Raw genomic sequence first — 212,415 nt, forward strand, 5'->3', positions numbered from 1 at the left:
CTAACCGTATTCATGTGTAACCTGTGTCCAGAACCAATTTCATTCACCAAAGGTTTGGGCTTCTCTTCCTCAGATGTCTCCCTCTGCTACCACATAAGCCTTTTTTGAAATGAGCAAGTTCCAAAGGCTGTTTATGAAGTGTCATTTGTCCTGGTGTTGAAAGAAGTAAAATCAGTAACTGCCCTGAAATAGTGTCCAAATCCTTGTGTAGTCACAGATAGTTCATTTCAGATTCTGGACTTGACTGTTATATAGATTGCTGGTGCTTCAGCAGTGCTCCCAATATGAATGACTCTTAGTGCAGCTGGATAAACTGTTGAATATAGATTTCTGCAAGACACCGTTCCTCCACTTAGGAATATAGATATTGTAGCCTGCTGTTAAAAGTTGCTAGAAATTTTAAGAGTTCAGTACTTAAGAAGAGTCATACACAAGGAGAAAAAAATTCTATTGGGACTAGTAGTTCTGATGTATTGTGTGATGATATTTGTAAAAACTCTGACAAATAGCAAGGAATAAAATGAAAAGGTGTAAAGAACGTTAAATACTGTTTCCTTCTCATACTTAATGGTTCCTGGGAAAAGCTTTGCCCAAAACTTTCTGCAATTTTAGTAAAGATTATTATCTCCTTCTTACCCTTAATGTCACTGAGAGTAGGACACCTGGACATAAAAATAGTAAATAGAAGAAAAGAAGAGGAAATGGTTATTCATCAGACTGATAACAGTGAGAAAAAGCAAGCCCTGTCTACTAACTGCTGTGCAACCTCTGTTCTGAAGCAGTCATTTCCAATTTACTACTTGTTTCTGGTCTAAGAATCACATGGATCTCATTTAGTTGTCCAGAGGTTTTAGCCAACAACCTAAGCCCATTTCCTTACAGATGTTACTTTTGTGTGTCATTTTCTTTTCCCCAGGTCATGTTCTCACTGTGTTGGAGTCCATTTGGACTTCTCAGGAAACAGAAGGCAGGATATTGCAATAGTGGCACAGCTCTTCCTCTGCCTGACCTGTTTCTTTCATGCAAGTTCCTTTGTTAGATAGAAAACTTATGCAGTACAATCTTGGGCCCTACTCAGTGGGGAGAGGATGGATGAGCATGAGCTCATTTTTAGGACATCGTGCTACTGGGCATTGTTGTGGGATAAAGTGTCTCTTACTAAATATAACATTTCACAAGCTGTGACTCAGTTTTTCTTTTCCATTTAGCATCTCTAAATACATTATAGAGTGCATGTGCCCATTGCCGGTTCTGTCACGTGGTAAGCTGAAAGCGTATGATGTAAGCACACTGTATTTTTAAAAAATATACACTGGACCCTTGTTATACACTGGAGTTTGGTTCCAAGATCCCCCATGTATAACAAAATCTGTGTATGCTCAAGTCCCATTAAACATAAAGACATAGCAAAATGGTGTCCCTTATAAAAAATGGAAAATCAAGGTAAATTTATACTTTTTTTGAACATTTTCAAACATGGATGCTTGAATCCGTGTATAAAAAATCCATGTATAAGAAGGGCTGATTGTAAATTACAATAAGCAATGATTATGCCATTTCATATAAGGGACACCATATAATGGGACTTGCACATCCATGCATTTTGGTATCTGTTGGGGGGGTGTCCTGGAACCCAACCTGAACCCCAGCAGATGCCAAGGGCCCACTGTTATTGGAAAAGCACCTGTGCTTCCAAATAACGAAAGACATAAACATTGCCTTTTCCCCCTTAATCATTGCCAGAGAACAGGTTTGATTTCAACCTCTTACTCTCATTTGGTTGGGATTGAAGATTCGTTTTCCTTTAGCTGTTTTCCACTTGTTCCCCTGCACCCTTTGTCATCCCCATCTCAATTGTAGCTCTGCAAAGTGGGTAAGATTCTCAGGTGTGATTGTACAAACTACGTCATCTCCATGTTCCATAGAGTGACCGGAGTTTTGACAGAAACATTTGGGACAATCTTCCACAGCCTTCTATTGGCATACATTGCTCTCCAAAGGTGTACCATGTGGTTAAGAGGTGATATGATAGCCCTGTATTTGGAGGGGTGTCATACTGAGGATGAATCAAGCTTGTTTTCTGCAGCTCCAGAGAATAGGACCCGGAACAAGAGATGCAAGCTACAGGAAAAGAGATTCCACCTCAACATTAGGAAGAACTTCATGACCGTAAGAGCTGTTCGACAGTGGAACATACTCCCTCAGAGTGTGGTGGAGTCTCCTTTGGAGGTCTTTGAACAGAGGCTGGATTGCCATCTGTCAGGGTGCTTTGATTATGAATTCCTGCATGTCAGGGGGTTGTTCTGGATGATCCTTGTGGTCTCTTCCAACTCTACAATTCTGATTCTAATAAGTCATCCACTCCTGTAGAGGGGAAAAATTATTGCAGATCTACATCTCAGCAGGAAGTAGTCTGTCAATGAGCAAACAGACATGAAATGTTAAGCCCTCAGACCACCACCATCCTATACAGTAGAGGAACTTAATGTGTTGCCGTGCTCTTAAGAGTCCACAGCAGCCAGCAAATGCATCAGCACAAGTGGTAAGTTTACTATTTACATAGTGTGGGTGATCAGGTCAATTGCCTTACCTGGCAACTTCTATGCTTTTCGCCTCACTAATAAACGGTAAGCACTGAAGCTCTTGATCCCTGAATTTAATGGTTACTATTTTTGAAAAAGAACATTCATTACTGGACAAAAATACAGCATGGGAATGATCTACGACATCCCAAATTCCTTGAAGAGTAGTGTAAATTAAAAATAAAATAGTTACTATGTTTTTATTTTAAAATTTGTGTCCTGCTTTTTAACAATGGGAAAAGTGGGGTTTTTTTAAAGAGTGTCTACTTAATTCACAATGGACCTATTTGTACAGGAAAGTAACTGATTTCTTATAAACAGCTTGGGTGGGAGGGTTGGGGTAGGGAATACATACTAAACATTAAAAAAATCTCAAAACAAAATAACACCAGAATAGGGGTAGCCGGGGAACAAGCAATAGGCATAATCCACAGATCAAAAAATCTTTGTTGTGTCATGTAGCCCTGTGACAATTTATTGAAAGCTATGGAGCCAGTGTAGTGTAGTGGTTTGAGTGTTGGGACTATGACTCTGGAGACTAGGTTTTCCACCACTTGGCCACAAGAACCCTTGGATGACCTTGAGCAAATCACACTCTCTCAGCCTCAGGGGAAAGCAAGGGCAAGCCTCCTCTGTGCACATTTTGTCCAGAAAGCCTTGTGTGTGTATGTTGTGCGCCTTCAAGCCATTGCTAACTTATGGCAACCCTATCATGAGGTTTTCTTGGCAAGATTTGTTCCGAGGAGGGTTGCCATTGCCTTTCCCTGAGGCTGGGAGAGTGTGAATAGGGTCACTCTAAGTCAAAAATGACTTGAAGCCACTCCTTTTTCCATGACATGTCTTACATTTCAACCTCCTGTCCAGGAGGAATTTCAAAATGTCCTCTGTTTTGAGCACGACTAAGAAGCATGAATATTTATATAAGTGTTCTTAGCTTTTATAATGTCCCACATTTTTCTTGAATATCTTATGTTTTGCAGTGCCCTGTCTTCTTCTTATTTATTTATATCCTGCTTTTGGCCCAGACTTGGGACTCAAAGCAGCTTACAGTTTAAAAGCACAGTACAATTTAAAAAACAAAAACCAAATCCTTTGAGCTCAGGACATCTGGTCACCTTGAAAATGGAGGGGGACATTCTGAAATGTAGGGGAAAAGCAGGTTGGCCATTGCTTCCCCCCTGAGGCTGAGAGAGTGTGACTTGTCCAAGACCAGTTACACTCAGCCTCAGGGAGGAAGGCAATGGCAAACTCCCTAAACAAATCTTGCCACGAAAACCATATGATAAAAATTTTTAATGTGCCATATATACAAGACCGTCTTGTGCTAGTAGATGATAAAACTGAGAAACCGTTATATGGAAAGAGGATGAGGATACATCTGTGTACTTTGGTAGTGGATATAATGTGTTATGATAAGAATCTATATAGTAGTGTATAAGGTTAAAGATAGGAGAGTATGTTAAAAAGAAATGGCAAGTAGGTAACTTAAAAGAAACAAACATGGAATTATTTCTAAGTTTATAATGTGAAGCCTGTATAGAGAGGATCAGGAAGGTTTCTGTTGTGTAGTGTTGTCATGAATGTAATGTATTGTGTAGAGGTTTTGCTTTACGTGATGTTTCTGTTTTGTGAGAATGTGATGTTTAATGTTTCTTTATTATTTTTAATGTAATAAAATTTATTTTAAAAAGAGGTCCATGAACCAAGTGCATATATATTCATTCTTTCTCTGTGTTTGTGGTTTGTTTTGTTTTTAAATGCCAGGTCATGTCATTGTCTAGGATGGATCCTACTGTAATATGGTCATGCAATTCTTGGCATGACCACCATTTTATGGTGAGGGAGTCTGTGTTGTTGTTGAGTGGCTTCATGTCATTTCTGAGTTAGAAGTCACCCTATTTTACACCCAGGAGGAGCAACTTGTGGCTGTGTGAAGGGAGCTTTTCCTAGTCTGGGTTCTCTTCCTTTCAGTGCTGACAGTAGACAGGGATGCCTTCAAGGAAACCCTGAGAGGAGGGGAGGAGGAGGTTGTGAAGGGGGGCCTTGTTACTTTGGGAGCCATGAATCATCCCACAAACACACACTCAAAGGAGGGAGGGAAGGAGGGAGGGAGGGAGGTGGCAGCAGCAGCAGCAGCAGGGGCTCCCTCCTTCCTTTTTTCCAGCCTCTCTCCAAAACATGGCTGAAGCCGGGGCAGGCTTGCTGGAGCAGCTCAAGTCCTGCCTGTCCTGGTCCTGGGGTTATCTGTGGGCCCTGTGGCTCTTCGCCATGCTCTTCCTGGTCTACACTCTGAAGGTGCCCCTGAAGATCCAGGACAACCTCAGCACAGGTAAGGACGCCCCAGAAAGGGAGCCTCAGCAGCAGCAGCAGCAGCAGCAGCAAGGAAGGCTCTCCCCAGTCCTCTCGACTTGGAGCAGAGGGGAACTTTTGTCAGGGAGAAGGGAGGCTCTGAGGAGGAAAGGGAGACATACTGTAGACAGTATATATATATATATATGTGTGTGTGTGTGTGTATACACACACACACACACACATGTTCTTACTGCTGTGTTTGTTTGCCACTGAGGCAGAAGTTCCACCAATACTGTTACTTTGGATGATTCATATACACACACACACACATATACACAGACACACTCTGCTGTGTTTGTTTACTACAAAGGCAGAGGCTTAGCTAGATGACTGCAAGGAAAGCCTGAGGTGTATCTTTGTGTGTGTGTGTATGAGGTATGTATGGATGTGTATACACACACACACGTACACTAAGGTTTCCATATGGAAACCCTGAGGTGCATGTATCTCTGTGTGTATGGAAACCCCAAGGTGTGTGTGTGGATACACACACACACACACACATCAGGGTTTCCATATATATGAAAACCATAAGGTATATGTGTGTGTGTGTATGGATACATACACACCACACATACATGGAGTGGATACACACACCACACACACACACACACCAGGGTTTCCATATATATATATATATATATATATATAAATAAAAGGAAACCCTGAGGTAGGTATGTATGTGTGTGTATATATATATATACGCACACACCACACATACACTGAGGTGTGTGTGTGTGTGTATATGTGTGTGTGTGTGTGTGTGTATGTATGTATATATATATATATATATATATATATGGAAACCCTGAGGTATGTATATATGAAGTGTATGTATCTTGGTGTGTGTATAGATCTATGGAAACCCTGAGGAGTGTGTGTCTCCTTCCCCACACACAGATTTTGGAGTATTTGCATATACATAATGAGATCTCTTGGAAATGGGACCCAAATCTAAAAATGAAATTAATTTATATTTTGTATATGTTTTGTATACATCTTGTACACATTGCCTGAAAGTAATTTTATAATATGTTATATATACTACCACATTATTGGTTTACCTTTGGATCGCCATGAGTCAGAAAGGACTTGGAAGCACAAAGCAGCAACATTTTAAAAAAGCAAAGTTTGTGTACACCGAACCATCAGAAAGCAAAGATGTCACTATCTCAGCCACCCATGTGGACAGTTTTGGAGTTTGGAGTAATTCAGATTTTGGAATTCCAGATAAGGGATATTTTTTGTTGCTGTATGCCTTCAAGTCATTTCCAGCTGATGGTGACCCAAAGGCGACCCGACCCTATCATGGGGTTTTCTTGGCAAAATTTGTTCAGAAGAGGTTTGCCATTGCCTTCACCTGAGGCTGAGAGCATGTGACTTGCCCAAGATCACCCAGTGGGTTTTACGGCCGAATGGGAAATTGAACTCAGATCTCCCGAGTCATACCCCAACTCTCCACCCACAACACCACACTGGCTCACTCTGTACTAAAAGGTCCAAAAATGACATCCAACAACCTACCTTGCAATAATTTTACAGCATACGCACAAACTATGCAAACAGTGATGATGATGATGATGATAATGATAATTTCATCCCAGCCATTCTAATTTTCCCCACCTTAAAACAGAAGGCTTTTGTTAAATATTGTCTAGATAGATTAGATGAAATGTTACCTAGCGTTCCTCTCCACCCCACCTCACCCCAGTCTCTGGAAGCCCACAATATGTTAAAGAGGTTATTATTGCTATATATAAAGAATATATAATATTCCAATATAAAGAAATCTCCTGCCTGTGAATATGGAGGGGAAGTTTCATTTAGCCAATTGCTTGGGAACTGACGTGAGAGCCTCCACCACTTTATGGCAGCAGGCTATGTCAGGGCACCTTAGCAGACCACATGCAACTTTGTCCAACTGCAGTGCTTTACTGCCACTTGCTTACTTCTTCCTTGGTGCTTCTTTCTCCCCACTAGAAACTCTTTAGTGCCCTAACAGCGGTGTCACTGTATGTTATGTGACCACACATTGGCACAGCCTGGAATCGCTGCCTCTCTGTCTGCTCTCTTGAGCTTTTCTAAAGGCTTTTCTAAACAGCACTGTTTGTTGTTGGGAGAAGGACATAAAGACAACCCTGGCCAGCAGTGTGCTGCTAGGGCCAGTTTAAGAAGATGGGAACAGCCTGAGGATTCAGGGGAACAGCTGGCATCACTCCCTCAATATTTCCTACCTAAAGGCATGTGTAATCCTTACTGAAATTCCTCTACTCTGGTGGCCACTGTTGTAACTTCTAGTGAATTTCATAAGTAAATGTGTTATATGAAGAAATGCTTCCTTTTGTCCTGAAGTTGGTGCAACATGACATGACAGCCAAAAGGACATCTTTTTGCTTTTATACCCTCTGCATGATTCATACTGTTTAAAATTTCTTATGCCCTCATTAATTTTTCTAGCTGAAATAGCCCAAGCACTTTCTTTCTAGGAAGATTGCCCCAACCCCTATACTGTACTTTTAGACTGCAATCTTATATGTACTTTCCTGGACATATACTGTTGTGTGTCTTCAAGTTGTTTCCAACTTTTTGGTGACTCTAAGGAAAAAACCTATCATGAGCTTATGTTGGAAAATTGATTTTTGCATTATCTTCCTATGAAGCTGAGAGAGCGGGACTTGCCCAAGTTCACTGAGTGGGTTTCCATGGTACAGCCTGATATGGATGCACAGGGAGAAAAATTGGACCCACTCCCATTTTAGTTGCCCATTCTTATTTTATGCGATTGGACCCTTAGTAATTCTTTCATACAGTTTAAGTAGGCATTTGTAAATTAGTGTTGTTTTGCCTGCCTTCTCTTGGTAAGGAGGACATTGCTTTTTGGCCCAGAGAAAATATAAAGAATCTTTTTTGTTGCTTAAATAAATGACATTTAAATCAGTGTATTTGTGTTTCCTAAGGGGATAGAGTTCAGAGACGTAGCCGTGTTAGTCTGGAATAACAGTATGCAATGGAATCTTGCAACACTTTTAAGATTAACTGTGCAAAGGAAGTTGTAGCATGAGCTTTCATAGACAAGGGCCCTTTACAGACCGACCTGAAAGGTTGGCCTGGGGGCAGAGTCGGAGTGTAACACCTTGACGATGCATGCCTGACCTCACCCCCAGGGTGTGCTGACGGAGCACACAGCATCATGGTGCGCCTCTGCCGCTGCATCCAAATGATGCAGCATTGAAGGGGTGTCATATAGCCACGCTGCTGCAGCTATAGCACCCTTTAAAGGCTGGGTCGGGGCTACAGCATGAGGTTGCTGCAGCCCCAGTCTGGCTAGTAAAGGGACGGTTTGTCGAGCCCCACAGTCTCTGAATTATACCCCCATGGAAAGCACCAAATTCAGCCAAATGGAGTGGAAATCCACCAGCCTCTTCAAGACATTTGTGCAGGTACAGATGGACATTATTTTGCATCTGCAGAAGTAGAACAAGTTGTGCCTTAGGACTGGAGTATGGCTTTGGTGCGGCTTCCGGAATATTAGGACGCATGTATCATTTAAACAGCATACCTCCAAAGTGACCCGAAGCAGCTTTATTTTGGCCTGTCTGTACGGGGGCTAAGTGAGTTGCTCTTCAAGACTGAATTATAACATTTTGTCGCCTCTTGACAGGATTAGAATTTATGAAGCATATTCAGTCTATTATTACTCAGTTATATTAGCTTTCCTTTTGTTTCTAAGCTCATTTCAAAGTTGCTGACAAAACCATATTTCCCTGTATTAACCTGTCCAATGATAAGCTCTTCAGGAAAGACCCTTTTCTGTGTCCCATTACCTTCCCAGGCATGTTTGGTGGGAATGAGAGAGAAAACCTTCTCTCTGACTGCTGCCAGACTTTGGAAATCCCTACTTAAGGAGTCAGTTCCCTCCCTGTTCTCGTTCTAGCAGCAAGTGAAAACTGTTCTACTGCATTAGTCTTTTAGGAACTGTCTGCAATAGACTTTTAATGGTGTGCTGTTTTATTGATTTTTCAAAATCTTCTGTCTTTTGATGTATTTTAAATCATTTTAACACTAGAGATTGCTTTTTAAATAATTATATATGGATATTTTTATTGAAAGTTTTGTATGTTTATTGAATTTAATTCGAAACCATTTTGAGTCCCAGAATTGCAAAAAAGGTGATATGTAAATGAATGTAGGAATAATAATAATAATAATAATATAGATTTTTCATTTTATTACATTTTTATATTCAGCTATGGGCATTATGAAATGTTAAGTTAGTTAACTGTATGTGGTTTGCCACTTGGTTACTAGGTTTAAGGTCTGCAATGCCAGATTGTTACCAACAATTTTAAAAATTCTTGTTAAACCCCTCCTAAACTTGCACCTTAAAGATAAATGCAATTAATGCCACATTTTATCTGTTTCACTGTCAAGATTAGCATTTGACCCATGGAATATTAACACATTTCGTTAATGCTTCTTCATTTTCAGTATGAATAGATTGACGCATATTGCTCATATCTGTATGTCTAGCAGTTGCTCTTTCAGCTGGCTTTGGAACTTCTGTCTCATTGCACATTGCCTTGTTATTTCAGATCTGTTATGTTATTACAGCAGTCTTCACTGAGTCATTCTCTTTTTTTCCCTTGAATGACCCAAACACAATTAAGGTGCAGCAGAAGTCTAAAAATGGGGAAAACTTGGTCTGTTACTATGGTTTTCAAAGTGCCCAGGAAATATTTTTTGCAATCATAATCCCTTCTGCAAGCTTTCACTGAAGAGTAGTTACAATGCAGTATCTGGCATGGAAATGATAAATTAAAGCATTTCTGTGTGATGTCACTTTCTGTAGGCTCTACATATTGTGCTCACTTGCAGCTTAGTCATAGCCATTTTATCCACACTTAACTTTGTCCCCCCCCCCTCTCCTCAGTTATATAAGAAATATAAGGGGGAAACATGCCACTAAGTGCTTGTACACACACACACACACACACTACAGAACATTTATGTCCTGCCTTTCCTCCAACCAGTTCAAAGCTGGCTGTTCTCCAGTCTATCCTCACAACAACCCTGTGAAGTAGATCAGGCTGAGAAAGGGTGACTGGCCCAAGGTCATCCATTGAGTTTCAGGAACTCCCCCTCCAGCACTCTAATCACTACAACATACTGGCTAATAACCTGAGCTTCAGTTTTGCTCTAATTTGCTAAAAGACTAAGGAGAAAGTGAAATATATGAGCATGGAGACTGTTAGTAAACTTAGTATGTGAGACTGTAGAATGGGATGGGATTGAGATCAGTTGGGACCTACAAGTAGATCTCTGGGTTGATCTAACTTGGGAGTGGTACAGACCACCCAAAAAGGGTGGCCTGCTGGCACCTGCTTTTCCACTGGAGCAAAGCCACATCCTCCAAACCATGCGGCTTCCTGCTGGCAGAAAAAACCCACAAAAAGTGTGTTCTTTTTATGCCGCAGTGGCGGCATAACAAGTGTGCCACTGGTGCACTCATTACATAAATGCTGCGCAGCACTGTAAAGACGCAATATGGTGGTTATGTAACAATGGCGACGCCTTGTATACAGGGCGCCACCATTGTTACGCCCTTGTCATGTGCTAGGGTTGAGGGGCGTGTGGGCGCACTGTCTGTTTGGGCCTTGGAGTACAATATTAGTAAGGCATTTTCACTACCACTGGCTTAACAATTACAGTTTAGATTGTAACAATCCCTAACCTGTAGTAACTCATATGTAGATTCATATTTGTGAATGCAGGCCATCTTATGTAGGTTATCTCTCAAGCTCTGTTACAGAGGTCTATGATGTTCTTAATATATATCCAATAGTAATAGGAAACAGAAGAGAATCAAATACTGTATATTATTTCTGAACTTCCCCAGTAATAACAGACTATAGATATAAACTACATAATAGATTATGTAAAGTGGTGTCTTAAATGTTATCATTATTGCTAGCAAGAAAAGAAAACAGTACAGTCACTGTGTTACTCAAGAAACTAAAAGAAGCATTCAGAGATAAATTTATTCTCGTTCTACTCCAAAATAATAGGAGTCTGTTCTTAACCTTGATGATTTAATGAAAGATTCTTTAAAAGCTGTAGGTTTTCAAAAAACTTTCTGACTGAATATCTTCTTTAAATCTTGCATTTCTTAAACATTAGTCCTTCACCCTCCCCCCAAGTAGTTAGAATTAACAATGTAAGATTAGTCCAAAACACTGCAGAAATAATCCAGTTTGACACTGCTTTAACTGCCCTGGCTCAATGCTATGGAATACTGGGAACTGTAGTTTTGTGAGACATTTAGCCTTCCCTATCAGAAAGCTCTGGTGCTACAGTAAACTACAATTCCCAGGATTCCCTAACACTGAGCCTGGGCAGTTAAAGCAGTCTCAAACTGGATTATTTTTGCAGGTTTGGACCACTGTTTGCCACAGTCGAAGACTGGATTAAATGCCCATTACGCCCAGTGAAATCAATAAGTTTAAGTCACTTGGCCCTGTGTTGGATTATGACCTTCCTTTCTTGAGTCTATTAAAATTTAGATATTTAATTGTTGGTAGACAATACAAGTAATATATATTTCAGCAAGCTTGTGGTAACCCACTCAAAGAGGTTCCTAAACAACTTTTGGTTACAAAGGAAAGCATGAAAAATGTAAAATGTGACTATCTAAAAATAAGCATGACAGTTTCATTTGGGGTTTGCTCATTTATTTATATTTTTATACTGAAGATAGGATCTCATCCCTGTCTTTTTGGTTGAAACTGAGGGGCTAAACAGACAGGCAAAAAGATGTGCTTTCAGGCTGACTTGAAGGTGTGGCATTTAGATGACACATGCCTTGAAGCCAGCAGGAAAGTGCCCTCTAGGCCTTATGCAGAGAAAAGCTGTTTCAAAAAGAAGAAGCTTTTTACCGCTTCTTCCTGGCTTGAAGCCATATCATGTGGTCATGACATGAGCACTCCAGCTGCCTTGGGAGCCGGAGGTGCAGTTGGTGGGCTTTCAGTGTGGCTTCAGAAAAGGCAGCTTCAGGACACTTTTTCCTGCCCATCAGTTTCGCTCATGAGATTGCATTATATTGTACTACTGTTATCCAGCAGTTTTTCCATATTAATACACTCGTCCCTCCACATTTGCAGCTTTGACTTTTTGCGGATTTGATTATTCACGGATTTGATTAATATGTTCTCTCTAGGAATATCTAGGTCCTCCAGCGCAACTCTATGGTCAACTTTAACCAAAAGTTGCACTGAAGGACCTAGAGATTCCTAGAGAGAGCACTCCACTAGGCATTGGTAGCTCCTCCATTGCAATTCTTTGGTCAATGTCTGGCAGATGTTGACCACAAAGTTGCACTAGAGGACCTAGAGATTCCTAGCAGGTGTTCTCTCAGGTAAAAACATAAGTGTTTTTGTTATTTGCAGTTTTTCCACATTCACGGGGCTCCTGTGCCCCTAACTCCAGCAAATGTGGAAGGATGAGTGTAAAAGGCACTTTTCAGAAAAAGAAAAATGAACAGGAAAACAAGCAGTACATGGGGGACTTTTACTGTATTCTACATTAAGTAACCATGACAAAGGGGCAACTAGATACAGATGTTATGAGCAAATAGTAAATGCTTAACCAATGAGTAAAGATAAGAACTCAGAAGCAAGTACTCAGAAATAATTAATGAATGAATTATAAGTAATGACTTATAATTTGTTAATTTGTCCATACTTAAAGTAAAAAAGTTTAAACTCATTTGCTGTAAGATTGTAAAGTAGGCTGGAATAACTAACTGTTACTGTTAATTGTAGGGTGACCCCACATGGTGTAGTGGTTTGAACGCTGGGCTATGATTCTAGAGAGCAGGGTTTGAATCCCTGCTCGGCCATGAAAACCCACTGAGGCAATTCACAGTCTCTCAGCCTCCGAGGATGGCAATGACAAACCCTGTCTGAAGAAACTTGCCAAGAAAACCCCGTGATAGGTTAACCTTAGGGTTGCATAAGTCAGAAACAACTTGAAGGCAAACAACAACAATAACAAACTGTGAACTGTTAGTTAATAGTTATGGAGGTTTGGCCTCACTAGATGATGCAGAGGAATATCACATGGTTGAAATATTTGCTGTTGTTGTGTTTCACATTGCTGCTTATGCTCTGCCATGAATATTGAGGGGATGGTAAGCTGAAACGGAAAATAGTATGTTTCTAGCATCCAGATTTTAAATAAAAAGATAGTTAAAAACAAAGAAATGGGATAATCAAGGAGGTTTTTTTAAAAAATCTAACTCTCAAAGTAACTTGCTACTTACAAAGGCCTGTGAAACTATAGCTGTAACAAATTACTTTTTAAAAAGTAATTACACAAGCTCTGAGAAAGATGCAGAAAATGTGAGATTAAAAAAAAATACTATGAAAAGGGATCTCAGTTGCATAAAATGATGTTCCAATATAACAAAAGCAGAGAAAGAAAAACACAAAGGGAGGAAAATTATATTAATAATAATATTAATAATAAATAAATAACATTTTATTTCTATCCTGCCTCTCTTGTAGGATCGAGGCGGCTAGGCACATTCATCATAAGTTCTGTCAAAGTTGACCAAATGTCCAAACAAATATAAGTCCGTTCGTAAATTTCCACTGATGGAGCAAGTGCCTGGCTGGTGAAGGTGTCACTGCGGCTGCACCATACCGCCGTCACTAAGCTCCAAGCCTGGAAGACTTTTCTCTGCCCAGGTCTTGGGGCTTGGTAGCAATGGTTGTGACATGGCTGTGGCAGCACTTTCGCTGACCCCCCCCCCCCCAAGTTCACCCCGTGTTGCAGCTGCTCCACCAGCCTGTATCTGACATGGCCACACCTTTTAGCAGGGTCAGTGGGCACCAGAGAAAGGAAAGGGATGGGCAAATGCACACATGTGAGCAAGCCAGCATCTCCTTTTATTGGTGCTCACTGAGTACGCTCAAAGGGGTAGCCTTCTAGCCTTCTCATCCCATGATGAGTGAGGATGGAGAATCCTGTGTGGGAAGAAGTAAGGAAGGTGGAGTTGGTGCAGTGACGAGAGTGCATCCCCACCATCCCCCTCATCCTGCAAGAGGCACAGATGGAGAGAGGAAAGTGGGGAGCTCACCAAGCCCTGCTAGAAAGGAGGGAAGGCAGGCAGGTAGGAAGGAAGAAGGAACTGAACAGTAGTCCTGCTTCACTCCCATCCCACCTGGCCTGGGATTCATTACTATCTAATACTATGTGGGAATGTAGTCCGGGAATGTATCATCTGTGGATACAGAAGGGTGTGGGTTCTATTGTAATGTTGGCTTTTTGCCTTCCATGAGAAAAGATAATACGGTAATAATACATTAAGGAGAATAGAAACAGACCACTTGTCTGTTTAGTCTGTTTTACTAACAGCGATGGATCTGCTGCTTCCAGCTGCTTCAAAGAAGGCATGGAAGCAGCATCTTTCATATTATTTGCCTCTTCCCCACTCCAGTAACTGGTGTTAAAAGAGGGCTTGCTTCTGAAAACAAGAGTTTTATTTAGCTATCATATCTAATGGGTGATGACAGGCCTGTGTTCCATGCATTTGTATCTACTTCCCGCCTCCAGGAATCTAAGCCAGATTCGGTCTTCTTGTTGCAGTGAATTGTGTGAACTAATTATGTGCTGTGAATAGTTCACAGAGAGGGTGAACAGTTCTGTTGCACGTACTGAAACTAGCATCAACCTCAGACCAGGACAGGGAAGGCCGGGGGGGGGGGGGGGAGGAAGCTCCTAGAAATTATCATTGGATTCTGAGTCAGAGAAAAGGATTTGCCTAGCTTGGACCTAATAAATCTGAATACCTGTTTGGGAATGGAAAATTGGTAAAGGTGGGGCCAATTTCTTCCTCTTTCTTCATTTTTCCATCTCTTTTCTTTTGCCATGAGGGGAGTTCCATAGTACAGTACTCTCCATCTCAAGCACACTTTTGGATCTAGATTTTAGTAATCAATAAATGCCTTTATCTGTATGTAAGCAGTCCTTGTTCCTTTCATTAATGTGTTCCTAGTATTACAAACCTATCTCATTTTGGTGATTTCAAAGTAGGAAGGTGCAGAGCTTCAGAGACTGAATATTTTTGGACTGCAGGACACAGAATCCCCCAGCTGGAACGGCTGCTAGTCATACTGGCTGGAGATCTTCTTGTAGCTGCAGTCCAATAAGTCACTTTCCTAAGCTCTTGAAAAGTGGATGCCTACTGGTGGTATCATATGTTGATTCAGAGGATCTCTTTTCAAATCTATTTTTACCAGTTAATAACAGAACATGGATAAGTATCTTCACATCATTTTCTTCAAATGGTGCCATGGTTATTTTTAGGGGCTATTTAGGAGAGAGAGTGTGTGGATATTATTATACACATCTCAATGGGATTATACATTGAAATTTGGGAAGGTTTGTCAATTTGTAGCCAAAACAAGGAAGAAGTACTGTGCCGATAGCTATTTGTTCTAAAGTAATATTTAAATACTTGTTTATTGTGTCTCAGCCTATATGCAGCAAATAAAATAATGTACAAGAAGTAAAATATACCCCAAACTCTTTAAAAACAGGCTAAGACAGCATTAATTGGTCAATATAAGTGATCTGATTATTTTGAGTCCAAGGAAAGCAGTTTTGCTTGGTTAGCTAGTCTGCTGCATGATCTTTTCTATGAATTCTGGATGCAAAGAATAAAAGTTGTTATTTACAAGGAGCTGTAGCTGCTTCCATCTAAAAGTAATAGAAAATGAAGTACAGTAATTAATGTTATAGCTCATATATATATATATATATATATATACACTTTATATTATATCCAAATATTATATTTACCCTTGGTACTGTTTAATAAGTGTTGTGACTTAGCTTATTATTTCAGAACATGTACTGGAAACTTGGATCTACCGATTTCACATTCAGTTTTATAATGTACATTAAAAGTCACTTCAATAGAAGGTTTTGTTAACTTTACCAAGGATTGGATGATCTGGTTGTTGAGCTCCTATAGTTCTCTAAGGCCCAGTATGGAAAGCGGCAGTCTGGGGTCGATTTTAGGGCTTGGGAGTGCGGAGCGATCGCTTGCTCCCAAGCCTTACCACGCGCTAGTGGCGCCATCATGGCTCGGCCTCTTCCACATGGGGGCCACCATGATGATTCAAGCGAGGCACAGCATCTAAACATTGCAGTGCATGTGTCATTGCTGTGTGCGAGTGTGCCATTGGCTTTCACTGGGGTCTTTTTAGTCCTGACGGAGGCTGTGCCATTTGCTTGTTGCAGCCTCCATCAGGAGTAAACACGGGCAACTCCAGCCCATACATTTGGGGCAGTCTGTCAAGCCTCTATGTTGATAATAGAGATATTTGAACTTTAAAACTGTGCTCTCATGGACTAGTGCAGAATCCTCTTGGCCTGTTTTTAATATAATGAATATGTAGCTCACACAAGGCCAAGCCAAGGCATTTACTGGGAATAGCAATGCTGTGCTTTCACCAAAAAGGACAAACATGTTGTTACTGTTGAACCAGAGGAAAAGTTATACTGTATAATTCCGTTTGAATCAGACAGGACAAGCTGTTAACACAGACAAAGATTTACTATTGCTTAGGCTAAGCTCTGGAGTGAAGATTAATTTCTTACTTGATTAAAGTGTATTTAAATATAGCAAAACTAGTGAAAAAGGGAGAAATGCAATTGTTTATAGTAATATTCTCATGCTAGCAAACCTCCTAGAAATAGACTTAGCATTTGAATAGACTCTGGCATTTCCTTGCTTCTGGCATTTCAAGAGCAATTTATTTATGTGATGAACTTTTCAGCCATCCTTCAGTGAAAAAGATCTGAAACAAATGAGCAGAGGAACTAATGAAAAGATACCTTCTTGAATTATGTGGTTTTTTTGGTTTTCTTAAGATAAAACTCAAAGTATGTTCTGCTTCTTATAAATAAAGCATCATATCAGTTATGCTTCATGTAAAAATTTACAGTTCATATGGGTAAGCTGTCTGATTGTCTTGTATGTGCAAATTCTTCAAGTGAAATGGAGCAGTAATGTGTTTTCCACTGTAATGCTAATGTAATATTGCTGAATCTGAGGGAGTTTTTATGTGGTTCCTTAGACCTTCAACATCTGGACTAAGGCTCAAAGTTTTGTTTTTGTTTTTGTTAGCAAATGGTCATGAAAAAAGGCAGGAGTTAAATAGCATTCAAGGACATATCTCTGCAGATGGTCTGAATGAGAAAGTAGCTGAAGAATTCAAAGAAAATTTACAGGAGTGAGAGGAGGATTGTATTAACCTAATTCAAATGAATCTTTTCATTCCACTGAATAGCTGTTAATGCTTTGGGCATGAAGCTAACAAGGACTTCAAAAGCCACCTGCCTGGCAGCAGAGACCCAGCTCACTACAGTTCCACCTACAGTTTATCCTCATCCCTATTGTACCACTCCTTTGTCCAACTTAGTCCTTTCCTTTTATGCTTTCCTTTCCCATGGCCATTAACAGTTAGCATTGTGGAGACATTTCCTCAAGGACATAGATCCCAGATAGTGAGTACTTGCATGCTTTCATATGGTGAAACTATGGTGGGCTTCCAAACATATCTGTGCCATGGGCTGCCAGTTTATCTTCTCAGGTCAGCCTGAGGATAGGCATGTCTAAAACCAGCACCGTCTGTAAATCCTTCCATTCATAGAATCATAGAATCAAGAGACTGCAAGGGCCATCCAGTCCAACCCTCTGCCATGCATGCAAAGCATCCCTGACAGATGGTCATCCAGCCTCTGTTTAAAGACCTCCAAGGAAGGAGACTCCACTACACTCCGAGGGAGTTTGTTCCCCTGTCGAACAGCCCTTACTGTCAGGAAGTTCCTCCTAATGTTGAGGTGAAATCTCTTCTCCTGGTGCTTGCATCCATTGTTCTGGGTCCTAGTCTCTGGAGTAGCAGAAAACAGGTTAGCTCCCTCCTCAATATGACATCCCTTCAAGTATTTAAACAGGGCTATCATATCACCTCTTAACCTTCCCTGTGAGTGCTTAAGATAACTGTAACTATGAAATTATTATTATTTTTTAAAATATCAGTTTTCCTTCAGATAACACAAAAATCCATTCACTTCCAACAATTGAAAAGTTTAATATCCCCTGCTGTCTAACCAGGCTTCTTCCTTTACCTATTTTGTACTTTTCTGGGCCACAGTGACCACTGTGACTTCTGTATCATCAGTCTTGGTAGAATGTTCCTGATCCTTCTCAGGAGAAAAACAAACAAACCTCTAGGAAAAGTTTATGTACAGAAATCCTTTCCCTAAGTCTCTGTTATCTCAACCTTGTAAGTCCCAATGTGGGTTGGATCAGCTTGCCCACATTCCAGTAGAAGATAATTAGGTATATGTTGGGTTAATAGTTCCATTCTTGGGACAGTCTAGAATGCTTCATAGACAACTTGAATTCCCATTGAAGGAACATTAAAACAGGACTTTTATCAGACCAGCCTGCTGTCTCACTGCAGTCGTGTTAATGTAAGGAAATGGAAAAGTATTGGTTTAGGAACATTCATTGTCACACTTCTCTTCTATAGCATGAAGGTGCTGCTTTGGCGATTTATGGTCCTGTGATCTGTCTCCAACACAGCCTCCATGACTCCACTTTCCTCCCCTGTGCCCTAGCCAGTTTGCCTTTCAGTTTTTATTATTTTTATTTTTATCACAATTAGCAATGCAATGAAATAAAAAAAATGAATAGGGAAAGAAATAGAAAAGGAAAGGAAAACAGGCTGCTTGCGAATAACAAGAGGGGGAAAGGAGGAGAATTATGGCCATTGACGCTGTGTGACTAATGATATTGGAACAGAATTGGAAGGGACCTATCACACCAGGAGAGGTGCAAAAGCACCAATATTAGGAGTCATTGGGTAGGTTTTCCCCAGCAATGAAAAGGCACATTCCACCAACAATTGAAATGCAAAGCAGCAACAGGAGAGATGTAACATCCTGTGATAAGTACTTGCTAAACACACTATTATCCTTTTCAAATCTCACTTTGGCCCGATTTAAACGGGCCTTTGCGCCACCCCCGTCATGTGCTGGGATTGGCTGAGGACACAGCGTCCATACTGGCCTCACCCCTAGCATGTGACGGGGCGTCAAAATGGTGGCACCCTGTACACACGGGCGCCGCCATTTTGACGTAATGGCCACGTCGCGTCCAAACGGCGCGGCACGGCTGTTATGTCTTGGCGCCACTGAAGGGTGCTTGTGGCACTCTTTTGGCAGCACCGAAAGAGCTCTGTTTCGGAGCTCCTTCCACCACGCGTATCACTGGCGTGGCCTTTAAATGGCCGCACCAGCGATACAGAAAGAAAGGGGCAAAGCAGCCCCTTTCTCCCTTTCCCTGCCTCTGTCGGGGAACCCCTTTCCCGGCCGCGGGGAAGCGGCGTTTTGCCGCTTCCCTGAGGCCTGGAAAAGCGGTGGCTTGGGGCCTCTGGGGCTGCCGCTGTGGCTGCTGAGACCCCGATCCGTCGGGGAAAGGGGCGGGTGCAGACCGCCCCAAAGGAGAGGTCTGTATCCCACCTTTGTTAGCCCTGTGTCATAAAGTCCATAGTCATAGACTTTTCTGCTTCCTAAAAGCTATGTTTGGGAAGCTTTAATAATGTTGTTATTGTTGTATGGCTTCAAGTCATCTCTGACTTATGGCAACCCTAAGGTGAATCTATCATGGGGTTTTCTTGACAAAATTTGTTCAGAAGGGTTTTGCCTTTGCCTCCCTAGTGCTTTTAAAAGTGACTGTATCATTTTGGAATAGCTTCCTTGCTTCAGCTAACAAGCATTACTGTCTTTCAGTAAAAGGTTATGCCTTGTTTGTTTTTTGTTTCATTGCACTCTCCTTAAATGTTTCACATGCCTATCTCTAATACTGGCACACAGTGACCTGCTACTAGGCTGGATATGATACATGTGACATACTTTATTTTGTATTTTATTCACAGCCTGCCTGCCTGCAGCTAACAGCAGAGAACAGTTGTTTTGTATATATTCGTGTTCATTTCATTCGTACTGTGCCTTGTCAGAATGTTTTTTGTAACAAACTATTACTCGGTGCTTCAGTCCTTGTGTACACACTTGACCTTTTCAACCAATAAACTAAATCGTAAGAGTGGTTGAAAATAAAGAAGGGTAATGGAGGTAGTAGGAAGAAGAACCCCAAGACAGCTGGTTCCCTCCAGCTACACAGTGGCTGTGGAAGTAAACAAGGCACATTTGCCTCTGTTATGTGTACACATTGTATGGGGAATCTCATGTGTGTATGACGATTTGTTTTTTTAGAAAGCTGGTCAGCACTAGTAGAGGATGGCAGTTTCTGCGGCTGCTGAAAGCCCTTTTCCTTTTCTCAACATGTAATGTTGCCATTTTTTAAAACTTATCTCTGTTGAAAAATGTGTGCAATCTTTTGTCGGAAGCCCTCATGAGGATAAACACCAAGCAACCTTGGAGCTGTATGGTCGATCAGGAATCCTCCCCTCCAGCTGTAGATGAAACAGACTGAAGCCAACTTCATCTCCAAAGAGGCACTTTATTCTTTAGTTGCTGTTTATACAGAAAGCAAATCACTAGAGCTATACACATCCACCACCAACCAACGAAAACCCACACTGTACAATGGGATCTGGGCTTTTTATAGACATTTGCCATGCAGCCATTAAGCCCAGCCTCTTCTTGTCACCTCTTCCTTGTGCCACCTTAATTGTTAACCTTCAAGGAAGATGACACTGCATATTTACAACAGTTCTACATGCTTTCTAGCACATGATGACCCTGCACATTCATCACATGTCCTGATCCAGCTGCAACCAATTCCCTGGTTAACAGGCTGCAAGTGACCTATGGTTGCCTTTGTCACTTCTTCACATCTGGACATTTTTACTTCAGGCTTTTATTCCTTAACAATCTCTCCTTCTTGTTCCACATCAAAATCAGAGCAGTTGCAGTGGAATCCAGTTTTAGGAAGATAAAAAACTTAATTTGTATGTACAATAACTTAATTTGTATGTACAAGCCTGGACAATATGTGTACATATACACAAATATGTAGCACAAGTATTCACACATATCAAGTTGCCAAATTTGAAAGGGAAACATATGTAGCACAATCATTTGCATATTCTGTCACACACACACACAAAATAATTTTTTTAAAATGCCGCTTGCAAAGCGACTGGTGCGAAAGGGGAGGCATGTTCTGCCCACTGCCCACCCTCTGACCTTTATCCCTCCCCCTGAACTTGACCCAATCATGACTGGGGCCAAGTTCACATTTGCAGGCACTCAGGAGGAAGCAGGGTTTCCCAAAAGGAACGGGGGAAAAAACATTTTCAGAAAACTCGCTCTAAGGGGGATTTGCCCCAGATCTGGTGTGCAAAACCCCAATCCTGGTGTGTAAAAACCGGCACCAGTGGGGACTTCCCACTTTTAATCCGGTTTGGGATTCGCGCTAAAAAGTAGTCTGAATGGCCCCTTTGTATTACAGGTAATCCAGTTCATAGTACATAGTACAGTCTGTCTTCACTGCTACCAACAGCCAGGAAAGGATACCAGTTTGATAAAGAGTTTGCCAGGGAGATTAGACAACCATGGGGTTTCACTTAAATCCTTGTTGGGTTCACTTCTTGAGCCACAGCTTTTTCATGCCTCCTGTACTGTGCACCTTTATTCTAATCCAACATGTCCCAAAGGGTGCAACCTTTGGTGTTGATGGGCTTTATTTCCCTCCCCTCTCCATTGATTGTTTACATGTATAGCTCAGTTGGTTTTGTCTTTGTCAACCTGCTTGGGAGCTTTGCGGTGAAAAGGAGAAATACAGGTCCAGTAAATAAATAAATACTATAGTCTTTCTCATGCCATCCATACTCTGTGAGAGCTTGCTGGCTCCATGGGGCAGCAAGCAAACTATTCCTGAAATAGAATTGCTGCTGTTTGAGTCCTCTTGGTCCATAAATCTTGTATGTAATACCTAAAATAATGCATAATGACATTTTAGTTTCAGACTGGATGAGTAATGTTTTTGAAGCAGTTTAATTTAAATGCAGAGGTTTTTGACGTAGCTTTAATAAGCTACTGTGTGGTGTTCTGTAAAACCAGTTAGTTGGAAGAATAACTGAAAGGCAGGCTGGAAACCTTTAAGAAAGTAGTAAACTACTGGGAGAAGCACAAATATTCAGAGTGCTTCTCCTTGTATCCACGATAAAGTTGAGGCTGACAACCTGTGTTGACTTCCGAATTGAAATTAGTTCGCATGCTCATGTGTTTAATAAGAGTTAGTTCTATTTTTAATCATTCTCTGAATTCCTCGGTGAATAAAGAATTAATTTAAGCATAAGTGTGTTAGAAACCTAATATTGAAACAACGAATACTTAACAGTAATGAATGTCATAATGAATTAATTACATTGGTTATGTTTCAGAATATAGTTTCAAAAAGCAATGGTGCAAGCAAAAGACTATCTAAAGAAAGCTGCTGGGTTGTGTAGTGGTGGTTTTCACTTCTTTTCTGAAAGGAATATATCACATTGCAATTTTTTCTTTCCATAACTTAGAAACTTTAAACACTTACAAATACTTTAGGCATCTGTTAAGTTTATTAAATCCATGATAAGAATAAATGTCATATATTAGTTACTGTGAGAATACAATTGGTGGTTTTTGAGCTAAATCCAGCTAGACAAATATATTTGAATGTAAAGAAGCAGTATGAGTATTTTATGATTTTTTTTAAAAAAATCACCATTGTGTGAAATATTCATCTATACTGTATATGTGTGCAGATTCAAACACATACACTCTTAATTTAATTTCTTCTTCCTGTTTGGCTTTGACATATGGCGAGCCTATCAAAGGGTTTTCTTGGCAAGATTTATTCAGAGGCGTTTTGCTGCTGACTTCCTCTTAGGCTGAGAGAGTGTGACTTATTTAAAGTCACTCAATAGATTTTCATGGCTGAGTGGGAATTCAAACCCTGCTTTCTCAGACTCGTAGTCCATCACTAAAACCACTAAACTATATATTCTGTGCTGGCTTTCAGATTACATTTTCTTTGTTTGTTTGCTGTATTAATAACATTAACTCCTCAGTGACTTTACTAAACCAGATCCCTGAGTAGCTTTCTATAGAAATGTTAAAATACAATTTTAGGAAACTCAATTTTTTATTATTTCCATTATTATAAGAAACATGTATAAAACACACCAGAAATGCTAAATACTGTTTATTTTATAGAGAAAGGGCAAGTTCTTATTATACCAAACACTAGAGGTCAGCCTTTAAACACTGTAAAATTTTGTATCACTGACCCCTGGAGCTGAGAAAAGGTAGCTGATGACAAAGGAGTATGGGAAGTGTAGTGTGTGTGTGTGTTTGAGACATTTTTATTTGGAGAAAGTAGGTATCAATACATGAAGAAACAGAAATTCTTTTTCGAAAACAGTCAGTGCAATCCCTAGGAACTGACCAGGTTTGTGATAATCTGTTATTGCTGCTGTGAATGGTCAACATGCTTCCATCACATACTTTTAAGTTTTATTATAATGCCATTAGTCATTGTTTTTGCACAGCATACCAAGCAATCTCACTGTTTACCTCTTCTTTTCTACAGCCATGTGTACATACCCCAGCCAAAGGTGGATAACGCTTCAGGCATCTGACGAAGAAGCCTCAAGTTACATAGGCTTATAGTACAATAACACTGTTAGTCTTTAAAATAACACAGTATTCCTTACTGCTTGAAGTATGAGAAAAGTTTGCTATACGTTACAAAGTTTGCCTATTTTCCTCTTATAAAGAAATAGTACTCTGTGTTTCTTTTTCCATAGTAAAATGAGGTATACTGTTTGTCAGTATGCAAAGGGATCTTGTAGTTTACTTGGGGTGTGAAATGTGCAAAAAGAAATATATGGCAGGGACTTATTATTATTATTATTATTAGCTTTATTTATAAAATTTATAAAATTTATCTTTATCTACATAGATAAACAACAAAGTTTTGGGACACACTTGAAAAAATAGACTGGAGCCCACAAAAGCTTATGCCAAATAAAATTTCTGAGGGGTGAAACAGACTGCCCCAAAGGGGCAGCTTCAAACTCTTAGGGGTTGTTCCCACTTAAGATTTGAAACGATTTAAAATACTACGTTTTTAATAAAATCGATTCAAAATAACACTGTTCTTATCCCGCTATCCGAATCGCTTTGTTCATCGTTCCCATCTGGTTATTTAAATCGAAGTTTTTACCTGCAAGCGTTCCTACTTGGCATGAAATCGGTGTTTAAATAAAGTGATTCTTCTCCTCCATACCTTATTTGGAGCTGTCAATCAATAGTACGTCAGAATGACGTAACATTAATCCGGAATATTTGGAAGCGATTTATCTTTTGGCATCGTTTCCATTTCATTGACAGCCAGGGAGAATCCCTTCAGAGAGCACAGAGATCAATGGGAGAGGCTTCTGGCAAAAAGCGAAGCTCTTTCCAGAGGAACTATGGGATAGGTTTTGGAGGGCAGCATCCTGTCTCCCAAGACAGCCAGGGAGAATCCCTTCAGAGAGCACAGAGATCAATGAAGGAGGCTGCTGGAAAAGCAGGGAGGGAGCACTCTTCCCAAAGATTCTCTTTCCAGGGTTGGAGGAGAAGGCAGATTCCATTTGAGAAATGGAGGGAGAAAGGCTCTATCCCCCCCCCCCCCAATTGATCAGAGCCCTTCCCTGCCTGGGCGAGATCAGATGCCTCCTCGCGAGGAGCCTTCCCTTCCCTGCCTGGGCGAGATCAGTGCCCAAGCGGGCAGGGAATGCCTCTTTGAGAGGAGCCTTCCCTTCCTGCCTCTCCTCCATTAGAAATGGGCTCTCCCCACACAGAGGGGAGGTTGCAATCCACCGGGGGAAGCCTTGTACTCCTTTGGCAGATGCAGGCGCTTGAGAAGCCGGGACTTCAATCGCTTAAAGCGCTGAAGAGATTAAGCGCCTGTAAACCATTAAAATAAAAAATAAAAATAATCCTTATATCTTATTGAAAGACCACAGCGGACAAAGGGGTGAGGGAAGCAAAAATGGCGACAGCCAGACGGATGGGGACAGAAAGGGCAACTCCCCCAAGGACAGCCCCATCGCACTCCGCTCCTCCCATTCATCTAACGCAATTTCAAAGGCTGTCGTTCCTATTTAAATGCTCCGGTTCCTAAATCGAATCAATGGAAAAACGTAAGTCAGACCCTAGTGTTTTTTTAACACGCGTTAAATGAGGAAAACTCGAATCAAAATTTTATTCCGCTCTACAATTCGATTTGTAGTGGAGACGATTGCAGGTTGCTCTAGAACCGTTCTAGGTTTAAATCGGATCCTAATAGGAACGCCACTCCTTGGATTCGATTCAGAACGCGGGGTTTCACCTAGTGAGAACAACCCCTTAGTTTGATGTGCTTTATCTGCAACTAAGTTTGGAGAAACAGATATGGCTGGAGAACAAAGGATTGGTTTGGAGTTCTGTCTCAACTGGCTGTTCTGCCCTTTTTGTGTATTTCAGTCTACTCATCCTACCATGACACTACCTTTCTGTAGTGGTAGTACTAGACAACCAGCAGGGGAAGATATTACATGAACAAATACAAATAAAAAGCTAACAAAAACAATACCCTGAAGAATCTTCACCTTCCATAATACTACTGAGCATAGATGTTGATCATGTAACTGAGCATTGTGCTGGGTGGAGTGGACTGTATGAAGTATAGTGATTAAACAGTCCTAGAACCCACAAGCCATACAGATGCAAGGTCTGTGTTGATTCCTGGTATTCCAAATGACATTTTAAAACATCATACAGTTGGTACAGTCCGGGTTAGGCGTTCTCAAAATCCTATATGCTTTTCTCATATTTCCTATATTTCTAATGTACTGTTAAATCATTCATAGAGTGGTATGGAGATCTGCCTTTTTGGACTGACCTTGAATTCAGTGATGATTAATATCTGATTATATTATATATCTAATATGCTTATACTGAGTGTCAGGATTTTAATTTGTGATGTATCTAGATAATAGGTTTAGGTTAGATTGCTGGAGAAAGATCAAGTGTATTTCTGAATTTTAGAACTTCTGCCTGACAATGGTTTTGATGTCTGATACGAGTCTTAATGTGCAGAAATGTTTTATATCAGGAACTACAATTCTCACCTCTTGTACTTCACTTTTAAGAGATAAGGATTATAAGGATAAGGAGAGAAGACTACTTTCATATAGATAAAGATGCTACCACTGCATTAAATAGCCTTGTGTTTGCCCCTCATTTGTCCTGACTGATCAGTAAGTGAGCAGTAAAAATGATCTTACACAATATTTTTAAATACTGCTGTATACCTGTAATATGAAGCTCTGAAACCTACATCTTACATTGTATCACACTTCTAATACCCTGGTTTGTGATTCTGGAACATTTATACCTGCACAGTAATTTTCTAATTTTGTAAAGTAAAAACCACAAAACCAATGAAATGGTGTGATCTCATAGATGTGACAACACTGAGGTCCTACTTTAAATTCAACAACAAAATAGAAAAAAATAATATACATGTACATGGAAGGAGTGAATTTAGATTGGACAAATGGACTGTCAATTAAATGTCCAATTTAATGAACTGTCATTGTCCATTAAAACTGCCAATTAAAATACTGACTTGGAGACTGAAAAGCAACTGACAATGACATTACTATCTTAAATACAAACAAGCTTCACTTATATACCACTTTATCCCGCCTAAGCAGTGTCTAAGCAGTTTACAACTGTAAACTAATTTGCCCCCAACAATCTGGATACTCATTTTAGGGACCTTGGAAGGATGCAAGCCTGAGTCAAGCTTGAGCCCTTTTGCTGGTCTTGAACTCACAGCCTTGTGGCTTTGAGTGAGCGGCTGCAGTACAGTGCAGTGTTATGCAAATGGACCAAGACTGTGTTGTTTTGATGAACCATTAACAGTCTGATAGGGGTAACTATAACCCTTTAACTGGTAGAGATATCTATAGCCTACCAACAAGAATTTATAACATACTCAGCATTAGGAGTACTACTACAAGAACACAGTGTAGTTAAACTTCACCATTCCTCACAGATGCCATTCTTTTATTAGAAATGATTAAAATTTAAAATTACTTTTGAATGTGTACTGAGAAGAAAGCTGAATGCAAAGGCAGAAATATGATCCATTGGGCTGAATGCTGGTTTCTGAATCATTCCTCCTGAAAAAGGCTTGATGAATGATGGTAAGGATGACTAAGCCACTTTTGAAAATGTGTCATGCCATATTTCCAGTCTTAAAATTGTGTGTGCCATGAAAAATGCAAGATGTGTTAGATTTCCAGGGGAAAGTTTCCCGCTGCTCAAATATTTTTTTAAAGAATGTTCAGTAATGATTCCTAGACAAAGTGAAATACTGTTATGTAAAAATCAATTGTCTGTTATGCCTAACAATAAAATATATCTGCACAAGGTCTGTCCAATGACAGTATTTAACTCCCATCAATATGTTGCAAAAATAATGTTTTGTTGATGGCATAAATCAAGAATTATGCAAAGTAGTCTTTTGGTCCTTGGAATTCTAGTATTACTTTAAAGGAGTTATACATCTTATGTGCCACACAATGCTGGGACCCCACAAAACCCCTCATCCCCCCCCCCCAGTTCTACCCCCTTTCAATCAAACCTTAACTCACCCCCGATGCTGGCCAGTTTAGAACATTAAAAACTTCTCTTTTTGGTGGTCTAAATACATGGATAAACATGTATTGTGGTACCTTCAAGACTAACTGGTATTGGAGTTGAAACAGCTTGAAAATACTTGCAAATGCCATCCACATGTAACAAAACATAATTTCCATTTCCAAAAAAAGACGACTATGATGAGAAAGCTACATACAGCCTTGTGGAGCTCTGGAGGATTTCAGAATGGCAGTGTGCATCTCTCTGGGCTATGGATCATTCCCACCTCTGCTTTATAGGACAACAGGAACAATGCTATGATAGTTTGTGCTGCAAGGAATATACACAATGAAAAAGGTGTCTGTTATTCTTCCAAATAGCATAAAACCAGAGATCTGTATGGGATGGCCGGAGCAACTTTTTGACAACTGGTTATTCATCATCTGTAAATTGCTAGGGAAAGCAGCAGACAGGTTGGGCCAGTGGATTCTCTTTTCCATTTTTCTTCTCATGTGGCTTAAAGGTTTTTGAACTTGGGAACTTAGGTATGTGGCCAGAGAAAGAAAGAAAAAGTTACCACCCAGGCCTGACCTCTGCATGTGTGAACTATTTTTGTTATTAACTGCCATGAAGACAACTTTGACTTATAGTGATTCCATGAATGAAAGACCTCCAAGTCACCCTATCATCAACAGCTCTTCTCAAGGCTTGCAGACTCAAGGTGGTGGCTTCCTTGATTGAGTCTATCCTTGTAATGTGCTCTTCCTCTTTTCCTGCCGCCTTCCACCTTGCGAAGCATTATTGTCTTTTCTAGTGTATTGTGTCTTCTCATGATATGTGTAAGGCACGGCAGTCTCAGTTTAGTCATCTGAGGGAAAGTTCAGGTTTCATTTGCTTTAGAACCCATTTGCTGGTCTTTTTAGCAGTCCATAGAATTCATAGAATTCTTCTCCAGCACCACATTTTAAATTAGTTCATTTTCTTCCTATCAGCTTTCTTCACTGTCCTGCTTTCACAAAACCATACACAGAATTGGGAAATAGGATGGCATGGACAAGCCTAAGTTTAGTAATCAATGATATATCTTGAGACTCTGGGATCTTGTTTAGTTCCGTCCTAGCTGCCCTTCCAAGTTCTAGTTTTCTTCTGATTTCTTGGCAGCAGTCTCTAGTCTAATTAATGACTGAGCCAAGGTATGGAAAATCTTGAGCTGTTTCAATGTCTGTATCATCTACTTTAAAGTTAATGTAAATTGTCTTTGGTCATTATTTTTTTCTTACTGTTCAACTGTAAGCCTGCCTTTACACTTTCTTCCTTGACTTTTTCAGTAATCTTTTCAAGTCTTTGCTATTTTCTGCTAATAGTATGGTGTCATCTTATTGTTTTAAATTGCTGCTGTTCCTTCCTCTAATTTTCATGCTTCTTTCCTCGGAGTTTAATAATATGTGTCAAGTATGATATATTCAACGTACAGTATGATAAAATTGATGATAAAATGCAGCTTTGCATGACCCTGTTACCAATTAGAAACCATTCTGTTTTTCCGTGTTCTGTCCTAACAGTAGCCTTTTGGCCTGAGTACAGGTTACGAATCAAGACAATCAAATATTGTGGTGCACCCATTTCTTTAAGAGCAATCCAATGTTTTTCATGATCTACACAATCTGCCTTTGCTACAGTCTATAAACCACAGGCTGATTTTCTCTTGGAATACTTTCTCCATTATCTAACGCATGCTTGCAGTATGATGCCTAGAGCTTCTTGCTTTCCTGAACCCAGCTTGGACATCTGGCATTTCTCAGTCCAGGATTTTGAGCATGACTTTGCTTGCAAGGGAAATTAATGCAATAGTCCTGTGGTTACTGCAATTCCCCGTGTCCCATTTCTTGGTGACTGTGGAGCATTATTTTTTTCTGGGCCATTGTTTTGTTTTCCATATTTGTTGACACGTTTTAGTTAGAACTAGAGTAAATTCTTATAAATTCTCTTGAAGCAGCTCATGGTATGTAATCTGTTACTGGTGATTTATTTCTCCCAAATGCTCAAAATGTAGCTTTTACTTCACTTTCTAAAATTATTGGTTCATTTTCAAATGTTCTTCCTTGAAAGGCTCTGTCATCTTTACATCGCTTTTGTATCGTTCTTCAGTGTACTGTTTTCATTAGCTTTTTATTTTTATTTGGTCATGCAATGTCTTCCCCTGCTGGTTGTCTAACACCACCACTACAGAAAGGTAGTGTCATGATGGAATGAGTAGACAGAACACATACAAAAAGGACAGAAGAGACAGTTAAGACAGACTTCCAGCCAATCCTTTGTTCTCCAGCTATATCTGTTTCTCCAAACTTAGCTGCAGGTAAAGAACCCCAGCATTCTGACTCCCAACAGTACAGAGCAAGATCCCTCTTGAGGAAACTGGCTTCATTTATCTATTAAGCCTAATGTGCTTCTGGTAAGCCTATTCCCTATGACTTTGCTGCTTCTTTTTCTACCACTATTGGTTCCTCTTATTAGGTAAGACTGCCTGTGATTTTAAAGTTTTTCAGTAGTTGGGAGAAAATGATTAACTTCGCAATAGCATTTATATTTCTATACCACTTCACAGTTAACTCAGCACTCTAAGTGATTTACAACCTGTAAGCCAATTTCCCCCAACAAGCTGGGTCCTTACTTTAACAACCTACAAAAGGATGGAAGGCTAAGTCAACCTTGGAGCCCTGGGATCGAACTCACAATGTTGTGGCCGCTGTACTGGCATTTAACTACTGTGTCACCTTGTTCCTTTTTCACCACAAGTCCTCTTCATGTCACACCAGAACCACATTTTTTAAAACTTGGTGTCTAGAAAAGCAATTCCAATAGTGAAGCTGATCTATGGGCAAACTCTAAATTTCTGATGAGATGAGTAGTAGAATGTAATTGGGAGGATGGAGTGAGTGAAACGAACATATACTGTAGTAAGGAGCCATCAGAGTCTAAATACATGGATAAACATATATTGTGGTACCTTCAAGACTAAGAAATTTTATTTGGCATAAGCTTTTGTGGGCTCCAGTCAGTTTTTTCAGGTGTGTACCAAAACCTTGTTGTTTATTCATGTAGATAAAGTTAAATTTTATAGGTCTCTACCATATTGTTTTTGCACATTTCACATCCCAAGTAAACAACAAGATCCCTTTGCATAATGACAAACAGTATTCCTCATTTTACTTTGACAAAAAGAAACACAGAGTACTATTTCTTTTTAAGAGGAAAATAGGCAGACTTTGCAAGGTATAGCAAACTTTTCTCATGCTTCAAGCAGTAAGGAATCTTGTGTTATTTTGAAGACTAACAATGTTATTGTAGTATAAGCTTTTGTAACTAGAGGTTTCTTCATCAGATGCCTGAAGCATTATCCATCTTTGACTGGTTTATGTGCACATGGCTGTAGAGAAGAATAGGTAAACAGTGAGGTTGCTTGGTATGCTTTGTAAAAACAATGACTAGTGACATTATGTTAAAACTTAAAGGTATGTGATGGAGTCAAAAGTTGAATGGAAACCTGTTAGCTTGTTCCAGTCTAAAGAGGATTCCATTCAGATTTTAGATAAGATGCAGTTCAGTAGTTTCCTGCTGGAGTCTCTCTTTTTTCAAGAATGGCAATTTTCTGGTCAGCTACAGCATATCCTGAAGTTAATATCAAGTAATTTAGCAAATATGATTTTAAAAATAATTGTTGTATTAAAATAAATAATTATAAAATAATAGTAGTACCCACAATGTCTGGAATTAATTTATCTGCTTCTTTTCCAGTGTAGAATATATGCTTTCATTCATCAGTAAAGCACTTCTGCCTTCTGCATAGGCCATATTCTATGGAAATTACTGTGATCTAGATAAGGATTTCTGCAAGTATTAATTCGGTGATCCATTGACAGGATGCTTGTGTTATCAGTAGCAACTGTTTCTGAATAACAGCCTACTGTTAATAATTTGTCACTATCTGTAGTTTCCTCATTTAATTTATCTCTGACTGTACTGTTCAGTCTGTATCAACCATCTGCATATGTGCTGCTCAGGGTATGTGTCCAGAGTTGTGCAGGAATAAGTTGAGTCCAGAACAGAGTTACAATTTTTTTCAAAATAGTAATAAGAAAGAGTCAAAGTTCATGGCATGAGGGATTGACAATTAATTTTCTGTCTTTATGAAAATCCATACTTGGTTTCTTTTTTAGCATGCATCAACAATATTGAATCTATTTTAATCATATCGTAATTATTTGTGTTGGCAGAGAGCTTTAGACATCCTCAAGTGCTCCTGAAACCTGGCCTCATCTTTTTCTCAAAGTGCTCGTACTTGTGTATACTGGATTACTGGCATCCCATTCAGTCTGTATGTGAGGAAGAGCTTTCCAGCCCTCAACTAATAGACATCCCTTATAAGAGACATCTGCTAGCCCTGTCTCACAACGCTGCTACAGACCATAATCAACATGTCCCTTAGGGAGGGAAAATTTCCAACCAATTTAAAACAGGCAGTGGTTAAAACCACTCTTGATCCTCCCTAGATCCCCGATTAGAAATAACTATAGGCCGGTCTCGTTGTTACCATTTCTGGGCAAGGTGATCGAGAAGGCGGTTGCCCTCCAACAAGCTGTCTTGGATGAAGCTGATTATCTGGACCCATTTCAAACCAGCTTCAGGGTGGAATATGGAGTAGAAACAGCCATGGTTGCCTTGTTCGATGACCTCCATCTGGGCATCAACAGGGGAAGTGTGACCCTGCTGGTGCTCTGAGACATCTCAGTGGCATTCGATACCACTGACCATGGTATCCTTCTGGAACGCCTGAGGGAGTTAGGTATCAGAGGCAATGTACTCTAGTGGTTCCATTCCTACCTCTTGGGTAGGTTCCAGATGGTGATGCTGGTGGATAGTTGCTCTTGCAAGAGAGATCTGACATCTGGCATCCCTCAAGGCGCCATTCTGTCCCCCATGCTTTTTAACATTTACACGAAGTCGCTGGGCGAGGTCATCTGGAGACTTGGGGCCCGGTGTTATCAGTACTCTGATGACACCCAAATCTACTTCTACATGTCTCCGACTAAAGCAGTGACCAAGGATGGCATCTTGCCTCTGAATGCCTGCCTTGGGTCGGTAATGGGCTGGATGAGGGAAAACAAACTCAAGTTGAATCCAGAGAAAACGGAGGCACTAGTGATAGGTACCCCTGGTCCAGGGAAGGAGATTTGCCACCCGGTCCTGGACGGAGTCACACTTCCCCTGAAGGATGAGGTTCGCAGCTTAGGCGTGCTCCTGGATTTGTCTTTACAATTGTCATCTCAGGTGGAGGCGATATCCAGAAGTTCTTGGTACCAATTTCGATTAATACGCCAGCTGCGTCCCTACCTGGCCCAGAGGTACCTTGAAACAGAGGTACATGCGCTAGTAACCTCTTGTTTAGATTTCTGTAATGTGCTCTACATGGGGCTACCTTTGTACCAAACCCGGAAGCTTCAACTGATTCAAAAAGCTTCAGCCAGACTGATCACTAAAACATCTAGATCAGAACATATTACACCGATATTAAAATCTCTGCACTGGCTACCGATTAGCTTCCAGGCCCAATATCAAGTGTTGGTCAATACCTTTAAAGCCCTATATGGCTCAGGCCCGAGTTACTTGAAGGAATGTCTGTCCCTACACAATCCGCCCTGCACACTCAGAACATCTGAAAAGATATTATTAGAGTAACCAAAAATCAGACTGAAATTGACCTATGATCCAACATTTACTGCTGCTGCCACCAGACTTTGGAACAACCTACCGGAAGAGATCCTTTGTATTAACGCTCTAGATGCTTTTAAGAAGGCACTGAAGACGGATCTCTTCCGGCGGGCCTATCCATTTGATCCACCATAACTGAACCTAGGAACCTCCATTACTCATATATAGGTATGGATTTGTATCAGTTTTATTAAATTTTGTCTTATTAATTGATTGTTGTAATTTTAGATAAATTTGTGCTTATTGTAATAGTGATTTTATCTGATGTACTCCTGCCTCGATCCATGGGGAGAGGCGGGAAATATAAATAAAGATATTATTATTATTATTATTATTATTATTATTATTATTATTATTGACAAGATTTCATGCTTTCAAATAAGGTTTATCCTTCATGATAAGTGATACACGGCAATTGTAGTTCAGAAGAACTATCTCCATAGCATCCAAATGTTCCCATTTTTAATGTGATGTAGTGGAGAAAGATTTTTGTTGTTGTGTGCCTTCAAGTTGTTCCTGATGTATGATGACCCTAAGGTAACCCTGTTACAGGGTGATCTGAGGCTGAGACAGTGTGACTTGGCCAGGGTTACCCAGTGGGTTTCTATGGCTGAGTAGGGATTTGAACCCTGGGCTCCAGAGTCATAGTCCAATGCTCAAAGCACTGTGCCATGCTGGCACCAAAGATAGGTACCTTTCTGGAATAAATAAGATAGTTTCCTAGGTCCCGGAGGTTACTCCTTATTAAAACCTCTTTGTAGGCGAAAGAAAAGGGAGTTCAGATGAAATTGCTGCTAAGTTTAACTGCAAGGCTTCTCTAAGTCTGGTATTTTTAGTACTATGATAGTTTGCTCTTAGATTTGTGAAATGGACTGTGACTTGTCAATTTCCGTGTTAGGAGATGGATATTCACCTTCAGATTTCTCAAAGGCAAACTATGCCGAGATTGGTGATTGAAGCCAGTGATAAGGATCACTACAGCATGTTTTTTTCATAAAATGTTGCAAAACCTGTTTTAAAATAAACACAACGGTGGTACTATTTCTGCTCAGATTTGTTGGCGCTGAGAAGGCTCTCTAAGCAAACAATACTGAATCTTCATTGAATAACAGCTGTCATGGTTTGTCCAGGTAAAGAAAATATTTATAATATACAGATTAATTTTCTGGAGATGTTATTAAAGTGCATGTCCATGGCATCATTCATGTTTTTGAATAAGGGCTGCATTTGTAACAAGCCAATCTGTCATTCTGCCTCCCTTCTTCTGCCCCCACTGCTTTTTGGTGATCAGGGCTGCTTTGATTTTTTTAAATTTGGTTTCATATACTTTGGTTTAAAAATGGTAAGAAATCCCAGCCAATCATCTGATTTTGTTTGTTTGCTTGGAAAACCTGTATAAGGAATCTGAGCTTCATTGTCTATTACCAATAAAGAATATGTGACTTGCACATGCCACCAAGCTCCTTATAGTATTTTCAACACAGAGAATCAGTCTTAGATATGATAATGAATATTTTCATTTGGAAAAATAAATAAAATTACATGCATACCTTTGTTAGTTACTGCCTTTAAAACCCTACATGCTTTAGATCCAAATTATCTACAGGATTGGTTCCTCCTGTACAATGTGGCCAATACACTCAGGCCCTCTGGGGTTGTTGTTCTTGTTGTTTTGTTGTTGTTTGTTTTGGGGAGGTGTGTATAAAATTTTGAATATTGTCTTGGTTATTAGGAAAGACACTTAGAAAACCATTTTTGTTAGGAGGATTTATTATTCATCTGGAGTTTAGTGGAAATTTCCATGGCAAAGAGGAGAAAGTGATAAAGGATGCTAGGCACTAGAAAGGCACTTTGTGGAAGGTTCTGTGAACTTTCCTTGGCTCTCCAACATCTGATTTTCCAGAAGCTTCAAATTGTTGGGATGATGAAGAAAATGCTGAAAGGGCCTCCCTTCCTCTTCCATCTTAATTCCCAAGTAATAATTTTAAAAAGTTTCAGCAGAACCATGATATTTGGTCATTTGTCATGGACCATATATTTATCATATGTACATACTTGGCTATAAGTCGACTTCATCATAAGTCAAGGGCAGGTTTTGGGGCCAAAATTATGGATTTTGATGTGACCTGTGGCTAAGTCGAGGGTAAAACTTAGGTGCAGTTAGCAAATGATCTAAAGGATGAAGCAAAAGAAAACTATGCCAAAGAACTTACAAAATTCCAGCAGGCGTAAATCTTTGTGCTCACCCTAAAGGCTGTATGAATGAGAGAGGAGAGGGCTCAGTGCTTCCAGGACAGATTATACTCTTGCCTTTCACCAGTGAATGGTTACTTTTTAAAATAAGAGTTAAATTACAGTACTTACATTGCCCCATGGACAAGTTGACTCAGGTTTTTTGGGTCAATTTCCGATTAAAATTCCTAGAGTTATACATGAGTATATACAGTATGTAAATTCTGTAAAGGTTAAAAAGTTGACTACAGTCAACCAGACAGCCACATGAAGAATGAGGGAAGAACGCTTAGTTATACTCTTTATAATCAAAACATGTGATTAAGTTGAAACTATCCATTACTGATGTTTCAAGTCAGTCTGTTATTGAAGTTCCCCAAACTTTTTTGCTCTTTCTACAGAAGTGGTTGGAAACTATTGCCAAACAGTATGCTTACCTTGCCCCAATCAAACACCACAATCGCCTCTTTTTCTGATTGCTGCCTTTGCACTGTCATAGCCTACCTTAACCATGACCATATAGACAAATATGTGGCATTTCCAGAAAACCAGGAAGTCCCTGTCTTTCCTCAGGGTGTGTGCTCATACACTCCAGGTATGTTCCAAGACCCTAGAGGCTGATTCTCAAAAGTCTGAGGAAATACACATGTGTGCGTGCGCACACATAAGCACACATGGGATGCTTTGATAAAATACAGTGGGAACTTCGTATCTTCTGGGGTTTGATTCTAGGATCCCCCATGGATAATAAAATCTGTGGATGCTCAACTCTCATTATATACTGTGGCATAGTAAAGTGGTGTCCCTTATCTGAAATGGCAAAATTACAGTTTGCTTTTTGTAAATAAATAAAAATTTCAGTGGATCTCCAGAATCCCTGGATACAGAGGGTCGACTATGCTCTGAAATCCCATGGAGAAAGCCTATACAAGTGCAGTTATTCGTGCTGGTCTCATTTTATTAACCAAGACTTGAAATCATAGTGAAATTTTTGTAGATTTCTAAAAATTTTGCAGTGCTGCAGGATTATTATGTAGTGTTTTATCTTGCACTATAGATTCTACAAGTGGCTGATTTATAATCACACTTCCTTTTACACCTTAGCAGTGTTGAAATTTCCAAGGGTATCTTTAATTCCCTATTCAATCTTGGTAAAAGTCATTAAAATTGTCTTCTTGTTTACTTCTACTGGACTGACCTTTTACAGGGGCTTTACTTTCTGAACTAGAGAGCATCTCTCTTTCAGGATCTTTCGGAAAACAACAATAATGAAGTGTTTTTAGTAAGTAGATGTTGAACTTTCTGAGCTGCAAATCCTTGATTATGGAGATTCAGTGCATCTTCATCATATTAGCATCTCACCTTTTCATTTAACAAAACTTGTAACTATAAAAAAAGAAAAAAAATTAAAGAATTGAAACCACAGTTAAAATAAAAAAACACAAAGTCAGAATTCTGTAATTATATTCTATCATTTTATATTACATATTACACAATTGTTGTTGTGTGCCTTCAAGTTGTTTCCAAGTTATGACGACCCCAAGTTGAACCTATCACAAAGTTTTCTGCAGCTGAGAGTATGTGACTTGCCAAGAGTCACCTAGTGGATTTCTATGGCTGAATGAGGAATCAAACCATGATCTTGAGATTTGTAGTCCAGTGCTCAAGCCACTACACCATGCTGGCTCTCATATATAATATTTTATAACATTTTACAGACTATAATAACAACTTCAGAGTTAGCATAAAGTACCAGAGTTAAGCCTTAAAATCTGCCTGAACAGAATTTATGACTGAAGTTTTAAAAAAAGCTACATTTCCACAACTGTCTCAAAAGTCTCAAGTGGGTGTATGTGCGCACACAACCATAGTTCCATGAGTACCTCATTTGCCTCATTTTGGACTAAATGGAGCTTGCAAAGATTTTTCAAGGGCAGCCCATATGAAATGGTTCAGGCTTAATATAACTAAGGCAGGATACAAACCGCCATATAGTACGTATTCTATACGTACTAGGGTTAGGAAGGGGCGGTGCTTCCGCACCCCCCTAACCCTAGTACGTATAGAATACGTACAAGATGGCGGCGCCCTTTCCACATGGGCGCCACCATCTTTACGTACTGGACGCATAGTGTCCAGACGTGTCGCGGCGATAATGACGTCACGAATGTGCCCTTGGCGCTTCGTGACGTCATCAGTGCGCCGCGGAAAGAAGCTCCGAAATGGAGCTTCTTTTTTGCTCCGCGCGGGAGCCGCGCGGTTTGGCTGCTGCAGCTCCTGCACGGAGCAAATGGCGCCAGCGGGAGACCGTCGCAAAGCGGCGGTCTGTATCCCGCCACAGGCATATTGTACTGTGGTAAGGTACAGTCACCACAGATACTGTATTCGAACGGGTGACATACCATACCAAGCTGGGCAGAAACCCCCAGACCACCATAGCTGGTATCTAGGTATTCAACTGCAAGGTTAAATCCAAGAAACCTCCTCAAATGTGCACCTTATTTTATTTTTTAAAAAATAATCTTGCCCTGTTAAGAACAGGCTGAAACCCTCCATCAAGTGAAAATAACATTGCCTGGGTTCGCTTCAGTTAGGCCTCATTATATCTCATTCTTTAGACAGGACATCAGCTAATTGCTGGGAATCAGATGAAAATGGCAGGCAGTTGCATCTGTGTACTGATGATGATGTACCCCAGTTCTCTAAAACTCTTCCAGCTGCTTTAGGCAGAAGATGCTAAATAGCATATGGAACTGGATGGACCCATGGGAGAAACCAAAAGCTAAAGGCCAAGGCGTCAGGCAAACATTACCTTCTAAAATGGATCTTGGAAGGAGCAGAACAAACTAACATAAATATTTGCCAGGAAAATAAGAAATATTGAAAGATATGGCAAGATCTCTTAGAACAGGGGTGCACTTCTCTTCCTCATGCTTTCTAGTTCCCAGCATATGTTGTCAACCTGAGCAACTAAAGTAGGTCTGAAGTGAAACTGAAATGCCTTAGGATCAGCAGTGGGCAGCTTGGTGCCTTCCAGATATTTTGGAGTCTGGTGTTTATGCTGGTTAGGGCTTCTATGGCTTGTAGTTCAAAACTGTCTGGAAGTCAATAGATTGCTCTAAATAGTCTATACCATCCAAGAAATTGAAGCTGATACCATGATGGTCTCAAGCAGTTTCCCCCAAAACTGTAGTATCTTCTCTAAGCCTATAGTGGTCAGATATTTTTCTGAGTCAAAAGATGGGTGAGCAGGAGATTATTAAAGGATCTTCGTTTAATACCCCTTTTCTCAGTTTCAGTATGCTTGATGAAAAAGCACAAAAAAAGCTAAATACTGTACAACTGTTTATTGCTGGTAATCATTTTTTAAAACACACAGACTATATATTTCTGCATCTACTTACATCTAAGTGCCTTTAATGTCATTGCATTAAGTAATGCAGCCATGTAACTTGCCTTACTAAGGGCAGTCCTTTGTTTAAAGGATTGTCCAGTTCATGTCAGGGCCCTTTAAAAGGGCATCTCTAGTTAGCAGCTGGATAGCAGGCTCAGCAGCAAGTGGAAATGTATTTTTCTTTAAATTCTAGCAATGACCTGTAAATGTGCAACTTCCTCCCCCCCCCCCCCCTTCAGTTCTCTGTCTTTCTATAATGTGTATGTAGACCTGTCGTCTTTCATACTCCCTTTCACCAGTGTGAATGTAGCCACCATTTCAAATGCAAATGTGATAATACTACTTCAGTTTCTATTAAAATTTCACTAAAGTTAGCTCTGCCAAAAAGAGAGGGAGCACAAGAGACAATCTGCTCTTAATCTTTTTACATATTACGGCTGGCTTCTAGTACCAAGCACTAATATATTATTGCCTCTTTGCTAGCATTTCCTTACATACTGTATATACTTGTGTATAGGTCGATCTCGTGTATAAGTCAAACATAAAGTTCTGGGGGTCAAAAGTCTGGATTTTATATGAGCCCCATGTGGATAAGTCGAGGGCAAAACTTAAGGGCGTGTAACCATGGATGTAAAAGATGTCCTGCTCCCTCATCCTGCATTTTCCTAGCCCAGCTGCCCCGTCTGGAGGCACTGGGCTGGGAAGAGGCTTGGGGAGTGAATGATTGTTCTCCCTGCTATTTTATTACTGTATTGACTCATGTTTTGGGGTCAATTTTGTAGTATAAATTTATCGACTTATACACAAGTTATACAGTAGTGCTAGTTGGAGAAACAGCCTATGACTGTTAAAATGTGAAATTGTTTCTGTACAACTGGGACTAAAATGGTTATCACCTCCAGTCTTCATGTTGATAGAAATAATACAATAGTTTACTTCCTAAATATAATCTGAAGGGCTGTACAGACAGCCCTACAGGGGCAGCTCTATGCTGCCCCTGGAAGCCCTTGCTTGAGGATGCCCAACCACGCCCCCAACCCAGTGTAAAAAAGAACTGCAAAACATGGCTCCTATTTGTGCCATATAAGGGGCACCATAAGTGCCCCGGTGTGGCGTTATGATGTCCTTAGTGCACAGCACTGTTTGGGCTCTGTGCATGAGGGACATCATCATGGCGTGCACTGGCTGGACAGGCATGAGCCAAGATGGTGACCGAGCTGTGCAAGTAGGACTTTGAGCATGTGAACCCTCAGCCCTGCCTGAGCCCTAGTTCGCCTACTGGCTGGCATAAAGTGCTGGTATGTATAGGCTAAGTCTTCATAATAGAGAATACTGATAAAGTTCAAAATTGCAGTGTTTTGAAAATGAAAGTGCTAATATTTTGGGAAATTTAAGAGACTAAGTAGTGTGTGAGAGATCCTTGTTGATTTTGATTTCTAGGCTGCTTGATGAAAAGTTTTCCATGGCCCTATGTATATAACCTGCCATCATTTTAATGTATTCCAGACCCAGTTCAATTTATTAGTATTTATATAAGTCAGGTTCTTGTTTCTGAGCAACAGCATCATTGTATACGAGTGGTGAACAGGCTATGGCTGTTCATCATAGAATCTGAAGATTAAGTGTACAATAACAAAATCATAATACCGTATATACTCATGAGTCAACCTCATGTATAAGTCAAGGGCAGGTTTTGGGGGCAAAATTATACATTTTGATATGACCTATGGATAAGTTGAAGTTAAAACATGGGGGCATGTAACAAAGGATGTAAAGGAGGAAGCAAAGGAAAATGATGTCAAGAATATACAAAATTCCAGGCATAACTTTTTGAGCTCACCTTAAGGCTAGATGGATGAGGAGAGAAATATGCTGAATGTTGGTGGTCGGAGGTGACCTACCAAAACACACAGGCCTAACAAAACATGCACATGTCAGAAAGGATGTAAAGGCAAGAATTAAGATACACTATTCAATCTTATATCAAAAAAGGAACATCCCTTTCTCTAAGTAGAGTGATGAAAGGCTATCCTAGGAAAACTTAAAAAGAAGCACTGACCCCCTCTATTCTCTCTGAGCTCCTTTGAAAGGAAGTGCCAAAGAGCTGCTATCACCTCTATTTTCCTTCACAGGTGCATAAATAGGCTAGAAGCAGTGTTGTGGTGGAAAGAATAGAGAGGGTTTGTGCTTCTTTTAGGTTCTCTGATGACAGACTCAACAACTCTCATCTTTCACCACTCTACACAGAGAAGGGGATGGTTCCTTTTTTTACTTAGGGTACAATACTTACATTGACCCATGGTTAAGTTGACCCATGCTTTTTGGGTTGATTTTTTTAACAAAAATTTCTAGCCTTCTACATGAGCATATATAGTAATTCTCTTTTGCAGTTGGTGGGGAGTGGGAGACAATAGAAAGTTGCTGTCCCATCTACAGATCCCCAGTTGCGCACTAAGAGATGGAAGCCCCAAAAGGATGAGGTGCCGATAATCGAAGTGGCACCAGGAGCAGCAGCAAAAGACAACACTTGCAGCAGTATAGTTTTTAAGCAAGAAGGACAGCAGAGCAAGCCTTGGGAAAGTAGAAGTTGTGGTTTGTTAATGGGAGGGAGAAGGAGAAGCTGTGGCAGGGAAGAGGAAATGGAAGCAATGAGGGTGCAGGTAAGAAAAGTTGTAGGGCATGGAAGAAGATAGAGCTATAGAAACTTTAGTTACAATGGATCAGAATATGACAGAGAACATTGACCTGGAAATGTTGACCCCAGCAGTATGGCTATTTGGCTTACATGGGCTTTGGCCATCTCTAGTATATGGCAGATATGATTACCTTTGTTGTTGTTGTGTGCCTTCAAGCCATTTCCGACTTACGGCAACCCTAAGGTGAACCTATCATGACAAGAGTTGTCCAGGGGAAGTTTGCCATTGCGTTCCCCTGAGGCTGCAAACATAGTAGAAAAAGGAGGAGCTCCAACAATTATGGAACACACATATTTTAGCATAGCCCAAAGTATCACTTACAAAGCCTGTAAAAGAGATGTTGTATTCAAGTGTGGAATACCTTTCAATTATTTTACAACCTCCAAGATTATTTTCCTTATGAATGAAGGTGCCAGAAAACCTTGATCAACCGTTTATAGGACTGTCACATAGAATTGACTTGGAGTCACATTCAGCCAGCTATCCCTGATATTAACACATGCACCTAGAGATACTTTATGGATAGATTTTGTTGTTAATTTATGAGAAAGGGCTCCAGAGTAAATGATTTTCCTATCCTTGTTAAAAAGCCATCTGCTGCTATGCAAAACTAAAATTTTGTTACATCGTATGTAAAATATGCTCCCAATTGGTTGGTGAAAACTGATATGTGTATAACATGATCTTGAATTTGTATCTGAATTTGTTTTTAACAATTATTAATAATTGTATTTTGCAATTATTATTTTATCAAGTTATTTTGTGTACTGGTCAACAACCGAATAAATCTTACTACTACTACATATATTGAATATCGGATTGCATATTTGCATTAGATGGTATTATTATTATTATTATTATTATTATTATTATTATTATTGCTAAGGCACTTGCAAGGAGGCATTTGCAGACGCTGAGCAGATGGTTTGTAATTCATTGGTGGACAACGTTGTCCCTCATCGTCTAGCATGGGGAAGGTTTCTTCTCCTTTTTAATCAGCAGGGAGGGGAAATATGTGTGGTTCTTTGTCTTCTGTATTTTGTGACAAAAGAATTCCCACTTGAGTTGCGGTGCTCTATTCAGGCTCCCTCCGAGCCTGTGGTTAACAGCAGTCAGTCTTTGCAGTGTTCTGACGTCATCCAGTGTATGCATAAGCTATGCTATTGTCTTACTGAGAGCAGGGGCTGTGGATTGCAGTATCTGGTGTCTGCTACCTATTTCTGCCTCACTGCATCAGCAGAAGAGACCCTGACCTTCCCTCATCTACTGGATTTTGAAAGAAACCCTCCTGATAGATATATACATATTATTATCTATTCCCTTGCTTCTACAAAAGAAGACCTGTTTTGCTTTGAGGGCTGCAGAAAAAGGCAATTTGCAGACTGAAGCTCTGGAAGAGAAGAGCAGAATCTGACGGCTGGATAGCTGTGGAAGCGGCGTTGTCTGGCTTCATGATCCCTGCTGTGTAGCAGCCTCATCCCTCCTTTATCATACACATTCCCTCTATTTCTCTTCCTTTCCCTTTCTAACTCCCCTTTTAAGATACAAGCATCTGGAGCCAGCCATGTTTGGCACTGAGTCGTCATGTAAGTAAATGTGTTATCTCCCTTTTATTTCTGTTTGGAGAGAAAGAGGGGGGGGGGGAGCAGGACTTATTCTGCAGCATCATTTTGTGCCCAGTAATTACATCTAACGTGATGCAGAAGTCTTCGGAGCAACAGGGACAAAAATCTGTGTTTCTGCCTTGTTTTTTAAGAAACGAAGGATGCTGAGGCAGTTATGACCCTCTCTCCTTTTGTTGCGTCTTTGATACTGGAAGCAAGACAGCATAGTAGGACTGTCAATGATGCTGAATCCAGGCCTCTCAAGATGCAAAACAAAATGTGCTTTTGCCTGAATGTGTTCATTGAGCGCATGTGTGACTGGCACACACACACATGATCTCTCTTAGAGAGATACAGTAATTGAAGAGTTACCTATCTTACAGTGAGGGGGTTTCAAAGGTTTGACAGAAAGCTACAGGATTATGTGCTAGAGAGATAGAGCATATTTGATTTAACCAGTGAGCATCATCTTGCAGCTGGAAAATAATAGATATCTCTCAGATGTTGTTTGAAGTAGCTGAATCTTAGTTTGTTGTGGAGTTGGGGGGGGGGGGATAACATTTGGTATACAGTATGAGGAAGACATTTCCAAATGCAAGGTCAGTGGTTTGTGGTGAATGAAAACTTACAAGCCCATCTGGTGCAAAGAAGGCAGTGCAGAGGCATAGCTGCAAAAACCGGATGGGTTTGTTTCCATTTTACAGACTCAAGGTGGGGGGGGTGTTCCTAGCAAAAGACATGATTGTTATTGGGATCTCATTCCTAATAAGATGACTGATGACTGTATATCTCAAACATCATTGGGGATCAATAGTTACTTTTCATGCTATTAACTGAAAAGGGAGACAAAAATAAAAGAATATACTAACTTGCTGGACATGGTATATAACCTGCACTAAAACAATTATTTTTTGTGATCTGAGTATCCATGACAAGAGAAGTTTACCTTCTATTACTATTTTTTTCATAGTGGTTAAGTACTTTATTTTCCATAGCCTTGATTATAGAGGTTAAAATCTATCTGGATTGGAAACATTGTAGGATAACAACCCTAACCCTAACCCAAAGGGTTAATTGGTTCTTTTGATTCAGTTCTCACTCTTTTCTAATACAATACCTGGTCAAGGTCAAGGGAGAAGAAAATTCATCATCAGTCTCGACATTGTTATGGCTTTCTTTCTTTTCACTGGTAAATGTTGTGTGTGTGGCCTCAACTCTTGACTTGGGTTTATTTTTATTTTTTATGTATTTGGTAGAGGATAGTGAAAGAAAAATAGTGGATGGTCACTTAGTTTGGTGAGATGACACTTATCATTTATCCTGGCAATATAACTGGTGAGAGTCTGTCTAAAAAAGAAAAGGAAAGGAAACCATTGGTATTATTAGTTCAATGCTTTCTTTAAGAATGTGTGGTGTAATTATATAGTTAATGGTAAATAGCTTCTGTATAAATAGTCCTCAACATAAAGGGCTTCCTTATTGTCTGCTGAACAGGACTCTTTGGTAGTGTCACCAGTACGCTGTCTAACCGCCTGCCTGTCTGAGAACAGCTGGGCAAGCTTTTGTTTCCATGACATCCAGATTAATGCATTTTCTGTTTTTTAAAAGTGAGTATGGTGGGATCAGAGCTAACCTAACAACCACTAATTTTGTAAAATTCATTATACCAACATTTGATCATGAAAAACAACAGTCAAAATGTTACAAAGTTGAGAATTTCATGGTGAGGGGAGGCAGACAGTCTTAGCTAGGTGCTTTGTGTGCTACCCCACCCCATTTAAGACAGGTGAAGTGCTCTTTGAATCTGAGAATTAGTAAGCCACTAGTAGTGTTGGAATCAATAGGGGGAAGCCTTGCAATGGCTTTTCGTTTTCTTCTTTATCGAGTGCCATTATCTGTCCTTTGTTTGAAGGAGGCTTCCACTGTGCATTTACTGTCATGAAAGAGGGGGTGTTTGGAATATGCAGTGCACTCTTCACCATACACCTGGAATGCCATTTGTGGTAGCAAATGTAGAGGTAGCAAACCACAGGTAACTGACCAAGTGGTTTTTTGGTGGGATTTTTGTGTGTGGCAGTGCTAAGTTACTTAGAAAGATGTCCAGAACTGGGCAGTCAGAGGTGTGCCTGTCTGTATCATGCATGTATGAAACTGTAGACTTCTAGCCTTCTAAATGGATTCCTACAGCCACCATAGATCTTTTCCTTTGTCCTGTATGCTTCTGTCTTTAGCATGTCAGACAGACCTCCCCCCGCCGAAATACTGGACTACAACTGCCCTTGTCCCCAGCCTTGCTGTCTGAGGATGGTGTGGATAGTGGGAGTTGTACTTGTACCTGCACTGGTGTAGGTTAGGGAAACCAGTAGGGTTCTGAGATACTGTTACTGACTTGGAAGAGCCACATTACTTGGTAAATGCTCTGTAAACACATTTATTTATTTATTTATTTATTTATACATACATACATACATACATACATACTTTATGACAGTTCAAGGGTAAAACATGTATTTTGCAGATTTTTTATTGCTTCCCCTCCCCTCCACACTTCTGAACCTTCTCTGTCTTTTGCGTCCTGTAACCTAGTACCATTTCACAGGTGAGCATATAGTAATTGTTGTGGGTCACTGCCTGGAGCCTCCTTCTACATGGATTGATCTACAGACAGATGTCCTAGTCCAGTACTGATGTTAGAAGAGGGAAATCACAAGTTCTAAAGTCATAGTGCATGGAGAAGCTCTTCTTGTACTTTACAAATAAGATGGGCAGTAAAGAAATGATGAAGAGCATTCGATCAGAGGTATTCAGCCTAGCTAAGTCTTGGCTAATAAACAGTAGAGAGAGTTTTTTCCCTGCCTGTGGATCATTTCTTTTCTGAAATGACAGACTTCACTCAAGGCCACTCTGTGCTAAAGTATTTCCATTAGGCCAAACTGTGTGCTTCTTTTAAAATGTAGCTAGCATATCTACTCTTTTTATTATTAACGGACAGCAGAGAGCCCAGACTTGATTGGGATCATATTGTGTGTTGGGTGTGTGTGTGTGTTAAGGTGAACTTTACAGCTTTGCTTCTAATGAACTTCTAATTTGGATAAGGCTCCCTGGACCTACAGTTCATATTGCCATACATGAACATTAAAACAAAGAGGTTAAAAGAATGAGAGTTCGTTTACATCCACAGTGTACACACACTCAGTGAGTCAGTCTTTTAAAATCTTTCCAGAATCTTGTTTAGGGTAGACACTTTAATTGACTTTCATTCCCACTTCTATCACTATTTTGTAAAACCAGCAGCTGATATAAGCATGCCTCTGTGGCTATACTTTTGTTCAAACCTCCAAATAGCCTTAGCATCATGATTAAAGTATGGTTAGGCAACTTGGTGTCCTCCAGATACTTGGGACTACAATTTCCATTCATCTTATCTAGAACATCTAATGAACAGTTATGGGATTTGTAGTCCCAAACATCTGGCGATTACTATGTTGTCTATTTCTGCATTAAGGTAAAGGTAAAGGTAGTCCCTTGACATGAATGCCTAGTCGTAACCGACCATAGGGGGCAAAGCTCATCTTGGTTACTAAGCTGAAGAGCCAGTGTTGTCTGAGGAATACTCTGGTGTTCACGTGGCCAGCTTGACTGTACCAAACGCTGTTACCTTCCCACCGAAGTGATACCTATTTTTCTACTTGCATTTGCATGCTTTTGAACTGCTAGGTTGGCAGAAGCTGGGACTAGTGACAGGAGCTCACCCCATCATGCAGCACTCGGGCCTCGAACTGCCAATCATCAGAACTGGCATCTTAACCACTAAGCCACTGCATCTCCCCTGCATTACAGATTCATAAAAAGCAATCAGTTGTGAACAAAGTGGGAAATATATATATGGTTTAGTTTTTACACATGTATGCCTTATTGTAGCACTCAGGAGTGTATCAGCTAATTACACATACATATCTGAGTAGTAAAATTCAAACCCAGGGGTCCACACACTATTGATTTGATTGGCTTGAACCCCACCTTTGTCCCTAAAACATGGACCTGAAGATGATTAACTATAAAATAAATAAACCCATTAAAATATTTTTAAAAATTAATTAAAACTTACATTAGAAAGCAATTAAAACACACCAGCTTCCAAGTGCCTCCCAAGCCACATCAGTTGCTTTTTTCTTTGCTGTTGGATCCTCAGGGATACCTGCAGCAACAATAATCAGATTTACTGCCTCCCAGTGCTTCCAAAGCACTGCAAGAAATGAAAGAAGAACCCTTCCCCATCAGTCCCAAAGCAGGGCCAGTCATTTAGTGAGTAAGTAAATCTGTCCTTCCAGATGGGGAAGGGGTAATGGTAAGCGCGCTTGCACTCCCAGAAGACTGGATTTTCCTCTGTGCAGAAGCCAGAGAAGGTTGAATGAAGATGGGGTCTCCCTGTCTGTCAAGAACTGCATCGTGCATTTTGGCTGCCAATGATTTAGTGCAAATACACACTTGTGAGATGTAGCCAGGGTTAATGTGTGTTGGCATACTGAAGAAATGTTATGGGACATGCAATGGGGGTGTTTGTTGCAAGGGGCTATTGATCATATTCCTTTGTGCTGAACAAACAGAGAGGAAGGGAGTTATGCCTGGCTCCAGACTACCCAAGGTCAATTCCCTGGGAAAACAGGCAGATGAAATAAGGACAGTGGTGATAAAGGAGCTAAGAAGAACAGGGTTGTTTTGCTTTCCTAACGAATGAGAAATAGCGTGCCAATGGTTTGAAATTGTATGTGGTTTAATTAGGCTTTGCTAACACTTGCTGTTTAGTTCTGACAACAAGCATCTCTGGTATAGACCTATAGTTATTGAATAAAGGTTTTCTGAGTTTTACTACTGAAGCCTGAATTCTGAACTAAGGGAGTCACTGGACTTGATGCTATTACTCCTAGGTTTGTATTACAACAAGAGACAACACTTCTGTCTTCAGTGATGTGGAGATTTTGAAAGGCATTTATCAATTTTATGGAAGTCCTGGCATTAAGATTTGGTGCCAAGTGGGCTTCCTAGGATGAGCATGCCAAAATCCTCAAATTCTTGCTGTAGTTACTAACTCACTAACAATTTGAGAGGAAGTGTTATCTAGACAGTCAACTCCTGAGCTAAATAGTGCCTTAAAGGTTAAAACAGTGCTTTGAACTGTGCTTGGAAACTGCAGGTAAACTGAAGGGATATATTCTAATCAGGTAGTCCTGGCCTGCTACTAGTAGAGGTATTTTGGCAAATAGTTTCTAAAGGGCATTTGCACATACACATGTATATAAGCAGATTGTAGGTTCTGTTTAGAACAGAAGTAGGAGTCATGTGGCTTTCCAGATGTTGGATTGCAAGTCCAGGTCAACATGGACAATGATGAGGAGTGCTGGGATCTGCTGATGAAGAACATCTGGAGAGCTGTATGAGTCTCAGTTCACAGCCAGGGAACAAGAAACATAGGCAGGTTACATACCGCCGAGAAGCAGCGCTGTCCCGCTGCCGCTCCTTGCGGCGTCTGGGAGCCGCAGCTGCCACACCACGGGGCTCCCGGACGCTCAGAGGAAGGAGCGCAGAAATCACGCTCCTTCTCGGGCCCCGGAAGAGATGCCGCAAGTGCCAAAGGGCGCACTCGCGGTGTCACTTCCGGTGCGCCACGTGCGGACACAGAGCGTCCATTACGTCAATATGGCGGCGGCCGTGTGGAACGGCCACCGCCATATTGTACATATTGAATATGTATTAGGGTTAGGGGGTGCAGAAGCACCGCCCCTTCCTAACCCTAATACGTATTCAGTACGTATTTTTGGCGGTCTATAACCCGCCATAAAGTGATTTAACAAAGTAAATAGAAAGAATCTAAAGGGCAGGCTGTGATGGCACTGGCCATCAGAATATTCTTTCAACTGTGAGTGTTATTTAATAAAGTTGTGGATCATATTTAACACCAGTGGTCTTCTTCTGTATGTGGGTCTAAGAGATTTATTGGATAAGAATTAAAAGCTTCACTAAGTACTTTGTGACTACTGTTTTATGTGTAGTGAGCCAAAAACAATCAATGACCAAAACTTTCCATGTAATTAATTGTTTTATTAAATAGTCCCATTATTATGTAGACCAGCAGTTCCCTGAGATTTCTGTCCCTCCCTCCCATAAACAACTTGAAAATGGCTGGGGTCTGAATAGTTGTCCACTCCTCTATACCCCAAAGACCCCCTGCATGCTGGTAAATCTCACTGAATTAAATGGATATGAATAAATTGTCAGTAAAATGTTTTTTTTGTTCTACAAATCCAAACACATACATAATTCATATTTTAATACTACTTATCATTGGTGCTTGCATTATAGCTTAGAGCAGTATTGTGTTATGAAAATTGCAGATTCTCCATTAGGCCTTTGGCAAGGACCCTTTAATAAGTATATTTTCACTGTAAATTATTACACTGCGCCACTGACAAGAGAATTACAATAATGGTCCCTAGTATTAGCCAGTCTGATAAACTTGTTTAATTGTTTTTTAAACTGGTATTTTGCATGTTTTTATAGTGCTTTAACTTGGATTGTTTTAGATTAGTAAGCCACCTTGAGTCCCTGTATTGGGAGGAAAGAGGGATATAAATAAATATAATAATAATAATAACAACGACAACTGCTGCTGCTGCTACTACTACTACTACTGCTGCCCTGGTCAAACTGTGTTGTTCAAAATAACCTTCAGACTCCATGGACAAGAGTATTCTTGACCAGTATCTTTGACTCTTCTGCAGTCTTTCCTCAGTCATCTGAATGGAGTTGGTGGACAACCAGTGATTCACAGACTTCAGTCTCATAATTTTTAGTCTATACTAGGTTGAGGCTAAAATTTCATCCCACTGTAGTTTACATGAAAAGTACCTAGATGTACAAAAAGAAGCCTGCCAGAATGGGGAAAAAACACCCCCAAATATTTAATTTTTAAACATGGAATTATTGGGCCCTCTGTTTCATTATTTTCACTGCCTTGGTGGGTGGCCACAGTTTGAAAGTGCTGTGCTTTTTTGAAATGTTGAATGAAACAAAGATGTATTACTCAAAGAGTCAGGAAAGAGAAAAGGTGCCCTTCATTGTGAACAAATTTGCTTCTGTCTCTGGAATATCTTTGGATATAATCCAGTTTTAAATTTGCACAATTCCCATTGAAATAAATAAGTGTATGAATGATTGAATGAATGATCGTTAGAGAAAATATGGCCTTTCTGTAGAAAGGCTAGGTAAGGTGAAATTGCTATTTAGACAGTGTGCTCTGGCTATCTAATATAGTGCTTCATCTTTGAAACACATAATGCATTCTTTTCAGGGCATGCCTATTAAGATAGGAGAGGAGACAAAACAATAATGCAGCCATCTATAGCCAATGTTAGTTTGTTGGTTTGTTTCATTTTGATGCAACCACAGAGTGAATTTGATCTCTACCTTGTTGTTTTGCTTTCCTCTGCTTGTTCCACAGCATTCTCGCTTCATTTTCCACAGCCTTCAGATGTCCTATTTACTTAACTGAAAGCCCCAATTACATATCGTAGCATTTTCCTTTTCTTCCCAGATGGTCGCCTCATTGCAAATTGGGAACAATCCTCTATTGGCAATCTGTGCAGGAAATGCCTGGCACAAACCCAGCACCATAGATTTGGGCACAATATATTCTGCATTGTATATTGCTTCAGACTAAATTAGTATCTGAATTTGAAAGAGTGGAACTGTCAAATGAGCGGGAAATAGAAGAACAATTGCTAGTGATGTTTTGTTTTAGGCTGGTTGGCACTTAAGATTGATAGCCATTCAGCTGGGATGGTAGAAATAAGATTGAATACCAGCTGTGCTACATCATGTGCTATTGTGGTGTTCTTAGCTACTGTGAAAATGAGGCATTTCCATTTAATTTGCATCTTTCTTTTCCTCTTTAAAAATCCTCCAGCAAATAAATGAGTGCAGCTAACACATATATGTGTATAGCATTTGTTGAACTGCCATAACAAACTAAAAAAAAAGTTGTATGGCTTCTAGTGGAATGCCACCTGAGAACAGTATTTATTAGTTGTTGGTCCAGTCTTTTCTTGTTTTAAAAATTAAAACACCCACATGGTAAATGCAGCTATTTCACTTTAAGAAATGTGTATAGCCTACTTGAGTCTCACTCGTGACCTGAAATTTGATTTGCTGAAGTGTTCCTCCTACATAATCTGCACAGCCAGGGGAAAACCATGCACACACTGTAAGTTAAAATGGCAACTTACACATTTCCAGAAAAGAAAAAACAAATGGACCATCCCAAAGAGGATGCATATTTGCTTAAAATTTGCATATTCTAATGCGTATGTGTGTTTATGCTAATATATGCATCTGCTGGTGTGTATTTGAGTGTGTGTGTGTGTATACATATATGTGCACATATGTTGGGTGTATATGAAACACATGTGGAAATGATAGTAATAAATGGTTATTTATATAGTGCTATCAATGTTCATGGCACTTTACAAATAAAACAACCAAAAACAGTGGGTCTTGCCAAAGATGTATAATTTAATACACACACACACACACACACACACACACACACACCATAAAGAATAATAAAAATGTAAAACTATACAATGCAATTGTAAAATGAATTTTCCAAATAAATATGTATAATCAAAATATACAAGATTATAAAACAATATTAAATGGAAATTCCAAAAGCTTTAGAAAACAAACAAGGTTTTGTTTGAGATTTAAAAATCACAAGGGAAGGAGCAGTCTGCAGATGATCAGGGAGACAATTCCAAGAGTATAGACAGCAAGTGAAAAAGGATGAAGTCAAGCCAAGGAGGAGGAAACCTTCTATTTGCTTCTAATTTAAATAGAAGAGACCATGCACATCATTACTATATGTGATCTGTGCTCACTGAGTGTGCTTTCCATGTACTAAATGTGGACAGGCAACTTCAAGGCCCCTCCTCACCTTCCTTATGGTCGTTTTATGATGAAATTAAATTTAAGGTTAGACACCCCTTCAGAAAGAGGTTGCATTGAAAAAGAGAATTGTCCTCTGATGTTGTTGTTGTTGTACGCCTTCCAGTCATTTCTGATTTATGGCAACCCTGAGGTTTTCTTGGCAAGACTTCTTCAGAGAGGGTCTGCCTTTGCCTTTCTCTGAGACTGAGAGTGTAACTTGCCCAAGGTTAGCCAGTGGCTTTCCATGGCTGAGTGGGGACTGGAACGCTGGCCTTCAGACTCACCAACACTCAAACCACTTCACCGCACTCATGCTGACACCCCTTTAAACCATATGATATGCAAGTTTAGGGCTTTATTTTGGGCTCTTTTTTAATTCCATAATTCTGAAATTGCAGAGTTCAAGGTAAGAAATTAGCATTGGCTTACAAAAGTCACCTTCCTTAGAATATTGCTTTGTTATAGGCGCCCAAATAACTAATCATTAAAACTATGAAAATGCATGACCATGGTTGTAGTAATGACTGGTGATGTCCCACTCAACTTGCAGTGGACTGGAGATGACTGACGAGGTTTTCCAGGATGCAGAACACAACCTTAGTGGCTTTGAATTCATTTTGTTTAAGACTTTGGATAGCTGCTGCCAATTAGACAGTGCTGGACTTAACCAACAGACAATATGACTTGGTGTAAGGCAGCTACTCACAACATGTGCTATGTTAGTGTAAAGATTGTTTCAAAATTCAGTACTTTGCATTTAAGTCTTCTTGGCAATCCACTGCACCAAATGAAAGCCAATAGCCAGTGAATAAAATTAGCACAGCGTAATTCTATGGTTTCCTTGAAAGCTATTGATGCAAGAAATATCATGCTTTTAGTTGCTGGTCATCTTTTTTTTAAAAAAATAACACTGGGAGTAAGAGGCCAAATTTAACATATACACACTCACTTTTGATGATTTCAGTGTATTTGTGCCGAACTGAAAAGTATGGCATTGCTATAACCCCAACCCTTGTTTCCTTAATTTCCCCACCCCCTTTCCATTCTGTTATCATCCTAGATGCAGTTTAGGCTGTAGTACTACTATGAGAGAGTTAATGTGTGTTTCAGTGGTGCTAGCGAGATTTTAGACGATTTAGAATATTCCAGTTGCTGTTTTCATGACTGCAAGATATAGTTCTAGTAATCTGGAGCAGTGGTTCTCAGCTTTAGGTCCCCATACATTACTAGACTTCCATTTATGGAATCCCTGACTATTAGCTGTGACAGCTGGGGCTTCTGGGAGATGAATGTATGTATGTATGTATTTATGGTATTTATACCCCACCCTTCAGCCCTAAAGGCTCTCAGCGGCTTACAATTATCATTTTTAATAATACAGTTCCCTGCCCTCAGGCTTACAATCTAAAAAAGCATGACACAAAAGGAGAAGGAAATGGCATTAGGGAAGAGGATCAAGTCCATTAGATACTGCCAGTTCTTTTCTCCCTCCAAAGGCAGGGCAGTGGCAGTTGGAATGGAGGAAGGACCTTTTTCTGCCTCTGGGTCTAGGCATGGTGGAGCTTCTCCTCTTGTTCTGAGGCCAGACTGGTAGCTGCTGATGGCTCAATATGATTGGATAGTATCTGGAAAACTTTATTAGGTAATAGCTTTAGCATCTGTTTCTGAATCTTTTTTAAAAGCACACAATCCCAGCAGAACATCCCATATATTTTGGTGTAACTATATTGTACTAACTCTTTTCCACATTGTATCCCTGTTCCTCCATCTCATAAATCCTGATAGTAGTCCCAGACAGGCAGAATGTGCAGCCTGTTTTCAGTGCTGGTAGTATTGCAATCAGATGTAAGTCTTGTTTGTATGTTGTGGATATAATTTGCCATTTGCCACAAATACCAGGTGCTGTATGCTGTATTTCAGAGGAAGTTGCTGGCAAAACTGCCTTGGAGTATTTCCTAGACTAAGAAAATCCTGTGAAATTCATGGGATCACCATAGGTAGACAGGCAATTTGAAGGCACAGACACACATATAAATACAGTATCATATATAGATCCATTAATTTGATTATTGAATAATGCCAATTTTGTTTGACTAACTGCATTTATATACCATATTTCTGCTAAAGCAGCAGAGCAGTTTATTAAAAATTGTAGAGATAATGAGGTTATTTATTTTAATTCTTGTGGCAGTTAACATTGTTTTCACGAGATTTGAAATCTATACCTAGACAATCTAAGAACTTACCAGAGGAGCAGCCATGCTAGTGTTTTACATCACAAAGAAGGACATTTGTGCACCTTACAGTCTAACCAATTAATAAGCTTCCATGGACTGATGAACCACACACCTGCCCTTTAAATTTTATACCATGTGGGCAATCATCAAAATGCCACAAGACTCCTGTGGTGGACCACAAGAAGGAAACAGCCTAGATCTCAAGAGAAGTTACTTTTTCTGTTATTAATGGAGTTGAAATTTTATTGCCTGGATTTTATTACTCTGCCTCCCAGTGCCCACGTGGCCGAAGAGGGGAAGGGCTTCTGCCTGCATTGATATCCCTCCAGAGACCATCTTAACTGACAAAAATTCAGGTAACATCTAGACAAAATGTAAGCCTGTCTCTCTAACACCATCATTTCCCCCCTTTCCTATATGGTTTTAGCACCTTTGCCTGATGAAGAAGCCAGTGAAGTTTTGATGGCTATCATGATGTATTTTTTGCATTTTTGGTTGGCCCAATAAAGATATCACTGTTTTGTTGATTTTGAGTGTTGTTGTATAAGACTCTTGGTTGTTTTTAGAGAAGTGATTAATAAAGAATTTTAGAAATAGTTGCAGTGGATTAAGTTAAATTCAGAGAAGACAGGACACATTTTCTTATTTTGCAATTATAACACATGATTTATTTGTTTTTCAGTGAATTGGACTATGTAAAGCATTTTTATTTCCTTGAAGAGATTATCTGTCTCAATATTTGTTTATTAAAGTAGGTACAAGCTTTGTGTAAATACCAAAATAAATGCAGAACTCCTCTTCATTAGATTTCTCCACAATGGTGTGCAGTACACAAAAAGAATGAGGAGGTGACAGAGACTGGGCAAGTTACTTGTTTTGTCTGCAATTACTAGAAATCTCTCTAGCTGTCAAGGCCAGTGGCCTTGTTGCATGAGAGATTTCTGGGGCTTCCGGTACAAAACTCTGGCAACTGGGGAATGGAATACAGATGTTTTTTCAATATATGTCTACTGTGGCTTAATGGCTGTACTAGCTCATGGAATTCTATCAAAATTACTTCATGGTTTGGGACCATGGTACCTGAAGGACTGTCGGTCTCCTTAGGACATTATCACATGGGAGAAAAGAAGGTAGGGCCAATTCAGAAATGAACACAAGTATGTGGATGGCTATCACACCACAGAAGAACACAGTGCCCATCCCAAAGCCAAAGTAGTGCGAATGCAAAAGAAATTGTCATATGAATACGTATCCGTCGTAGTCTAGAATTCGAATTAGCATCCCTGCACATGCACAGTGAGGGCAGAATCAGATCCTGACCTTTTTACACTTCCGGCGGGGCTTGCCTCTGGTTCTTGTGGTTTTGCCTTGTTTATTTGTTCATTCGTTACCCTTTATTTCATGTGTTTTAGGCAGTTCCCACAACTGAGGTCCCACAGTTGAGAAGGTTCTTTCCGATATCACCACACAGTGTATTCCTTTTGGAACAAAGAGGATGCTCCCTTCAACAGATCTCAGCTTTCAGCAGGCATATATTGAAAGAGGCATTCCTTCGAATATCAAGGTCACAATCCATTCAAGACTTAAATGACATTATCAGCACCTTGAATTCAGAGGGGCAATGCTATAGATTCCTGTCCTCAGACCTGACACCTATGTTATTGTCATGTGGACTCCAGATGAAGATAAAACATTTAGGTTTTCGTAATTATGGGGCTAAACTGAATTACATACTAGATTAGATGCATTGAATCAATTGCTAAATCAGTGGTGGGAGTCTTGTAGTCCTCAAGATGCTGTTTGATTGCAACTGCCATAATTCTTGGCCAACATAACAAAAGGCAACGGTGGGAGTCCAACGACATTTGGAGGGCTAATAATTTCCATCCCTCTTCTAAATGGGAACAACTTAATAAATCTTACTGCTTATTTGTATCTACTTTACGTGGGACTAGCAATTGGATCAGTGAAGCTCCTTCTAGTATTTCAAACCCCATTGATTCTCTATTTTTTTTTTAAATGGCATGATTATTGTCCCCAAAATGAACCAGCATTGCCCCAAAGGCATGAAAATGTATGCCACAATTCTTACACCCTTCAATGACCTCAAAATCTCCCAGCCCCTGCAAACAGCCTTTTCAGCTAGCCCATTGATGGCAAACCTTTTAAGGGCCGAGTGCCCATACTAAAAGGTCTTCCGGCATCGGGTGTTACCAGTTTTGAGGGTTGGACTTTTGCCCTCTGAGGGTGGGACTTCAAGGACTTCCGGAGAGGCATCTGAAGGCCAGGGAGGTTCTGGAGAGTGGAGGAACAGTCATGCACCTCTTCCTCCTACTCCCTGCCCTTCGCGTGCCTAGGAAAATGGCTTCACGTGCCATCTCTGGCATGCGTGCCATCGGTTCACCTTCACATTTCTAGCCAATATGGCAACTAGAAGTCATATAGCGTCACTTCTGATCACCATTTTGACTGGGTTATGCCTGAAGAAGGAGGTAGTTCCATGTATTGTTACAGGATGAGATTAGGGAGGGGATTGGTATTCCACCACTGCCGTTCCCTGCTCTGGCATACAATGTACCTGGTCAGTGTGATACCTAGAAGGGGGCTTTTTTTGCTAAATACACCAAATATTGCCACTGGTCTTGTGATGGAGAGACTGGACTGGGAGTGGGGAAGATATGAGTGAATAGAATCAAATGACTTTTTTGCAGACAACTTCAATACAATGCAACATTGCCTAATCCATCTAATGGGCCTGCACACATGTTGACCTTTCCTAAAAATCAGGTCCTTTTGTATTGTAGCCAGCATAAAAAAAAGCTACAAATACTTCTACAAAACATTTAAAGAAAAATACTTGTTGAACTTTCACATGATCTGTGTCACCTAGAGTTAATATTTGACTTTCCCAGCTGGTGATTTGCTTTGCAAATCCTATTTCTTCTCCTGTTTGCCTAGTTTCAAATTGCAGCAACTGTGTAATAAAGCTTGGAGCTTTAGTAAATACCAGTTTTATGCTCACTACTCCCTATGGACTATGCAAAGGATGGGGCAGGGAACACGGAGAACAGATTTGATTTAATAGGATAAGTAGTTCTATAAATACGCCGATAAAATCAGCATTTGCTCTTTAACTTAGAGTTGTAGTGTTAGAGAATAAAACCATTTGATGGAGAAGCAGCTATCCTGAACACTCTCAAGGTGTTCCTGAGCCCTTTCCTGATATACAATAAAAAAGGTTGTGTAAACAATAGCAGGGCTCTTTGTTCTTCCTTGATTAGAGTTCAGGGTTTTATAGAGAAACAGTGACCTAAAAGTAATCCATTAATGATCAGCAGGTCAGTAGTGAATAGAAAAAACAACAGCCTACATATACAGTAACAATATGCTCTGAATCTCATTGAAGATTTTCTTAGAGAATGAGATAATTTTTGACTTCAGATTCATTTTTGTAATATGGTAGAAATGCCCAAATATATAATTTCCTGTACCAGAGATTATCAACCTTTGCTCACCCATTTGTTTTGTACTTCAGCTCCCTGAGCCAGTCAGTAATAATGGATTCTGGGAGCTGAAACATCTGGAGGACCAAAAACATCTGGAGAACCAAAGGTTAAGAACCTGTGCCCTAGACCAGGGGTAGGCAGTCTTTTTGAGCCGGGGGCCAGGTTGCTGTCCCTCAGACAACTGGGGGGGCCGAAGCCAAAAAATAAATAATTAAACATTTTTAAATAAATAAATAAATAAATAAATAAATAAACTGGGCCAAATGTAGGACAAAAATTTCAAATGGAAGACACTTTTTTAAAAAAAATGGAGGACACGCTAAAAAATTTGCTGTTTTTTTAAAAAAAATGTTAATATAAATGCATGTTTCTGAGGCTTCTATAGACAATTGCCCCCCTTGCCTGCCGCTTTCCCCCCCATGCCTGCCTCCTCCTAATAGGCCAAAGACCCCATGCCCTCACGCGAGAGGCCAAAGGCTCCGGCGGCAATCGGCGGCAGGACCGGGCTGGGGCTGGTCCCAAGGCCTTGCTGGGCCGCATCCGGCCCGCGGGCCGCAGGTTGCCTACCCCTGCCCTAGACAGTCCAAAATATACTGTATGCAGTAAGCAATATACACTTGGCCCTTCATATCTACATCCACAGATTCTTTATCCAAGGATTTGAACATCCATGGCTTGAAATTTTTAAAAAAATATCAGTTCCAAAAAGCAAACCTTGATTATGCCATTTTATATAAGGGCCACCATTTTACTATGCCATTGTATTTAATGGAGCATCCATGGATATTGGTATTCACTGAGTGTTCTCAACCAAAGCCCAGTGGATACCAAGGGCCCACTGCACAGGCCAAAAAGGGTTCTGCAGAAGACTCTTGTTGTAGTGAGGTAGTTGGCTGACATAATTCATCCATACTCAGGCATTGCTATTTTTGTCTTGAGATTCTCATGCAAACAATCTGTGCGCTTCACTCCCAGGAAGCAAATAACATATTTTTTTAAATCAATATTTGATACAGAATAGTTTAAAAGGATGTGGAGATACCAAATGGATGCGAATTTCAATAGCAAGAGAGAGGTTCACTATATGGCAACCTTATGATTTTTATGGGATTTTCTTAGGCAAGGAATACTCAGTGGTGATTTTATCAGTTCCTTCATCTGAAATATAACGTTCAGCACCTAGTATTCATTGGCAGTCTCCCATCCAACTGTAGAAGTGATCAGGGCACACCACTATACAGCCCACAATTTTCCAGATAAAGGGGACATAACAGCTAGGTCAAACAGTTGTGCAGGTTATCATCAGTGATGTCACTACTGCTTTTCGCAGACCATTCTAGACAACCTTCTGAAATTTTGCTTGCTAAGGGACAGGATTGTGTTTTATCAATGACTATTTATTTATTTACAGCATATTCATACTGTCCTTCATCAAAAATTAATTTTAAGACAGTTTGAAAAAAAACTATCAATACGAGAGAGAGAGAGAGAGAGAGAGAGAGAGAGGAGATTGACAAGTAAAGAACAATCAACAGTACTTCAATACTAGAAATAAAAGCTCATATTCAAGTTCCAAATGCCCTAAATTATTCTACTGTTGAACTATTACTCTATTGTTGAACTGTGTTCTCAGGGACTTAAATCCTACGTGCAAGCTGTTAGTGTTGTTGAACCAGCTGAACACAGTGACCATGGTGCTATCAAATTCATTTTCTATGTACTGTATGTCGAAAATTACCAGTGAACTCCAGCAGATTCATACTTTACTTTGAAAGAGGAAGCTTCTCTAAAATGAGCCAACCGGGGAATAATGAAGTTGAAAGCACAAGTGAAGAGGGTCAAATTTCTCCAAAATTCCCAGGGATTGTCCAAAATAATATGCAGAGGAAGGACTAAAATAATATGCAGAGGAAGGACATACCACAAGATGAATTTTCAGGAACAGAAAATTAGTTAATACAACAGGAAGAGGGCAGAGTTAAAGGAGGATAACTTTAAAGGCACCAGATCTTAAAAGGTAAGCAGAGTCAGGTCTGGTTAGTACTTGGATGAGAGACTGCCAACAAATACAAGGTACTATATTTCAGAGGAATGGACTAGCAAAACCACTTCTGAGTATTCGTGACTAAGAAAAACCTACGAAATTTGCGGGGTCATCAAAAGTTGATAGGCAACTTGAAGGCACACACACACACCACATGGAAATTGTAGTGAACCTTGAACAAGTTCTTTTCATTTGTGCCAGTGCAGAAAAGGTAAGGCAGATATTTCAACCTGAATTTTTAGGAAGGGGGTCTGAGTTGCTGACACAAATATTAGTGACAACTGTTGGGGTCCTATGCTTAATTGATAAATTACAAACAAATTGCCAGTTCTCAGTAGTTACTATCCTTTTGAGTTCTAAAAGTTGCTCAACTTTGAAAATACGTAAAACCTCTTTAATGTCAGCTTCTGTCCCAGAGGACTGAAGAGTTCCCAATCTACCACCAATTTCTAAAAACAGAACAGAGCAATAAATATCTCTTCCAGGCAAACTGAGGGAAAGTGTTATTACAGTAAAAAATATCAAAGTGAATTAAGGTTAAGGTTAAGATTTGCAGAAAATGCTTCTGCAAAGACCAGCCCACTTTGACTATCCTTTCGTTGGGAAGTGTTAATAAACAAGAATGATCTGGAAGTTTTGTTTACGCATTTTTCAACTTATTAAAATATTTAAATCCCACTCTTTATCAGAAGTTGTCGTGGTGGTATATGAATACAATGAATTTAAACAATTTAAAACTGTATCGAATTTAAAACAATAAAATATTTTGAACAGACTAAAAACATATTAAACAATTTAACAAGTAAAATAGGCCTAATGGTTAAAACATTTAAAGCCATGCCCATGTGAGGAAAATCAGATTGCAAAGGCTTGAATAAAAAGCCATGTTTTAGCTTGGCGATGGAATTAAGCTAGTGCTTATGTAGACCTTAGAATTTAAAATGCTTTTTGGTTCCTCACAAGTGTTTTGAAGAGCCATAAAGTGGTATCTGAGTGCTATAAATGTAGTGTGAAATAGATCAAGGTGTATTTTATTTATTTCCAGTGAAAGTTCATTGTCTTTGGAAATGGGTCTACGTCAGATGTTGGCATGTCCAGTCATTGGGAGACATGTCGCTAGGTGCTTCTGAGGGTCGAAACAGATGAGATGCTGAGTGTCTGTGTGGAAAGAATATTCTCTCAAGTAGAAAAAATTATCCAATCATATGACACATTATTTCCCCACCCCGACTATGCATCTTGCATTTCCTATGCTTTGTTTCAACCATTTGTTGTTAACTGCCCTTGAGTCGACTCTGACTCATGGTGACCCTGGGGATGAGCCACTTTGAAGACCTTCCATCTTCCATTGCTCTGCTTCGGTCCTGTAATTTAAGACCCATGACCTCTTTGATTGAGTCTATCCATCTGGGGTGCAGTCTTTCTTTCTTCTACCCTTCATCTTTCCTAGGAATCTTGCCTTCTCATGATGTGGCTAAGGTATGGGTATTTCAGTTTCCTCATTGTCTAGGTGGAATTTATGTATATCAGTGATTCCCAAACCATTGGCCAAGATGCCTGAGGCTTCTGGGAGCTGAAGTCCAAAACATCTGGAGGACTAGAGTTTGGGGATCACGGATGTAGATCTTCCATGATTACTTTTTTTAAAATGTTCAGTAGAAAACTTGTCTTTCCCAAAATCCCAAAAATATTCCCCATTACATCTCAGGGTCCTGCCCCATGACACCACAACTATATTCTCCTGGTCCCAGGTGTTGGCACTGAAATTTCAGCAAATGGGGTGCTACTGACTGGTAGTCATGATGAGAAGACTATGGGCTTTGGCTGCATTCCATCTTTGTAACTACCTTAAATTACCAAGTATTAATTTGCTTGCAGCGCTTATTTGAATTGTAACTCCTAGGTTAATTGACTGTGAATTTAAGGGATCAGAGTTGGTGATGAATTTTTCTGGAACTCAGGACTAGAAAGGGAATGTGCTGCCTGTCATATTTAATTACTGTTGCTTAATCCTACTTTACTGTGATCACTATGTTGTAGCTTCTTAAAAAGTAAACTGTGTTATTCGTGGACAGCAGGTTTAAACTTCCACGTTGCTGTTAATTATTAGCCTTCGCAACCTTTCCAAAGCGTAGTCATATTAGTTGGTTGCAGCAAAGACAACAAAGAAATGTGTGGTTCCTTGTAGACCGATAAATATATTATGGGATACGCTTCATGGAATCAGTCCACTTCTGCAGTTGACCTTTCAGTGACTGGATCAAAATGGCACCTTTCAATTCACTTTCAGAGGTTAATAATTCATTTTAGTGCACTCTCCTCTTTTGCGTCATTTAAAGCAAAGCCTGAAAAGCTGAGGGCTAATGGATAAATTTTAAAACATATAGCAGGGCAAACTGCCTGGATCAATCAGCAAACTGCAAGAGGGCAGACAGGGTCAACATCAGAGCTGCATGGCCTGCTGATGGGTCCATTGCAATCCACTCTCATTTTCATAACCGTTCCTCCAGGTTGTTCTGGAACTCCTCTGGTGCTGAACCTGTGTCCAAAATAGAGTCCAGCAACTCCCACACCACCTAGATCTAGCCAGATAAACCCAGATAAATGGTGGGAGGATCAAACAAGTGTGGATTTGACACCCCCAAAATAACAGAAAGCCAGCCACTTAACCTGCTGCAGTCATCATTGCGGTTGTTGCAGGGATGTGCTGAGGGGGGTGGGTGGGTATGAAGGAAATAAAATGAAGTAATGAAGACAGAAGTCCTCATTTTAGGAGGAGGAGTGAAATTAGCCCAGCATGGACTGCTGCTCAGATTAGTTGGTAACCACTGACTGCATTGACTGGGGAAGGGGCTAGTCAGTAGCAGTGTAGCAGACATGTGCATTATATGGAGGAAGAGAAAACAACAAGCGTTGGAACCGCATACAGCTAGTTGGCTTACTTATTCACCCCCCACCCCAAATTCAATCATGGATATATGCACTGAAATCACTTGATCTTTATCCATTAGGGCTCTTGGCTAACTGAGAAACAGGCGCTGACTTACTGACAGGTGGCTCAATGAGGGGCCAGAGGCAGTGGGAACCATTGATCCTACATATTGTGCCCATTTTCATCCTATAGGCCCATGCACTTTGCCAGTATGAGTCTAATTGGTCAATACATGGGTTGTCCAAATCCAGACCTCATGCCAAGCCAACTTCATACAGCTATAATAAATAAAGTTGTGGCCTTGTTTACCCTTGTTTGTCTGGTTCTCCTTCTTCCATGACGACTTTAATGCTAGAACCACAAATGATTGCCAGTGTCAGAGGTATATGCCTACTTTCCCACCCTGTATGGCATCTCACCAGCTAGACAATGTAATTCCTATTGCAACAGAATATTTTAATATTATAATTTTAATTTTTTTATATTAATATGATAGTTTATTATATTTGTATTTGTAGCATTTTAAAAATCTTGTGAGCTGGCTTGCTTTCCAGTTTTCAGCAGTGAAACAGAATAGAAATCAATATTGATGGGATAGAAATCAATATTGATTGATTTCTATACCACCTCACTGCCCAAAACTGGAAATTATTTATACTCCTGAGTAAATAAGTTTTTAATTAATTCATTAATTAACTACTATTCTTACTATTATTATTTCTTACCCACCTCTACCTGTGGATTGTGTCAGAGAACAACAACAAATTAAACATATAAGATCAGTTAAAAGTGCATATACAACCAATACATATTTTAAATACATACAGTCAGCTCACCTTATTCACGGATTTTTCATCCACGGATTCAAGCATCCACGGCTAGAAAATATTTTTTAAAAAGTATACATTCCAAATAGCAAACCTTGATTTTCCATTTTATATTAGAGACACCATTTTCTTTTTCCATTATATTTAATGGGACTTGAACATCCATGGATGTTGTTATCCAGTGGATAACAAGGTGTCAATGTACTTACTATTAAGGATTGTTTTTTCTATCTTTATTTCCTTCTCTGTTTTATGACAACCTGATGGAAGGAGTGAAGGATAATGTTGTATGGACTGAAGCCTAATAATAATAATAATAACAATAATAAATCAGATTAATGACCATACATAAATGGAGGCATATGGGTTCAGTATTTGAGACTGTGATATAAAAGCTGGTGTCAATCTTTAGGATTTGCTCCCTCTCCAGGGTCATCGTAAGTTAAATCTGCAAGTGAGATAGTGAATATATCTTGTCTCTAGCATATTTGCACATTAATATTCATAGGGCAAGGCATGGTAGTGTTGGCCATTTCACATGCAAGGAAGGGCTGTTTGGGATGGTTTATGAGATGATGTAATTATGATTTTCCAATATACCTTTTTATCTTATTACAAGAACTATTATAAGTAACCTTAATGTAGTTTATCTACCTTAAAAAAAATCATACAGGAGCCCTATGAGGTGGCTTAGGCAGAGATCAATAGTAACTGGCTCAACATACTCAGTTTAAATGGGAGGAGTCTTTTGTTGGTCTGACTCAAGTAGCAAAAATATCTGGGGTTTATCTATAAATATAGTGAGAGATATTTGCATGAATACAGTTTCTTATGAAGATTTCTTAGAAACTGGACTTTTATTTCCTCTTTATAGAGGAAGGTAATCTTGGAGACATGTGCTTGATTGGTTGCTTTGAAAATCTTCTTACCAATGCTGCAGAAGCTTATAAGACTGGGGTTCCATTAGTCTACTGGAGAGATTTTCTGTAAATAATGGCCCCATACAGACAGGCCAAAATAAAGCTGTTTTGGGCCTCTTTGGAGATATGTTGTTTAAATAATGCATGCGCCCTAAGAGTCCAGAAGCCACGTCAAAGCCACAATCCAGTCCTAAGGACTGGAGCACAGCTTTGGTGCAGCTTCCGGACTCTTAGGACACATGCATCATTTAAACAACATACCTCCAAAGTGGCCTGAAGCAGCTTTATTTTGGCCTGTCTATATGGGGCCAATAAAATAGAAAACATATTGGTGTTTAAAAAATAAGATTACCTTTCCCCCCACATATTTCACTAGCACATCCTGTGCTTATTTCCTTCATTTCAAAATGTTAAGATTCCTTTGTTTTTGGGCTCATTCGTTAATGTATAACCCTTCTGCTTTTGAAGATTCGGCTGTCAGCTCTTGAAGTGGAAATCTGTAGCTCTCACCCATGGTGAGAACATTTCACTGCCTACAGGGAACCTCCAGAGTTCACAGTTTTTGCCACACAGCTCAGACACTCCGCTTTGCACATTACAAGAGAAATAGGGAAAGTGGAAACAAGTCACTTGTACGCTAGTGGTTCTCTGGTTTTGCTTTCATATCAAATTCTATCGTTTTCTAGCTGCTTAGAAATGTGTCATGCATCAAGCTGCCTTGCATGTCTACTTGCAGTTGCAAATCGTGCAGTCTGTGCTGTAATTCTTGTATTGAAATTTGCATTTCTGCAAGCCAGTAGATATTTTAGGGATAAATCCTGCGTGAAGACACTGGCTGTCAGCTCAATAATTATTTGAAAGCGATTAGATGGTTTATTGAAAATGGCAAATCCATGAACAAAGGAATATAGTGTGCATAATGAAAGTATCTGAACAAAAAAATGGGGTAGAATAGTAATTGGTTAGAAAAACATGGTAAGGTTGACAAAATAAATACAAACAAAGCAATGGCTAATAAAGCAAATAGAATATTTTAGGCCTTTCTCATTCTTTCTTCTCCCTAAATCCACTTTCAAAGTTTTCATAGCTATTTAATGACATAACATTTTAATCAAAGAGAAATTTGTAGGTCTGTCAAGACGGGTGATCCGAGAAGGGCCAAGAAAATAAGAAGAGGTAAAGAAGGAAAAACGGGGGAAGTAATACAGAGTTCAGCAAGACATGGGCTTTCCAGTATAGTAATATTGAAAGTATGCTGATAATAAGCGAAAGTAAAAAAGGAATCATTCATCATGGGAGAGAATCTAACTAAGGAGAAAGATTTATATAGCTAGAAGGTATCTTTCATGTATGCGAGAAGTTCCATAGTGTGAGAAAAGATTTCTGAGCGAGAAAAGATCCTTTTTCGATAGCTTAAGCACTAAGTAACCGCACATTGTAACATATCTTTTTGTCAGTTCGGATCTGAGTCCAGAAACTGAGCTTCTCCAATCTCAGCTCTCTTTCATGCTACACTAATAAAGCCCATTTTAACCACTATGTCTACCTCCTATGCAGTACTGCAGTTTGTACTTTGCCAAGGCACTACAGTTTTGGCAGAGGAGTCTGAATACTTCATGAAACTCGACATCACAGAATACTGTAGGACGGAGCTGTGCTATGTGGTATGAAAGTGATATAATTTTGTAGTGTGAAAGATATCTGTTTGTATTCAGAATCTCCAAGAAATGTCAAAATCCTTACACTGTGCCCTTCAATTGTTTCAATTTGGCAGGGACAGTCTACTGTCCCACTTTTTCAGCTGGTTTGTTTGTTTGTTTATAATTTTATTGTATTTTAAAACAAACAAACAAAACAAGTTTTTTTAAAAAAAGACAAAGACAAATATACACAAATTCATTCATACAACAAGATAATTATCTAATTAATCTGCCTAGCTTAATTAATTATGTTAGAGGGAGAAAGGAAATGAAAGGAAGAGGAATGGAAATGAGCTAAAGTAGAATAGAAGGTGTTTTCAGCTGCTTTTACAATGTCCCAGGTTCTCTCTCCTCCTTCCATTTCCCTCATTGTCCTCAGTTTACTTCAATTGCTGCAAACTGAGTCCAAGGAACAAAAGTAATTATTGGGCTTCTTGGGGTATTGTGCAAACATGTGTCATCCATTCCAAGCAGAAAAGTTTCACAATGGCCGTCACTCCTTCCTTCAGCAAATGGTTTACAAAGAGACCAGGCTTTTGCGTTACTGTTGTCTGTTTTGTTCCATCTGATGTGCTGAAGGCAAGTTTTCTTTGAGCCTAATGTCAGCTTCCTGCATCCCCAGATTTCTCTGCAGTTTTGGAATTCTTTGGGACCATACAACCCTGCTGTCACTACCTTTTGTCTAACTTTATTCTCAGACCAGGGGCAAGAACTGAATCTACCAGGTGTGAAAGGGCCTGTTTTGCTTTGCATGTAAAGTACTGTATAAAATTCCACATTTCTGATGACTGCACTTGCTGGTGGGGGAGCTGCCTGCCATGTCCAAATTCATAGTGGAAGAGCCTGAAGGGAAGAATGTCTTGCAAAGAGCCAAGACAGGTTTTCAGTATAATACTAAGTTAATTGGGCCAATCACCTGCCTAGTGATATTGAGTTCACCTTGCTATCTCTTGATCCAGGAGCCTTGAATTGCTGCTTGGAAAAGATGGGTGTCCACTTCTTCTTCATGGGCTCTGTGACTTATACACATAGGTCACCTGCCATTTGCCCTTTCAATAGCTCAATGACTCAGATCGTAAAATCCCTGGCTCTCTTATTGGGTGACATTATGGTATTCTTGAAGTGTCATTCAGGTAGGTTACAAACAATAAAAGGCCTGTTACAGACAGCCAAAATAAAGCTGCTTCGAGTCACAGTGGAAGTATGGTGTTTCAATGATGCATGCGTCCTAAGAGTCCAGAAGCCACACCAAAGCCATGATCCAGTCCTTAGGGCTGGAGCGTGGCTTTGGTGCGACTTCTGGACTCTTAGGATGCATGCATCATTGAAACACCATTCCTCCACTGTGACTCGAAGCAGCTTTATTTTGGCTGTCTGTAACAGACCAAAGTTTCTTTTTCATCGCAGCCTACCAAGAGAAGAGCCTGTTTGTTGTATTGTGTTTTCTACTCCTTTTCCCATAGCATCCGTTCCCTCCTGTAAAATAATCATTAGCACTTTGGAACATGTATCAGAACAGAGTATTTAAAATCACAACGGCAAGATCATTGTGAAGCTAAGCTCTGTTAGCCTTCTGGCTGGGATTTGCAGAGCAATCTCTGAAGAATTTCCCTAGACAAGACTATTAAATTAACCCAAGTAAGCTCCCAGGTGAAAACTCTGCTATCAACCTGCTTTGAGGGAAGAGGTAATGACTCTCTTGGGCTTAGCTAATAATCTTCAGCATGTGTCCAGCAGCAGCAGGACTAAAATAGCATGTGCTGGTTCTGCTTCCTTAGCAGTATAACTCAACACTTCTGATGTGGACTTTGGAGACAGCTATTAGTTCAGAGTGGCATGTTCACACAGAATATCCCTCTTGGAAGAAAAGTAAACAGGTTCCCACCAGGCACTGGCAATACACTTCAACAGTCTTTAAGCAGTTGGATTGGCTCCTGATTCACTTCTAGGCATGGTTCAGCATGCTGATATATTGACCTTTAAAGCCATTCATGGATTGATGGCAGAATGTTTCAAGTTCTTCTCCATATCAAGTTTCTTGTGTATTCAGCTAATTCTCAGAGGCTTTCCCCTGGATGCCTCGACCAACTGAGGCATGGTGAATAGTAACTAGGAAAAAGTCTTCTTGATAGCCATGCCCAATGTTTCTAATGTCCTCTTCAGAGAGGCTTGCCTTAGCACCCATCTTGTCATCTTGAAGACCTTTCTCCAGACTTTAGACCTAAACTAGCTCATTGATTTGATGCAACACAATCCAAAATGCACAAAACAGAGATGCCTTTATTGACCAACCAAAATGCCCCAAATATATAATGCAAGTTTTTGAAGCTTCACTGGCTTCTTTATCAGGCAAAAATGTTTAAAATCATACCAGAAGAGAAAAGTTACAGTGTTACAATCAGAGGCCTATATTTTGTCTCAGAAGATACTTCTGTTGGCAGTTAAGAACAGAGATTCCACTTCAACATTAGGAAGAACTTCCTGACAGTAAGAGCTGTTCAATAGTGGAACACACTCCCTTGGAGCCTCCCTTCTTTGAAGGTTTTTAATCAGAAGCTAGAAGGCCATCTCTCAGGGCTGCTTTGATTCTGTGTTCCTTCATGGCAGATGTTTGGACTGGATGGCTCTTGTGGTCTCTTCCAACTCGGCGATTTTGTGATTCTGAGATGGTCCAAAGGGATTTCAAGGCAGGCTTGGCCTTGTGGGGACTAGGGACAAAAGGCGATAAAAAGCAAGTAACAAAATTTCAACTCCATTGACAACAGAAAAGTAACTTCCCTTGAGATCCAGGCTGTCCCTGTCCTGTCCTGTGCAAACCTAACTGTCCCTTTCTTAGGCAGTGAACATTGTATTTCTCAGATGACTCTGTACTATTATATCTGGAAAAAAATTATGTGCTGTTTAGGTACAAGGTGCCATGGAATTGCTGAGAAAGGAATGAGTCTGGTGTCCCATAGGTTTGTGCTCTTGCAGTGTCAGAGCAAGGTGATGTTCAGATATAGTCACTTTTAGTTAACTACAGCTCTTTATGATCTTAACTGTTTGTTAGTTAGTTTAAAACAAACCAGTTCAAGGTGTAGTTATCAAGTGTTTCTTTTACAGTTGCTGTTCCTAAGATTAATGGCAGTTCTGGGTTTGTTCTTTGGTTCATCAAAAGTCAAAAGGTCTAAGTGCTTCCAACTGATTTGTCCTGTCCCCCATCCTCCCCAGTTGTAAAGGAGAAGGGGAAAGCAGCACCTCTGTCAAGACTAAATAAACCATAATTTAGAGCAGGAGTGGAATCATGCAACCCTTCAGATGTTCTTGGACTGGCACCCCCAGCATAGCTCACAACCTGATATACCTTCAAAGGCTCCAGGGAGCTTCAGTCCAGCAACATGAGGCTCTTTCACATTACACAGCTAAAGCACACCAGTAGCACTTTAACTGCCATGGCAGCATCCTATGGAATCCTTGGATTTGTAGTTTGCTGATGTACTAGAGTTCTTTGAGGAATAATTCTTTTAAAATCTCTTAAAACTTCAAACCCCAGTATTCTGTAGGATGCAACCCTGGCAGTTAACGTTTTATCAAATATTTGGAAACCAATATTTGCAGGGCTGCCTGATTCCTTCCCATGGTTTAGCATGATGTCGACAATTAATTGTTCCTCACCTGTGAAACTTATTTTTATGATGGCTGCCAGAATCATAGCACTTTTAAGAAGAAGCTGTTAGACTTTGCTATTTGGGTTATCTTTCATTTGCTGGCATTAAACTGTCGTCAGTGCTATTCCCTTAACTGCCTGTGATATTTAATAATGTATAGGCACTTAAGGTTCAGAGCCAAGTATGTTTGCAAAGCATCACTTAGTTTCCCCTCCCTCAGTCCTGTTTTAGGTTGGAAATATTTCCCTTAGTTTTTAGAAACAAAGCTAAGCAAACAAAATATGGAACATGCTTCCTGTGCCACTGTGTTTTTTTCCTTAGTAAATATGATTTGTATTATTATTATTCTAGAAGAAAATCCTGTATGGTCTTCCATAGGTGTGTTTCCCACTGATATCTCAGTTTTCCTCCAGCCCTGTTGAAACAAATTATTCTAAGAACTACTCAGAGAATTATTTCAAAATACTGTGTAAAACTCTTACATTCTCTTGATTTGAGTTTAGTAAGTAAGATATTTGCACAGGCCACCATTAGTGGTTTGGCTCTGAGTCTCAGAGACTAGACCCTCTGCTTCGGTTCTCTGAAGGAAGGAAGGAATCTCAGGGAAGAGCATTGCATTGAAAATATGTGTGTATGTTCCTCATTATTTAAGTTTTGTGTTTTAAAATCTTGAATGGAGTACTCTTATTTTATCATACTTACTGACATCACTAGGGGCTACCCTTAGTAACATTAACCTTGTAGCATCATCAGGGCCCCATCCTTTGTAAGGTCATATCTAGATCTCAGGTTTTGGCCCTGAAATCCTGGAGCCTGGGATACTCCTGATTTGGAAAGTCTAGCCACCACTGCTGGAGATACTTTATGTTTTTCCTTGGGACAGCAAATAGGCTTTGCAAACCCTATCAGGCAAAGAGTTCCACAGCAAGGACACCACGGTCAAAAAAGGCAAATAACCTTGTATCTGTGCTCTGGTGAATGTATTTTAGGCTTGTGCTTTCATAGACAAGAACCTTCTTCATCAAATGCATTGTGTAACTTTATTTTTAGCCATTTAGGTAGCTTAACAAATTTGCTCTTCAAGCCATTGTGTGAAATGCAGGTTCATGAATGTCCATAGCTGGGTTTAATTTTTTTTGTACATGCATTTGCAAGCTCATTTAGATGTTTGCAATTTGCTTCATATTCCACTGACAAATATGGGGATGGATGAGTACTAATTTACATGATTTGGTATTGGAATGAAACTGTAACATGGGACCATATAGTATACTCTTTTGAGCATTCCAAGTAAGTGACAGATTCTCACTTCAGCTTCCAAAGGGAAACAATTTTAGTCTTCTGCAAAGTGTCTTACTATGTGGTGATATTTTGTGAGTATACCCCTAAATCAGTAGTTCCCAACCTTTCACCCTACAGTTCTTCAACTCCCAGAAGTCCCAGCAAGGATGGCCAGTCTTCAGGGATTCGGGGAACACCTGGAGGGGTTGAGAACCATTGCCCTAAAGTATAAACATTGCCCTACAGTAAGCTTCTATGACTCTGCTGCCCACTTTGAGAATTGTCTTTGGGCCTCTCATTTTGAATGTTGTAACTGGCCATTATGAATCATTTTCTGTTTTGATGTTTGTTTTGATTCTTTTTGTTTTAAGTCCAGTAATTTATTTTTGTACATCACTTTGAAATGTCATTTCAGGTATAGAAAGTGGTATGATAGGTGGACTAATTAAAATGAATACATTTCAGTGCAGGACAAACATGGAGGCTACAGCGATTAGAGAGTTCAGGATATGATGCTGTCCCAACTAGGAGCCAAGGGTGAATGTTTTGCAGATTTCAAAGCGGAATTCACACCCCAGCTTAGAAGTCAAGAGTTCTCCCTTTTTTGATGCTGAGCAGTCTTGGCTTTGATGGTAATTCTGTGTGCCAGAAAGCATGGCACTTCACGACACCGTTAGCAGTTTCTAAAAGATCTAATGCAGCTAAACAGTGGAGCAGCTTGAAGTGTAACCTCCCACTAGTTGATAATTATAGCTTGAGTCTCCATGGAGCTTTCCAGCATGCTGCTTTCTTGATCTCTGTATTTTTGCAGGATTCAAGAGTTAGCTTTGAATTGTTTTGCCCAACACATTTTCTCTGTTCAGATGAACTTGGAGTAGAGGTGGCTGGCTGTGAAACCCTCTGATAGCACAACAGGGGGTTTCATTGGTCTTAAAACAATTGAAATTATTTACCCCAGATCTCCCAAAAGTCTCTCTCTCTCTCTCTCTTCTCTCTGTTGAGGCGGAACCTAGCTAGTTAAATCCTCTTAAGATTCCCCACCCTCAAGATTTGTATAAAATCAATAGTAAATTTGAGTGTACATGGAAGTATAACACAACATTCATCTGTTCAACAGAAGAATCACTGTATCTCAGGGATCACAGTATGTAGTCCACATGTGAATAGCATTCAAAGTCATAGCTTTATTTGTCTGCATTTGCATATAAAAAAAATCTTGTAGAAACTCTGAACTTGGAGAAAGCTTGTGTCATAAGCTTTCCTAGACTCAGACTGCATCTCTTGAAGTAGACTGAGTCTATGAAAGCTTATGCTAACAATCTTCTTTATCCTAGTTGGCCCTAAAGGTGCTACAAGATTTCTTTGTATGCTTAACATCTGGAAAGTTCCAGATTCAGTATCTGTAATCTCCAGGCTGAGGCAGAACACTGTGCTGTGAAATGCTACTGAAAGGCTGTCTAAAATGCTGCAGAGGGACTGACAGCCTGCATTGAATATATTGAGCTAGATGAGCCACAAATCTGACGCAGTATAGGAGACTTTCTTGCGTTCAGAAATATTTGAGGATTTTTTTAAAAAAAAATTGGATTGCATCTTCAGAATATTATCAAGAAAGCTGAAGACAGTGTTATGGCTTTGTGGGCTTCATCCTAGAAGGAAGTTCAGCTCTTTTAATCTCAGTGTATGCAGGAAAAACTGCTTGGCTAATGTATGGGGACATATAGTGGTGAGGGAAAGTCATCCTATATTTCCTCATAGGCATTTTTAGATGGTCATCATCATCATCATCATCATCATCATCATCATCATCATATCGCTCTCCAGCAACTTTCAGCAGCACTAACCAGCATAGCAGTGATGCAAAATGGTGGGAGTTGCAGCCCAACAACATCTGGGTAATCTGTTTCTTTCAAGAAAGGAAAGGGAATGACCACAGGTTAGGCAAGGGCATCAGTACTAAATGGGATAAAATCAGGCAAGGTAACAGCAGGGGAACCTGTAAAACCTCTCCCCCTGATATTGATGGATTCCAACTCCCATAATCTATCACCAGCATGACCAATGATCAGGGTTGATAAGAGTTGTAGTCCAACATCTGAGGGGCCATTGCATTTCCCAAATGTTGACTACAAGATAAGACCCACTACCAGATAAGACGAGTTACACTGATCAATGAGAAATAAAATCTGTAGTAGGACAATTTCTTTATTAGGAATCAATACAATGCAAATGAAATATGTATTTTCTAATTAAAATGCTGCTGTGCATCAGAGGATGGTACTGAGGCCCCTTTCCTCTAGTGTTTCTCCTATAGGAATGTGATGGCAAGTTGAAAATGACTTTTATAATTCAGCTCATTAGGTATAACTGCCAAAGATACTTTCTGTTGCCCACCTTCAAGTTGTCTTTGCACTGATTATAGGACATAATGAGCCTTCTTGTTTATTAGTACTGAAATAACATGGAATCAATATAGCCACCATCACTGATTTTACCAGAGCAGAGGGAAATCTTTAGAGGAGAGGGAAATGTATTGGCCATGTGCTTAGAAAAAACAAAAACCCAAGCCATTAATCATATTAAATGAGTCCTGCTAATGGGTTTTAGTTGTTGGCTCCACTCTAAAACAAACCTTAATCTCATAAACCTTTGCACTATGTAAACAGGATACCCAGAGTGAGGTTTTTCCAAAGCAAATACACACACATGCAACTGTGTAGGACAGTTGTGGGCATTTTCTGCTTCCCCTCCCCCAGTCCATTCAGACATATTGTGACTGGAATCAAATCTATATGTAAGTAGTAAAAAATATTTAATTTACGTATGTATGCTTTCTTGATAAAACTCCTTGAAAACATTTTACATAATTATTATGGGGTTTTTGTGTGTGATTTGAACCTGTGTTGCAGGACTGGGAGTTAATTATGAATTTCATTAGATTGTAATGTTTTTATTTTATTTGATTGTTATTGTATTTGTTTACGGATTTTGTTTGCTTAAGTATTGGTCAGGGGATTGGGAAGGGATTATTTTGTTTCTTATTGTAATTTTTGTATTGTATTTTAATAATAATAATAGGATTTATTTATATACCGCCCAATCATTGGGAATCCGAGTGGTTTACAACAGAGGGGATAATAGACGGTTCCCCACTGCTGTTAGCCACCTGGATTCCCCCTGATTGGGCAGAATACAAATAATTTATTATTATTGTTGTTATTATTATTATTCGGGTTCTTGAAATATTGATTAGAAACTTAATACTGGGGATGGATTTTTGGCTGTTCTATAATGTATTTGTGTATTTATTGAAGTGTGTGTGTGTGTGTGCGTGCGTGCACACGCATGTGTGACTTCCAAGACACCTGTTGATTTATGGCTTTGATGAACAGCCAAGTTATTACTTGCCATCTAATTGGCATCACTTGGGCCTCTAGTGAGAGGGCATTCCACAACTGGGGTACAATGACTGAGAAGCCCCTCTCCTTTGTTCCAATGTGATGTGTTGATCTCACTGGTGGGACACGGATGGAAGCCCCTGCAGCAGATCTTAGTCCTTGAGCAGGCACATATGGGGAAAGGTCTTCCTTCAAGTATCTAGATCCCAAGCTGTTTATAGCTTTAAACCTTATCACAAGCATCTTGAATTCAGACTGGAAATGTATTGGCAGCCAGTGTATTCCTTTTAAGACGGGCATGATATGCTGTTTATATAGTACGCAATTCAGCAGTCAAGCTACTGCATTTTGCACTAGCTGCAGCTTCTAAGTCTTCTTGAAGGGCAGCCCCACACAGAAGGCATTACAGTAGTTTAACCTGGAGGTTACTAGTGCATGGATTACTGTGGCTATGTTATCTCTGTCCAGGAGAGGCCATAGTGGGTGCACCAAAGCTGACACCAAGCACTCTGCTACAGAGTCCATTTGGGCCTTCAGAGACAAAGATGGATTTAGGACCACTCCCAAGGTATGCACTTGTTTCTTTAGGGGGAATGCAACGCAATTCAGAATAAACTGTTTAGCCAATTCCCTTACTTGAAAACTACCAAGCCACAGAGCCTTTGTTTTATCAGGATTCAGTTTCAGTTTATTGGCCTGCATCCACCCCACAACAGTATCCAGGCACTAGTCCAGCACCTGCATAGAACTAACTGACTCTGAACACAAGGAGAAATAGAGCTGAGTGTCATCAGCATACTAATGGCACCCCATGCTAAGCCCTCTTATGAACTTCCCCTAGTGACTTCATGTAGATACTAAGCAGCATGAGATGGGATAAGGTGGAACCCTGTGTCATCTTAATAGCCATAGGGCTGAGCCTAGTGCTACTCTCTGGAATTGGCCCTCTATATATTAACAGAACTACTGCAGAACAGTGCTTCTATCGCCATCTCACAGTGCTGATCCAGTAAGATACTAATATACTATGATTAATTGTATCAAAAGTTCAGGAGAATCAACAGGGTAACACTCCCCCTGTCTTTCAATCATCAATTAGACCAACTAAGGCCCTTTCAGTGCCATACTTCAGCCTGAAACTGGACTGAAATGAGTCCAGATAATCTGTTTTCCCCAAGAATACTTGGAATTGTCCAGCTATCACATGTTTAAGCACTTGCCCAAAAGGTACTTGAGGCCTCAAAAGGGAATACTTGCAATTGATTTCTCACATATCTCTGGGTCCAGGAAGGTCCAGCTTCAGGAGAGGGCACACCACCACCTCCTTCAAGGCAGTAGGCACCTATCCCTGACATAACAAGGCATTTACCACTCTGTAAACCCATCCACCCAGTCAGCCAGTCCAGTTAGATTTTTGTCAGCCAAGAGAGGCAAAGGTCGAGCTTACACATGGTGGGTCACTCTGCTTCAAGTGTCTTGTCCACATCATTGGGCCTCAGTAACTGAAACTGATCCCCTGACCTCTGACCAGACAGTGCGCTAGGCACTTGAACAGGTGAGGTGTCAGGTTCGAATTAAATGGGAGCAACTTTTTCTTTAAAATACCTGGAAAATTTTTCAGAGCAGCTGGCTGTGGGATGCATATCTGAACTTTCTGAGCCTGTACCCAAAAGACTGCTAACCACTTGAAATAATCCTGTTGAGTGAAAGTGGTGTGATATGAATTTTTTGATCTGTCTCATTGTTGCATAGTAGGCACAATGAAGATTCTTTCCAGATTTCCAGTCACAGTCACTCTTGAGACCTACACCATCTGAACTGCAGCCATCATCTAGCCCAGTGGTCCCCAGACTTTTTCTGGCTACCACCCCCTTTCCCCTTGGACAACAACCCTAGCACCCCCCCCCCCCCCGTCCCATGCCTATTTCTTGATATTAGGTCTACAGTTCTACTGCAAATTAAAAACAACCAACGTTAGTCGCTGCTCCCTTTGTACCCAGTGACCTTGGTAGCAGCAATTGAGCAGCTACCTGAGCAGTGACTGAGAAGCCTCTCATCTGTGCCAACTTCTTGGTCACTGAGCTCAGTTGCTGCTCCCTTTGCAGCCAGTCACTCTGGGAACAACAGCCAAGCAGCTGAGTGACCAGCAACCGAGAAGCCTCTTACCCATGCCACCCCTCTCACAAAAGAAAATGTGGGCAAGAGGCATCTCAGTTCCACTAGCTGCCTGGTTGCTGGTGACAAGGTGAAAAAGAAGAAGGTTCTCCTGATGAGGAAGGATTCTCAGTCCTTCTTTATTGAGGCAGAGAGGAGCACAGCTAGTGTGTGTGTAGGGAGTTTACAGAGGTCACATGCCCCGGATTGGAGACTGATGTGAATGGAGAAAAGGATGAATTTTATCTATAGTAGCCACTCCAAGATGAAGGACGCTTTCTAAGAATCGACCCCAGATACTCCACCCTCTCCTTCCCCAGAGATGTGTCTTCCTCACACAGTGTTCAAGTGTTCCTCCCACACATACACAAACCATGCCTTTTCTGTTACCTCTTCTCTCAAACTGTCTGATGACCAAAAACAGGAGAAGCAGCACAGCTTCAACCTGCTAGCCAAGTCCCAACAAAGCTTACAAAGCATTTTTAAAGCTCCTTTTTGTTGCTGCTTCTCCTCCACTGCCATGTGCTCTAACATGCTTCTGCCAGTCAGTCTGTCCCAAAATGATGCTGCTCTGAGCCATAGACGTTATGTCCTGCACCCAAGCCTCACAAGAGTTTCCCAACTGGCCATGCCACCACAGTGAAAGACACAGCTGAGGGAGTGAGCTTGTATGGGTGGGCGAAAAGCAGGAAACACAACCACACAAAATGATTGGTGAAGTTGTGTTGTGGTTTTAAGAGACTCTGAAACAAATTTTCACGCAACCCTTATCCACACCATAGTTTTAAAGGCTGCTGATTCCCCTTGTATTTCATATGTATCAGTACTTTGAATGAAAGCCTCCCTATTTCTCCTCACCCCCCCCCCCCGGATCTTACCACTTCCCCCTGGGGGAGCATACTCCCCACTTCCCAATCACTGGCCTAGCCTGTTTCGTTGTTCAGAGGTCTTCCATATACCAAGGATGAATTCTGGACTCTACAACATTGGATTGGGTACTTGGGAACAATTGTATGAACAGATGGTATAGGGTCAGAGATTAAAAGCTGCATGCAGCAAAGAGTTCATGTGGCCAAATACTGAAAGCAAAAGCCCTACCTTTGGGGAGAGGACTTTTTCCTTTCCATTCTTTAACATGGGAAAATAAGGACCAGAAATACATTTATTTATTTGGTAGGTTAGTGAAAGATTAACATGCCAGATTTTAAAAATAGGCCTTCATATTCTGTGTTAGAAAGTTTAATCCTCAAATTGGAGATATGGTTTCAGCATCAGAGTAGGACTGATAAATTACAACTGAACAGCAGCTTGAATCTGATCTATGTCTCCCTATAAAGGTTTAGCAATTGAATCTTCCTGATGGCTCATTGTGACTGCCACATATGCTGAAATACTGATCACTTTTATAGCTCTCATCAAATGGTTTATGGCAAGCAGCACTTACTTCTTTTGTTGGTCTCTATAGCTACACCATCTCATCTAGTGAGCCTAATATACAGTGAAATAAATTAGTGCAGCAGTTTAGAGATGTGGCATAATTGTAGTTGCCTGGCAAGACCCTATTTAGCAACTGTTTAGAGTCATGGGGGCATGGACTGCTGTGCAGCTGCATTCAACCGAATTGGAGCTTGGTATGTGGTACTTTCCGCCTACGAGGAAAAGGAATCAGGACACATGCCTTGTCTGAAATGAGGAAATGAGCAGCAATATTGCAAAAAGGGATATGGAAGCCTTTGAAGTGAGCTACTTGGCCTGGCAAAAATAGAATAATTGTTCGCAGGTTCCAAGTTTTTGCTTTTTTGATTCTGATGTATATAATTCCCAAAATTTGAAAATTCCCCCCTTTCCACTTTGACAGTTATTAAAAGTAAGAGGGGATGTTGCTTGACTCGAGGCAAAGGAATGAATGAAAAAGAAGGAAAAGGTGGTGGTCACCGGGAGACTGCACAAAGTTGTACAACAGCCACAAGTGCCCAGCCTAGTTCCATACCAAGCGGGATCAGATGTTCAAAGCAAATAAAATGTATTTTAATTCAAATTGTTTCTACTAAAACAGAAAGAGAAATCATATTGTACTGTGAGAATTAATTATCTTCTAAGGATAAAGAATATTTGTGCTCTGAGGATACTAGGAAACAGTCACTGCCGCTAACAAAATCATTTATGAATCAAAACTCACTTTGGCTTTGTTTGCACTTTAATCTGACTGTAATATCTCATAATCTGCTTGGGTACTGCAAGGGAGCTGAAGGGGATATCTCTATGTTAAATTCTTCTGTGCTTCCCCTACTAGGTTTTGTTGACACTGAAATACATAACAGTGCTCAGGAGACATATAGAGCAAGATACTAGTATAACTTTGTTACCTGGATGCATTTGGCAGGCAGTGTTAGGTTTTTATTTAGAGTCTCAGCCTTGCGTTAATTTACAGAATGTAGATGAAGGCTACTGAGATGGATTGGGGAAACAGAAGCTTTGTGCCGCTCTGCAGGCTTTTAAATCGTACTTGGCTTTGGATGTACAAGGTATTAAGATCTCATGTAGAATGTCTTGATTTAAAGCCAGCATTAGTCTTACTGACTTCTGTCAAAACATTGATAGCTGCGATGAGGGTTCACAGATGGAATATTAGGAGCTTTAGGTTCAGCTCCCAGTTCACCCTAGGACTTTGTGGCCTCTGACTGTTTGCTCTCATTTCCAGTTCTCATTCTACACAGAATGGGGTTATTAAAATGCCTTGATGTCTCTTAGTTCTGTATTTTCCTTTGTAATACAGGTTATCCAGTGCAACATTCATTGGATTAAAGGCATTTGAGGACTTGATTTATGACTCCATTTTATGAGGGAAAGTGTAGCTATGGAGGGTGGGAATTCAAAAGGAGAACATTGTCTTCCCAATGAAATTTTCCTTCAGTCCCCAAATTTCTAGCATTGCAGAGAGTGAGACATTGAAAATGAATCACACATAGAACTCTCATATTTTCTGTGTTCACATTTCCTTGGTAATTTTGCCTGCCTCTTTTCTATGGTTGCCTAAACTGCATTTATAAATGTGAGAAAATTGGAAATTTTATTAAGAGGACAATGTTCTCATTTTGAACCCTTTCCCATAGCTATGTTCCTGACCCTACACTTTATTCAAAAGGAGACTTGCCACTCCTGGAGTCTTCCAGGAATCACATTTCCATTGCATTCCAACATTTTTAGTGTGTGTGTGTTTCAAAAGAGACTGGGACCCACAAATATGGGTAGGAGCTATGTATGCATTTTCTGTCCCATCCTATATATGCTGAACATTATTCCGAAAACTCAGACCCCCCAAAAAACAAATTTCCTGGGCAAAGGCTGATAAGGTAGTACTGTTGGGTCCTTCCACTGGACAGGTTAATCCTACCACCTTCTGGTTGCTGATCTTTTAATTCATGTTAAATCAGATGCATATTTGGTCCTTCACAGTTTTTTGTTAATGGAATTTCTCACTGTTTATGTTTTAAGCAAGGGACTGATTGCCAGTGATATCATAAACCTATTCGTTTTTCTTCTTCATGACCACCAGGCCACAAAAGAACAAAAGATATTTTAAAAGTCATTCATCTTTAGCTGATTTACAGTGGTAGGAAAGGTGGAAAAAATAGTCATTATTTCTTCTTCTTTTTTCTTTTGCAGTGAGTATGTTTTTGAACACGTTGACACCCAAGTTCTACGTTGCCCTAACAGGCACTTCCTCATTAATCTCAGGACTTATTTTGGTAAGTATTAGGTATCATTTTGACAGGTAACAACTGCTGTCCTGTATAATATGGAATCTATGGCTATGGAATTTTTATCTTTTTTTTTTTTTACTTTTCTTCTCTGGTTCATCTGTTATGTAATTGTATGCTCAACAGAATCTTTATTAATCCAAAAGTGTAAGGGAAATTTCCAGAATCCCCTAAGATTTCATGAGCTGCAGACACATGAAGTCACAAGAATTGCTGACATTTATTGCTCGTTGTTATGTGCCTTCAAGTCAACTATGAATTGTGGCAACCCTATCATATGATTGTCTATGCAAAATTTATTCATAAAAGGTCTGCCATCCCTAAGGCTCAGAGGATGTGAGTTGCCCAAGGTCACCCAGTGGGTTTCCATGGCTGAGTGTAGATTTGAATCCTAATCACCCAGAGTCCTAGTACCATCCCTCAAACCACGGCATCACACTTTTTTGAAATGTTTCAGAAGAAAACATTTTCTTTAAGACAACACTCAGAGAGTTTACGTATCATGTTATATATCCCTGTAGAGAGTTCAGTGATTTTGTGTCGTGGTTTGAGCATTGGACTATGACTTTGGAGACCAGTGTTGGAATCCCTGCTCAGCCATGGAAACCCACTGGGTGATCTTGGGCAAGTCACATTCTCTCAGTGTCAGAGGAAGACAAGGGCACCCCCCCCCCCAAAAAAAAAAAATAATAATCTTGCCAGTGCTGGCTGAATCCATAGCCCTGTATAGTCACTGAGCTACTGCTGAGAAACTGGAAATGTTGCTTTTTTAAAAACTGAAAATGGTATTCAAACCATTAAACCACACTGGTTATCGCAGGCAAAAAGGGGAAGTTCTAAACTTAATGGGCTCAAAGAAGAAGCTGTTGAGCACCACACAAGCAGGCTGGCTGATGGTCCAGAGATTGAACCTGTTAGGTCTCAAAGGGAAACATCTTTTCCCGAGGAAGCCTTTCTTAAATTCTTGCGTATTTATGGTATTAGTATCTGTAATTTTACAAAATAAATGCAAACTTAAAATTCTAGTCTTTACATCCACGCTTATGAATTAATACAACTTACACCAGGCCTTTGATGCATCAAAGCTCAAAATCAGTACATATTCTGTTTATGTGCATAATAGATTAACAGTCCTATATATTTGGAAGTAATCTTCCTTGAGTTCTCATTGCAGACTTACAGGTAAGTGTGTTTGGAATTATGGTTCATATTCTGTGTTTTTGTATTGGAATACAAAGCTGTGTTTCATACTGTTTCTTGGCAGGGTGCATATTATGTATGTATCTCCTGTTGAGAATGGTTGCTTTAATTAGTGAGAATATATAACCTTCTGATAACTGCTTTCCCAAACCTCTGAGTTGTGTTTTAAAAATTCTCTCTCAACTGAACATTCTATATACATTATTAAAAAGGCAGAATGATGAAAAGCTATACCCAGCATCACATCTTTCCCCATATTTTGTATAATGATAAGTTTTAGTAAGTCCTTCTCTTTTCATTAGAACAGCATTAGCATGATGTTCTGTCTGGTCTGTTTTGATGTGTCTCCGACATTTTTCTACCTTTTGAGGAAATAAGTTAGATTCTGCATTATTAGTTCTTAGCCAATAGTGTATTCTGTGTGGTGAATATGTATTCAAAAGAAGCTTATTCCTACTCATTGCATTGCAATGAGCATTAATTCATCCCTGAAAGCTAATATTTGCATTAATAGAACTTTTTTTATATCTGGCTGTTTTATATATGCAGTTCTATGCCCACTAACTTTAGAATGAACTGGATATATTTTGTTTCTTACAACATACAGTTGCAATGGTGTCAGTCATAAAGGTATTGACCAGATGGCACTTTATAGCCCTATTGATCTGAGTATAAGCGATTCAGACATGTACTTAAGTTTCCATTTGGAGTCAGGACACCCATAGCTTTAGCTAAATCATGATTGGCTTTAGCTGGATCGTGATTCTTAATTTAGAACCAGAATGTTAAAAAGTTACTTTTACTCCTAGAATCACCAGCAAGTGACCATGCTGCTTGCAGTATTCTGGCAGCTTTAGGAGAAAAAAGGTAACTTTCCCAAGATTTAATGATCATTGCTTCCCATGGAAGAGAAAGGTCAGCAGTATGCAATAAAACATACAAAAAAGGATAGGTTAGCAATTGCAAAACTAAAAAAGCTTAGCCAGTCGGTGTTTACCAGCACTTACAACCTGGTAAAAACACTTGAGATTCCACTTCGGCAGGTCATTCCATAGCTTTGGAGCAGTGATGGAAAAGGCCCTCTGGGTGACTGAAGTTAGCCTAGATTTTATTGGCTGAAGTAGATTCTTCCCCGAGGACCTTAGAGTGCAAGACGGACAGTACAGAAGAAGGTGTTCCCTTAAGTATTCTGGACCCAAGCCAGGTAGGGCTTTAAAGGTAATCACGAACACCTTCTACCTTGCCCGGAAACTAATTGGCAGCCAGTGAAGGGATTTCAAAACCAGTGTTATGTGATCATTATGACGAGAAGCTCTAATTAACCTGGCTGCCATATTTTGTACAAGTTGAAGTTTCTGAACTTGGCACAAGGGTAGCCCCATGTAGAGCGCATTACAGAAGTCCAATCGAAAGGTGACCAGCGCATGTACAACTGTTTCAAGGTCTCTCTGCTCCAGGAAGGGGCGCAGCTTGCGTATCAGCCGAAGCTGATAACACGTGCTCCTGACTGTCGCATCCACCTGAGCTGTCAAGTGAAGCAACGAGTCGAGGAGTACCCCCAAGCTGTGGACAGAGTCTTTCAGGGGAAGTGTGACCCCATCCAGAACTGGCTGACATAATTCCATACCTGGGCTTGGGTTTCCTATAACGAGTACCTCCATCTTACCTGGATTCAGCTTGAGTCAGTTTCCCCTCATCCAGTCCATTACTGCCCCATGACAGGCATTCAGAGGGGAGATGTCATCCTTAGTCACTGCATCAGTCCATGTTACTTCTGGCTCTAAAGCAAATTGGTCATGTATTGGCATTTATTTTATTATCTTCTTTTTTAAAGTAGTCTTTACAGTATTATTTTATTTCTTTTAAAATCTTTCAAAGCAGCAGTCAAAGTTGGATTTGGATTCTTGAACAAATGACAAAATTATTTTCTACTTTTTATTTTACTCATTCAAAAAATTATAAATTGTCTTTCTGTTCAACAAGGCTTTTTATTATAAAATTGCAAGATCAAAACAAAACAAAACGAGTTAAAAACAAACTGAAGAATACAATGCAAAAGCCTAAAGGCCTGACAGTTTTAACTGCCTTTTTGAAAACTAATTGAAGATGGAGCTGAATTATTCCTTGAGTATTTTTAGTTCATACCCTTCTTTTTCAATAGTAATGTCTTATTTGAGGAGTATAAATTGTTGATAGCTCATCTATATCTTTTACACCTTAATTTGTTTTGAACTACAGTTTGATAACCACTATTCTGGGAGCAAATTCACTGAATTCACTGGGGCTTCTTTCTAAGGAGAGAAGTAGGGATTTCTTGGTATCTTGGAATGAGAGAGAAAGCTAATATTATGGGATATTATGCTGTGTATTTAAATGCTGTGAATATATTTGAATGTAGTTAATTTATTGAATTAAAATGTGATGTAATATTCCTGGACTCCCCATCCTTGCTGAGAAAGATTCCAGACTTTTCTGTATTGTCTTTCTAATCTTTTAACATTTTATCTTCTCTTATAAACCTCTTTTGTGCTTTGAATCAAGCAGACATTAACCATTGGGGATTTAACACCATTTAGAGATCTAAAGGTTAATGTCACTGCATCCATTTATGAGCCATGTTACTGGCAACAAAACAAAAGAGCCAGATATTTAGGACTGCATCATAGTGAAGTTACAGTAAACTGTTCTGACGCATATGCAGTTGAGTTGCAAAAAGGCTACATTGTTGAAAGGTTTTAATCCTTATTAAAATGCTTATCATTATAATCAGTAATGCAGATAGATATCTTGCTCACAGTGTACTTTGGATCATCGTGTCTTCCTAATTGCAGGTATGTGACAGCTATTTACATTTCTAACAGTCCAGTCCTATGTCCTGCTCTGCAATGCCTATTAGACTGTAGTACTGAGTGAGCCCTAGGCTTTCCGTGTTGGTAGTACAAGGGGTACGTTGTGCTAAGAGCCAACTTTCTTTCCCATGCTTGGGCAGAAGCAGCCTTAGGCAGAATTGGACAAAGACCTTTTGTGGAAAGGCAGGGGAGAATGAAGGTGGAGCCTTATGTGATGGATTGTGGAGCATGAGAACAGCCCTGTTTTCCCCAAGCACATCAGTATGGATATAGTAAGGGTTTCAAGGATTTCAGTCCCCTATATCTGCTCGGTAAAAGTTGCTACTTTACCTCTTGCACTGAATGCATCTGACAATCCTGTTCCATGGGCATGATGAACATGAAACGTCCGTCAGCATGTCCTTACAAAATTGATTAAATACTGTCGGCCCTTTCTATCCATGGGCTTGCCATCTGCAAACAAAAAATAAAAACGAACAACTTCATTTATATACCGCTTCATAGTGAACTAGCAGTGTCTAAGAGGTTTACAACCGTAAGCTAATTGCCCCCAACAATCTCGGTACTCATTTTAGCGACTTCAGAAGGATGAATGCTTGAGCCCTTTCACTGGTATTGAACTCGCAACCTTATGGTTTTGAGTGAGTGGCTACCAAGACTACCAGGAATCCTATAATTATTATTCTTGTTCCCAATAGCTATAAGAGAAATGAGGAGAGTATTGAGCACTTACACTCCTCAGAACCTGGTGAAGATTAAATCTCCAAAGAAGAATTTAGTGGTATCACTGCACTGGGAAGAGGAGGTAACTCAGGGTAGATTTCCAATTGAATTCAGGCCCCTTTTTGCCACAGGTGGTGTCAGCAGGGCAGACGTTCAGGGATCACTCAGCATAATGAGAAGGAGGTCCCTCAAATATAGCAGGGAATGACTTGTCACAATTTGGAGTAATCAATACACATTGCAGTCTAAAATAGAGGACCCTTGTAAGAGCACAATACTGGGTTAATTCTGCCTCTTTCCAGAGCTTCCTGCATATCTTTGTTGACTGCAGCATCATCTATTCTTTCCATTTATTGCTCATATCTCAGAGAGGATTCTCTGTGAACCCCACCGTATTTTATAATTACTCAAAGATCCACCCCCACCCATCAAAAACCAAGGGCTCATTGTACTAAAGTCTCAGGTGGCAGAAAAGGGGGAAAACACAATTCACATTCCAATGTTTTTGTTTTCACTAGATCTCCAAGCAATCTTAGCTCCTTCTCACTGCTCCCCAAAGAGATCTCTAAAAATAACAATGTTTCTCAAAGGTGTTTGGAGATTTCCCTTTCCATATTGTTGCATTCAAGCAACAAAGGAATCATTATTCACTTAATTAATGTGTCTTGGGTATTCCTTGAACTCATTGTACCTCGAGCCACATGATTAATCTTCAGAGAAGCTTCCTAGCATGTGTGAACAAAAGAGGCTTGCCCAGCAACAGTTATATTCCTAAGAGAGTATTCCTTCTTTTTTCTTTTTTAAAAGCATCAACAATTCTGACAGTGAAACTGCAGCCTTCAAAAAATAAAAATGAAAAAAATAAAATAAAATCCAATCTTGCTTTGATGCATAAACTTAACTTATGCCTTTCATAAAGCAAGATGAAGGGAAATCGTTGTATGATCATTTGACTGGCTTTCATTTCATGTGCAGATAATGATGGTACCAATCATTTTTAGCTAGAAATGTAAAAAAATCATCACATGTTTAATTTATGGATTGTGAACTGGTACCATGGATTAAGAATGCTGCAGTATTAATATTGGTGGAAAGTAAGGAGGTCCATATTCTCCTGTTACTTTGATATGTTTTAATGGATTATATATGCTGGATCAAACAGGGTCAGCAGTATTGTCTTATGTGTTTTGTGTTCATGTTATTATAGTCTCATCCAAAGCATATTGGATATATTATAAAAATTTTAATAACTTTAATTTTACAGTACATCAGGATGAGGAATTATTTAACTAATATTAACGAAAGGTTTTATATGTTTTGAAATGTATAGAGGTAGGAGTGGATGAATCCATCTGTTTCTGGTCTGCCTCAGTATGGCATGTATAGAATTATTGTACTTCCATACTCAGTATATTCAGTCATAGTATTCATGTATGCAGTGGATTATTCCATCCATTTTTTTGCATCAGTTTTCAATTTTTAAAAAGCACAAGTTTCCTTAATATATGCATTTTTGTATATGGCTTTCCCTGACAGAATTTCTATATCCCTAAATGCATTGCAAGGCAGAACTGCTTGAATCTACATATTTGTATTGGAAGTGTAAATTAGGCTGATTCAGTTAAAACTACAAATTGAACAAGGTTTCTTCCATCCCTAGCATAGCTAAAATAGAGCTTGGGCTCTATTGGTCGAGGTAAATATCCAAACATACTTTGGAAAAAACATCCGAATTATAGCCAACGAGACACAAGACTAACACACTTGGGTTCAAAGGTCCTCAGTGCTGAAGCCAAGGTTCAGTTGATCCAAATGCATTGGTGCTCCTGCTGTTGGCACTGTGATGCTATTATTTGCTCCCTGCTGTGATGTAAAGTGACATGTAAGCTTACTTATGCTTCACTGGTAAGAGTCAGACAAGTGTGCAGATCAATGACAACCTCACATAACACATCCTAGGGGAATTCATTGTAGATGTTATTCATATTAGGTAGAAGATGAGTCCACCAGCTGTGATGATGTTAAGATCATTTTCTTCTGTCTCTTGAAATGTCCATATCTTAAAAATATTGTTGCCTTATTGGCATCACTATTGATGCACCAAATCCAGTCTTTTCTGTCCTTTACTAGCACCACCTCTTAGAGATCTTCAACAGAGTTAGATCTTTCTCAGCCTAACCTGAGATCCTTTAATTCAAGAGTAAAGAATGTGTGGTTCTCCGGGTAGTGAAAGACTGCAGTTCCCATCAGCCCTAACCAGCATAGCTGCTGGTGAAACATGATGGCAATTACAGTTCAACAGCATCTCAAAGGAGTTGTGCTCCCCATCTTAGCTTTAACTGGAGATGCCTATGATTGATGCTGGGGCATTGCTAATAGTTTGCTGTGGGAACTATGGCTTGCTCACTACTTTGTTCAACAAGGAAATTCTGCTGCTGAATTCCTTGTCTATGAAATATTCCTTTTACCCAACCTCATTTCTGCCTCAGGTTCATTTTGGCCTTCTACTCAGCTCCAAATTCTACTCAGCTGACAGCTTCATGGTATTAAAACATGCCCAGGAATGCAGCGAGACGGGGCTGTGGGAGATTTCATTGCTCTTCCATTCACTATTTATGTTTTTACTTTTGCAAATGTGTGAAAAGTTCTAGATCTTTTATAAACAAGACCTAAGACTGACGGTTTGTTGTTCTCTTAAATAATTGTTTTTCAAAAGAAAATTTTGAGGAATAGAAATGGCTATTTTTAAGGTAGTTGGGGTTCTGGACAAGTTCCAAAAAAGCACACACCCCTTGTGCACATGTAGTATGCCCCTTCCACATACACACACATTCGAGGGATGGCTTTGTGATGTGGCAGATTTCATTTGGCAGTGTGGCTGGGCCAAGAGGAGCCCTCCTTGGGATCAGAGCCAGGCCCTTCAGTCCTGAGGAAGGAGCAACTCTTGACATCTCCCTTACCTTCCTCCCAGCTGGCATGACCAAGACCAGATTCTCAGAGCAACGAAATGGAGCCATTTGGAGGTTGCCTCTCCCCAACAGTAATTCCCTATTGCTGTCTCACAGCACTAGAAGCTTGTGCATGTATGTGTAGGAATGATGTGCCAGTGGCGGCATGGGATTGCAAGTCAACAGGGCCTTGGAATGTTTGCTCCAATAACACCATTGACAGTGAGGAATAGCTTCTTAACTCCTTCACTGAGCACAAACAACTGGACTTTCCATTTAAAAAACTTCTCAGCCTTATGTTCAATCTTTATTGTGGTGTCCATGTGGAGAAAAAGAAACATTCCCCTCTTCGTTCTTTCCTAGTTGGGTGATGTACAGGGCCAAAAATGGCTGTAACACTGTGTGTGTGTGTGTGTGTGTGTGTGTGTGTGTGCACATGAGAGAGAGTGAAAGAGAGAGAGGTGGTGGATATCAACCATTTCCAAAGTTGTGCCAGTGCATCAGTCAGAATAGAAGTAAATTTACCTCCCCCCAATACTGATCTATCGCTCCGATTTCCCCCTTCATTCATGGGGTGTTAACTGTTCAAGCTGTAACCTGGCATGGGGTAGAGAACACAATTCTGGGACTCTGAAGGTGTCTTGGGTGCTTTTTAAGTGAACATGTCAATGGTCAGTAAAAATTGCTCTCAAGTTAAGATAAGCAGCCTAGTAGATGTGCATCTTCTTTTTCCTCCTTCTACTTTAGATATTTGAATGGTGGTATTTTCGCAAGTATGGGACGTCATTCATTGAGCAAGTCTCTGTGAGTCACTTGCGCCCTCTGCTGGGTGGGGTGGACAATAATTCTCCGAGTAACTCGAATACAAGCAATGGGGATTCTGATTCCAATCGACAGAGTGTTTCAGGTAAGATAATTGTTTTTCTCTTATGTTTGTTATCATAGCAAGTCCCATTTATAGGTGTGAAAGATGAATACTTTTATAATTAGTATTACTGACCCTTAATGTATTTAGCAAAACACCATCTTCCCAGGGACCATGGGAATATACTCTAAGACCTGTATACTAAAAGCGAAGGAAAGCATACAGTGCAATTGTCTGCATCTGTATTCAGAAGTAATGCTTACTGAGGCCAGTAGGATTCGCTCCCAGGAAAGCATGCATAACATAAATGGGCTTAGAATATGCTGTTTCAGGGCCTGCAGCTGGCTAAACACTGCTAGTGGTCCTTCTGTACCCCAGGAGAATTCTGCTTCGGCAGTAAGCATAGAAATAGATATACCAGGGATCAAACGTTGATCGAAGTGTTGATTTCAGTCAAGAAATCAAAAGACGGCTAGCACTGGGATGGGCAGCTATGAAAGAATTAGACAGAATCCTAAAGTGCAAAGACATAACACTGAATACTAAAGTTAGGATTGTCCAAGCGATTGTATTTTCCATCACTATGTACGGATGTAAATGCTGGACAATAAAGAAAGCAGACAGAAAGAAAATAGACTCATTTGAGATTTGGTGCTTGAAAAGAGTGTTGAGGACACCATGGATGGCAAAAAGATGAATAAATGAGTCTGAGGGGATATACAGACTGGCAATTAAGACTGGCTTGGGGGTGGAGTCGGCATGTGGTATCTTAACTCAAAATGAAAGTGAAATGTTAGTACAGTGGACCCTTGTTATTTGCTGGGGTTTGGTTCCAAGATCCCCTGTGGATAACAAAATCCGTGGATGCTCAAGTCCCATTAAATATAATGACATAGCAAAATGGTGTACTCATAAAAAATGGAAAATCAAGGTTTGATATTTGAAATTTATACTTTTTTGCACATTTTCAAACTGTAGATGCTTGAATCCATGTATAAAAAAATCTGTGTATAAGAAGGGCCGACTGTAGTTTTAGGAATTAATACCCAATCTCCCTCCCCCTGAGTCTTTTGTTATGAATGCTCCTCTTCAGATTCCTATTAATATACCTTGTCATTACTTCTTTGGTTCTACCCTGTTTGGTCAGCAGCTGGTACCATTTATTTTATTTTTTTGCTAACAGAAGAGCAGGAATTAAAGCAGCAGATTGTGGTGGATACTCAGCTGATTTGGAGTATTAACCAGTGTAATTTTGCCAAAGAAATAAATAAGCCCACAGGGACTGAAATAATACGTTCTATATCCCTCCATCCATATGAGCCTCTTGCCCTACAATTCCACTAAAGTTTAATAAAGACTATAAATCACATTTAGTGAGTAGCTTGCATGAAATAATTTGCAACATAAAAGCTATAATGAAAAAACAGGTTTCAAGGGACAGTGCTTAAGAAGACTAATTTTGAGTCAGGGCACACTCCCAGGGCATTGTCAAACCATCATTTTGGTTTGTCTAGTTGTTTTAAAAATTGTTATCTTTTTTTCTGTCATAGAGGAAGGAAAGGGCAAACATTATCTGAACAAATTCGGCCAAGAAAACCCCATGGGTTTAGGGCATGAAGGCACAAAACAGCAACAAAAGCAAATGGAAATTATTTTTGAAGAGGTATTTCCAAGGAAATGCCTATATGGAGTGAAAAAAGAGGGAATTCCCAACCTTCAGACCTTCCTATGCCCCTTTTACTGTTTTTCTCCTGACTTTTCTTCTTTGGAATCCTTCTTCGGATCATTTTGTTTGTTTGTTTTATTTTATTGGTAGAGTATTTAATCATATTTTATTATTATATAATTTTATGTTTTTTATTTTTATTATTAAAAATTAACACATAAAATTACACAGATGTCAGCCAGCAATCACATACAGCCTTCTTGCATTCACAATTCTGTTCACCAGACATTGACTTCCAACCTAATCAAGGTCTTGGTGATTAAATTCTATAGTCATACTGTCCTTTGTCACATACTTAGCTTAATCATATTTCTTTATATGAAGGAATTTTATCCGTTGATTATTCTGTGTAGCCGGCCCTCCATTTTTCTTAAATGTCCTTCATTTTGGGCTGAGTTTTGCCCTGCAGTTGTCCTACAGTTTGGTCTAGATTTTGTCCTACATTTTGTCCCGGGTTTTAGTGGACAATTATGGCAACCCTATTTAGGGACCCAATTTTACTGATACCCTATTTCTACTGGGATTCATACACCACACCTTCAGGAATAACTTCTATAGATGTGGGGAACTGGTGGAAAGCACAAGCCAAAGTGTCTCCATTAATTCTAAACCACCATTGGCTAGAATAGTGCTATAGATGGCTTTCCCCCCTTTCATTTTATCATTTCAACATTCCTGTTCATTCTTATGTATTTTATTTATATCCCACTCCCCCCCCCCCCCCATGGGATCCAGTGATTCGGGTGAGGATGAGAGTTCCATGACTCAGTGAGGATGAGTCTCCCAAATACTAGCCTATTGCCCTAACCACTACACCACCTTGCCATCCACCCACCCACCCATCCATCCATCCCAGAAAAAGCTGTTTAACTGAAATATCTTCCATGCAAAAACTCTGTGAATTATAGTGACAGGGCTAGGGACCCTGGACAAATCCAACTCTCAGCTCCTGGGATTCTTTTTAAAACCCATTATAGTTAAATCCAACTGTGAACCTGTTACAGCCCTTTTACAATTTGCTCATTAGAAGTGGAATATGATACTTGTGTACTTACACTTTCTTCTAAAGTTACAGTAGGTGATTTTCTAGGCACTACCTAGCTGAATGTGTAGATATTTTTACTTGTATCAAGAAGATCTTAAAACTAACATGTTACTTTTTGGGGTGCAATTTCCAATTAGTAGACCCATTCAGTTAATGGAATTTACAGAAGTATTGATTTATTAAATTCCTGTTGACTTAATATGTGTACTCTAGTTAGATTAGTACAATACTTGGATATAGCCTGTTATTTTCACAAAATTATGTAACAATTTATTAACCTACTTTTATGGAATGTAGTAATCACTGTTTACTCATTCTGGAGGGTTCCTTTGGGGGGGATTTCTAAAGAATTTTAAGTACTGGTAGTTTGAATTCTTAATTTAAAAGATAACACAGTAACATGTGGGGGGAAAACACCCTGCCATGTTTACTCTGAAGAATGCTGAATAATTCCTAATATGTAACTTTTAACAACAACAATACATCCCAACCTCTGAGATACAGTGCATATAGAAAAATATAAATTCACCTATCTCATGATCCCCATTGATGAAACCCAGTTTCATTGCTACTAAGTTCTAGACCAATTCACACATACTTGGAGGGGAAAATGCATTATGCTACACTTAATCCAATGTGAATTAGTGCTGACTCTTGAGATTTGTTTCATGTAAATTCTATGTTGTGCCCTGGAACAATACTGGTTTGACTGAGAGTCCAAAGTTGGTATAAGTCACATATGGTATGCATAAATTCTTGGAGACATTTCCAACATGCACAGGACACTGTGCCCAGCTCATGAGATCCTCAGTGTTCCTCTCATATGAACACATATTTATCCCCTATTTTCTATTTAAGTGCTTGAAATGCATGCAGGGTGAACATTTTGAAGGTAGTTTTATTTGTAAATAGTATTTGTTTGCACTAGTATTCAATACTAATTAGAAGGCAATTCAGCAAAACATGTGTTTTGTTTTCACTGTGGCAGAATGCAAAGTCTGGCGAAACCCACTAAATCTGTTTAGAGGAGCGGAATATAACCGGTAAGTCTTACACAGAACTGTTATTCTAATACAGTAATTTCTTTAAAGGACTTTTTTATGCACTTGTTCATTGCTGATGTAGATGTCATATATTTGTTCCATGTGATTAGGCTTATGTGTGGTGAGAAAAGAACCATGTACACAGACCCTATTCTTGCCATCCTATTGCCATTTCTTAGTTCCATTCCCCATACGTTGGATGCTGGGGAATAGAACTGGATTTGGGAGACTGACTCATTTAGATCCCCACGTAATGTAGAACCTTAATAACTTGCACAAAGAACCTGCATCAATACAGCTGACTTTCCACTCCAGAAGTTGCCATAGAATAGGGATGTCAGTTTTCACTTATTTGATTCCTACACACATGAACAAATAAGCCCAGCAATTTTCTTCTCACTTCATGAGGATATATAGGGGTTTCTGTCTAGACTTCAAGCACTATTTGTACTTTGAGGCTTCACTGTGGAAAATTCATTTGCATAACAGCCACATGGTTTTCCTACATAGTTTAAAAGGCTTTTCAATTGCAGAAAAACCAATTTTTTTGTGTACATGTTCAAAAACCATGGAGGGTTTCTTTGCTTTTGTACAAAATACACATGTAGGAAAACTACACATGGTTTTTCTGTGCGGGACTCTGTGTATTTCTGCAACATGAATGAAGTCATGCAAATTGTATGTAGTTTTCCTGTATGTGTGTTGTGCAGAAAGTGTATTTTGAATAGTATAGATCTTTTCTGCACAAAACCAGTTTCTGAGCAGGCAAACCACATGTATTTTTGTGCAAATGAATTGTCACCAAGAAAGTCTCAAAGTGTAAAGACTCCTGAAGTTCTCCTTTTACTTGGCAGGGTGTTTGAAGTGTTGAAACACGTTTTTTCATCAAGAATGTGAATACTTACTAATACTTGGCAAAGTGAGAAATAGAGTGTTGTTTTCACTGTGGAAACAACTACCAAGTGTGTGTTTCTGAGTTGCTACAGGCCAAAATGTGTGCATTATGTGTCAAGTCCTGCTTCCCATCAATTAGTTAACTGCCCGGAGGTGTGGTAGAGAACACTGTCCTATTATCACTAATAGAGTAAGATTCAATTGTTTCTTCTGTACAGAGAAAGGAAGGATTGAGCCATTTTATATTTTGCTCAGTCTTAGGCTAACCACAGTGTTTACGTCTGCAATTTCTTGCACAGTTGGCCCTTAATGTGCGCTAGGCTTTGGTTCCAGGACCCACCCATGGATACCAAAATCCACGGAAGCTCAAGTTCCATTATATACAATGATGTAGTAAAATACTGTCCCATGTATAAAATGTCAAAATCAAGTTTTGCTTTTTGGATATTTTCATTTTGGGGAGAATATTCTCAAGCTGCGGGTGGTTAAATCCATGGATGCAGAGTCTATAGATACGGAGGGGCAACTGTATTATAAATATGATATGCTTGCAGATGGTTAAACACTTTGATTCCCCTGCAGGTATACATGGGTGACAGGAAGAGAACCGTTGACATACTACGATATGAATCTTTCCGCACAAGATCATCAAACATTCTTTACATGTGATACTGACCATTTAAGGCCTGCAGATGCTAGTAAGAATTTTACTAAGTGTGTTTGGAAACTTCTGATCTGGTAGAATAACGAAACCTTATTATCTAATGATTCACTTAGAGAATGTATCTAATTGACTTTTTTTAAAATCAGGGATTCTAGAAAACAAGGTAGGGAACAAGGTAGGATGGAAAATAATTTAGTTGGATTAAACAGTCTCAATGAAAGCAGTTTTTCCGCTTTTCCTGAAACTCATTGAAATAAGAAATGCACTTTAGAATTCACAGCTTTTGTGAGGAATTTTGGAAAAATAAAATATGGATAAAACAATCCAGATTTTATAAAATGTGAATAGCTACAATACATAAAACTAAAAAATATATACACCACTACACATTCTATTCAGAGGGGGAAAATACGTACTTTAGAAAAACTGTATAAATTAAAGTGCACATTAGGAACAATAGGTATAAAATGTGCGAAATTCCATATGAAAAAAACCTAGTTGTAATCAAACTGCCCAACATGAAACAGGAAAATGATGCAGACAGGAATTGAAGAAACATAACGAGTTCAAGAAACATAACAAACATGAGAGATTTTCACTTCTGTAGTTACAATGTACCACCAACTTGTGTACAAGCTGTAAAGAGTAGCAGCAGGCTGAAGCTGTGGTTATGGCTGCCCTTGGCACATACTTGCTTTCTCCTTCTGCCAGGAGAGGATGAGTGTGCAGAGGTAGCTGCCAGGAAAAGCAGAAAGAAGAGGAACAGAGATTTCCTTTAAGCATTGTCTATCTTTCAAACGCATTACTGTGCAGTGAAGGAGGCTAAATTGAAAAATGGTGACCAGACCTGAGTAGAGCTTTAGAACTTGGGATTTCCAAAGTGCAAACTCAGCACTTTCTAATCACTGCATTATTATAATATATCTCGTGGCTGGAGCCTTTCACATACAGCTGGAGCAGTATAGGGGCTGCTTGTGCATGGTGCGGTCCTATTTCAGGATTGTATCTCTTGTGTTGTGAGGCCTGATTTGAAGTGAGCCAGAAACCAATGTGGTTCAACTATGTTATGTGCCAGAACTGGCTGTAGTTCCTGGCCTTTGCAATAATTGGTTTGGTGCCAAATACCAATACATGCTGTTGCCATAAGATAACCTTTATTGGTGGTACAGGGTGGATTGTCTCCATCTTCCACTTGATTGTCTCCATTTCTGGACTTTGAGTGAACCATGGTTAGCACACTCTTTTGTTTTTTCCTCCAACATCTATCACTGGCTTTCTGTGCACAGAATATGTTAACCTGTGTTCATCCTTTTCTGAACCCTTGGAAAGAGAAAACCTTCAGATTGGAAAGAAGGTCCATTGATTTTGTTGGACTAAATAAAATTCTCCAAATGTATGCCAGGCTAGACTACATCAATGTTGTTTCAAATTGGTGCTCAAATTTAACTCTCTGTCTATTGTCTATCTTTTATTCAATAGTAATGCAGAAGGCATGGCGAGAGAGAAACCCCCAGGCCAGAATCTCTGCAGCACATGAAGCCTTAGAATTAAATGAGTAAGCATATTTACAGTCTTTTGAAAACCATTTGTTGAACTAGATCAACCTTCTTCAATCTTCTACCTTTCGGAAGTATTGGCGTACACTGCCTGTCTTTCTCAGCCAGTGCAACCTTGTTGCTGTCCAGATGTGTTGGATTTACACCAGATTGGGGAAAGATGATTTCAGATAGTCTGTTATAACTTTTCATTACTGGAATATTTTTAATCTATTAAAACTAAAAATATACTGATATGGGAAACTTTGCAACAGTTTGTTCCATGACAGATAACAAGGACAGACTAGGTAGAAAAGCAGAAACAAAAATTACTTGTACTAATGATAGATATTAATTGATTTTAATCATGCCTATATTCATTTTAATTTCTCCAAAATAGTCATTTAATGGATTTTGTACTTTCTTGTCTAAAGTATAAATATTTCATTTGAAAACATCAGTTTTCTTCATCATGTGTTATGCTCCAAATAATGTAGAACACCCATTTAACAGACTAGTTACAACTGAGGGCTTGTCTTCACTGGTCAGAATATTCTGGGCTGCCCAAATTCCCCCTGAATCCCCCTCCCCCCCGTTACCTATGTTCTCTCTGCCGCAACAAAAGGTGTCTGCCTTCCTGTGCGATCCCCATTCATTGTCTGGTGCCACCTCTGTGGTCACAAGGAAGTGCCCAGCCATGTTATTGATACTGGGCATCTCATTCTGACCTCAGAGTGACTTGTGCGTATAGTGGTGGTGCTGGGTGACTTGCTGGGAGCTCCTGGAAAAGTGGTTGCCCATTGTCACTTTAGAGGGAGCCAGAAACGTAGAGCAAAAGGTAAATGTTTTATATTCCGGTTAAAGAGAGGAAAGACTGGATTGAGTGCAGATGTCGTGAAGACAGTCTCCACCTGATCTGGGGTTTTGGCCCTGCGTCATATAAACAGGGCACAGCAAAGCTTGTGGGGAATTTGGAGTAAGTAACCCATGTAGACAGACCCTGATCTGGCTAGTTAGAACAGCTGTAGCAGGTATTGCTACTCACCACATTCCCACTATATCCCAGCTTCTTGATCTGAGCTTCATATAGAAGTGTGGTTTGTAACATAACAGGACATATAGATCATATGGTATTGCGTCTTTTTCCAAGCAGGTGTTCATATAAGATGCTGTGGGAGCAAATGAAACACATCCAATTCCTACTTGGTTCAGTGGAATGGTCTGCCTACAGACCTTTGTTTCCATCATCAGTAACAGGACTAGAACTTACAAATGTTCCCTTTTTAAAAAGATGAGAAATTCAAGGATTACCAGGTCAATATGGCTACTGGCTGTGCTACCCAGAGGATTCTGAGAGTTATAGTCTAAGAAAGTAATATTTTCAGTTTCTCAATAGAAGATTATCCAGGGCTATGGTGTGGTGGTTAGAACATTGGACTATGACGCTAGAGACCAGGGATTCAAATCTCTGCTCAGCCATGGAAACTCACTGGGTGACACTGGGAAGTTCCACTCTCTCAGCCTCAGAGGAAGACAAAGGTAAACCCCCTCTGAGCAAATCTTGCCAAGAAATCCCAACCATAGGGCCACCATTAGTTGGAAATGACTTGAAGACACAACAACAAGAACACCATGGATCCCTGATGCGACTCCCCTGACTGTGTATCACTGCTAAGTATACAGATAGTTTCATTTGCTTTAGCAGTGTGACAACATGCACAGCTTTGCAAATGTCGAACTCTGTTTCTGCACTGAAGTCAATGAGATAATCTTTATAGGCCTGAGGTCAGCATACATTTCAGAAAGTCGCTATTTTACATAATCAGTTGGGTGAATCAAGGTGGACATATTGCCCATCACAGAAACCTTGAGATCACCTGTTGTATTCTAGAAAATCCCTTGTGTCTACTCTAACTCCTTTATTGATTACTAGTTTTGTCATTTGACCGATAGGTGTGCCACTGCTTATATACTCTTGGCAGAAGAGGAAGCAACAACTATTGTGGAAGCAGAAAAACTGTTTAAACAAGCCCTGAAGGCTGGTGAAGGCTGTTACAGACGTAGCCAACAGTTGCAGCATCACGGTGCTCAATATGAAGCTCAACACAGTAAGAGTCTTTTTTGTGTGTCTAGTAGTTCTGGTATCTTTAAATAACAAATATCCTGTGGTTTATTAGGAAAAGATTAGCACTGCATTCTGTATAATTATGTATACCTACAGCTGTAAGTTGTGCTGCGATTCTGCAGAGGCATAGAATCAGCACTAATTGTAGCACTGAGCACAGACATCAGAGAGAAGTGATATCTTTGTTATGAATCATCTTTGTAACATTTCATTGATCTTATTCAGGTATGATTTTTTGTTGTTACTTAAGGATCACATGATTACTTTGTTTTGTTTTTTGTTTGCTATCAGAAATACCACAATTAGTTGCTCAGGGCTGGAGGTTTTTCAACATCTACACACCACAGTAAGACCCCCAACTGCCTCAAACCATTAAGTAACATCTGTAGTTTGACTTGAATTGACTTTTTTTGTTTGCCTAGTGTATCACCTAAATTTAATTTACAGTTTTGTCAATACAGAGTCTTCCACATTACTTTTTTTCCTTGATCCAAATCAACTAGGAGTTAGTAAGCATCAAAGAGTGCAGAGAGTAGTTATCTTAGGGTGTATCCACACTGCAGTGTTAAAGCAGTTTGATACCACTTTAATAGCCATGACTCAAGGCTATGGAATTTTGGGATTTGTAGTTTGTGAAATATTTAGCCTTCCTTGTCAGAGAGCTCTGGTGCCCACCAAACTACAAATCGCAAAAAAATCTTAGCACTCGGCCATGAAATTTAAAGTGGTGTCAAACTATTTTATTTCTGCAATGAGGCAGCAGCCTATGGCCTGAAAGAGATGGGCCAAGTACAGCTGCTTCCAGCCACTTTGGAGCATGGTGTTTACATGATGCCGGCCCCTGAAGTGGCCAGAAGCCATGCCAAGCCTGTGCCAAGGTAGCAAGAGCTGGCCCAAAAAGGAGTGGATTAAACCTGTTTGAGACCATGGCAGCAGCCTACTTTGGAAGCAAGCCATGAGATTGCCACGATCCTGGCCCAATCAGAGCCAGAGTGACCAGAGGCCCTCCTTTCATGCTGTCTGCTTTGGCCCTTAGTCACAGCCATCCTCCTAGTCAGTGAAGGTGAAAAAACACTATCTACTCTTCTTCCCAGCTTACTGAAAGCTGGTGCTTCAGTGCCTCCTCTCTTGACTCTGTCAGAAGTATCCATCTGGCAGCTACAGAGATATACAATGGGCAAAACATTCAATTTTTGAATTTATTTTTTCTTTCTTCCATGTCTCTTAATCCTGTGTGCGATCTTAGCTGATGAAGAATTTTGGAAAACTTGAAAATTTGCATCACTCATGTGTCCCCTTTGTAATATTTATGGTTTCTACTAAAGGTATTATTGGTATCTGATTTTTTTACTATAATTTCAAACCACACAAGCACTGTGTATATATTTGGTAGTGCAAAATTCAGTTTCTTTGGAATCTAAGCTCCAAATTTTAAACAAACAAAGAAACTCCAGAAAGTAAATTTCTAGTCCTTATGACTATGTCAAAGATCTTGACAATATGCTGAGAACATTTGTCAAACTTTCTGAAGCTGGAGGGGTGGAGGAATAAGATGTAGATTGGGCCAAGTATCTTGTGCCTTCCATGCTGTCTTATTCCTTCTCTATAGAAAAAGAAAAACAGATTAAATTAAACAAACAAAGCTGCTCTTCAGAATTTATAGACGCTCCAGAATCTAATTTCATGGGTGCAGAATGCATTGTTGTTGTGTGCCTTCAAGTCATTTCTGACTTATGGTGACCTTATAATGCACACCCACACGCACATGCACACATTAAGTGGAGAGTTCATAGAACCCTGGATGAAATTCAATACAGGTTGAGTCTCTAAAATCCAAAATATGCCAAAAGCCAAAACATTTTTCATGAGTGGCTGAGATAGTGACATCTTTGCTTTCTGATGGTTCAGTGTACACAAGCTTTGTTTCATGCACATAACTATTAAAAATATTGTATACAGTTACCTTTAGGCTATATGTATAGGGTCTATATGAAATAGAAATGAATTTAGTGCTTAGACTTGAGTGCCACCTCCAAGGTACCTCATTATGTACATATATGCAAATATGGGCATTTCAAAATCCAAAAAACTTCCAAAATCCAATGCACTTCTGGTCCCAAGTATTTCAGATAAGACTCAACCTGTAATATAAACTTGGGAGATAGCCAGACTTGGGAGAGATAACCAGAAAAAAGCATGTAAATCCACCGTTGTATCAGTGTGACTTTTGTATCAGTGGGCCCTTGTTATCCACTGGGGCTTGGTTCCAGTAACCCCGGTGAATAACAAAATCCGTGGATGCTCAAGTCCCATTAAATACAATGGCATATCAAAATGGTGCCCCTTATATAAAATGGTGAAATCAAGATTTGATACTTGGAATTTATCCTTTTTTATATATATATTTTCAAGCTGTGGATGCTTAAATCTGTGCATAAAAAAATCCGTGGATAAGGAGGGCCAACTGTACTAAGAGAAATGCAGTAATTAAGTATATATCTTCAAATGTCCAAGCAGAGTTGAGAAGGATTAGGCCACTGACCAAAGATGATTTGTGAGATCTGATTGTAGTCACTTGTGTTCAAGGAGGGTAAATTAAAACTGGAAAAGTGCCCTAAGAGAACTAGAATAATCACAAAATGAAGAACTTGAGATACTACAAGAGTCTGTCACATTTAACCTGTTTTAAAAACCATAAGGGCTGATGCCTTCTTCTAAATGGGAAATCACAGCCTAAATCCGACTGCTAATCCCAACAAGAGTAGCTCCATTAAATCAATGCTGTTTACACATGTTCCTTTTTGCCATTCTCTGACTGCGTTAGTGGGTATACGCTAGTTCTGACAAGAAGTGGATTTAGACCAAGGGTTCTGCTCATCCCTTGTTAATGTTGTGACATCATAAGATCTGAAATTGTTGCATCTCTATAAATGTTTTCCAGGTAGCATTTTCCAAAATATATTTATTCACAATATCGCCACCATTAAGTGACCAACAAAGTGTTTTTAGAGTAGGGAGTTTGTAGAAATGCTAGTGACCAGCATGAATGCAAGCCATTAGCAGTAAGCTTACAAAACAGAAGGCTCAGATTTCACAAAATGTGGCCAAGTATCACTGAGGTCGCTGATAAGAAAGGATGAATTTTTTACTATAATTTCAGACCCAGTGATCTTGGATAAAAAAAAATTAAATGCTCTGTGTGTGTCTTGTTTTTTTGGGAGAAAAGGGCAGGAGTTGGGCAAGGGCTGAAGTAGTATGAAAGAAAGGCTACAAAGAACACAGTAGCCTGGCAAGTATACTCAGTTGGGTTTCTAACTGTTTGCATGATACAGAAGATGAATCTGAAGATAGAGCCCTGTTTTATAAAGTCTGACAATATGGGTTTTAGTCATGAGCCATCTGAGAGCCTCTACATTTTGGACCCAGGGGTAACTTCTGTACACTGAGCTTCTTCTCAGTGGCTTTAAATATGCAGACAAGAATTGAGAAATGTATAGTTGTCAGACACAATGAGCTCATCCAAAGTTGCCAAGCATGATTTTATCAAATCACTTTTTAAATGAGACAGGAGAATAGTTCCTTGTCTGATTGAGACAGTCAGTGATCTAGTCTGTTGATCTGAAAAGGACAAATATTTATCTCTAGAAAATCTTGTCTTGGGATGCCCTTCAGACTCTCCCCAGCTTTATGGACTGACTTCTGTCTTCCCTACCTCTGGTTTCCTGACAATATAAAGGGGCTGGAAGAGTGTGGGGAAAAACAAATCTTTGATAGACTGAGATTTCTTTAATTTGTTTGGGAAGGGGGGGGGGGGGTTAGTGATCATTTCTGACCTGTGGCAACACTAAGACAACCCAATATTAGAGTTTCCTTGGCAATATTGGCAAGGTTTGTTCAGAAGGGGGTTGCCTTTGCCTTCCTTTAAGGCTAAAAGGGTATGGCTTGCCCAAGGTCACCCAATGACTTTCCATGGCCAAGCAGGAATTGAAACCCCGTTCTCTGGGGTCATAGCCCAATGTACAAATCACTACACCATGCTTGTTTTGACCAAAAAATAATTTTCCATAGGCCAGAAACACACAGGCTAAAAGGTTCAGCTTCTGTCTGCTTTGGGGATGGGTCATGTGGATGATTCATGCCCCTGACATGGCTGGAAGCTGATCTGAGGCCGCTGGAAAAAGGAGCACTGAAAAATTGCTGCATGCTGGTAACTGGGAGTGTGGTGGTGGCCTGCTTTCAGAGCAGGCTGTCCTGTCACCATGGCCCTGTGCCAATTGGGGGCCAACTGGGGCTGGAGTGGCCAAAGGCCACTCTGCCAATCTGCTTAACCCCATAGACTTGAAGACAAACCAGTTTAATTATATCATGTATAACAATGTCAAAAACAATGTGGCTAACAAATCTATTATTAAATATGAAGAAGTCAGTCTAAAGATAAATGGTTGCTTTATATGAAATGCAGCTGAATGAATTTCCTCTCCTGCCTTATTTTCTGTTTGAAGTCAGGCCTTTCAACTTGCTGCTTAATCTTATCTGAAAAGTATAATCATGGCTTTTGGATAACCTGTATATATTCTGTGTATGTTTGGCGCATATCTTGGTTCTTACTGGAGGCCCTTGAAAATGGCATGACTGTGCATGAACTTAATTTAGAGCAGGCCTATTGTCTTGATATAGTGATTCTGTAGACAATTAACTTCATGTATGTTACGTTGCATCAAAGTGCAAGACCCTTTAAAAGAAGACACATTATGAGTAAAGAGGACAGATTATTTTGCATGATTCTCAAAAATACTTTTTAAATAAAAAAAATATAGTTTATTATGCTTCATCCATTCATATCTGAAATTTGTTTCTATCTATGTATAATTGTGGATAACTCATCAAAAATATGGGTAGTTTAATTATAAGAGGAGAGGTTGGACTAGGGCTGCTTGAAGACCTGTGAGTGTTTGTTCCTCCCTTGCTTCACCACCTGCCTCAGGGAGGATATAAGCAAGCCTGCCTTTTGCTTTTCTGTTGGACTAAGGCTGCTTGAAGACCTGAGTGTTTGTTCCTCCCTTGCTTCACCACCTGCCTCAGAGGAGCAAGTGGCAGAGGAGGTCGAGCAACACCAGTAGCAGACCTGCTCCAGAGGAGACTCCCAAGACACCTGTGGATCTCTGGGGCTACAAAAGGCCCTCTTACTTTTATGTTTTGTAGCTGGTTTTAAGTGCTCTTTTAATAATAGTCTGATAAGGGATTTTACCCTGTATTTTTGCTCTTTCCCATACTATAAGAATACTGTTGAGGTGCCTTAGTTGGTTGGATACCTGGATATCCAATGACAATATGGTAGTCAAGAATAGCATTAAGCGGAAAAGGAGGTTAGCTAAAAAAGAAGTTTGTTCAAATTTTAAAAGGCCTAAGAAACCTGCTAAGAACTCAATTGCAAGTACAATGAACCCAGAAGTATTGGAGGCTGCTACTACTCTGAAACAATTAACAATGGAGGAGCTATTCCTCCCTAAAGATACTGATAAGTCCACCACAGAAACATCTTTTCTTGCCATGCATGAAGAGCCAGCCCTAAACCTTGACACAGATACCAGCATTAACCATATGACTGATTTGGACACAGTTGCTAGGAATTGTTTACTTACTGCAAGAACGGTAATTGCTATTTTCAGCAAACTAACAAGCATAGACCAGAAACTTGATGGGTTAAAAGACCTTATGACGAAGCCCAAACATTCATCAAATTCAGGAGCATTACTCAACCAAAAAGACTCTGAACAAATACAAAACAATGCTAAAGCTAGGAATAGGGATAGGCTAGAGCTATCTCAAAATAATATAGCACTACTAGTGGCCAACAACCACTACAACCATGCCAGATGGCACAATAAGCTCGTTATATTACATTCACTTTCTCTTCTTTTACACCGGCATCTGCATTATAATGAGCTACTCGGAATTGATTGGCTGCCTTCCCACAACAACTTTAAGAGAATTGTTTTGCGGTTTAAAAATGCCATAATACCTTTCCTGATTTTGAAAAATTGGAGATCATTTAAGGAATATTCAATCACGCCAGTACGTGTTTTCCGGAATACCAATATCCAGCCTTTGTTTAAGTCCAACTTAAGATGTGAAGCTCCTCCCCAGAAAGTGAACTCCAATGAAGACGGCAGGAGGACAATACCAATCCCTGAGAGTCTACTTGAAGATGATGGGAAAATGGCTGAGATGTTTGGCTCCCATTCTGGTGAGGAACAAAAGCAAATACTAAACAGACTCGACGCTGTTAAATCTATGCTGATGTCAGTAACAACTGCAACTATGACTATTAAGGATTTATTATCCACTAGCTGCTCCTTACCTGATCCTCTGTTACAACCTAAAAATGGACTTAAAAGGCGCATTGATGAGGATGATGACGATCTGATCCCTCTAATGTACATGTCTCCAAAACGCCCAGTGGACCACCTAGCAGATCCCCTCATTCCATTGACCGAAACTTCTTCCAATCATATGTTTGATTACCATAGTGAGTCCTTACAATCAATAGCCCTCAATCCTTCTAAGCCCACCAAGTATCCACAATCCCCCAAGATTAAGAAAAGGAGATGTCTTAAATCAAATCCCTCTGCAGCAATGACAATTAACCAGAATTTATCGGATAGTCTAATCAACCTAGTTTCAGAGAAGGGTACTACACCTAGTGGAAATATAATTGTCAATGAATCGCAAGCCTCCTTACCCCTGGAACAGTCTGTGATAATCTCAGATAATTGACATTCAATCGACTTGTCCCTTCTGTCTATTATTTCATGGAACGTAGCTGGTTGGAAGCCCAGATGCAGGGACCCTACCTTTTTGCCTTTTGTCAACAGACACAATATTATTCTTCTACAGGAAACGTGGCTTGCCGAAGATATATCTATAGAGGGTTATAAATTCATGGGTTTAAATGCCATTCCTGGCAAAGGTAGTGGGAGATTATGTGGTGGTTTAGGGGCGCTGATATCTTTGGCACTTAAGGTTCAAATAACTAAGGTTTCTGTACTGGAGCAGTATGCTCTAGCTGTTCTTTTGAAGTTTAAAAACAACTTACTATATTTGATTAATATCTATATTCCCCCACTTCAAGGCCGTGCTAAGATAGAAAGTGTATGGAACAAGCTTAATTCTTTTGTTAAAGATTTGATGTTTGAAGCTCCAACAGCTAACCTCATTGTTGCAGGGGATTTCAATGCTAGAATTGGTGCTGATGATGTGTCTCTGTACGCAAAATACAATTGCCAACCACCTTCCCCTACAGTTATTCCCCCGACAATGTGTCGTAAATCTAAAGATATGTTTTGTGATTTCAAGGGTCTTTGTTTAGCTCGCACCTTCAGTGAACTAAATCTGATTATCATGAATGGTAGTTTTAAGGATGACCACCCAGCCGAATATACCCATTGGGTTGGTGCCAGACCATCGGTTCTTGATTATGTAGGGGTCTCTCTAAATTTAATATCCCACATTTCTAAGTTTTCTATTGTTAGCAGACCTGACAGCGACCATTTTCCAGCCCTCCTGTGCTTAAAATTCTATGACAATGTTACCCTGCCTCTTGATAAGATCTCAATTTTCACTAACGATATCAGTTTAACCCGAGTTAAATGGTCCCCTCAACTGTCTGATACCCTCACTAAGTTTCTTTCTAGTGAATCAATCAAGCGGCTTTCTTTCACAATAGCGGATGCTAACTTGGATTCTGAAATACTGTCTAATTATAATACTTTAATTAGTTCTCTTCAACCACTATTAACAGCTACCAAAAGTAATTCTGCTAGAAATAAACCAATACGCCATCAGAATTGGTTTGACTTAGAATGCAAAGAATTATGGGCATACCTTAAATATCTTTTCAAACAACATAAATTAAATCCAACACAATTTTCTGTATCTGAACTTTTGGAACAGAAGAAAAGATACAAGCTTTTAGTCAGAGAAAAGAAAAAGGGTGCCATGATAGACTCTTGGAACAAACTAATTATGTCAGCTAGTGCAAATAACCCCACCTTATTTTGGAAAGAGGTTGCTCCTTCATTTATTAAGAACTCACACAATTATACAGCCCAGATCCCAGCCCACATATGGGAAAGTCACTTTCTCAGTCTTTATGATTCTGTTGAAAATACTCCAAACTCATTAGCAGCTGATCTTATGATAGAAGTTTCTTCTCTTCCCCTTTGGCCTCCAGTTTCGCACTCAGAGATAAAGAGTCTTATCACTCAACTCAAACCAGCTCGCGCCCCAGGTGCAGACTTTATAACTGGTGAAGTACTTAAAAATAATCTTGATTGGTGGGTTCCGGTCCTCTCTAAATTATTTACAGCCATTGATAGATCTGCTTCCATTCCAAAAGACTGGGGCTTGGCCATCATAATCCCGATATATAAAAAAGGCATTAGATCCGATCCCTCTAATTTTCGACCGATTAGTCTCTTGAGTTTGGTGAGTAAATTGTACACAAAACACCTTTTAAATAAGTTTATAGATTGGCTCGAGTCTGAAGATATTTTGTTGGCTGAACAGGCAGGCTTTAGGCCTGGACGATCCACTATTGACCATGCAATGATATTGCAATATCTTGTTGAAAAATACCTCCATTATGGTCAACCATTATATGCGGCATTTATAGATTTTAAGTCCGCCTTTGATTCAGTTAATAGATCTAGATTGTGGGAGAAACTATTGTGCACTAATATAGATAAACGACTCCTCTTGCTTCTTATTAAGATCCATGAGAATTCTAACATTAAGGTCAGATGCAGTCTCCAAGGTCATGTTTCTAAGGCTATTCCTGTCAAGACGGGTGTAAGGCAAGGATGTGTCCTAGCCCCCACTTTAATTTTTATATTAATTCCCTTGTTTCTGCCTTGAACAATCTTTCTTTTCATCCTCCAAAGCTGGCTAATAAGCATACAAACTCATTGCTCTATGCAGATGATGTCATTATCCTCTCATTATCTCCCATCGGACTTAAAAGAGCCCTAAATTCTCTTGCTTTGTTTTGTAAAGAGGAGAAATTAACAATTAACTCCTCCAAGACTAAGATTCTTACCTTTGCTCACCGCCCCAAATTGAGACAATGGAGACTTGATAGACAACATATAGAGCAGGTTAAGACTTTCAAATATCTCGGGATTGTGTTTCATACCTCTGGTAGGAGAACAGCCCATTCAGAACTTGTCATTAGTAATGCCCAAAGAACTATAACGGCTATTTTAAGATTTTTTTTTCACTAAAGGTGCTCAGTTCATTCCGGCCGCAATTAAACTGTTTAATGCCAAGGTTCGCCCTCAATTGCTATACGGAGCCCAATTGGGACCATATAGTAACATAAATGTAATTGAACGTGTGCAAACTAAGTTCCTTAGGAGAATCTTTCAGGTTGCCCATTGTGTTCCGAACGCTGTTCTCAGAAGGGAGGCTGGGACTATTAAAATAGAATCTAGTCTGTGGATTAGTATACTCACCTATTGGCAAAAATTGCATAAAACTTCTGGAGGTCTGACAAATTTAATTTTCCTGGATTCCTTTAAATCCTCTTGGGAAATTTCCCTCAAGAAATTAAATGAGCTTGGTCTCAATAAAAATGAAATTTTAAAGCTTGACACTGATAGAGCCAAATCTACTATTTAAAAAAAATCCTAGAAGCAGAAAGATATATGGACTCAACTTCCCTTTCAAAATATGTCATGTTCAGTGCTCAAGTTTTGGTCCCCTCCCCAGCTCCATATCTGTTCCATGTTACTCTCCCGAAGTTCAGAAGGGCTCTAACTCTGGCACGTTTCAATGTGTTGCCCACAGCCATGTTGGAAGGTAGATTTAAAAAAACACCTTTTGAAATCCGTTTTTGCCCATGTGGCTCGGGCACTGTTGAAACCAATGAGCATGTTTTCCTTTATTGTCAATTCTATAGAGACATTCGTCACCAACTGACTAGCCCACTACTGTGTAAATTCCCAGACAAACCTGACTCCTTTTATTTACGCCTCCTATTGGACAACAATGATTCTACAGTATCCCTTAAGGTTGCTAAATTTTGTTATATTGTTTGTAAACTGCGCCCTCAACTGTCAAATGGCCATTTTATTACCGTGTAGAAAGAACTGTTTGATACCGTACATGTACAGTCTACTATCAGTTTATATTTTAATTTGTTATTGTTATATTGATATGTTGCTTGTGTGATTTGTTTTTATACTGGTCAATGACCGAATAAATTTTATTACTATTATGAGAGGAGAGTTCTATAAGCATATATAAATGTGCATGCACAAGCATAAATAGAGCAAACAGGATGAATGTGTGGCCCACCAGTTTGCTGGACAGCAGTTACTGTATGTCCTAGTCAGCATAGCCAACGATGATGAGATTTGTAGTTCAGTATCATCTAGAAGGCTTCTAGCCCTGACATAGAGATATACACAAATTCCATCATTCATAATATATATTCAACTGCAGGAAAAAAAGGATTTTGTAGATTGAAGTCTATCTCTTTTGTGTATGAACTTTAGACTTCTTGCCATGCTAAAATGAGAAAAGTTCTTTCACATGCTGAGCTGTCTTTTAGTTTCACCAACTGTCACTGGTTCAGGTAATATCTGACCTACCAGCCCAGTGCATGTTCCCATGGTATCTTCACCATCCTCATTTCCCAGAATTCCAGATAGGCTGACATAGGATGATGTGGATGGAGAAAAATGACATCTTGCTACCTCTAGATATTTCATGTAGCAAGATAGTGGGGTGTATCTTATAGAATGAGAAAATCGAACTAGTTAAAGATTTCCCGTATCTTGGATCAAACATTTATCTAAACTGAGGCTGCAGTCGAGAAATAAGAAGAAAACTAGGAATGGGAAAGACAGCCATGAAAGGATAAAACAAGATCCTGAAGTGTAAAGATATATATCTGAACACTAAAGTTAGAATTGTCCAGTCCATTGTATTCCCCATCATCATGTACAGATGTGAGAGCTGGACAATGAAGAAAGCAGTTAAAATGACAACTCATTTGAGATGTGGTGCTGGAGAAGAGTGCTGAGAATACCATGGATGGCCAGCAAGACAAATAAATAGGCCCTTGAACAGATCAAGTTCAAAGTGTCCTTGGAGCCAAGATGACCAAACTGAGGCTGTCATACTTTGGCCACATCATGAGAAGGCATGAATCATTGCAAAAGATAATAATGGTAAGACAGATAGAGGGCAGCAGAAAGAGAAGGAGACCAGATGCCAGATGGTTGGACTCAGTCAGAGAGGCCATGGGCCTGAACCTGCAGGTCTTGAGCAGAGCAGTTGAGGACAAGATTTTTTAGATACAGTATGTCTTATCCACAGAGTCACCATGAGTCCATGATCAGTTAACAGCAACAACATTTTATATGTATTGCTGGAAACTTTATGTTTTAGTTTACAGATATACAGTATAACTCTTCTCATATGTATGTGGGTGTAAGTCTCACTAACACCATTATTTAGGGTTGCACTCCAGCTCTCCTTGTTTGAGCCTATTTCCTTCTTGCTCTTTCTAGCAACTCAGAGTATGTGTATTTGTGAGTACTAACTGACAATTTTATCCTGGAAAGATGGGGACACTGTGGTTCTGTAGATGTCATTGGCTATAGCTTCTATTCTACCCAACCACTGAAAGTGCTGATTGGGACTGATGTGAGTTAGAATACCCCAAACCCCATCCCATTATGCAGGTCTAGAAACGTACTAGCTTGAAAAGGTTTATCAGTCCATCATGTAGCACTAGTAGTGGACAAGCATCTACATAGCCTACTTAATTGTCACTTTTGTAAGCTCCATAAGGAACTCCTTTGCATTTACAAATATTAGTGAATTATAATGTGTCTTTATCAGATGTGCAAGAAAAATAATGCTCTCCAAGGTTATTTTCTTATTACGTGCATGCTGCTTACGATAAGCCAGACCTATAGAGACTGAGGGTGCATTCACACTGTAGAAATAATACAGTTTTACACCACTTTAACTACTGTAGCTTCATCCTATGGAATCCAGGGATATGTCATTTTACAAGGTCTTTGGCCTTCTCTGCCAAAGAGTGTTGGTGCCTCACAAATGTACAAAAACCAGGATTTGGAGCCATAGCAGTGTCAAACTGTATTATTTCTACAGTGTAGATGCAGACTGCAAGCAATTTGTTTTTAGACTGCTTTTAGAATTGTAAAGACTATTTTAATGTGTTTTTAAAATGTTTTTTTTCATCTTTTTAAAATTCATTTTTATTTGTTCATCACCTTGGGAGCCCTTGTGGGCTGGCAGGTGATACAGAGATACTTTAAATAAAAAATATTTTATCCATTCTAACCAATCACTTCAGCAACCTTTTCCTTTCACACTAAGCAGCCAGCACATGTTTGAGAAGGGCCAAAGCAAGTGATGACTGTTCACTGTATTTTGGCATGGATGTGATGTGAGTTCATCTGAGTAATCTGGCATCAGTGCTTAGAAGCAGCAACAAAATTAAGTAGACACAAGGCTAAAAAAACCCCACTTTCAGTCTATATCTTCACTAACACTATTAGTGGCAGGCAGGCTCCAGTTGTAGGTTAGAGTAACCAACAACAAAAGTCAGTATATGTTTTCTCCCATTATGCTTGTCATTCAGCAGTAAGAATTTCCCCAAAGGACTGTACATTACACACTGGAGATGTTAAATGGACCTTTTGTTCTGTCTGTTTCTGAAAACACTCACTCTCTTAAAACCTTTTTTCCCTCCTTCTTTTTCTCTCCCCTTCTCTCTCTCTTCCTCTCTTTCTCTCTCTTCCTCCCTCCCTCTTTCTCTCTCTCCTCAGGACGGGACACTAATGTATTAGTCTACATTAAAAGGAGGCTGGCTATGTGTGCAAGAAAGCTGGGGAGAACCAGGGAAGCTGTGAAAATGATGAGAGATGTGAGTTTGGATTTGTGTTAACATTTGTCTGTTGCTATGACCAGTCACACTGGAGACTGGTAGCTTGTTTTGTCTGTAGATCAAGCATAACCTAGGGCCCAAACAGCCAGGCCAAAATAAAGCTGTTTCGGGTCACTTTGGATGTATGCTGTTTAAATGATGCATGTGTCTAAGAGGCCGGAAGCCGTGTCAAAGCCATGCTCCAGTCCTAAGGAATGGAGCGCAGCTTTGCCACAGCTTCTGACCTCTTAATATGCATGTGTCATTTAAACAGCATACATCCAAAGTGAACCAAAGCAGCTTTATTTTGACCTGTCTGTTCAGGCCCCTAGACGCACAAAACAATGATAACAGTCCTAGATTCTTTTTACAGTCCTTTCCAGACATTATACTGCATCCCTATCCCTCAGAAGACTTTCTTGAGTTCATGTGCTTTTTCTCTCCTTCTTCATTGCTCCTCTCCCAACCTTTCATGAAAGTCTGATCCCTTCCTCTATTATTGGAACATGGGCTGTCTCTTAACCTGCATACCAAGCCCAGATTTCTCTAATGATTAATGCAGTATTCAAATAACTAGAGGGTCCCCTGATTTTGATCTTGTTTTTTATTATCCAATGAGGAAGGATGAAGATGAGCTCAAGGACCATCCCTAATCTAACCATACATGCAGAGGATGGAGCAATATTCATTTTAAAAGGTCCATTGTGTTTTCCTCTCAGAAAATCAATTCTAATCCAATTACATTCTGATTTGGAAAGGGTTAGGTGATGTGCTATATCCTGCAAAAACTAGACTTAATAGCATGCCCATTGTCCCTTATTTGGGAAATAATGACTAATGACTAATTTCTGAGTTTTGACCTCTCTTTCCAAGTTCATCATTGTTTCCTCTGTACTAATTTTGTGAATCTCAGCTGCTACTCTACATCCATTTAAGTTGCCAAATTTTCTTATACAGAGCTTTAACATAATCATGAGTGCATGTATGCATAAGGACCATAAGAGAGCTGTGACATCTGGAATCAGAAGGGACAGATTGTATGAGGATTGCTGGCTGCTTTTCTCAGTCTACTTCAGTTTCCTTCTTCCTAAAATTCTTTAAATTTTATGAGTTCACTATCACCATAAGCTACTATTCCAGTGCTGTCATTGTAATGCTGTTGAGTGTTATATCGCTCTTGAAGTCTAGTTGAATGGAGCATCATTCTCAAAAGTATCATCCTGACAGATGGACATTTTGAGGGGATTTCATATGTCCATCTGAGAGGGGTTTTTTAATCATAGAGGGATCACAGGACAACCAACTGAACAATTAAAAAATTAACCTTTTGTTCAAAGCCAGGTAAAGTTTTTCACTTGAAAGGAAATGATTATTATCTTGTCATTTCTTTACAGCAATTATAGGTAATGTTATGGGCAGATGGAGTTCTAGATGTTCTCCACATGTCCATTTTTGCAATTTCCAAAATGTTTGGAAACATGGCAAAGACTAAGAATACGTTCATAAGATTAAAGAAAAAGGTGTACCTTGAATCCCCAAAGAGAAGGACATGATGTGTTAAGATGTGAATGATATCACCCCTGGAGAAATAAAGATAGGAATTCAGCAAATAGTTGGCCTGTGAGAAATAACCAGAAATTGTAAATTATCAAATAGATTTTGATTTAGAATTTGTATTCTGTGTGCGACCAGTACATTTTATTTCAGAAATATTTCTGAAGCACAATTTGCAAAAATCATTTATCGATATCTGCACAATGTCGGCTTTGAGGTGAGATCCTGCATCAAGGAGTCATAGGATGAAGTTCTGCCAGTTTGAACTATGGCACATCTCCCCTTTCCCATCCCAGAGTCTCACTGTTTGCCTACAGTTCCACCCATGGACATATAATAGCCATGACAATGCCATCATCCTCCGAGACTGCCAGAGAAGCCTGTGTGTCCCACAAGATTCCTGCATTGTTGTGCATCCAGCTTTTATAGCCAGATGATCTTTGGCTGCTCCCTGTTCTGCCTTGGCCACTATGTGGCTAAAGGGCTGTAGGAAAATAGTAATGTCAAGGTGAGTGGTCATGGCACAAGAGGAGTAGTGAATTCTTCTCTTCACAATGAAAAAATAATCAAGAAACATATGCAGGCATAATTTGGACATACACTTCCATATACCAGTAATTGGATATGAGTCTTAATTTCCTAATTTTCAGAATTACACCAGTGTTTTAAGGTTCATTTGCTTTGTTGATACCACACTTGACAGTTTTATTCTTATAGCGCTACTCCATTTACATTGCTTTTCAACCTGCTAGCCCACCATATTTCATAGTGTTTCAGCTAAAAAAAATTCCACATTAGGAAAGAGAAAGCAGTCAGCCTCAATTTGATAGTGAGAAGCTCATTAGAGTCCACATTTTGTCTGGTTTTATTGGATTACATTTATTCTGAGAGAGTAAAGTGATGCCTGCTTTCACAGTTGCACCCCAAATGCATCAGTGTACATCAGACTTCTTCTTTTTAAATCCTTTTACCTGAAGGAATTCCTGTTGTTTTGCAAGTCCTGCTGTCTAGACAGTGCACTTGTCTCTGCTGTCATTTCTTGTCCATGCCTGTCAGTCTGTTACAAGATGGGGCGGAAGGAGGGATGCAGGGAAGATATTATTAGTCAGAAAGAAAGAAAATGAACCATGAAAAATGGTGGGGATGTAATGTATTTCAAATTTGTCACCAGTCATCTAAATTATTTGCTGGCTTAGAAAATACAAGCTTACTAGTACAGTAATGGTTTGTGTCTATGGTGACACAATAGCAGCTACATTGATTCTGTTGCTTGTAACTCATACTTTGTGTATATTAGATTGTTCAGCTTTAAACTGAATTCCTCTGTTTACATAAACCATATAAATATCTCCTGTGTCTTCAGTTTAATAGCTGAAAGGGCTTTCATTCCCCTTTCCCCCTCATATAGGCATGATAAACTAAGGACAACATTGCAGATTATGAGTGCTTTCCTTACTCTCTTCACTGTGCATAGAAAAGCAATAACTGTGTATTGTTAGTGCTCAAGCATTACTTTTTGTTCTCTGTGTCGATTCTATGGATTCCAGTAGCCCAGTATTTCAGGGCTCAGTTGAACAGAAGTGCTCCCATTCTTTCAGCTCAGTAGATGGGATTTTAAGTGTTCTTTAACAGAGAGAAAGAGGAGTAGTTAGGGTCAAGCAGTGTCCCAATTAAAAAGAGACAATTTTTCCAATCCAATTGCAAGGATATTCTCTTTCCATAATTTACTTCACTTAATCATTACAGTGACCACTGAAACCTTATGTTGGAGAGTTAGAGTAAGTATAACACTCCTCCCCAGTTTTGTCAGTGGAGCACAATTTGAGGCTGGACTTGGCACTTTCCTTATTTCCGTGTCCTAAAAAATTAGTAATAATCAGGGTAAAGAAAATATCTTTTAGCATATGAAAATGGTTTCTCTGCCCTTAAGTAGGGCATTACTTCCAAGAAACATCTTGCGTATGACTTACACTATCTCTACAGAATGTGACTAACCCACAACAAAACACATCTCAAATAAATGTCTCAGATTAGTAACCAAAGCAAATGTGGAGCCTAGGGACGCACTTTGTTGTGCCACTGAGTTAATGCTGAAGTACACTTTTCACAATTGAAGGGTGTTCAGTCTATTTTATGCCATCATCTGCAACGTTAGAAGGATTCCAGCAGGGCTGTTCCTTCCTTTAGAGCAGTCGTCTCCAAACTGTACTTTTTAAGGGATTTTGGACTTCAGCTACCAAAATCCCAGACTGTTGGCCAACATGGCTGAGGCTTCTGGGAGCTGAAGTCCAAAATCTCTTAAAGGGCACAGTTTGGGGACCACTGTTTTAGAGACAGGGAACAGTCTCAGGTAGCAGAAGCTGTGAGGCACAGTGCTTTAGCCTCAACCATTCTTCCTGAACTCCCTGTCCATCATCTCTCAGAGGACAGCATTATATGTGTCACACAGATTAACCTGGACACTTTAGATTAGCTTGCTGCCCTAGGGTACGATAGAGACTGCTAAAATTTAGCAGTCAATCTGTCTGACTTTTATAAATGGGATGGAAGAGGGTGCCATCTTGGCCTTAGCCTTAGATAACAAAATGTGGTGGTCCTTTCTGAGATGTAGATCAGGCATTTGGAATGATGCAATGCTTTGGGAAGCTAATTTTTTTCAAGTAACCCTGGAGCTACGTATTGTGGAGATGACTGATGCATGATGCAGGGTCTACTGTGACTGTTACCAGTTTCACCATAATTACTGTTTCTGTCTGTCATGAAAATGTCATAAGTAAACCAAGGGAAATTGGACTTGAATTAAATTTAGGCCAGTGCCAACTCTGCCACCTTCCCTGAAGGTTTAAAGGGCTCCAACCAGAATGGAAATTGTGCCCATGTCCTTAATACCATCTGCTATAAGGGAGTAAATCTTCATGTAGCTTTAAGAATCCTGTTTAAAAAAGCGAGGAGTCAGCTGGTTTCTAAGAATTTCTACCAAATGATGTGTGTTGTTGGGAGCGAATTCCCACCCTCACTTAGTCCCCATGCTGAAGAACATTGGGGTCCTGTCTACATTGCCCAAGATTCTCTGGGGCAGCCCAGAGTATCCTAGCTCCAAAGCTGTTCTAGCCTATACCTATTACCTGGGTCCTCTTTTTTTATGCCAGGCAGTTTTTCATACAGATGTCCCGTTCTGCTGTTTAGCATGAATGGCACAGCAGTGAGTTGCTTGCGCCTGAGGTCAGAACAAGATGCTCAGCCTCAATCACATGGCTAGGCACCTGGTTCTGACCTCAAAGTGAGTGACATACACCACCAGCAGCCATGCTGGGTGGCAGAGCAGGATGCATTTTAAACAGCAACCCGGCACCAGAATGGAGGGCTCCTGATTTTCCTGGAAGACCGAAAGTAAGCAGGGAGTTATTTAAATCCATTTTAACAGAGATATACCACCGGTTTGGCACTGAATGGACCAGACTTTGTCTGGTCTCTTTGTGCCAGACTTGGGGTTTGGTCTCCCTGCCAAGAGGACAGAGGAAGGCCTGTTTATTTAGTCCATGTAAATGGGACCTGAGATAGTCTGAAGGGAAGCTACTCAAGGCAAATGAGGACTGGTACATCAACTGCCTTCTCAAATATCAACATTTCCCTGGAAATCTATGAACAATATTTTTTGTATTGCCTTTGGCCCTTGATACTTTTGTAGGCTTGGAGACAGATGGGGTACTTGTTTGGATCATACCCTCTGTTGTTTGTTGTTCTTGAGAAAAGGAGCTCTACTGTGTGTAGAAACCCCTTCCTAGCCTTCTCTCCATACTCTGTGCCATCACAGTATATCTGTACACACAGAGGCTACTATAGGAATGTAGAGAATGATGTTTATTTAACACCAAAAGAATATCATCAAGGGATTTTTCACATCAAAGGAATAAAGGACCTTGGACAAAGTTCAATCAGCAAAACAGAATTAGGAGGAAAGAACCATAAATGAGGGTAAATAATAACTTTATATCTCATACGTGCATACACAATTATATGAACACAGGGTAATACCTTTTTAAAATCATTCAGGCCTGGTTTTATTGCTGCCGGGGGCAGGGGGGGGAGGAGGGCGGAATTGGTTTAGTCCAGTGGTTCTCAACCTTCCTAATGCTGAGACCCTTTAATACAGTTCCTTATGTTGTGGTGACCAACATAGCATTATTTTCATCTCGGTTCCTAAGACCGTTGGAAATATGTGATTTCTAGTGGTCTTAGGCGACCCTGCGACAGGGTCATTCGACCCCCAAAGGGGTTGCGACCCACAGGCTGAGAACCACTATAGGTTTTAAATTTTGTATGTCATATTTTTAAAAACTTTTTACTGTTTTAATTGGATTATTTTAATTGTTTTTTAAAGTGTTGTTTACTGTAAGCCCCCTTGGGTCCCAACTTAGGAGAAAGGCAGGATAAAAATAAAATAAATAAATAACAGCAGTGTCTAATATTCTTCAATCCTGATAATACTGGAGACAAAATAATAACAGCACAACTCAGATAACATCTAGACCCTTGTACTTTGATTAATGGCCTAAAAGGCGCCAGATCCTGAATGATCTTAGAAGCTAAGAAGGATGCTCTGGTTAGTACTTGGATGGGAGATCAACAACAAATACTAGGTGATCTAGGCTATATTTCAAAGCAATGAACTGGCAAAACCACTTCTGAGTATTCCTTGCCTAAGAAAACTGTATGAAATTAATGGGGTCACCATAAGTCAAGAGGCAACTTGAAAGTTTCCTTCTTTAGCCTTCATTTCCTTCTTTAGCCCTCATTTCACCTGGGCTTTAATCCAGTGTGGTAATAGAGCTATATGGCCAGTGTGACAGATGTTTATTTCCTTACCCATCTTGTTTTACCTTTTGGCGTTTTCTAAAAAATCAACTCCGTAATGCTTCCCAGCTTTCTGGATCAAGTTTTGAGATTTTTTGCAGGGCAACAATAGGAATAGGGAGATCCCTCTGTTTCTTGTTCCTTTTCTTGGCTTCTAAGCAGTCCCATCATCAACATGGTTTAAATCTCTTGTGTCGGATTCTTTTCCAGCATCAAATTTTAAGTGGAACACACTTAAGATTGGATTTACACAGTGGTCAACAACTATGTAAACACAATTTAACAGCAACACTTAATTATTATTAATAATTTATAATGACTGCTAAACAAAAGACAATCAAGTTTGCATTTACAAGCCAGAAAAATGCCAGTTTGTTGAATTGCCAAAGGGAGTATTGTTTGGCCAAACTCTAAAAATTAATGATCCTAAATAGATCCTTAAACTATCCTGTACTTTTTAAAAAGTCAAATCAGTGCCATTTTAATGGCTTCCTAACTTATTTATTTGAAAAAAAGTTAGTGAAAGAATTTTTTAGCTAATCTGTGTTGAACTATGGGAACAGAATGAGGTTGGTGTGCAAGAGGAGCTAAAGATCAATGCCAGGAGATGGAGTAAGCTCTACAGGTTTTTCTCATTGACCCTGTTCCATTTGGCGTGGCTGGAACGCAAGGCAGAAATGTCCCTTATATCGCCATTTCCAAATAGGTGGGGCTACATAAAATTGTAGCAGCAGCAACAACATATTTTGTGTCAGGCCTTACAGGTGCAATAAAGCAACTTTTGTCATGATGATCAGTCATAGGCCAAAAGGCCCGTTTCCCCCCTTTCTGGCATCATCCTAATCAGATGATGCATGTCCCTAACCCCTGTAGTTCTGGATTTTCTAGAAAGATCTGGAGTCCTCTGTTAATGCACTACCATAGATGTCTGCACAGGCATCCCCGCTGGGGCCCCTGGCAGTTCCACCACTGCCGCAGATTGCTCAGAGGCCAGAATGAGGCAAACCGCTTTGATCCCAGGAAAAGCGGTATAGAAATAAAGATTTTATTATTATTATTTATTAACCACGTGGCTGTTGTTGGGCCCATAGTGATGGTGGACATGGCAAGTGGCTCAACAGGACAGCTGTGGCGATGCAGGAATGGAGGGCCAGGTAACAGAGGAGATCAGGACAGCTACAGAGCCAAGATACTGCAGGCTGCCTCCCAAGTATCCTGCCAGTGCAGACAGGCCTTAGTTTACTGTGGAAGATATTTGGATAGGTTGTTTTTCTGGGCTTTGGAGTGGTCCTGTTAAAAAAGCAATAATAGATAATTTGACTTGTATTTAAGAATATTTATAAACATTTGCTTAATTTGGCCTTTCAAATATGGCACATTGTCTAGCTAGCAGAGGTGTTTATAATTCAAGTCTTCTTCTTCAACTTTGCTTTTTAAACCTTGTGATTGTTTCTTCCAAAGACCTGTATTAGAAGCCAGAAGAAGAATGATCAGAGTCTTCAGAAAGCACTGATCAAGCACAATAACAATTGGATATTTTAAAAAACCAGAATAGTAATTTAAATTTGATTTCAGTGCTGCAGGATTCCAGCTAAATCTAAACCATTTTCTCTTTCCTTTCCCTTTTTCTTTTGCAGTTAATGAAAGAATTTCCTCTTCTTAGCATGTTCAACATCCATGAAAATTTGCTAGAAGCTCTGTTAGAGTTACAAGCATATGCGGACGTCCAGGCAGTTTTAGCAAAATATGATGGTGAGTACAAATATCTCTGGCTCTATGTGTGTAAATAAAAAAGACGGGGAAAAATATTCCTGTGGCAAAATCACTTTCTTGAGAAATTCCAGCTTCTGTCTATAGTTATACAGCTGTGTGCTTTTAAGCAATTCTAGGTTTTACCTTAAGCTGTCATATAATTTCATGTTCTTCATAAAGTGGAGAACTAGCTTCTGCAATAGGGTGTGTTTATAGATATGTAGAAACACAGAAATAGGTAACATTCTCTCCCATTTTCCCATTTTTTATTGGCCTCATAAGAGTTTGATTGATTCTTGTAGAAATGAACCTGTAGATGTATCCTGCCCCCCTCCAATCCATGAGTGGCTTCTTTGTATGTCTTCTAGCCTCACAGAAATTTTTCCTTTTATTATAACCATGATTTAAGATTAAATGAGAAGCACATAAATTAGAAATGTATCTTCCTCTTCTTTTTCCTCCCACTATTCACAATGTCATGAGCTCCAAAGGGGTTATTTCTGGAGGAGATGTGAACTTCTGCTGGGGGCTTTGTCTCTGTGTATTGAAGACAGGGCAACCTGATAGTGGGGGTGCGGGGACTGGTTTAAATGGTCTTTGTAGACATGCCCTGGGAGAATGTGACTTGCCCATCATCACCTAGTAGGTTTCCATGGCTAATTCTGATCTCCAGAGTAATTATCCAATGTTTAAAATCACTATACCATACTGTAATGAAATGCAGGTATACAATTCTTCTCTAATGCTTGCATTACAGTTAGTACCTACTTTGCAGTTGCTTGCACAACAGAGGCCTGCACAGTTCAGTTGCTGAGTTTTTCATTGTGCTTTCCTGCTAAACAAAGAGCTGTGGGTAGTTTAGACTAGGCTAGACAGCCAGCATGATGTAATGATTTAAGTGTTAGACTATGACTGTGGAAACCAGGGTCTGAATCCCGGCTGAGCCAAGTAAAACCCACTGGGTGATCCTAGGCATGTTACACTCTCTCAGCATCAGAGGATGACAATGGCAAATCCCTCTGAAGAAGTTTGCCAAGAAAACCCCTTTTGGTCACTGTAAGTCAGAAATGACTTGAAGTCACACAACAACAACAACAGCAACAGACTGCAATATCAACTCAGAAGGAATGCCAAGGTTGCATTGCAGGGTGCAGTGCTGGGTTATTAGGCTAGCCTTCTCTTAGAGTGCTAATTTAATACATGTTCTGTGTCAGTTTCTCTTTTGATGCATACGTGTAAGATGTCCTTTAGATCTCTGCCAAGCATCTGATGTAAAATACTTTTCTGGCAAGATCACTATACATTTCTGTATAATCTCCAGTGATTACATTGCAGAGTGTTCCTCCTCCACTCTCAGCAACCTATTACACAAGAAACCTTAGATTCCTGGAAAATTGGTTTAGCAAAATTTGCTTAGGTGTTCTTTCTAAGAGATCTATTTGCATCTCTGCTTCTGCCACCGCAAATATTTATTTGTCATTGTTCTTTGTTACTTTTACTGTAACAACGCTAGGGAAAATTTCTACAGAAACCCCAGTTTTTCTGGGTAGAAAAGCATTTGAACATAAATTCAGAGACAAGGTTAAAGGAGAAAAAACATTAATGACAATGGATGAACTCTGAAATCATGAAAGCATCCTTGGCAACAGTGCATGCCTTGCCACTGAGATTCCCCAGCAACCATGCTATAGACATCGCCCTGTTGCCAGATGTGAAGTACAAAACAACAATCTGATGCTTAAAAAGATGCAATTTATTAGAGTTTTTTAGCCAGATGAAATTTTTGTGCTGGATGTGCCAGAAAGGTTAAGTTAGCCTGGAACTGTATATTTCCATAAAGTTCATGCTACTTGAGGCTGGTGAGCTTCAAAATGAGCCAAGAAACACTCTATATATTGTGGATGCCACTCATTTCCTTCTGTTGTACAGCACCAAGCGTTTATTAGCTGCTGAAGAGTCCATAAGTTATTTATGGGAGCTTTGTATTGGGGCTTCTTAGTTGTTGTGAATGTTTTCTTACTGTTGCCCTGGTGGACTCTCAGCTAAGCTGGAACATCCCTCTCTGTTGTCCTGCAGATTGGTGGAAATCTTTGTAAACAGGATTCTTAGAATACCATTTCCTAGCTACTGAACAAGTATTCGTACTCTTGAGAGACTTTGATTAATGGTAGAGGCCCCAGATTATAAAAACTCCCTTCAAGTCTGGTTAAAAAAGAACTCAGGCAACCAGGCTGCAAAGAGCAGTTGGCTGAGGTAGAGAATTTGGAAATCCCATTTTCAATGGGCTAGATGAAGGATGCAGCCTCTCAGCCACAATTGGTCTCCAAGGCCATTTTTATGGCTCTAAGGGAACTTCCCAGATGTCTCACATGCTGAAATATCTTCATAGAAAAAGAAAATATTTTTATCCACTCTTGGATCTTCTAGAGTTACATCTGTACTGTAGAAATAATACATTCTGAAACCACTTTAAGTGCTGAAGCTCCACCCTTTGGAATCCTGGGATCTGTAGCTTTACAAGGTCTTTGGCTTTCTCTGCCAAACAGTGCTGGTGCTTCACAAAACTACAAATCCCAAGATCCTGTAGGTTGGCACCATAGCAATTAAAACTGGTGTCAAATTGCATTATTTCTACAGTGTAGATGCACCATAGGAATGGTGGCTGGTGTCCTGTTCAGTAGTTATATGACTCTGAGCTGAACTTTGTAACTTTTGGGAATCAAGTTTACTCTTGTTAGCAATGTAATGTGACCCCAAACCCTACCTTTTCATCCAAGCAATGCCCCAGTCCATTCCAGTGTCTAATATGGTGCAGATCAAGGCCTTGGGAAATTATGTTTGCAGCACTCTTCTGGTTGCAGAGCATGTTGAGAGAAGCAGTTGTGGCAGGACTCTGAGGAGTGCCACCACTTGCAAGTTCTCAACATGGACCACCACTGGAAGGGCACTGCAAACATAATTTCACACAACCACGATCTGCAGTACCTCAGAAACCCTTTGACTGGGGTGCTGTCTGATTTTAAAAGTAGGACATTTTGGGGGGTTACACATATGTTGATGGGTGACTTGAAGGCACATACACACATCATCATCATCATCAGATATAGTTATGTCTGACAATGCATCTGTGTCAGCAATTTTTGTATAAAACAGGGGAACCCAAACCCCATATACCCATGGAAATTAATTTGCTTTTGTTATTATATCCATTCCTCCATATCCATGGATTTTATACCCACATATTCAACCAACCATGGCTTGAAAACATTCCCCAAAAAGTGTAAATTCCAAAAAGCAAATCTTGATTTTGGCATTTTATATAAGGAATACCATTTCACTATGCCTCTGTATTTAATGCAACTTGAGTATCCACAAATTTTGGTATCCACAGGAGGTTCTGGAACCAAACCCCAGCGGATACCAAGGGCCCACTGTATATTTATTTTTAAATGTGTTTTTTTGTAACCAGAGTTACTGCTTATAATATACCTTGATCTGAGTTCTGTAATTTGACTGATGGGGAAAAGAGGGATGCTAAAATCTAAGCATCTTGTCTATTGTGGGAAGTCATAATGGGGTTACAGTACATGGGGAAAAGAGGGATCACTAAAATCCTAAACTAGATGAGTTTCTGGGTACTGTGGAGCTTAGAAGTAGTAGTAGTAATAATAATAATAATAATAATAATAATAATAATAATAATAATAATGGATCTGTTCAAACCTGAGCAAAAGAATAGCACACAACAGCAGCAATAGTGATGTTACAGTGCTATCCTGTATTTGGTAAATAGGACAAATGAATTTTGCACTGTAGACTGTTGACTGTAGCCCCATTACGACTTTCCACAATAGACAAGATGCTTAGATTTTAGCACCCATACTCAGATAACTCAAACTTTTAGGTTAAGGATCTTTCTATGCTATTGTTATAATTGCTCTGGTGAAATATATTCTCCACAGGACTCATCATTTGCTATAAGCCTTAATGTAACATCAAATTGTTTTCCGTTAAAGCATCTATTTCTAATGGTACTGAGTGCATATTGTTTATTAATCTCAATAATAATTTGTTTTGGCTGCTGGATTCTGACCTCAATAGTATAGTGAAAATGGAGATCTTAAGATCTTTGCTTCTCAGGGAATCTCTTTTCACAGCATTTATAACAGTGTTGTTGTTTTTTAGAAAAGTGCTGATATCTTGCTTTTATATGAAAAAATGGACTTCCCACTCACTTGTTTTATGATAAGTGAGTGTACTGAAATGTGAGGAGAGCAAAAGCTTATCTTTGGCATTTGAGCTAGGCCTTAGAGGCATAAAATGATTTTGAGGCACATTTGAGACACAGAGCAAAACTACTGAACTAGACATTATGGTGCAATCACATTTATTTATTTTTCTGCTCCTGCCACATATCACCTGGGTACCCAGAAGGTGTCTTCCTGTAAAAGGGATGCCTGCGTGAATAAAGCTGAAATCTTACCTAGCTTATCTCTGCGTGGTCTTTCGCTTTAGGCACTTTTCTCCTAGGTAGATCAATTCCAGTATCTGTAGATTCTCTGGGGTAGTGACCAACAGAATGACAAAGTGAAATGGGAGGAAAGGTTCAGCTTTTGAAATGAAAACTCTGTGGGAGCATCATGTTATACATGAATGTGGCAAATACATGAACAATAAACCCCATGCATGTACTGTATGTACTGCCCTTCATCCAGAAGGGATCCCAAGATGATGTTATGTAATATGTAAAATAGGCAAATATAAGTATAGAATCAATGCTCTAAATCTAATTGCTAGCCCAACTAAAATAATTCCATTCAATCAATGGAATTTACATAAATGTTGACTTAACCATTCAGCAGTTGATTTAGTGGTACTAAAATACTTGGGCCTAGCACATTTTAATTTAAGCTGATAAAAAAAAGTACACAATGCATATAGGAGCTACAACCAACAACATTTAAAACACATGGGTAAATATGTTAATCAGCTCTAATTTGGTCAAGGAGTATATTTCTGGGTTTTCCTTCATTGCTTAAAAATACTGAGGAATTACAAAATTACGTATCCTAATACAACCATGGAAAGAATACAAGTCTACTAGTAAACTTCCGGATTTGATTTGGTTAAGCTTAAGGATACTTCCTCACTTTTTTCTCTCTCCACAGATATAAGTTTACCAAAATCTGCCACAATATGCTACACAGCTGCTCTTCTCAAAGCAAGAGCTGTCTCTGACAAGTAAGTCCAGAAGAATATCTGTGCCATCTGGGAACTTGGCTATTGGTTTCATAGCTGGAGGACCCTTCACCCTGACAAGAATAAGTTTGTGCTGCCATAAATTTGCAATATATACTTGATAACCAAGAAATGATTTTATATTTTGTTGTCACATAATGAAAGGTCACTTGAGTTTCTTACTTGCTTACTGCAATCACTATCTACATATTATTGCATTGGTTTAGAAAAAAAACACACACAACTAGGAAATGGGGTTTTGTTGGTTGCCTTCCTCTTCTGCACAAAAAGAAAAATACTATAAATGTAATTCTGGCAACTAATCCCGACCAGCAGGATGATAACACTGTGTTTGCAAGTGGGGGAGCTGTTTTTTTTTCTTTGAGAGAGAGCCCAAGAATTTAAGGCGTAAGAGTTCCTGGCAGGCAAGGAATGCATTACCATTGTGGTCTGTAAGGAGCAGAGTGCTTAGTCCTCCCACATTGCTGCTCCCAAAATTGAGAAAAGATGCAGGGATTCCACAGGTTGGGGGAATCTGCATCATCTTATAGGATGGGCTCCTATGAGCCAATTCTCCAAAGTGGAAGCTCTCAGATCCCAAGGAGTCACAGCACACACTTGTGACCAGGGTCTGAAGAGCATGGCCCAAGCCGAGTGGGAAAGCCAGCTTTCCTTCTTGCTTTATTTTTTATTTTTTTACAATTTTGCTATGAATAGTCTGTACACTTCAAGACCTGAGTAATTTTTTTTCTTTCATTCTTTTTTGTCCTGTAGATCGCCAGTACCAACTGCAACATCTTTCCTCCCTACACAGCGACTCCAGCTTGGGAGGGCAGGACTAGGTTTGTCACAGCTTTCCCTGTGGTGTCTGCCTGCCAAGTACAGCTATGGAGTTAGCCGTGGGGTGTGAGGTGAGAAAGAGATTGCATGGTCTGGGTATCCACCCCTCCCCATTCACTGGGGCAGATGCTGTTTGCCCACAGTTACGGGTATGCATACTTTCAGGAATGGGTGCAGCTGAAAGCAGATCACTCACTACTGCTTCTGTACCAAGCTGTCATCTCAGCCTGTCCCTGCGGCACTGGGTTGAGAACTTCTCCAAACCTTCCCAAAAGATTTTTTTTTAAATGAAGAAAACACTCTTGAATAATCACTGGCATAATTTTTCTTCCCCCTTTCCCATGTTTAAGAGGTTTTTGTCCTGATTTTTTTTAAAAAATAAATAAACAGAAACAAAAAGCACATAAAGCAAGTTTAGACAAGATGAAGAGGAAGAGAGAAATGTGTCTCTTTGTACGTTGTCTGTGATTAGTTGCAAATATGGGTCTGACTTGTGCTGGGACTTTGCATCTTTGACTTTGTGCTGGGAATTTGCTTGTATAGAATGTCCTCTTGCATTGACAGATTGGGAGAGGGATAAAAAACTTGTTGACACTGCTTTCACAGACCCCTACTACTTATATCCTTTTAAAAAAAAAATCTCCTGCTGATTCTGAGGTTGACCTCCATGCTTTTGTTGCCTTTTTTCTGTATAGATTTTCTCCTGAAGCAGCTTCAAGACGAGGGCTGAGCACAGCAGAGATGAATGCAGTAGAAGCTATTCACAGAGCAGTAGAATTTAATCCACATGTGCCAAAAGTGAGTTTGTTACGAGTCTCTTCTACAATTTGAAGCCAGAACTAGGTTTAAAAAATCAGGGTGATAAAAATGTAGATTAAAAAAAAAATCAGGATGAGGGCTGAAGGTAAGGAAAGGTGATAAAAAGTGCTGTGATGTTGGGTTGTTGTTTTTTAAACCTTTGATGCCTACCTCATACATACTTTGAGGCCATGAACTGACATAGATACATAAACTCACCTCACAGTATCTCTGCATAGGAAGTTCTAGCCCTACCTGGAAAATATGTTCCAGTATTCACACTAGTATTCATGGACCCCTACACTGCTTACCTTTTCTTTTTCTTCTAATTTAACCCTTTCAATCCATCTTCCATCTTGCCTCTGCAGTAACCATTGCAGCTGCTAAAATGTAAAATATGTAAAAAAAATTAATCCTATTTTAATGCTCTCTTCTGTATATTTTTATATAAATATATGCATATATAAATAAGGGAATGCAAAAGGATAATAAGGAGAAAAATAGTGGAAAGCATGTGCTGAAATGAAATTGTCAGTAACAACTAGAGCAAACCTACTGCATCAATATGGATATGGTAAATCAATGCGTATTTAAGTTCCATTGATTTGATGCCTTAAGTATAAAAATGCAACACAAAAAATGAGCATGAACCTAGATTCTACATCACAGTCTAAATTTTGTAACTTCACAAATCCATAGCTTTACTGCAAAAGTGCAATGAAACTGTGTTAGTGAATTGCAAAGATGTGTATCTGGACACTGGCAAGAGTGCTGATGTGTATCAGATGCTTCCAATGTGCACTAAGCACTTCTGATGTGCATCAGGAACTTTTAATGCACATTGGACATTCCTGTTACCTCTGACACTTCTTAGCCAGTATCCCAAATCTCATAGGGAGTTCCCTCGATGCGCATCTGTGGCCATTGCACATTGGGGTTATTAAACAGACTATCATTGTGAGATGGACACCAGTATGTTGTAATGTCATAGCAGTCCATAGGTGAATGCAGACATGCTCAGTTATATTTCCTGCACACATGTGTCCACTTACAAGGATCAAAATCCCATGTTGAATTCCAGTCAGGGTTTTATTTTTAAGTTACAAAAGAAAAATAAAGAAAAATCAACAGCAGAACTAAGATTTAACAAATGGTTATCATTTTTGAAACTAAGGATTGAAAGTTTAGGAGAATAAAAAGGGCTTAATCTAGTGGCCAAAGACTAGAATACAGTCTTTCTCAGGAGGGTGTTCTGTACTCAAATTACAACTATTGAAAAGACTAAAGAGTAAGAAAGATCTTAGCCTATATTTTCCTCTGGTTCCCCAAAGAGTTATCGAGCACCCTTTGCCATCTGTGAGCATATTTTCATTCTTGGGATACATCTGTAATTTAATATCAAGTGACACTGGTAACATTTTATGGTTGATCCATTGGTCCAAATTGGATCATCTGCACTGCTGGTGACACAGGCCCTTTGCAAAATTTCAGGTGAGGACTTTGTTCCTCCATGCCCTTTAAATAATTGTGTTCTATCTTTCTGTTACAGTATCTTCTAGAAATGAAAAGCTTAATATTGCCTCCTGAACATATTTTGAAGAGAGGCGACAGTGAAGCAATAGCTTATGCTTTCTTTCACCTTCAGCACTGGAAAAGGGTCGAGGGGGCACTGAATCTCTTACATTGTACGTGGGAAGGCAGTAAGTAATTCACTTTCTAAGAGGCATACGGCAAGAGATAAATGCTGAATGCTACAATTGCTCGTTTTCATTTTATATGCCGAAACTCTAAGGGCACCAGATCCTGTCTGATCTTGAAAGCTAAGCAGGGTCAACCCTGGTTAATACTTAGATGGGAGACTGCCAACACATACCAGGTGCTGTAAGCTATATTTCAAAGGAGGCAACTGGCAAAACTAGCTCTGAGTATTTCTTACCTAAGAAAAACCTATGAAATTTATGGGGTCACCATAAGTCAACAAGTGATTTGAAGGCACATAATACACATACAACTTTGCAATGGAAAGCTCCTGCACAGTTTCAAGTCAGTCATACTAATGTCTGGTCTAGCAATGTCTACTTGCACAAAGTGGTTCTACTGCATGCAAGTGGTCTTTTGTGATTATTTATGTTTGTTGAAAGAGGAATCTTTAAAAAGACTTTACATTCACACTTACTACCTATATTATATAAATAATGTTGGAGCAATAGCAAAGAGAGGCTTGAATTCTGTGGCTAGTTTTAAAGTAGACCCATTAAATCAGTGGGCTTTACCTATGTGTTGACTTACCATTCAACAATACATTGAATGAATCTGATGTAGTTGGGATTGACCAACAGGATTGCAGACACTATTCTTAAGTTTACATAGCCAAGTATGACCATCTGGATACAAAAGGGGATAAATTTTAAAAAAAGCTAGATAGAAGGAAATATACTCCAACACAATATATGCCAACACAAGTGCATGCACTGCTGTCTTTGTCCATGCCATCTGCTCCTCGTCACACAGCTGGCATGCATAATGGCACAGTTCGATGCCAAGCATTGGAACTTGGAGACCCAGAAACTAGATTAAGACAGTTTCCTACTTAATCCAGTAGGTGGCTCTTGTTTGTGAAAAAATAAATAAATCACACCATAATCTGGAAGTGAGCAGGCCTTAAAACCCCTAAAGGAAGCAGATTTTGTCTGATCTTGGAGGCTAAGCAGGGAGGGTGAGCTCTGGTTAGTATTTGGATGAGAGGCCACCAATTAATACCAAGTGCTGTAGGCTATATTTCAGAGGAGACAACTGGCAAACATATCTCTTGAGTATTCCTTGCCTAAGAAAACCCTATGGAATTCATGGAATCGCTGTAAATCAATTGGTGGTTTGAAGGGATGTACATACACAATCTGGAAGTGATATGTAGCATTTGATGGACACCCATACAAATGCTATGCTTTGTGAAGATGTTTATATTTTTGTGAGATATTTGCAATCAGTTATTGCAGCTACAAAATTACAGCTACGTTCTCAAAAAATTGATTTATTTAAAATACTAGTATTACCAGAGTTCTCAAAACAGTTTACACAGTAAAATTGGACAGCAGTTAAAAGATCTTAAGGCTCCTCCAGATTCTTGAATGTGTTAGGAGGCTACTGGCGGTTGTGGTATTTGTTGCTGTATTTCTTGGGGCTTTTTAAAAGGATATATCCAAATGATGTTTTTGTTGTTCTGTATTATTTTCTAACAATACCTATAACCAGCTGCAGCATTTTATTCCCACATTCAAATGAGTCTCTTTTTAATTCCAAGACATATTGAACATGAAGTCTCCTCTTCTCCCCATATATATATATATATATATATATATATATATTTATGGTGTGTGTGTGTGTGTGTGTGTGTGTGTGTTTCAGTGCATAACTGGAAATGACACTTTTGCATTATAATGCTAAAAAAAAATTAAATTCAGAGAGAACAAAATTTGGCCACGCCATAGAAAGGAATGTGTGGATCCAAAGGCAACAACAAACCAGAAACATATAATGTCAGAACACACTTTAAACTAATCTGGAAGAACCTGTAATTGTCAAGTTTCCATAGAGTTTTGCCTGTGTTTCTCCTAGAATGTTGTAGGATGTATTGAGCAAGTGATATAAGAAGCCCTTCTCAATGAGCTTCATGACTGAGTCTGTCTTTCAGCTTCCCCCATTCCTAGTCTTGGCACTAGGCACACTGGGGAGACCTTTAGAGGCCACCGTGAATAACCCTCCCCAGCTATTAGTATGTTCACATTTCATATGTACAGTATAGTTACAGGACAGCTCTTGACTAATACTTTCCTTAGTGAATGATGTCTGTGGGACCAGAAAGAGACTAACGGTCTGATGATTTCTTAGCAGCAAAAACTACGTTTTGCCAGAATGCACTCTTCTTATTCCCACCCCCCATTCCCTAGGGAGAGATGAGGGACAATTTCACCGTATTATCCCAGACCTGTTTTAAATTGGGAGGTCAAAATTATGGGTGCCCACTCATCATAAGGTGACAATGTGGAATTGGATGTCAGGAAAATTAACTTGAAGTTTATACAGTGAGGTATTACTGTATTGAATGTGTTATGATTATCCTAGCAACTGAAAGTGTTTTCTGCAATATTTATATACTAATTTGTTATTCCTCAGTGTCTTCAAAGCTTCAAATAATGCCATAGTTAGTCTAATATGACATATTTAATTGCAGTATTAGCACAATGCACATGATGTCAAAATTAGCATCAAAATAGTATAAAAACACATTTGTTGCCACTGAAAAATGTATTGCAAATGCTTTATAAATCAATACCAGCTTCTATAATCTTCCAAAAGTGAATGTTTCCCTCCTTTTTAGCTTTCAGAATGATCCCTTATCCATTGGAAAAGGGGCACCTTTTCTATCCTTACCCCATCTGCACAGAAACAGCAGATAGAGAACTGCTTCCATGTAAGTAAGAGATTTTTTAAATCTTGGTTAAAATCTTGTTAAATTCTCAACTCCAGATCATTAAAAGAAAAAAGCTATTTGTCTACAACAGGCCTTCACAAGCAAAATGTACTCTTGATTTAAAAGCATGTAATGTATATTGAAGATAATAAAACATACTGCTCTGTCCTGCCAGAGAGCTGTCATTGAACAGGATGCATCAGCCACCTTTGAGTATGACCATGAAAAATGACGTTCTTGAGCTTACTTAGGAAGGAAGACCTCCACTTTGATGAATAATGAGAATGTTGTTACACTGCCATACACACATGAATTGGCACTTTAGACAAAGACCACAGTTTCTGTATTAGGGCAAGGAGTAAAACTAAAAGCAGGTGATGGTTCCCCACCATCACAACCATCTTTGGATGGAAAAGGAAGACGTATTTTGACTTTGCCTGCTTTACTTTACCATGCCAGAACTGAGAAATAATTGAAGTTGGTTCTCTGCATACAAACCACTTTGAGGATTGCCAGGCAGGCCTTTTTATCTATGTCAAGATTGTTAGTGAAGAAAGCATGTATTTGTTTAATCATACAAATGTGCACAGTATTCAACTGCTGCCAGGGTCAATCTGCAGGAAAAACAGTTTCTGTAGCACCTGAATGGTGATAATTTGTAGCTATGCAGACGAATGGTCACATAATCATTGCACTCTTGTCTGTAGAAGTGCTTGTCAAGGCCTTGGTGATGAATGACACACTCCCCTCTCCTTCCTAAAATGTTTTCAAAAGTTTTCATTTTTTATATAATAGAAAGGCTCTCCCCTTCATCATTTCTTCCCTCCCACATCCTCTGCTCCCCCATTACTCCATCCATTCCTGGTGTTGGAAGTGGCTATATAGCCTTTTGATTTCTGTAACAAAGAAGGGAAGGAAATCCAAAAGGTACCAAGAGACTTCTTACAGGAGAACTCTGTGTCTATTACACATGTCACTATAAATGGAATGGAAATAGTTTGAAATATACAAGGTGCACTACAGGAAAGAATTATTTATGATAGAAGCTTTCTTGACTGTACAATCTTTGGCTGATATTTCTTTCCTCAGAAAGAAACCATGGCAAGATTTTTCCCCTCCACTCTTTTCTGCTCTCCCTAATGATAACCCCCACCATTTAGCCAAAAGGCTGTACAGATTGAGTCTCCTTTATCTGAAATGCTTGGGACCATTATTGTTTTGAATTATGGATTTTTTTGGTATTTTTGAATATTTGAATAATACATAATGAGATATTATTATTATTATTATTATTATTATTATTCTGCTTAATCTCTAGGAATCTAAGCACATTACAACAGTAAAACAAAATACAGTTAAAAGAGAATACATTAAAAATTCCAAGATCCCCATTCCTCCCCCCAGTCATCAAAACATAATTAAATGCTAAAAGGAGATTAAACCAAGAAAAGAGGTTTAAAACATTAATATACAATAATGTATATTAAAATGAATAAAGATAAAGATGGGGGATAATGGGAGAAAAAGGAGGGGGGGAGGCAGGTCAGCAAGGATGTTCTAGTCTGGAAAGGCCTGCCAGAAGAGATCCGTCTTATTAGCCTTCTTAAAGGTTTCGAAGGTGGTCATCTGACGGATCTCGTCCGGCAGGTCTTCGAGAGTCTAAGAGCAGCTGCTGAAAAGGAACGCTGGGTCATGGTAGAGAGTCTAGTCCTCTTTGGTTGAAGCAGATTCTTCCCAGCAGAAAGAAGAGTGCGGGTTGGATTATATGGGAGAAGGCGCTCCCGCAAGAAGTCAGGACCCAGGCCATGTAGGGCTTTAAAAGTTAAAACCAACACTTTGTATCTTGCCTGGAAGTTAATAGGCAGGCAGTGAAGGGATTTTAAAACTAGTGTGATGTGGGCAAATCTAGATGTGCCAGTAACCAGCCTGGCTGCCATATTCTGTACCAATTGAAGTTTCTGAACTTTACACAAAGGTAGTCCCATGTAGAGTGCATATCTTGGAGATCGGACCCAAGTCTAGACAGGAAATTAATTTTTCTTAGAATGATGTTCAAGATGAAAAATTTGGGGTGAAGTTCATTGAACCAAGTCCCAGAAATTGGAAAATAAATAAGATTCAAGAATAACTTGGCACTTCTGTTTTGCTTACCCTATTTTGCATTATACTTTTCTTGCAGCATTCCACGAAGTCTCTGTTTACCCCAAGAAGGAGCTTCCTTTCTTTATTCTCTTCACTGCTGGGTTATGTTCCTTCACAGCTATGCTGGCCCTTCTGACACATCAGTTCCCAGAGCTAATGGGTGTCTTTGCAAAAGCTGTGAGTAGTCCTTCTGATCCCTCTTACTTTGGTAGGTGTGTATCTGTGTGTGTGAGTGAGAGAGGGAGAGAATAAATAAAACAAGGTCTGTGAAGAATAATTCCTAGATTAGATGTTTATGATGTAGCACAGACAGTTGTGTCTTTGGCCTGTTACAGACTGCCAAAATAAAGCTGCTTCGGGTCTCTTTGGAGGCATGCTATTTAAATGATGCATGGTTCCTAAGAGTCCGGAGGTCGCGCCAAAGCCACATTCCATTCCTAAGCACTGGAGTGCAGCTTTGGTGCAGCTTCCAGATTCTTAGGATGCATGCATCATTTAAATAGCATGCCTCCAAAGAGACCCAAAGCAGCTTTATTTTGGCAGTCTGTAACAGGCCTTTGAGACTATCATAATTCTATAATAGTGGCTAGAATCCTATATCAGCTACTTAAACATATTTAACTAAGGCCCTGGACAAACGGGCCCTGTAGCAACTCCTGGCAACATGCTAGGGTTGCCTCGGGGTGCCGTTTCTAGACGCCCCACAACCCTAGGACGTCACCAGGATGTCACAGCTGTGCGGCGCCGTATACACGGCACGCATAACTGTGACGTCACGGCTGCGCACCTTCCAGACGGGCGCGTGCGGCAGCGCTGTCCTCGCGCCGCTGCAGGCAGTTTGCAGCGGCACGAAATGGAGCCGCTTTTTAGGGGTCCTTTTGCTTCCGCGTAGCTGCACCGTGCTATTTGGATGCTGCAGCACTGTTATGCGGAAAAGAGAGTCGGGCACTGGCCACCTCTTTCTGACAGTCTGTACCCCGCCTAAGTAACCTCTTCTAGCCTGACCCCATGAAACCTGATGGAAATGTCATTCATCTATGCTCCAGTCACTGGCAGAATGGACCTCCTCCCAACTCCCCTTCCACACACCTGGGCCTCTTTCTCAGCTTCTACCCACACTATGGCCATAAAAAAGTGAACAAATTACAAGTGCTGAGGGCCCAATGTGGCTCTGAAACTGAGGATGGAGGAACTGGGGCTTCACCCTATGTCCCTGTCTCTGTCTTTTATGCACATTTGAAGACATCCATTCTGGAAATAAAACAGGGAAGGGATGTAAGCCCCAGAAGGGCACTATTCATTTTGGGTGTTCAGTTTGGTAGAGAATTGTCAAGACAGCCAATATATCCTAGGCACCCTCAGGCCTTGACACTTATTTTCTCAAACACCTCATATTAAACTTTTAATGAGAGCCAACATGGTATAATGGTTTGAGTGTTGGACTGTGACTCTGGAGACAAGGGTTTCAATCCTGGCTCGGCCATGTAAACCCACTGGGTGACCTTGGACAAGTCACATTCTCTCAGCCTCAGAGGATGGCAGTGGCAAACCTGCTCTGAAAAAATTTGCCAAGAAAACCCTGTAACATTTGCCCTGAATTACAGTCATGGCCTCAGGGTTGCCATACAACTGAACCTACTTGAAAGCACACAAGAACAAAGACTTTTAATGACATCTTTCCAGAGCAGAACAAGACAAAAGGAATATGTTCCTAGCATAGAAGCACACCAATACTTTTTGTTGCTAGTGGAATAGATGGCCAAGGGCTTGATGCATGTGGCTGCATCCAGGATGGAAATGCCAAGAGGGAAAATGATCAAAAGCAAGCACAAATTCTTACCTAAATAGAAATCTCAAAGGTACATAGGAGGGAGGAAGAGTAACATCAAGGGAATACCCATTTTCTTTATTTGTACATTTCAAATGTACTTGGTTCAATTTGGTGATTCTGGCCTGAATAACATTTGCTTATCTGAAGTGTGGCAATAGTGAGTTGGAGCAGGTTGAAATAGATTACAAGCCATCCTTGTTTATCAGTTTATCCAGGGCATATTTCTTTTTTGAAAAAATCCAACTTTTATAGCTCAGTTTTCCCTCCAGGGTTTATTGTTCAAATGAATGCTTAAACCAAACAGCAATCCAGTGCACTAGAAAGTAATTTGCATTGTTTGGTTTATGAAGTGCTTTATTAGTTGGCTTTCTTACAGATCCTCAGGAAATGGAATGGAAGTGCTATCCCATTAGTCTTCATACTGCCAATATGTAAACTAGAAATGTAATAATCACAAGGCATGATTATGAGAAGCTAGTCTTGATGAATAGTGCAGCAAAAAAGAGATTCTTATTCAAGAAATTTCTCAAGAAGCATGGTTTGGCCATGTTTACATTTATATGGCAGAAAAACCAAAATGAAGAAAGTGAAATGAGAAAGTAAGCGAGAAATAAGTTCATTAATGTAAGAGAGATGTATAACAGGAAGTTAGCGCTAAGAAGAGAGAAGCAAAAAGGATGCAAGAAAGAAGGAATGAGTAGGCAAATAAATAGCATCAAAGACAGCCAGGGAAGAAAAGAAGGGGAGCCCAAAACTTACTACATTACTAAGGACCATTTTAGTAAGTAGTCTTGACTGTTCCTTGGATATTTTCTTTTCATATGTATCATCAGAAGGGGGAATTTTTTGTTATATTGTGTGCCTTCAACTTATTTCCAATCTATGGCAACCTTAAGAAAAATGTATCACAGTTTTCTTGGCAAGATTTGTTCAGAGATGGTTTGCTGTTGCCATCCTCAGAGGGTGAGAAAGTGTGACCGAGTGGGGATTAAAACCATCTAATTAAAAATAATAATTGTAAGCTGCTCTGATAGCCATTAGGGCTGAAGGGCGGGGTATAAATGCCATATATCCTGGTCTTCCAACATCCTTGTCCAATACTCAAATTATTTGTGTATCAAGGGGGGGGGGGGGGAGTGTGTTGCCATGAGTGTGTATAAATCTTTGAAGTTTAATTTGTACAAATTGGAGTACGTTCTGATGTATTTTTATCATGGTCCATAAATTCAAAATATATAACTAGAATAAGGGAATGCTCATCCACTTTCTTACTTCCCCCCGCCAAGCAGACTTGCCCAACCTCCACTGCCAGAGACTTTCTCTCCACATGAGACCTCTTCAAAAACTGCAGTTTTCTAAGACATTGGGCAGTAGAGAAAGAATGATTAAATTATTTATTATCTCTTGGGGAAAGAAATAATTTAACAGAGCACATCACTACAAGGATATTGCTTAAATCAAAAGCACAGTGTTGGTACAGAGGTAAGGATAATGTGGTCCTCCAGATGTTGTTGGACTGCACCTTCCAGCATTCCTCACCATTGGCTATTCTGGCTAAAGCTGATCTCAGTTCAACACTGCCAGGAGGGCTGTGTTGTAATACAGCCACATCATACAATTAGATTACTTCCTGGGTTGATCCACTTGTTTGTCTGTTTACTTTGCAGTTCCTAAGCACCCTCTTTGCCCCATTGAACTTTGTGATGGAAAAAGTGGAAAGCATCCTGCCTTCCAGTCTCTGGCATCAGCTGACAAGAATCTGAAGGAAATTGGTCCTAAATGACATTTTCTGTGCCAACTGACTGTTGACTACCAGAAAGCATGATTTTTTTTTTAAAAAAGGGAAGCTGTTACAAGCTCTTCATGGATTGTCTGTTATCATATAATTTTTTTGTTGTACAAAATACATGGATGTTTGATTCTATTCTATTTTGCTTTCAAAAAAAAAACCCAAACAAAAAAAAATCTTTAAAAAAAAAATAAATCTTTTCGTGCAGTTCAGTCCTTTGTTTGCATTTTCTGCATCAAATTTCACTCATACATCTTCCATTATTTGGGGATGTGTGCAAATATTTAGCCCAAATATTGCATAGGCAAGGAAAAGCATGCTTTAAACATCTGTACAAGTCAAGCATTTATGTTTTAAAGAACTTTTAGACTGAAAGTCAGTGAGGTGGTGCTAATTGACGATATTGAGTTGCTATAATCGACCCTGTGCTATTAGTAATTATGGATACTTGGACCCAGGGCAAAGGATCAATATATACTTACACACATCAGCTAATGGCTCTGCTGTAATGCCCAAGAAATATTAAACACTAGGCACTGTGCCCTTACATGTGACACTGAAAGAGCTAATGATCTTTAAAAGCAAAACAAAAGTTACTCAGTAGTGTCCAAGCATCTCCTTTAATATTCTGTATGAAGACAAATATATTCAACAACATGATGAATGGAGACTCTTAAGCCTAAATCATATTGTTAGTCCCAACTAGAGGAGACGCATAAACTTGGTAAGTCAACACATAAGTTCCATGGATCTGCTCCAGAATTCAGATCTTCGCAACAGGGTACTAGCATTTTGGGGCCACAGAGAGCTTGCATAAAATATTATTAGATGTTTATGGCCGACATCCTGTTAGTGACTTTGGGGCGAAACAGATTGCCCCTTTGCGTCGTCTGGGCAACTTCATAGCGAGGCTTTTTTACGCTGCATGCTCAAGCCGCCCAGAAGCCACATGTGGGCCGGCTTCTGGGCATCTTGGGGCGTGGTGGTTATACACCGCAAGCCCCCCAACATGCTGGGAATCTGCTGAAGGGCCACAGAAGAGCCACTAAAGGCTTTTCTGATGCCAAAAAAGGAGTGGTTGAAAACCGTTCCGTTTTTGGCCAGCACCACAGTGGATGCAGTTGCCACAGCCCCAATCCAGCTTTGCTGGGGTGGCTCCAAGCCAACTTTTTGGGGCAGTCTGTTTCACCCCTTAATTAAGCAGAAGTGCAGTTATGCACACATAAGTCCCTTTTGGGATAAAGTGAAATCTTGCCTGGATTTTGCAACTCTGTCTTCCAGAGCCCACATGGCCAAAGGGAATAACCTCTGCCTGTATGGATATCTGTCCAATCTGAGAACAACATCTTGACAAAATGTCTCTTATGAGTCTAACACCAACTTTTTTCTTTTATTTTTAACACCTTCACCTGATGAAGAAGCCAGAGCTTCAAAAGCTTGCATGATGTATTTTGTGCATTTTTGTTTGGCTCAATGAAGCTGTTGGTTTGTGAATTTTGGATTTTAATATTTTTTGCTGTACGACCTACATGGGTACCTCTGGATATGTTAACAACAAAAAGGTGACTGTTATTACTGGTATACCTAGTTTTTAACTTGAAGGCACTGCTTTGGCTCTTGCAAAAACTCTTGAAAAGCTGAACAGACCTGAGCTATGGGGAAGGAGATATCTTCATGTCCTGTCACAACCTTTTCAAACATTATGTAATGTCGCTGTGTATTACCAACACCTTTGGCATAAGGCCTGTATCATGTCTGTGGTATGTGTGTGCGCATATATATCACTTAACAAAAATCAATCCCCCCCTTTCCTTCCCATTTTACTCCTGAGGCAACAGCAGCTGTCCAAGCAAACTCCAGTGCACCCAGTGGACAGAAATAGCTTCTTCCTTTCCTCCTCTACTTCCCCAAGAAGAGCAAAGTGCTATCCTCTCTCCCACAAACAATATTGCTGTTAGGAATATGATGGGCTTTCCTGTTATCTGGGCAACAAAGCTGAGGGATATAGTATCTCTTCCAGGTAAACAAAGGGCTAATGACATGATGCTTTTAGGTTAGATTTATCGGGGGTCAATATCACAAAGGGGTGACAGAGGTTATAAGACTACTGTCCAATGAGGATGCTCAGTTTGGTAGAAGTGTGGACGCTCTGAGATGCTTCCAAGATGAAGTTATATAAACACAGCACTATGAGGCACATGTGAGACTTGGGAGACTTTGGGGCTGGTGGAGAGGTAAGGAAGTGCTGACTGCTTCACCATCCCTAGAGAAGCTTGGCTGTAGGCTGGACAAGGAGGTCCGGACTCCCAGTTTTCCATGAACATCCAAAGCCCCAGTACACTATTTGTATTATGCGTAGAAAATGTTCACCTAGTCATGTTGGGGCTTAGGTTTCTTTCTAAACTCAGCTATGACTTAGCTTTTTAAACTTTGTAACCACTCCTAAAACCTGAATGAATGTGCCTTCATGTACAAGACACCCTTTTGATAAAGTAAAATTGCTCTCTTTTCCATTATCTTTTCATGTGTGTTTGCTCAGTGTGTGCACATGTATATACACAGGATTCTCCTCTCCCATGGGAAGGGGAGGGAAAACCTCTGCAGAGACTCAAGTAAGAAACTGCAAATTAAACCTTTCAATAACTTCCTACTGTTACTGAGTCATATGGGGATGAAATAGTGGGGTGTGGCAGTTAGACAGAATTCAGGGTTACTCTCGCCTACTCAAGAGTGTGTAGGGGATGGGACCAGATGAAAAAGGAGTAGGTTCTTTTCCTTCTCTCATTCTCCTTCCTTGCATTTCATAGGGAGGGGAAGAAAGGAAGAAACTCATTCTGCCCACTCAGGTGCACAAGAGTTTTTCCAAGAACTGCTGTTGCCTCAGAAGCAAAACATGTGGGAAGGAGAGAGATTGAAAGCGCAAGCACCACACGTTGGGGTGTGGTGTCTTTCCTAATTTGACTAATTATTGGTTGTGGCTCCTCCGCTTCTCATCAACAGCAGTGGCAAATATGAGATAGAATACATAATATTATGCAAACAAATAAACAGCAGGAAGTATTTTCTTTTATTTAGCCTTGCAAATAAGTGAACATGTTCCATCTCATCTAGGGCCATAAACTATAATGTATTTAGCCTGTAAATAATCCTGGCAGATGTAGCCATTTAGGAAAGTTGATTTTGAAGGAGCACTGGACAAGGTGGATGTGTAATGATTAGGGAGTGTGGGAGAGGGAAAGAAAGAACATTTAAATTAGTGTTTATTTAGAATTCAAGATGGAAAAGGAGTGTAATTTCCACCCAACCATGTCAACCACCATCAGCCCCATACTTTTTGCCAATGGAGTGGCTAACAGTATTGCTTAGGGCTGGAAAAGCATTCAAGTCAAATCCAACCTCTGCTGATTTTGTAGCTTGCCATTCTGGAGCAGCTGTGGAGGCAGTGGTGGTCACTTTTGCTACAAATAGGAAGCCCGCTCAGGATAGGAAGGAACTTGAATGACACCCCAACTGTCTGATGTAAGAAAAATATGGGCGGCATCTAGACAAACAACTGTTTCCAATTGGCAAGGGGGTCAAGCAAGGCTGCATTTTATCATCCTATCTGTTTAACTTGTAAACTGAACATATCGTATGTAAAGCAGGATCTGACTCAAAAGGAAAGAGGCATGAAAATAGGAGGAAGGGACATCAACAATTTAACCTATACAGCTGACACCACTAGTAGAAAATAGCAAAGACTTGGAAAGATTACTGAAGTTAAGAAAGGAAGGTTGGTTTACAGTAGAACATTAAGAAAACAAAAATCATCAGGGATGATTTACATACCTTTGAAACAGGTGATGAAGACAATGAAATAGTTTCATAGATTTTCCATACTTTGGCTCAGTCATTAAGTCATGCTTGATGATGGACAGCTGAATTTCACTGTTAATGGATCTCATTGAGCCATGATGAAGAGCACTGTAAACCTGTCTCTAATTGGATGTGATATCAGCAGATAGTGTGTTTCTTACAAGTTGCAAGATCACTTACTTCCAGTGATCTGAATGTACATGAACAGATAAGAAAATGGTATAAAGCAGACTAATTGCAATGGTTCATGACCGATCTTTTAGACTGTGCCAGAAGAAACTACTGACTGGTTGTACTTCCTAGGAGACCACATTTTTGATAGAACACCAGTAGCAGAGCCGTACACTCTGTCATAGTGGTTATGCTGACTATACAATACATATGAATACCTGTGTGAGATTAAGAGCAGTATTACCCAACAGTACCACTACGGCCAAGTATATCAGAAAACACCTATATGAATGATTGATAGTGAAGAGCAGTCTACTTGGCCCTTTTCTATATCAGTTTCGTTTAAAAGGTTGTGGTAAAAATAGGTGTGGTACCTTCACTTCTATTTCTTTTCTCAGGAATTGGAAGATTTATTTTTTTGCTGATGTTAGGTAATCTGTCTTTCCCGGGAGTTTCCTCTGGTTCACATTCTAGTCACCTAGGCTTCCAACTCATGAAGAACAGCTTTTAATAATGACACTCCCTTTGTAATTTCTTGAATGTTGTAATTTAAGCATTGGAATTGTCCTCAGTTTAAGAATCTTATATATCTTAAAACAGGCATCTGTTGAGGAAACACTAATTCATGGGTGCAGTGGAGGATTAAGTAAGGGCAGGAAGAAAACAAAGTAACACATTTAATGGGAGCTTAATTAGAGACTCAGTCATGTATGGAGAATTACAACTCAGAAAAGAAAGATGCTCCATCTGCATCCAATTATACCAAGTAAGGGGAACCTCAATAAAACTTCCATATTTGGGAAGAACTGATATAAATTTCAAGGCAGTAACAGGCTACAAAGTCTGCATAGAAGGATGTTTGTGGCATGTAGTTTCATTATTCCTTGCATACCATGTCTCCTCGTAGCCCTCAGTTCTTGGACTACATCCCTGTTTACAAAGCAAGCTGCTGTTCAGTGATATTAGAAGTGTGATCCCAGCTTTCCTAAATTAAGATCTGTTTTGTATGACATTTTAATTCCATACTGATGATCTGTACAGTAAACATACCAATGACATATTTTAGGAGTGAGGTGAGAGCTTATTTCTCCATACAGAATTCCTGACTCTGCACATTTGTTCTTTCCCCATATGGAATTATGGTGATTTCTTTCAATGCAAGAAAAAAGGAACCAGCATCTAGTTCTTGGCCATGGGAGCATTTTCACACAGAAATAAAGTTTTTAAAATGTATAACATTAAGTACACCAAAATGTTTAATAATTTTCTTCAGTAGACCATTAGTTGTAAATTTTCTTCAGTAGACCATTAGTTGTAAAATTTAATTGTTATTCAGCACACTCAATACACTTAAAAAGCTAACATACACAAATGAATTTTAAACAGGCTAATACAATAACCAAGATTTATTTGTCATAAAAACCAAATACTGAATGTTATATACCATATTATAAGTGGATACAGTTCGGAAATATTCGGGAGAATCTGTTATATATTGCTCTCTACTAATTTAAACGTAAGAGTGGAAACAGAAGTACTTTCGCTGATATAAAGCTGAATTGACCATGAATTAGGATTTTTATTCCTGGTTTTTGACACTGGGAAAAATTTGTATCTGCCTATAAAAAAAGATGTAAGTATGACTCTGGCTGAGCTCTAACGATTCTTAAAGTTAACCTGCTGACAAAGAAGAGACATCCGGCTCCAACTAAGGTTGCTGCTGCTATTTTTAAAAAAGGCTTTTTCCATCTGCTCTTCTCCACCAGAGGTTGTATTCGGCAAGGGTTATCCCTCTGTACATCATGCAGCTGGTAAAAAAAAATAGGAGGCAAGAAGGAAGACTATCAGATGTCTGCACCATAGCAAGAGATCCTCCAAATTAAGGTATCTAAAGCATATAGTATGGATCTGATTTAAGGAACAGCACATTATTCATAGACACATAACAGCCACATGAAAACTGTAAAATAATGGACTTTTCTGTCAATGAGACTGACAATCTAGAACAGGGGCGAGCAACCGTACAAGGAGGAAGGGACCATTTCCCACTCCTGAACCCAAAGTGACGCTACATCACGTCCGGATGTCAATTTGCCATTTTCCCCCTTTTTTGCAATGTTGTTGAGAGGTTTGGGGGTAGTGAACCAAACTGCTGTATTTTTAGGTGGGATTTTGGCTGTTTGGGGAGCAAAAAATAATTTAGGAAATCAACCCAATGAAAAAAAACAAAACAAGGTTCTAGGGGCTTTGGAGACGTTCTGGAAAGTTCAAGAGACACATTTAGGGGTCCCAAGAGCTGCATGCAGCCCCTGGGCTACATTTCACCCATCCATAATGTACAGTATGAAAAGCTTGTGGAGACTATATCTCAGGATAATCAAGTTATTCATCATCATCATCATCATCTGCTTTTGTTTTCTTTTCTTTCTTTTTTTGCAGGTATGTTTAGGTTGTTAGGACTGCAAATTTAAAATACAATTTAAATTCATACAATTTAAAACTATTCTCTAAAGGCCATCTTTATTATGCCAAAGCCTCTAGGATGAAATTTGCCTACTTTTTTTTAAGTAACAATTTCAAATACATTGTTTGTTAATCTGTATATACCTCTTGCATGAGCTTTTTTAATTTACTAGCTTGTCCATTCAGATCTTCAGCACTGGAAATAAGATCTTCACACACTTTGTCAAGGCTCTGAGGTGGACTCCATTCAAGAACCAACTAAAAAAAACCAAGATAACACACCTGATACACAATTTATACAAGTCAATTAAAACAGAATGTCTACATAAATGTTAAACTGGAAATCAATTCTAGTCAATGCTATAAACAATCTTTTTTTCTCTCAGCTTGTTTTCAGGGAAAGTGTGCTCCTCCAAAAGCAAAGTTATAAGAATTGTTGAAAATGTAGACAACATAGCTTAATGTTTGAGCTTTACTCTGATATTTAGGTTTATTGTTTGAGAAATATTTGATATTGTCAAACTGATTTAAAATCTTATTTTATAATGTTCAGTGTCTAATCAGTATTTAAGTCATTCATATGAAAGCAAACACTACAAAATCTCAACATGACAAGGTTAAACTCAAAACATTTTGAAGGTGTTGCCATTTTCTAGCCATTTAATTAGATATAAGACAATTACGATTCTCTGAGCAAACATGGAAATAGAGGACTGCTTCTAATTTGTATCTGGTTGCCTCAAAAAGGAGTATCATTTAGATCTAACCCTGATGCAATTCCTAAAGAAATCACATTAGGGTCATTTGGTTAACAGAGAGTAACATAAGTTGGTTATTCTGAACATTTTTCTTCATGAATACCTTGTGAGCATCTGTAGGGAACTGATTAATTGCACTCTGTATAGCAGTTGTAAGATGAATACACTGTTTGTTTAGTTTCACAAGAAAAGAAAGGAACTCATCACCACTGTAACAATAAAACAAGATAACAGTTACACAATAAGTTATGTAAATATAACTTTAAAAATCTAAGCAGACCCAAAGGAAATAAGGTACAGTGTGCCTGCGTTATAAGCAACAACTAGGAAATGGCGTGCCATCGTGTACACCAGCCCCATTATTTTCAATGGGGCTTGAGCATACGCGGAATTTGCCTTACATGGGGGATCCGGAACAGATCCCTACATAAGGCAGGGGCACACTGTATATCAGAAACATGTTTGTTAGTAATGCCTAACTTGAAACAGTGTATTACTTTATGATCAAAAATTAACTATGCAGTTATGTTTTCAGGTGGGCATAATTCTATGATTCAATACTGGACAGAATGCAGGGAACAGCATAATTACTTTCCAACTTTGTTTCTCCAGCAACACTATCACATTGCAAAGCAAATTACTTAGTTCTTCTTCATATATATATTACTGAGTAAAGCATTCTAGGGTATGATAACTACTACAATTTCTTAGTTTCAGAATGGAAAGTTGGTCACTTACCTATCCGTTCTTGAAAGGCATGGTATTCTCATTACCATCCACAGAGAGACTGTTAGACATTTACTAAGGCCTCATTTCTTATAAAGCCAAGCAACAGTGAGCCTACAGAAATCAGTATGAGGATGTTGCAGGCATGAACAGCCCAAGTGAAGTCAGTTATCCAGAGTCAATCTTCCATATGTAAAAACTGATAAAATTAGTAAGGCAACCAGCCATCCAGGAGGGTACGAATTGACTCATTACATCTTTCAAAAACGGATATTAACAGTAAGGGAATGTTCCATTTAGGGAGCAGCGCAGAGGATCAATCAATATAGCATGAGACATACCAAGTACCTTAAGGGTAGGAATGGCTGCCTATAATCCATGTACCTATGCTCTGAAGCACCCATCTAATAAACACAGTATCCAGTTGACTTGTATTGTTCTGCAAATTTCTTGTACAGGTGCAATAACTGAAAACACAACAGAGGTCATTGCTTGGGTATCATGGCAGCTACATTAGACGGCTTTTGAACTTTTGCCAAATCACTGGACATAAAAATGAAGACTAGGAGAGCACTTTTGGTAAGAGGTAATGAGTCCATTTAAAGAACATTTTGCTTCTGCTGGGGATTGACAAATTGCCTATAGCCAATTATGATGACAATTCAGAAATTGTGGAGTCGAAGGCTTTCATGGCCAGCATCCATAGATTTTGTGGGGTTTTCGGGCTATGTGGCCATGTTCTAGAAGAGTTTTCTTCCTGACGTTTCGCCAACATTGCCAGCATTCTCTGAAGATGCCAGCCACAGATGCTGGCAAAATATCAGGAAGAAAACTCTTCTAGAATTATGGCCACATAGCCCGAAAACCCCACAAAAAACAATTCAGAAATTCACTAAGTAGGTGTAATTGCTCCCAGTAAAACTAGGTTCAGTGATCACAGATGGAGCAGAATCTTCTTATACAGGTCAAAAGCCTGGTTTGTTAAGGCTATGAGCATTAAATTAAGCTCCAAGTCAGAAATACATGCAGCCCAAGGAAGAAAAAAGACTCCTATTCAGGAAGTGGGTTTATGTTATACTGGATCCTGGACTAGACAGAACAGAAGACAATGATGTTTCTCGGTACTTCAATGCGTTAGGATGTAAGCTCATGTACAAGCCCCCTTCACAGAAAGACAGGAGGTTTGACACCCTGTAATTTCATTAATTACATGATTTAGATTTACACCAGTTCACGAAGATTTTCCAGCTGGTTCATATATTTTTGAGTTTGATGACAGACATAAAGACAGCATTATGTGCATCACTTTATTATACAGGTAGTATCTTACTAATTGAAATGCCTGCTCTTTAGCTGCTCTGTGGCTAAGTAGAGCCTGCTCTGCTCCTGGATGAAAAACCAGTGCAACAGAGAGATCTGTCCACAAGGAAGAAACCACAGTGGCAAGTTTGCTTGCTGGTTAATCTATGAGAATCATGGTCAACATGGATAGAAGAGTTGCTGTCACAAAAATTACTTCACCATGTTCCTCCCTTCTCTTTCTCAGAAGTCCAGCTTACAGCAGAAGGAAGAGAGGGAAATAGGAATTACCTTTTGGACACCGAGATATCAGGTCATCTTGACACTTGGCATGGTAACACCATCCTTTTATGAAGATGTTTGGGAATTTGCATTTTACAGCACATACAAAAGTGTCAACATCCAGGTTTTTGAACAGAGGCTGGATTTGGCTGAAGACCACTGGATGTGCCAATTCAATCTTCCAGGTTAAAGAAGATGCCAGCTATGGTGACCAGCCTCCATACTAGGCTTATACAGACCAAATTGAATACTCTGCCCAGGTGAAGAGCTAAGCTGCCTCTCTAAATAGCAAACAGAAGCAGGACTCCCTTGTTTGTAGATGTTAATTTCACTGTGATACTGTCCATCATAATCAAGTTCTTTTGGTATTCAATCAGAATTACATAGATATGAGCATGCCACCCACAGTTCTAGCAAACTGATGATGCTGTTGCTGGTCTCCTGGGTCTCCTTGTACTGAGTAGCCCAGACAATGAGTCCTCACAGTCCATGTGATTTTTGTTAAGAGTGAGAGTCATTTTGTGAGGCTCTATGAAAGAAGCTCCACTCTCAATGTTTAATTGATGGGCCAACTAATCTAGGGAAGATTGTCCTAACTGGCAAGAAAATGGCAAGACCACTCTTGCAGGCATTATTGTTTATTACATTTCTATCCTAACTTCGTACACACACAAAGTAATGCATCTAATATTAAAATTAATTACCCAATAAAACTATTAAAATTAACATAGATTCAAAACATATACTGGTAATTACCAAGAATGACAACTACCCAAGCTTGACCGTGGTGTTCTTCTCTGCCTGTCTCCTCCCAGGCGACATAGGTGCAAACTCTTAACACTACTGTCTTAGGAAGAACTATGTGCTTTTAATACTGTGAGAATCAAGTAAGTATCTGAGGATTCCTTTTGGAAAACATGAACTCAGAAACCACCTCCAAGTATTCCTTGCCTAAGAAAATCCTATAAAATTCATAGGGTTGCCATAATCGACAGGCATCTTGAAGACACATGTACATACATACAGTCTTAATGCAGGGTTGAAGGGAATTTTATGTGAAGCTCAAACAATAACCTTGGATTCCTTAAACTCAACTGTCTGTCTAACTGAAGCTTTTGAAGAACCAGCAGATAAGCTAAATAATACATGCAAGCACCAGACAGACAAGAAAGGGAAGGAGCATTTTTTTTTAACTAATTCTGTTCTGGGCAACAGAGAAGAAACTGAAGAAAAGAGACAAGAAGTGGTCTGTAGAAATCTAACAAGCTCATGTAGCTCCTGTCTCTTTCTGGGTGGTGATAAGGATAACCCATATTGTATAGATCAGGGGTAGGCAACCTTTTTGAGCCGGGGGCCGGGTTGCTGTCCCTCAGACAACTGGGGGGCCGAAGCCAAAAAACAAATAATTAAATAATGTTTAAAAAATTAATTAAACAAATAAACTGGGACAAATGTAGGACAAATTTTTCAAATTGAGGGCATTTTTTTTTTAAAAAAATGGAGGACACGCAAAAAAAATTGCTGATTTTTAAAAAATGTTAATATAAATGCATGTTTCGGAGGTTTCTATAGACAATTGCCCCCCTTGCCCGCCGCTTGCCCCCCTTGCCTGCCACTTGCCCTCCCTTGCCCGCCTCCTTCTGATAGGCCAAAGGTTCCGGCGGCAATCGGCGGCAGGACTGAGCTGGGGCCGGTCCCAAGGCCTTGCCGGGCCGCATCCGGCCCGCGGGCCGCAGGTTGCCTACCCCTGGTATAGATTGATCCTCTGCACCACAAAGAGAATCATTTTGAATACACACTATTTGGAGTCAGTGGTAGTGTTGCTTTAAAGATCTGTGAGAAAAGAATGCCTTTATTCTAGTGTGGAGAAATCAGCCTAAATAAAACTGGAACATCCACTGAAGGAACTGCCTTCATCAGCAGAACTGGGAGAGTGAAATTTTCCATTCTCACTCTCTACCCCAAAAATGTGCTCTAGAATGCTGGGAAACATTCTGGAGCTGGGGAGGGAAAGAAAAGGCTACCATACTGACAGTGTAGAGACAGCATAATATTAGATTTATTTGTAACAGAAAATTTTGAATAGAGTGAGTTGCGTACTCACATCTCTGGTAACCTCTCGCTTGGATTTCTGCAACGCGCTCTACATGGGGCAACCCTTGTACCATACCCGGAAGCTACAATTAGTGCAGAATATGGCAGCCAGACTGGTTATTGGCATACCCAGAGCCAGTCATATAACACCAGTGCTTAAAGATCTGCACTGGCTGCCTATTCGCTTCCGGGCGCAATACAAGGTGTTGGTTATCACCTATAAAGCCCTAAATGGCTTGGGCCCAGGATACCTTGAGGACCGCCTCTCCCCATACAATCCGCCCCGCACTCTCAGAACATCTGGGCAGCAGTTATTGAGGGTTCCAGGGGCCAGACTAGCCTCCACGTCTAGGAGGACTTTTACCATCTCGGCCCCGACCCTCTGGAATTCCCTGCCCATTGAGCTCCGCTCGGCCACCTCCCTGGCCCAGTTTAAAAAGGGGCTGAAGACCTTTCTGTTCAAACTTGCATTCCCTGATACAGGCCCCAACTAGTCCCCCCCCCCCCCCATGTCTACGTCAGCAGTGGCAAGCTGGCTTGAATTGTTTTTAACTATATCTGTTTTTATTGTAATTGTATTTTATGATGTTGTACACCGCCCTGGTTATATAGAAGGGCGGTATATAAATAAAATTTTTATTATTATTATTTTATCTTGTAGGAACAAAAATGGGGGGGGGGGAGACACACCATGTCTTTATACATTTTGGAACAATATTCTTCAACTTTTGTTTTCCTAATGCATATGCAACCATCTGCAACCCGGGCTTTTCCAGCGGATTTTTCTGTCTTTGAAAAGCCATAGGATAAGCTGGCATTGCAGATGGGCTGCATACACCCAGCCACGGGTGAATGTGGTAAGACCTGTCTTTGACACTTAAAATGCACATGTATTCCATCAGGGAAAGATGGGGATGCAGCGTGTGTGATAATCTTCTATGTCCTGTGCAGAATAATGATCTGAGATCTGTTGATAGCCCATCACATAAGACTTTGGTTCGTTTCATTATAAGCAACTGTTTCAGTTACTATTTTCTTCATATATCTTTTGAAACGGGTTTTACCTGAATTCCACATTTATCACTTCACGCAAGTCTCCCAAATTTAGTTCTTCTATTTGCAGTTCTTTAGCAGCATCTAAAATTTTTTGTTGATCCCTTTGATCCTTAATTCCAATCTAAATGACAAGAATTCAAAACATGTAATGAATGGAAGAAATTTTAAAATTTAAAATTTTACATACAGCATATGAATACTATATGTAATCAGCAAACTTATACATTTTATTTTATAAGAGCCAAGGCACTGACTTTAGACACAAATTTGGGCACAAATGTGTTATTGGTCCCCATCACATGAGAAAACTGCTGGTCCTCCATGTCAGATAGCTTGAAAAATAACAGGTTGAATATCCTTTATCCAAAATGCTTGGGACCAGAAGTGTTTTGGATCTTGGAGATATATATTATTGTCATATACAATAAGTGCTCCATATCCACGGATTCTGTATCCATCCACCGCTTGAAAATATTTTTTAAAAATACATAAATTTCAAAAAGCAAACCTTGATTTAGCCATTTTATACAAGGGACACCATTTTACTATGCCACTGTATTCAATGGGAAAGGGGAATACATTGATTTTGGTGTGTGTGTGTGTGTCCTGGAAACAAACCCTGTGGATACTGAGGGTCCACTGTACTTAATGAGGTATCTTGGAGATGGGATGCAAGCTTAAACATGAAATGTTATCTATTTCTACCTGACGGCAACAATATGCACAAGTAAACCGAACAGAAAGGATTTTTTAAAATGCTCTGCATAGTAAGGATATGGTGTCAGTTTAGAAACTATACAGTCAACATACAAATTCAGCTGAATTCATTCTCCATGATCTCAAGACTATACATATAGATACTGACGAACTTGCATACGCCCCCCATTTCCACACATAATACACAATGCTAATGCATGTTCACCCTTCAATTCACATTATTTTCAATGTTTTCAATTACTGGGAGCAGAAAAATTTATGAACATATAGTTACAAGACAGTTCATAAATGTATGCATTCTAGCAGCAATTTCTGTCCCACCATAGCAACAATCTGATATTTTCCTCTGCAATAAGGGGACCATTTGAATTTTAAGTTACCAGGAATTGATCAATCTTATTTGTCCTGTATAAAACTGTACATCAACATTAAAAATGTTACCCGAAATGGAAAATGAGAAACAGCAATATTAAGCCAACCTCCATGAAGTCCTCTTTTCCCATGGTCAAAAGCTGTCTTAAAGTTATATCTCTCTCCTGCATGAAACAATATTAGAGATTTTTTGCAAACCAGAATTTAGTTGTTCCTCTGCAGATAGCATCATGTAGATCAACAAACCCAGTCAAATACAAAACTTTAAGTACATTAATAATGGACTCACAAAACCCAATCTTAAGTTAATATTCAAAATATTCTTTACACTCACATCTTCCAAATGAGCTTGAACATTTAAATGAAACTTTTGTCATAAATCTTAACAGTAATATTCTGAAATAATTAATTTAATCAAGAACATATACTGTTATCCATGTATGTTTCCCATTTTTAAAACTCACCTTTAATGCCTCTGTTATATGTTCCAGCCCAAGTCCATGTAAAAACACTTCCAGGTCACCTAAAGCTCCATAAGAACTATACACATGTATATGTTCCATTATTATAAAAATGCAAACTGTTAAAACCAAACTAAGAAATAAAAAGCAGTTATTTTAAATTTTCCTACATGATCAATTTGGCATGCTTTACCAAGCATATTTTTCAACTGACCCAGGGGTTTAAAACAGGCATGGCCACATACTTGTTAGAAATACATTTCTTGTTAGAAATACATTTTTCCAAATGATAAACTGCTTCATAATTTAGTTCAAGATATATATTACTTGAAGCACAATTAAGTCTCTGTAAAATACAATTTAACACTGCAATCCTAACTCAAAGGAATCTGTTGGCTAAGATCTGTCAGCAAGAGCCACGGGAGAGGGAGTAAGGGTAAAGAAGATGAAAGCCTCTCCTTCCATCCCAACCACCAATGCCCTGGCTGCAGACAGAAAGTAGAACAGACAAGTATAGCTCCATTGTGCCTAAGTCCAGCAGCTGAGGAAAGACCCTCCATCCATCCCAACTCCCACTGTACTGGCTTCAGAGGGAGAGAAGAGACAGTCACAGCTCCATCATGATAAATCCAAGAAGCAGATGAAAAGGGTCCTCTCTCTATCCCAACTGCTACTGCCTTGGCCTCAGAGGGACAGAAAAATAGGCACATTTAGGCCCAGAAGTACAAAAAAGGCCATTCCTCTACCCCAAATGACACTCCCCTGGCTTTGGAGGGAGAGAACAGCCAGGTAAAGCCTTATTGTGCCTAGGCCCAGCTGCTGAGGAAATGTCCTCCTTGTAACCCAACTGCCACTGCTCTGGCCAGAGAGGGAGGGAAAAAGAGGCAGTATCTGCTGGACTTAATCCCCTCCCCTACTGCCATTCCTTTTCCTTGTATGTCATGTCTTATTTAGATTGTAAACCTGGGGGAAGGGAACTGTCAAAATCATGATTTATAAGCCACACTGGGTGCCTTTTTGGCTAAAGGCCAAGATATAAATATTCTAAATAAATAAAGGAGAAGCCATGTTACACCTGATCTAAACTTCTACCGCAGGGCACCATCACAATGGTGGCATAAGGTTAGGGTAAGGCAACGGTCATCTTAAATCATTTTTAACATCTCTAGGCTGGAAAGGGTCTGGACTCAACTTAGCTGGCCCTTGGCCATCTTCACTAATGAAGACTGTGCTCTATCAAAACTTTACTAACTCTGTATATGCTCAAACCAGGATCCAATAGAACAGTGATGCATGTTTGTAACACACTGTATGTAGAGTGCCTTGATCCTGATCAACTCCTCCCTCTAACATGGCTGTTCAACACAGTTGTCCTGCTCAAGTGGGACATTAGAAGAAAACTTTTTTATCTGAAGGCAGAAGATCCAAAATGTATTTAGAGCACAGATATATGGTACAACAGCATTTCTGGCATAGCAGAAAAGGTAATTATAACTGCAGAGGGATATACTTTTTTATACAACTTACAACCACCTATACTCTCCACATATGTTTAATTACATCATTCCTATTCAGCATGCTGGCTTGGGAGAAAGGACACAAGACTGGAGAAGGTTGGTACAGTAGCTTTTTTACTATACTAAAACTGTTATACTTTACCTGATTTTATGGCCATCAGGGACTGCTTTTAAAAGACTCTGAATAGCATCTCCTTTAATCAGATTCTGAAACCGTCCTTGAAAAGGAGTTGCCATCAAAGAAAGTAAACTAAAAAGCTAAGAGAATAAATTTAAAATGTACATATTCAATCATGAAGAATGTTTGATACCTTCAATAGTATTTTCACTATAACTGTAATTGGATGAAACAATATCCAAAGAGCACTAGCTTGCATGACTGAAGACAACAAATCTTTTCCTGGCATCTCAAAAGTTTAAACAAATGGTGGCATAAGCTTTCATGAGTGCCACTCCTCCACCTTTTAAGTAAATTGCATCAATAAAATATATATACAAAACTAATCACAACTCTGAAATTCATATTTCTACTCATTCAAGGGTACCTCTCCTTCTTGGCCTATGTCAAATGAGCAAGCTATAGTAGGCAGGAACTTAAAGAGCTTGGAATATTATGTCTAGAAATTTATTCATCAATTTTTCTCATAAGAAAGGGCTGATTGACTGATGTATAACCTAATTATGTATAACTGAAGCAATTGTAAATACTTTCTATTTACCCATCTCCACTTATTTATAATCCTGTGTGGATCTTTTTATCACAGTATGAATTATAGAAATAACAGTAGCCAGAAAGGTTTGTGCCATACTAAATCAATTGGTTTTTAAGATGCACCAAACCCTGTTTTTTTTAGCCTTATAACATTAATTTTTTTATGGGAGCTGGCTTTCCCCAGAGCAAATACTATTTATTCACATTAGTATTTATTCATTTGGCACTCAAAACATTATACTGCAAAGTAGCTTCAGAAGAAAGCAAGGAAGTAAATAAAAGGTCTAAGCAACAAGGGGACCAAACTTATAAGTATTTTCCCAAAGATAATGATGAATAAATGGGAATTGTAAACGTTTGGCAGCTGAGGCTTCCCTCCGGGAGAAAACCAGGCGTCGGCAGGCTGCCCTTTTTGGGCAGTCTGTACCCCGCCTAACTCTTGAAACTATACAGGTAATATACATATGATCACAAGCATTTATAATGCTCCTTTTGCTTGGTTTTACATCAGTTTATTTGGCAGGTTCCCACGTGCTCTGTCCCTCTACTTCACCTTACATTTAATGGAACAACTCACTCATATACTGTAAATCTGTACCGTGCATTTTCAATATTAATTCTTCAAAACATATTCTTCCTCTTTGCATGCCACACTAATTGGCTTTGTTTTGGTTTATTCTAAATGAACACATCACTACTTAGAAACAAATGCTGATGTTCACTAATAGAAACATTACTCCAAAATGTAAGGTAAGCTCCATATTACACAGATGTTGTTGATATCAATGCACGTAACTCTAATGCAAAATTATTAGACCTAGTGCTAAGAATACCTCTTAATGTAATATAATTATTGACAGTTAAGCAACCTTAACGAAAACAAAAATTTCAACACAAGACCTGATGCTGTATAGGTAACAATACCTCTGAATGCCTGTTGTTCTTTGCGATTTCTCCTGGTGTTTGTCCATCTTTTGTCTGTATTGATTTATCAGCTCCAAGTTCAAGTAACTTGAACACTACTTTTTTATGTCCATAACGGGCTGCCCATGTTAATGCCTGCAATGATTTATTAGTTGTATTGGCAGTATAGACTTTACAATTTGAGAAGAAAAAAGTCATTTCAACAGATAAGGTACAGGTAAGTACTGGGATGACTGTTCCTGACTGGCAAGACATATGTATCCTGTCTTGCTGCCACAATGCAATTCAAAATTGCTCTCTATTAGAACTTTAAAAACAACCATGAGATAAAGATATATGGGATAGGAAGAGGAGAAACATATAAAGCAATGTTTAAACTTTATTATGGCTTTAATCTGGGGTAATGCTCTGCAGACAGGGAAGGCTCCCCTATTCGTTCATGTGGTGGGGCTGTCCCTGATTACTGCTGATTCCCTTTGTACTGAAGTTCTTCATTCCACAATGTATACTATTCAGGAGGGCCTTCATTCACTTTTGTACATCCTTTTGGATTTTTTCTTTAATACTAGCTACACAAGAGCTCCTCTGAACTGGCTGGGAAAAAACAGAAATGCATGCAAACCATCAGCTCTAGGGACACCTACCTGCAGTGGCACCTCACAGACTGAGTGGATGGGGGCACCTCACCCTGAAATTTTGTACATACCCTCAATCAGTCTACAATATGCACATTTACTTCTCATTTGAGTAGAAACAAAGAAAAAACAGGTATCATTTTCTCCCGTATCCCAAAACTAACAGGGGATAATACAAAGAAACATATTTGGTGCCATAATACGAAGCTCATTTTAAGATCCTTTGTAATCTGGCTTCATAAAATTCTTAGAATAGCTGTAAAAAAAAAAGCAGAGAACCAACTTAAGATGCTTACAGTGTAACCACTTTCATCTTGGGCATTTATTTGTGATCCATGACCAGCCAGAAGAGCAACGACTTGAGGATGACCTTCACGGGCAGCATACATCAGTGGAGTCATTTTCTTTCTGGAGAAGAATCCACAGAACCTGTTAACAGTGTTCTCAATCCAAACATTTAATATTCTGTAATTAATTAATATAGGGTGTTTCCACATGCAAAGGATGTCCACATGCAATAATTTATTAATTTTACTGCTACCAGACTTTGCTCTAAAAGAACCGTCAGGCTATAAAGTTCAACATTCAATGGAACAAGTTCCAGAGTGTTTTAAAAAACAGCTGAAAGAATGAACTACTAAACATTGCACTGAAGTGTTATCGCATCACCATTAAAAATATATCAAAAGGTAAGTCTTTAGAACTGTACCACAGAAAATAAAAGGAAATACAGATCAACACAACTGCAGATCACTGCATGGGCCTGCTTTGTAACAAATACTAGGTAGAGCTGTCCTGCTTGAACAAAAAGCGTGGTACAAAGTAATTGTAACAAAAACATTTTTGTTCACTGTGTGTTACTCATGTTACAGACCACTAGAGGGATCCATAGAAAGCTGTACTTTTTAACCAAATGTTCTACATGTTTTCATTCCTAGATATTCTTTGTAGAATTAGAGTAGTCCCAAATCCTGAAGCTGTCCCAAGGAAACAAATGTATCATACAAATAATGGAAAAAAAATAAAGGTTTACAGACAAGTGCAATAGAGCTAAAGCAACCTGTCAAATATTGTGCTGAGACGCTGAAATGAAAATGAATTCACTATCTATCATGAAGGGATATCACATCGAGATTAAAATGCAGTTTTGTTATAGTGTAGTACTGCATATCTGAAATGCCCCATATCAGAAGCCTACAATTTATCTTGTCATATTATCGCAACTCCCAGAAGGTATAAACGGAGGCGCATTACAGACCGCCCAAAATGGGCGGTCTCGTGCCGCTGCCGGTTGCTGCGTCCGGGAACCGCAGCAGCCAAACGGCGCGGTTCCCGGACGCTGCAAAGAAGGAGCACGAAAATCGCGCTCCTTCCTGCACCCTGGAAGAGATGCTGCAAGTGCTGAAGCGCGCACTCACAGCGTCATTTCTGGGGCGCGACGTGCAGACGCAGTGTGTGGAACAGCTGCTGCCATTTCGTACAGACTGAGTCCGTACTAGGGTTAGGGGCATCTGGAAGAGATGCCCCTTTCTAACCCTAGAACGGACTGAGTCCGTGCTAGGGTGCCTGTTTGTAACGGGCCTGAGTTAACAAATTGATCCCATACTCATAGTACTCATCTCTTTCCAAACAGGATCACACTGAACAAGTGCAGAGACCAGCACAAAACTAAGAATCGTTTTTTTAAAGGTCACAGGACAAGAGGTTTTCTAAGGAAGAAATAATCTTACTAGGTTCTCATTCCATGACTAATTGTTATCCTCTTATATACCTTGAAAAGAGACAGAAATTAGTGCTTAGAATGAGAGATTCAGTAGTTTGGATTTGTGACAGCCACAGAGAACACAGTAACAAGCCTGCCTGGTGAAACAGCTGCAGGTGTCACAAAAAGTGTACAGTATACTGATATTGTGATGGGAAATGTGTTAAAATTTGCCAATAATGGAAGTAGTAGTACCTGTAGTAGCAGTAGTAATAGTAGTAGTAGTAGTAATAATAACAACAATAAGAATAATATTCAAAATCAACAAAACAGTGACACCTTTATTCGATCATCCAAAACACATAAAGTACATCATGCAAACTTTCAAATCTCCCCTGGCTTCTTAATCAGGCAAAGGTGTTAAAAATCATGCAGGAGAAAAAAAAATTAAAAATGAAAATGTAACATTTGGCATCTTTTACCAAAACAACACGTCAAATTTTCCTAATGCGAAACCATGGGGGCTTTTTGCATTTTTCTTCTGCCCCTGATATATGTATTTTTTATCTTATCGTTTCCTGTTCCTGTCTTTGTAATAATGGTTTTAATTGCTGATTGAATTTTTAACCTGTATTGTAATGTTTTTATAACTTTGTAAGCCGCCCTGATCATTTCTTGGAAGGGCGGGGTAGAAATAAAATTTATTATTTATTAATTTTATTATTCTCTTGAGAGGCTCAGTGTTCTCTGTCTTACAAAAGGGAATGCGGCCCCACAAAGGATGGAGACATCTTGGAAGTACCTTTATGTGTTGCTAATGGAATTCTAATTATATCTCCTGGATTTTGGAATACTTTGTTTCCAGTGTCATATGGCCAGTAGGAGGTATATACCTCCTATACCTATATATTAATAGTAAAATTAATATATTAATAACTATAACTATAACTATATATATATTATATCTCCACATGTTTGTTCTCTTATACATTTTATACAAGTCCAGGGCCTAAGATATTCTCAAGGGGATGCTGATGTTGAAATGCACCCCCACCCACCCCCAAATGCTGCAATTTATAACTATGGGAGAGGCAACTTAAGGAATTCTAGCTAGGTATAAATTGTCAGCATAAAGCAAGGAGACCTCAAGTCTTCTACTGAGAGATGAGGTGAGAGAACTATACTCACTATGGTACTTCCCTCAAAGATTCCTTTTCACGAACTCTAAGTAAAGCTTGAGGGAGTTATATTGTAATCACTGCCCCAGCAAGGACATAAACTATTGTATCAATAAAACCAGATGAGCTCTGGCTCCATCACTAGTTAAGAATTTAATCAAGCTAAGTATGACCCAGAATAGCACTGAGGAGGAGAAGTTGTGTGCTGCCAATCAGGGCACAAGGAGGATAGCATTTCCAGCCCTCTCCTGACAGTGAGTGAGTCTGTGATGAGGAACTGTGGCAATGTCCCACTTCTGACTGCTCCAAAGGTGGGCTTGGGGAAATTTAAGACTGTGGCAATAGTGCCATTATCTTAACTACCGTATATATTCATCTGTAAGTCTAAAAAACTATGCCCAAAAATTGACTCCAAATCCCAGGTTGACATATTTATGGGTCACTATGGAAATGTGATAGCAGCTCTTTCAGATTTCCCCATGCAGTGCAGAGAAGAATTTATTTCTCTCTGAAGCCAAGCAGAAACAGTCCTGGGATATTGGTTGATACTGCTGTTTGTTTAAGAGTCCATCTCCCACCCGCCCATGCATATGGCTGAAACGAAAGCTGAAACGATGAAGCAAATAGCTTCAATGACAGTCTCTCTTGCCATAAGCACACATACACACAATGAAGGAGCCTCCAAGTTTTTTTCAACCTATCCATGGGTCATAGCAAAATCCACAATTCTGGCCCCCAAACCTGGCCTCGACTAATACATGAGGTCGACTTATATACAGCATGTAGTGTTACTGTATACAGAGCCAATATGGATCTGCAATGCTAAGTTACAAATCTGTAACTGCAAAACAGAATGCTATCTATTATTATTACCATTATTATATTAATTTATAGCCCACCTTTTATGAAAGGGTTGTAAAATTACTCATAGAACAGAGGAAGTTTGGAAATGCTAAGGGAAATTAAGATAGCTAAGAACGGAAACTTATTTGAATGGTTTTAAAACAGGGTTAGTCAAATACAAGTAGATTTATCAATGACTATTAGTCAGGACAATTACATGGAACCGCCTGGCCACTGAAGTGAGAGGGCAGCAACAGGAGCAGAAAGACTAGTATTTTCATGTCCTGCTCATATAAGTTGCCAGGTGTCTCTGGTTCGCAAATATAGGAAAAAGAATACAAGAACAGACCTTTGGTCAGCAGGGTTCTTCCTATGTTCTCAGCATACGTTTTAAAGTTACTGCAATATACCTGAGACGTCAATTGCTAACAATAAAATGAAACTGAACAATGCACAATGGAAATTGTTACGCACAGGAATGAATCATCTTCCCAACACTGGGATATAATACTATTTTACTCAAAGTTGATAAAAAAATCATCTGAAAAGGCACTGTTACCACCTGTTTCTAACATATGTTGAAGGAGGAAAATAAAGAGAATCTGGAAAGCAAGCCACAGGAAAGACTTTTGTATAACAATAAACAAGACATACAATGTCTGTTTTAAAATAAAGTGGACCCTTGATATCTGTTGGGGTTAGGTTCCAGGACCCCAGATGGATATCACAATTTGTGGGTGCTCAAGTCCCACTAAATACAATGGCATAGTAAAATAGTGTCCCTTATATAAAATGGCAAAAACAAGGCTTGCTTTTTGGATTTTTTAAAGAAAAAAATATCAAGCCATAGATGGTTGAATCCATGGATTTAAAAAATCTGTTGATATTAAGGGCTGACTATATTAACAAGACTAAGGCCTGTTACAGACAGCCAAAATAAAGCTGCTTCGAGTCACAGTGGAGGTATGGTGTTTCAATGATGCATGCATCCTAAGAGTCCAGAAGTCGCACCAAAGCCACGCTCCAGCCTGGAGCATGGCTTTGGTGCGATTTCTGAACTCTTAGGATGCATGCATCATTGAAACACCATACCTCCACTGTGACTCGAAGCAGCTTTATTTTGGCTGTCTGTAACAGGCCTAAGATATAAAAATATCAATAACTATTCAATGTACTCCCTAAACATGACGGAAGAACAGTGGTCTCAAGAGACAAACAGATTTAGGTCAAACATGGGAGGTGAAGAGAAGAGCTTGAAGCAGGAAGTGCCAGGGAGGTTGTTAAATCCAAGCAGATTTAATTATTCTAGGAAAAGGGGCTTTTCTTTCCAAGAGGGGATTATCCCCAGAATAATTTCATTTATTATAGAGAAAGTGATTCATCTGTAAGATGCAATATGCACCAGACAAATATGATTAATAAATTTTGCAGTATCTTCTGGAACTTTTCATTTGTTACATTTAGGATAACTCTCAGGGGATATACCTGTAAGCCTTGATAGCAATTTAGCATATTAGTACAGGGATTTAGTGCCATAATATTTCAATTTGGTAATCAGGTATGTGTTAGAAGAGGATATTGCTTGCAAATGAAAGTTTGCATGTAATCTCGAAAGTATTATCTCAGACAAACCATTAGGTCCCACTGAGGCCAACAGGGTCCTCTCACACACCGAACAGGCCATTCTTTATAAAGATAAAACTGTATGCAGATTTCCGTGGGAGAAGGTCCCAAAGGTTATGAGTTATCTCACTTTCCCATTATCAATTACTGTATTTCCCACTGCAGCTGTATTAAATGTCAATATTTTATAACTGAAAGCCACAGAAGCCATGAGTTTGAGGATGATGCAGTGGGACTGAAGACATAGAAATAGAGTGCCTTAACCCTAGGAATCAGCAAGTGAGAAATCAGCAAGTAAGAATTTAACTGAAGAAAATATTACCATTCATCCATACTCAACATTTATGTCAAAGAAAGTAAATAAGAATCATGTAAAGCAGAAGAACTAGCTATAAGAGCACCAAGTATTTGTTTGCATATGTTCATACAGAATGAATACTTGCATAATCTTCTAAAGAAGCACATGTAATTGAGATGAACAAATCCCATCCTCATCTTAACTCCCCATGGTCCAACAACAAAGCTTGTTTTTCTCCAGCTTGGCTCTAATTCCAGAAACAACCTAAACTGGATTCACTTTGACTACAAGATACACATTACAAGTGAAGAGAAAACAGAACTGCTCATTCTTCTACAAGGCAGTCCTTCAAGAATGTGAAAAAGGCTCTTGGAGATCTCTAACTATCCTCAGTTCTTGTAACCTCTCCTTTCAGAACTTAGCTTCTAAGCCCCCAATCATTTTTGCTGCCATCTTCATAATGTTCCATTTGGTCAATATCTTTCTGAAAATGATAGAACTTGACAAGATTTAACCAAAGCAGAATAGAATGGCCTCACTCTTGGTGATCTACTATTACTGATGCATCCTATTTGTCTTTTTAGTTAACACTTCACATTGTGACGTGCTTAACTTGTGGTCCAGTAAAACACCTAATATATACACTTGACTATAAGTCGACCTCATGTATAAGTTGAGAGCAGTTTTTAGGGCCAAAACTATGGATTTTATATGACCCATGAATAAATTGAGGGTAAAATTTAGGGACACGTAACAAAGGATCTAAAGGATGACTCAAAGGAAACAATCTCAAAGAACCTACAAAATTCCAGCAAGCATAACTGTTCCCACACTAAAGGCTAGCTGCTAGATGGATGACAGAATAGAGATGGGTCATTTCTTCCAGGACAGATTGCACTGTTCCTTTCACCAGGGAATGGTTCCTTTTTAAAAAATGAGAGCTGAAATACAATATTTACATTGACTCATGGATATGTCAACTCAGGTTTTTTAAATCACTTTTTGATTAAAAATTCTAGACTTACACATCACATGAGTATATACAGTAGATCTTTTACAGATGTTCTGAAGTTCAAGTTATGCATCACCCATCCTTAGTCTGTGAACCTGCTTTTTTTCTAGTTAAATGCAGAACATTAAGGGTCAAGCAAGGTATTATACGCATTATTTTCTTCTGGTTTTCACGTACAACACAGGAGAGAATGCAACAGATTCTTTGGGTACAGGACACTAAGCATGTTTTTAAAACTGTAAGCACTGAATTAAGTTAATGTTACATGCCAAATCCAACAGAAAGTCCCAACTAGACTAAAACCCACTGAATCAATAAGATTTATGCAAATGTTACTACTCAATCATTGATTTAATAGGTATTCCCTAATTGAGGCTAGCAGTTAGAGTTAGGCCTGTATTTTTAGAAAAAGGAACAAGAGACAATAATGATTAAATAGAGGCAATATATTTAGAACTTTCAAATCGACAGGGTTTTTTTAATGCCATAGAAAAAGATAAAATACTACAAGCTTCCAAGAAAAAAAGATAAAAGATCTGTACAATAGTAAGGTATTAAGCTTTATGTAACTCATATCTGTTTCAATGCCATTTATATTAAAATTTATTACCTTAGGCATAAATGTGACAGTTTTCCCAGGCTATCTGCATGTATTGAGATATGCGATTTGACAAAGTTAACCCTACAGTGATAAAATCAAGGCCACTTCAATTGCACAGTAGTGTAGGCTGGCACTATCTTATCAACAGCAATAAATACGTTCTTTCAAAATTAAATGTTAAGCAACTGGTTAAAAACTTAAAGTATTAACTGTGCTATCAACAACAGGAGCCAACAATCAGAACAATGCAGTATGATGTCCCTTTCATGTTCCCACAAATACAAGACTCAAAGACAGCATCCTTCAGAAGGATATCTGTAGTTAGTTCTTTAAAACGTGGCTGCAAGGTGGTCTAAAACCACCTACAACTTGCTCTCTTGATTATTGAATTCAACTTGCCATTTTAAAAAAATGAGAGCATCTTGCTGGCAACTTTTGCCTTAAGACAGGGTGGGCAAACACCATAAACTAGGGAGCTGCATTGGTCCTCTATAAGACCTTGGAGGGCTACACTGATTGTTTAATACATTTTTAAATTAGCATAAAATATCCCCCCCAAAAAACAGGGGGCAATGGGGGCAAATTCATGACACCATTGTAGTTGACTTCCAATTGCAAAAGAAAAAATACACAAAAACTAAAGAGTCTTCTTCTGAGTCTCAACTGCCTAGAGGTGGCAAAAACATGGCAAAATTGCTAGTCATGGTTCCTACGGAATATGTGGAAGTGTACATTTAGCAAAATAATATTTTTTGGTTGGGGGGGGGGTCTGAGGGTTTCTGTGGGGCTCAAAAATTGCCTCAAGGTGCCACATTTTCCCTATGCTTGTCTTAAAACTTCACAGGTAACTTTTCATTTTTCTATTCCTATCGGTTTGTCCCAACTGGAGTAGATCTATGAATCAACTATTGAGTGGTCAACATAGAGGTAAATCCCTATGTGGATCTACTCTACTTGGGATGCACAAAATCCAGGCCAAAGTATCCCAATTTATCTACAGACACCTGAACATCAGATTGCACTTTGTTATATTTCTGATCCAACAGGAATCAACATGGTACTTACGCAGTTTAACACTATAAGTAGTTTTATACAGTTTGTCTAAAGCAGGAGTTCCCAACCTGGGGTGTCTGCACCCCCAGTGGATGCAAGATGGAATTTTAGGGGGTGCGACAAAGAATGTCACAAGTCATCATTCAATCTTTTCTGAATAAATTAAAAGGTCAATTTAGATTTGCACTTTATGCACTCAGTCCAAAGCTTATGTGTTTAAATTCAATTTGTTCACCCACCACATTATATGTGGCTCAATTTGTGGTGCAAAAATTATAAATTAGACTCCATCTTCATAAGTAATATTACTTTTGTAGAGGGTGCAAACATTAATCAAACATTTCCAAGGAATGTGGGGCATAGAAAAATTGGAAACTGCTGGTCTAAAAACCAGTTCATGCTCTGTGCTGGTAGTAATAAAATATAGTATGTGCGCACATTTTAATAACAACAGCTCACATGTTTCAGAAAATGACAATTATACAACTCATGAAAAACCAGAACGCTTTTTGAAATGGTAATTCTTGGACAGAACTCCAGAAATTGCTGTAAGTTAGTTTTTTAACATTTAATTTCATACCACCTTAGGCAAAACAATACTAAAAACCCTCAAAATATAGTTTCTCTGATGAAGTCTGAATAGCAAGGATGAAGAAATGGATGCCCTTCAGAGAATGGAGGGTCTTCCCCATATTTTCCAGCCATATTTGCTAACAAAGAAAAATTGCCTTTCACTGTACTACACTTTCTATTAAACACCTATAAACTATGGGCAGAGCAAAGTCTAGATACCAGGGAGTACAAAACACTCTAAAGATATCAGACACTTTAATTGGGGGAGGCATCTACTATAAAAAGTGTGAAACACAGTAAAACAGGTGAACTTGACAGAATCACTCTTGGTCCCAAGTGCGCTGTTTTCAAAAGGATTCCTCACATCCTATTTATCTCCCTAAATCTAGAGCACCATGAATCACCTGGCTGGGCTTGCTAAATAAGGAAAAACATTTACCAAGCTGTTGTAACTTATGAAAGGCAGATAACTATAGAGTCATCTGTACTATACACAGAGGAGATAATTTTAATATTCTCTCAATTTTTCATAGTAACACTACAGGGAAAACCTATTTTAGGAGTAAAGCAGATTTTACCTGTTAACTGTTCCCCATTTAGTGCAATGTACATGAAAATAAACTACAGTAGGTAATAGCTAGGTGTTGTCTGGTGCCTGTGGTGAGGAAGCATCACCTGCAAATTAAGGAATCTGTGCTAGCACATAAAGAAGGGAAGTGTTTCTAAATGTCATGTGAATTGAAAGCCAGTATGGAGTATTGTGGTGATTTGAGTGTTAAACTGAGGTCTAAAACACACTGCACAAATAACTCAGTTGGATACCACTTTAACTGCCTTGGTTCAACATTAAGGAATTCTGGGAACTGTAGTTTTGTGAGACTTCTCTGTCAGAGAGCTCTGATGCCACAATAAACTACAATTCCACGATTCCCCAGCACTCAGCCACGGCAATTAAAGCAGTTTCAAACTGGATTATTTCTGCATTGTGTTCTGGACCAGAAGAGGACTCACTTGGCCACAGAAATCCACTGGATGATCTTGGAAAGTCGCATTCTCTCAGCCACAGAGGACAGCAATGGCAAACTCCTTCTGAATAAATATTTCTAGAAAATCCCATAACAGATTTGTTTTAGGGTTGCCATGAGCTAGAAATAACTTGTAGACACACAACAACAAATGAGACTTAGCTCTGATCCCTTCCTGCTATTCTTAACACCACTGATGTTCTGTAACTGAAAAACAGTGTAGATGAAGTTTAGCAAATTCTGAAAGTTTTAACTTCTGTAGCCTTCTTTTGCACATTTGGCTAAATGAGTGCCTTGTAAACAGCTCTCAACTGATAAATATTCTTCATGTTTTAGTAGCTGTTTCTTAGGATTTGGGACTCCTTTCATAGGGAGGCTAGAATGTCTCTCCTCCTTCTACGTCTATCAACAATTGACTGTTTTATTACTGATACATCAATTACACTTTAATGATAATTTTATATGTATTTACATATACTGTATCTGTTCCGATTTGTAAGCCATCATTTGGGATGAGAAGAGCAAGGTATACATAGTACCATGCAAATTTTTGGAATTACAGCTCTCATAAATAGCACTCAGCAAGGCCAAAGATTAGATATTATGGGAGCTGTATTCAAAACAACCACCATGGTGTAGTAGTTTGAGTGCTGAACTACAACTCTGGGAACCAAGGTCTGATTCTCTCCTCAGCCATGGAAACTCACTGAGTGACAATCCCAGAAAACTCATGATAAGGTCACCTTATAAGGTCCGTCCCGCACACTAAAGTCCTCAGAGAAGAATCTACTTCAGCTGAAAAAATCTAGATTAACCTCAGTTACCCAGAGGGCCTTCTCTACTGCTGCTCCGAACCTTTGGAATGACCTGCCAAAGGAAATCTGCCACATTTCTACTCTTACAGCCTTTAAGAAGGCTCTTAAGACGGATGTCAGAAATCCCCTGCATTCATATATTCATTTGGGGTTTCTGTCATAAGGATTATAAGTTTAGGGTTTTGTTTCGATATTATTAGAATAAGTTTATAATGGGTTTGATATATATCGGTTTGTTAGAATATGCTGGAAGGGGATAGATTGATGGTTAGCTTCTGTGCTTGCTTATTAGGATTGGAATGTTACAATGTTAGGGAGTTACCCAGCCAGGCAGAGACTGTTACTTTGATGGGAGGGGGAGTTAGACCTTAAGAGTTATTGCTATTGCTTATATGATGTTATGGTAATATGTTCATGATGCTTATATATGTTGCTGTTATATTTTAAATGCTGCCATGTATGTTGGGTTGTGAGATGATGGGATATACAACCATGCTTGAATATACTCATAGGCTGTTAAGGTTCATTATTACTTAGTCTAGTGGTGAAGGATGTTTGTGCTTCAAGGCCACAGATGCAAGGAGGAGATAACGCCCTGTGAGAACTTAATTGTTTTGAGAGTCTGCCAGAGATCCCGGACTAGAGGACATTACATCATTGGGGAGGAGATTCCTCACTGCGCGGGAAAGACTTATCCAATTAATTTCCTTTATTGCTTTATGGGGAGTGGGTATGCTTGTGGGACTATATAACCCATCTGTAACTATGCATCTTCATTCCTGACAAAGAAGTCACTTCTCTTGTATGTGCACTATTTTCAATGGCTTGGGCCCAGGATACCTAGAGGACCGCCTCTCCCCATACAATCCGCCCCGCACACTCAGAACATCTGGGCAGCAGCTATTGAGGGTCCCAGGGGCAAGATTGGCCTCCACATCCAGGAGGAACTTCACCACCTCGGCCCCGACCCTCTGGAATTCGCTGCCCGGAGAGCTCCGCTCGGCCACCTCCCTGGCCCAGTTCAAGAAGGGATTAAAAACCCTCTTGTTCAAACTAGCATTCCCGGATACAGGCTCCAGTTAGTCTTCCCCCCCTCTGGCAGCAGTGGCAAGCTGGCCAGAATTGGTTTTTAATGTGATTTTTAATTTGTAATTGTTTTTTTATTGTATGTATCATGTTCTGTATAATGTTGTACACCGCCCTGATTGCAAGAAGGGCGGTATAAAAATAAAACTTTTATTTATTATTATTATTATTCAATAAAGTTGGTACTTTTACAGCCCAGCCTCTTATTGGGAAAGGAGACTGCAAGCAGGAGCCTGACAATGGATCTCTTCCGGCAGGCCTTCCCTACCTAGTTCCTCTCCCCGTTTACTGTGACTTACGTCATTCTGTCCACCAATTCTTCTCTTAAATTTAATGACAAGAATTAAATTAAAATTAATTAAATTGAATTCTTGACTCAAAAAGAAGAGCCCTCCCTCCATGCCAGCTGTCATCATTCGGCCTGGGAGAGAATGAAAAGGCAGGCCAAATTCCATCAGAACTAGTCTCAAGAAGAAGAGCCCTCCCTCTATGCCAACTGTGATCATCCAGCCTGGGAGGGAGTGAAAAAGACAGGCCCAACTCCATCAGGCCTAGCTGTGAATTACTGTGACTTACATCGCTCTGTTTTATCTTATTTTATTTTATATGTATTTTTATTGCTGTAACCCTTGTGATTGGGCAGGCTATAAGTAAATCATCATCATCATCATCATCGCTTTTATTTAGTTCCTCTGCAATGCAACTGGTTAACAAATGTTGTGTAACTATGTCTGTGGCCTTGTTCATAGGTGGGCAAATAAGTTTAAAGAAAACAGTACACATTAGACATTGTTAGCAAACAGAAAACAAGGGTAGAACTTATCAAGGATGAATGCCAAACAACTAGAAAGCGATCCACTGGTAGTAAACATGGTACAACACACCCAGTAAAAACAAATGATTGCATCTGCTGTATTGTGAGAAGAATATGTTATTCAGCAATTAGAAGAACATGTTATTTGCTTACCTGCATGTAGCATTAGGATTTGCATTCCTTGAGAGAAGCAGATCTACACTTTTTAAGATCTGCTCTTCTGAAGCATGTGCAGTACATGCAGCCATCAACACTGTATACTGATCTAAATGAAAATTACAGGAACACGTTAATAAACCAAATCAACTTTGTAGATTATAACATGGATAATAATGAGTAAATAAGCCACATACACCAACACCTGCTAAATATATAATACACAGTGGAAACTGTAAAATTAACTCAGATTTCACAGCAACAGAAAAGTATATTTGGACACATAATATATAAGACATTAAAACACATGTAGACATACATGTATCTATGCATACAGAGAAAGAGTATGTATGTGTAAAATATATATATATTAACCCTGTTAAACTCTCTTGTAACCACAGCAAAATTATTTAAGCATTGCATGGAAAATAAGTCCAACATTAACAGCAATAGTCTTTTATCTTAAACTCTGAAGTTTTTGTTTCATTGCTGTGGGAATTCCTTCCACCAATGCAAATTACAACTATCCCACACTGTCTTTTTCATAACTGCCATAGCTAATTTGTCACCTGATGGTTAATCTTCTGGTGACAAGCCTCTATGTACTTAGCTAGGCTCGTCCTTGAATGACAAACAGAAAGTCTGTTGCTGAGGCCTTACTTGAAGTGTTACGAGTTTGACAGAAACTGCCAAAGCTTGTTTTCTCCTGGCACTCTTCAAGGGCCCTCCATAAAATGATGAATTGACAGAGTAGGTCTTGGTGAGGAAACACTTCCCATCTAAAAATTTCAATATGTGCAAATTTCCTGGACTTTGAGAATCTCCCAGTAGCCACATGGCCAGAAGGAGGAGGTTCCCCCCTACAAGAAATACCCCTCCATACCTTCTTAACTGAGAACAAAGACAGCAAAATGCAGGCTTATGATTAACTTCTTCAATTTTTTACCTCCTGTATGGTTTTTAACACCTTGCCTAATGAAGAAGCCAGTGTAGCTTCAAAAGCTTGAAACATGTATATTGTGCATATTGATTGGCTCAATAAAGGTATCACTATTTGGAGGATTTTTGTTGTTACTGGATAAGTCTATACAGTATACATTCCATTTCTTGATTTACTTTGTCTAGCATCACTTGATTCATGCTTCTCATATTCCACATTCCCATGTGTTGTGCAGCTTTGGACTTTCCTTTCACCTCTGAGCACGTCAATAGTTGAAGATCCTTTTGGCTTAAATCCACTAGCATAATTAATCACACTATTTGCAAGTGTCCTCTGCACTTCCCCAGTTGCTCATTGAATACCATCTGACCTGGGAGTTTCATCTTCTGGCACCATCTCTTGTTTCATTTTGAATTATGTCATCATAAGATTTTTGTGGTAAAAGACATTCAAAAGGGGTTTACCATGCACAGTACTAACAAATGTTAGCTATGATACCACTGCTGTTATCTCAGAAATTTTCTGCCAGTATCACACATCACTATTGCTGCTGCCCAGTAGCACATTTAGTCTAGCTCAGTGATTCCCAAACTTTGCTCTTCGAGATGTCATGGACTTTGGATCCCAGAATTCTTGATTGTTGGCCAAGATGGCTGGGGCTGGAGGACCAGTTTGGGAATTACTGGTATAGCTCTTCAGCAAAAGTGTGTCTGACATAGCCTCCATAGTTAACGTGTAAGTTTATCGCATGGGGCTTCAACTGTTCCCCAGCACGTTCTAACGGGGGAAAGCGGGGGCGCGCATGGAGCGCGATGGGCACCGGATGGGGCCCAAAACGCGACTTTATCGCACGGGGGGACGCCATTTCTGGGGATGCTTGGAAACAGTTCCCAGAAATGGGGCCCTCTGGAACCGAATTGGGACGCGATGGGAACGCGCGGCGGCGGCGGCCCCCCGTGCGATAATTCCGGTGCCCATCGCGCTCTGTGCGCGCCCCCGCTCGCCCCCGTTAGAACGTGCTGGGGAACGGTTGAAGCCCCATGCGATAAACTTAATAGTCTCTTGCGTCACAGTAGCACGTTATCCCACCACCACAGAAAGGTAGTACCATTGGTGGGCCTTTGTATTACAGTTTCCCAAAAATGACACCTGTGCCACTGTTGTTCTTTTTATAAATATATATAATTTTTATCAAATATGCCTTTAATTGGTTAGCTATTTTAAAGTTGGTTTCTTCTTGTGATACACAGTTTTTAATACATTATTTTATTGAATTCTAATTTAAAATCAATCTTAGCTATAAACACCTGGAACAATAGTACTTACCTTTGTCAAAGCTTGCATTTGCACCTCTGTCCAGAAGGATATGCATGAGTTCCACATTTGCAACACTTGCAGCATACATCAGTGGAGTCCATCCAAATTTAAAGGTAGATTCTACACTTACACCTGTAACATTTGTATAATATATACAAGATAAAAAGCATTTAATGAGACAGATGTTCATAAACTGCATTATATAAAGTTTAGACAGAGATAGGAGAGCTAAGCAAACTTAATTTGGCCTAACTACTTTGCTAAAAACATCTACAGTGTTATCACAAGTGTCAGCAAGTGGATCTATATTTTTATTTATTGAAATATGTATATCCCACTCTTTAACAAAATGTCTTAGCGTGGCTTAGAATAAAATCAATTTAAAACTATAAATAATTACAGAAGTTTAAATAATTAAAATGTAATAAATAGTTTCTCAAGAAAAACAATTTAAAACTGGTTAAAACAAACTTGAATACTGTAATATAATACTAAATGTTGAGCAACCAGGATAAAATGAATTTGGCTAAACGCTTTAATAAAAACTGGTGCCAAAATGATAGCACAAGCCTGCAGGAAGAGTATAAGAAAAGCTAACGCTCAAAATGAACTGAGATTGGCTAGTCAAGCAATGAGCAACACACAGGGGGTTTACATATACATTTTAGGCAAGGGAATGACCAAGGAGACAGTGGGATAGCTGTTCAATAAGGAAGGACAAAATGCTAAGAGAATACAATGAAAAGGCAGGACTATTTTGTGTGTACTTCCATGCAGCAGCAGACGTTGGTAATGGATCTGGATTACAAATCAAGACTAATAAGGAGTTAGTCAGGAATCACCTGGTTAACCTAACTGACTTAAAACCTACAGGCCCAGATGAACAGTATCCAAAAACACTGAAGGAACTTCCTGATGTACTCTCTGAAACACTTGCCATCATTTTTAGACTTGAAGAACAGATGAGGTAACAAAAGACTGGAAAAAGGCAAACATTGCCCTTCTCTTCAAAAATGAAGAGGAAAAGGAAGAAGGTGATGATCCAGGAAACTAAAGATCAGTCAGACTGACCTCAATGCCAGGAACAATATGAGAAGTGATTATACAGGAATCTACAAATATCTTGATGACAATGCAATCATCATGGAGATCCAGCATGTGTTTGTTAAGAACAAATCCTGCCAAATTAATCTTATACCCTTTTTATCATCAGGTCAGTAGTTTAATAGATGGTGGGAATGTTGTGGATGTCACTGATCTGGATTTCAGCAAAGTATTTGATGAGGTCCCACAAAAAGTTTCTGCAAATGAATCTTGTAGCACCTTTGATAAGACAGAAATTGATAGCATGAGCTGTGCCTACTTCCTCAGATGCATGTTATCGAGTGGAAAATCAGGGAAAGATCTATATAGCAGTCTGTATGTGAGAATGTCCATAGGAATACAAAATTTTGTGGGCGTGAAGACAATGAGACAAGTTCAGTTTTAATTATGGTCATTGGGGCAAGGATTAGGCAAGAACCATATGAATGAGTATTAGGACATAGTGTGGGAGCCAAGAAGAAAATGTGATGAAAAGGCTAATAGAGACCATTGTCAAGGAAATGCAACATGGGACATGCAGTTATAGAAATAAAATATGTATGTGAGAGTCAGAATGACTAAGCATGAACAATTAAGAAATCACACAGGTGTAAAGGATGATATAATTTAGAAGTCTTGGGAGCCAAGGTCAAAATTATGGAATGTACATTGGTAACACCTGAGACTTGTTACTTGTACAAGGTGATCAGATGATGTTCATGGGTTGGACTTGAGTATGGGATGAACAAAAGTCAACCAATCATTGTGAATGTACACACCCACTGGGTGGTAATTGTCTAGTGGGTGGTAATAAAGATTTGCTATAATTGCCAGTTTTGCCAATGTAACTTGTGGGTAGTTGTGGAGTATTGGTAGAGTGTAGAGATATTGTGGATTGTTGGGCATATAGAGATAGTAGCTGTATATAGTAGAATAAAGTAGATCTTTTATCTAAGACTACTGAGTTGTGTTGGTATCTTGATTGAAGATACAAGAACCAGCAGAATCCTGATGGTTTTTGGAGACATCTGAAGAAGAGTGAGAAGGCTTGGAGAAGTTTGTCAGGGTCTTCAGCCTATTCTCAGAAAACTCTGCTGCTTTGGGAGAAAGCAATAACCACTGACCAAAGCTGGTCAGCTCAGCTTCATTAACAAGGTGGTGAGTTACAGCCTGAGGTGAAGAGCAACAACTCCCATCATCCCTGACAACCATATACAGCGGAGAGGCTAGCTACTGTTATAAAGTGTGTACTGCTGATGTACTGTAGTTTGTTGATATATTCCAGTTCTGCTGTTTCTCTCTCCAATCTTCTTCTGTAGTTTTTTCGTTAAAGGACCATTGTTCAAGGACCAAATCAGCCTTTTAAGAAGCTTTTTTTTTTAAAGGATAGCAACTTCTATAAACTGAATGCAAAGCCACTCTACATTACCACAATATTGTCATATGTACACATACTCCTTCACATTTAACTGTATTTGCACAGCCATTATAAAGCTGCTGGACTCCTTACAGGTTTTTCTCTTTTTATGTTATTCTTATATGCTAGTAATGTTCCAAATTGTAATAGTGCCTTTGTTTGACTAACTGGGCTTTGGCGCTATGATGAAAAGGATCCACAAATAATACTATGTGTCAGACTCAGCACACAAGAGGAGGGAGTTACATAAACACTTTATCTCCTGTCTCATTTGGACTAAAGGGGTATTCATTGTTGAGAAGCCATTACCAACAGCAAAGCTGCTACTTTTATGAACAGAAAAGGTGAAGACACCAAGTGCCACTTCACAGACGATAGGTTTTCCTAGAAGGTCATCTACTTTGTGCAGAAAATAAAATATTCGGTGCATACACTATCTGATCAATGCATTTATTTAAATACACATGGAAACCGGTTGCCAACTGCAGTTTTCTGCTATGTGTACCTAAGACACTCAGACACAAGGGTTCATCATTTGTGACAACGTACATACAGAATACACTCAATTATCTGTGTAAGATTCTCCCCCCCCCCCCCCATATAAACACGTTAACTGAAAATAAAATCCTAAGGATAAGGCCTTCTCTGGCCCCCAGCTCAAGTGTTTTAAAATGTTGCTGGTAGTTTAATTTTACTTTGCAGCTCATTTGCAGTTATATTGTATTTTACTCTGCAAGCCATCTTTGGGTCCCAGTTGTGGGGAAAAAGCAGTTGTTGATGATGATGTAGGAAAAAAGAACATTGGTGGATCACAATTCAAATAAATGATTCATACACATCTGGATCTTAAGATTTCCAGACCTTCAATGTGAAAAAGGTTGGTGCTGGCATTCTCTTTTAAAGCACTAATTACAACATGCTTTTTTTCTAATAATATTACCAACGTATCGGGAATCTTCAGTAAGAAAAGGAAAGACAAGTCATATTCAATCACTGCAATAGAAATGGCTCTGGTCACAATCCAAAAGTTTACCAGGTGAGCTCAGGTACCAAACAAGATTTGTTTTGGGGCAACTGTATTTAAGTCTTGCATTCTGACAGTGAATCATTGTTGCCAACAAGCCTCCAAGATATTCCCTGGAATGTTTTACCAAAAATCCCCAGAATCCCCCAATATTTACCGGAAAATTTTGTCAAAATCCCCGGAAAGAAATTAAATTCCCCGGATTCTGGGGAATTCCCCAGAAATTGGCAACGCTGCAGTGGATTCTAAAAGCATCTGATAGATTACATGGGGGGGGGGGGGGGGTGAAAGACCTCAAGAAGCAAAATTCAAAAGGAGCTGTTTTTATGAAAAGAGAATGAAAAAATCCAGTGCATCTCAAAATCTTGTACTTGCTTGAAGTACTTTTTAATTACCTTACTTGAAAAATACAAATCTACACACAGAAAAGACTTAACATACTCACATACTTAACACCTAAAATTAATTATCCCAAAGACAATCCACTAATCTTACCTGAGTTTAAGAGTTCTTCAACAGCAGACAAATTTCCAGCAGTCAGTGCTTTTTTTAAAGCTTCATCTTTGTCATCTATTAGCAACACTTTGTCCAAATGCTAAAGCAACAACAAAAACAAAATACTGTCAAATTTTAGGAATTGTATACACATCCTTTGTAGAGCCAATATGGCATAGTGGTTTGAGTGCTGGGAGTACAACTCTGGAGACAAGAGTTCAATGGCCACCTTGGCCATGAAACCCACTGGTCAGATGGTCTCAACCTCAGGGGAAGGCAATGGCAGACTTCCTTTGAACAAACCTCGCCAAGAAACCCCAATGATAGGTTCACCTCAGGGTTGCCATAAGTTGGAAATGACTTGAAGGCACACAACAACAACAATGCATCATTTGGGCCTACTGTAAGGAAAGTTCCATCCATGTGCGGGTGAACATTAAATATTTTAGGAACACCTAATCTTAAACTGTGTCCCAATGACCAGGTACATATTTTTTCAGTCACTATTTATGACAAACACTCACTGTTAGTACTTGACATTTTCTCTGCATTTTTGTAGAAGATAAAGAAAGGTTTGAGTGCAGGACTATGACTTTGGAGATCAGGGTTCAAATCCCATCTCAGTCATGTAAACCCATTGAGTGGCCATGGGCAAGTCACACTCTCTCAGCCTCAGAGGAGAGCAAGGGCAACCTCCCTCTGAAGAGACTTGTTAAGTAAACCCTATGATAGGTTCGCCTTAGGGTTACCATAAGTTAAAAAAAAGACTTCAAGATACACAGCAACAACAAAAGAAAGATACATAGATACCTCACTCAAGTTACTGGACATGTTTGCATGGACAGATAAACCAAATTTCTGGTTTATTGGGCATGGGCTCTGGACTGCTGTCCAGTCTGTTTGGCTTCCATTAGCTGGTCCAGCACAACTTTTAAACTTACAAGTGTAGTCAGGAACAGCTTGTTTGCTATGTAATTCAAACTGGAAGTTTTGGCTTGCTCCTTCCTCCTCAAACCAGAATCTCAAACAAAGATTTATTTTGGGCTAACTGTATTTATTGTGTTTAGAAACAGCAAACTATGCAACATACTAAAGAAACCCATAATTGATTGTTTATCAGTCATGCTAGTTGTAAGAAGCAAACAATAAAAAACTGGCTGAACAAACTAGCTTAAAAAAAACCCGGCTGCACAAACTTGGCGATATAGATCACCACAGTTGTTTTATCCTTCCATATAAAAAGGACATCTGTGCAGATGAAAATACCTGTACAAGCTACAGCTATAATTTTGCTAGCTCTTTCGTCAGTTTTAACTTCACTAGGCACCAGAACAACGAAAATCATGTTGTATTTAAAGGAATAACTTCAAAGGACTTGCAATCATTAAAGAGACTACAAGAAATTATATATGTGTGTGTGTGTGTAGCCTTTGAGGATCACATTCTATGCAGACATATCTGGGTGCAGTCAAATGTCAACTTATGAATACAATTCAGTGTTCCTAACAGAGGCCCTATACAGACTGCCAAAATAAAGCTGCTTCAGGTCACTTTGGAGGTATACTGTTTAAATGTTGCATGAATCCTAAGAGTCTGGAAGTTGCACCAAAGCAGCGCTCCAGTGTTTAGGGCTGGATCGTGGCTTTGGCGTGGCTTCTGGACTCTTAGGACACATGCATCATTTAAAGAGCATACCTCCAAAGTGACCCAAACCAGCTTTATTTTGGCAGTCTGTATAGGGCCAGAGTTCCTATCTGTGATTTTTGTTTTTCACAGTTCCAGGGAGACAATAAACTACCATATATAAACTGTAAGTTGGCCTCATGTATAAGTCAAAGGTAGGTTTTGGGGCCAAGATTATGGATTTTTATTATGACCCATGGATATGTCAAGGGTAAAACTTAAGGGGCATGTAACCAAGGATGTAAAGGATGTCCTGTTTGCCATCCCTCTGGAGGTAGCTAAGCTGGGAAGGAGCCTATTACTGTATTGACCCATGCATAAGTCCAACCAGGTTTGTTGGGTCAATTTTTTGGTATATTTTTTATTTATTTATACACAGGTATGTATGGTAAATGATGAAGCAATGGAAAACAATGCCAAAGGACATACAAATTCTAGCAGGCATAACTGTGCTCACACTAAAGGCAGAATGGATGAGAGAGTAGTGGCTTGGGCACAGAGCCATTGCTTCTGTGGCTCGGAGTGGCACCGTTTTGGGACAAAGTGGAGCAAAGAGTTAGAGCGCATGGTGGCGAAAAGGAGCCTTCAACGCTTCCAGGAGATATTACACTCTTTTGTGGCATGTTCTTAGCAGGGTTTGTGTGCACATGGGGTCTGTCTTCGCATTTTCTGAGACTGAGAGACTGTAACGTTCAGAAGATACCCCAGTGTTGATCTATCCAATGCTCATACACCTACATTATTACAATTACATTATTACAGTTTTTCATTATGGATATAGGTTTACTCTTTTTGGTCATATTTACTGTCCAAATAAATAAGATAAATAAAATGACTGCTGTTTTTTATGCTAATACTTAACCACAAATTGTTGTTGTGTGCCTTCAGGTCATTTCTAACTTACGGTGACCCTAAGGTGAAACTATCATAGGGTTTTCTTTGTCAGTTTTGTTCAGAGAGGGCTTGCCATTGCCTTCCCCGAAGGCTGAGAGCGTGTGGCTTGCCTTCCTCTGAGGCTGAGAGAGTGTGACTTGTCCAAGTCCATGGACAAATAATAAATATAGTAACAGGATGCCTGTTACTTTTTCTATCTTTATTGACTTCAAGTCAACCTCAAATTATGGCAATCCTATGAACAAGAGACTTCAAAGTCACCTTGCCATCAATTTGCAGAATCAGAAGTGCAGCCTCCTTAGATTAATCTCTCCATCCAGACTGTGATCTTCCTCTTTTCCTACTTTGCTAAGCATCACTGCCTTTTCTAGTGAGCCCTGACTTTTCATTATAAATTATAGCAATTACATATATATATATATGCTTATCTTATACCATTTAAACCTCTTGGGGAGGGCTTATGTGCACTGATAAGCGGTATATAAATGTACTTGCTACTGCTATATGTAATATAAAATGATGCAGTAGTTCCCAAGCTTTGGTCCTCCAGAGGGTTCGGACTACAGTTCCCATGATTCCTGGCTGTTGGCCAAGCTGGCTGGGGCTCCTGGGAGTTGAAGTCCAAAGCGAATGGAGGAGCAAAGGTTGGAAACCAGGCATTAAAAGGGGTCCCGGGGTCCCCACCTGCCAAGCCCCGCCCCCTTCTCTCTCTCTCTCTCTGACCTCCTGTCTGTCAGACGAAGCGACCAACCCAATGTCCCAGCCATCGTCCTCGTCCTCGCTCTCGCTGCTCCCGCCAAAGAAAGCGCCTCGAGTCATCCTCTCTCTCTCTCTCTCTCTCTCTCTGTGTATTTCAGTTGACTGGGGGAGGGGCACCTCCGCAAGCCACGCGCCTCTTCCCCTGCACGCGCCGGACGCTCTAGTGCGCAGGCGCACACCCCCACAAACTAGCTCTGCTAGTAAAGCTCCCTGTTTTGGGTCGACGGCGCATGCGCGCGGCATCTTCGCGCGGGGACGTTTCTCCGTCTAGCCGCCATTTTAGAGAGTTTGACGTCACTTTAAACTGCCCTTGGCGGCTTCGTCCTATGGGATCATGGGATTTGTAGTTTGTTTGTTTTTGTGTGTATTTAGCCAACCTCTTTGGCAGAGAAGGCTAAAATGTCTCACTAAACTATGTTTTATTTTATTTTTTAGGCTGCCTTTCTCCCAGAAAGGGACCCCAAGGCGGCTCACATATTAAAAATAAATAAATATTTTTAAAAAGTTTGCAATAAAAGTGTTAAAAAAGTGTTATATCAGCATATGTCACACAACCTCTATATATGTGTATATGTGTGTCTCTGTGTGTGTGTGTGTGTATATATATATATATATATCACAATATACATATGACACACACAACAATATATATATATATATATATCACACCCTGTATAACACACCCTAAATGAAAACTACCACACACACACACTATATATATATATATATATATATATATATATATATATCACACCGATATAACACACCTCAAAAACCTACCACACACACACACACACACACACACACTCTATATATATATATATATAAAACACCCCAATATAAAAACTACAAATCCCAGAATTCCATCATATTGAGCCATGGCAGTTAAAGTGGTGCCAATCTAGATTATTTCTGCAGTGTGGATGCATCCAAGGTGGAGTAAAGATTCTTAACTTCACTGCAGTGGTGGCTTCATTCTATGGAATCCTGGGATTTGTAGCTTGTTTTTGTGTTTAGCCAACCTCTGACAGAGAAGGCTAAATGTCTCACTAAACTGGATTTAATTTAATAAAAAAATAAATGCCCTTCCTCACTTTTCAAAGACCATGGCAGGTGGAGACCATGGCCACGCTTGCTCTTGAAGAATAAATGCCATTGACCCCCCCTGTTGAGATGTGGGCTGCAGCTACACTGCAGAATTAATGCAGTTTGACACTGCTTTAACTGCCATGGCTGCACCCTGTGGAATCCTGGGATTTCTAGTTGTGGCTCTAGAGCTCTATGACAGAGAGTAGGCTGTCCCACAAAATTACAAATCCCAGCACTCCATAGCATAGAGCCATGGCAGTTAAAGTGGTGTCAAACTGCATTATTTCTGCAGCACAGATGCAGCCCTTGCTTTAAGACATTCCCTTGAACCTAAGAGAAACATCAGCCTGTAGTGTTCTGTGGCTCACTCTCTAAGGAGGTATCCACACTGCAGAAATAAAACAGTTGAGAACACTTTAACTGCCATGGCTCCATCCTGTGGACTCCTGGGATTTGTAGATTGGTGAGGTATTCAACCTGGTCTATCAAAGAACTCTGGTGCTTCACCACAAATCCCAGGATTTCCCATGGTAGTTAAAATGGTGTCAAACTGCTTTATTTCTAGTGTGCATATGCCCCAGGCCCAAGCAGAGCATAAGTTTCCCTAACAATTTATCTGTCAATAGACTTAACTCCAATTCTGCATGAACATTTATGTAGAATTTTTTTTGACAGATTTTTTAAAAACTAACAGCAACTACGTATATAATTACTTTTGGATAATAAGGGTTGCCAGACTGAATCTGGGATAGTTAATCCTTCAGTTAAGCCTTAGGCTGTATCTCCACTGCAAAAACAATGCCGTTTGAAACCACTTTGTCATGGCTCAGTGCTATGGAATTGGTAGTTTATTGTGGCACCAGAGCTCTCTCACAGAGAAGGCTAAATATCTCACAAAACTACAGATGTCCAAAATCTATAGCACTGAGCCAAGGCAGTTAAAGCGGTGTCAAACTGCATTATTTTTGCAGTGCAAATGCAGTCTTAGCTGATCTTGGTGCAGGATGAGGTACCATAAAGCTTGGCCAAGCCACATAAAGGCACATGCCCTCCCTCACTTTCCAAAGACCAACTTTCAGCCACAGCCATTCCTCCTGACATGGCTATTAACTCGTTGCTGGAGAGCAGAGGGGTGCAGAGGAAAGGCTAGTGCTGTTTTTGTCACTGGATGCACACCACGCATAACATAAACAGAGTCTGGTGGTCCCCTGTGCCCACTCTTCCTGCTTTCTTTAGGAGGGTACAGCTGCAACTGAAAGTTGGGGTTTAGAAGGGGAAGCGGACAGGTTCTTTCATCTTCCTTGACAGACCTTTACAGTACTTCATCTTGCTCCAAAATATATTAAGGATCAAAGCCCCATCCCTGAACCAATCTTGGTGCTTATGAATAGAATCATGATAGAATAATAACAGCAGTGTCAAAGGAGTGAATAATGAAAAATTACGTTAAAATATGTGAAAACAATGGTTGTTAACTACTGGAGGCACTGCAACTGTAATTAATTACAAAAGTGATTTTTCAAGCCCGGTCTTTGATTGCACCTTGATAATGCAACTTAAGACTAGCCAAAAGGCTTAAGATTTGGCAGGAGTTATAATTACTGTGTTGTTGTTTTTTTAAATATAATAATCTCCCTGTTCTATTCTGTTCTGTCTCTCTCTCTCTTCCCTGAAATTCCAACATTAGCCTCAATGTTTTATACTTATTGTAGGAGGTGTTTTTCTCCTGTCATGGAAGTTTCAGGTACAGGTCGGGGTGAATATTGCACTAGAAGTATCCATTGTCTCAGTTCCTCTAGCTGTATTTTTGGCCACTAATAACATTTCAAATGGGCTTTCTTTGTTCTTCTCTCCTTCTTTTTAGACATATAATGCCTTATAAAATTAAGGCTATACAGTACGATTTTTAAAAGATACAAACAGGAAATAGAAATAATGTGTGGAAAGAGAAACCTGGATCGCTTCCATGAGTTAGGATTTCTTTCCCACCTCATGTTTGGAATTATAGTGCTAAAGTGACATACCCTTATGTCTAGCACTATGTCTGGAAACTAAATAAATAAATAGTACATTGAAACAATGTGCAAGATTGGGAACATGGATACTGGGGAGGGAATATAGGATGGAAAGGTGATGAGTTCATTAATAGGAGGAATGAAGGGAAACCACAGCAGCAACTGGAACTGAACTCTTTGAGGTTTCTGCCTCCAGGAAAGGTAAAACTTTCTTCATTTGGGACTGCATTTGGTGTGTTTTAAACAGCACCTAAAAGTTTTCCAAATGTGACAGCAGGGGCTTGGAATCATAGAGCTGGAAAAGACCACAAGGGCCATCCAGTCCAACCCCCTGCCATGCAGGAACACACAATCAAAGCACCCCAGACAGATGGTCATCCAACCTCTGTTTTAAAACCTCCCAGGAAGGGGACTCCACTACACTCCAAGGAAGTGTGTTCCACTGTCAAACAGCTCTAACCATCAGGAAGTTTTTCCAAATGTCAAAGTAGAATCTCTTTTCCTGTAGCTTGCATCCATTGCTCTGAAGCAGCAGAAAACAAGCTTGTTCCAGCCTCAATATGATATCCCTTCAAACATTTAAACAGGGCTGTCATATCACCTCTTAACTTTCTCTTCTCCAGACTAAACATACCCAGCTCCCTACATCTCTCCTCATAGGGCATGGTTTCCAGATCCTTCACCATTTTGTTCACCCTCCTCTGGACACGCTCCAGCTTGTCAACATCATTTTTGAGTTGTTGTTCCCAGAAATGGACACAGTATTCCAGGTGAAGCCTGACCAAAAAGAAAGCTTCTTGAAAAATTCAGTGTTCTCTGTCTAATAAGAGGGAGGTAGCTTTGCAAAGGACAAAGGAAACCTGAATCTCAAAGCAGGCGTCTTTTGTGTTGCTAATGGAGTTTAAATTTTATTTCCTGAACCCCATGCTTCACGCCACCCAACAGCACCAACATCTTTACAAAATTTAAGGTTGTGACTCTAACATCATCATTTTTTTTTCTTTCTCCTGTATAATTTTCCCTTTGCCTCAGGAAGAAACCAATGGAGTTTTGAAAGTTTATATCATGGATTTTGTGCATTTTGGTTGTTCCAATAAAGGTATCACTGTTCTGTGGATTTGGGATGTTATTATCCACACCTGAAGTGTGAGAAAAGAGTAGTGTGCCAGTTGGGTAGTGCTAACATCTGCTACAACAAGCTATACACAAGGACCAAAAGACTGGTATAACCAGCACAACAGGATGCAGGAGTGGAAGCATCCACTATTACAAAACAGAATAATAATAATAATAATAATAATAATAATAATAATAATAAGTTTATTTGTATTTTCCCACTTCTCCCAATGGATCGAAGTGGGGTTACAACCAAAAATCTCCATACAGGCAATCATTTCTAAAATATATATCATAAAAACATCACAAAGTATAAAAATTTCAATTACAGTAATTGCAGGGCAGCAGGCAGTTATGCTGTTATGACCAGAAATGGGGTTTCCTAAAGTTCTATATAGAAGGTCAGGTGGGTATGCCCACCGAAAGAGATCCGTCTTTAGTGCAGATTGTTCCACAACCTGGGGACCATAGCTGTATATGCTCTTTTGGAAGTAACTGTTAGTCTGACTTTTGGATAGTCTAATAGGTGGGATACAGACCGCCGCTTTGCGGCGGTCTCCCGCCGGCGCCATTTGCTCCGCGAGGGAGCCGCAGCAGCCAAACCGCGCGGCTCCCGTGCGGAGCAAAAAAGAAGCTCCATTTCGGAGCTTCTTTTTGCGGCGCCTTTATGACGTCGCGAGGCGCCTGGCGCGGACTCGCGACGTCATAGGCGCCGCGACACGTACGGACGCTCAGCGTCCGATACGTAAACATAGCAGCCCCCATGTGGAAGGGGCGCCGCCATGTTGTACGTATTCTATACGTACTAGGGTTAGGGGGGTGCGGAAGCACCGCCCCTTCCTAACCCTAGTACGTATAGAAGACGTACTATATGGCGGTCTGTATCCCGCCCTAGATTCTTCCCTGTTGTCCTGAGGGTGTGGCGCAGATTGTGTAGGGAGAGGCATTCCCTCAAGTAACTCGGGCCCAAGCCATGTAGGGCTTGAAAGGTAACAACCAACACTTTGTATTACGCCCGGAAGCTAATTGGCAGCCAGTGTAAGGATTTTAGGACAGGTGTTATATGATCTGACCTGGAAGTTCCAGTGATCAATCTGGCTGCTGCATTTTGAATTAATTGAAGCTTCTGAACCTGGTACAAAGGTAGCCCCATTTAGAACACATTACAGAAGTCTAAGTGAGAGATTACCAGTGCGTGTACCACCATTTCAAGGTCCTTTTGGTCCAGGTAGGGACGCATCTGCATATCAGCTTAAGCACTCCTGGCTGTCGCATCCACTTGAGATGATAACTGTAGAGACAAGTCCAGGAGTACTCCCAAACTGTGAACTTTGTCCTTAGGGGTAAGTGTGACCCCATCCAGGACTGAGTGACAAATCTCCATCCCTGGACTTGGGGTGCCTATCACGAGTACCTCCGTTTTTGCTGGATTCAGCCTGAGTTTGTTTTCCCTCATCCAGCCCATTACTGACCCCAGGCAGGCATCCAGAGGGGAGATGCCATCCTTAGTCACTGTATCAGTCGGAGACATAGAGACATAGATCTGGGTGTCATCAGCATACTGATAACACCGTGCTCCATGACTCCGGATGATCTCTCCCAGCAGCTTCATGTAAATGTTAAATAGCATGGGGGACAGAATGGCGCCTTGAGGGACACCAGATACCCTGATCCTTGCTGAAACTATTGACAGTCTTGAGGAGCCCTTAAATCATCTGTCATTTTAAATGATGAAGAAATCCAAGCAACACATCACTCAGTTGTCTTTTTTGTTTCTGTGCTTTGGTTGATTATGACTGTAAGCGAAAATAGGAAACTGCCTTACGTTGACTCAGATAGCATAGTCGGAGTGCATGTGTTTCTTCAGCATCTTCAGTTCTGATACATGTCAGGTTTGAACATGGAAGCTAATACATCAAAACCATGCTTTCTGTCACTGAGTTGTGGTTTCCCCCCATTTAACCAGATCTCAATTTTTCCAAAGGCTTACAACAGGTGGTGCTAAAACCTTAAATTGTTGTTCTCCAAATTTCCAAAGTGATTGAAACATTTTTAAACCCACTTTACAACTACAGATTTGCAATGCAGTTAATAAAACAAAAGTAAGTGATTGTTAATGAATCAATGGCCTGACTATGGAATTAATAGTAACATATTCACAGACATTATAGTGTAGGGATGCTTTGAAAGATGTTTTACCGTGCCAGACCATACCCCAAGAAAATGCTACTTATGAGATTAATTATGCATTACTTGAGACAAACAAATAATTCATCATAACTATTTCCAGATCTGATATAATATTAAGGATTCCTTTTAAGTGAGAATTACATGTTACTTTCTATGGCTCAGGAGTGAGTAAAGTGCTTTCCCAAAAAAATATTATTAATAATAATAACAATAGTATGTATTTATATTCTGCTTTTTCTTAAAGGAATCAAAGCGGATTACAGCAAATAAAATAACATACAATTTAAAAGTACAATTAAAAAACACCCAAACCTTCAACCCTCCCCCCAATTATAAAAACATGATCAACCCCTAGAAAGAAATGAAACAACAATTAAATTTTGTGTGTTCCAGAATGCCCCCAAATGCACTCTAGGGGTATAGGGGGTATTCCCACCACTTTTTCAGGTCCCCTGATCCCCAATATGTGGGGTGCACTTCTATCTAATTTTGTTGGGGGCCAGGGTAATTTTCACAGAGGACAGTCCTTTTGAAACCCAAAACATGATGAAAATGCCACCATACTCCCAGAGGTGTTCAGGAGCATTCCCCCCCCCCCACAAGCTGTCCTAGGGGGCTAATGAGTCCCCCCCCCCATCTTCCATGGATGTTCAGGTCTGATATAGATGTTGATTCTGACTACTATAGACTATTAGACTTTCCTTAACTGCCTTGGCAAATGCCCCTTTATTTTCCTGAATGAGGTTCAGTAGCTCTATAGTCTGCCAACAATGTGATAAATTAAAAAAAAAATCAATTAAAATGAATCTAACAATCCAATCTAGAAGAGAGAGGAAATGTTTGAAGGCTTGTCATTTATACAAATCACGAAAGGATGTGTGATTACTGTTCTGGAAAAATATATAGGTAGACACAGGAAACATGCATTTGTAAATAAAGCAAAGGTAATCTTACTGAGGTTATGGTGGAATCTATAAAACCATTTTACCCTAGTCACCACCCGCAAAATAAATAGTAAGAATAGGAATCAAAGTCTTGCACTGGAGGAGTGCTGCTGTTCATTGATTTATCCAGCAATACCATATTTTAGGATATTCCTCAATTCCTTTGCCTCTCTTGTCTTTTTTCCTGTTTCTCCCCGCTCTTACTGTCACCAGATGAAGGTATGGATTTAGTGAACCGGAGCCAAGGCTTATTGTCTCTGGGTCCTAAGTAGCATTTTAGCCCCACTAACAAAATTTCCCACATGCATTCATTTGCTGCCATGCTATGTATTTTCAGAGCTCGACAAACCATCCCAAAAGGGTGGGCTGGAGGTGCTTGTTTTTGCTGCTGAGGGACAAACCGTGCAGCGTCCCTCCGCACCAAAAAGAACTTGCTAAAAGTGGGTTCTTTTTGGTTCTCGTAGCGGACTCCATGAGTGCGCAATTGGCACGCTGTGGCGCGCCAGAGATGCAAGTGTGGCACTGTGACGTGCCGATGCTGCACCATGTTTGCATTATCATGACAGCCCCCATGTGGATGGGAAGCCATGACAGCGCTGCCGCCATGTGCTAGGGTTTGGGAGCAGGCAGTTGCTCCGTTCTCCCGAACCCTAATTCAGCCCCAGGCCGCCACAAAGTGGCAGTCTGTTCTGGGCCTTCCTTTCTATAGCAGTAATAACGTATAAAAAAGTTTCCACTGGGGTTGGTGGTTAGAGCGTTGGATTGGACTTTGAGAAATCTATGTTCAAAAACTCAGCCACAAATGGTCTATTTCACAGAGTTGTTGAGCAGACCAAGTGGCAGTAGCAGGAGATATTTGTAACAGAGTCTATCCTTCTAGCATGAAATCTTCCTCTCTTCCTACATCCCTCTACCTTCTCATGTGGCCAAAGTATGGCAGACTCAACTTAATCATCTTGGCTTGTATGGAGATTTGAGGCTTGATCTGTTCTAGGATCCATTTGTTTGTCTTTTTGGCTGTCCATATATTGTCAACACTTTTTTCCTCCTATTGGCTTTCTTCACTGTCCAGCTCTTACATGAGTACATGCTGACAGGGAATACAGTGGCTTGTACAGTTCTAACTTTCTTGCTCAGTTGTGTATTTTTAGTCTTTAGGATCTTTTCTAGTTCGTTCATAGCTGCCCTCACCATTCCTAGCCTTCTCCTGATTTCTTGGATGTAACTCCATTCTGAAAGATGTTTGATCCAAGGAACTCTTTACTATTTGATTTCCTCATTGTATAAGTTGAATTTGTGTAGATCCTCCATGGTCATTATTTTGTTTTCTTTATATTCAGCAGTAAGCCTGCCTTTGCATTTTCTTTCTTAATCTTCCCTAGTAATTGTTCCAAGTCTGTGATACTTTCTGGTCTCTTCCAGATCTATGATTCTATGATTCTATGATTCTAATATGGTGTCTGCATATCTTAGATTGTTGCTATTCCTTCCTATTGTCTTCACTCATCCTTTTTCAGTGTCCAAGCCTACTCTTCATATGTTATTTTCTACATAATAAGTCGAACAGATATGGTGAAAAGATGCAACCTTGCCTGACCCCTTTGCTAGTTGGGAACTATGTGGTTTCTCCATGTTCTGTTCTAACAGTAACCTTTTGTCTTAAGTACAGATTCTGCATCCAAACTGTCAGATGTGTTGGCACTCCCATTTCTTTCAGGGCATTCCATAGTCTTTCATGATATGCAGTCAAAGGCTTTGCTATAGTCTGTAAAGCACATGCTAATCTTCTGGAATTCCTTGGTTAATTCCATTAACCATCATATTCTTCTTCTTCTTTATTTAATAGCGCTGTAGATTTGCACAGCGCTGTACATAAAGACAGTAAATATAAAAGAGTAAACCTGCCTATGACGTACAATCTAAGAAATAATAAGATAATACATATAAAATACATAGCAATACAGGAAATGGTTCAATAAAACAGGCAACAAAAAAGAACATCAAAAGTTTGTAATGTGGTGTCTAGCACCACTTCCTTTTTTGGATCCTGTCCTCTTACTGAATGAGAAAAAGAGTGTGTCATGTCAGTCTTTCTCTGCCATAGCCTCAAGACCTTGAAATCTTGACACCTGAAATTTGGCATAAGTACTAAGAGAATTCTGTGGTTCTGGAGCTCAGGGTTATTTTTTTTTTAAATGATGAATTGATTTAAATACATTTTAAACTATCGGTACCAGACTCATTCCATGTAAGAAAGGTCTTACAAGAAGTTTCATTCAAACATCAGTTGATTTTGAGTGGGGCTATCACCGGGCTACTTAAATCTTGTATCTCCATTTCTGGCCTCTCCACTCCTAGAACAGCATAGGTCTTCGGATATTACAATCCATTCTTGCCTGTTACCTGTTATTGATTCCAAGTATTATGTGTGTCTGGGCACCGAAATACTACTTTTTGAATTTGTTGTTGTGTTCCTCCAGGTGGTTTCCAGCTTATAGCAACCCTAAAGTGAACCTATAGTAATGGGATTTTCTTGCCAAGATTTGTTCAGAGGGGATTGCTATTACCTCCTTCTCAGGCTGAGAGGACATGACTTAAGCAAGGCCACATAATGGGTTTCACTGAGGTCCAAAACACACTACAGAAATATTCCAGTTTGAGACTGCTTTAATTGCTTGGGAATTCTGGGAACTGTAGTTTTGTGATACATTTATCCTTCCCTGTGAGAGAGCTCTGGTGCCACAATAAACTATAATTCTCAGGATTCCCTAGCACTGAGCCAGGGCAGTTAAAGCGGTCTCAAACTGGATTATTTCTGCAGTGTGTTTTGGACCTATGTGGGAATTCAAATACTGGTTTCCCATAGTCTTAGTCCAACATTCAAACCAGTACCCTGTACTGGTTCTGGACTTTTGGGACTGAAACTCCCAAAAACACCACAGCAAGCAAATTGGCTATGCTGTTGCAGAATTCATAGAGATGTGGTCCAAAACAAATAACTTTTCCAAGTTTTCACCTGGCTGCCTGCATTTAGGAAATATGGTGTTTATTAAAGATGGAAAAGAGAGGTCCCTATATCCTACCTTAGATTTGGCAGGGCAGTATCTTGACTGATTCAAGTTATGAAGGCTTCAGCAGTAGAGAGTGCCTGAAAAACATATAACTGTAGATCCTGCAAAACTAGGCACCACTAATATCTCTAGCAGTTTCTATTTGACACTGAGAAGGCAGAATCCTAACTGGCTCCAGTTACAAAAGCTGCTACTGCTGCTTACAGACCATGTGGGGAGCTTCTTGGGATAAGGGAAAATTTAGCTTTGGCTAAAATATATTTTTGTTCCTGATCCATTTTTTCCTTTTGTAAATTAGATAATTGTGTGTAATTATTGCTACGATATCTTTATTGTATTACTATATTTTGTTAGTATTTAAATAATGAGCTATAATTATTGAATTGTCTAGAAATGCTGTTACATTACCAAACTTTTTTCTGGTATTACTGCAAATTGTTTTGATTATAGTTTTACCATGAAATAGGATGCAAATAAACATGATGCTTACGACACCGAGAACAGACCTAGTTGGGTACTTTAAGGTGCTTCAAACAGGATCCCAAATTTAGTGGAATCCCCTCTTCAATATCTGGATGCCCAGGAGTTCTTAAATGTATGGGGGGGAAAGTGTTAAAGAAAAAGGTTCTTGGGGGTACACAAAAATTGGACTGTACATTCTGTACACCTGCATTACATGCAATGTATCTAATAACATCAGTGGTCTGTTTCTGTCCATGAAGCAGCTTTGAAAAGACTAGATAGGAAAAGAGTGAGGGGAAATGAGTGATGTGTGCACACATGCTCATCAATTCTTTCATGTCCCACCACATAAGTTGCATAAAGAGCAAATAATGTACATAATATGGAAATATGGCTGCCTGGATTTGTGGGACCAGAAAATGGCAACTCAGAGAAAAAGACTGAGGGGCTCTACAGACCGTCCATAAGGGGCGGAAGAATGCTGCCCCTTTCCTGGCTGGTTTGGACCACAGAAACCTCATGCCGCACCTCTGATCTGGCCTTTGGATCAGCTGTATGGCGCCCCTTCGGTGCTGTGTCATCTGGATGCAGCGCCGGAGGCATGTCATGATTCCATGCGCCATCTGGAGCGGTATACGGAATCATGGCACCCTGGGGGCGCAGTCATGGCATGCGTCATCAGGGCGCTGCACCCCACTCCACCCACAGACCAGCCTTTCAGGACAGTCTGTATAAGGCCTAAGGCTGCATCCACAATGAAGAAATAATCCAGTTTGACACCACTTGAATTGCCATGGCTCAGTGTCATGGAATCCTGAGAACTGTAGTTTGTTGTGGCTCTTTGAAAGCAAAGGCTAAATATCTCACAAAAACTACAGATCCCAGAATTCCATAGCATTGAGCCATTGCAGTTTAAGTGGATGAACTGGATTATTTCAGCAGTGTGAATGCAGCTGGAGACTGGGAGTGTTGGTGCCTGATAAAGGCAAGGAGGGGGGAAAAGGTTAAATGAACATCCAGCAAGCAAGAAAAAAGGTCCAGGAAGAAAGAAGAAAGCTGACTATGGGGTGAAGGGATAAAGCAATTTCCAGTTGAGGTTGGTATTAATTGAATTAATATCCAGTTGGAGAGAGAAGAGCATGAAAGAAAAGAAGGCTGGAGAAGAAGTTTAAGAATTATATACATGAGTTGTCAGTTAAACAATGTAGAAACGCATTTCTGGTACAGTAATTTCAAACTATGCTTTAGCAATATTTAGTAGGACGTTATTGCAAAATACCAGTACCGTAATATTTATGTTGTCCAGGTAGTAGTGGATTAATGTCACTATTTATTATCATGTTCTTTGCATTCTGAGCTAAGAGGAAAAATAGTTTGAATCTGTAAAGGGTTATATCTTATAATTGTGATCAACCTAAAATAATATAGCTATTGTGAAGCTTAAATATATCTATATTTATTGTCAATCTAAAATTATATAGCTGTTCCCTATCTTGATAAATCTGTGACAGATATAGTTGTTAGATTTGTAGTGGCTGCTTGAAAATGGAAGAGATGCTTTGTTGAATCCAGTTTAGTGAACTGGAAATATATAATTTGATATATGTTTTTTCAAAAGGATAGAGATTTTTGTTTCTTTGTAGGGTGTTTAAATGCTTTTATATGTAACCTTTAATGTAAAGATGTAATCCAATGTAATTTTTTTAAAAAGTTTGGATTTTTTATTCTTTTGGGAGAATTTGTAAATGGTTTCATTGTAAAAGCCAACACTATTTCTGAACAGTTAGACACAATGATTACTGTATTTACAGTATTGTATTGGTATCCTGACTTTCTTACAATATGGAGAATTATTGAAGTGAATCAGCGTTGGTTGTCATCACTTCTGTATGCCCTATTGATTTAAATACATCTGTTTTAGTTGAGATTAACACTGGATTTTAGCCCCTGGTTTCCTTTTATTGTTTAAATGTGTATTTCAACATTTTGTTTATTTGTAGTTGATATGAGAACAATAGGAACTACAAGGTAGTGTTGGACAAGGAGTAGGGTCTGAGTAGGGTCTGAGTCTCATTCAGTCAGGTCACTGGGTGACCCTATCTCAGCCTTAGAGGAAGACAATGGGAAACCAAATCTGAAGAAATCTTGCCAAGAAAACCTTACATAGGGGACATAAATGAATCTTTATTTCAAAAATGTCAGCTCTGACTCTGAGATTTCTGTTGTGGAAACCGGGGAGAGGGTGTTTACTGAATGTGGTAAATTCTTGGTTATGTTCATCATAATTATTCTCTTATTCTTCATAGTTAGGATTTTATTTGCTTTTTATGTCTTCTGATATCCAACTGGATCAGTTTTCATTGTACTGTTCACAGTGAGACCTGCAGTACATTTTCTCACCCCTGCATAGTAACAGCTAATTTGGAACATGTCAGTGGGCAGAAACTGTTCACATTGTTCCTTTAGCATTTGCAAAGGAAGATGTAAATTTTTTTAAAAAAGAAAAACTACAACAGCAATAACAATAACAACCTCCTGTACTAGTTAGGCCCAAAGCAGGAATTCACCTTGAGGGTACAAGTGGCTTTATACTGACATGCTTTCACACCTGACTTGAGAGTGGATTAAATTCTCCATTAGACTGTATCAACACTGTTATAAGCAACTGCAGCTTGACAACACTTTAACTGACATGGCTTCATCTTGTGGAATCCTGGGGCTTCTACTTTAGTGAGGTACTTTCACACTTACAGCACTACAGCTCTCTGCCAAATTCTAAGTATCTCACTAGCTAGGAGTCTGCCTAACAGAATCATGGCAGTTAGTGTGGTATAAAACTTATTTAACTGTGCAGATAGTGTAGATTAGACTCCTAATCATTACACCATTAATCTCAACTTTGAGAAGTAGAAATGAATTACACTGTATGAAAGCAGTATCTGAAAACAAAATCTCAGTAATGTTTACTTTTAGTTTATGAGCCAGGTAAAACTGCCAGTGAGTTTATGTAACATTTCCAAGCCCTAGCTGAAAATAATGTCTGGCCTTTCCATCCTTCAAGTCTTCAAACTGCTATACTGCCACAGAGCGAACCACCAGAAGTAATACATAACAAAAATATCTGAGTCATTTATCTCATCTAGTCCCATTACTTGTAAGGAATTGCTTGCAGTTCTGTAATGGAGCTGCTATCCAGCACTACAATACACAGCCACAGGAAGATGTAACATTAAAACCAAATCTAAAGAGTGATATTTCCCCCATATAATACCTTGCTGGTAGTTGGTATGTGTCATCTTCATATAGTGGTACAGATTTGAGCCACATTGGATCTGAAATCCAATGTCGACAGTCAAAAGCCAGAGGAAACTGTGGTGGTTTAAAACTGCCTAGGGCTTTACTATAAGACAATGTTCTCAAACTTTGGTCATCCTGGTATTTTGGACTTGGACTCACAGAAGTGTCAGGGAGCTTGGCCAATAGTGAGGCCTTCTGGGAACTGAAGTCCAAAATTTCTGGAGGACCAAAGATTGATAATTACTTATGTAAGACACTTTCTATGCTACTTCTTGTTGTGTGTCTTCAAGCAATTTCACTAGTATTTTTCAAAGTAAGAAATCATTGTTACACTTTAGCTAGTTGTACACTTTGCTTCACATTCAGTTTTTTGTTAATACATGCCAGTACTTATCTCTTTTTTTTTTAGTTACCTTGGAATTACAGCTGCTTTTGCTTTACTAACAGAAGTCAGTGTGCATGGCCAGAACTATGCTTGTGGTTACTACAAGCCCTTTTGATTTTCTTGAACTTCTCTGAAGCTTTCAATACCATCAGCCATGATAATATTCTGGGGTGTTTTATCTGGGTTGGGCATAGTGTTATGTTGCTCATTCTTTCTGAACAAACGATCTCAGAGGGTAATGCTGAAGCTGCAGGGTATTAAATGGTTCCATCTTGCCTCCTTTCTCAACTACATAAATTCTAAGAAAGAATATTTGGAAGTTTATGCCTCCATAATTCAGAGACAGTTTGAAGGCACATAACAACAAAGTCGGGGTGCCATTAATATATAAATGACACTGCTTTACCTCTCATTGCCCATCTAATGATCTTATTGGGGGGTTGTACCCTTGGAATGATGCCTGATATCATTCAGGTAGGGAAAACGAAGAGGGAAAACAAGATTTTACTTATATGCTTAATTCACTTGTACACTGCTATGTGAGGGTTCCACAAAAAGACAGCCTACAAATAATTGTAAAGGAATAGTACTGTGCAATGATGCACCCAGACATGGCATATAAATCAGGCTGTTGTTGATGAGTCCCTTGTTGTTGCAACTCCCTTGAGAGAAGAGCTAGGCAGGTCCCTTCTGCTATCCTTCTGCCAATAGGTAAGAAATGTTACAAAAGTTTACATAAACTTTTTATTTAGGTAAGGCTTTGACAAATAGGCCAGGCTGCTATGAAAGGAGCTTTTAATTTAATGGATGCATTATCAATTGTGCTTTCAATCTGTTTTAATGCTTTTACTGTATTTGCTTTATTGAACTTGAGCATACTTAGCCACCATGAATATGGGAATTTCAGAAAAAAATCTGCAAGACCTAAGCAAGGCTATTGATGGTAGGGTGATGTGGAGGTCTCTCATTCATAGAATCTCTGTAAGTTGAAATCAGCTTGATAGCAGTTAACAACAACAATATATCTGACAGGCAAACAAACAAACAAACATTGACATGTTTTGAAAAGCAATGCAGACCCAAGACATTTTGCTTTCACACCTGAAAATGCATCAGCACACCAAGCAGGGCTCTTCATCCTCTCCTCCTACTAAGGGCAATGATTTAAAGTTTACTTGTTGTGCTGTTCAGATACAATTCTTTCTCCATCAGTTTCCCTCATAGAGGTAACCAATGTGTGTTGCTACTTTACCCTGGCACATGCCATGGTCAGTGGAGGAAATAATTTTCTCCTAGGCCAAAGACTTTACTGTAGCTTCTCTTGTTTAGCTGAAACACCTGTATCGCTTTATTCTGAAGCTTCTTTTTACAATACATTTCCCAGAGTTTGGAGAAGGTTTTCTGGGGCTACAACTCTCAGAATCCTTCAGCTTGCTAAGGTTAGGGTATTTTTGTTATTGTAGTCAAAATTAGGTTCTCCAAACTCAGAAAAATTCCCAGCAAATCCTAGCCTGACCAAGCTGAAAGAGTCTGAGAGTTGTAGTCCAAATAGGAACTTTTCCAAGCTCTCTTCTTTGGCTTGGGGTATTCTGTGATCCAAATGCAAAGGTATCTTGTATCACTTGTGAGACTAATTAGGGTTTGTCCACATGGACCAGAAGGCCTATGTTTGCCTCGGCCTTGTATTATCCTCTTTGGATGTGAATCCAGTAGATCTAGCTTGATCCTGGGGTAAACAGGGCTTCATGCAGGTCAAATTGACCCCTGGTTTCCCACTGAGTTTCCTGGAAACTCCACAGCTAACCCTGGTAGAGTAGATGGCCCTACACTCCCGTTACCATACTCTCCTGTTGCCGCTACTGTAAAAACCCTTGTTGTCACATCTGACATGGAAACAGAGCTCCTGGCCATGTGAGTGTAGCCAGGTGCCCCGTTTCCATGTCAGAGATGGCAATGGGAGTCTTTTCAGTAGCAACAATGTGTGGCAGTGTTTTCCTGGAACATCTGCTCAGCCCCTGAGAGAAAGAAAGAAGTTGGTTGCATAAATGTGCATAGACTCAGTCTACAAAACTTTTTTTCTTTCAGTCTCAAGGATGTTACAAGATCCCTTTGCTGATACTGATCAAGATGAACATGTATTTGAATTCTGTGATACAAACTTATGGTTTCTGTGGTATCTACAATTTTGCAATTTTTCACATTGGTTCTGGAATTACTGTTACAATCAACTTCTGAGTTTGCTTGGGTAATGGGGGGCTGCTTTTGTTCTTCAAACAGAGGAACTACTCTTTCAAAAAATCCAAACCTTTATGCTAAATTTAAAAAATCTCAAAAAAAGGTTTTAAAACATCGAATGACACGTGGTAAGACAACTGCCCTAAGAAAACAAGCAGGTTGAACTGTATTCATACAATGGTCTGAAGGTATACAATAACGATATTATATGACTGTTTGCAGTCTACTTTCAGAACAGAGATGACAATCTATGTATTCACCTTAGAAGAAATCGTATTCCTTAAGATCTTTTAAGGCAGACTGCAAATAATTAAACACTCTTTCTTAATACTTGATAGTCTTTGTTGCTCAGCTCTGTGGGACAGCCTGCATGTGCCTTTTGTTAAGTCAAAAGAGATATCACTCTTGGATTTTTGCCCTTCCAGCCTCAATAATGCTATTGTTCTAGGATTACTAAATGACAATATGAGATGGAAGAAGTTAAAGAAAACTGTCTTTAGAAACATCAACCTTACAAGCCAGCTAGAGTGAGATCCTCAGGGCTTCATCTCTTCCTACTTTTATTTTGGCCCTAAAAGAGAATTAAAAATTATTTAGAAATATTGTCAATTTATTCCACCAAGTGACAAATAAACAATATTGGTCTTCTTTAGAATCTATGGGTTTGTTCCCACTATGAAATAGAGTGAATTGCCGATCGGTTTAAATGACTGTCATTCCCATTTCAAACTGGTTCCTGTCACAATGTGATTGATTCCTGTTGTGATAAAGTGAGGTTTTTCCAGACAGTAATTTTAATGAGGTTCTTTTGAAAATAATATATTCCGAAGAGTGTTCAACAAGTGGTAATGACAGATTGGAATCACATCATTCTGGAGGGGAGGGACAAATGGCAGACGGGTGTTTACCATCCCTCCTCAGTTTTTGGTAGATCCACCATTCCCTCAACCTCCCCCCCCTTCTCAGCACTGCCTTTGTGCTTGTGGTGCTATCTATGGGTGCATGTGTGTGTGTGTGTTTTTAATTCATAGAAAATTTGATTCATTGATGTTGCAACTACTTGCAAAAGCAAGTAGTTGCAAAACCAATGAATAGAATTTTCTATGATTTTTAAAAAAATATCTATATTTGATCCAGGCATGGCAGGAGGGAGAAAGACCCCTGAGGGTCCCATCCAGACCCTTGCCATCTTTGGATCGCCCAATCCAAGCATGACAGGGGTTTCGAAGGGACCCTTGGATTTCTTTCTCCCCCCTGCCATCCCTGGATCAGCTGATTGGCAGGCGTCTGGAGGGGGGGTGTTTCTGATAATGCACAGATGATTGACATAGGATTTTGAAGCAGCACTAGCTAGTGGGGATGACATTCATGCCAAAAAAGAAGTGATTACACAGGGATAATTTCATAGTGGGAACAACAGACCTTTTAGAATCAATTACCAACATGGAGCAAAGGCAAATCGGAAATTGCTCTAAAGTGTAAGTGGGAATAAACCCTATTAATGTTCTGATTTCACTTTGGAATATTTAATGACACATCTTTACAATATGTTAAATGGGCTCTCATGGTTGTGAGAGTGGATAGTTTTATTATTTATTTATTTAGTATAGCATTTCTGTATTGTCTCTCAGCCCACAAGGGTTCTCAAGATGAAGAACAAATAAAAAGCAATTAAAACAATATGAAGATAAAAACATTTTAAAAACATGTTAAAATACTCTTTAAAAACTCCTAAAAATAGCCTTAAAACAATCTTACAATACAGTTTTTAAACAGTTAAAACAGCAATTTCAAACCTTAAATGCCAGGTGGAATAACACTGTTTTGGATGTCCACTGGAAGTTTAAAAGAGGAGGGGCCCAGCTAACTTCCTTGGGTAGAGAGTTCCACAGTTGAGGCTATTGATACAAGTCAATTACTCTTTCTCAAATTCAGTTTCCTAGGAATGAAATTGGAACTGACCTGTACAGCAGCAGTGAGCATAAATAATATGAAAGAATTTACTTTTCACAAATAATTCCCAATCAACAGATACTGAGTTCCAATGGAGAACTTATTTTTCCTGATATGCATTTTGCATCCACATATAAGCTTTCCACCACTGAAAGAAGTGTGGGAGCTGGTTTATAAGTCATTATTAACAAAACAGAAACACAGTGGATTACAAATAATTCATTATCTGTGAGTTTTGTCCTATTGTAGAACTAACATATTTCCCTAAATGGCAAATTTACTGCTTAAAATCAGGAATATATATATATATATATATATATATATATATATAGGCCCTTACCTGGTAGTCAATCAAATAAGTAAAAGGTGTAGGTATAAATTATGAGTTCATTGTCTTCATTAGTGAAAATTTTCAGGTTGCCTACCCCCCCCCCCCCCCCGAAATACCATACTTCATGAAGACTAACATTGGATTGACTCTAAACAAAGTATGGCCTCAGAAAGGCAGAATTTACCAGAAACTAAAACACCAGCAGAAATGTGCAAATAATCAAAACTGGACTTCGCTTACGCATTTAACTTGAGTGCAGTTCAAAATTTAACTTGAGTGCAGCTCAAAATTTCACAGGTTGCAATCCTGCACTGTTAAGCTGCTTAAGTCCTGTTGACCTCAGTAGTGATATTTCAACAGGATAATCAAGGCAGGAGTCTGCAGGACTTGCACTTCTTGTATCTGCTGATGTAATTTTACAACTGCAGCCAAGCTAAAAGCAAACCCTTGGGTCTTTACTATACTGGGTTATCAAAGCTGAGGATTAATTTGCGCATGGACCCTATGAAGTTAACTTTACTACTTTAAAAATAATTTTCATGCCCGAATTCAGCAGTAATAAGAGCAGGTTGAAGAAGTGCTGAATGTATCTGTTTACTCATATAAAATCATACATGTACATGCAGCATGTGCAAGCAGACAGACGCTTGCTGAGATGGTCAATGGGACCTCTAGGCAAGTCTACAAAGAGGACTGTTTTACTGGGCATACATGAATTTAGAGGGCAATGATTCTAGATCAGATGGCATAAGCCTGACATTGCCCCTAGCATCCTTTTTATAAATTTTCCATCAAACCAATCCCCTGCCGTCACCAAAGAAGGTTATTCACAAGTTTTATGTATGGTCTTGCCCACCCACTCACCCTACTTCAGAACTAATGGTAAGGGATTTTGCATGTCTGATATCCTGATACACTGAATGTCCTTTTCATCATGCTGAAGCAGTACCATCAAGTAACCTCAACACATTGATAGTCATTAATTAAATAACAAATAGTATACAATGTGTAATTGGTCTATGGAAAAAACACAGGTAATTTCAAGAGCTTTTTTCCTGTATTGTGTGCCTTCAAGCTGTTTCAAACTTATGGTGACTCTAAGATGAGCCTATCACAGGGCTTTCTTGGCAAGTTTTTTCAGAGGAGGGTTGCCATTGCCATCTTCTGAGACTGAGAGAGTGTGACTTGCCCAAGGTCACCCAGTAGTTTACATGGCCAAGCTGGGATTCAAACCCTGTTCTCCAGAGTCATCGTCCAACATTCAAACCACTATACCACACTGGCTTCCGTATTTCAAGAGGCTGCTTCAACTAATATGATTAACTTTAAAATTATTAGATGAGTCTATAAAGGCTAGCCATTTTATTATAGAGGCTACTTTATTCTCAGATAGGGAGCTTTATTTTCGGAAACAGCGCATTCCTAGAAAAAACAGATGGTTAAGACAAAGCTAAGGTGTAACTATGAACATGGCCTTTAAGCTATGTTCAAAACCAAAACATGCACCCAGAAGTCTCTAATTCCCAGTGTATCACCTAAATCCTGTTGTTAGTCCTAGTTACAGCAGACTCAGTGAGTCAATGGTAAATTGCTAAATCTAAGTCAACACTTATGTAAGTTCTGGATACACTGTAACTGTCCTGGTTTGACAGGGATAGTCCCAATTAATCCTCTGATGTCTCACTTTATCACCTGCTTTTAAATATCCTGGTATCTCTTCCTTCCTTCCATTTCCTCTTTTGCTCCCAAATTATCTGAGTCACTGCAAAGGGCATGCTGTTGTAGTACTTTCCAAGAGAGCTGGTTGTTTTGTTGAATTGCTTTTTCCCAGTGCATCTCCCTCAGGAAGACCTTCTTCCTCAGGAAGAGAATGGAAGTGCTACGATGGCATATGGAGAGGCAAGGAAAGCCCCTACTCTCCTGTTCCGTTTTGGCTTTCTTTTCTCATGCAGTAAGGCTATAAGTGTAAACAGAACTGGTTTTAATCAGTATATTTGCTAAAAGGTAAAAAATCTTTTTGTTTTTTTAAAAAAGGCTGGATGTATACATATGCGGCAAATGTAAGGATTGCACTAGGTATGGTGGTAGATTTCCTCCTTTGCTATGTTCAGGAGGAAAATATTTCCTCTGAAGGTGCTGTTTGAATGGGAGGAATGCAGGAATTCTCTCCAAAATTAATGCTACCTTTGGAGAAAGGATTTTCCTTAGAACCATGGAAGAAAAGGAAAGGGATAAATCCCCCCCCTCAGGTCTGATCTGATTCCTTCAGCTGATTCTATCTGCTTTTTTAAAAACCTGTGTATTACATTGTCAGACACATTTAACATAATATTTGCTTTGGCCCAAATGAGAAAAGGAGGATAAATTCATCTGCTGATATCCTCCAGATGACGTTACTAGCTTCTTTTTTTAACCAGAATGTGAAAAGTGAAGAGCATCTGACATTTTCCCTGAATGGGCTTATATGTTGCTTCTTCATCTTCATCAACTTGAGAGCTGGCACACTGAGACACTAGAATGGCAAATATGCAAGAACTAGTTCCCCTATTATCCTTTGTCTGTGAGACAGAGTATATAAAATTGGTTGTTCAGGACCTGTCTATCATCTCTCATAGCTTCAGGAAGGACTTGGCCTGAGGTTCTTTGATGTAAATTGGAATCTTTCCATTTTAAATTAACCTTGGATCAGGTCCAAAATGAACCTTATTTTGCTGCACTCTTTGAAAGTTTCTTCATAAGCCTGGAAAGAAGTGGAATTTATCCCAGTGACAACTATCAAGCCAGCCCTTGTAATGTGCTATACAATAAACCTGTTTGCCCTGTTTTCTTTGGTGACTTTGTGCAGGATTCAGTAGTAAATGTTTCATTTCCTAGTTGCAGAAGCATGCACAAAAAGTACAGAGGCCACAGGTGTGTGTGTGTATGAACCTATTAATTGAATCTAGGCTTTTACATCTTCAGAGTGTGACTATTAACAGCTTATAGGTCACAGTGAAGAACGCTTAGAGCATAATCAATGAGTGACATTCTGTTCTTGGCTACACTCCGGAGAACGGTGTGACTCATTCTCCATGTCCAGTGGGGTTTTAGATCTGTGGTTTTTGCCCCCCAGACTGCCCAGCAAATGGATTTTGAAATTCAAGGGAGCTTCGGAAGCTGTTTGTGATCTCATGTGAGATGGAAAGAAAATAAAGCAAGTGTGTGTAAACTCTTATGAGCACCTTAAATAACTCTCTGGATTTTGGCTTCTGTGTTCAAGCTGAGCCTTATCAAGCTTGTCAAGCACTGTATACCTAGATGATTTAATTTCATAACTATTCTTAATCTTTTTCTTTAAAAAAGCAGACGTCTACTTGCTCTTTCCTCTGTTGTTAGGCAACAACCCACAAAAACAATGTTCAGTTTGTCATCATGTCTGATATCATTTATAGGGCAGAGTCTACATTCATCAGCCATATAAGCAGTGGAATTAGTGAATTACACAAAGAGCAACAGAATAGTATGTATGCAAAAACCTCTCTTCATTACCATATACCTTGTGAAAGAATATGACAGCACACAGAAGTAACACATGTGATACATGCTATCTGTGATGCCAAGTATACCTACTTTTTCAGCCTTACAGACTGTGCCTGGGATCTTGTATTTTTTTTAAACTCATAACAATCTTTGAACACTTTATTATATATAAGTTACAAAAGAAAAAGTAAATGAAATTGATCTTCTTAATAACAACCAAAAAAATAAAACTTATGTCTATTTATTTATGTGTGTTTATCCTGCATTGCAGTTAGGGATTCATAACCTAGAGTTGCAGATCCGAAACTGATCCATAACTGTTATACTATGTACAGTGAACCCTTCCTATTCATAGGGGTTCAGTTCCAGGATCCCCCAATGATGAAAAAATGCAGATGCTCAAACACCATATTATTCAATTGAAAGCAATGTGCACATCTCCCTGTCAGTGTATTTTCATTTGTGTGCCACCACTGAATAATATGGGATGTGGTAATCTGTGAGAGGTCAGATTCAGTATTCGCTGATGATATGGCAGGCCAACTGTATTCACAATCATGGCACTAAATGCCCCCCCAGCCCCATCTTAAACTCCAGAGAGCCACTCTGAGTGATGGAGGTCTGTTTTGCAAGCAATCAGAGCACAGTACAATGATGTTTCCTGCTCTCTCCCACAAATGAGCAAGGCTTCAACAATCAGAAGCAGGGTCCGTGTTGCAATTCTTTGTTTCAGCATCGCTCACTGGTGGGAGGGGGCTAGAAAAATGGTTGCGCTGTGTCCTAATCACTAACAAGACAGGCCTCCATCACTCAGAGGGGCTGTGGCTGTTAACGTAGGTATGGAGGGGGCCAGGAGACAGTTCTTAGTGACACATTTGTAACTATGGCCCGGTACAGACCGCCTCTTTGCAGTGGCCTGGGACCAATTTTAGGGCTCGGGAATGCAGAGCGTCTGCAAACTCCCGAGCCCTACCATGCACCCCCAGCACCATCATGGCCTGCTATGATGATGTACGTGTGGTGCATCCTCGAAATGGTACCGTGCCGCACATATGTCATCGGTGCACACGAGGGTGCCAATGGTGCCCTGGGTGTGTCCCAGAAAAAGCCCTCTGGAAGCGGGTTTTTTTATGCCTCCCGGAGGCTGTGCCATTTGGTTGGTGTGGCCTCTGTGTGGGGCAAAAACGGGCGGCTGCAGACTGCCCTTTCAGGGCTGTCTGTACAGCCCCTATGTCAGCAATATAGGATCTTAGCCTGGATGCTCAGGGATGTAAAAGTACAACCTTGGCAGACCTCAAATATGCTGGATTGAGCCAAAGACAAATTTTTGGTTTAGTCACACTAATAGAAAAACAACACAAGAACACAAAACAATGATGTGAAATCAACTTGCATTAAAGAAAGAACAGAAAAGGAAAGTGTGTGTGTGTGTGTGAGAGAGAGAGAGAGAGAGAGAGAGAGAGAGAGAGAGAGAGAGAGAGAGAGAAACAAAAAGAACAGGAACACTGCTGGATTAATCCACAGCCCTATTTAGGCCAGCTTTCTGTTTCCCACAGTATCTGATGCCTACAGGAAGCTCAAAGCAGTTCATTAGGCAATACTCTCTCATATTGCAACCAGCAACTGATATTAAGCCTATTGCTTCTGAAACTGGAGGTTCATGTAAAGCTTTTTTAACTAAGAGCCATTGAACATGAACTCATCAAAATGTTCCTGATTATGACTGTATGTCCTTCCTGTTCAACACTCATGGTGAATTTTCAGGTTTATTTCTAGGTATGTTTAAATATATTGATTATACTGCTATTGTAAATTGTATGACAAAAATAAATAAAACTAGTGTATAAAAAAGTAAAACCAGGGGATAAGAAAACAACTGTATGATAAAAACTTTATTTGAACATACGCTCCTAAATTTAATTGAGCATAATTAAAAATATTTGGTACACTAACATATAATTTGAATCAAAGTATCATGCAACCAGTCCCATGCATTTTTAGTAAAATTGTGTTGTCAATGGGTCTTACACTAATTTCTTTCTAATTTACATAGTCTATATATACATTATATATAACAGCATCACTGTTATATATAAGACTCTGACTGGTTTTACAGTGGGCCCTTGGTATCCATTGGCATTTGGTTCCAGGTTCCCCTGTGGATGCTCAAGTCCCGTTAAATACAATGGTGTGGCAAAATGGTGTCTCTTATATAAAATGGCAAAATCAAGGTTTGCCTTTTGTAATTTATATATATTTTTAACATTTTCAAGCCATGGATGGTTAAATACATGGAAAAAGAATCCATGAATATGGAGGGCCGACTATATAAACAGAAGCTCCAAAGTAATATCCTCTTACCTGAGAATAAGTACAGTTAAATTCATTGAGATATGTTTTTGAACTGATATGTATTTTTTTTAAAAATAAAACCTAAAGGGACTATTGTGGAATTGTTTATACAAAGCATATCCGATTACTTATTTGAATTCTTTGCTTGAGAGAGGTGCATTATAGGGGAAAGGGAGGGTACAGATTCTCCTTTAACAAGAAATATTTGAACTGTTAAGAGATGACTGGATAACTACCATACATTACTTATCTGTATGTTTTTATCAGTCATATTCAGGATTGTTTCCTAAAGTGGGGGCGAGAAGAATTCTGGGAAACATTTCCATGACCTCACTAAATATTGATTAGAGTAAAAGTTAGGAAAAAGGTGTTTCTAAATAATAAAGAAAAAAAGGCATTCTGGTACAAGAACTGGTATAAAACCACACAGCAAGTACACATAAAATTTAATTCACAGTGGGGCTTATGCATCACAAGAACAGTTCAGTGGCATTATGAGGTTTTGTAGACATGGAATGGTCAAGATACAAAACCAACATATCCTCTGCAATACTCCACCCACAGGACTCATCATGATCTTTCCCTTTATTGCATAGAAAATTCTTGCATAGAAATTTTTACATGAACATCCTTTTTTTCGATCTGTTTCTCTGTCTTCCTAAACAAAGCAAGAATTAAGTCAGACTAAACTATTTTGAGCTGACATTTAGAGGGGACCACAAATTTTGGATGGTCTTGATAGCCACCCAAAATTTAAGTTTGCCACTGATTCTGAGCTTTCCCCGAAATCATCATGTTGCAGTGGGAGCTCATAGCTTCTGTGTCAGCAGGACAGGGGATCTGTTCTCTGTTCCACTCTGAACTTTAAATGAGCTGTCTAGGTTATTGGAATGTATTCCCGAAACAGGTTTACCACCTTAGACAAATCCTATAAAGTTCAGACTTGTGGGAATCAGCTGCCACCATTATTGTGCTAACCTCTGGAAAAGTTATGAGTGCATCTGAAGCCCAGTATGACATCTCTATCCTTCTCTCCATCTCTAAGGTGAGTTGGAAAGAAGGGGGTGCCTCTTTGCAAATCTCTGAAATTCAAGGTACGATAATCAAATGCAGAAGAGGAAAGAGATGCTACCATCTTGTGTGGATGATGGCATTTCATAGTGAAATTTCCTTTCACACAACTATTAAAGGTGCACAAATCCATTCATCTTTGGTATGAGATAGATGTTTCACTATCCAATCATCCCTTCACATTTGTGGCTTTGACTTTTGCACATGTGATTATTCACGGCTTTGAGTACTATATTCTCTCTAGGAATTTCTAAGTCCTCCAGCATGCCTCTTTGGTCAACATCTGTCAGAGGTCATGCTGGAAGAGCTACAGATTCCTAGAAAGAACACTTCTCTAGACATCTGGAGGTCTTCTAGTGCAAATCTATGATCAGCTTCCCGCACATGTTAACTACAACATTGTGCTGGGGGTTTAGTGATTCTTTGGCCTGTTACAGACGGGCATAAAGTATGGACTCAGTCCGTACTAGGGTTAGAAAGGGGCATTTTCAGTGCCCCTGCATCTACACTGCAGAATTAATGCAGTCTGATACTGCTTTAACTGCCATGGCACAATGCTATGGAATTTTGGGATGTGTAGATTTGTGAGATATTTAGCCTTCTTCTCAGAGAGCTATGGTGCCACAACACATTACAAGTCCCAGGATTCCATAGGATGGAGCCATAGCAGTTAAAGCAATGTTAAACTACATTAATTCTGCAGTGTGGCAGCAGCTTGCTGGCAGCCCACAATCCTTGACCTCTACTCTACAGCATTATAGGGGCTTCTATGGCGACAAAAAACATTTTAATGATATGGTCCCTTGTACTTTTAATTCATCTGTTAACCAGATAATAGTTTTAGCAAAACTTTTTTGTCTCATATTATCACACACATATGTTAATTCACGAGATTGCAACACATACATTTCTAAGTGAATTGGACTTTTGCTTTCAGGATCAATATACATGAATGTTGATAGATATGTTCAACCAGCAATTACTTTAATCTTGTAATTTCAAAGTAAATAAGTCTGCTATAGAAAACCCAAATCTGGACCTAGAAAACTTTCCTATTTCCCAAGTCTGTTGATCGCCTGTTTGTTGATCTTCTATTCTCCAATGTCAATGTGTACTTTCTGCAAATATTCCTGGCTTTAACATGAGGTGTGCAGAGCACTTTAATAGGTGAGACAGGATTAGATATTTCAATGCATGTTTTAATTGCTCTTTGGTATTCTGGATTTCCTGGAGACATCAGAGTTTACATTTTCCCTGTGTTAAATCCAACTTTTGGCTAGTGGTTAAATTTACTTATCCACTTACTTAAGAAAGAACATCTATATGATCTTCTATTAACAAATATAGTGCTGTACATGATACAATATGCAAACATCAGCAACAATGAAACAATAAATCAAGATTAAAACTTGAGCAATTCATAATAAATACATTATCCAATCTGGCAGTGTTAGCATTATCAACGGTCAGGAAATGCCTGGTGAAACAAATATTTTTTCAGTGTGTGATATAAAGTATGTGCCAAAGATGCTATCATCTTAGGGGAGGCTATTCCATAGAGTTGGTGTTATCATTGTGAAGGCCCTCTTCCAGGAAGTTGTCAGATGATAACTTAGGACACTGGCATCATCAAAAGGACTTCATTTGATGATCTAAGTTGACAGAGAAGCTAGTATGAGAGAAGACACTACCTACTTCTTTATGCTTTATAAATTGGTTCCAAGTTGCTTAAGCTTTACAAATTAATAATAAAATCTGGTTTGCCAGTTTATTGGCAGCCAGTGCAGATCTTACTGCTGAGGTACAATATGATCAATGCTGAGTGAACCAGTGAGCAACCTAGGGACTACATTCTGCAATGTAGCTGTAGCTTCTGAACCAGTCTTAAGGAAAGCCCCACGCAGAGCATGCTGCAGCAATCCATCTTTGAGGTTACCAGTGAATGGCCAAGGCATTTCTCTTCAAGAATGCTTACCAGCTGATGTACTGAGCACAGCTGATAGGTGGCAAATTTGCCACTGCAGCCACTTGGCCTTCCGGTAATAATGGTGGATCTAGGACCTTTTGGACTACCTACTTACTAGAGTGCAACCCCATTCAGAATAACCATCTGTTTCTCAAAAACAGAAATTACTCACTCACAGGATCTCTTCCTTACCTGTCTTTACTCCTGTAAAAACCATCCACAAGTGTACTTCCTGGCCAGGGGGCATTCAAGAACACTCAGCCTGCTTCTCCTGTATGAAGCTTGCCTTAGGCTGATAATGCTGTAATAATACATGCATCGGGTCAGGCTGCACAGCTGCATTTCTATCTGCACATTTGCTTCCACATAGGCATGCAAATCTTTGTTGGATGAAAATGTGTTGTGGTATCCATACACAGTACTTTTAATATTGGTGTTCGAGAGCTGGTTTCTCTGCATCAGAGACGAACAGATTTCAGGGGTGCATCTACCCCCTCCACAAGGTCTACCAGCCACAGCCAGCTGGAAAATAATGTGCAGGTGGTGAGAGGGGGAAGCATACAGTTAGACTTGTACAGGCTATTTTTCAGCCTGGGCATTTGTTGTTAATATCAGAAGTGAGTTCATCATTTTCACACATACAAATCCACTCCTGGTTTTTGTCTGAGCTTTCTTTGTTTCAGCAGCCTAATTAGAAAAGAAGAAAAAAAGGGCTTTTTGTTGTTGCTATTGTTAAACAATAGAGAGTCAGAAATCCTTGCCACCATAAGATCCGGGATCTGTCCTGCCCATCCCTGCCCTGCTTCCTAATGAAGTGCTGATTCACCACCTGTACTGATGAAGAAGATCTACTGTTATTTCTTTCACACTTTAAAATTCATTGTTTTTCCAGGCACTGAGGTAAGAGTTCTGACCCTTTTCTTTGTCTTGAAAGTAATTATTTCATAGCCTGATAACCAATGGACTTCGTTTTTGTTTTTAAAAATGCCTTATTTACTTTTAAGAAGACATGTACATTTGGTTTGATACCAGAAATGGTAGTGACCACAATAATTATTAGAAATTGATAGCTTTTATAACAAAGAAGAGCATACTCTTGTTATTGAAGGGAAAAGTATATTCTGCAGTGATAGAATATTGGTGATTGTAAAATTATTGTTTTATTAATGTAGTTCACAAGCTAATAAAATCTGAGATCTTGGTGTTAAATTGATTTACAGTGGAGTACTGTACATGCCGGTTCAGAAGAAAACCCGACCCAGCAGAATTTGCTCACACATAACTATGCATTAGATAAATAGCCTTAATTGTAGTTTTAATGAGCAGTACTACTGTACATGTCTTTTCATTACCCCAATTGAGTTCAGCAGGATTTGTTCCTAGGTAATCATATGTATATTGTAACTTTAATCCCATTAATGCATGTGAGGTTAGATTTAGGATTCTGAACAAACTTGCTGGGGGGGGGGGGAATCCATTTAAGTAAATGGGATTTCTTCATGAATACTAATTAGTTTTAATCCAAATGATTAACAAGAACTAGCAATGATTATGCAATCAAAATAATGTGCTGATCACATACTTGTTGATCAATATTTGAAAGTTTCCCCATGTTTGCGGAGATTTTAAGATCTCCCAAACATGAGTATGTGTGTATGCGCCTTCAAGTGTCTGTCAATTTATGGCAACTCCATGAATTCCATAGGGTTTTTTTTAAAACAAGGAATACTCAGAGGTGGTTTTGCCAGTTCTTTCCTCTGTAATATAGCCTACAGCACCTGGTATTCATTGGCAGTATCTTATCCATGTACTAATTGAAGCTGACCCTACTTAGCTTCCAAGATCAATTCCTTTAGGGTGGCTAAATAATCACTTCTTCCAATAATCTGAAAAAGAATTCAGCGATGATGTATAGATTTGTTTGGGGTATTCTTTGAGATGAATAATTCTTCATAAAATGAATATTTTGGCTTTATTTGTGGAAATTTTCCTATAAATGTATATTACACATACCATAATAATAATAATAATAATAATAATAATAATAATAATAATAATAATAATAATATTTATTTGTATCCTGCTGCTCCTGTTTGAGGATTGAGGCAGGTAACAGCAAGGAAAATTTCAAATACAAAAGTCACAGAAAATAATAATGAAACAGTCCCCGAAAACCCCCACCCTTCTACCCTTCCTCCCATAAATACAAAATAATAACAATAAAAACATTTAACTGGAATAACATCAGTTAAAATAGCTTGGCAGGAAGTGACAATAATGTGACAACAATGGGCAATAATGAGGGGCAGGCTGGTTAACATGGATGGTTGATTCTGTTTTAGCAGAGGTTAGTCTGGGAAGGCCTGCCAGAAGTGGGTCATTTTATGGCGGTATCCAGACCGGCGCAAAGCGCCAGCTTGGATACATGCTAGGGTTGCCTCGGGGCATCCTTAACAGATACCCCGCAACCCTAGCATGTACCTGCGGCAACCCTAGCATGTACCTGTCTACATGGGTGCCACCATTTTGATGTCATGGCTGCGCCACCTCCAAACGGAGTGGCGTGGGTGTGATGCACATGCTCCGCTGCAGGGTGCTTGTGGCGCCCTTTCAGCGGCGCCGGAAGGAGCTATGTTTTGGAGCTCCTTTTGCTGTTTGTGTCGCTGGCACAGCCTTTACACGGCTGCGCCAGCGACACAAAAGAGAAAGGGGCCGAGTGGCCCCTTTCTCTGTCTCCCCACCGCTGTTGGAGTGCCCTTGGGGCATGAAGCCCCAAGGACACCCCTTTCCAGGCTGTGCGGAAGCAGTGTTTTGCCGCTTCCTTGAGGCCAGAAAAAGCAGCGGATTGGGGCCTCTGGGGCTGCCACTGTGGCAGCTCAGGCCCCGATCCATCGGAGAAAGGGGCAGTTTGTATCCCGCCTTTTATCGTCTTTTTAAAAGCGTCAAGAGATGTGATCCTCTCCGGCAGGTCATTTCAGATTTTTGGAGTGGCAGCTGAAAAGGCCCTCCAGGAAGTCACCACCAGTCTAGTTTTTCCTAGTGGACCTGAGTGTGCGGGAAGGATTATATGGGAGGAGGCGGTCCTTCAAGTAAGCTGGATCCAAGCCATGTAGGGCTTTATAGGTAATAACTAACACCTTGTATTGTGCCTAGAAGCTGACAGGCAGCCAGTGTAAAGATTTTAAGATAGGTGTAATTCAGTCGAACCTAGATTTTCCTGTGACCAATCTGGCTGCCATTATTTTGCACTACTTTAAACTTCTAAATCTGGTACAAGGGTTGCCCCATGTAGAGCGCATTGCAGAAATCAAGATGAGATCAGCACATGTACAACCGTTTCTAGGTCCCGTGACTCCATGTAAGGTTGCAGCTGGCGTATCCGCTGAAGCTGATAACAGGCACTCCTGGCTATCGTCAGGACATAATATGTTCCCTGAGTTCCAAAGGGTTTTTTTTTATTTTTTTATTTTTGGGTGCATCTGTGCCCCAAACTTACCAAGAAGGCACCCAAACCCCATGTAGATGAGGTGGTTCACTTTCCCCACAAACACTTTCAAACATTCTTTGGCTCAAAACTGGTCAAAAATGGCAACCAGAAGTGACACAGCATCACTTCTCCTGCATCATACTGGTGCAATGGTGTGTGTGTGTGTGTGTGTGAGAGAGAGAGAAGTGGGGGAGGAGAGAGGGAGGGGATTAAAATGCCCCTCCCTGCACAGCTGACCACCCTTGGCCTAATGTGTTTTTGCTGCCTGGATTAGATGTTCTGAAAGGTTCTCTCATTTACAATAGCAATTAAAACTTCTTCCTCACAAACCCCTCTTCCAACACAGCCTATAGTACCTTCCAGTTCCTCATCCATTTTTCCTGGCCTTATAGATTTCCTCGTTTCACCAAACCTTGGTTGTGTTATTGGCTAAAGTGTTCTGTCAGGTGAGAAAACAGAGTATATCTGATCTTTCCCGAGCACACTCAACTTGGAATAAGTCTTTGGCATGAGCAAGTGGATACTACATAACTGTGTATTATTCCTGGGCATTAAACGGAAGGAGGTGTCCACCCGATCTTGATGGCTCAGTGTTTGTTGACTGTACTGGATGCACTGATTTGGGAATAGATGAGATGTGGTAAGTATTTTAACCTTCTTCCTCCACCCCCCTGCATAGTTTTGGGTTGGTTATTAAACTGAGATAGGACAACATGAGCTTTAATCGGTTAGCTTGAAAATGTATTTCTTTTTCCTTTTCCAAATGTATACAATTTGTTCTAGAATCTAAACAAAAATCAGAAGAACATTACCTTATTCTGAGGTGACATTACCAAGTACTGTAGTCACTTGGTATTATGTATCAAGTGAGGTATCTTTGGCAGCTTCAAGAGCCAATTTACTCATCCATGGACCATACAAGATCTGTATGGATTGCCCCAAATGCCAGAAACCTAAAGTCTGGTTTTGAAAAATGTTAAATAGTTTAGGATGGTCCAGCAGCCTGCTCACATGATGAATTGCCATTCCCAGAGGCTTTCAGAACAGAAATATCCCTCTCTCTCTTTTTGGCCAGAAAAAAAGGAAGACCAGGGGATTAGGAAGGGTCAAGGGGCCTTATAAACTCAATTTGGCAACAGTGCAAAACAGACTAGCAAAGGCGCCAAAGGTGCATATCACCCAGAGCATTGTTTCACATAAGTCTGGCCTTGTAGTTCCCTCTCTGGTCACTTTGTCATGTTCAGGAAATAAGCTGCTTGTGGTTGTTGTTGATCCTGTGGTGGAGCCTTGCAATGCTTCTAGACCTAAGACTCTTAGATGACAAATCAAAAGACACAGGATAATATTTTATCCCTCCTGCCTTATTGGATTTCTTGTGGTAAGAAAAATAAGCAGGGAGAAAACAAAGATTACAAATAAAAGATGCTGTCTGGACTGTGGGTAAAATTCTGTGAATGGAACAAAGTAGATTTCAGAATACAAGCTTTGACTGAAACCACCCTGTATAATTCCAGAGTTTTGTTGTGTGCCTTTGTTTTTAAGTAAAACAGATACACTCCTTGAAATAGTAAAACTAGCACATTAGGGAGCAGGGATATAATTCTTTACTAAGTTTCTTCTTGACAGTAGCAATGAATCATTTCAGTCGTTTTCTTCCTGCTGCAAGAAAGTCTTTGAAACCATGCTGTTTTCAAAGGCTTTTCGCATTTTGGGACTTACCTGCCCAAAATACACATGTGGTTGTTTTGCACTGAGAACATCACTTTCTGCACAGAAAATAGCATTTTTTTGCATAGAAAAATAATATTTCAGGGTAGAAATGATACTTTCTGCACAGAATATGCAACCATGTATGAATTTTGCATAGAATAAGTCCTGAACTTCTCTTTTGCACAGAACCTTTGCACCAAGTAAGTCCCAAACCAGCATGTTGAGCATCAGACACTGACTCTGGAGACTAGGCTTTGATTTCCCACTTGGCCATGGAAATCCACTGGGTGACCTTGGGCAAGTCTTAGCCTCAGAGGAAGGAAAAGGCAAACCCCTCTGAACAAATGTTTCCAACAACAGCAGTCTCAAACGGCAAAGATTCTTCTAATCAGGGTTTGTCAACACTCAAAAAAACCATGTTGCCCATTTTTTGAATATTTTCAAATATCCCTTCCCTCCCTAGTACGGAGCAAGTTGAGCTAGAAACTCTCTCCCTGAGGTGCTCCCTAGTGTGCAGTGTGCAGATCAGGAAGATTTTACATAGAGGAACATTCAGAAATGGTCTGTCCTCAACTGTTATCTGAAATACTGTGCAAACTATCCCTTTAGGATTATACCAGGCCTGATAGTAGTGGTGAGAAATGGATTTTTCTTTTGCTAAGCAGTATAGTGTACGCTTTGCATGCAGTTCCTGCCTTCTCCAGGTATGTCTAGGTCAAGGAGGAAAAGAAATCAGAACTTGGATGTTGCAAATAACAAGTCAGCTGGAATGAATTCTTTTTTGCAATGAATAATAATAATAATAATAATAATAATAATAATAATAATAATCAAAGGGTGGGTTTGCACTGGCTAGAATACTCTGGGCTGCTCCTGGAGTATTCTGGCCCCAAAGTGGCTCTCACTTTCTCTTGTTACTTGGACACTCTGGAGCGACACTGGGCAGCAGTTTACATGTATGCCGCACTGTGCCACCTGGCAGCATCACTGGTGGCACTAATGCAAGTCACTCCCTCTGAGATTGAAAACAATCACATGGCTGGCTACCTCACTGTGACTTCAGAAGGGGTGGTTTGCACCAACATAGGATGTCACAGTTTGTTAACATCCACTTGCTCCAGAGTGTTCCAGATTTTCCTGGCAGAGCTGGAGCAAATGGTGAGTTTTTAAAATGTGGTTTAATGCAGGGATGGCCCAGATTCAGTGTGAAACTGGCCTTCGCTCATGAGGGTCGGGTGGAAACCTGTGTAAATGGTCCATGTAGACATGCCCTAAGTAAACTGTGATTTACAAGATGGAACTTAACTTCTTCTGCAGTACAACCATGCAGTTATAACACAAATGCAATGCTTAGTGCTTCAAGCAGTTCCAGGTGCAGAGGCTAAAGGATCTAAAAGCCTGGAAAACTGAACAAACATATGCATGGACATTTCCAGCTCTGCCTGGATGAGCTCTGTCTGTGGAGAAAGCAATACTCAACATACTGACCCTGTGCAACTGAAGAAGCAGGATCAAGCCTATGAAAGATCATCTACAGCTTCTATCTTTCCGTTCATCTCAAAGGTGCTGCTAGATCCCTTTGCATGCTGATTTTCCAGATTAACATGGCTAGTTCCAGGTTAACTACTGAGCAGTTGTCATATGCCTTTATGTTATTTCTGATTTATCGCGACCCTAAGGCAAACCTATCATGGGGTTGTCTTGACATGATTTGTTCAGAAGAGGTTTGCCCTTCCTTGAGCTTCAGAGAGTGTGATTTGCCCAGTGTCACCCAGTAGGTTTCCATCGCTCCTGGCTCCCCGAGTCCTAGTCCAACCCTCCAACCACTATGCCAGGCGCTGGCTCTCATACTGAGGAGACCGTTTTCAGAACCAGATAGAGATGCTAGCCTAATGGTGAAAGGCATTTGACTCGGAGATAATACAGTGGGCCCTTGGCATCAGCTGGGTGTTTGTTAACCTCCGTGGATACCAAAATCTGTGGATGCTCAAGTCCCATGAAATACAATGGCATAGTAAAATGGTGTCTCCTTGTATAAAATGGAAAGATCAAGGTTAGCATTTTGGCAATTTAAAAAATATTTTGAAGCCTTGGATAAAACCCGAGGATAAAAAAAAATTCATGGATATGGAAGGGTGCCAGAATAAAGCCTTGATTCATAATTAT

The 212,415-nt window shown here is 39.6% G+C and overlaps 2 protein-coding genes across 6 annotated transcripts; one reads left to right on the plus strand and one right to left on the minus strand.

Annotated features, from left to right (window-relative positions):
* Positions 1-4,757: 4,757 nt before the first annotated feature.
* On the plus strand, positions 4,758-136,802 carry ST7 (suppression of tumorigenicity 7). 3 transcript variants are annotated; one of them, XM_089524338.1, is made up of 15 exons: positions 4,758-4,911; positions 80,679-80,761; positions 89,241-89,400; positions 93,118-93,172; positions 94,649-94,764; positions 96,210-96,285; positions 98,219-98,373; positions 111,257-111,354; positions 119,400-119,514; positions 124,683-124,755; positions 126,288-126,390; positions 127,940-128,090; positions 130,769-130,861; positions 133,041-133,180; positions 136,502-136,802. In XM_089524338.1, the coding sequence occupies exons 1-15, from the start codon at positions 4,761-4,763 to the stop codon at positions 136,595-136,597; spliced, it is 1,665 nt and encodes a 554-aa protein (XP_089380464.1). In that variant the 5' UTR covers positions 4,758-4,760; the 3' UTR covers positions 136,598-136,802. The 3 variants fall into 3 exon arrangements, with proteins under 3 accessions (XP_089380464.1, XP_089380465.1, XP_089380466.1); XM_089524339.1 differs by having other exon boundaries at positions 127,940-128,075; XM_089524340.1 differs by lacking the exon at positions 4,758-4,911 and adding an exon at positions 42,965-43,366.
* A 5,201-nt stretch (positions 136,803-142,003) lies between these two features.
* LOC149312288 (ankyrin repeat, SAM and basic leucine zipper domain-containing protein 1-like) lies at positions 142,004-187,032 on the minus strand. 3 transcript variants are annotated; one of them, XM_089524344.1, is made up of 13 exons: positions 186,978-187,032; positions 173,721-173,820; positions 169,711-169,833; positions 167,442-167,553; positions 154,962-155,073; positions 154,031-154,165; positions 152,537-152,652; positions 150,881-150,956; positions 150,524-150,580; positions 149,336-149,448; positions 143,974-144,079; positions 143,257-143,370; positions 142,009-142,457 (listed from the first exon to the last, which is right to left on the minus strand). In XM_089524344.1, exons 1-13 carry the CDS (start codon positions 186,999-187,001, stop codon positions 142,269-142,271), a joined length of 1,377 nt encoding a protein of 458 aa, XP_089380470.1. In that variant the 5' UTR covers positions 187,002-187,032; the 3' UTR covers positions 142,009-142,268. The 3 variants fall into 3 exon arrangements, with proteins under 3 accessions (XP_089380468.1, XP_089380470.1, XP_089380467.1); XM_089524341.1 differs by lacking the exon at positions 186,978-187,032 and adding an exon at positions 177,021-177,210 and having other exon boundaries at positions 142,010-142,457; XM_089524342.1 differs by lacking the exons at positions 150,524-150,580; positions 186,978-187,032 and adding an exon at positions 177,021-177,211 and having other exon boundaries at positions 142,004-142,457.
* Positions 187,033-212,415: the final 25,383 nt, after the last annotated feature.

The sequence above is a fragment of the Sceloporus occidentalis genome, unplaced genomic scaffold (assembly GCF_023333645.1).
Source record: "Sceloporus occidentalis isolate IW3139 unplaced genomic scaffold, rSceOcc1.0.p SCAF_5, whole genome shotgun sequence".
In the NCBI taxonomy this organism is placed as follows: domain Eukaryota; kingdom Metazoa; phylum Chordata; class Lepidosauria; order Squamata; family Phrynosomatidae; genus Sceloporus; species Sceloporus occidentalis.

Bases quoted from the DNA above. Each gene is read 5' to 3' on its own strand.
- ST7 (XM_089524338.1), top strand. From the start codon at position 4,761: ATGGCTGAAGCCGGGGCAGGCTTGCTGGAGCAGCTCAAGTCCTGCCTG. The intron at 89,401-93,117 runs GTAAGATAATTG...TCACTGTGGCAG, and splicing joins CAATCGACAGAGTGTTTCAG to AATGCAAAGTCTGGCGAAAC. The intron at 119,515-124,682 runs GTGAGTACAAAT...CTCTCTCCACAG, and splicing joins AGTTTTAGCAAAATATGATG to ATATAAGTTTACCAAAATCT.
- LOC149312288 (XM_089524341.1), bottom strand. From the start codon at position 177,116: ATGACTCGAGGCGCTTTCTTTGGCGGGAGCAGCGAGAGCGAGGACGAG. The intron at 173,821-177,020 runs GTCAGAGAGAGA...TTGTTGCTTTAG, and splicing joins CTTCGTCTGACAGACAGGAG to CATTTGGACAAAGTGTTGCT. The intron at 149,449-150,523 runs GTTGGCTTAATA...CTTGTCATTTAG, and splicing joins GAAAAGAGGACTTCATGGAG to ATTGGAATTAAGGATCAAAG.